Here is a 284851-nt window from a genome sequence, read left to right on the forward strand (position 1 = left end):
TACCTGTATTAATGGCACCTGTTTTAACTCATTATCAGTATAAAAGACACCTGTCCACAACCTCAATCAGTCACACTCCAAACTCCACGATGGCCAACACCAAAGAGCTGTCGAAGGACACCAGAGACAAAATTGTAGACATGCACCAGGCTGGGAAGACTGAATCTGCAATTGGTAAAACGCTTGGTGTAAAGAAATCAACTGTGGGAGCAATTATTAGAAAATGGAAGACATACAAGATCGTTGATAATCTCCCTCGATCTGGGGCTCCATGCAAGATCTCACCCTGTGGCGTCAAAGTGATAGCAACAACGGTGGGCAAAAATCCCAGAACCACACAGGGGGACCTAGTGAATGAACTACAGAGAGGTGGGACCTCAGTAACAAAGGCTACTATCAGTAACACAATGCGCCACCAGGGACTCAAATCCTGCACTGCCAGACGTGTCCCCCTGCTGAAGAACGTACACGTCCAGGCCCGTCTGCGGTTCGCTAAAGAGCATTTGGATGATCCAGACTGGGAGAATGTGTTACGGTCAGATGAAAACCAAAATAGAACTTTTTGGTAGAAACACAGGTTCTCGTGTTTGGAGGAGAAAGAATACCGAATTGCATCCGAAGAACACCATACCCACTGTGAAGCATGGGGGTGGAAACATCATGCTTTGGGGCTGTTTTTCTGCAAAGGGACCAGGACGACTGATCTGTGTAAAGGAAAAAATGAATAGGGCCATGTATAAAAAGATTTTGAGTGAAAATCTCCTTCCATCAGCAAGGGCATTGAAGATGAGACGTGGCTGGGTCTTTCAGCATGACAATGACCCCAAACACACTGCCAGGGCAACAAAGGAGTGGCTTCGTAAGAAGCATTTCAAGGTCCTGGATTGGCCTAGCCAGTCTCCAGATCTCGACCCCATAGAAAATTTGCGGAGGGAGTTGAAAGTCCGTGTTGCCCAACGACAGCCACAAAACATCACTGCTCTAGAGGAGATCTGCATGGAGGAATGGGCCGAAATACCAGCAACAGTGTGTGAAAAGCTTGTGAAGAGTTACAGAAAAAATGTTTGGCCTCCGTTATTGCCAACAAAGGGTACATAACAAAGTATTGAGATGAACTTTTGGGATTGAACAAATACTTATTTTCCACCATGATTTGCAAAAAAATTCTTTAAAAATCAAACAATGTGATTTTTCTGTTTTTTTTTTTTTTTCCACATTCTGTCTCTCATGGTTGAGGTTTACCCATGTTGACAATTACAGGCCTCTCTAATATTTTCAAGTGGGAGAACTTGCACAATTAGTGGTTGACTAAATACTTATTTGCCCCACTGTAGCACAGAGAGACCAAGGCGAGGAGGTAAACTGGATCCAGGGTCACCATAACACAAGTCTTTTGAAGGCTCTGGTGAGGCGGGCTGTGGTCCGGAAGAAGGGTGTGTTAGGGCGTTTTTTAGGATTGTTTTCTTTAGTCGAGTGGACAGGAGAATTCGGGTGTTACTGTTGTCAGGGCAACGAGGCTTGAGGATTTTGCCACCTCAGGGCCACGTGAGTACAGAGTGTCAACTTCTCAGTCGCGGGTTCCTCGTGGCAAGACAAGATGTCCCACCATTTGTTCTGGATTGTCCAGAAGAGCTGATTGCAGGATTTGGTGGTGCAGATTTTGCTTGTAGATGTCTTGCCACTGAAGGCCATAGACGTTTGAACTGGGAGGGATGGCAGCGAATGAACGAACGTTCACGAACATTGGATTGGCTGTCTACTAGTAAAGATGTCCGATCACGTCATTTTCAAAGTATCGGAATCGGCAAAAAAATTTGGACATGCCTTTTTTTAATATATTTATATTTTTTAATAAAATCGTTTTCTAATTGTATTTAACTTTGCAGACAAAATGTCTTACATTCATCCAGAGTCTTTAGTTTTGGCTTAAAGTAGGGCTATCAAATTTATCGCGTTAACGGCGGTAATTAATTTTTTAAAATTAATCACGTTAACATATTTAATGCATTTAGAGCATGCGCTGCACGACCCACTCACGCATTGTCGCGTTCAATCTATAATGACGCCGTTTTACCTATATATAGAGCTAACAGGCAGCGTAAATTGAGTAGAGAGAATTTTGGCAGTCTTTGGAGCGTCTTTTTAATTGGCTGAAGCCTTAAAATCCCTCTCTCAACATTTAGAAATAACGTAGGAACCAATGTGGGGAAGAACGGTAGTTGATCTTTTCCTTAACACCCTATGTTACTTCCCAACGCAGAGAAGATATATCAATTGGTGCCACTACGCACAGTCATGGTTGCACTTCCCATCATGTATTTGCGCAGAACAGTTAAATGGCTAAAGTATCATTTACTGAAAGCTCAACAAATACACTAGATGGCAATATTTAGTCACAATATACAAAGCCACATTTATCCTTTAAGAATTACAAGTCTTTCTATCTGTGGATCCCTCTGACAGAAAGAATGTTAATAATGTAAATGCCATCTTGAGGATTTATTGTCATAATAAACTAATACAGTACTTATGTACTGTATGTTGAATGTATATATTCGAGTTTTATTCATTTTTTTCTTAATGCTTTGCCAAAATGTATATGATCGGGAAAAATTATCGGGAAGTATTGGAATTGAATCGGGAGCAAAAAAAAAAAAAAAAGCAATCGGATCGGGAAGTATCGGGATCGGCAGATACTCAAACTAAAACGATCGCGATCGGATCGGGAGCAAAAAAACATGATCGGAACAACCCGATCTACTAGTGATAAACTCATTTTATTACACAGAAGAAAAATAAAAATAACTTGTTTTTCTGTTTAGTAGATGCTAATCCTAATGCCGACGTTGCAATCCAGACATAAATTCCAAAATTTCTTGCACCATGCCATCTACTTCTCCGAATAAACACATCTCCCAAACGCTTTAATGTTGACTTGATGGTCCAGAAAATCATCATATCGTTGTAAAATGCGCTCATTCAGCTAATTGCAAAACACCGTGAGAGCTCCTTGTTTTGCCTTTTCTCAACACAGCGCTACCCCGCGCACCGACGCCACATTAGCGCCAATCTCACGCGCCTCCCGTCGGCTTTCGTTCAAGCTGGATGCCAGGAGTAAATGCTTCATCTCAATTAATCACTGAAATTCTAATGGAACGCTTCCCTTCAGGATGAGGCCCGTCACAGAGGGGGCCGCAGTCAGTGCTGTTGGTGAAGCCGCTTTGATTGCTTGAATACCCTCTCAGCTTTGGAGTCACTGCAGATGTCTGTTAATTGTGGTGATTATGGAGAACGGAGGGGGGTAAGAATATGCAATGAATTTCCCATTGCTTTCATGCCTGGCATCCTTTAGAAGCATCTGCTGTACACGCCGAGCATCCGCAGTTTTCCGAGACGGACAAAGGGAAATGGGCACGGGATTCAGGATGGGCATCCATTGGAAATGTCAAGTGCAGTCATTTATTTTACGGAGTTCTGTTCGTATTAGAAACAATTTAAGTTGTCACAAATCCTTCAATTTGATATCAGATGGACATCTTGACTCATTGGGTGCCATTGAAGCCGATAAATGTCCAATCAATTTGAACAGCGAATGATCACTGACAGCCCTCCCAGTGGAAATCGATTGCACATCTGTTGTCGTCAATGGCAGCAATGAGTAATGACTATAAGACGCTACTTTTCCTCTCATTTTGAATCCTGTTGCTTATAGTCCAGTGCAGCTTATTTGTTGATTTTTTGGGGGTTAATAGGCAACTTTTTATTTGACAGCGGCGTCGTAACACTGCCATAAGGCAGTCATAAATATGACATTACACTATCATGGGCATAAATGAATGCTTATGACAGATGTCGTTGAGTGTCAACCGGAAAACTATGTCACTAACTACACATACCACAACTACCAATTAATGAAACAACTGAAACAGTAACTGAAGAAATAATTAGTACAGAACATGAATTTGGATTGTTATTTACATCTGTAGCGCTGCAAGGCATGCTAGGAGGCATGTTGAATGACAACAATGTTGACATTAGGTGGCAGCAGAGGTTGGCTATCTCCCCCAAGGGAGCAGTGCTAGCCAAATGAAGCTTCTTGAAGCATTGAAACTATCCTCATTGAAATATGAAAACCTATAAATGTTTGGGTGATTTTAGTTAAAGGAGACACTGTTTTTTTCATCTGTATGATTTTGACAAGTTCAGATTACATTTGATGGTGATTTCATGCAGGAATGTGAGAAATTCCAAAAGGTTCAGATACTTTTTCATACCACTGTAGATGTTCAATAAAAGTGGTCCAACAATGGACCCTTGAGGAACTCCACATGTGATTTTGGTTCGTTCTGACTGATGGTTTCCGATTGATACAAATATGCTGTATTTTTTATAGGTCAACCAATGTTGTGTTGAAAAGGAGACACTGTTTTTTCATCTGTATGATTTTGACAAATTATGCAGAAATGTGAGAAATTCCAAAAGGTTCAGATACTTTTTCATACCACTGTAGATGTTCAATAAAAGTGGTCCAACAATGGACCCTTGAGGAACTCCACATGTGATTTTGCTTCGTTCTGACTGATGGTTTCCGATTGATACAAATATGCTGTATTTTTTTAGGTCAACTGATGTTGTGTTGTTGTTTTTTTTTGGGGGGGGGGGGCGCCAAAGAATCTCTCGCACAATGTATGCTAGAAACGCTACTTTTGAAGCCAAAAATTATTATTCTTAAAATTTTTTCCTGTGTATTGCCCCCCCCCCCCCCCCAAAACTTTAAAAACAGATCTCCGCCGCTGCCCTCACAGAACAAATTAAACTAGAAAAAAATACCAACAGGGTACAAGTGTAACCTGAAATATTTGTACATGTCAAATATTCCATGTAACAAAAACAAAGGCATGAAAATACCCATAGGCGAAAATGCTGTTGAAAACTATCCACCAATCCAAATAACAAAATTTTCTACGCGACCTTATTTTTTCCACGCATGTTTACACTTATCCCGGCACTCGTGGACACGCTCCTCACGATGCCCAACTGGAACCAATCCCGCAAATCGGTCATACGTTTAGCATATTAATTAAGTTACGTATCGGATAGTCTGCGCGCTGACTCGCGAGTGAAACGCGGCTGATTTATCGTGGATGTGCTTTTGCGAGGCAAGACTTGGCTAATTCCTCTGGGGCGAGTGCTCTTCCTGTCAGCCTGATCAAAGCCCGTCTCTTGATAAGAGCATAAACTGCTCCGTGCCCCATCACCGTCAATGTCTATGCATGCGTGCTAGTCGCTGGCGAACGGGTGTGTACGTGTGTGCGTATCCATCCCCCATCACCGGAGGCTGTATTATGCATTGTTGTTGGCATGCCCTACATGCTCACCCAAGCATAGCCCAGTGTGGTACAGTACACACGTCTTCCCATCCCCACCGCGTCGTGTCCGCGGGCCCGCTTCATTTACCTTTGCTCCTGAATTAATGCTAGTTAAGTGTCACATTAGCTCACGTCGGCCGACCCCGCGTTGTCGACAACATCGACGAACCTCGGTGGCGTTTGGCTTTGATTCGCGGCGCACGCATGAATTGACTTGGACTGCGTGCACGGAGGCGCCCTAAAGCCGCATTCACCCATACATAACCTTTATCTGAGCAAGACGCAGCGTTGCGTAAAAATGTTAAAGCTATTCGCGGCGTAATGTTTTCTCAACTAAACGGAATGAGAGAGAAAAAAAGAAGTTGACGGTTAAAGGATTTTGGAGAAACTTTTCCGGGAGCGGGGGGTTGCTGGTGTCAGTTGAAGGGCAGGTGTTTTCATTCGGTTTTTCAATAGAGGCCTCGCATGTGTCTGTTCACATGTACATGCGTACATATATGCCCGTCGGATGCGGGTGTGTTAAATTCTCTTAGCGTGTGTGACGAATGCGGCGGCTGGGAAAAGAGCGCCGCGTTTCACGGGCTCTCACAGAGTAAATTCTAAAGAGGCGATCGATCCGTTTGGACGGGAATTCATCTCGGGCAATTATCATATGTATCTGACCGGGCGTGAACTCCAGCCCTTTTCATATCATTCTGGTTTCATTCTATGATGTGGAATTAGAGGAGAAGGATGTAGCGAGTGCACGCGAGAGATAAAAAAGGGAGAGAGTATTCCCCACTCCTGTGTCTTTCATCCTAATCCATGGTCTCTGTCCAAGAAAGGGCCTCCTTTTCACTCGTCTGCCCCAAAGCCTCTTATATGTGACCTCTGCGTGTCTTCTCCCCCCACCCTCAAGGCTTTCTCCCACGACCGTGCACACAAACGCCACATCTGTGCACTTGAAATTGTAGCGTGGGCGGATTTCAACTTTCACACCCGTGAAAAGTGACGGTGATATTTACGATGGATTACCGTGTTTTTCAGACTATAAATCGCAGTTTTTTCATAATTTGGCCGCAGTACGATTTATTTTTTTACGTAATTCTCGCACTACAACCCCTAGCAAAATGTATGGAGACGAGCAAAAGTTGTCTGAGAGTTTAAAAGGCAAGGCAATTTTTTTTATATAGACCCTACTCACATGACGTCACAACCACGCCTCCGCGCCATATTGTCCGTCTACTCGTCGTTTTGACGCATTACCGCTACGTAAATTCCTCCTATTATGGCGTGTTTTTCTACTCGTTAACATTAATAATCAAAATGTTGAAGGCGTGTGTGGCGGTTGGTTGCAATAACAGAGAAGGTAGACGGAGAGACTTGAGGTTCTACGGTATTTCGAGGGACCCGGAGAGGAGAGCGAGATGGACTGCTGCAATTCGACGAGAAAACTGGGCTCCAAACGATTACCGCGGATTATGTAGTAGTCATTTTATATCTGGTAAGATGCATTTAATATATATTTAGAGGGTTTGGGGCTGACAACCACAATTAAGATCATTGCTAGGCTAATCGCCGACAACATACACTCAGACGTTGTGAATGAACTACCTGAAAATATATAATTATAAGGGGATAATAAGACAGTTGTCAGACAATTAATTTACAATTTCACTATCGAGGTCAAAAGCCAAAAAATAAATTCAACTAGGGACAATCTGGAGTAGTGCTATCGCACTTCATATTTATTACATATTATATATGTATGTAGTGAGAGTGCTATCGCTAAACCATCTAAACATTAAAAGCCCTAGCTCCATTGACAAATGACATGAAATACATTTGACTTGACAGTGGATGTTAGCTGGAACAAAAGATTTTGAATTGAAAATTTCGTAACTCACCTTCCCGAGCACAAGATAGATTCCTGCCGAATTTTCGTGGACGAGGACCTGTTTCACCCAACCAGCAACGAAGTATTTATAAGCCTCCAAGCTCTTAAAGTTTTTCAAATTTTCGTGAGAATAGGCTGATTTTGTGTGGACAAGATAGTTGTAAATATATGGATAGACTGAAGCTTTTCCACATAACGCCTTTTATGCAACGCATCCAATGAGTTTACAGCGTCAGATAACACCGGGGCTTCCATGAACTGCTCTATAAATTGCACGACTAATTGAAACCATTGAGAATAGGGCTAAAAAATGACGGACAATATGGCGGCCGGATACAGCGACACGTCATTTTGTAACGTAGGTGAGTAGGGTCTATAAGGCGCACCTGACTATAAGCCGCCACCCACCAAATTTGGCACAAAAACGGCATTTGTTCATAGTAGTACTGTCAAATTTATCAAGTTAACGGGCGGTAATTACCGTAATTTCCGGACTATAAGCCGCTACTTTTTTCCTTCAATTTGAATCCTGCGGCTTATCGTCCAGTGCGGCTTATTTGTTGATTTATTTGGGTTAATAGGTAACACTTTATTTCACAGCGGTGTCATAACACTGTCATAAAACCATCATAATTAATGAAATGACACGATCATGGTCCTCACTGAATGCTCATGTGATAGAATAGAATAGAATAGAATAGAATAGAATAGAATAGAATAGAATAGAATAGAATAGAATAGAAAGTGTCATCCGGCAAATTCTGTCACTTACTCCATTTATGTCCAGCTTGGATCTTTTACATTCATTCTTTTTTTTTTTTTTTTTTTAAACCTGTCCTGTTCAGCTGTTTGACACAGAGAATGGAAGTCTAAGTGCCCGGATAGTCTGAACAGTTTTAATATTTCACATTGAGAGTCTGACATACTCCCATTGTGATCATTCAAGATACCTTTTTATTATGACAAAGCAGCGAACAGGAAGGGATTATGGGGGGACGGACAAAAAGAAACACAAGAGAAGAAAGAAAAGAAACACATACACAAACAACAACAAGAAATACATTGAACATCTAGACCTAATATGCTGGTGCCATCGTCAGCAAAATGTATTTCCGGTTTACACCATGTGGGGGCCTATTGGCCAGTGAAAGAGGGGGACAGGGGTGGGGGTGTCTATAAGCCTATAAGCTAAGTGATTGAAAGGGGTAGAGTGTACACAGATCAGTTCTGTGATCTAGAATCCAGTAATCGTGTGAATCTCTTATGAGTGTAAGCCTGTTGGCGACCAACCCTACACCGCCTCATCGCCAATCCCGGCACCAGGACCCCCAACCCGAGCATGACCTACCACATCCAGCAGCACGTGAGCCCCACCGGGCGCGCGACAGCCACGCAGACGGGCGGAGAAGCCGCGCAGGCGCCAACCCAGGGCCACAGCCCCCACCCAGCCAGCCCGGGGAGGGAGGCCGGGGGGGGTGGGGTGGGGTGCCAAACCCAGCCCATCCCTCCTCCCGCAGCCCAGCAAAGGAGCCATCGTCCCCCCCGGATCCAGGGTGGTCCCCCGGGCCACCCGGGCACCCATCAACCACCAACCCCACGCCTACCCCCACCCCTGCCCGCCCACCCGGGCCACGAGCCACAGCCCCCCAACCGGCACGGCACGCCACGGGACCTCCAGCGGCCCACCAAGCCCTAGGCAAGGCAGGGTCCCCCGCCGGTGCAGGCGACACCCCGCTGATACACCGGCGCCCAGCCAGCGACCCGCGACGGAGCGCAGGGCGGATGCCCAGCCAGAGAAGAGAGGGGAAGGCGGAGGCAGGAGAACGCCAAGGAACTGCCACGGGGCGATGCAAGATCGGAGCCCCGACCCCCCAACCCACTCCCGCGGCCGGCAGCCCAGGCAGAGGGGAGGCCACACCCCAGGAGCCACGCCATAAGGAAAAAGTGTGGGACCCACCTACCACCCTATTACTGTGGCTGCCAGGTTCCCGGCTGGCAGCCATTACCCAGCACCGTGATGGGATTGTGAGGGGAGGGTAGTGCAATGTATGCATTAAAATAGGAGAGCTTGGCTTGGGGCAGTGGGACCGCAGCATGGAGTTTCTGCCCAGCCGCCCGTCCCACCGCCCTTTGCCGGAGCTCTCCTGTGGAGTATGATGTATGTGGTGCGTTTAAAAAAGGTGCAGGGATGGCGGGGCCTGTGGTGAGGAGGCAACCGTGAGGTACCCCGCCCAACAGGTCCCAACCATCCCACAACCTTGGTGTGTGGTGCATTAAAAACAGGGGGGAGCCAGGCCGGGACTGTAAAGCCCCATCCCAACTCTCCCCGGAGAAATGTATAAGCATGTAAGTGACAGGGTGAAAGATATGCTTTTACATTCATTCAAAAGTGAGATAATTTGCCGGATAACACTGAATGACATATTTTATAAGCAGGGGTGCACATAATTTTTTTGCCCAGGTTCTCAGAGGAGGACCTGGAGATGTGACTTGGTCCTCATTGAGCTTGAGAGCCGACCCGCCTGATGCGATAAATTTATGACAAGCTTTACTTAGAGCCAATTAACTTTAATTAATTATATTAACAATTAATGCTTGATTAACATCAACTGGCACAACAAAATTGCCATTACTTTGAAGTGAAATGTAAAGAAATAAAAAGCACCAATTCAAAATAAAGGGCATTATGCGGCTCCCACATTAACTCCAAGCCTTTTTAAAAGTGGGATGTCCTCCTCATAAGACCTTATTGAACGTGCATGTTTAGCTTTGTAAAATGGGAGCAAAAACACGTTTGTCAGTGCATGTCGCTGTTCATTACCTTTATTCCGCCACTTGTCCATAGGGCGAGCGGGGTCCTGTTTGACATCGATAGTTTGCTTAATTGCCACATACTGTTTTTTTCGTGCTTTTCAAAGTTTGGATGACTGAAATTCTTTGACCCTACATAAAATGCGCTGCTCTTATCGGCGACATTGGGATTCTCACGGCACATTTTGTAAAGCATTTCCGTGCGAGCATCATTTGCTTCTAGCCATGGTACCTCCTGTAGCCACTTTTCAGCAAAAGTCCTTTTTTTCGGTAGCTCCGGTGACGTCTCTGTCGTCTGTCTGTCTTTTGACGGGGGTGGGGGAACACGGAAGTAATTACTCAGTGTGGCCTGCCTCTGACATTTTGAGAAGTTATTTTCTCGTGTCCACCGCAAATACGGTGGTCAGCCATCGGTACGCAAAAGCGTATGGAAGTCGTTGAGGGTCAGCGCGTTTGTCTACGTCCGGTACGCATGCGCGCATGCGGACCACTTATGTGCACCCCTGGTTATAAGACATATATGATAGTCTTATGACAGTCTTATGGCACCACTGTCAAATAAAGTGTTACCAAATACCATTACTAGCAAGTAATGAAACAACTGGAACAGAAACTGAAGAAATAATTAGCACATAAAATTAATTGTAATTCTGTAGCACTGCAATGCATGCTAGGAGGCATGTTGGACAACAACAGTGTTGACAGCAGGTGGCAGCAGAGGTTGACTGTCTCCCAAAAGGGAGCACTGATGGCCAAATGAAGCTTCTTGAACCAATGACGCTTTGCAGCCAATTAGTTCAAAGCCTCATGGTGGTTTATTTGGTCTTATGGCAGTCGTATGATGCCGCTGTCAAATAAAGTGTTAGCGGTTAATATCTTTTGCTGTAAATTTCCCATAATACAGTGAGGAAGGCTGAGGCTTATAGTCCAGTGCGGCTTATCTATGAACAAATTCCGTTTTCCTGCCAAATTCGGTGGGTAGCGGCTTATCGTCAGGTGCACCTTATAGTGCGAAAATTACGATAATTTTTTTAAATGAATCACGTTAAAATATTTGACGCATTTAACGCACCCGCTCATGTATTGCCTCAAACAGATTACAATGATGCCGTTTTTTGCACATTTGCACTGCTAAGAGGCAGAGAAAGGTGTCTTGTTTTGTGCTTTTTCTTAACAAAGGTACAGTGGGGCAAATAAGTATTTAGTCAACCACCAATTGTGCAAGTTTTCCTACTTGAAAAGATTAGAGAGGCCTGTAATTGTCAACATGGGTAAACCTCAACCATGACAGATTTGATTTTTAAAGAATTTATTAGAGTGGAAAATAACTATTTGGTCACCTACAAACAAGCAAGATTTCTGGGTGTCAAAGAGGTCTAACTTCTTCTAACAAGGTCTAACTAGGCTCCACTTGTTACCTGTATTAATGGCACCTGTTTTAACTTATTATCGGTATAAAAGACACCTGTCCAAAATCTTAGTCAGTCACACTCCAAACTCCACTATGGCCAAGACCAAAGAGCTGTCGAAGGGCACCAGAGACAAAATTGTAGACCTTCACCAGGGTGGGAAGACTGAATCGGCAATAGGTAAAATGCTTGGTGTAAAGAAATCAACTGTGGGAGCAATTATTAGAAAATGGAAGACATACAAGACCACTGATAATATCCCTCGATCTGGGGCTCCATGCAAGATCTCACCCCGTGGCATCAAAATGATAACAAGAACGGTGAGCAAAAATCCCAGAACCACACAGGGGGACCTAGTGAATGACCTACAGAGAGCTGGGACCACAGTAACAGAGGCTACTATCAGTAACACAATGCGCCGCCAGGGACTCAAATCCTGCACTGCCAGACGTGTCCCCCTGCTGAAGAAAGTACACGTCCAGGCCCGTCTGCGGTTCGCTAGAGAGCATTTGGATGATCCAGAAGAGGACTGGGAGAATGTGTTATGGTCAGAAGAAACCAAAATAGAACTTTTTTTGTAGAAACACAGGTTCTCGTGTTTGGAGGAGAAAGAATACTGAATTGCATCCGAAGAACACCATACCCACTGTGAAGCATGGGGGTGGAAACATCATGCTTTTGGGCTGTTTTTCTGCAAAGGGACCAGGACGACTGATCTGTGTAAAGGAAAGAATGAAGGGGGCCATGTTTGGAGAGATTTTGAGTGAAAATCTCCTTCCGTCAGCAAGGGCATTGAAGATGAGACGTGGCTGGGTCTTTCAGCATGACAATGATCCCAAACACACACCCAGGGCAACAGAGGAGTGGGTTCGTAAGAAGCATTTCAAGGTCCTGGAGTGGCCGAGCCAGTCTCCAGATCTCAACCCCATAGAAAATCTGTGGAGGGAGTTGAAAGTTTGTGTTACCCAACGACAGCCCCAAAACATCACTTCTCTAGAGGAGATCTACATGGAGGAATGGGCCAAAATACCAGCAACAGTGTGTGAAAAGCTTGTGAAGAGTCACAGAAAACGTTTGGCCTCCGTTCTTGCCAACAAAGGGCATATAACAAAGTATTGAGATGAACTCTTGATATTGACCAAATACTTATTTTCCACCATGATTTGCAAATAAATTCTTTAAAAATCAAACAATGTGATTTTCTTTTTTTTTTCCACATTCTGTCGCTCATGGTTGAGGTTTACCCATGTTGACAATTACAGGCCTCTCTAATATCTTCAAGTGGGAGAACTTGCACAATTACTGTTTGACTAAATACTTATTTGCCCCACTGTATTAAATTTGAATCTCACAGCACCACTACTTAATTCACTTATGTAACATATTTTTGTATTTGAAGTACATTTTTTGGTTCAATTTTCACACTACTTTCTGTAGGCAACAAAACTTTTGTCTTGCCGAAATTTGACCTTTATATCTTCATTTAATGATAAATCTTTTTTCAGTGAAGCACATATATTTTTGTACATTCAACATCATTTGGGAGGGTCTTAGCTTTCATATGAGCCATTTCTGAAACCAATTGAATAATTAAAAGTCAGGTTATTAGCAGTTGTTTCTACAAAATAGATAAGCGGCAAGACTTTTGTCAGGGACTTGTCTCTGGCCAAGAAAACACATCTTACCGTGTGTGCAAGCCTGCATGGAGCTTGGAGACGACACACTGGTGAGTCAGGAAGGGGAGTACAGCGTGTCACATGAGTGACACAACCAAATGCTGCCACGATCCAGGCTAACTACACATAAAATGTCACACATTGCGAACATGTGACGTAAACTATTGCACATTTTCGTCTCGTCTGGCATTCGTCTCGTTATTTTTCAGTCTCCCAAAACACGTTTTTAGCTAGTTACCGTCTCGTCTTCGTCATGAAAAAAAATGGTTCGTCGATGAAATATTTTCGTTCCAGTCATTGTTGGCGAAAACAACGCTCACCTCAATCATAAAGAGCGATTAATCAACATATCATAAGTTTCAGCATTAAAACTCTTGAGCGGATTTCCCCAAATACTGAACATATGGAGCTATTACTTAAACAGTTTCTTCCTTTGTAATTTGCATAATTTCTGAGTAGCTGCTTGCGCTATCGACGACGACAACATGTCTGACAGCTCATTACTGGCACAGCTGGAGACGTCACTCTTCGAGGGTCGCACGCGGGTAAACCTCTACTTAATAAGTTGGTCAGGAAGTGGCGTGTCGGACATTTTTGCTGCATTTTGACTTATACACGCGCAAACATTGTAATGTATCGATGTTAATAAGAGTAACTACACACAGGATTACTCCGTCTTGTGTCAAACATAACCGTGGTCTTTGGCCCACAATTCTGTATAAATATTTAAAGTTTCAATTTTGATTGGAGGATTTCATTTTAATTTATGACATGGCACAATACAGTGCCCTCCATAATTATTGGCACCCCTGGTTAAGATGTGTTTTTTAGCTTCAAATATATATATTTTTTAAATTCAAATAATATGGGACCTTAATTGAAAAAAAAAGAGAAAAATCCAACCTTCAGTACAAGTGCATTTATTCAGTAGGGAAAAAATCCCATATAAAGAAATGATTATTTGACATCAAATAATGTGTGTCACAATTACTAGCACCCCTGGTGTTAATACTTTGTACAACCCCCTTTTGCTAACAAAACAAGGTCTGTGGACTGAGATGGCCATGGGAGGAGTTTGATTTTGTGTCTGGTGAACCATTTCTGTGTAGATTTGGCCATATGTTTAGGGTCATTGTCTTGCTGAAAGACCCAGTGACGACCCATCTTCAGCTTTCGTCCAGAGGGCAACAGATTTTGATTTAAAATGTCCTGGTATTTCAAAGCATTCATGATGCCATGCACCCTAACAAGGTTCCCAGGGCCTTTGGAAGTGAAACAGCCCCACAGCATCACTGACCCACCCCCATACTTCACAGTGGGTATGAGGTGCTTTTCAGTATGTGCATCTTTCGTGGCACGCCAGACCCACTTAGAGTGTTTGTTGCCAAAAAGCTCAATCTTGGTCTCATATGACCAAAGCACACGGTCCCAGGCTTCAACTGGGACCCAGGCTTCAACTGGGACGGCGATTAGTGATAAGTGATTGGGAGGGGTAGAGTGTACACATATCAGCTCTGTGATCTAGAACCCAGTAATGGTGTGAATCCCTTGTGAGTGTAAGCCCGTTGGCAACCGACCCTACGCCACCCCACCGCCAGTCCCGGCATCGGGACCCCCCACCCGAGCGCGCCCAATCACATCAAGCCGCACGCGAGCCCAGCCAAACACGCGACAGCCACGCAGATGAGTGGAGGCAAGGCAAGGCAAATTTATTTATATAGCACAATTCAACACAAGGCAATTCAAAGTGCTTTACATCACATGAAGATCATAAAAATCACATTTAAATCAATACAACGTAACCAAGACAAAAGATCGCACTTAATCACAGAATTAAAATAAATAAATACAAATAAAACAAAAATAAAAAAATAAAACAAAAACTACTACTCCTATGAATAATTGAAATCCGCAATGGAGATAAGCACAAGAGGAATAGAAAGCAGGTAGATTGAAATATATAGCCAGTTGCAGTGCTAAACAAAAGCGTTTTTAGCCCTGATTTAAAAGAGCTAACAGTTTGAGCATACTTCAGACGTTCAGGTAACTTGTTCCAGAGGTGAGGAGCATAATAACTAAATGCTGCCTCACCCTGCTTGGTTCTTGTTCTTGGAATATGCAGAAGACCCGTTCCAGACGACCTTAGGGGTCTCGATGTCTCATAGGAATCTAACAAGTCAAGCATGTATTTTGGTCCAAGGCCATTAAGTGTTTTGTAGACGAGCAGTAGCATTTTATAGTCTATCCTTTGACCCACTAGAAGCCAGTGTAGCGATTTCAAAACCGGTGTAATGTGGTCCAGCTTCCTTGTATTTGTGAAGACTCTGGCTGCAGCATTTTGTACTAGCTGCAGCTTCCTGACTGATTTTTTATCAAGACCCGTAAATATACCGTTGCAATAGTCCAATCTGCTGAAAATGAATGCATGCATAAGTTTTTCCATGTCTTGTTGAGTCAGAAGCCCCTTAATTCTGGTTATATTTTTTAGGTGGTAATAAGCGGATTTAGTGACGGACTTTAGATGGCTATCAAATTTTAGGTCTGAGTCAATAATTACGCCAAGGTTTCTGACTTGATTTGTAGCTGTAAGTGACATTGTGCTAAGTTGCCTGCTTATCTTTGACCTTTCCTTTTTTGGCCCAAATATGATCACCTCTGTCTTCTCCACATTTAACTGGAGAAAATTCTGGCACATCCATTCATTGATTTGATGAATGCATTTACTCAGGGAGACTAAGGGACTATAATCATGTGGGGACACAGAAATGTACAGTTGTGTGTCATCTGCATAGGCGTGATAGATGTCGTACTGTTCCATTATCTGAGCTAACGGAAGCATATAGATGTTAAATAAGAGTGGTCCGAGAATTGACCCTTGAGGGACTCCACACGTGAATTTGGTTCGTTCTGGAATCAACAGGAAGTGGCCGTTAAATGCCCCCAAATCAACAGTATGTGACTGAAAATCAACAAGTAATTACGTAAAATGTGCCAAAATGAATTCGTTGCCTGGCATTGGCTGCCAACGACAGCTATGGACATCCATTCCGTTTGAAGTGGGAGAAGTGCAATGTGCAATACAGGAAATGTGCATATTAAAGACGTTGTGGTATTGCTCCTTTGATAAAATGGTAAACAACAATCAGAAAGCTGCGCGCTTGGGCTCATATAGTGGTAGGGGCAGGCCAGAAAGCAGTATGGGATGACACCACCACAATTTTCGACTCACCTAAAAAAAATCCTGTCAAAGCTAGAGATTCAGCACTCATTGTGCCCCATGTTTTTAGCACTTACTTTCAAACATAAGTCCTGTATTTAGAAGTAAAGCATCAAAAAGACTGGATAGTGTATTATTGTCTGAATTGGACAAAAAGTCAAATAATAAAATGATTGCGGTTCATTTCACAATGAACCACCGGGGAGTAGGTTGTGATTGTGCAGTGATGGCACTTCCAATTTTCCTTGATTGTCCGACCCTTTCAGTTGCTCCTTGGCCACAGGCGCTCTGATTAAGCGGGCCGAGAATCGGAACAAAAGCAGGAAAAATCAAGACTAGTATCGGTAAGGGAGTTGGAATAGTGGAACGTTGTCACTTGATATTGTGGGAAACCTTGCTGGAGAAGAAAAATGAGAGTAGTTATAGAAGCTGTGACCTGACTCAGTGACGTGTGGTGATTAAAGCTGTGTTCGTACATACTGATAATCATGCCAAAAAAATGAACATTTGGAATTTAGCAAAGGTCCAATTGTTGGATGTCTTAATAGTCCAAGTTTGGCTACTCATTTTTTATGACTGGCTACAATTGGTTGCTGGTTTTGCTTTAATCATTGTTAGTAATTTAGCTCCAAATGTTCTTGGGTATGCATGGATTGCCGCGTGTTTTGAAAAACTGCCATGGCCTACAATTGTAAATATATTGAAGTGTTTTGTTATATGTTGGATTGGTTGCCAAAAATGGTACTGCAATTAGATCAAAATATGGACTAGCACAAAATGCCCTCCCCCTTCGGGTTGCCGGAATACTGCTTCACATTGGCGAACCTGCAGGAAAAGAACAAGTAGCAGGCGACGAGTCCTCTGCAGAGGGTACAGCTTATTTCTCATTTTCATGCAAGATGTTTTCAATGGTAATGCCAACAAACAATGTGGTGTGATGGCAAGAACCGGTATGGCACACTAGCTGCAGACATTACAGTCCCTGACAAAAGTCTTGTCGCTTATCCATTTTGTAGAAACAATTGCTAATAACCTGACTTTTAATTATTCAATTGGTTTCAGAAATGGCTATTATGAAAGCTAAGACCCTCCCAAATGATGTTGAATGTACAAAAATATATTTGTTTCACTGAAAAAAGATTTATCATTTAATGAAGACATAAAGATCAAATTTTGGCAAGACAAAAGTTTTGTCGCCTACAGAAAGTAGTGTGAAAATTGAACAAAATATGTACTTCAAACACAAAAATATGTTACATAACATAAGCGAATTAAGTCGTGGTACTGTGAGATCCAAATTTAATATTTTGTATGACTTCCATGGGCTTCGGCAAGGATTCATACAATTTTTTGATGAAGTCATCAGGAACATCAAAGAAAGCAGTCTTGCATGCCTCCCAGAGTTCATCAACATTCTTGGGTTTCGTCTTCCATGCTTCCTCTTTCATCCTACCCCAGACATGCGCAATGATGTTCATGTCTCGTGTCTGGGCTGGCCAGTCCTGGAGGATCTTGATCTTCTTTGCCTTGAGGAACTTTGAGGTAGAGATTGAAGTATGCGATGGAACACCATCCTGCTGCAGAATTTGTCCCTTTTTATAGTTAGGAATGTAAGAGGCAGCTAAGATTTGTTGATATTTCACACTATTGATGTTGCCTTCCACCCTGCAGATCTCTCGCACACCCCCATACTGGATGTAACCCCAGAGCATGATTTTGCCACCACCAAACTTCACTGTTTTCTGAGTGAATCTCGGATCCATGCGGACTCCAGTAGGTCTCCTGCAATATTTGTGGCGACTGTGGTGTAATTCAATGGAAGATTCATCTGAAAAATCAACCTTTTGCCACTTTTCCAGCGTTCATCCTTTGGACAGGCTGTGGGGCCTTGGTATTTTTGTACATTCAACATCATTTGGTAGGGTCTTAGCTTTCATATGAGCCATTTCTGAAACCAATTAAATAATTCAAAGTCAGGTTATAAGCAATTGTTTCTACAAAATGGATAAGCGACAAGACTTTTGTCAGGGACTGTAGCTCATCCATTTAGCTCTCCCTATTCACGATAAGCTCGTCAGTAGAAAGTGATGGAACTTATCAAAAGTAACTTCACCTAGACTTTGTGTGGAGGCGTCCGCAAAAAACCTCCACTTGCACCCCGAACACACACTCACACTGAACAATCGTCTATAGGGGCCCACGAATAATTTTCCACTCCACCCTAACATCAGATGATTGTTGCAATTGGCTACAGTAACTTGCATAGCTTAAAGGGTATTAAAACACTAAGGGGCTGTGAGATATCAACAGAACCGTTATGTGGCAAGATAACAAATATTAATAAAGTTAACAAAAAAAAAAAAAAATCACATTCATGAGCAATTATCGAAAATAGATAAAAAATGACGAACATTTACGAAAGTATTCCGGAAACAGCCGAATGGGGCGGAGACGTCATAACAAGGAAACGAAAGGTCGAGCCAGGTGCAATCGTTGTTTATCGACGAGAGAGTTGCGTTCGTGTTTTATCAAAAAATCGCTAAAATGGTTCAAACCTGTCATGCTATGTGGTCTACGAAAAGCCATTTGTCGCAATGTAGTACCCATGAGTTCCCGAACTCGAGAAAAAGAGCTGGACTGCGCAGACAATGAGTAAAGTTCGTCCGTGCAAAGAGGGCTAATTTTGCAGACACAGCCTCCGGCACGGTTTTGTGTGGTGCGCATTTTACACCTGAAATCTATTCGAACTATGGACAAATTAAATCAGGTTTTGCTAAGAAATTGCTGATGAAAGCAGCCACCATACACGCGCAGCCACCTAAATGTCCCGAGATATCAAGAAAGAGGACGACTGGCTCTGATGAGACCACCCCAGGCTAACCAAAGGAGCAGAGCAGCCAAGCTCGAAATGGCCAGAGTGAGTACTCTTTTATAATAAAAACATATCACGCATTGGATATAGGACTGGACACATGTATAAATTATCACTCGTAAAATATATAGAACAAATCCTCTAATCCCATTCATATTTGTGTCTGTTGATAGCACAATAAATGATAATTATTCTATACATTACATTATTTTGCGGTCACGGTGTATCAGCTTCACAAAAAGAAATGCAAAACAAACCATTCGGTGTTTCCAACACGATGTTGCCGGTGTTTCATCAGTGTGATTGCTCCTTTCAATGATCCTTTCATTAGGCTGCATTGGCTTTCGTTTGGGCTCAAATTGATAACCCAAAACACCAAAGAAAGGTTCATAACTCTCCTCGTCACCATTAGAAGAATGATCGTTACGTCGGATTCGTCGCTGCAACTACAAAACAAAATTGTCCGATATCATCGCCGCGATTCAGTACTAACCACTGAGCTGGTTGTTTCCTTGTAGTGACGTCACGCACACAATATGCTAGATTTCCAGGATCTCGTGGGTGGGTCATTTTAGCTTGACAATCGATCCAAATTTCTATCATTTTCTTGGTGTTGCGATGTGTGTAATTACATGAAATGGCATGATATGAATCCAAAAGGCAAGCGTTTATGGATAAATGATGGAATATTAGCATTTCCCCAGGTGTTGTCATACCCTTTAAATGCTGTATTGTAGCGGATGATGTTAGTGAGTCTCGTCGCTCGTTGAGTTGAGTTCGTGTGTCGTGTTCGGCCGCTCGTGTCTCCCTTTCTCTCTGCCAGAAACCCGCGTGACAAAGAGTTCCCCTCCGTAACACAACATTCTCCATATTAGTTCCGTTGGTGAACTATGTCCCAGGCCCCCCCAGAATTCACCCAGACAGGACGCCAGGCATAACCTGACTGAATGGAATGATCACGTGGACGCCCGGAGGGCCAGGTGAAAGACGACCGAATGGGATGATTAGGCGGACATCCAGGATGCCAGGCGTTGGACGACCGAACAGGACAATCGGGAGGACCTCCGGGACGGGGAGCGTGTCGTGTAGCACCATGCAGGCGTTGCTGGAGAAGAGGGCGACCAGAGAGGCTGCATGCGTGGCTAGGGACGAGTTCGAGAAGCACAACGTGCAGTGCCACCCATTCGAGTCTGGAGACGAAGGCGACAGGCGCGGTGGTCGGAGTTGCCCAGCCATGGCCAGGGACAAGGGTGACTGGCGGAAGAAAGCAAGCCAACCGGTCGTAGCAGGAGCGAGGCAAGCGCCTAAACCGGAGTCGAAGGGACATCTTGGTCGTCTAGAAGCGTCGAAAAAGGAGCGACGCAGTGGCGGCGTTCGCAGGCGCTGGCAGAGTAGTTAACTCAGAGACTTCGGAGGCGCGGACGCTAGAGTGACGTCAGCAGTGGCCAGAGACGCAGGCACAGGATTGATGTCATCGGGAAGACCAAGAGAAGATGCGGCGTCAACAAGAGCCAGGAAAGGACGTCAGGAAGGCCAGGAACGGGCGCGTCGTCTTCGAGAAATGCGGAGCTGAGGCAAGCGAGAGTGACGCTGGCGTCAAGATGGGAACGTCGGCGTCAGGAAGCACCAGCGTAAGAGCAAGCTGTGGCTGCGCAGGCACTGGGACGGATGTACGACAGCGAGGAACCGGGCGGAAGTGCTGTAGAAACCTCGGGCAGTTGGGCTCTTGTGACGAGCACCTCGGGTGCCTTTGAAGTCGTTTATGCGCACAAAGGTTCAAAGAGCCTGAGAAGGTGCGCCATGAGCGTCCTATATTTCTCCTCCTTCGGCAGATAGACCACAAAGCGCTGAGCTTTGACCGCCATCAAGTACCTGAGCGCAGCCACCACGTGGTAGAAGCACATGGTATTGTCTGAAATATCACTGAGGGAAAACTGCGAAAACTCATTTGCTACCAAAAACGTATAAATACGTTCTATTTTTAATTGTTTCATTGTCCCCAAAATGTATTTATACGTCTTTTACGTTTTTTTTCACAAGAGACATCTCTAGGTTCTGATGCAACTTTGTTCCAAAGCACAATGCTCAAAATCCATTTAAAGCAATAAAACTGGCCACTGGAGGGCAGTAGCGAATTTGGTAAGAACTCATATCGGACCATGAAAGGAAATGAATGAAATGAGAAATAGTCAGGAAACGGAAGTTGGAAGAAGTAAGAAGCGTGAGAAAAATGTGGAGAACTATGTAAAACACAAGGCACATGCCCCACACAAGTTCCCTAGGTGAATTCTGTTATGAGGTAGTGATCACTACAAAAGAAAGATTTTTTTAAAAAATCGATCTTGATGAGGGAAAAATTTACCCCGTCTGCCCATACAGCCGCGGCCACAACAGTGTCATCTCTCAGTTCAATAGTTTAGTTATGTGTAAATAAATTGTTACTTTGCTATCAAAAACTCTATTTCTCTTGTTGTTAATGTTATTTTGTAGAAGGAAAACATTATTCAGATGTTTGGGATGTCACAAAAGCAAAAAATAGCTGTGTTAAAGTCAAAGTTATGTTTGAAATGTATGCTTTTTACTAGGGTTGTTCCGATCATGTTTTTTTGCTCCCGATCCGATCCCGATCGTTTTAGTTTGAGTATCTGCCGATCCCGATATTTCCCGACCCGATTGCTTTTTTTTTTGCTCCCGATTCAATTCCAATCATTCCCGATAATTTTTCCCGATCATATACATTTTGGCAATGTATTAAGAAAAAAATGAATAAAACTCGGACGAATATATACATTCAACATACAGTACATAAGTACTGTATTTGTTTATTATGACAATAAATCCTCAAGATGGCATTTACATTATTAACATTCTTTCTGTGAGAGGGATCCACGGATAGAAAGACTTGTAATTCTTAAAGGATAAATGTGACTTTGTATATTGTGACTAAATATTGCCATCTCGTGTATTTGTTGAGCTTTCAGTAAATGATACTGTAGCCATTTAACTTTTCTGCCCAAATGCATGATGGGAAGTGCAACCATGACTGTGCTTAGGGGTACCAATTGATATATCTTCTTTGCGTTGGGAAATAACATAGGGTGTTAAGAAAAAGATCAGTTACTACCTTTTTTCCCCACATTGCTTCCCATGATATTTCTAATCATAGGGAGAGGGATTGTAACGCTTTAGCCAATTAAAAAAAGGCTCCAAAGGCTGCCAAAATTCACTCTACTCATTTTACACTGCCTTTTAGCTCTATATATAGGTAAAACGGCGCCATTACAGATTGAACGCGACAACGCGTGAGTGGGTCGTGCAGCGCATGCGTTAATTGCGTTAAATATTTTAACGTGATAAATTTAAAAAATAATAATAATTACCGCCGCTAACGGGATGAATTTGATAACCCTACCTTAAGCCTAAACTAAAGACTCTGGATGAGTGTAACATATTATGTCTGTAACGTTAAATACAATTAGAAAAACGATTTAATTAAAAAATATATATATTAAAAAAGGCATGTCCGATATTTTTTTGCCGATTCCGATACTTTGAAAATGACGTGATCGGACCCGATCGATCGGGATGCCGATCGATTGGGACATCTCTACTTTTTACAAAAGTTTTTTTCATCAGAAATGGAAAAATTGCTCAAACTAAGCTATTTTCTAATGCTGATTTCTAAAGAATGGAAAAAGATATGAACTAACTTTGTTTTCCTGCTAAAAGAAGAGAGTCTAATATTTCTTTTGGTGGGTTCCATGTTTATATAGCAATAGAACAGAATTTTCTGTGGGCCTTGCGAAATCAGTCAAAATCCAGTAAAACGGCCGGGAGCGAAGGGGTTTGCTCCGGTGAAAATGGCTGGGAGTTAAACATCGATAGCTTGAGAAAGCTAATGTCCGCCATCGCGTTTAAAGTTCATAAAATGCCTCGGTAACTTCAGTGAAATCATCACTGTCGTGGATGATGTTGGTGAGTTTCGTTGCTCGTTGAGTTCATGTGTCGTGTTCAGCCACTCGTGTCTCTCTGCCAGAAAGTCGCGCGACCAAGAGTTCCCCTTTGGAACACAACATCCCCAACATTAGTTCCATGGGTGAATTATGTACAGAGGATGTAGGGTCACCACAATACAATTCTAATGTTTACAACAATTGGCTAAATTGCATACCAAAAGCCTGCTAGCTTAAATGCTATATAATGCTAAGGTTAACCAGATTGTTTCTCGTGCACACTAGAAACAATCTGGTCTCACCAAATTGCTTTTTTTTTTTTTTTTTCTGTCGATGTCCCTTTTTAGTGGCTCCGTAGTAACTCAAGGTACAGCTGTATTAAAAAATCCATGTCGGGTTAGTTCTCCTCCACTCCAGGGGGCGGTAGAGTTAAACCAACGACCAACATTACGACAAAAAGATTAAAAACTCACTAGTATGAAACTTAAGACAAGTGTACGGAGTGGAAACTATCAAATGCAGTATTACCAACACTTTTTGAAGGGTATTTATTTGATATTTTCAAATTAGGAAATGTTTATTTTGCTCAAGCCTTAGGCTGTCTAGGGAAAATAGAACAGCTACACAGTAAGATGCGGAAGCAGGGGTGAAAGTGGTCCAGAACGGTCAGGAACGCAGTTCCGGTATAAGATTCAGGGCCGGAATGTTGTTTCGGTACATGGTTCTTTGATTCCGAAAATATGACCGCAACTGTCAAAATGCTATGTATGTATGTATGTAAAAAAAAAAAAATGCGAAGCTGCCACACATGCATTTCATCTCCAAGAAGAAAACAATCTACCAACATCAGATTTACATACACAAGAGTTAACAGCAAGCATAATAAAGTGCTTGTGTAGCGTAATCCATTTCCACCAAAATTTATTATTTTATTCCACGGACGGCATGGAGGTTTCCCCAACTGCTGCAGTTATCTGAGTCTGACAATGATGAGTCACGTCAATGTGCGGATACACGCAGCAAAGCAAAACACCGGGACTCATTTATCAGTTCAACTGGCTGACATACTGACATGTGATCAGCAGAGATAGTCATAGGTGGAATTTGACTTTTGGGGCAGGGGGGGCACAACATGTTGATGACCCCGAAACGCAGTGTCAGCAATAAAATTAACTTACAAGAATATTTATAATAATAAGTTGACAATGAGCGTTTTTTTGTCCCCCATCATACTTGAGGGGAATTCTAAATCAGGACGCTTAGGCAATACTTTTCTCTAAGATCGTCATCCATTGAATATAGTACGCCCGCCGGTGTCGTGCTAATGTAGTTACCCCAGTCAAAAATTGCATCCGCTGGGCGGAGCCATATGGAGGTAGATTTGTGTCTTTATTATTCAATCAAAAAAAAAATTGCTTCAATCAAACTATATATTTTTCAATTAAAAAAAAGTCGCTTCAATCAAAAAAAAAAAAAAAAAAAAGTGAACGCAAAGATAAATTTGAAACTCAAAAAAATGCATGTGAAAGCTATTTTTCCTTGATTGGATTTTTTTTTTTTTTTTTTTTGATTGGAGTCAAGTTTTTTTTTTATTGTTTTGAATGACCGTCTAAGGTGCTAGTCACATGATCTGTTCGAAAAGTAATTTTGACCCAGTATAAAAATATATTTTTTATTCATTTCATTCATTTTTGTTGCAGTTTTATTGCTTTACAACTTTTATATATATATAGGAAAGTCAGTTTCATGCAATGACACTTTTTGGCCACCCCTTAAAATCCGCTTATGGAGATAGTTAGCTCTGATTGGTTCAAATGCGCATGTTTTCTGGAACAGCAAAAAAAAGGTTGTTGAATTGATGCGATAAAAAAGGGCAATGCAGCATAAAATTGATCAAATCTTTAAGAGCAACCGAAATAGTTGAAGAGGCTTATTTATCATATTTAGTTTTATTTGCTCTGATGGGGAGGTTCAGAACATCTTAGCTGTCAATGTGCACTTTGGACTTATATTTGTCCATTTATGTTCGTCTACTTATTCATTTCCATATGATTTAAAAATGCTTGCGCAATCTTCAAAATATATTGCTCTGCGTAATATAAGTCATTTGTACTTATTTTTCTGAATGTATGTTTATTTTTAAAAAAGTAAATGTTTACATTAACTTCAATTTTGTTATACATCTTATTTTCTTAAGTAGTTAAAATTAAGATTTGGCATTTAGTATGTGAGGAAATGAGGGAAAATAAAAATTAGGAGATGGAGGTTGGGGTTATTGCTGTTTTTGTTAAGTTTTATTTTGCAAATCATTGAAAAAAATACAATTTTTTCAGTTTTTGTATGTGTTATAGAAATAACTGTGCTAAAACAGTTTTCTTTGCATTCCAGTAGTGTAAGGGTTTGATACCCCCCCCCCCCCATAAAAAAAACAAAAACAAATAAATAAATATAATTTCTGGCTTCGTGGGGACTTTCATGTCGGGGAGTTCCAGCAAGAGATTCTAGTCACTTTCACCCCTGTGCGGAAGTATACAAATTTCTGCCACACCAGGAAAAAAGTTGGTTATGCGATAAATTTCACAGTAAAACAGTAAAACAAAGTTACAGAAGAGTAGCTGCCGAATTGAAAGCTGTTCTGTTTTAACGCTGGTTTTATTTTTGTAACAAAGCTTACATTTTCTTTTGCTCTCTCCTCCATAGGAGTGGACGGTGAAAGGACGTTTGATTTAAATGTGCTGTGAGTCGTGCTGTACGTTTGAGTCTATCTCTTGTGCTATGTTAGACAAGGCGCACTGAGTGATGTTGAAGGCTGCTACGTTAGCTTCATAAGCTAGCCACGAGCCAGTTTGCCGCCGGCTGGCTCGCAGCCATATGCTTGTCGCTGGTCATTACCCAGTGTTTTATGTGTATATGTTAACATTCTACATGACATTGCTGGTTGGTTTCATTTTACCTCTACAGTGGAGAGGCATTTTCTATTTGTAATGCATCTTTGAAGTTACGCGAATGCATGTCGAATTTCCATGTAACATGACCTTTACAGTTTAAGCAGGGTACAGACGGATTCATTTTTAACATCTTACCATTTTTTTTTTTTATGTGTGCAACCCCACACGTGACAAGGGTAAAATCAGCAGGTGTGTGTTTTACGTTGTCTGGTACAAGTCTAGGGTTGCCAACTCCCTGAAAAAAAATCAGGGACCTCCTTGGTCACCCTTTAATTTTTTTTTTTTTTTTTTATAAAACTGAAAAGATTACTCGAATAATTAGAGTAACTCGATTTTAAAAATTGATCGAGGAATTTTCTGCGCCTTGAGGAATCATTTAATTCTGCCAGCTCAAAACAGGACATTTTGCCTGGACTACTTTGAATACTTTTAATGGATCAATAGCAATATTTAATGTATCATACGTTTTCGCCCGAATTAGCAACTTCAATTTCTTTATTTTTTATTTAGTGCTCGTATTAAGTTTTCAACAGCTAATAAATCACTCAATTTTCACATCAGACACTCAGTTCTTGAGGAAAGTATGCAGAATCATCTGAATTTTCATCCCAAAAAAAGCTAAATTTGCATTTTTCTGTATAAATCACAACTTATTTAGGTTGAATTTCGATGTCACTATTGCCTTGCCGGCTATCTGGCCCTTCTCCTTTTTAGATTGAAATGTTTAGTGCTGCAACGATTATCTATAATTGATTAACTCGGGTAATTTGATTAGAAAAAGCATTTGAATAAAATTTTGCTGCTTCAAGTATTCGTTTAATTAAACTGGGGTTGGCATGGTTTGTTTTTGCAAATAGTGTTTGCATTTAGTTTTATTGAGTTGGGTAGATACACTGCCCTCTAATGGCAAGAGTCAAAACGACATAATTCATTTCACATGGCTGAATCCAGCTGCTCCCTGTTAAGACCAACATAAGCTAAGTTTTCGCTTGAGCAAATGTTTGTTTAATGCATTCGTGATTTAGTTTATAGATATATTTAGCCTTTTTTTTGTGGGAATATGTATTGGAACCATTTGTTAAGAGCATTGTAAAAAAAAAAAAGTTAGCATTTATTAGCGTTTAAGCTAGTGGACTTTGGCTATGTAAGTTAATCAATTGTTCTTTTGTTGTGCTTAGATCCTCATTTGTTTATTTTTCCATACCGTTTGCATACCTGTCAAGTTGTACGGTTTTCGGCGTAATTTGTACAAGTGAGCACTGATTTTTTACTGTACACCGTTCGTTCAAAATCTGTACGTTTTTTGTGCATTGCGTTTTTTTTTTGTCTCCGTTCGGATTTTGTCACCATTTCAGCATTGAGACAATGTGCGTTACGATGCGCTACTCCATTGGTTGAATGACGTGAGAAAAGTCAAAGACACTAGGAGAGAAGATTAAATCACTCTTGCCTGCTTGTATGCACTAAAACCTTCGTCCTGTTTCCACCTAAATCTGGCGTGAAACTGTGTTTCACGACGCTCTGCCTGGCCCCGCCCCCTGCGGGAAGCCGTGGTCTGGAGGAGCTGTCACGTCAACTGATATTGAAGTCTATAGTTGGTGGTTGAATTGGTTAAAAAAATGGTCAATAATCTTGCATATCGGCAATAATTCATGAGAAAATACATCGCCTACTAAAATTTGTTATCCCGACAGGCCTAATTGCAAATGATATCCTGAGCTACCCAGAAGTTCTGTTGACTATTAAATCTGATAAGCAGGTGCTATCCACCACCTGACATCTCAAATGATAACATGATACAACCTGGAATTCGATCATTTGACGGCCCACATAAATTCCACCGAATATGTACTTTGCGCACAACTTTCCTTTTGTATTTTTTATTGAGGCCGGGTCTAAATTAAGAATAGTGAGAGAAAAGCAGCTTGAAAGGCTTTTCCTCTCCCTTGGATGTTTGAAAATAGACTGCCGGGGAAAGAAGTCTAGTCGCAATAGATCTGAGCGCATCTTTCCCTCCCGTTATGCAAATCGTCTGTCAAATCCACATAGTCCTCCAATGATACGGTCTTTTGTTGAGACACTTTCCCCTGAAAATGACCTCATTCCTCCGGGTCAAAATTATGTTTGGATAGACGGCTTCCATCGCCATGACTACGCGTCAGAAAACGGGACGTCTCCTCACACTTTGTGCTGCTTCACGAGGCCTGAAGGTTAAAGGTGACGGAACTGTAATCACCCCTCAAATACGGAGAGACGGAGCTGTTAATTCATAGCATCACCAACGGGGGGAAAAATACCTTAAATGGACTAGTCTAGAACTGCACGTACACAAACAGCTTCAGCACTGATGGGAGAAGAACATGAAAAAAAAGAGCTCAGAGCTTTTCTCTCACCAGAGGATCTGAAGAGAGAATTATCCATGCACCATTTCCTCCTCTATTCAATTCTGCACTTGAAGTGTCCTCACAGACATACACGTTTAATGTTTTTTATGTGGCTGTTTTGATTTATTTATAGACATGTGACAAGGGGTTAGTTGTGCACATTTTAAAAATGGAATTTAAAAATTATTATTATTATTAATTTTAGTTTTTTTTCCCGTATATTATTATTATTATTTTTTTTTTTTTTACAAAACACGTTAAATAACAACTGTGAGCTTCCATTCGAGTGTTAAATGTGTGAACGTACATAAAAGACAGTCCATTGTCTGCATATATGAGCATGCTAACACCGTGTTCTTTTTCTCCCCACCCGCTTTTCTCCTGAATAATACAAGTGATAACTCCGCCCTATTGAGCTTAAACGACCAATGAGAAGCGCGGATGTTGTCAAGCGACATCCTCGCCAGCCAATTGGATGCCGCCCCTTTTTCTCTAGCCGCCGAAGTAGACGTCATGCTAGGATTTCGGGCACCGGCGTTCATTCGGTGTGGAGTTGCACCCGGACGGAGAAGAGTCGAGAAGAGTCACTCGTGGAACGCTGGGGAGATTGTTCTCGGACCAACGGCGTGAGTATGTGACTCGAGTGGAATCTGTAAAATTAGTTTGTGCTGAATTTGTAATGGAATGTAGCGCGTGAGCGTAGGATTTTTTCCCCCCTTACAGAACATACCAGAAAATTTTAAAGGAAAAAAAAAATCTTATCATAAATATTTTTTTTTTTAAATATTCGAGAAAAAAAAAAATTATAATTTAAAAAAACACGCTGCAACTTTTATACTACGCGTCCACGCGTGGTGCATGTTCAAAAAGACATTCTGAAGTTTTCCCCAACAGTGTTAACTTTAATAAATTTTCCCTCTCGCGTTTCCCTTCGAGTGTCAAAGTGCGCGAAACGGCTGATAAATGGTGCCTATTATATTTTCAGCTTGAACAATGCGCGCCGGCTTTGTGCGGACCATCTGTCATTGTATCGACATTACAGCAGCGCCCCGCTCTTCCTAAGGGAGAAAAATATCTCCCACACACACGCACACAAAAGAGAGAGACACCTGAAGAGCAGACAGCGATCATTCGGAGCCACCACCCGTCTATGACCACGCCATGACGCACGGTGTCTGCCTTATTCTAACCCTGCGAGAATCTACTACTCTATTCAAAATGTTCATAAATGTTCACCACCGGATGTATTGTGTCATGAAATGATGCAGCAGCGTCTTATACAGCAGAACAAAGTGTCTTTGCGGATCTGAATGCACAGAAATGACTCGACTACCATTTTTTTAAAAACAGGGCGTCCACTCTTTAGTAGCTTAACTAATCATCATCAGCGAGAAAGCTTCCTTTTTAAAAAAAATAAATAAATGGCTGTGTCTTTCAGCACTTATATGCCTTCCAGTTAATGAGCCAGTATCCATAAATTCTTCTGCCATCTTAGGTCCAGACGCTTAGTGCGGCATTGCATTAAACAGTGCATTGAACACAGCGTGATTTAATGAAATGACACAATGGGTTGGGTTTTATTGAGAAACTATCTTTCACTTTTAGTTGGAGTGGTGCTAAGGAGGGAAAAAAGACTCTTTGGTTTATTACTAGAGCTGGGAATCTTTGGGCACCCAACGATTCGATTACGATTACGATTCAGAGGCTCCGATTCGATTATAAAACGATTATAGATGCACCCCCCTCTTTTTTTATTTTTAAAATTTTTTAAAAAATGTTTTGTACATTAGTTCCAAAATTGTTCAAAAATCCTCTCAGGCTAAACCAAACTACTATTTCAGTATCAAGTTAACATATAACAGTAAACAAATATACAAAAATAACAGTAAATAAAAAAACTCCAGTCCCCATTCTGTATCAGCAGCTTTAAACTACATTCAATTAATTTAATGTTGTGAATCAACTAGAGGTGTGCAAAATTTCCGATTCTTAGATTATTCGCGATTCGGCCATGGAAGATTCGAGAACGATTCACAAATATCCAAATTCCGATTATTGAAATTAGGGCTGCAGCTATCGAATATTTTAGTAATCGAGTAATCGACTGAAAATTCTATCGATTAATCGAGTAATCGGATAAAACAAATATATTTTTAGGTGAAGAGCAATTATGGATATACATGAGAAAACAAGACATTTTATCATTTTCAGTCAATCAATGTCTTCATTTTTTATGTATATTGTTGAAAACAGCCAACAATTGCATCTCAGATGTAACTAGAATTAAAAAAAACGACTAATTCACTGCTTTCACTCAAAAAACCTTTAGATCTTATTTTAAAAAAGTGTATATATATATATATATATATATATATATATATATATATATATATACATACACCTAAAAATGCCTTTATGCTTGATACCACACATCACTTAAAAGTTAGGATTTTTTCCCACGTGTTTCAATTGAATTTCTATTTGTGTCAAACCTTTTTTAAGTTCTAGTTAAGTTTTAAGTAAGTCTAAACTGTAAGTCCTGATAGGATTTTGAGTTTATGCACTGTTCAAAATAAATGTATGATACAGGCTGTATTGGAGCACATTAGGGACTAGTGCTACTTGGTGTTTTATCCAGCAATGACTACTGAGCTAAAATTGATAGTTAGCATTATTGAGTTTTTATTTGACACCCTCATCACTCCACAACGCTATTAAAGCCTGTATGTAAGACACGTTAGCCACGCATCGAAAGTGGTCTTAATTAATTGAAACCTAGCCCTCCGCAGGGCTAACGTAAGGTGAGCTAGTAGTGACAATAACATTAATCTTATATATTAGCGCTTAGCGCTCTTTATTAGCGCTTAGCGCTCTACTGCTTTAAGATGGCGGCTGTTTGCTAACGCTGCCCAGATGCGGCCTAGTCTGTTATTGTGCATCTAGTTCAACATACATCTGATCTCTATTAGACTCATCAGATGCTACCTGCAACTAACGTAGCATGTGCGGGCTAGTATTTAGCAACGTCGGCGTCGTTTGTAGCGGTTGTCGGCTGCAGTAAGTGTGGTTTTTTTGCTTCTTTCGCTACGCACGTGACATCAGCGTGTTGTCCCGCATTAAAAGTAGTCCGAGCAAAACGTGATGCTTAGAGCTGTCAAAATAAACGATTACTCGAGGTGAATAAAATTACTTGGATCAGTTTTTAAACTCGAGTTGCTCGAGTATTCATTTCAGCTCTAATTGAAATATGCCAAGTAAAGCGGAAGTATAACACACTCAGCGCGCCGCGCGGTCTTCGGGGCACAACGAGGAAGAACGCAGCGAGAGTAGCTAGCTAAACATCATGCTTCTCATTACCCGGCCCCTCGGGTAATGCCAATGCTCAACTCACGGCTCTAGCTCAACTCATGCCACGAGATAAAAAAACCCAACAACATACCTGACTGCTGCCGAAAAGCTGCTATAAAGTACGTCATCCACATAATGTAATGGTAGATATCATTTATATAGGACTAGATGCACCATTGATTCGGTAGCGTGAGCAGCACATCTACAAAAAGAAATGCGAGCGTTAGTAAACGGCCGCCATCTTAAAGCAGTACACTTCCCTGCAAGGCTGTTGTAGCGAACCTTCCAAGCGAACCTAATTAACTTTTTATCTAAAATACTCCTAAATCGGTAAAATATTGACTTGAATCTATCTTTAAAGTAGTTTTAAAACTTTCACATGTCGAAAGTAGACAAAAGGGAAATTATGGAATAACAGGAGCAATTTTAATAACTTTAACAGTTGATTCACAACATTAAATTAATTGAATGTAGTTTAAAGCTGCTGTTACAGAATTGGGACTGGAGTTTTTTATTAACTGTTATTTTTGTATATTTGTTTACTGCTATATGTTAACTTGATACTGAAATAGTAGTTTGGTTTAGCCTGAGAGGATTTGTGAACAATTTTGGAACTAATGTACAAAACATTTAATTTAAAAAAAAAAAAAAAAGGAGGGGGCGTGCATCAATAATCGTTTTATAATCGAATCGGAGCCTCTGAATCGTCATCGTAATCGAATCGTTAGGTGCCCAAAGATTCCCAGCTCTAGAATCAACTGTTACAGTTGTTAAAATTGCTCCCGTTATTCCATAATTTCCCTTCTGTCTACTTTTGTCAAAGTTTTAAAACTATTTCATCATTTAAAAATAGATTCAAGACAAGATTCTGCCGATTTAGGAGCATTTTAGATAAAAAGTTAATTAGGTGCACTACAACAGAGCCTTCTAGAGAGGTCTACTGCTTTAAGATGGCGGCTGTTTACTTACGCCGGAAAGTCTGTCATTTCGCATCTCTGTTCAATAATACAACTTCTAACACCGACGTCGTCTGTCATTTTGCATCTAGTTCTACATATATAATATCTACTGTAGCCGTATGTTTTTAGCAACTAGCAACTGGGCGTTGTTTGTAGCGGCTGTCAGCCGCAGTCCGGTCTGATTTTTTTTTTTATCTAGCGGCATGAGTTGAACATGATATTTACTCTCGGTCCGTTCCTCATTGCGTCCCAAAGACCGCGCTGACTGTGTTTTACTTCCGCTTTACCTGGTATAATTCAATAATCGGAATTTGGATATTTGTGAATCGTTCTCGAATCTTCCACGGCCGAATCGTGAATAATCTAAGAATCGGAAATTTCGCACGCCTCCATTTATTACAGTGGTCGGATTTGTGGGTCTTGCTTTAAAATTATTTTTTCCCATCTGAAATAATTAGTAATTAACTGTCAAAATTAGAGATGTCCCGATCTGATATTTGGATCAGATCGGACGCCGATATGGGCAAAAAAATGCGCATCGGTATCGGATCGGCCAACACGGAAAAATTCTGATCCAGACTTCCGATCCAGTTTTTTTTTTAAAGTCCAGCGCACCGATTTACATACCATTCCAAGTTTTTGCTTCGCTTTCCCTAAAATCCGGTCCGCATTTTAAGGCACACCTTCAACACACTACATTTACAATACCGTCTCCCAATTTACCGAGAGACTTTATCGGTAAAAATGTCAGCTGTGTGGGATCATTTCACCTTAAAGGACGACAAAGACGAAGAGGCAGAGTGCAACATATGCCACAATAAAGTCAAGCGTAGGGGTAAAGCTGTAAGAAGTTTTAATACAACCAACCTAATCAAGCATTTAGCGAAATACCACCACAAACAATATGAGGAGTATGTTCAGAAAACCGAAGACAAAAAGAAAGGTCCTACGCAACTAACACTGGCAGAAACTTTTGCTATGCGTGACAAACTGGCACTCGACAGTCCCAAAGCCCAGGGAATAACAAGAGTCATTGCCGAAGAATTCATTCTGGATGACGAGCCATTATCTCTCGTCAGTAAAGACGCACCATCCAACACTTAGAGCCACGGTACAACATGCCCAGCCGTCATTACATCCTTGAGCGATCCGGCCGTGGAAGATTCAAGAACGATTCACAAACATCCAAATTCCGATTATTGAAATATGTCAAGTAAAGCGGAACTAACACACAGCGCGGTCTTCGGGACGCAATGAGAAACGGACCGCATTGCGTCCCGAGAGTAAACCTCATGCTTGTCATAGACCCGCCAATGCCAATGCTCAACTCACGGCTTTAGCTGAACTCATGCTGCTGGATAAAAAACACAAGAATACCTGACTGCTGCTGACAGCCGCTACAAACTACGTCAACATCGTTTTACTGTAGATAATAGATATCATGTAGAACTAGATGCAAAATGACAGACTCGACGGCGTTAGCAACATTGAAGTATTGAAAACTAGTTGCGTTAGTAAACAGCCGCCATCTTAAAGCAGGAGACTTCCCTAGTAGGCTGGTGTGAACCTTCCAAGCGAACCTAATTAACTTTTTATCTAAAATACTCCTAAATCGGCAAAATCATGACTTGAATCTATCTTCAAAACAGTTTTAAAACTTTCACATGTCGAAAGTAGACAGAAGGGAAATTATGGAATAACGGGAGCAATTGTAACAACTTTAACAGTTGATTCGCAAAATTAAATGAATTGAATGTAGTTTAAAGCTGCTGATACAGAATGGGGACTTGAGTATTTTATTTACTGTTTTAAAATGTCAACTTGATACTGAAATAGTCGTTTATTTAAACCTGAGAGGCTTTTTATACAATATATGTAACTAATGCACGAAACATTAAAAGCATCTAATAGCTTGGGGAGTTTGTGGGATTTTCCACTGAGGTTGTTTGTGTGTTTTGCTTTTTTAAGACAGTTTACAATATTATTTGCACGTTTTACTGACTGACTATGCCATTTCTGTTAGTTAATAATGTTTTGTGTTTGTCACTGAATAAACAGGTCAGTTTCTTGTTACCAACCGTTGTGTGTTATTCAAACTCACCTAATTCAGCTGGCTAGTTGTTATCAAGAGTACTAAAACCTTTTTCAACATGAGTCTGACAACTAAGTAAGGAGGCTAAATAACTTAAAACTTGAACACATGCTCAGATAGGCCGGTATCGGTATCGGATCGGAAGTGCAAAACAATATCATAGGGGTGGTCACCCCTATGAAAAATTTCTGGAGGCGCCACTGGAAGAGGGGAATAAGCCGAGTAAAGTTCTCTCCCGGCGGGGGTATGTGCAACAAGCCGCCGAGGGGGCAAGGGCCATGTCAGCCACAAAATGCAAGCCACCTACAGTTGTGGTCAAAAGTTTACATACACTTGTGAAGAACATAATGTCATGGCTCTCTTGAGTTTCCAGTTATTTCTACTACTCTGATTTTTCTCCGATAGAGTGATTGGAACAGATACTTCTCCGTCACAAAAAACATTCATGAAGTTTGGTTCTTTTATGACTTTATTATGGGTTAACAGAAAAAGTGATCAAATCTGCTGGGTCAAAAATATTCATACATGGATCTGAAAAAGTGAATCATTGACTTGAACAAGTCAGGAAAGTCACTTGGAGCCATTTCAAAGCAGCTGCAGGTCCCAAGAGCAACAGTGCAAACAATTGTTTGGAAGTATAAAGTGCATGGCACTGTTTTGTCACTGCCACGATCAGGAAGAAAACGCAAGCTATCACCTGCTGCTGAGAGAAAATCGGTCAGGAGGGTGAAGATTCAACCGAGAATCACCAAAAAGCAGATCTGCCAAGAATTAGAAGCTGCTGGAACACAGGTGTCAGTGTCCACAGTCAAGCGTGTTTTGCATCTCCATGGCCTGAGAGGCTGCCGTGCAAGAAGGAAGCCCTTGCTCCAAAAGCGGCACCTTAAGGCTCGACTGAAGTTTGCTGCTGATTACATGGACAAAGATAAGACCTTCTGTAGGAAAGTTCTGTGGTCAGACGAAACAAAAATCGAGCTGTTTGGCCACAATGCCCAGCAATATGTTTGGAGGAGAAAAGGTGAGGCCTTTAACCCCAAGTACACCATGCCTACCGTCAAGCACGGTGGTGGTAGTATTATGCTGTGGGGCTGTTTCGCTGCCAATGGAACTGGTGCTTTACAGAGAGTGAATGGGATAATGAAGAAGGAGGATTACCTTCAAATTCTTCAAGATAACCTAACGTCATCAGCCCGAAGATTGGGTCTTGGGCGCAGTTGGGTGTTCCAACAGGACAATGACCCCAAACACACATCAAAAGTGGTAATGGAATGGCTAAATCAGGCTAGAATGAAGGTTTTCGAATGGCCTTCCCAAAGTCCTGACTTATACCCCATTGAGAACTTGTGGACAATGCAATGCTGAAGAAACAAGTCCATGTCAGAAAGCCATCAAATTTAACTGAACTGCACCAATTCTATCAAGAGGAGTGGTCAAAGATTCAACCAGAAGCTTGCCAGAAGCTTGTAGATGGCTACCAAAAGCGCCTAATTGAAGTGAAAATGGCCAAGGGACATGTTACCAAATATTAGCGCTGCTGTATGTATATTTTTGACCCAGCAGATTTGATCACTTTTTTCTGTTCACCCATAATGAAGTCATAAAAGAACCAAACTTCATGAATGTTTTTTTGTGACAAAAAAGTATCTGTTCCAGTCACTCTATCAGAGAAAAATCAGAGTTGTAGAAATAACTGGAAACTCAAGAGAGCCATGACATTATGTTCTTCACAAGTGTATGTAAACTTTTGACCACAACTGTACATATTAAAATGATCCCAGTATTTGACATAATACAAAAAAAGATGTTTACTCACTTCCTGGTAAGTCCAATGGTCCCACAGTAGTAGGGCTTGTTTTGGCCATTATCCACCGGTGAACGGGGTACCTTTTGAAACCCCAGAAAGGCGCACACGCCTCTCCCTCTTACAGCAAGATTTTTCTGCTGCTGTTTGGCTGGCGTCATGCGAAAAATAATCTGAATCCTTAGTCCTTCTCATACAACATTACAGCTGTATAGTAAAGAGGGCTCCTTCCTCCGTACACGTCACAGCGCCCGCTTTCTCAACTCGAGACTGTTGCCGGAAGTCACTCGTTTTCATGGCGCAGGATTCAAAAAACTAAATAAATATAGCGATCGCTTCCACACACATCCAAGAGGTCCATTTCATTCAGGAGCATAAAATACCGCATGTATTATGAAATAAACATGCTTTTTCGTGTCACAGTCAGGCACTTTAAAATACAGCTGTTAATTTTAAAGAGGAATGCAAGAGCAGAAACTGCTTTTTCAGCCTTGTCTGTGTTTTCCGCCATACGTATAAGTAAAATGTATCACTTCATATTTGTACTCAAGTAAAGTACTGATACACAAAAAACTGTACTTAAGTACAGTGACGAAGTGCTTTTACTTGGTACTAGGGCTGCAGCTATCGAATATTTTAGTAATCGAGTAATCGACTGAAAATTCTATCGATTTATCGAGTAATCGGATAAAGCAAATATATTCTTAGGTGAAGAGCAATTATAAATATACATGAGAAAACAAGACATTTCATCTAATCTTGAACCATTTTCAGTCAATCAATGTCTTTATTTATGATGTGTATTGTTGAAAATAGCCATATTTTTGATGTATATTGTTGAAAACAGCCAACAATTGCATCTCAGATGTAACTAGAATAAAATTTTTAAAAAAAGACTATTTCACTGCTTTCACTCAAAAAACCTTTAGATCTCATTTAAAAAATAAATAAATAAAAAAAAAAAATATATATATATATATATATATATATATATATACACCTAAAAATGCTGTTACACTTAATAACACACATCACTTAAAAGTTTTTTTCCCACGTGTTTCAATTGAATTCCTATTTGTGTCAAGCCATTTTTAAGTTCTAGTTAAGTTTTAAGTTAGTCTAAACTGTAAGTCCTGATAGGATTATGAGTTTTTGCTGTGTTCAAAATAAATGAATGCTACAGGCTGTATTGGAGCACATTAGGGACCAGTGCTACTTGGTGTTTTATCCATCAATGACTACTGAGCTAAAATTGATAGTTAGCATTATTGAGTTTTTATTTTACACCCTCATCACTCCACAACGCTATGTTATGTTAAAGCCTGTATGTAAGACACGTTAGCCACGCATCGACAGTGGTCTTAATTAATTGAAACCTAGCCCTCCGCAGGGCTAACGTAAGGTGAGCTAGTAGTGACAGTAACGTTAATCTTATATATTAGCGCTTAGCGCTCTTTATTAGCGCTTAGCGCTCTACTGCTTTAAGATGGCGGCTGTTTGCTAACGCTGCCCAGACGCGGCCTCGTCTGTCATTGTGCATCTAGTTCAACATACATGTGATCTCTATGAGACTCATTGGACGCTACCTGCAACTAACGTAGCATGTGCGGGCTAGTATTTAGCAACGTCGGCGTCGTTTGTAGCGGCTGTCGGCTGATGTAAGTTTTTTTTTTTTTTTTTTTTTTGCTTCTTCCTCTACGCACGTGACATCAGCGCGTTGTCCCGCATTAAAAGTAGTCCGAGCAAAACGTGATGCTTAGAGCTGTCAAAATAAACGATTACTCGAGGTGAATAAAATTACTCGGATCAGTTTTTAAACTCGAGTTACTCGAGTTGCTCGAGTATTCGTTTCAGCTCTACTTGGTACATTCCACCACTGGAACCCGAAAACATTTTGGATGAACAAATCGCAGCACTTTTGGAGCATTCCACCTCGGAGGCACTAATAGAAATAGACAGCGAAAAGACCCCTACAGAAGCACAGCGGATGTCCTCGCGCACATCTGTTTTAATACGGTTTTGGCTCGTGGGTGGATGCTGGCGTATCCTGTCCCCACCCGCTGCAGCAATGATGCTAACTCCCGTGTAGCTCATTATCACGTGTGAGGAGTTTTGTCCAGCTGAGAAGCTCTGAAGCGTGGGCCACCGCAGTTGTTCCCAAAACCTTTCCCGCCGTTCCGTCTCGTGAAAATCTAATGTTATCATCAGGGAGTCTCATCACATGACTACTAGCAGAGCCACTTCCTGCCGCAGTCAACTCTTGAACACATGCACGAGGAGGGGAAAAAAATGTGTTTCCCCTCCACGTTTCCCTCAGTCACTAAAACTTCAAATCGGAGTCATCTGGAAGAGATATACAGAAAACCCCAGACACACCCACGATATGGGAAAATCCTCAAAAAATACCATATGATAACATTTTGAAGATATTTTTATAGCTCCCAATTTTTTTTCGAAAGATTGTAGACATATTTGGAAAATTTAAGGTATAAAAATGTATAGAAAGTTAGAGGTCTGCAGCTATCGATTATTTTATGAGTCGATTAATCTATCAACTAGTTTAGGGGTGCCCAAGTCCGGTCCTCGAGAGCCCCTATCCAGCTTGTTTTCCATGTCTCCCTCCTCCAACACAGCTGAATCAAGTAATCAGGATCGTTATCAGGCTCCTGCAGCGCTTGCTGATGACCTGATCATTTAATTCAGGTGTGCTAAAGGAGGGAGACATGGAAAACAAGCTGGATAGGGGCTATTGAGGACCGGACTTGGGCGCCCCTGAACTAGTTAGTTCGAATAATGGAGTAATCGAATTAAGTAAATTTAATGCGTTGCAGAGTAAATTTTTTGAGATATGAAACAAAGACTTGCTAAGATTGCACTTTCAAAAGAGCATTAAATGCGAATACAAAATAAAAGTCTTCAGTGTTTCTTCAAACTATGCCGAATTGCACTTTCATTAAAAAAAAAAAAAAAAAAAACTTAAAGTACCTGCGCTTAGCCTCAAACGGTAGAAAAAAATAAATAATTAAGGATCTAAGTACAACAAGAGAATTGGCTAACTCGCATAGCAAAAGTGCGCTAGCTTAAATGCTATAATGTACTAACGTTTTATTTATTTATTTATTTTTTATTTTAACAATGCTCTTAACAAATCAATCAAACACATATTTCAACAAAAACGGCTTAACACACCTATAAACTAAATTACGGATGCGTAAAAAAACGTATTGGTAAAAAACTAACCTTATGTTGGTCTTAACAGGGAGCAGCTGGATTCAGCCATATTAAATGGAATATGTCATATTCACTGTTGCCAGTATAGGTCAGTATATTCATCCAAACTGATAAAACTAAATGCAAACACTTTCAAAATAAACCATTACACCGCCACTCGAATTAAATGAATACTCCAAGCAGCAAAATTTGATTCATAGCTTTTTTCCTAATCGAATTACTCAAGTTAATCGATTAATCATTACAGTACTAGAAAGTAGTGTACGCTTTGTTTTGTTTTACCACCTCCCAAGATAGGAGCTGTTAATTGTTTTAGCTTCGACAAGATAGCGAAGACTCGTGAAATGTTTTGTATGGGGGCATTGAATTAAGCTCAAGAAAACACAAAAATATCATCAGTTTATTTATTGCTACTCCAAACTACAAATGAAACAAACAAAATGTCACTTTTCGTATTTATAACAAGCACTTTGCTTAGCTTTTCAGTCCGCTAGCTGAATTAGCTAGCTAATTAGCATTTTTGTTGCCATGCTATAACCTTTTAAGCAACTTATTTAACCCAAAAAGTGTAAAAGCAGGTGCATGCAGACAATATCAAAGTATTCATGTTTCCTTTTACATTGTGAAGACAACTACTGTAATAATTAGAAGTGGGAATCTTTGGGCACCTAACGATTCGATTACGATTCAGAGGCTACGATTCGATTATAAATCGATTATTGGTGACACCCCACCGCTATTAGCTGCTTTTAATGTTTTGTACATTAGTTACAAAAACTGTTAAAAAAAAAAAAAAAAAAAAAAAAAAAAAACGCCTCGCAGGCTTAGATAAATGACGATTTCAGTATCAAGTTAACAGTTAAAATAAATAATATACTCAAATCCCCATTCTGTATCAGCAGCTTTAAACTACATTCAATTAATTTAATGTTGTGAATCAACTGTTAAAGTTGTTAAAATTGCTCCCGTTATTCCATAATTTCCCTTTTGTCTACTTTCGACATGTGAAAGTTTTCAAACTATTTTAAAGATAGATTCAAGTCAATATCTTACTGATTTAGGAGTATTTTAGATAGAAAGTTAATTAGGTTCGCTTGGAAGGTTCGCTACAACAGCCTTGCAGGGAAGTCTACTGCTTTAAGATGGCGGCCGTTTACTAACGCCCGCATCTAGCTTTCTGTACATGTGCTGCTATCACCACCGAGTCTATATTTCATCTAGTCCCATATAAATATGATCTCTACCGTAACATTATGTGGAGGTACTTTGTAGCAACTGTCGGCAGCAGTCAGGTATGTTGTTGTTTTTTTATCTCGCGGCATGAGTTGAGCATTGGCATTACCTGAGGGGTCGGGGAATGACAAACATGATGTTTAGCTACTCTCGCTCTTTTCCTCATTGCACCCCGAAGACCGCGCGGCGCGCTGAGTGTGTTTTACTTCCACTTTACTTGAAATATATCAATAATCGGAATTTGGATGTTTGTGACTCGTTCTCGAATCTTCCACGGCCGAATCGCGAATAATCTAAGAATCGGAAATTTCACACACCTCTAGTAATAATAATGCAGAACTAATTAGCTGAGATGAATTAACACTAGGGTGTGATAATATGTAAGAGGTGAAATATCCCCAAATGGTTGTCAATATGCTCCCGCCAAGACTCGATAGATCGTTTTAAAACGGTGTCACCGTTTCAAACGAAAAAGAACCAAGAGGTTGTCCCCATAATCCTACGTTAGAATCGTGTCTATGTTAGCTCACTGGCTGCCAATGACGGCGCTAGATATCCAATTCATTTTCACTTGATAGCGAGTCAATGGCACTGAAACCAGAGCATCCACAGCCAGTCTTGAGGGAATATACAGGTGAGCCGGTCGCGATATGCAATAAGTCCATTTATCGCAAGGTAAATAAAAATTAGGGTGGTAATTTTCATGGCTGCGTTTTATCGCCGCGTGCGTGCATACATTTCTGCGTGCATGTACATGTGCGTGCTGTTGGCATATGAGACTCCAGTTCCTTTCACAGATGTTTATTGGTCATCAACACCCTGTACAAATAACATTCAGACATAGACTTCAATATCAGTTGACGGAACACGCGGCTCCGGGCCAATCCGTAGGGGGCCTATTTTCAAAAACTTGTAATTGAAATATTTTCAAAACCAAAGCCGCTAGCGACCTAAAACATTAAAAAGGCACCCCCCCTTGGGCATATATGAGTCTGCATGAGCATCGACATAAATTTTGTTTTTAAATCCTTCCCTAATAACTTTCCCAATTCTTTTTTTTTTTTTTTTATACAAGTATAAGAAAACTTAAAATGGCTATAAAATTCTCAAATCTTACGATACATGCACAAAAATCACCAAATGCAGAGATGATCACCTATATTTTCTGGATCAACAGCAATATTTAACATATCATAAAGCTGGGCGATATGGCCTTGAGTACGTATCACGGTAAATTGAGCAGATTTACCTCGATAACGATAAATGCAATAAATTCACCCAAGCGGACTGTTATATAATTTGAAAATCTAAATCATTGCATGAAATACAAATTAACTGTTTGTCGTTGATTTATTCTCCAGCTTTCAATTTAAGAATTGGACATGCAGTCTAAACATTAAGTGTATAAAAATTTGTTATAAACAATAAGAATTCAAGTATGAACATTTATAACAGCTTGTATGACTTGAACAATGTACATTATAAAAATCAATACGACGACTGTGCAAACCTGTCATTGTAACACAAATGACTTCCAGTACACTTCCACAGTACACAACAGACAACGTATTGTTAACTGCTGCTGTGACATAATTACTCAACACAAGTGTTTACTACAAGGTTTCAGTTTTTTTTTCCCCAGAGCATTTTTTTAATACATGCACGTACAGATGCACCCCCCACACAGACACAACCACATTAAAGCTATATTGCTCTTATGCAAATGAAACATTTAAGATTTTATGATGGCAGTAATGACACAAAATAGAGCAAGCACGTGCAGAAAAATAGCTGTGGCCATTAAACGGTCATATTATAGGCTTCACTGTTGGATTATACTTTATGCTGAATGCTTTATCACCATAAAAGCTATCAGAGAAATCACACACACATACACACAGATACAAAATAACGCGACACACTGATTGCTAGATGTAGTCCGTGCCCAATTCACTCATTAGGTTCAGCCGTTTCGACAAGGTTTGAGCCGCTATCCGGCTCCATCACGTTCATTTGTAGCATTAGCCGCTAGCATTAGCCTGTGTCCTGGCTACTAGTAGAAAGCACTGAAAGCACCTCTCCTGAAATTGTAAGAACTAGAGAGGACAGCGGTCGAAAGCCCAACTGGGGCCCGCCAAGAGTCAAGGTCAGGTGAAAGTTTAGCGAAGCTCCCTTAAGCCCGACTCATCACGTTTGCTTGTAAGCCTACCGGGCTTCTGTTTGATTTCCCGATAACCACGTGACATCATATGTAAGCACACTGACTGCTTTCTTAAGTAGAATGACCATAGATGACCAACACGGAGTCAAAGCGGGATGAAAAGACTATGTTTTCTTCTTTTATTAAATTACCGAATTTACCGACATGGTCAAAATTATGTAGGTCATTGTGAAGAACATCGGTAACGGTAAATTTTCGGTATACCACCCGGCTCTAATATATCATATAAGTTTTTGCCCGAAATAGCAACTTAATTATTTTTTTCTAATTTAGTGCAAGTTTTCAACAGCTAATAAATTTTCACATCGGAAACTTAATACTTGCCTGCAAAATCATCTTAATTTTACTCAACAAAAGCAAAATTTGCATTTTTCTACATACATTCACAACTTATTTAGGTTGAATTCCGCAATTGTGTAGAGATACAAAATCAACATGGCGGCCATCACGAAACAAAGAGCTTTTTAAGGTGATTTTTTTTGTAAATAAATGCTTAAATTGCGGGATTTCAATAGATATGAATGTGAAACAGTCAAGATTCTTGGTTAAAAGCAAAAAACGGGAAGTTATAATTCATTTTACGTAAATATTTCAAGCAAAAGTATTGAGTAGGGTTGTTCCGATCATGATTTTTTGCTCCCGATCCGATCCCGATCGTTTTAGTTTGAGTATCTGCCGATCCCGATATTTCCCGATCCGATTGCTTATTTTTGCTCCCGATTCAATTCCAATCATTCCCGATAATTTTTCCCGATCATATACATTTTGGCAATGCATTAAGAAAAAAATGAATAAAACTCGGACGAATATATACATTCAACATACACTACATAAGTACTTTATTTGTTTATTATGACAATAAATCCTCAAGATGGCATTTATATTATTAACATTTTTTCTGTGAGAGGGATCCACTGGTAGAAAGACTTGTAATTCTTAAAGGATAAATGTGACTTTGTATATTGTGACTAAATATTGACACCTAGTGTATTTGTTGAGCTTTCAGTAAATGATACTGTAGCCATGCCCAAATGCATGGTGGGAAGTGCAACCATGACTGTGCGTATTGGCACCAATTGATATATCTTCTCTGTGTTGGGAAATAACATAGGGTGTCAAAAAAAAGACTACCTTTCTTACCATCATTGCTTTCCCACGATATTTCTAAATGATGAGAGAGGGATTTTAAGGCTTAAGCCAATTAAAGAAAGGCTCCAAAGACTGCCAAAATTCACTCTACTCATTTTACGCTCCCTTTTTGCTCTATATACAGTATAGTTAAATCGGCGCCATTATGGATTGAACGCGACAAGGCGTGAGTGGGTCGTGCAGCGCATGCGTTAATTGCGTTAAATATTTTAACGTGATTAATTTTTAAAAAATTAATTACCGCCCTTAACGCGATGCATTTGATTACCCTACTTTAAGCCAAAACTAAAGACTTTGGATGAGTGTAAAGACATTTTGTCTGTAACGTTAAATACAATTAGAAAACGATTTAGTTAAAAAAAAAAAAATATATATATATATATATATATATATATATATATATGTATATGTATATATGTATATATATGTATATGTATATATGTATATATATATATTAAAAAAGGCATGTCCGATATTTTTTTGCCGATTCGGATACTTTGAAAATGACGTGATCGGACCCGATCGACGTGCCGATCGATCGGGACATCTTTATTATTGAGTAATCCAACATGGCAGCCGTCACAAAACAAAGAGCTTTTTAAGTTAAAAATTCTCGTCAATAAATGCTTCAATTGCGGAATTTCGATAGATATGAACATAAAACAGTCTAGATTCTTGGTTAAAAGCAAAATACGGGCAGTAATCGTTCATTTTACGTGAATATTTCAAGCTAAGGTTAGGCAAATTTTTTCCATTCATTTCATTTTATTCACAACGTTTCAAACCCCAATCAACAGGAAGGCACCTGTAAATGATCCTAAAAGAAATAGAATGACCGAAAATCAACAGAAAATGACGTTAAATGCCCCAAAATGAACTCGTTACCTGGCATTGGCTGCCACTGACGGCCATAGACGTCCAATCCGTTTGAATGTTCATTCGCTGCCACACTCCCAGTTCAAACAGATTGGACATCTACAAGCACTAAACTCCTTCCAATTCACAGCAGAAGGATGAAAATAGCTTGTTTTTTTCCCGTTTATTTATTGTTTTGGATCAATTAATAAATAAACCTACTTTGTTTTTTTCCGTCTAGGTACTACTGCTAACTGGCAAGCATGTTTGGGGGTCGTTAATGTGGACCACTTGGACGGCGTGAAGACCCTTGTAAGTAATGACGTCAAACAGTCAACAAGTTCACAGGAATCCATGTCCATATGTGTGTTTAGCGTTTCCCTGTGTAAATGGAAAGGTTAGGCAATGGAGAACCCGCCTCAGGCATGGTAACGCACTGCCCGTCTAGATGAGTGGCTGACCTTTGACCTCATGTCTCGCCACAGGGTCAAGCCAGGTGGCTTTCAAGAGCCTAACGGAGTTTGACATTTGAACCTTAATTGTGAAACTCTTACAGTCGACCGAAACCCGGGAAACTCGGAACATCTGCCGCCGGTTTCGGTCTCCGTCCGTTCCCAATAAAAGTCCCCGGCATTCTCGGCTCGTTTACGAGACGGCGCGGCGGCTTTAATCACAGCGCGGAGTAACCCGGGATCTGTCGCGACACGCTCGCCATTATGCGGTCACGCAAGAAACTCCCCATGGAAATTTTGGAATCTTTCCCATTGTTCCTCAAGGAAAGAGGGGCTTTTCATATGGAAGTGGGGGACGCCAGGAAATGACAGGCATTCTTTGTGGACTGTTTGAAAATAAGCGCATGGCTCTTCGTTTTCAAACTGACATTTACACGCAGGCTAGGACACAATTATCTCTTTCGGTGCCATTGACGGTGAAAAACGTCCAATCACGTGGTTGTTTTCGAGGGGTGTGACAAGATATCAAAAATGATGATAAACCAACAAGTTGCTACCAAAATCTTCCACTAGAATAGTGCCTCTGTTAACTCTACAGCTAGACGCCCAATCCATTTAGCCTGGGAGGGAAGAATGAATGTTTGTCATTCGAAACCAGAGTGTTTGCAGTAGTGCTGAAACGATTATTCGATTAACCCAAGTATTCGATTAGAAAAAAAATATTCAAATTAAATTTTGTTGCTTCGAGTATTCATTTAATTAAAGTGGCGTTATAATGGTTTGTTTTGAAAGTGTTTGCATTTAGTTTTATTTATTTATCCAGCTGCTCCCACCAACATAAGCTAAGTTTTTGTTCGAGCTAATGTTTTTTAAATGCATTTTTAATTTAGTTTAAAGGTATATTTAGCCTTTTTTATGGGAATATGTGTTTGAACTATTTGTTAAGAGCATTGCAAAAAAAAAAAAAGCGTTCGCATTTTATAGCATTTAAGCTAGCGGACATTTGCTCTGTAAGTTAGCTAATTGTTCTTTTGGGCATTTTCGGGGCTTCTTTCTGTTCATTTTATGGCCTATACAGGTCACTGCCTATTCGTTTGGGGAGATTCCCGGGTCACTTCCTGTTCAAATGCCCCAAAATCAATAGGAAGTGACTGAAAATCAGCACTGGAAAAAACAACCTATAGAATTTTCTCAATAAAATTGAGGTAACAAATTGCACTCAGTTTGATAGTGTAAAATTTAACTATTTTTACTGAGTAAATATTGCCTAAATGCGTCAACAATAATATGCTCAAATAATTTGGGTAAGGTTTATAATACCTATTAAAATTGAGTATTATTTACTCATGATTATAGCGTATTTTTATTGTATATTTCACTGAATGTTTTTCTTTTTTAAATAAATGTTAATGAAAATATCAATTTAATTATTACTATTGTAGATAAGGATTGTTCGTAGACTTTATAATGATATTGACGGGTCACAATCCCCAGGCGCTGCGCCATGCCTTCAAGTAGGGGGCCTTCCCACACTCCGCTTTAGTTATTCGCAGTCGGTCGCAGTTATTCTCAAACGCATGCAGCGATCCAATGCCAGATTTAGGTTGAAAAAGTACCTGTACCGCATACAAACAGGAAGGATTATCTCGAAAGTTATTTGTTCGAGGATTCAAGGTACAGTGCCCTCCATAATTATTGGCACCCCTGAAAAAGATGTGTTTTTTAGCTTCTATTTTTTTTTTTATATTCAAATAATATGAGACCTTAATGGAAAAAAAGAGAAAAAAATCCAACCTTCAATACAAGCGCATTCATTCAGTGGGGGAAAAAAATCCCACATAAAGAAAAAATTATTTGACATCAAATAATGTGTGTCACAATTATTAGCACCCCTGGTGTTAATACTTTGTACAACCCCAACAAAACAACACAAAAATACACACGGTCCCAGGCTTCAACTGGGACCGTGTGCTCTGGTCAGATGAGACCAAGATTGAGCTTTTTGGCAACAAACACTCTAAGTGGGTCTGGCGTGCCACGAAAGATGTGCATCCTGAAAAGCACCTCATACCCACTGTGAAGTATGGGGGTGGGTCTGTGATGCTGTGGGGCTGTTTCGCTTCCAAAGGCCCTGGCAACCTTGTTAGGGTGCATGGCATCATGAATACTTTGAAATACCAGGACATTTTAAATCAAAATTTGTTGCCCTCTGCCCGAAAGCTGAAGATGGGTCGTGACTGGGTCTTTCAGCAAGACAATGACCCTAAACATATGGCCAAATCTACACAGAAATGGTTCACCAGACACAAAATCAAGCTCCTCCCATGGCCAATATCAGTCCCCAGACCTTGTTTTGTTGGCAAAAGGCGGTTGTACAAAGTATTAACACCAGGGGTGCTAATAATTGTGACACACATTATTTGATGTCAAATATTTTTTTCTTATTGTGGGATTTTTTCCCCACTGAATGAATGCACTTGTATTGAAAGTTGGATTTTTCTCTCTTTTTCCATTAAGGTCCCATATTTTTTGAATTAAAAAAATATATTAGAAGCTAAAAAACACATCTTTTTCAGGGGTGCCAATAATTACAGTATGGAGGGCACTGTAATTAGTATATTTTTCGTACAATGCACACATTTTGAAACGTTGTGAATAAAATCAATGTGAGAAATTAGCCGCTACAGCGTTGGCGTCCTACTTCACAATATTTACGTAAAATAAATGCTTAATGCATGTTTTTTTTTTTCTGCTTTTAATCAAGAATCGAAACTGTTTCGCGTCCATATCTATAAAGAATTCAGAAACATTTTTAAAAAAAAAGAAAAAAGGAGGGGGTGCATCAATAATCGTTTTATAATCGAATCGGAGCCTCTGAATCGTAATCATAATCGAATCGTTAGGTGCCCAAAGATTCCCAGCTCTAGTATTTAGCTCCTTATCTCGTCATCGTCATTAAAAAATTGTTTGTCGACGAATTATTTTCAAAACAACACTGCCGTCGACGGGATGTTGTGCTCGTTGACGCATTTACGTCATCGATGACGTCGACTAGTCAAGACAGCTCTAAACGAATGTTCATTTACTGCCTAGTCATTTTGGGGAGATTCCCAGGTCACTTCCTGTTGCGTAACCCAAAATCAACAGGAAGTGACCCATAAATGCCCCAAAAATCAACAGGAAGTGACCCAGAAATGCCCCAAAATCAACAGAAAGCGGCTGAAAATCAACACCAAAAAATGACCTGAAATGCCCTAAAACAGTACTTCTCAAATAGTGGGGCGCGCCCCCCCCAGGGGGGCGCAGAGCGATGCCAGGGGTGGCGCATGTGACATCGGGAAACATGCTTTTTTTTTTTGTTTGTTTGCCGTACTAGAATAAAGTGTACTTGCACATCCACTCAGTGGGTGGCAGTGGCGTGCTCATTTTCAAAGTGCGCGCAGTATTTCTGAAGTAAACAAGAGCACACAAAAGAGAGATATGAAGAGCTGTGCGGCTTTGCCGTTTTCGAAAGTCGTTTTCCGGCCGGACTCACGCAGGAACCCACTGTCTTCTCCGGTTCTCATGTGTCCGGCCGTTTGCCTTTTGGCTTTGACATTCAAAACAGTGGTAGATGAGGAAAGCCCACTGTTTACTGTGTCTAAAAATAATTATAGTGGACAGCCGGAAGCCAAATCAATTAAAACGCCACTTAAAGACATTAGACCCCAAGCTCATTGATAAGCCGCTTGTTTGTTTTCAGCGAAAACGTGCCGAATATTGCCAACAATTGCCCCACTTTGTCAGTGTTATATAAGTAAACTAGTAAGCACTGTTAGCATGCTCAGTGCAAAATAACCCCACACCATTGCAAACTGGAAGTGATACTGAGAGCAGCAAAAATAAAAACTGTCCTTCTGTCCAAAGACACCCTTTTTTTTTCTTCTATTCAGTTTTGTTTTTCGGTCAAATTTTTGGGCATATTGTCCTAATGAGTTAATGTTTCTAATCAATTTGAATTTGTTATTATTTACGGATTTTATTTTTCAGTATCAAATGGTCAAAAATGTACCTTGAGTGTATTTTTACAGTTTGGATGTGAATTTTTTTTTTTTTTTTTTTGTAATTCAGGCAAATTGATGCGCGTTAAGTCTTTTCTGTTACAAACAAAACAATGTTAATAAAGTTATACTTCATAAGTTGATCCTGTTATTTTCTCTAATAGAAAAAAATGACACAATGTAAGGCAGAGGCGTACTTATTATAATATTATTGACAAATGATACTATTTACAGTGGCGGCAGAGTTTGGGGGGGGGGCGCGAAACATTTACGTCTTCCTTGGGGGGGCGTAACAAAAAATAATTGAGAAGCACTGCCCTAAAATGAAACACAATTCGTTGTCATTTACTGCCATAGACGTCCAATCTGTTTAAAGTGGGACATTCATTTGCTGAAAACCTCCCAGTTCAACCAAACTGGACGTCTACTAGTGATAAACTCGATTCAATTCACAGCAGAAGGATGAAAACAGCAGCCAATAAGTTAAAACTTTAACGCGGGAATTTTGCCTGCGTTTTCTGTGAGCAACTTGGAAGTTTGGACGTTTATATTTTTTTCTTTTTGCCTTATCTAACCCCACCAAGCAATAGCCCCCGGCCTCTGGGTTCAAAGAAGCCTTCTGCTTGAGCTCTGCTTTATGAGGTGTGACAGAAAGGCCTGTCTGCCCAGACTGCCTGTGCAGACTGGAAATGTAAAAACTTTACATCGGGGCCGGCTGCGGTCGCTTTGGGGAGGACTTAAACTCACTTCACCCCTATACGGTCCCTCGTTTATAGGAAGTGGCGCTACACTGCTGAGTTGGCATGAAAGTGTGTGTAAGGTCGGGGCGGAGAAGGGTGGGTGCAGGGTTCTTATTACCTACACGGTTTCTAGTTTTCTTTAAAGACAAAATTTTAAAAAAGCTAGTGGTGGTGAGGTTTAAGAGTTGGAACCTCTGGGGAGCTTGCGATACAAGGTGATTTCACGATATGTCGTAGGAACAGTTATTGATACATGGGTTAGGAAATCATTCTATGATGTTCTACAAAATAAAGTAATAAACAGAAAAACAAGCTATGAATTGGAATGGGTTAGACACTCGTAGACGTCCAATCCATTTGAATTGGGAGGGTGGCTCCGCGCGCGCCAACCGGGAAGGCGGAACTTCGCGCATTCATCTCTGTCAAGTTCAAAAATAGACCCTTAGGTAGACATATGTAAAATTACCCAAAAATAAGGAGAGAAGAAACTCAGTTTTCCTGGCCTAGGAGAGCAAAAGAGGGACTAGCCAGAGAAATGCTAGATTACGCTGTATAGTTTCCAAAATTGATCTAAGGAAAAACCGTCCTTGCTATTTTTATTTAGGGGTTTGTCCTAACACAGAAAGGGTGCCGCCCTGAGGGAGGGGAGAGCAAGCTGGAGACACCCATGTGATTTTGGTTGGCTATGTGTGAGCATGTAGGTGGAACTAACTAATACGCGTGTGTAAGCAAAGGCACATGTAAACAACGGTCAAAATGACCCAGACACTTCAGTTATGCAACGCTGCGGCCATGGAAGATGTCCTCGAATGGAAAATTGTCCTTGAAGGTCTAGACGAAAGTCCAGACGCCAGGGGCTGAAGATGTCTCGGAAGGTCTAGTTACGCAATGATGCGGCCATGAAGCAAGGCAGTTGTCATCCCGACCCTCTTTACTCTTTGTAACACTTAAACATTATACTACAACCTAGTATAGCAAGCAATAATCATTTACTGGTTATATCAATAAGAGAAAAATATGGCAATATGTATTATTTATGGTATATATGAGCACAAGCAAATAATCAATCAAGCAAATATTTAATCAATCAACCCTCGATAATTACCTCACAATCTCTGATATTAACCCTTTGTACTGACTCCATGTTCCAAAAGTTTGAAAAAGACTCACCGAAAGCAGGTTGACAATTCATTCGTCGACAATGGTCAAAAACAAGACAAAAAAAGACGACGGAGGGACAATTCTGGATCCAAAACAAGGCTACATGTTTCCGAGCAGCAAAATCTGTCTTATCTCGGTGTCCAGTGTTTTTTAAGTCTGTGGGCCGGCCGAAGGTGTGTCCAGGCGTTGCTTTGGGGTCATCCCTCTCTGGCCGGTTTCGGGCTGTTTAGGTTCGTGCGTGAATGGGATGTGGTTGCCACAGCGACCGACTTTGGTCTTGACGTCACAAGCGCCTGCTATCAACTTTGTTATCCGGGCTGGCACTACTTGTTTTAGGACAAAGCGCGCTGGTCTTTGTCCTGGTTCGTTTGTCGGGAGGACTGATTGCCAGAGTTGGTGCGTCAATCTTGCTTGTGGCGCACACGTTTTGGGCTTCTGTGATAAGATGGTGTTGTGTATCTATTCTCTTTCTTTAAGCTATGGTGTGCTATTTATTTTACATTAGGTGTGTTAGAGTAGTGCAGTCATACAGTGAATATGAGAAATGATACTATTCCCTGATTGATTATATTACGTGTGTTCGAGTAATGCAAACAGTTAGACGGTGCCTACGAGAAACGGTACCATTTTTCCTTTTCCCCCTCATGAGCGCCGATAAGGTGATTCACTTTGCTGTGTTCAAGGCCACTGAGTGGAGTCTGCGTAAACTATAGTTAAATGATCTTGTTATACTAATGCAAACAATTATATGGTGTGTGCAAGAACGGTACCTTTTCCCGTCACTGAAAAGGATAAATGTCACTAATTGAATAGGAAGTGACCCAAAATCAACAGGAAGTAAACCGTAAATGCTCTATTATAAAGCGGAAGTGACCTGTACATGTGCCAAAATGTGCAGAAAGTTACCAAAAATCAACAGGAGATGATGTGAAATGCCCCAAAATTAACTCAATGCCGTTACTGGCAGTCAAAAAGTAAATTTTGAGGCATTGCGCATCATTTCTTTTTGATTTTGATTTTCGTTAGTCATGATATTCCTTATAAAGCAATCGCAACCCACATTGTCTATCTCTGTGCGGTAAAACCTGATAGGGACACGCAACTGAGAAGATTGCGGCTGGCTTGAACACAGAATTAGAAAACGCGGTTTACGTCAGACAGCAAGCAGACAAAAGTAACATAGGGATTGTGTAAAAAGTAGGGCTGTCAAAATTATCGTGTTAACGGGCGTTAATTAATTTTTTAAATTAATCACGTTAAAATATTTGATGCAATTAACGCATTCACTGAATGACCCGCTCACGCATTGCATCAAACAGATTACAATGAAGCCGTTTATGGACATTAAGAGTGAAGAGAATGCCACCGGCCGCTTGGGGGCAGCGCCGTTCCATACTAATGTTATTCCTTCTAAAAGTGGGAGAATTAGTAGTTGTGAGACGTTTATGCTGTTGGATTGCACATATTTCTGTAAGTTTTCTTTCTTTTAGTGGCAATTATGTGTCTCTTGTTGTATTTTGGGTAAGATGTGTTCAGAGATATATATGTTATAGAGGCGAGTGGACACAGGTGTTCTTTGGACCGCGCCGTTTATTCGCATAAGCTTCCGCAACTCCTTCACAACAAACTTAAGTATCATTTAGTGAAAGCACAACAAAAATAATATTCCTGTCTCTCAAAAAATAAATAATGTTCACAAAAAGAAAAGCACTTCAGTCTGTAGTAATGAGGCCCTATTCTCACACAGTTAAACAACAATGCAAAGTGAACTGGCATTCCCAATTAAAATACCGATGCAAAATACACATAAAACTTACTCAGACTTTGGTTACTCTATTCTTATTATTGTTATTTTTATTCTTATTATATTAACTCTACTTTTGATTGAAAATTTTACAAATTTTATTAACACGAAAACATGAAGAGGGGTTTAAATTAGGGGTGTCAAACGATTAAAATTTTTAATCGAGTTAATTACAGCTTAAAAATTAATCAATCGTAATTAATCGCAATTCAAACCATCTCTAAAATATGCCATATTTTTCTGTAAATTATTGTTGGAATGGAAAGATAGGACACAAGATGGATATATACATTCAACATACGGTACATAAGTACTGTATTTCTTTGTTATAACAATAAATCAACAAGATGGCACTACCATTATTAACATTCTGTTAAAGCGATCCATGGATAGAAAGACTTGTAGACAAGTTATAGAAATTTTATATCAAAACCCCTCTTCATGTTTTCGTTTTAATAAAATTTGTTAAATTTTCAATCAAAAAATAAACTAGTAGCCCGCCATTGTTGATGTCAATAATTACTTACACAATGCTCATGGGTGCTGAAGCCTATAAAATCAGTCGCACCTTAGCGCCAGCAGAGGGCGGCAAAACTCCGAAAAACACAACAAGTACACCTTTCACTGTGCTCTCATTTTAATCTGTTTGAGCGGGGCATTTGTGCTTTATTTGCGTCAAATATTTTAACGGGATTAATTTAAAAAATTAATTACCGCTCGTTAACACGATAATTTTGACAGCCCTAGTTTTAATATAAAATTACTATAACTTGTAACTATAACATTTATCTTTGAAGAACTACAAGTCTTTCTATCCGTGTATCACTTCAACAGAAAGAATTTTAAATAATGCCATTTGTGGATTTATTGTTATAATAAACAAATACAGTACTTATGTACAGTATGTTGTATGTATATATCCGTCTTGTGTCTTATCTTTCCATTCCAACAATAAATATGGCATATTTTAGAGATAGTTTGAATTGCGATTAATTACGATTAATTCATTTTAAAGCTGTGATTAACTCGATTAAAAATTATAATCGTTTGACAGCCCTAAAAAAAGTTTTATTGAACACAGGGTCAGTGACAGTAAGTCGGGATAAAAAAAATAATTAAAAAAACGAAGGAAAACCGCGGTGAGAGGCAGAGAAAGGGAAAAAAAAAAAAAGCCAATGATGCAACTAGCAATAAAGGGATATCCAAACTGTCAAATATCAGCAAGTCAATATCTCGGCAAGCCGCCTCGGATCGGTTCAAAGACACTGCTGATGAGCTGGAATTGGATGCAGGTACGACGTTGGAAAATCATACAAACAGGCAGCAGAATTTGACAAAATCATGCGAGCCGTCATACTAGCCTCGCTTGCTAGCTAACACTGCTATTCTCCCAGTCCAGCCCAACCATGTCATCACACCTAGCGTGCATTGCGCGCGAAAAACATGCCTCCGTAGGTCAAAACATGTACTAAATGTTATAGATTTTTAAATCTATGGCAATAATATATGTGTTACTAATGTGTTGTTTTGAAAATTATTATTATTATTTCTAACCCAGACATCTCAAACTAACCCATTTTAGAGCTGTAATTGCAATACCGTGATGCTTTTGCTTAGGGTTATCATACCGTCAGAATCTCATACCGGCACATGTCTAGTTATATTATTAGCTTCCGTGGGATGTCCTTGTGCCTTTTAGCTGTCCAGTCTCGCCATAACACTGAAAAAAACTTGCATCTTACACCCCACCCCCTTCCTCATCTCTTATCTTCCTCCTCCTCCTACTTCTCTTTTTTGTCCTCTACCGGGGCAATGGTAGTTCCCAGGTATTTGACCAGTGTAGCGTAGCCGAGAGGTTGCATGTTCAGTCCTTCGTGAGACAAAGGCAGCGTGCCTCCTAGTAGAGGGATGAAAGGAAAAGGGGCTGTGCAGCCACTCCTTTTTACGATGGGAGCCCTCCTTAGCGAGGCTTTCGAGCAAATAACCGCCTTTCTCTTCCTTTTTTTTTTTTGAACAACTTCTCTGAGTAGAAAGTGCGCCGGTGCGTATACGAGTTAGTGTGTGCTCGCAAACAGGACCGGATGTCATTTACATCACTTAAGGAACGTTTTCATATTGGTTTTTATGACACCCGTCGGAAGATGAAGTCGGGGCTATCTTAATTAGGCGATTTATACAAGCAGTCAATTGCGATAATGATTGTCATTGGAAAAAATTGATTTGGTGACAACCGAATGCCACATAAGCTGAATAGAAAATTTGCACAGGTTCTAAATGAGGAAAAAAACACCAGTTTAGCTGTCCACATTCAATCCATAGCTTGGATTACTCAGAATATTACGACGGAGGATGAGGGCCAAATAAAGGAGAAGAGGGAAAAAAAGGACTACGAGAAAAAAATTTATATTATTACATAGGGTAAACTGCTACGCACTTTACGTACATGTACCTTAGCTGTGAGCTACAATGTAGCATCAATATAAATCCATCTATTGATGATAATTTGATGTAGATGAACTAAAAGATAAAGGATTTCCTTATTTATGAAGGAGATTCTAAAATATAGACTCAGGACATGCACAATATTATTCCAATTCGCTATTATGTGACTTATAAAGCTACTATGTAGCTAGAAGCTACGACGAAGTGTCGGCAGCCTATAAATCATTCTGTTGATTATAATTTGATGTAGATGAAGCAAAACCAGAATGATTCCTTTATTTGTAAAACAAATTCTAAAATACAAGATGCTTTCAATTGCGTGGATTTTAACGAAGTCGACGTGCTACGTAAAGTACGTAGCAGTTTTTCAGCTACTTCTCATAGTAACAGTTCAACTTTTTTTCTCGTCGTAACAGTTTGAACATTTTTTTCTCGTCGTAACAGTACAACTTTTTTCTTCTCGTCGTAACAGTACGCCTTTTTCTCGGAATAACAGTTCAGCTTTTTTTCTCGAAGTAACAGTTCGGCTTTTTTCGTCGTAGCAACAGTTCGACTTTTTTTTTCTCGTCATAATAGTATGGCTTTTTTTCTCGTTTTAACAGTTCGACTTTTTTCCCGGTAGTAACAGTTCGGCTTTTTTCTTGTCATAACAGTACGACTTTTTTTCTCGTCGTAACAGTACGACTTTTTTGCTTAGTAACAGTTCGACTTTTTTGTCGTCGTAACAGTACGACTTTTTTTCTCGTGGTAACAGTACGAATTTTTTCTCGTGGTAACAGTACAACTTTTTTTCTCGTAGTAGCAGTTTGGCTTTTTTCCTCGTCGTAACAGTAGAACTTTTTTTCTCTTGGTAACAATACGACTTTTTTTCTCATAGTAGCAGTTTGGCTTTTTTCCTAGTTGTAACAGTATGACTTTTTTCTCGTGGTAACAGTCCGACTTTTTTTCTCGTACTAGCGGTTTGGCTTTTTTCGTCGTAACAGTATGACATTTTTTCTTGTGGTAACAATACGACTTTTTTTCTCGTGGTAACAGTAAGACTTTTTTCTTGTGGTAACAGTACGACTTTTTTACTTAGTAGCAGTTTGGCTTTTTTCCTTGTCGTAACAGTACGACTTTTTTATCGTGGTAACAGTACGACTTTTTTTCTCGTGGTAACAGTTCGGCTTTTTTTCCTCGTAGTTGCAGTTCGGCTTTTTTCCTCATCGTAACAGCGCGACTTTTTTTCCTCGTCGTAACAGTACGGCTTTTTTTTTCTCGTCAGAACAGTTCGGCTTTTTTTCTCGTCGTAACAGTACGGCTTTTTTTTCTAGTAACAGTTTGACTTTTTTTCTCGTACTATTACTACGAGAATCAAAGTCGTATTAATTGGTACATTAAAAGTGATATAATTTGTAATCTTTTATGAGCATTCATGAATGCTCATGACAGTGTCATGTCATAATTATGATTGTCTGATGACAGTCTTATGGCACCACTGTCAAATATAGTGATACCAAATACCAAAACTAGCAATTAATGAAACAACTGGAACAGTAACTGAAGCAATAGTTAGCACAAAACATGAATTTTAATTGTTATTTACCTCTGTAGCACTGCAATGCATGCTAGGAGGCATGTGGCAGGACAACAGTGTTGACAGCAGGTGGAGCGGTGATGGCCAAATGAAGGTTCTTGAAGCAATGAAGCATTGCAGCCAATTGGTTCAAAGCTTCATGGTGGTTCATTTGGTCATATGAGTCATATGATGCTGCTGTCAAATAAAGTGTTACCGGTTAATATCTTTTGGTGAAAATATCCCATGATACAGTGTGGACAGCTGCAGCTTATAGTCCAGTAATAATTTGCACAGGACATACATTTTGACTGTTATTTACATCTGTAGCGCTGTAATGCATGCTAGGAGGCATGTTGCAGGACGACAGTGCTGACAGGATGTGGAGTGGTGATGGCCAAATGAAGCTTACCTTACTTTAGCGAGGAACTAACGAAACATCTGGAACAGTAACTTAAGAAATGATTAGTGCAGAACATGAATTTTGATTGTTCTTTACATCTGTAGCGCTGCAATGCATGCTAGGAGGCATGTTGGACAACAACAGTGTTGACAGCAGAGGTTGACTGTCTCCCCCAAGGGAGCAGTGATGGCCAAATGAAGCTTCTTGAAGTAATGAAGCTTTGGTTCAAATTGTTTCAAACCTTCATCGTGGTTCATTTGCTCTTTGACAGTCGTATGATGTCACTGTCAAATAAAGTTTTACCGGTTAATCACTTCTGGTGTAAACATCCCATAATATAGTGAGAACAGCTGTGGTTTATAATCCAGACCGATTTATCTTTGAACAAATGCCGTTTTCGTGTCAAATTTCGTGGGTGGCAGCGTATATACAGGTGCGTATAGAGAGAGAAAATTACGGTATTAGCTGAAACAACTTACAGCCTTATGTGGGCCAAACCAGAGTGCTGCAGTCCTTTAGACATCAGACGTCTGAGTCTGCTCCTGAGTCATACAAGGCGACAGTCCAGCCAGACACAACGTTGCCACTAGAGGGCACTGTATCCTCCATCATTTGACAAAATACAATACTTTTGGACTTTTTGGGTAGATTTTTTTTTTTTAATTTTTAAGGGGTTAATTCTGACTTACGTAGAAATTGTTACATTGCCAGCGTATGAACAGAACTCGTGCGTAACCTAGGAACTACCTGAATTGCTAAAATATCGAATTTAAAAACAGATTTGACTCATTGTAAAGATATTTTATCAGCGTGTTTTAGCAAATCTAGCAAAATACATAATTCAACTGAATTTGACAGCAAAATCTCGGACGGATGAGGTTGAAACGTGTAGCTATGAAAGCAAAGCTGACTTATATTGTAGTTGATTCTGTGATACATGAGTGCTATGACTCCTACATTATCACATGCTCCCAGTTGAATTATGCACTCTGAGCTGCAGCTACTGGCGCTCACTGGACTGTTATCATCTCATTTGTTCGAAAGGGGGAAGGGAGCGGAAACCGCAGGAGTCTCTTTTTTTATGGTTCCAGCTCCTGAGACAACCTGTTCTCAGGCACCTCTCTTCTGGCACTTTTTTATGACATCATAAATTCCTCCATTTCCTCTGACCGGCCCTAGGTGGGTAGACATACCTGCTCGTTAATTGTCTGTCTGCCTCTGTCTTCTGTCAGCCTCCACTAGGGGTACCGCATGGTACGATACAAGGCTCACGATAATAATGATCTCACGATATGGCGATAGAGCAATGATCAATACATGGGTCAAGAAATCATTCAAGAAAGTAACTAATAAACAGACAAATAAGCTGTTTTCATCATTCTGATGTGAGTTGGAATGAGTTTATAACTAGTAGACATCCAATCCGCTTGAAGTGGGAGGGATGGCAGCGAATGAACGAATGTTCATTCGCTGCCACCCTCCCACTTCAGACGGATTGGACGTCTATGGCCGTCAGTGTTAGCCAATGCCAGGCAACATGTTCATTTTGGGACATTTCACGTTATTCCCTGTTGATTTTCGGTCACTTCCTTTTCCTTTTGGGGTATTTATGGGTCACTCCCTGTTGATTTTAGGTGACAGAATAGGAAGTAACCCAGGAATCTCTCCCACTGCAAAGGGATTGGACGTCCATTGCTGTCAATGACAAACAATAAGTTGAATTTTAAGGCTTTTCAGGTCATTTACTGTTGATATTCAGTCACTTCCTATTGATTTTGGGGTAGTTCTAGGTCACTTCTTGTTGATTTTTGGTTACTGAACAGGAAATGACTAAAAAATGTCCTCAAATGAATTGGAAGTGACTTAAAATCAACAAGAAGTAACCTTTTAAATGAGTTTGAGTCACTAGTAGACGTCCATTCCGTTCTAACTGGGAGGGTGGCAGCTAATATTAACCAGCAAAAATATTATAGAACTGTTATTAAATAATCATTAAAGTCCCTGTGACAGGATACAAAAAGTCTTAAATAGCATTAATATGTGAATTGAAATCATATTTTGAGACGATTCAACTATATATAACAATTTGGCGAAGCGCAGATAAGAAGTATAATTATATATATATGGCGGAAAACACAGACAAGACTGAAAAAGCAGTTTCTGCTCTTGCACTCCTCTTTAAAAGAAACCGCTGTATTTTAAGCCAAAACAACTGTTGTGTTTGATAGAAATATGTCTATATGCTGCCATAGCAGATTCATGGTGCATTAAGCCCGCAAACTATTTTTAATTTGCCCGTTTTACCCTCGAAACCCCCGTTTACAGACGTCGTGCAACCGTTGTTTTAACCCAGCAATTAAAACAAGATAAGTAATTATATTTATTATTCAAAATGTCTGTCATTTTTAGCTTAGAATCATTAATTGATGTCTAATATTTTGTTTAAAAAAAAAAAAACGACTTTTAAAAATTATTCACTCGCATATTTTAAACTTTTAAACAAATTACGTCACAATAAAAAAAATGGCGTCTGTAAAAAAGTCACGGATATCTACCTCATAACTATCGCTAAATTGTATGTTTTTGTTACTGTTGCATTTTCCTCGATATGTTAGATGATAAATAATCGATCCAAACAAAGAAAATCTGAAAAAAAAAAACGTTTAAAATGGTAAATCTATGAAAAAGAAAATCTCGACCACTCCTTGATGTCTGCGATTTCTACATCGCGACCCTTGTTATATTACCATGTATCACCTATAAAATCCCCCAAAAATACAGCTGTGGGCATTCACATCTGTGTCTTGACCAGGGGTCGCGTTAACCGAATACTTTCCGTCGTTGACCGTTTTTTTACAACGGTGACGGAAAAAACTGAAGTCCATCTGTCATTTTGACAGGTTGCAATTCACACCCCAGACCACAGGGTGGCGAGTGAGCATATTAATTAGCTATTGGCGCTCTTGATGCATGACGTCGTTGGCCTTACTCGGAAAAATGTCAAGGCAACTGAGTGTCCGAAGTTTCTTCAAAAAGCCCCAAAACGACAATGGTGTTGATAAAAGATGTGAAAAAAGAGGGACTGATGCAGTGAAGGATGACAACGAATCAAGTGAATCGCCGGTTAACTCCTCACTGCGGCGAGCAGTTGAAAACGCCACCAATTACCAAGAAGGGCAGAATTGGTAACACGGTGAAAGCGGCATAAAGCCAAAAAAGCGGACCAGACTAGCCAGAGCCTGAAATTATTTCAAGGAAAATATGGAGGTTGCCACCACTGTGTGTACTCTTTTTCCTAAGCTGAGCTCGCATACCACGGTAGCACGTCGGCTATGAACGAACACTTGACGCGCCGTCACCCAGGTGTATTTCGGACGACAACAGGAAACAACAAGCTAGCGGATTGTAAGTCCATACAATTTTCTAACGATTTTTAAAAAAAGTTGCCTTTATGTGCGTCGTATCAACGTGCATTTTTATTTAATAATAATAATAATTTTTAAAAAATTATATATATACATATATATATATATATATGTATATAATGGAATTATATAATATTTTATTATTATTAAATGTATTATTAGGCTCATGGAAGGTCCCACTTGGGGGGGGAAAAAAAAAATATATATATATATATATATATATTGTATATACTTAATATAATAAAAATATATATGGAAACACAGTACTGGCCTGCTTACTGTAATCCATGACTGCACTAATATTAGTTACTTTATATTATATTGTATTATTGTGTATATACATATAGTGACTGCATCAAGATATAGTCATTTTAAAAATTTAAGTGACTGGTAAAAATAGATTATGACCGGATTTTTATGACCCTGTCAGTCAAAATGACAGACAACGAAAAAGTCTAGCGCAACCTCTGGTCTTGACACTCAGTGATACATGTGACATGGAGTTTTTGGTTTGAAACAAGATAAGTACGTGACAATATCTCGTTAAAGTCATGGCGTCTGTAATTCTGCTCTTGCATGCTCTCACCTCCAGATAGGGTTTTGCTGTTTAAAAAACATTTAAAAAAAAAAAAAAAAAAAAAATGCCCTCCTATCCAAAGTTTTTCTTCCCCCTGAAAATTGAGATTTTAAGCTTTCCAAGGATGTATCACACAAGCATATAGGACAAATTTGAAATTTGGCCAAATTGGGGGTCTCTGAGCGGAACTTCATGTCACCTGAGTGTTTTCCGCCATATATATCCATACAGTGACACCTTTTTAAAACGATATATCGATTTTTGGTGGGAGCATATCGATCACCTTTTAGGATATACAGTGGTACCTCTACATACGAATTTAATTCGTTCCAGGACCTTGTTTGTAAGTCGAAATGGTCGTATGTCGAGCAGGATTTTCCCATAGGAATACATTATAATTCCATTAATTCGTTCCAAAGCCTAAAAACATACACTAAATTCTTAATAAATACTGCTGGCACTGTTACAAATGGCAATTAAACATAGAAAAACAAATAAGTTATAAATAAATAATTCAGAATAATATAATAATAAGAAGAATAATTAATAATTCCTGTAAATAATGTAACGAATCGGATTCTAATATGGCGGACACTTTTTACTGTCCCTGAACGCACCGCGAAGGTGACGTCTCAGTGAGATAGGTCGGTGCGGTAGAGATAATACTTTCGTTTTCTTGAGAGCGGTCAACTGCTTAAGACAATGTGCGTTTTGTGTTGGATAAGTTCTTAAATAAATGATAAAAACGTGACGAAGCTGGCGATTTCCTTGGCAATGTTACCACAATAATAATTGTCACCTTAACTTATAAATAGTGGCGAACGGTGGTCGGAAGAGGACCATGGAGCTGTATTGTTGAGCCAGTTCAGGGACGCGCACCCCAAGCTCATATTTTTCTATAACTTGCATTTTCATTTCAAAGGTAAGCATCACTTTTTTCCTTGTTTCTCCAACTGTATCAACTTTTTTTGAAAACTGTGTTGATTTCTCACACAAGAAAATCCACCGTGCGTTCGTTTGCAGTGCTGTCATGTCGTCGTATTTCGAGCAACTCGTCGGATGTAGAAACAAATGGCGGCTCAAATTTTACGTCGGATGTCGAAAAGATCGTGTGTCGAAGTGATCGTATGTAGAGGTACCACTGTAAAGTACCGCGATGTATCACCTTTCCGATATATTGTCATACCCCGAGTGTCTCCTCAAGGTTTCTTAACCTTCCGGGTACCTTTATTTGTTGTTTTTCTTCTTCAAATTTAGGTCAGTGACCTTTCTGCGTGCAAGTGCACACCAAACGAACATCAACAGCTCACTCTCAGACCTGTTGATACCTTTTGTTTGCCCAAATCTGGCGATGAAGAGCAGAAAAAGAAAGGATTACAGGGAAGAATGAGGTACTTTTGGTGGGGTGCAGGGTGGTTGAAAAAGAATAAGAAGAAGCTCTCAGGAACATTCAACCTTCACATCCATCTGATGCATGGCTGAGTCTCCTCGGGGAGGCGGGAACAATACGCGCACCAGCACGACAACATTCCTCAGGGGTTAAAAAGGTCAGGGGTCACCTGGCGACACCACCCTGCCAATCAGTCCCAAGGCACCAACGAGCTGTCTTTGTTTTTAGTTTATGTTGTAGCACTTGTTGAATACACTTCGCCACTCGTGTTACAATGTGCCCTTTGCTCTTTATTGGCAATATTACTGTCTCGTAAGGGTCAGTTGCCGTCATACAGTGGTGTGAAAAAGTATCTGAACCTTTTGGAATTTGTCACATTTCTGCATAAAATCACCTTCAAATGTAATCTGATCTTTGTCAAAATCACACAGATGAAAAAACAGTTTCTGCTTTAACTAAAACCACCCAAACATTTATAGGTTATCACATTTTAATGAGGATAGTATGCAAACAATGACAGTTGGGGGGAAAAATAAGTAAGTGAACCATCACATTTAATATTTTGTGGCCCCCCCATTGGCAGCAAAAACTTCAACCAGACGCTTCCTGCAGCTGCAGATCAGTCTGGCACATTGATCAGGACTAATCTTGGCGCATTCTTCTCGAGAAAACTGCTGTTGTTCAGTCAGATTGCTGGGATGTCTGGCATGAATCTCTGTCTTTAGGTCACAGCATCTCACTTTGACTTGGCCACTCCAGAATGTTTATTTTGTTCTTCCGAAACCATTCTGTGTTTTGGATCATTGTCTCGTTGCAGCATCCATCCTCTTTTTAGCTTCAACTGTCTGACAGACGGCCTCAGGTTTTCCTGCAAAACTTCCATTAATGATTGCAAGTTGTCCAGGCCCTGAGGCAGCTAAACAGCCCCAAATCATGATGCACTCTCCACCATGCTTCACGGTGGGGATGAGGTGGTGTTGGTGAGCTGTTCCATTTTTCCTCCCCACATGACGTTGTGTGTTACTCCCAAACAATTCAAATTTGGTTTTATCAGTCCACAAAATATTTTGCCAAAACTTCTGTGGAGTGTCCAAGTGCCTTTTTGCGAACAGTGAACGAGCAACAATGTTTTTTTAGACAGCAGTGGCTTCCTCCGTGGAGTCTTCCCATGTACATTATTCTTGGCCATAGTTTTACATATAGTTGATGTGTGCACAGAGATATTGGACTGTGCCAGTGATTTCTGTAAGTCTTTAGCAGACACTCTAGGGTTCTTTTTTACGTCTCTGAGTATTCTGCGCTTAACTCTTGGCGTCCTCTTTGGTGGACGGCCACTCCATGGGAGAGAAGCAACAGTGCCAATTTCTCTCCATTTGTAGACAACTTCTCTAACTGTCGATTGATGAACATCCAGACTTTTAGAAATGGTTTTGTATCCTTTCCCAGCTTTATAAAAATCAACACTCTTTGATCGCAGGTCTTCAGACAGCTGTTTTGGCCGAGCCATGATGCACATCAGACAATGCTTCTCATCAAGACAATTCTTACCAGGTGTGTGTTTTATCGTGGGTAGGGCAGCTTTAAACCACTCATCAGTGATTGGGCACACACCTGACTTAAATTGTTAGGTAAAAATTGGTTTAATTAGTGCGGCAACGATTAATCGATTAACTTGAATATTCGATTAGAAAAAAAATATTCAAATTAAATTTTGCTGCTTCGAGTTTCATTTAATTAAATTGGCATTGTAATGGTTTATTTTGAAAGTGTTTGCATTGAGTTTTATTAATTTGGATGGATACACTGCCCTCTAGTCTGCCTCATTTCACATGGCTGAATCCAGCTGTTTCATGTTTAGACCAACATAAGCTAAGTTTTTGTTTGAGCTAATGTTTTTTTAATGCATTCGTAATTTAGCTTATAGGTATATTTAGCCGTTTTCTGTGGGAAAATGTGTCTGAACCATTTGTTCAGAGCATTGTAAAAAAAAAAAAAAAATTTTTTTTTTTTAAAGTTAGCATTTTAGAGCATTTAAGCTAGCAGACGTTTGCTATGTAAGTTAGCCAATTGTTCTTTTGTTGTACATAGATCCTTATTTTTATTTTTTTTTCATACAGTTCGAGGCTCAGCTCAGGTATTTTAATTTTTCAGGTTCCTTATCAGATTATTCGAATTAACTAGTTCATCGATTAATCGACTGCTAAAATAATTGATAGCTGCAGCCCGAGTTTCAATTGCTCTTTAAGTCTCCTTAAGCAGAGGGTTCACTTACCGTAATTTTGGACTATAAGCCGCTACTTTTTTCTTTTATTTTGAATCCTACGGCTTTTCGTCCAGTGCGGCTTATTTTTTTATTTATTTGGGTTAATATAATTGGCAACACATCCCTCCTAGCATGCATTTCACCGCTACAGATGTAAATAACAATCACAATTCATGTTCAGTGCTAAGTATTTATTCGCTGTTCCAGTTGTTTCATTAATTGCTTGTTATGGTATTTGGTAACATTTTATTTGACAGCGGCGTCATAAGACTGTCATAAGACCGTCATAATTGTGACATGACACTATAATGGGCGTTACTGAATGTAGTCATCCGGCAAATTGTGTTACTAACTCAATTTATGTCCAGCTCAGATCTTTTACATCCATTCAAAAGTGAGATAAATTGCCAGATGACACTAAATGACATCCGTTATAAGCATTCATTAATGCTCATGACAGCGTCCTGTCATAATTATGATTGTCTAATGACAGTCTTAAGGCGCCACTGTCAAATAAACTACCAAACATCATAACTAGCAATTTATGAAACAAATGGAAGAGTAACTGAATAAATAATTAGCACAGAACATGAACTGTGATTGTTATTTACATCCGTAGTGCTGCAATTCATGCTAGGAGGCATGTTGGAAAACAACAGTGTTGAAAGCAGGTGGCAGAAGAGGTTGACTGTCTCCCGCTGTCAAATAAAGTGTTATCGGTTGATATCTTTTGGTGTAAACATCCCATAATACAGTGAGGACAGCTTCGACTTGTAGTCTGGTGTGGCTTATCTATGAACAAATGCCGTTTTCGTGTCACATTTGGTGGGTGGCGGCTGATAGTCAGGTGTGCCTTATAGTGGGAAAATTACGGTATTTGTTTTCCCCTCTTCTGTCATTGTTTGCATGCTGTCCTCATTAAAATATGAAAACTAAAGATGTCCCGATCGATCGGGATGCCGATCGATCGGGACATCTTTAGTTTTCATCGGGAAGCCGATCGATCGGGTCCGATCTCGTCATTTTCAAAGTTTCGGAATCGGCAAAAAAATATCGTACATGCCTTTTTAAAAAAAAAAAAAAAAAAATATATATATATATATATATATTGTAAATCAAATCGTTTTCTAATTGTATTTAACGTTACAAACAAAATGTCTTACACTCATCCAGAGTCTTTAGTTTTGGCTTAAAGTCGGGCTATCAAATTTATAGCGTTAACGGCAGTAGTTAATTTTTAAAAATTAATCACATTAAAATATTTAACGCAATTAACGCATGCGCTGCACGACCCAGTCACGCATTGTCGCGTTCAATCTATAATGGCGCCGTTTTACCTATATATAGAGCTAAAAGGCAGCGTAAATTGAGTAGAGTGAATTTTGGCAGCCTTTGGCGCTTTTTTTTAATTGGCTAAACCCTTACTATCCCTCTCTCGACAATTAGAAATATCGTGGGAAGCAATGTGGGGAAGAAAGGTAGTAGTTGATCATTTTCTTAACACCCTATGTTACTTCCCAACGCAGAGAAGATATATCAATTGGTGCCACTACGCACAGTCATGGTTGCACTTCCCATCATGCATTTGGGCAGAACAGTTAAATGGCTACAGTATCATTTACTGAAAGCTCAATAAATACACTAGATGGCAATATTTAGTCACAATATACAAAGTCACATGTATCCTATAAGAATTACAAGTCTTTCTATCCATGGATCCCTCTCACAGAAAGAATGTTAATAATATAAATGCCATCTTGAGGAAATATTGTCATAATAAAATACAGAACTTATGTACTGTATGTTGAATGTATATATTCGTCCGAGTTTTATTCATTTTTTTACTTAATGCATTGCCAAAATGTATATGATCAGGAAAAATTATCTGGAATGATTGGAATTGAATCGGGAGCAAAAAAAAAGCAATCGGATCGGGAAATATCGGGATCGGCAGATACTCAAACTAAATCGATCGGGAGCAAAAAAAAACATGATCGGAACAACCCTAATGAAAACCTATGGTTTCAGTTAAAGCAGACACTGTTTTTTTCATCTGTGTGATTTTGACAAAGATCAGATCACTTTTGATGGGGATTTAATGCAGAAATGTGGGAAATTCCAAAAGGTTCAGATACTTTTTAATACCACCGTAGCACTAGACTAGACCAAATTAATCCTTTAAGTCTCAGGTCATCATTGTAAATTTGAAGCTGTTGAAGCAATTTCTTTGTTTTAAATTGCCTTTCATAATCCAAGTTTTAAAAAAAAAAAAAAAAAAACATCAGCTCAAAAAATCGGCTTTGGATATTGGCAATCGGCTGAAAAACCTTTTAGATTTCAGTATAGGCAATTGAAAATCCTATATCGGTCGACCTCTACAAATAATCCCTCGATAGGGAATTGTTCTTTTTTTTAGGGGGGTGGGCATCACTTACTGGCTGGGAATTACATTAAAAAAGATCTTTGTTGTGAAAATGTAAATCAAAATTATAATCCCGCACAATATTAGAGCATCTTCCGGAAATCCCAAAATGCACTTGGGCGAGGGGGTGGGGAACAGGAGGTGCCAGTGGTTTGTCTCTGGGGTGGTCCGATGCAGCAGTGAGTGAGGTTTTAATGTCGCGGTATGTCCAGTACATACAGTACATTTGCACTTAATGACTACCAGACCTGCAGTTGGCCTCTGGGGTCCTCATTCACCCCCCTTCGCAAAAATGCCTACACATGCATATGCTTCACTTTAAAGGCGCGACGTCGTCTAAAAGCGCTATGCCGCCGCTCCCAGTGAAAATAGAACATAAGCCACAGTTTTCATAAAAGACGACCTAAATATTCAAAGTATGCGCAGTAATTACAGTCTGTGGTTCTTTTCATCCGTATGCACACACACCAAGGCACAAAGATTTAGGTTTGCTCTAATTTAATGATTTCATGTAGCCTGTTTCAAAGTACAAAAATGACACCCCCCCCCCCAAAAAAAAGTGAAATTCAATTCGAACTAAGGTTGTTCCGATCATGTTTTTTTGCTCCCGATCCCGATCGTTTTAGTTTGAGTGTCTGCCGATCCCGATATTTCCCGATCTGATTGCTTTTTTTTGCTCCCGATTCAATTCCAATCATTCCCGATAATTTTTCCCGATCATATACATTTTGGCAAGTCATTAAGAAAAAAATGAATAAAACTCGGACGAATATATACATTCAACATACAGTGCATAAGTACTGTATTTGTTTATTATGACAATAAATCCTCAAGATGGCATTTACATTATTAACATTCTTTCTGTGAGAGGGATCCACGGATAGAAAGACTTGTAATTCTTATAGGATACATGTGACTTTGTATATTGTGACTAAATATTGCCATCTAGTGCATTTGTTGAGCTTTCAGTAAATGATACTGTAGCCATTTAACTGTTCTGCCCAAATGCATGATGGGAAGTGCAACCATGACTGTGCGTAGTGGAACCAATTGATATATCTTCTCTGCTTTGGGTCGTTTTAGCTTGACAATCGATCCAAATATCTATCATTTTATTGGTGTTGCGATGTGTGTAATTACACGAAGTGGCATGATATGAATCCAAAAGTTATGCGTTTATGGATAAATGATGGAATATTAGCATTTCCCCAGGTGTTGTAACACCCTTTAAAATAATTAAACCTACCAGGACATCACGACAAGGGGTTGCGGGTCTTACCAAATGCACTACTGCCCTCCAGTGGCCAGTTTGATTGCTTTAAAATGGATTTTCAACTTTGTGCTTTGGAGCTAAGATGAATCAGAACTTAGAGATGTCTCTTGTGGAAAAAAAAGTAAAAGTATACGACTTTGGTACACTGAAACAATTCAAAATAGACCATATTTATACGTTTTTGGGAGGAAATGAGTTAAATGGCTAGAGCTTGCAATATTTGAAGCTTCCTGTAGCAACCTGCCCTCAAGCTGCTGCAGGGTCCTTCCGGGGTCCTACTGGCAGTCGGCCACAGATGCCCACACAGGTGCCTGATCAAAATCCTTTTTTATCCGCTTGTACTTGTTTGAACATTAATTTGCTGCTATCCCTCCCACTTTAAACGGATTGGACATCTATAGACGTCACTGAAAGCCAGTGAAAAGCAATGAGTTAGTATTGGGGCATTACTCGTCATTTCATTTTGTTTTTCGGTCACGGAAACGCAGTCTTCCTCCAGGCAAAACACTACCGCTTTTGTCCACGTGCGTCACAAAAATCGACCGTAACTGAAAAGTTACCTAGTGTTTAAATTTGTATGTAGAGGTACCACTGTATTGTCACACCCCTAGTCTATCTAGTGACGTACTAGTTTAAATTAGAAAAATTTAAATTAGAAAATGGCCAAAAAGAGCCACAGGTGCAGTGGCGCCCCCAGAAATTTTTCATAGGGGTGGCCAGATGGGGCCACTTAAAATCTTGGGGTGGCCAAAACTAAAAGCCATAATTTCAGGTTTTCATTATATTATTGCAGTAAAAAGTCACTGGAAAACTATCGGAAAGACTTAATGACACGGCTACTGATATACTTTGGTGTATTGTATAATATTTGATGTTACTAATGATTTAATGTGTATAGTCCATAACTGTCCAGTTAACATTTTGAGTTCCACAACAATTCTGTTTTATTGTGTTATGTATATATTAGGCATAAGGTGTACATTTAACTAGGGTTGTCAAACGATTAAAATTTTTAATCGAGTTAATCACAGCTTAGAAATTAATTAATCGTAATTAATCGCAATTCAAACCATCTCTTAAATATGCCATATTTTTCTGTAAATTATTGCTGGAATGGAAAATAAGACGGATATATACATTCAACATACTGTACATAAGTACTGTATTTGTTTATTATAACAATAAATCCACAAGATGGCATTAACATTATTAACATTCTTTCTGTGAAAGGGATCCACAAATAGAAAGACTTGTAATCCTTAAAGAATAAATGTGAGTTTGTATATTATGACTAAATATTGCCACGTAGTGTATTTGTTGAGCTTTCAGTAAATTATACTGTAGCGACTTAACTGTTCTGCCCAAATGCATGTTGGGAAGTGGTGCAACCATGACTGTGTGTGGTGGCTGCAAATTCTATATCTTCTCTGCGCTGGGTACACTACTGGGTGTTAAGAAGAAGATCAACTCGTGTCATTCTTCTCCACGTCGCTTCCCACAATATTTATAGTTGCTGTGGGAGAGATGGCAAAGCTTTTGCCAATTAAAAGCACGGCCCCAATGAATGCTTCTAACTACTCCACTCTGCCTCTTATCTCTGTATCGAAGTCAAACGGTGCCATTGTAAGCTGTTTGCGGCAATGCGTGAATGAGTCGTACCGCAAATGCGTTAATTGCGATAAATATTTTCACGTGATTAATTTTGAAAAATGAATTACCGCCTGTTTACGCGATAAATTTGGCAGCCCTACATTTAACAAATCAAAATAAATGCATTCATTTGGGATGAAATCCATAACTGATGCTACAACTATCTAACGATATACTGGCAAGCAGGGTGGCCAGTGGGGTGGCCAACCAATTTATAGGGGTGTCCGTGGCCACCCCCTGGTGGCGCCACTGCACAGGTGGCAGGCCCCTCGATCAGAAATCAGTGGCGAAAATAATGGTAACTTCTTTCTAAACTATTGTGAAATGTATGTTGTTACTTGAACATTACAAGTTCATAAAGATTTGATGTTAGACCATCATTTTTTAATGGGGAAAAAATCATTTGAGATTAAAACAAGATTAAAGTAAAGGTTTGCATACTCGCACATCATTTCTCTCCACTCCCACTGTCCTAAAAAGGTTTCCTTTTCGCCAATTCTCACTTTCTTGTGTCCCCATTTCATGCTGTAAGACGACTCTAATCCTGGTGAATTTTATCGTCCGCATTAAATCTCCTCCCGGTTGAGAGAAGAAGTTGCGAATGAAAGCCTAACTGGCTCGCAGCTGCGGAAGCGCTCCATAGATCGTTTATTGTCGGGAACAAAAAGAGCTTTTTTTTTTTTTTTTTTTTTTTTTTTGGTCTAGCAGCTGACGCCTCTTCCCACCCACTTCTTCCAGAACCGCTTTTGTCGCACGCCTGGAGTGGCTCGCCTAGGGAAGAGAGAAAAAGTTTCCCGGTGCCGCCCGCTCTTGATAGACGAGAGTTGCACTACGGAGCTGCATGGTGGTTTGTTAGTCATAGACTGAGGCGGGAGTGGCCTGCCTGCTCGCCATATGGTGCAATTATCTTCTATTTCAAAAGATGATCTTGCTCCATCAATATAGCGTTTCAGCATGTATGCCGTGTGTTTCGTATAAGCTCCGGATTGTACCCCGTGTTGTAACTCCTGCAATCTGTCCCACCCCTTAACCTCTGTTTCTGAAATGCACACACATGTACGTACAGTATGTAGTAGGTGTGTGACAATATATCGAAAAGGAGGTACCGAATTTTTCGGACTATACATCGCACCTGAGTATAAGTCGCACCAGCCCAAAAATGCGCAATGAAAAGGAGAAAAACAAGTATAAATCGCACCGGAGTATAAGTCGCATTTTTGGGGGGAAATTTATTTGATAGAATCCAGCACCAAGAACAGGCATGTCATCTTGAAAGGCAATTTAAAATACAATAGAGAACAACAGGCTGAATAGGTGTACGGTATGCTAACTAGGGTTGTTCCGATCATGTTTTTTTGCTCCCGATCCGATCGTTTTAGTTTGAGTATCTGCTGATCCCGATATTTCCCGATCCGATTGCTTTTTTTTTTTAACTTCCGATTCAGTTCCAATCATTCCCGATAATTTTTCCCCATCATATACATTTTGGCAATGCATTAAGAAAAAAATGAATAAAACTCGGACGAATATACAGTGCCTTGCAAAAGTATTCGGCCCCCTTGAATCTTGCAACCTTTCGCCACATTTCAGGCTTCAAACATGAAGATATGAAATTTAATTTTTTTGTCAAGAATCAACAACAAGTGGGACACAATCGTGAAGTGGAACAACATTTATTGGATCATTTCAACTTTTTTAACAAATAAAAAACTGAAAAGTGGGGCGTGCAATATTATTCGGCCCCTTTACTTTCAGTGCAGCAAACTCACTCCAGAAGTTCAGTGAGGATCTCTGAATGATCCAATGTTGCCCCGATGATGATAAATAGAATCCACTTGTGTGTAATCAAGTCTCCGTATAAATGCACCTGCTCTGTGATAGTCTCAGGGTTCTGTTTAAAGTACAGAGAGCATTATGAAAACCAAGGAACACACCAGGCAGGTCCGAGATACTGTTGTGGAGAAGTTTAAAGCCGGATTTGGATACAAAAAGATTTCCCAAGCTTTAAACATCTCAAGGAGCACTGTGCAAGCCATCATATTGAAATGGAAGGAGCATCAGACCACTGCAAATCTACCAAGACCCGGCCGTCCTTCCAAACTTTCTTGTCAAACAAGGAGAAAACTGATCAGAGATGCAGCCAAGAGGCCCATGATCACTCTGGATGAACTGCAGAGATCTACAGCTGAGGTGGGAGAGTCTGTCCATAGGACAACAATCAGTCGTACACTGCACAAATCTGGCCTTTATGGAAGAGTGGCAAGAAGAAAGCCATTTCTCAAAGATATCCATAAAAAGTCTCATTTAAGGTTTGCCACAAGCCACCTGGGAGACACACCAAACATGTGGAAGAAGGTGCTCTGGTCAGATGAAACCAAAATTGAACTTTGGCCACAATGCAAAACAATATGTTTGGCGTAAAAGCAACACAGCTCATCACCCTGAACACACCATCCCCACTGTCAAACATGGTGGTGGCAGCATCATGGTTTGGGCCTGCTTTTCTTCAGCAGGGACAGGGAAGATGGTTAAAATTGACGGGAAGATGGATGCAGCCAAATACAGGAACATTCTGGGAGAAAACCTGTTGGTATCTGCACAAGACCTGAGACTGGGACGGAGATTTATCTTCCAACAGGACAATGATCCAAAACATAAAGCCAAATCTACAATGAAATGGTTCAAAAATAAACGTATCCAGGTGTTAGAATGGCCAAGTCAAAGTCCAGATCTGAATCCAATCGAGAATCTGTGGAAAGAGCTGAAGACTGCTGTTCACAAACACTCTCCATCCAACCTCACTGAGCTCGAGCTGTTTTGCAAGGAAGAATGGGCAAGAATGTCAGTCTCTCGATGTGCAAAACTGATAGAAACATACCCCAAGCGACTTGCAGCTGTAATTGGAGCAAAAGGTGGCGCTACAAAGTATTAACGCAAGGGGGCCGAATAATATTGCACGCCCCACTTTTCAGTTTTTTATTTGTTAAAAAAGTTTAAATTATCCAATAAATGTTGTTCCACTTCACGATTGTGTCCCACTTGTTGTTGATTCTTGACAAAAAATTAAAATTTTATATCTTTATGTTTGAAGCCTGAAATGTGGCGAAAGGTTGCAAGAATACTTTTGCAAGGCACTGTATGTACCGTATGTTGAATGTATATATCCGTCTTGTGTCTTATCTTTCTGTTCCAACAATAATTTACAGAAAAATATGACATATTTTATAGAGGGTTTGAATAGTGATTAATTACGATTAATTAATTTTAAAGCTGTAATTAACTCGATTAAAAATTTTAATCATTTGACAGCACTACTATATTCACAATTGCTCTTTACCTTAAAGAAAAAAATGTTTTATCCGATTACCGTATTAATTGATAGAATTTTCAGTCGATTACTCGATTACAAAAATATTCGATAGCTGCAGCCCTAATTATTACCTTGAATCCTCAACCAAATCACTCTTGAGACACTCCTGCCTGCTTGTATGCAGTAAAATGTTCGTCCTGTTTCCATCTAAATCCAGCGTTAGAATGAGCGTGTGTTTAGGTTTATGACAGCGAAAGCCAACTCAAGGTCCTGCATGTGTCAGCCCCTTACGGGAAGGCTAGGCGTAATATCTGTGGGAGCTGTCAACTGATTGTGGAGTCTATGACTCTTCCATTTTAATAGTGTATACGTTGGCTCACACTGCTAGACATCTAATACATTTTTACTGAATTGGGCGTCGAGCACCGTCACTGGCACTGAAACTGGGCTTGTCTTGTGGCTATTTGCATGTCAGTTGCCATTCATTTTAAGGCATTTACAGGTTACTTCTTGTTGATTTGGAGTCACTTCCTATTCAATTGGGGGACATTCTTGAGTCACTTCCTTTGAAAATAGCTTTTCTGTTTATTGGTATCCAGAGGTTCCCAGTCCTAGTATGTAATGTACATATGTTTTAGATGGTTCCACCACACAAAAGAATATTCAGCTGTAGAGAGGTGGGGCCCACTCAGAGGGTGAGACAGGGTTGAAAGGAGGGAGGGGAATGGATTAAGAAAAAAATGGCTGGCTGACACCAGGGTTGCCATGGCAAAGACCCCATTTCTCCTCTGCATCGACCTTCTGGCCATTTTTCATCGGAGGTCTCATTGTGGGGTGAGCGTGTGACTCTCCTGTTTAGTTTCAAAATAAACAAAGTGGATGGCGACACTAAGGATTCAGAGTTTAAGCCTTTGAAGCCTGAATGCAAGTTTAGCAACTATCCAGAAAGCGTTGAAGGAATAAATACATAACGGCGATAATTGAAAAAATACTCAATATAGAAAATGACATTGAAAATATTTAAAATTAGTGAAATTAAAATAAGAAAAAGCTCTACTACTATAAATAAAACATTTTTTAAAATTCTTTTTTTTCTCCTTTTTTTTTTTTAAATAAAAATTTCAAAAAGTAAAAATGAAGGAAATATTAATAAATTCCTCGTTTTATTTCTTTTTTAAATTTTAGAAATTTCTAAAATAATAATAAATCAATCAATAACGAAAAATTCATAATAATATAAATAAAACATTTTAAAAATAAAAATGAAGAAATTATTGAAAAATTCCTCCTTTTAATTTGCCTTGTTTGAGAAAATCCTAATATAAATAAATAATAAATGAATAAATTTGAAAAAAAAAAGAATAAATAATATAAATAAAACGTTTAAAAAATAAAAATGCAGAAGTTATTAATAAATTCCTCCTTTTTATTTTCTATATTTTTGAAAATCCTAAAACAAAAATGAAATAATTATATTTTTTAAAATTAATTAATTTAATCATAAATAAAATTAATCAAACATTTAAAAATAAAGAAATTAATAGTAAATTCCTCAACTTATGTTTTTTACATTTTAGAAAATTGTAAAATAATAATAAATCAATAATAAATGAGTTCATAAATAATATCAATAAAACATTTAAAAAATGAAAATGATTAATGAAATTAATAAAGCATTTAAAAATAATAATGAAGGAATTAGTAATAAATTCTTCGATTTATACATTTTTTTTTTTTGTAAAACTTGTAAATAATCAATAATAAATGGGTTCATAAATAATATCAATAAAACATTTTAAAAAATAAAAATGAAGGAATTAATAAATTCCTCCTTTTTGTTTTTCTACATTTTAGAAAATCCTAAAACAAAAATAAAATTATTATTTTATTTTATTTTTTTAAATTTATTTCTCTATAAAACATTTTTTTTTAATTAAGGAATTAGTATTAAATTCCTCGATTTATATTTTTTTAGATTTTAGAAAATTGTAAAAAAAAATAATAAATCAATAAAAAATGAGTTCATAAATCAATGAAACATCAATAAAACATTTAAAAATAAAAATGAAGGAATTATTAATAAAGTCATCCTTTTTATTTTCTACATTTTAGAAAATCCCAAAACAAAAATAAAATTATAATTATGAATTATTTTTTTATTATTAATTTATTCATAAATAAAAGTAATAAAACATTTAAAAATAAAAATGAAGGAATTATGGATTCCTCATTGTAATTACCTTGGTCTTTCCAAGGGAAAGAACAAGGTAATGCTGTTCTGCAACTTTATCGTACTTATTATTACCTTGGTCTTTCCAAGGGAAAGAACAAGGTATTGTTGTTGTGCAACTTTATTGTACTTCTTTATTTCTTTATTATTACCTTGGTCTTTCCTATGGAAAGAACAAGGTATTGTTATTCTGCAACTTTATTCGCCTTATTATTACCTTGGTCTTTCTGAAAGAAAGAACAAGGTATTGTTATTGTGCAACTTTATTGTTCTTATTATTATTATTATTATTATTCATCTTATTCTCCGCGTTTTTTTGAGCCAACGCACAGCCCAAACCGTAGCACCGATCGGCACCGTTCAAGTATCGGCACGACCGGATTTTTCGTGTGACGATGGGAATTTTTCAAACCGCCACGAAAAATTTTCCGTTCGCCCGTAAACGGCAATTTTCCGAAAAATAAAAAAAGTTTCAAAATGTATCTAGTCCTACAATTTTTGACCAAATCACATAATTTGGGCATCAAAAATTCCGGGACGGTGAGGGGCATAAAAGTTGTATACAGAATTTGGCAAAAATTTACGGTTCCCCGGAAATTTGCCAAAAACTTTCCTATTCATTTTGAATGGAAAAAAAACGCGCGCTTCACAGCCCGAACCGTTAGACCGATCGGCACCGTTCAAGTATCGGCACGACCGGAATTTTCGCGTGACACAGGAAACTTTACAAATGGCCCCGAAAATTTTTCCGTTCGTCCGTAAACGGCAATTTTCCGTGAAAAAAAAAAAAGTTTCAAAATGTATCTAGTCCTACAATTTTTGACCAAATCACATAATTTGGGCATCAAAAATTCCGGGACGGTGAGGGGCATAAAAGTTGTATACAGAATTTGGAAAAAAATTACGCTTCCTCGGAAATTTGCCAAAAACTATCCCATTCATTTCGAATGGGAAAAGTCCCATTCACTTCCAATGGGATTTCCAATGGAATTTACATTGCATTGATGCCATTGACGGCCATGCATGTCGAATCTACTGATGCCAATGTACTTGGATTCAATTGACTATATGGATGTCGATGCCATTGACTGCCATGGACGTCCAAAATTTTTCCCATTCATTTTCAATGGGGAAAAAACAAAATTACCCCAAATCAACAGAAAATGACCAGATATCAATAGGACGTGTCCCCCAAACTTCCCCAATTCCATTGACGCTTATGAAGGGTGCCGCCATTGACTTACATGGACGTCCAAAATTTTTCCCATTCATTTTCAATGGGGAAAAAACTAAATTTCTCCAAATCAACAGAAAATGACCAGATATCAATAGGACGTATATCCCAAACGTCCCCAATTCCATTGACGCTTATGGGGGGTGCTGCCATTGACGTCCATGGACGTCCAAAATTTTACCCATTCATTTTCAATGGGAAATTTTTTTTTTTCCCCAAATCAACAGAAAATTACTAGATATCAATAGGACCTGTCCCCCAAATGTCCCCGATTGCATTGCTGCTTATGGAGGGTGATGCCATTGACGTCCAGGGACGTCCAAACTTCCCATTCATTTCCAATGGCATTTCTTCATGTTTGTTCATTCTTTTGATGCCAATGTACTTGGATTCCATTGACGCTTATGTAAGTTTATACCATTGACGTCCATGGACGTCCAAAATTGTTCCCATTCATTTTCAATGGGAATTTTTTTTTTTTTCCCCAAATCAACAGAAAATGACTAGATATCAATAGGACGTTTCCCCCAAATGTGCCCGATTGCATTGCTGCTTATGGAGGGTGATGCCATTGACGTCCACGGACGTCCAAACTTCCCATTCATTTCCAATGGCATTTCTTCATGTTTGTTCATTCTATTGATGCCAATGTACTTGGATTCCATTGACGCTTATGTAAGTTGATACCATTGACGTCCATGGACGTCCAAAATTTTTCCCATTCATTTTCAATGGGATTTTTTTTTTTTTCCCCAAATCAACAGAAAATGACTAGATATCATTAGGACGTGTCCCCCAAATGTCCCCGATTGCATTGCCGCTTATGGGGGGTGATGCCATTGACGTCCATGGACGTCCAAACTTCCCATTAAATACCAATGGCATTTCTTCATGTTTGTTCATTCTTTTGATGCCAATGTACTTGGATTCCATTGACGCTTATGTAAGTTTATACCATTGACGTCCATGGACGTCCAAAATTTTTCCCATTCATTTTCAATGGGAATTTTTTTTTTTTCCCCAAATCAACAGAAAATGACTAGATATCAATAGGACGTTTCCCCCAAATGTGCCCGATCGCATTGCTGCTTATGGAGGGTGATGCCATTGACGTCCACGGACGTCCAAACTTCCCATTCATTTCCAATGGCATTTCTTCATGTTTGTTCATTCTATTGATGCCAATGTACTTGGATTCCATTGACGCTTATGTAAGTTGATACCATTGACGTCCATGGACGTCCAAAATTTTTCCCATTCATTTTCAATGGGAATTTTTTTTTTTTTCCCCAAATCAACAGAAAATGACTAGATATCATTAGGACGTGTCCCCCAAATGTCCCCGATTGCATTGCCGCTTATGGGGGGTGATGCCATTGACGTCCATGGACGTCCAAACTTCCCATTCATTTCCAAAGGCATTTCTTCATGTTTGTTCATTCTATTGATGCCAATGTACTTGGATTCCATTCACGCTTATGTAAGTTGATACCATTGACGTCCATGGACGTCCAAAATTTTTCCCATTCATTTTCAATGGGATTTTTTTTTTTTTCCCCAAATCAACAGAAAATGACTAGATATCATTAGGACGTGTCCCCCAAATGTCCCCGATTGCATTGCCGCTTATGGAGGGTGATGCCATTGACGTTCATGGACGTCCAAACTTCCCATTCATTTCCAATGGCATTTCTTCATGTTTGTTCATTTTATTGATGCCAATGTACTTGGATTCCATTGACGCTTATGTAAGTTGATACCATTGACGTCCATGGACGTCCAAAATTTTTCCCATTCATTTTCAATGGGAATTTTTTTTTTTTCCCAAATCAACAGAAAATGACTAGATATCAATAGGACGTGTCCCCCAAACTTTCCCGATTCCATTAACAATTATGGAGGGTGCTGCCATTGACGGACATGGACGTCCAATTCTCCCAATCTTTTCTAATGGCTTTAACTATGTTTAGTGCCAATGACTGGCATTATGATCCATTCTATTGATAGACCTGAGTGGGGCTAAGATCTGTATCTCCACAGAGGAAAGACCAAGGTGTGTAATTTCTCCCGAAATTGCAGTTTCTAGTTACCTTGGTCTTTCTGAAAGAAAGAACAAGGTATTGTTATTGTGCAACTTTATTGTACTTATTATTTATTCATCTTATTCTCCGCGTTTTTTTGAGCCAACGCACAGCCCAAACCGTAGCACCGATCGGCACCGTTCAAGTATCGGCACGACCGGATTTTTCGTGTGACGATGGGAATTTTTCAAACCGCCACGAAAAATTTTCCGTTCGCCCGTAAACGGCAATTTTCCGAAAAATAAAAAAAGTTTAAAAATGTATCTAGTCCTACAATTTTTGACCAAATCACATAATTTGGGCATCAAAAATTCCGGGACGGTGAGGGGCATAAAAGTTGTATACAGAATTTGGCAAAAATTTACGGTTCCCCGGAAATTTGCCAAAAACTTTCCTATTCATTTTGAATGGAAAAAAAACGCGCGCTTCACAGCCCGAACCGTTAGACCGATCGGCACCGTTCAAGTATCGGCACGACCGGAATTTTCGCGTGACACAGGAAACTTTACAAATGGCCCCGAAAATTTTTCCGTTCGTCCGTAAACGGCAATTTTCCGTGAAAAAAAAAAAAGTTTCAAAATGTATCTAGTCCTACAATTTTTGACCAAATCACATAATTTGGGCATCAAAAATTCCGGGACGGTGAGGGGCATAAAAGTTGTATACAGAATTTGGAAAAAAATTACGCTTCCTCGGAAATTTGCCAAAAACTATCCCATTCATTTCGAATGGGAAAAGTCCCATTCACTTCCAATGGGATTTCCAATGGAATTTACATTGCATTGATGCCATTGACGGCCATGCATGTCGAATCTACTGATGCCAATGTACTTGGATTCAACTGACTATATAGATGTCGATGCCATTGACTGCCATGGACGTCCAAAATTTTTCCCATTCATTTTCAATGGGGAAAAAACAAAATTACCCCAAATCAACAGAAAATGACCAGATATCAATAGGACGTGTCCCCCAAACTTCCCCAATTCCATTGACGCTTATGAAGGGTGCCGCCATTGACTTACATGGACGTCCAAAAATTTTCCCATTCATTTTCAATGGGGAAAAAACTAAATTTCTCCAAATCAACAGAAAATGACCAGATATCAATAGGACGTATATCCCAAACGTCCCCAATTCCATTGACGCTTATGGGGGGTGCTGCCATTGACGTCCATGGACGTCCAAAATTTTACCCATTCATTTTCAATGGGAAATTTTTTTTTTTCCCCAAATCAACAGAAAATGACTAGATATCAATAGGACCTGTCCCCCAAATGTCCCCGATTGCATTGCTGCTTATGGAGGGTGATGCCATTGACGTCCAGGGACGTCCAAACTTCCCATTCATTTCCAATGGCATTTCTTCATGTTTGTTCATTCTTTTGATGCCAATGTACTTGGATTCCATTGACGCTTATGTAAGTTGATACCATTGACGTCCATGGACGTCCAAAATTGTTCCCATTCATTTTCAATGGGAATTTTTTTTTTTTTCCCCAAATCAACAGAAAATGACTAGATATCAATAGGACGTTTCCCCCAAATGTGCCCGATTGCATTGCTGCTTATGGAGGGTGATGCCATTGACGTCCACGGACGTCCAAACTTCCCATTCATTTCCAATGGCATTTCTTCATGTTTGTTCATTCTATTGATGCCAATGTACTTGGATTCCATTGACGCTTATGTAAGTTGATACCATTGACGTCCATGGACGTCCAAAATTTTTCCCATTCATTTTCAATGGGAATTTTTTTTTTTTTCCCCAAATCAACAGAAAATGACTAGATATCATTAGGACGTGTCCCCCAAATGTCCCCGATTGCATTGCCGCTTATGGGGGGTGATGCCATTGACGTCCATGGACGTCCAAACTTCCCATTAAATACCAATGGCATTTCTTCATGTTTGTTCATTCTTTTGATGCCAATGTACTTGGATTCCATTGACGCTTATGTAAGTTTATACCATTGACGTCCATGGACGTCCAAAATTTTTCCCATTCATTTTCAATGGGAATTTTTTTTTTTTCCCCAAATCAACAGAAAATGACTAGATATCAATAGGACGTTTCAACCAAATGTGCCCGATTGCATTGCTGCTTATGGAGGGTGATGCCATTGACGTCCACGGACGTCCAAACTTCCCATTCATTTCCAATGGCATTTCTTCATGTTTGTTCATTCTATTGATGCCAATGTACTTGGATTCCATTGACGCTTATGTAAGTTGATACCAGTGACGTCCATGGACGTCCAAAATTTTTCCCATTCATTTTCAATGGGAATTTTTTTTTTTTTCCCCAAATCAACAGAAAATGACTAGATATCAATAGGACGTTTCCCCCAAATGTGCCCGATTGCATTGCTGCTTATGGAGGGTGATGCCATTGACGTCCACGGACGTCCAAACTTCCCATTCATTTCCAATGGCATTTCTTAATGATTGTTCATTCTATTGATGCCAATATACTTGGATTCCATTGACGCTTATGTAAGTTGATACCATTGACGTCCATGGACGTCCAAAATTTTTCCCATTCATTTTCAATGGGAATTTTTTTTTTTTTCCCCAAATCAACAGAAAATGACTAGATATCAATAGGACGTTTCCCCCAAATGTGCCCCATTGCATTGCTGCTTATGGAGGGTGATGCCATTGACGTCCACGGACGTCCAAACTTCCCATTAATTCCCAATGGCATTTCTTCATGTTTGTTCATTCTATTGATGCCAATGTACTTGGATTCCATTGACGCTTATGTAAGTTGATACCATTGACGTCCATGGACGTCCAAAATTTTTCCCATTCATTTTCAATGGGAAATTTTTTTTTTTCCCCAAATCAACAGAAAATGACTAGATATCATTAGGACGTGTCCCCCAAATGTCCCCGATTGGATTGCTGCATATGGAGGGTGATGCCATTGACGTCCATGGACGTCCAAACTTCCCATTTATTTCCAATGGCATTTCTTCATGTTTGTTCATTCAGTTGATGCCAATGTACTTGGATTCCATTGACGCTTATGTAAGTTGATACCATTGACGTCCATGGACGTCCAAAATTTTTCCCATTCATTTTCAATGGGAATTTTTTTTTTTTCCCCAAATCAACAGAAAATGACTAGATATCATTAGGACGTGTCCCCCAAATGTCCCCGATTGCATTGCCGCTTATGGAGGGTGATGCCATTGACGTTCATGGACGTCCAAACTTCCCATTAAATCCCAATGGCATTTCTTCATGTTTGTTCATTCTATTGATGCCAATGTACTTGGATTCCATTGACGCTTATGTAAGTTGATACCATTGACGTCCATGGACGTCCAAAATTTTTCCCATTCATTTTCAATGGGAAATTTTTTTTTTTCCCCAAATCAACAGAAAATGACTAGATATCAATAGGACGTGTCCCCCAAATGTGCCCGATTGCATTGCCTCTTATGGAGGGTGATGCCATTGACGGCCACGGACGTCCAAACTTCCCATTCATTTCCAATGGCATTTCTTAATGATTGTTCATTCTATTGATGCCAATGTACTTGGATTCCATTGACGCTTATGTAAATTGATACCATTGACGTCCATGGACGTCCAAAATTTTTCCCATTCATTTTCAATGGGAATTTTTTTTTTTTCCCCAAATCAACAGAAAATGACTAGATATCATTAGGACGTGTCCCCCAAATGTCCCCGATTGCATTACCGCTTATGGGGGGTGATGCCATTGACGTCCATGGACGTCCAAACTTCCCATTCATTTCTAATGGCATTTAATTATGTTTTTTCATTCTATTGATGCCAATGTACTTGGATTCCATTGACGCTTATGTAAGTTGATACCATTGACGTCCATGGACGTCCAAAATTTTTCCCATTCATTTTCAATGGGATTTTTTTTTTTTTTCCCAAATCAACAGAAAATGACTAGATATCATTAGGACGTTTCCCCCAAATGTCCCCGATTGCATTGCCGCTTATGGAGGGTGATGCCATTGACGTTCATGGACGTCCAAACTTCCCATTCATTTCCAATGGCATTTCTTCATGTTTGTTCATTTTATTGATGCCAATGTACTTGGATTCCATTGACGCTTATGTAAGTTGATACCATTGACGTCCATGGACGTCCAAAATTTTTCCCATTCATTTTCAATGGGAATTTTTTTTTTTTTCCCAAATCAACAGAAAATGACTAGATATCATTAGGACGTGTCCCCCAAACTTCCCCGATTCCATTAACAATTATGAAAGGTGCCGCCATTGACGTCCATGGACGTACAATTCTCCCATTCATTTCTAACGGCTTTTACTTTGTTTTTTGCCAATGACTGGCATTATGATCCATTCTATTGATAGACCTGAGTGGGGCTAAGATCTGTATCTCCACAGAGGAAAGACCAAGGTGTGTAATTTCTCCCGAAATTGCAGTTTCTAGTTATTATTATTATTATATCATCAAATTATTCTCCGCGTTTTTTCGGCGCGCCGCGCAGCCCGAACCGTACCACCGATCGGCACCATTCAAGTATTGACACGACCGGATTTTTCGCGCGACGCAGGGACTTTTTCAAAATCCCCCGAAAAATTTTCCGTTCGCCCGTAAATGGCAATTTTCCGAAAAAAAAAAAAAGTTAAAAAATGTATCTAGTCCTACAATTTTTGACCAAATCACATAATTTGGGTATCAAAAATTCCGGGACGATGAGGGGCATAAAAGTTGTATACAGAATTTGGCAAAAATTTACGGTTCCCCGGAAATTTGCCAAAAACTTTCCTATTCATTTTGAATGAAAAAAAAACGCACGCTGCACAGCCCGAACCGTTTGACCGATCGGCACCGTTCAAATATCGGCACGACCGGAATTTTCGCGCAACAATGGGAATTTTTCAAACGGACCCGAAAATTTTTCCCTTCGCCCGTAAACGGCAATTTTCCGGGAAAAAAAAAAAGTTTCAAAATGTATCTAGTCCTACAATTTTTGACCAAATCACACAATTTGGGCATCAAAAATTCCGGGACGGTGAGGGGCATAAAAGTTGTATACAGAATTTGGAAAAAATTTACGGTTCCCCGGATATTTGCCAAAAACTATCCCATTCATTTCTAATGGGAAAAGTTCCCATTCACTTTCAATAGGATTTCCAATGGACTTTACATTGCATTGCCATTGACGCCCATGCATGTCGAATCTATTGATGCCAATGTTCTTGGATTCAATTGACTATATGGATGTCGATGCCATTGACGGCCATGGACGTCCAAAATTTTTCCCATTCATTTTCAATGGGGAAAAAACTACATTTCCCCAAATCAACAGAAAATGACCAGATATCAATAGGACGTGTCCCCCAAACGTCCCCAACTCCATTGACGCTTATAGGGGGTGCTGCCATTGACTTACATGGACGTCCAAAATTTTTCCCATTCATTTTCAATGGGGAAAAAACTACATTTCTCCAAATCAACAGAAAATGACCAGATATCAATAGGACGTATACCCCAAACGTCCCCAACTCCATTGACGCTTATGGGGGGTGCTGCCATTGACTTCCATGGACGTCCAAAATTTTACCCATTCATTTTCAATGGGAAATTTTTTTTTCCCCCCAAATCAACAGAAAATGACTAGATATCAATAGGACGTGTCCCCCAAATGTCCCCAATTGCATTGCTGCTTATGGAGGGTGATGCCATTGACGTCCTGGGACGTTCAAACTTCCCATTCATTTCCAATGGCATTTCTTCATGTTTGTTCATTCTATTGATGCCAATGTACTTGGATTCCATTGACGCTTATGTAAGTTGATGCCATTGACGTCCATGGACGTCCAAAATTTTTCCCATTCATTTTCAATGGGAATTTTTTTTTTTTCCCCAAATCAACAGAAAATGACTAGATATCAATAGGACGTTTCCCCCAAATGTGCCCGATTGCATTGCTGCTTATGGAGGGTGATGCCATTGACGTTCATGGACGTCCAAACTTCCCATTCATTTCCAATGGCATTTCTTCATGTTTGTTCATTCTATTGATGCCAATGTACTTGGATTCCATTGACGCTTATGTAAGTTGATACCATTGACGTCCATGGACGTCCAAAATTTTTCCCATTCATTTTCAATGGGAAAATTTTTTTTTTCCCTAAATCAACAGAAAATGACTAGATATCATTAGGACGTGTCCCCCAAATGTCCCCGATCGCATTGCCGCTTATGGAGGGTGATGCCATTGACGTCCATGGACGTCCAAACTTACCATTCATTTCCAATGTCATTTCTTCATGTTTGTTCATTCTATTGATTCCAATGTACTTGGATTCCATTGACGCTTATGTAAGTTGATACCATTGACGTCCATGGACGTCCAAAATTTTTCCCATTCATTTTCAATGGGAATTTCTTCTTTTTTCCCCAAATCAACAATAAATGACCAGATATCAATAGGACGTGTCCCCCAAACTTCCCCAATTCCTTTGACGCTTGTGAAGAGTGATGCCATTGACGTCCATGGACGTCCAAATTTCCCATTCATTTCTAATGGCATTTAATTATGTTTTTTCATTTTATTGATGCCAATGTACTTGGATTCCATTGACGCCTATGTAAGTTGATACCATTGACGTCCATGGACGTCCAAAATTTTTCCCATTCATTTTCAATGGGAATTTATGGGACGTCGGCGTCATCCGCACGTTGGACTTCGTCGACTGGACGTCGGCGTCATCCGCATGTTGGACGTCGGCGACGTTTGCTAGTTGGACGTCGTCACCGTCCGCTCATTGGACGTCGGCGCCGTCCGCTCGTTGGAAGTCGGCGCCGTCTTTATGTTGGATGTCGGCAGCGTCAGCACTTTGGACGTCGGAAGCGACAGCAATTAGGACGTCGGTGACGTCCGCTCGTTGGACGTCGCCAAACTTTGGACGTCGGCGTCGTCCACTCTTTTGACATCGTCACCATCCGCTCGTTGGACGTAAGACGGCGCATTCTGCACTTTTGACGTTTGCTTGTTGAACGTCGTCATTGTCCCACGTTGGACGTCGGCACCGTCCGCTTGATGGACGTCGGCAGCGTAAGCACTTTGGACGTCAGTGACGTCCGCTCGTTGGACGTCGGCGCCGTCAGCAGTTTGGAAGTCGGTGATGTCGGCTCGTTGGACGGCGCATTCTGCACTTTGGACGCCGGTGACGTCCGCTCGTTAGACGGCGCATTCTGCACTTTTGACGTTTGCTTGTTGAACGTCGTCACTGTTCCACGTGAGATGTCGGCACCGTGCGCTCGATGGACGTCGGCGTCATCTGCTCTTTTGAGGTCTTGGACGTCGGTGACGTCCGCTCGTTGGACATCGTATTCTGCACTTTTGACTTTTGCTTGTTGAACGTTGTCACTGTCCCACATGGGATGTCGGCGTTATCTGCTCTTTTGACGTCGATGACGTCGGCCTCTCACGCTAACTTTTGACGTCGGCGCCGTTTGCTCGTTGGACGTCGTCACCATCCGTTTGTTGATCGTCGGGGACGTCGGCGTCATCTGCTCTTTTGACGTCTTGGACGTCGGCTCGTTGGACATCGCATTCTGCACTTTTGACGTTTGCTTGTTGAATGTTGTCACTGTCCCACGTGGGATGTCGGCATCATCTGCTCTTTTGACGTCGGTGACGTCAGCCTCTCGCGCTAACTTTTGACGTCGGCGCCGTTTGCTCGTTGGACGTCGTCACCATCCGTTCGTTGATCGTCGGCGCTGTCCTCTCGATGGACGTTGGCGTCATCCGCTCTTTTTACGTCGGCGACGTCCAATCCACTCTGAGGTATACGCATAAAGTAGGAAACTGACCGGGGATCGAACCACCATCCTCTCGTACCAAGGTCAGCGATATTAACACTGAGCTATCCATCTGCTAAATGCAGTGTTGTGTGATATGTATATAAAGTTATCATGTATGTGATACAGGCATTGACAAAAGCTAACTTGGTATTGACAGAGGTTCGATCCTGCGACCTCCCGCATCAAAGTCATTTTCAATTGGAATTTTTTTTTTTCCAAAAATCAAAAGAAAATGACCAGATATCAATAGGACGTGTCCCCCAAACTTCCCCAATTCCATTTACACTTATGGAGGGTGATGCCATTGACGTCCATGGACGTCCAAAATTCCCATTTATTTTTAATTATGTTTTTTCATTCTATTGATGCCAATGTACTTGGATTCCATTGTAAGTTGATACCATTGACGTCAATGGACGTCCAAAATTTTTCCCATTCATTTTCAATGGGAATTTTTTTCCCCCCCAAATCAACAAAAAAACGACCTGATATCAATAGGACGTGTCCCCCAAACTAGTCCAATTCCATTGACGCTTATGAAGGGCGCCGCCATTGATGGCCATGGACGTCCAAATTTCCCATTCATTTCTAATGCCATTTAATTATGTTTTTTCATTCTATTGATGCAAATGTACTTGGATTCTATTGACGCTTATGTAAGTTGATACCATTGACGTCCATGGACGTCCAAAATTTTTCCCATTCATTTTCAATGGGAATTTTTTTTTTTTCCCCAAATCAACAGAAAATGACTAGATATCAATAGGACGTGTCCCCCAAATGTCCCCGATTGCATTGCTGCTTATGGAGGGTGATGCCATTGACGTTCATGGACGTCCAAGCTTCCCATTCATTTCCAATGGCATTTCTTCATGTTTGTTCATTCTATTGATGCCAATGTACTTGGATTCCATTGACGCTTATGTAAGTTGATACCATTGACGTCCATGGACGTCCAAAATTTTTCCCATTCATTTTCAATGGGAATTTTTTTTTTTTCCCCAAATCAACAGAAAATGACTAGATATCATTAGGACGTGTCCCCCAAATGTCCCTGATTGGATTGCCGCTTATGGAGGGTGATGCCATTGACGGCCATGGACGTCCAATTCTCCCAATCTTTTCTAATGGCTTTTACTTTGTTTAGTGCCATTGACTGGCATTATGGTCCATTCTATTGATAGACCTGAGTGGGGCTAAGATCTGTATCTCCACAGAGGAAAGACCAAGGTGTGTAATTTCTCCCGAAATTGCAGTTTCTAGTTTATTATTATTATAGGTCAATAATTGTTGACGTTTTTTTCGGCGCGCCGCACAGCCCGAACCGTACCTCCGATCGGCACCATTCAAGTATTGACACGACCGGATTTTTCGCGCGACGCAGGGACTTTTTCAAAATCCCCCGAAAAATTTTCCGTTCGCCCGTAAATGGCAATTTTCCGAAAAAAATAAAAAGTTAAAAAATGTATCTAGTCCTACAATTTTTGACCAAATCACATAATTTGGGTATCAAAAATTCCGGGACGATGAGGGGCATAAAAGTTGTATACAGAATTTGGCAAAAATTTACGGTTCCCCGGAAATTTGCCAAAAACTTTCCTATTCATTTTGAATGAAAAAAAAACGCACGCTGCACAGCCCGAACCGTTTGACCGATCGGCACCGTTCAAATATCGGCACGACCGGAATTTTCGCGCAACGATGGGAATTTTTCAAACGGACCCGAAAATGTTTCCCTTCGCCCGTAAACGGCAATTTTCCGGGGAAAAAAAAAAGTTTCAAAATGTATCTAGTCCTACAATTTTTGACCAAATCACACAATTTGGGCATCAAAAATTCCGGGACGGTGAGGGGCATAAAAGTTGTATACAGAATTTGGAAAAAAATTACGCTTCCTCGGAAATTTGCCAAAAACTATCCCATTCATTTCGAATGGGAAAAGTCCCATTCACTTCCAATGGGATTTCCAATGGAATTTACATTGCATTGATGCCATTGACGGCCATGCATGTCGAATCTACTGATGCCAATGTACTTGGATTCAATTGACTATATGGATGTCGATGCCATTGACTGCCATGGACGTCCAAAATTTTTCCCATTCATTTTCAATGGGGGAAAAAACAAAATTACCCCAAATCAACAGAAAATGACCAGATATCAATAGGAAGTGTCCCCCAAACTTCCCCAATTCCATTGACGCTTATGAAGGGTGCCGCCATTGACTTACATGGACGTCCAAAATTTTTCCCATTCATTTTCAATGGGGAAAAAACTAAATTTCTCCAAATCAACAGAAAATGACCAGATATCAATAGGACGTATATCCCAAACGTCCCCAATTCCATTGACGCTTATGGGGGGTGCTGCCATTGACATCCATGGACGTCCAAAATTTTACCCATTCATTTTCAATGGGAATTTTTTTTTTTTCCTCAAATCAACAGAAAATGACTAGATATCAATAGGACCTGTCCCCCAAATGTCCCCGATTGCATTGCTGCTTATGGAGGGTGATGCCATTGACGTCCACGGACGTCCAAACTTCCCATTAATTTCCAATGGCATTTCTTCATGTTTGTTCATTCTATTGATGCCAATGTACTTGGATTCCATTGACGCTTATGTAAATTGATACCATTGACGTCCATGGACGTCCAAAATTTTTCCCATTCATTTTCAATGGGAATTTTTTTTTTTTTCCCCAAATCAACAGAAAATGACTAGATATCAATAGGACGTTTCCCCCAAATGTGCCCGATTGCATTGCTGCTTATGGAGGGTGATGCCATTGACGTCCACGGACGTCCAAACTTCCCATTAATTTCCAATGGCATTTCTTCATGTTTGTTCATTCTATTGATGCCAATGTACTTGGATTCCATTGACGCTTATGTAAGTTGATACCATTGACGTCCATGGACGTCCAAAATTTTTCCCATTCATTTTCAATGGGAATTTTTTTTTTTTCCCCAAATCAACAGAAAATGACTAGATATCATTAGGACGTGTCCCCCAAATGTCCCCGATTGCATTGCCGCTTATGGGGGGTGATGCCATTGACGTCCATGGACGTCCAAACTTCCCATTCATTTCCAAAGGCATTTCTTCATGTTTGTTCATTCTATTGATGCCAATGTACTTGGATTCCATTGACGCTTATGTAAGTTGATACCATTGACGTCCATGGACGTCCAAAATTTTTCCCATTCATTTTCAATGGGATTTTTTTTTTTTTCCCAAATCAACAGAAAATGACTAGATATCATTAGGACGTGTCCCCCAAATGTCCCCGATTGCATTGCCGCTTATGGAGGGTGATGCCATTGACGTTCATGGACGTCCAAACTTCCCATTCATTTCCAATGGCATTTCTTCATGTTTGTTCATTTTATTGATGCCAATGTACTTGGATTCCATTGACGCTTATGTAAGTTGATACCATTGACGTCCATGGACGTCCAAAATTTTTCCCATTCATTTTCAATGGGAATTTTTTTTTTTTTCCCAAATCAACAGAAAATGACTAGATATCAATAGGACGTGTCCCCCAAACTTCCCCGATTCCATTAACAATTATGGAGGGTGCTGCCATTGACGGACATGGACGTCCAATTCTCCCAATCTTTTCTAATGGCTTTAACTTTGTTTAGTGCCAATGACTGGCATTATGGTCCATTCTATTGATAGACCTGAGTGGGGCTAAGATTTGTATCTCCACAGAGGAAAGACCAAGGTGTGTAATTTCTCCCGAAATTGCAGTTTCTAGTTATTATTATTATTCATCTTATTCTCCGCGTTTTTTCGGCGCGCCGCACAGCCCGAACCGCTGCACCGATCGGCACCGTTCGGATATCGAAACGTCCGGAATTTTTGCGCGACGATGGCTTTTTTAAAAAGGGCCCCGAAAAATTTTCCGTTTTCCCGCAAACGGCAATTTTCCAGATTTTTTTTTTTTTTTCAAAATGTATCTAGTCCTACAATTTTTGACCAAATCACATAATTTGGGTATCAAAAATTCCGGGACGGTGAGGGGCATAAAAGTTGTATACAGAATTTGGAAAAAATTTACGGTTCGCTGGAAATTTGCCAAAAACTCTCCCATTCATTTCTAATGGGAAAAGTTCCCATTCACTTACAATGGGATTTCAATGGAATTTACATTGCATTGATGCCATTGACGGCCATGCATGTCGAATCTATTGATGCCAATGTACTTGGATTCAATTGACTATATGGATGTCGATGCCATTGACTGCCATGGACGTCCAAAATTTTTCCCATTCATTTTCAATGGGGAAAAAACTACATTTCCCCAAATAAACAGAAAATGACCAGATATCAATAGGACGTGTCCCCCAAACGTCCCCAACTCAATTGACGCTTATAGAGGGTGCTGCCACTGACGTCCATGGACGTCCAAAATTTTTCCCATTCATTTTCAATGGGGAAAAAACTAAATTTCTCCAAATCAACAGAAAATGACCAGATATCAATAGGACGTATATCCCAAACGTCCCCAATTCCATTGACGCTTATGGGGGGTGCTGCCATTGACGTCCATGGACGTCCAAAATTTTACCCATTCATTTTCAATGGGAATTTTTTTTTTTTCCCCCAAATCAACAGAAAATGACTAGATATCAATAGGACCTGTCCCCCAAATGTCCCCGATTGCATTGCTGCTTATGGAGGGTGATGCCATTGACGTCCAGGGACGTCCAAACTTCCCATTCATTTCCAATGGCATTTCTTCATGTTTGTTCATTCTTTTGATGCCAATGTACTTGGATTCCATTGACGCTTATTTAAGTTGATACCATTGACGTCCATGGACGTCCAAAATTTTTCCCATTCATTTTCAATGGGAATTTTTTTTTTTCCCCCCCAAATCAACAGAAAATGACTAGATATCAATAGGACGTTTCCCCCAAATGTGCCCGATTGCATTGCTGCTTATGGAGGGTGATGCCATTGACGTCCACGGACGTCCAAACTTCCCATTCATTTCCAATGGCATTTCTTCATGTTTGTTCATTCTATTGATGCCAATGTACTTGGATTCCATTGACGCTTATGTAAGTTGATACCATTGACGTCCATGGACGTCCAAAATTTTTCCCATTCATTTTCAATGGGATTTTTTTTTTTTTTTTCCCAAATCAACAGAAAATGACTAGATATCATTAGGACGTGTCCCCCAAATGTCCCCGATTGCATTGCCGCTTATGGAGGGTGATGCCATTGACGTTCATGGACGTCCAATTCTCCCAATCTTTTCTAATGGCTTTAACTTTGTTTAGTGCCAATGACTGGCATTATGGTCCATTCTATTGATAGACCTGAGTGGGGCTAAGATTTGTATCTCCACAGAGGAAAGACCAAGGTGTGTAATTTCTCCCGAAATTGCAGTTTCTAGTTTTTTTTTATTATTATTCAATAATTCTCCGCGTTTTTTTGAGCCAACGCACAGCCCAAACCGTAGCACCGATCGGCACCGTTCAAGTATCGGCACGACCGGATTTTTCGTGTGACGATGGGAATTTTTCAAACCGCCACGAAAAATTTTCCGTTCGCCCGTAAACGGCAATTTTCCGAAAAATTAAAAAAGTTTCAAAATGTATCTAGTCCTACAATTTTTGACCAAATCACATAATTTGGGCATCAAAAATTCCGGGATGGTGAGGGGCATAAAAGTTGTATACAGAATTTGGCAAAAATTTACGGTTCCCCGGAAATTTGCCAAAAACTTTCCTATTCATTTTGAATGGAAAAAAAACGCGCGCTTCACAGCCCGAACCGTTAGACCGATCGGCACCGTTCAAGTATCGGCACGACCGGAATTTTCGCGTGACACAGGAAACTTTACAAATGGCCCCGAAAATTTTTCCGTTCGTCCGTAAACGGCAATTTTCCGTGAAAAAAAAAAAAGTTTCAAAATGTATCTAGTCCTACAATTTTTGACCAAATCAAATAATTTGGGCATCAAAAATTCCGGGACGGTGAGGGGCATAAAAGTTGTATACAGAATTTGGAAAAAAATTACGCTTCCTCGGAAATTTGCCAAAAACTATCCCATTCATTTCGAATGGGAAAAGTCCCATTCACTTCCAATGGGATTTCCAATGGAATTTACATTGCATTGATGCCATTGACGGCCATGCATGTCGAATCTACTGATGCCAATGTACTTGGATTCAACTGACTATATAGATGTCGATGCCATTGACTGCCATGGACGTCCAAAATTTTTCCCATTCATTTTCAATGGGGAAAAAACAAAATTACCCCAAATCAACAGAAAATGACCAGATATCAATAGGACGTGTCCCCCAAACTTCCCCAATTCCATTGACGCTTATGAAGGGTGCCGCCATTGACTTACATGGACGTCCAAAATTTTTCCCATTCATTTTCAATGGGGAAAAAACTAAATTTCTCCAAATCAACAGAAAATGACCAGATATCAATAGGACGTATATCCCAAACGTCCCCAATTCCATTGACGCTTATGGGGGGTGCTGCCATTGACGTCCATGGACGTCCAAAATTTTACCCATTCATTTTCAATGGGAATTTTTTTTTTTCCCCCAAATCAACAGAAAATGACTAGATATCAATAGGACCTGTCCCCCAAATGTCCCCGATTGCATTGCTGCTTATGGAGGGTGATGCCATTGACGTCCAGGGACGTCCAAACTTCCCATTCTTTTCCAATGGCATTTCTTCATGTTTGTTCATTCTTTTGATGCCAATGTACTTGGATTCCATTGACGGTTATGTAAGTTGATACCATTGACGTCCATGGACGTCCAAAATTTTTCCCATTCATTTTCAATGGGAAATTTTTTTTTTTCCCCCAAATCAACAGAAAATGACTAGATATCATTAGGACGTGTCCCCCAAATGTCCCCGATTGCATTGCTGCTTATGGAGGGTGATGCCATTGACGTCCACGGACGTCCAAACTTCCCATTAATTTCCAATGGCATTTCTTCATGTTTGTTCATTCTATTGATGCCAATGTACTTGGATTCCATTGACGCTTATGTAAGTTGATACCATTGACGTCCATGGACGTCCAAAATTTTTCCCATTCATTTTCAATGGGAAATTTTTTTTTTTCCCCAAATCAACAGAAAATGACTAGATATCATTAGGACGTGTCCCCCAAATGTCCCCGATTGCATTGCCGCTTATGGGGGGTGATGCCATTGACGTCCATGGACGTCCAAACTTCCCATTCATTTCCAAAGGCATTTCTTCATGTTTGTTCATTCTATTGATGCCAATGTACTTGGATTCCATTGACGCTTATGTAAGTTGATACCATTGACGTCCATGGACGTCCAAAATTTTTCCCATTCATTTTCAATGGGAATTTTTTTTTTTTCCCCAAATCAACAGAAAATGACTAGATATCATTAGGACGTGTCCCCCAAATGTCCCCGATTGCATTGCCGCTTATGGGGGGTGATGCCATTGACGTCCATGGACGTCCAAACTTCCCATTCATTTCCAAAGGCATTTCTTCATGTTTGTTCATTCTATTGATGCCAATGTACTTGGATTCCATTGACGCTTATGTAAGTTGATACCATTGACGTCCATGGACGTCCAAAATTTTTCCCATTCATTTTCAATGGGATTTTTTTTTTTTTTCCCAAATCAACAGAAAATGACTAGATATCATTAGGACGTGTCCCCCAAATGTCCCCGATTGCATTGCCGCTTATGGAGGGTGATGCCATTGACGTTCATGGACGTCCAAACTTCCCATTCATTTCCAATGGCATTTCTTCATGTTTGTTCATTTTATTGATGCCAATGTACTTGGATTCCATTGACGCTTATGTAAGTTGATACCATTGACGTCCATGGACGTCCAAAATTTTTCCCATTCATTTTCAATGGGAATTTTTTTTTTTTTTCCCAAATCAACAGAAAATGACTAGATATCAATAGGACGTGTCCCCCAAACTTCCCCGATTCCATTAACAATTATGGAGGGTGCTGCCATTGACGGACATGGACGTCCAATTCTCCCAATCTTTTCTAATGCCTTTAACTTTGTTTAGTGCCAATGACTGGCATTATGGTCCATTCTATTGATAGACCTGAGTGGGGCTAAGATTTGTATCTCCACAGAGGAAAGACCAAGGTGTGTAATTTCTCCCGAAATTGCAGTTTCTAGTTTTTATTGATATTTTAGAAAATCCTAAAATTAAAATTAAAAAATCAGTAATTATAATACTAAATAATATAAATAAAATATTTTAAAAATAAAAAAAGTTAAAGAACAGTATCCAGTAATAACAATGGACAATATACCAGCAGCAGTACCTAGAATAATTGGAACAAGATGTCCATTTTGAAGGCGATTTGACAGCCAATCACAGCCTATCACTCTGTCAGCCAGTCGCATCCTGCCCGCTACAGTCAGAGACAGACAATCTTTTCCTATGACGCAAACTTAGTTGCCAGACTCTCTTCAGGAACATACTCCTGTTGACATTATCCCAACTAACCGCGAGTTGTGTCATTCTTTGTGTTTTGTGGATTAGCGCTGCAACTATTAATCGATTAACTTGCGTAATTTAATTAGATAAAAAGCTTTGAATCAAATTTTGCTGCTGTGAGGGTTCGTTTAAAGTGGTGACTATGGTTTATTTTGGAAGTGTTTTGCATTTAGTTTTATGATTTGGGTGGACACACTTCCCTCTAGTGGCAACAGCGAATATGTCATAACTTATTTAAAAAAAAAAAAATTGGATTTTGCAATAAGACCTGCGGTATGAAGCTAGCCTAATTGATGGATTAATCGATTACTTAAATAATCAATTGCAGCAGAACTATTGTGGATGAAGGTAATTCATGATCGGCTAACAGTGAATACAGATATTTTGCCCATTCAGATACAAAGGGGCAAATAAGTATTTAGTCAACCACTAATTGTGCAAGTTCTCCCACCTGAAAATATTAGCGAGGCATGTAATTGTCAACATGGGTAAACCTCAACCATGAGAGACAGAATGTGGGGAAAAAAAACAGAAAATCACATTGTTTGATTTTTAAAGAATTTATTTGCAAATCAGGGTGGAAAATAAGTATTTGGTCAATACCAAAAGTTCATCTCAATACTTTGTTATGTACCCTTTGTTGGCAATAACGGAGGCCAAACATTTTTTCTGTAACTCTTCACAAGCTTTTCACACACTGTTGCTGGTATTTCGGCCCATTCCTCCATGCAGATCTCCTCTAGAGCAGTGATGTTTTGGGGCGGTCGTTGGGCAACACGGACTTTCAACTCCCTCCGCAGATTTTCTATGGGGTTGATCTGGAGACTGGCTAGGCCACTGCAGGACCTTGAAAAGCTTCTTACGAAGCCACGTCTCCTCTTCATTCCCTTTCTGATGGAAGGAGATTTTCACTCAAAATCTCTCGATTCATTCTTTTCTTTATACAAATCATTCATCCTGGTCCCTTTGCAGTAAAACAGCCTCTAAGCATGATGTTTCCACCCCCATGCTTCACAGTGGGTATGGTGTTCTTCGGATGCAATTCAGTATTCTTTCTCCTCCAAACACGAGAACCTGTGTTTCTACCAAAAAGTTCTATTTTGGTTTCAACTGATCCTAACACATTCTCCCAGTCCTCTTCTGGATCATCCAAATCCTCTCTAGCGAACCGCAGACGGACCTGGACGTGTACATCCTTCAGCAGGGGGACACGTCTGGCAGTGCAGGATTTGAGTCCCTGGCAGCGCATTGTTTTACTGATAGTAGCCTTTGCTACTGTGGTCCCAGCTCTCTGTGGGTCATTCACTAGGTCCCCCCATGTGGTTCTGGGATTTTTGCTCACCGTTCTTGTTATTATTTTGACACCACGGGGTGAGATCTTGCATGGAGCCCCAGATCGAGGGAGATTATCAGTGGTCTTGTATGTCTTCCATTTTCTAATAATTGCTCCCACAGTTGATTTCTTCACACCAAGTGTTTTACCTCTTGCAGATTCAGTCTTCCCAGCCTGGTGCAGGTCTACAATTTTGTCTCTGGTGTCCTTCAACAGCTCTTTGGTCTTGACCATAGTGGAGTTTGGAGTGTGACTGACTGAGGTTGTGGACAGGTGTCTTTTATACCGATAATGAGTTAAAACAGGTGCCATTAATACAGGTCACGAGTGGAGCCTCGTTAGACCTCGTTAGAAGAAGTTAGACCTCTTTGACAGCCAGAAATCTTGCTTGTTTGTAGGTGACCAAATACTTATTTTCCACTCTAATTTGGAAATAAATTCTTTACAAATCAAACAATTTGATTTTTAGTTTGTTTTTTTTCCACATTCTGTCTCTCATGGTTGAGGTTTACCATGTTGACAATTACAGGCCTCACTAATCTTTTCAAGTAGGAGAACTTGCACAATTGGTGGTCGACGAAATACTTATTTGCCCCACTGTAGATACAAAAGTCATAAAATACATTTCCAATCCAATGAGTACATATGATCAACCTGCACCTCGTGTCATCCGGGCCTTGAGTTTGACACCTGTGTCTTAACCACACTTTTAGCTAAGTACCATCTCGCTAACACTTCCGCGCTCGACGGAAGTAATTAAAATCTTTTATCAGGCAGGCATTTAGTGCTTCACGCTAATGTTTTATTTACTGTATATGCAGTTTCCTATAGGCTAATGTATTTCTTTCTCATCGTAACAGCGGAATCGAGTGTGCGCAAGCAGTAACTCAAGGCGCCAATTGTCTCGTTTATGGCTTTCTGAGTTATGGCCGCAATAACGTGATGCATTCACCGTCCGTGGGGCGGAGAGCGCGTTGGTGCGGTGGGCTGACATTTGCCTCCCGCCCCAGCAGAGTAATGGATTCAGCCCCCCTTCTGCTCATTGACATCAGCGGCTTAAACCGATAAAAAGTGGGGGGGTAACAAATGTTCATAGATGCGCGTCGGGCACCCTGACGTCAGCCCCGGCCGGTGCAGCGCGGCGGGGTGACACTGCTGATAGTTGTTCCCCCCGGAGCAAAAGCCCGCTTGTGACAATAGGAGCTCTCACCGGATAAAAGGCGAAGCTGCGCAGCGGGATATGGAAGCATTGTTCCGCGGTTTAGATGTCTGTAGGACCCATGACAGCTTCTAATATTATTCCGACTGATGTTGCCCCCTCATTTTCGTTTTTATTACGGCAGAATGTGTTGTTTTGATGAAAAGGGCAATGATGTCGGTTGGTTTTCATGCAAAAAATGGCCACTTTCCAACCTTCGCCAAAATGTTTAGTAAGTATTATAATGATATGGGAGAAACTCTCAGGCTCATACTCCCTGAGAAAGTTCCGAGATCCCGTTCCCATGCTAGATTAAACCTCTGTGAAGTTGGCCACCAATCAGACACAAATTCATTTAAAAAATGTCAGTTGTTTGTAGAGATGTCGATGCCAATCGATCGGGTCCGATCACGTCATTTTCAAAGTATCGGAATCGGCAAAAAAATATCGGCCATGCCTTTTTTTAATATATATATATATTTTTTTTTTAATCAAATCATTTTCTAATTGTATTTAACGTTACAGACATAATATGTTACACTCATCCAGAGTTTTTAGGCTTAAGGTAGGGTTATCGGATTTATCCCACTTACGGTGGTCATTAATTTTTTTTTTTTAAAATGTATCACGTTAAAATATTTAACGCAATTAATGCATGCGCTGCACGACCCACTCACACATTGTCGCACTCAATCTGTAATGCCGCAGTTTTACCTATATAGAGAGATAAAAGGCAGCGTAAAATGAGTAGAGTGAATTTTGGCAGCCTTTGGAGCCTTTTTTTAATTGGCTAAAGCCTTATAATCCCTCTCCCTACGATTAGAAATATCATGGGAAGCAATGTGGGGAAGAAAGGTAGCAATTGATCTTTTTCTTAACACCTTGTGTTATATCCCAATGCAGAGAAGACATATGAATTGGTAGAACTACGCAGAGTCATGGTTCCACTTCCCATCATGCATTTGGGCATGGCCACAGTATCATTTACTGCAAGCTCAACAAATACACTAGATGGCAATATTTAGTCACAATATACAAAGTCACAAGTCTTTCTATTCGTGGAGCCCTCTCACAGAAAGAATGTTAATAATGTAAATGCCATCTTGAGGATTTATTGTCATAATAAACAAATACATGTATGTACTGTATGTTGAATGTATATATTCGTCCGAGTTTTATTCATTTTTTTTCTTAATGCATTGCCAAAATGTATATGATCGGGAAAAATTATCGGGAATGATTGGAATTAAATCGGGAGCAAAAAAAAAGCAATTGGATCGGGAAATATCGGGATCAGCAGATACTCAAATTAAAACGATCGGGATCGGATCGGGAGCAAAAAAACATGATCGGAACAACCCTAGTTGTTTGTGCTGTAAAAAAATCTTGTTTGTGCTCCTATCGTTTTATAGATACAGAGATATTAATTTTGAGTGATGACGTCACTCGCAGCTTTTCCGTATCCAATTCCGGCAGCTGACGGAGCATACCAACTCTCTCAATAACAGAGGGGTGTCCCAAAAATTAGCGCAAACGTAACGTGATTCGCAGCACCCAAAATAGACCCGAAGGGGTGCCGTTCGTTTGTGTTATGTTTGCGCAATTTGTGGAGACACTCCTCTGTTATTGAGACAGTTGGTACGTACTATCAGCCGCGATGGAGGGGCTGTGATTGACGTCATCATTCAAAATGAATATTACAATATACAGTCATGTGAAAAAATTAGGACACCCCATTAAATATTCTGTTCTTTAGTAAGAAATTCTCACATCTCAATGTCTGATCTTGTTTTTCTTCATCTCTGGAAAAGAAAGTTATTTTATTGCAGGGAAACAACATAAATTAACATTGTTTTACTCATTAACCCAAATATATCAACAAAAAGGCATATTCTAACTGAGGAAAAAGTTAGGACACCCTACCATCTAATAGCTAGTGTTACCCCCTTTGGCTGAAATAACTTCAGTGAGATGCTTTTTGTAAGCCATCTTCCAGTCTTTGACATCGGTCTGAAGAAAGTTTGCCCCATTCCTCAACGCAGATTACTTTCAGCTGTGACATGTTTGAGAGGTTTCTTGCATGTACAGCCCGTTTCAAGTCACCCCACGGCATCTTAATGGGATTAAGATCTGGGCTTTGACCGGGCCATTCCAGAACTCTGAACTTCCTCCTTTTCAGCCAGACCTTGGTGGATTTACTGGTATGTTTTGGGTCATTGTGATGTTGCAAGATCCAGTTTCTCTTCAGCTTGAACTTTTTCACAGATGAGCTCACATGTTCCTCAAGCACCTTCTGATACACGATAGAATTCATGCTGGATTCTCTGAAGGTGAGCTGGCCAGGTCCTGCTGGAGCAAAGCAACCCCAAACCATGACACTTCCACCTCCATGCTTCACTGTTGGTACGAGGTTCTTTTCCTGGAATGCTGTATTGGGTTTACACCAAACATGTCCTCTGTTCTGGTGTCCAAATAATTCAAATTTAGATTCATCTGTCCAAAGAACATTATTCCAGAAGTCATGGTCTTTGTCTACATTCACTCTGGCAAACTTCAGTCTGGCCTTCATGTTCTTCTTGGAGAGCAAAGCACACCTCCCATGAAGGGTAAACTTGTGAAGTCTTTTTCTGATTCTAGAGGCATGCACTTTCACATCAAAAGTAGCAAGAGGCTGCTGGAGGTCCCGTGATGACATTTTAAGGTTTTTGGAGACTTTTTTTTTTAGCATCTTGCAATCTGCCCTCAGAGTGAACTTGCTTGGACGGCCAACCCTTGGCATGTCGGCAATTGTTTTGAATGTCCTCCACTTGTAGACTATTTTCCGGATGGTGGAATGGCTGATTTTATATTCTTCTGAGATCTTTTGAAATCCCCTTACCAGACTCATACGCGTCTACAATCTTCTTTCTGAAGGCCTCAGACAGCTCCTTTGATCTCACCATGGTGTTTTCTCTCGCTTCAACAGTCAGGGGCATACCAAACTAAATGTGAGGTTTAAATAAGGCAAGTCTCCTTCAAAACACTGGGTAATGATGTTCTTATCATGTGCACCTGATGTGATACACCTGTTTGTGATTTTAGCCATTTTAAGTGGGATTGAATGTTGGGGTGTCCTAATTTATTCCTCAACAGAAATTGCATTTATTTAAAATGACATTTTACAGAATGTTATTTAAAAAAATCAGTTTTAATTGTTTAGTTCCATTACATAAATCTCTCAAGATTGTTCAAATTGATATTAAATATCCACATGACCAAATATGTTAGAAAACACACAGGCTTCCAAATAATTTTTTCACACGGCTGTATATAAAACGATAGCAGCACAAACAAAACTTTTTACAGAAGCATAAACGATTGACAACATTTTTAGCCATTTTTAATCAAAATGGCGGGCTGTTTGACCCATAAAAAATTGTAAATATCTTAAAAACGATAGCAGCACAAATGAAACTTTTTACAGCACAAACAATTGACATCATTTTCATATAAATTTGTGTCTGATGAGGGTCCAACTTCACGGAGGTCCGAGTTGTGATCTGTTCATTTTTCTCAATATGCCTGTTAGCTTACCAAATAACCTCTGTCTTTTATGTTTTTCAGATACCAGGCCGTTTTTGCGCTGAAAATGAAGACGAAGACTTCACAAAGTGCTGATCCAGGTGGCAGCATATTGCTACAGATAGACCATGGAGGCCCAGTTTTTTTCTGTGAATACTCTAGTTTTTGACGGCGCTAGACGTCCAATCTACTCAAAATGAATTGGATGAATGCAGCATAGTGCGCTAACATAGACATTATGAAGGTAATTCATACCCTTTTTCCGGGTTTGCCGATAGGATAGTATCCCTCTGTGAAACTCCATTGAATTTATATGAACAAGGAAAAAACATTCAATTTCAAACGATTTAATGAAGAATAATATTATTTACGACAAGGCAAAATTGTTTTTCTAAAAATATTCATATTTCTAATTTAACTATAAACATTTCTAAATTAGGTGGGAATGGAAGCCAAGTAACGCTAATAATGCTGGCAACCTACTCTACCTGTGCGTAAAGCCTCACTTCGTTATGCATTTCTTTTTAATACAGGGTATCTGAGGGGTCTTACAAAGCTAAAAAAATTCTTAAATCCAATCATTTTAATTGAACTTTAACTTAAAATGTCTAAAACTGTCCTAAAATCACATAAAAGGTCTTAAATACTACTGTAAAAGATGTTGAAAATCTATTGACTTTACTTTTATTGAGAACCCGCATAAACTTTTTAACATAAACAGTTTCGCTTTTAAGTGTTTCGATTTTTGGGGATGCTTTAACGTAACTGCAAAGCAGAACTATCTGTGTACCTTTGTGTCATTTTCAATTAATTATAACCCTGGATGTCCTAAACTGTAAGTAAAAAAAGTTGTGCGAGAGTTTAAGAGGCTCGCCATTAGCATTAGCCTAATAATAACGTGAAGGCAAATGCTATGCTACTGCTGCGAGTTACATTAAATGTGTGATGATCACTCAGCACAGACCTTTTGTAGGGAACCACGGACAGAAAGACTTGTAGTTCTTAAAAGATAAATGTTAGTATGAGTTATAATAATTTGATATTCAAACCCCTCTTAATTTTTTTGTTTTTATAAAATTTGAAAAATTAGTTTAACTGGTTGTTCGCCATTGTTGTTGAAGACACAATGCACTCTCGGCAGCGCTGCCGTGCTTCCGCAGTGTCACTCGTTAGTTACATAAACATGTCGTCGGTTCTGCCGTTTCAATTTAAAACCCGAGCGGAAAAGTGACTGTCGATATTTCACAAAACGATCAGCAAAAGCAATTAAATGAAGGTCTCCAGCGGGATTCGAACTGTGTTTCGTGTTTGCGTAAACCACAAGACTATACTTGTGCGTGACGTTAGAGTCACGATTTTCCTTATATAGCAATCGAAACCCACATTCATTGTCGGTCTGTGTGGTAAAAACTGAAAAGGAAACAACTGAAAAGAACGTGCAGCTGGCTTGACCACAGAATAGCAAAATGCAGCTCACTTCAGACAGCAGACAAACAACAATAACATAGGGATTGCGTAAAAAGGTTTATTGAAAACACGCGAAAAGGCAGACACAAAAAAGGGTCCGTGACAGTAGGTCAGGATAAATTTAAAAAAAATAAAATCAGAGGGAAAACCACAGTGAGAGGCAGACAAACGAAAAAAACAAGGCAATGATGCAACGAGCAACGAAAGGATATACAAACTGTCAAATGGCAGCAAGTCAGTATCTCGGCAAGCCGCCTAGGATCGGTTTAAAGACAGTGCTGATGAGCTGGAATTGGATGCAGGCACGACATAGAGAACTCATCCCATACCTCGGTCATAAAACAGTCTGACCAGAAGCAGACTGTAACAAAATCATGCCAGTCGTCATACTAGCTTCAATCATGGCGCCCTCTGTAGGTCAAAACATGTACATTTAGATTTTTAAATCATTGGCAATAATATATGTTTCTAATAACATATTTTAGTAAAAGAGAACAATATTGGCTTATTAGAGCCTACAAGTCTTTATGTCCAAGGTTCCCTTTAAAGGCTAACAAAATATTTCAAATTTTCTTCGGCCAAGAAACCTAATCTTACCATGTGTGCAAGCCTGGAGATGACACACTGGTGAGTCTAAGCACGGAAACTATAGTGCATTTTCATCTAATCATTGTCTAGTCAGGCAAAAACTGGCATTCGTCTCACTATGTTTTAGTCTCCCAAAACACGTTTTAAATCGTCATCGTCATGACAGGCAGGAAGAAGGGTGTGTTTGGGATTATCGTCTGTGTGTGGATTGGACAGGAGGATTCGGGAGTTACTGTTGTCCGGGCAACAAGGGTCGTGGATTTTGCCACCTCAGCGTCAAAGGGGCTCATGGAGTCTTGTCAGTCGTGTTATCAGTCGGATATCGGGTGTTCTCCTGTGTTCTTTGTGTTAGGACAGACTGTCCCGCCATTTGTTGTGGACTGTCCGGGAGAACTGATTGCTCAGTTAGTTTGTATGACGCCCGCGGTGGGCTTCCGTGATAAGAAGGCGTTGTTTATCTCTTATGCCCTATATTCTGCTTGTTTTCCTTAAACTGGGGGTCCCCAAACTACGGGCCCACCTCCACATTTGTTCCATCCCCCTGAACAGTTTTTTGTTTTTTTTTTTCCCAATAGTGTTATTTATTTCCTGGCTTTTTTCTGTGAAGAACCCAGAGAGGGTTATTTGGTTATTATCTATTTATTTATTACTATTTATTATTATATTACATTACATTACATTACATTATATTATCTTAGGGCTGTCAAACGATTACAATTTTTAATCGAGTTAATTACATCTTAAAAATTAATTAATCGTAATTAATCGCAATTCAAACTTATCTATAAAACCTATCTATAAAATATGCCATATTTTTCTGTAAATTATTGTTGGAATGGAAAGATAAGACACAAGAAGGATATATACGTTCAACATACGGTACATAAGTACTGTATTTGTTTATTATAACAATAAATCAACAAGATGGCAATATCATTATTAACATTCTCTTAAAGCGATCCATGGATAGAAAGACTTGTAGTTCTTAAAAGATAAGTGTTATTACAAGTTATAGAAATTTTACATTAAAACCCCCCTTAATGTTTTCGTTTTATTAAAATTTGTAAAAATTTCAATCAAAAAATAAACTAGCAGCTCGCCATTGTTGATGTCAATAATTACACCATGCTCACTCCCCAAACCCATGAAATCATTTGAACCCAAGCGCCAGCAAAGTGCGCCAAACACCAAAAAACAAGTAACAAGCGGACATTACACTGCTGTCATTTTAATCTGTTTGAGCGGGGCATGTGCGTTAATTGCGTCAAATATTTTAACGTGATTAATTAAAAAAATTAATTACCGCCCGTTAACATGATAATTTTTACAGCCCTACTATATTATATCACAGCTCCACATTTGGTCCGGCCCCCTGAACATTTTTTTTTTCCCAATAGTGTTATTTATTTCCTGGCATTTTTCTGTTAAGAACTCAGAGAGGGTTATTTTTATTATTATTAATAAATTATTATTTTCATTATTATTATTAATAGTGTTATTACTAGGGCTGCAGCTATCGAATATTTTAGTAATCGAGTAATCGACTGAAAATTCTGTCGAGTAATCGGATAAAACAAATATATTTTTAGGTGAAGAGCAATTATAAATATACATGAGAAAACAAGACATTTCATCTAATCTTGAACCATTTTCAGTCAGTCAATGTCTTTATTTTCGATGTATATTGTTGAAAACAGCCAACAATTGTATCTCAGATGTAACTAGAATTAAAAAAAAAAGACTAATTCACTGCTTTCACTCAAAAAACCTTTAGATCTTATTTAAAAAAATATATATTTATATATATACCTAAAAATGCTGTTACGCGTGATAACACACATCACTTAAAAGTTAGGATTTTTTTCCCCACGTTTCAATTGAATTTCTATTTGTGACAAGCCATTTTTAAGTTCTAGTTAAGTTTTAAGTTAGTCTAAACTGTAAGTCCTGATAGGATTTTGAGTTTTTGCAGTGTTCAAAATAAATGCATGATACAGGCTGTATTGGAGCACATTAGGGACCAGTGCTACTTGGTGTTTTATCCAGCAATGACTACTGAGCTAAAATTGATAGTTAGCATTATTGAGTTTTTATTTTACACCCTCATCACTCCACATCGCTATGTTATGTTAAAGCCTGTATGTAAGACACGTTAGCCACGCATCGACAATGGTCATAATTAATAGAAACCTAGCCCTCCGCAGGGCTAACATTACGTGAGCTAGTAACAGTAACGTTAATCTTATTTATTAGTGCTTAGCGCTCTTTATTAGCACTTAGCGTTCTACTGCTTTAAGATGGCGGCTGTTTACTAACGCTGCCCAGACGCGGCCGAGTCTGTCATTTCGCATCTAGTTCAACATACATGTGATCTCTATGAGACTCATCAGACGCTACCTGCTACCAACGTACCATCGTGCGGGCTAGTATTTAGCAACGTCGGTGTCGTTTGTAGCGGCTGTCGGCTGCAGTAAATTTTTTTTTTTTTTTTTTTTTTTTTTTGCTTCTTCCTCTACGCACGTGACATCAGCGCGTTGTCCCGCATTAAAAGTAGTCCGAGCAAAACGTGATGCTTAGAGCTGTCAAAATAAGCGATTATTCGAGGTGAATAAAATTACTCGGATCAGTTTTTAAACTCGAGTTGCTCGAGTATTCGTTTCAGCTCTAGTTATTATTATATGATATGATATTTATATGATATTTATGTTATATTATATTATATTATATACTTTTGTTCCGTGAAGAATCCAGAAAGGGTTATTTGATTATGGCTTTCTGAAAAACAATAAATTTTTACATTTAGGCAGTCCTGCAATCGTCACACTTTTTCTGTTACAAACCGACCCAGCCCCTCATCAGAAAAGGGAAAAGTTATGTGGCCCTCACAGGAAAAAGTTTGGGGACCCCTGCCTCAAACTATGGTATGAATGCTATTTATTTTATATTGGGTGTGTTAGAGTAATACAAACAGTTAAACAGTAAATACGAGAAATGATACTATTCCCTGATTGATTATATTAAGTGTGTCAGAATAATGCAAACAGTTATACGGTGCCTTCGAGAAAAGGTACTACAGTGGTGAGAACAAGTATTTGATACACTGCCAATGGGTTTTCCCATTGACAGTGTATCAAATACTTGTTCTCCCCACTGTATCTCCTTCACAGTTCACTAAATTTTATTGATCAAGAGTCAGACAAACAAGAATCGTATTCATGTTAAATTGTACCTTTGGAATTGAAATTACTTTTGTTGGATTATGAATCAGTGCACACAGTCACCGTTGAAAAAATACTGAAGATACTCTCCTATCGCTAACCCGGAAATCATGCTGAAGTTGAGTGACATCACTGTGAATAGGGCTTATTCTAATGGAGGATTTTGGTAGCAACCTGTTGGTAAAGTATCAAGATATATTGTCACACCCCTAATCTAAGCTGACATTCCAAGTGAACGCACGAGTCATAACCCGCCGGTCCCCTGCGGACGAAGCCACATCCTGTTCGGCTTCGCCGTCAACGCTTGCCTCGGAGAACATTCAACGCTGTCGGTGAGTTTGGTATGGAAGCATAGAAACCATCGACCGTTGACTGTGCCCCGAGGTTCGCCCCGACAACGTCAGCCGAGAGCGAAGAATGAGCGGGCGCATGCAAATCCCCGAGCGCTTACCCCAATCTACACAAGAGTCACACTGTGGTTCCGACCCGAAAGGTCACAATCAACATTCATTGCTGTCGCTGGGTTGGACTGTGTAGAAAAGCTCACTGAACAATGAGTGCAACTGTGGCCCAGATCTCCCTTCACTTCAGTCTCGGCCAATCAGCCCAACCGGATGTGAAAAGCTGTGATTTCTTTCTTTATTTCCTTCTTGTTTTTCACTTCTATATTCTTCTGCCGGAGAGTCTCAGAGAGCAGGACAGATAGCGACACAAATAGACCGCTGGCTGCTCGCTTGTCCTCATCCACCTCTCGTGTAATTGGCGGTTCTGTGCGCAGCAAAGGGGAAGGAAGCCGAGTGAATGTGTAATCATTTGGAGCCTCTTCTCCTTCAGATGTTGCATCCCTCTCTTTTTTGTTCGCCTAATTATAGAGCGCGCTCGCTTAACTCCATGCTAACCGCCTGTCTTGTGTGGCAGTAATGGACCAGAGGAACAAATAAACGCTAGAATTAGTCGAGTTTGGAAGACGGTCTTTCCGGTTTTTAACAGGGTTGTTTTGGATCTTTTTTTGTGTGCTTGACTTTTGTCAAGCATACATTGTTTGTCTATACGTTGTTTTGTTTTTTTTTCTTTTAGCTTAAATGTTTTCACAGAGCACAGAGCTGCCAGTGTTAGTGCAACATTTCTACCTGGGTTTTCTCATTTTAACATATTGCCAGCTTGTTTTAGCGTATAAACATCTTGTTTTAACGTATGGATAACCTCGTTTTAACGTATTGCTAACCTTGTTTTAACGTATGGCTAACCTCGTTTTAACGTATTGCTAACCTTGTTTTAACGTATTGCTAACCTCGTTTTAACGTAGTGTTAAATCGTTTTAACGTAGTGCTAAATCGTTTTAACGTAGTGCTAACTTCGTTTTAACGTAGTGCTCACCTCGTTTTAACGTAGTGCTCACCTCGTTTTAACGTAGTGCCAACTTCGTTTTAACGTAGTGCTAACCTGGTTTTATCGTAGAGCTAACCTCGTTTTAACGTATTGCTAACTTCATTTTAACGTGGTGCTTACATCGTTTTAACGTGGTGCTAACATCGTTTTAACGTAGTGCTAACATCGTTTTAACGTAGTGCTAACCTCGTTTTAACGTATTGCAAACCTCCTTTTAATGTATTGCTAACTTTGTTTTAACCTAGTGCTAACTTGGTTTTAACGTAGAGCTAACCACGTTTTGACGTATTGCAAACTTTGTTTTAACGTAGTGCTAACCTTGTTTTACGTAGCGCTAACCTCGTTTTAACGTATTGCAAACCTCATTTTAACGTAGTGGTAATCTCGTTTTAACGGATTGCTAATCTCGTTTTAACGTAGTGCTAACCTCGTTTAAATGTATTGCGAACTTCATTTTAACAGATTGCTAACCTCGTTTTAACATAGTGATAATTTCGTTTTAGCCTAGTGCTAACCTGGTTTTAACGTAGTGCTAACCTTGTATTAACATATTGCTAACTTTGTTTTAACGTAACGCTAACGTCTTTTTAACGTAGCACTAACCTAGTTTCAACGTAGCGCTGACCTTTTTTTAACGACGCGCTAACCTCATTTTAACATATTGCTAACCTCGTTTTAACGTATCGCTAACCTTGTGTTAACGTAGTGCTAACTTTATTTTAACCTATTGCTAACCTCGTTTTATCGCATTAACACCTCGGTTTAATGTATTGCGAACCTCGTTTTGACGTATTGCTAACTTCGTTTTTAACACATTGCTAACCTCGTTTTAACGTAGTGCTAACCTCGTTTTAACGTAGTGCTCACTTTGATTTAACGTATTGCTAACCTCGTTTAAACGTATTAACATATTCTTTTAACATATTGCTAACCGCATTTTAACGAATTGCTAACCTTGCGAACCTAACCTAGCGAAAGCTAAATGCTAACAACATTACCTTTTCCAATAGTTCAGGGTTTAGGATAAGGCTGTTCGATTAATCAATTTTGAACCGAAACTGACTTTTCTGGTTAAAACAATGTTAAACATGTTCAAATCGGTACGTTCAACTTAAATTTCCATTCATTCATTCATTTTCCATGCCGCTTTCCCCCAATTTTTTTTGAAATACTTGTGTAAAATTTTGTTAAAGCACATCCTTGAAAGCTCAATAAGAAATGCGAATTTTTGAATCTGAATACTGGACGATTCCGTTTTTCAAGGCAAACTTACTCATACTTGGAACCTTCAGCTGGCTCCGAATTTTGTCCAGTGTCCAGTTCTTAGTTATCATCTTTTCTTTTCACGCTGTCATTATTTTAGTTTTGCTAGCGGCTAATGCTACTGTAACTTCCAGGTGCACCTGACACGTCACTTAACAAAGTAATTAGCGAACTGTTGCCACCTGCTGATAAGGGAGAATATTACATGATTTCAAACCATTGAACAGCACATTTATTGATTCGTTTTTTGTTTTTTTTAAACTGAGTAATTAGGTGAAAGTGGATTATTTCCTCCGGAATACCAGACAGTAGAGGTTGAAAAATACTGAGGTAATGCAACAACATTAGCATATTACGCAGAAACCAATAAAAGCATAGACAAGAACAGACATGAATTTAGTCCAACATGAATTGTAAATCCCTTTATGTTGTTGTGTTTACAGCATTCTACTCCCTACCCTCAATAAAAATGCGCCCACAACCCATTTTGGGCCTCTAAAAAGTTGGAGAAACCTCTTTTTAAACAAGCCTTTCCCTGCAATGTATTTGTTCTCTTTTGAAATAAAGTCTAACCTACAACAAATTGTGACTATTTTTTATTTGTACACGACTTCTCTAATGGTATGTGCCATCAAACGAGCCATAACGTCCACGGCCCTCTCTCGCCAGTCGCTCTGTATTATTCATCAAAAAGCACTCTGTGCGCTGGTGCAGAAGAGTGGAGGTGATGTAACCGTGGCTGAGAGCGTGCCTTCGGTCTGTCATTTGGGATGGATCCGTGCGACAGGCGAAAAATGTTTGTTCAGCTCTGACGGCGGGGCCAGTAGCCACGAGGACAGTGATAATGATGGCGTGATTTGACATTAATAACACCATGTTTAGCTTCAACAACTTCGAGTTTTCGCCTCAGCTTGAAGATGATTAGGAGAAATGCAAAAAAATATTGATGGTAAAGCAAATCTAAATAGGTCACACGCACATTTTCACAAGACGCCTCACGTGTGTCACCACAGCACCATCTAATGGTGAAGATAGGTACATCACAAAGCAAGAAAATAATTTGAGCAGCAGTAAAACACAGTTTAAAGTTAAAATACAGGTCATAACATTGTAGAAGATTAAATGAATTGCTCGAATGACACTTATTAAATCTGTACATGTTTGGCTAAAGTTAAGAATTCTAAAGTTGCTTTAGAAATTAACTTTTTATATTGACCACACTGTTTTTTTTCCCCACAGTAACTCTAAATATAAAGGGTACCACGGATAGAAGGACATGTAGTTCTTAAAAGATGATTAGATAAAAGATAAAAAATGAATTACGCCACAGTGAAAAATTTGGCGTCTGTAAAAAAAGTCACGGATATCTACCTCATAACTATCACTTAATTGATTACGTCATTTTCAAAGTATCGGAATCGGCAAAAAAAATATCGGACATGCCTTTTTTAAATATATATACAGTATATTTTTTAATTAAATCGTTTTCTAATTGTATTTAACGTTACAGACATAATGTATTACACTCTTCCAGAGTCTTTAGTTTAAGCTTAAGGTAGGGTTATCAAATTTATCGCGTTAATTGCGAGAATGAATATTTTTTTACATTTATCACGTTACAATATTTAACGCAACTAATGCATGCGCTCCACGACCCACTCACGCATTGTCGCGTTCAATCTATAATAGTACCGTTTTACCCATACAGTATATAGAGCTAAAGACAGCGTAAGATGAGGAGAGAGAATTTTGGCAGCCTTTGGAGATTTTTTTAAATGGCTACAGCCTTACAATCCCTCTCCAAACGATAAGAATAATCGTGGGAAGCAATGTGGGGAAGAAAGGTAGAAGATGATCTTTTTCTTAACACCCTACTGTATATTATTTCCCAACGCAGAAAGATATATCAATTGGTACCACGACGCACAGTCATGGTTGCACTTCCCATCATGCATTTGGGAAGTAGTTAAATGGCTACAGTATCATTTACTGAAAGCTCAACAAATGCACTAGATGGCACTATTTAGTCACAATATACAAAGTCACATTTATCATTTAAGAATTACAAGTCTTTTTATCCGTGGATCCCTCTCACAGAAAGAATGTTAATAATGTAAATGCCATATTGAGGATTTATTGTCATAATAAACAAATACAGTACTTATGTACTGTATGTTGAATGTAAATATTCGTCCGAGTTTTATTCATTTTTTTCTTAATGCATTGCCAAAATGTATATGATTGGGAAAAATTATCGGGAATGATTGGAATTGAATCGGGAGCAAAAAAAAGCAATCGGATCGGGAAATATCGGGATCAGCAGATACTCAAACTAAAACGATCGGGATCAGATCGGGAGAAAAAAACATGATCGGAACAACCCTACTTAATTGTTTTTTTTTTGTTTTTTGTTTTTTTTTTGTTACTGTTGTATTTCCCCCGATATGTTGGATGATAAATAATTGATCCAAACAAAGTAAAACTGAAAAATAACATTTAAAAGGGTAAATATATGAAAAAGAACATCTCGACCACTCCTTGTTGTCTGCGATTTCTGCATCACGACCCTTGTTATATCACCATGTTTCACCCATCAAATCCCCCCAAAAATCCGGCTGTGGCCATGCACAGTTGTGTCTTGACACTCGGTGATACATGCTACATGGAGTTTTTTGATCAAAACAAGGTTAGTGCGCGGTAATATCTCGTTAAAATTGTGGCGTCTTTAATTCTGCTCTTGCGTGCTCTCACCTCCAGTTTGGGTTTTGCTATTTAAAAAAACTTTTAAAAAACTTTAAAAAAAAAAAAAAAAAAAAAAAAAAAAAAGCCCTCCTGTTCAAAATGTTTCTTCCCCTAGAAAATTGAGATTTTAAGCTTTCCAATGATGTGTCACACGTGCATATCGGACAGTTTTGAAATTTGGCCAAATTCGGGATCTCAGAGCGGAACTTCAAGTCACCTGAGTGTTTTCCGCCATATATATATAGTAATCCCTCATTTTTCGTTGTTAATAGGAACCCCCCCCCCCCCCCACGAAAAATTGAAAATCCACGAATACGAGACGGAAGGTATTTATATTAAAAAAAAGAAATTTTTGTTTTTTTTTCCGGGTATGTTCAATTATATTTATTCAGATTTAACAACATTGAAAACAGATACATATAAGACATGTTTTTCCCCCCAAAGTATAATTAAAAAAGAAAAAAAAAACTTTTGATGAATGGTTTGATATATAAAAGAAAATGAATATTATTACATGTATAGATGCATATATCTTTACATTTTTAAATAAAATACTGGCTTATTATTTTTATTAATTAAAAAAATTACGCGATGGATTGAGGCCGCAATGTTTGAAGCGCGATATAGCAACGGATCACTGTATCTCATTTTTATCATTATTATTACATTTGCAGTGCTTAAAATCATTTATTAAAAAATATAAAAACAATATAAGGTTTTGTTTGTTTTTTATTATAATTTGGGGAGAAAATTGAGAAAAAACATGTCTTATGTTATATGTATCGCTTTCCAATGCAGTTAAATCTGAATCGATGCAAATTCGCCTCTACCGCGTGGATTTTCGACTTTCGCGGGGTGGGGGGTCCCCATTAACCGCGAAAAACGAGGGATCACTATACGACTTGAGGCAGCATTCACGTGCAATCTTCGACTCGACAGCTGGTACAGTATTTCCTATAATTACGACACCATATGAAGGCAGCATTCAACTCTATTGCCGTCAATGGTAGTAAAAGACCCAATAACAAAAAAACTGAAAGGACGACACAAGCAGTACTTTATAAAATTGACACCAAAATATAATCTGGAAATTTGACAGATCTTGTGTATAATTTAAAGTTGACGGTACAGTTCGATTTGCGTACATATTTTGAAGTTAGAATGTCATTGTAAAGCGACGCTTTTATCAATCATAAAAGTTCAGTCACTCTCTGTATGGCCATCAGGTGGCAGTAGTAGCTAATATCACAGGAAGGATGCACTGTCAACCGCACTGTCTGACCGGAAGTGATTTTATTCTCACACTTTTTTGTCCTCATACAACGATGTGACTACTGTCCTATTAAAAATACCGCGTTAGGGGTATTAATTTATGATATGAAGGTCTCTTTAATTGATAAGATGAATTCATGTGGAGATGCTTTACCATCTTCAACCAAAATGCTAACGCTAGCAAGCTGTAACGAAATGACGAGGAGGAAAAGATGCTCGAAACAGGTGAGTGACTAAACGACAACGTTTGTTTCACTGTGTACGAATAAAACATTCTTCAGTTACAAAGACAACTTCTAAATTTATTACTTTATCTGTAAAATTTGCGTTCTAACTACTGTACATAGTATTGGAGTATATATATGGGCATCTGACCACAAAAAATGAATAAATAAAAATAAAACATGCTTACAAATGTATTTTTTTTTTTTTTTTTTGCCATTTTTTTCCTTTCGGTGTATATGGCAATTAACAATGCACTGTTTTCTATTGTTTTTCGAGTGAAATCGCACGTTTTTTTTGTGTGTTAATGTTTTCAAGTGTAATTTTCAGGAAAGTGGGACTATATTATCTCTTTAAACACCTCAAAACACTACATTCTTAAAATATGTTAATTCCACCGGTCTAAATTTTTTCGGGAAAATATCTGCTTCAGACTACGTTTAAGTGGGTTATTAAAAAGCTTTAAAAGTCATTAAATGGATTATGTAAAACTTCAGGCCTTAAAAAGCGTTAAACTAAATGTTCAAAGCATACAAAAATATGTAAACTTGACGGTTAAAGAAACTACATAATTTACTCAAGTCAACATACTCATCTTAAAATTTACTCAAAGTATTTGTTGAAAGGAAGACTCATGGAATGAGTAACATTGCGAGTAAATGCTTATAATGTCTGAGCTAGAACAAAAAATGTTTTTTTTTCTCAGCACAACTTCATCTCTATAAACGGTTATTATTATTCTATACTGTAACCTATAACTTGTCCATATTAGGCAGAAAGATGCTACAAAAATCATCAAATTCAGATCAGAACAACACTATGAAACGCGTCTAAATAGTATGAGTGCACTCTAGTGGGAGAAAAATCATTATTACCTCTGACCAGTGGCGGACTTGGCAATTTTGGGGCCCTCTTCATGGGTCAGGGCAGTGCTTCTCAATTATTTTCTGTTACGCCCCCCAGGAAGACGTAAATGTTCCGCGCCCCCCCCCCCCCCCAACACTCTGCCACCACTGTAAGTATACTGTAGTATCATTTGTATATAAAATTCTTATTATTATAAGTACAACTTTGTTATTTGTTATTTTTAATATTAAAGAGAAAAGTAACATAGATCAACTTACAATGAAGTGTTAAAAAAAAAAAAAAAAACCACATCATTCTGTAAAAATACACTCGATACATTTTTTGACCGTTTAATAAAATCAATAAATAGTAATAAATTCAAATTGATTAGCAACATCAAGCATGAAGACAATATGTCAAACAATTAGACCGAAAAAACAAAAAATAGTAGAACAAAAACGACATGGCATTGGGCAGTTTTTATTTTTGCTGCTGGAAGTATCAGCTCCTTTGCTATGGTGTGGGGTTATTTTGCACTAAGCAACTTGGTTTTCCACCTTATATGTTGCTGACCGTATTCGCTGGTTTACTGATGTAACACTGACAAAGCGGGAGGATTGCTGGCAATATTTGGCACTCGCTGAAAAAAATACAGTGCCTTGCAAAAGTATTCGGCCCCCTTGAACCTTGCAACCTTTCGCCACATTTCAGGCTTCAAACATAAAGATATGAAATTTAATTTTTTTGTCAAGAATCAACAACAAGTGGGACACAATCGTGAAGTGGAACAAAATGTATTGGATAATTTAAACTTTTTTAACAAATAAAAAACTGAAAAGTAGGGCGTGCAGGTGGATTCTATTTATCATCATCGGTCATTAAGGACAACATTGGATCATTCAGAGATCCTCACTGAACTTCTGGAGGGAGTTTGCTGCACTGAAAGTAAAGGGGCCGAATAATATTGCAATATATATATATATATAATCGGGTTGGTATCGGTATGGTATCGGTATCGGCCGATACTGCACAGGCAGGTATCGGTATCGGGGCCAAAAAATGGTATCGGTGCAACACTAGTTACTACCCATTTCTGGATTTTAGTGCTGGTTGGCTCAAGTATTCAAGATATTTAAAGTTTGATTACAAAGATACATTGGGGTAATTATGTAATACCAGTAATTCAAGTTGCTGCATTTAACAGTAGATATATATGGATATATGCCACAGTTTATGAAACGTGTCTACATTAATGCATTTTTTCCACTTCGAAAACACTAGGATTTACAGAATGTATTACATTGAAAATGGCATATTATATCAAAGCTCTTGCCTCCACGATTAGTATTCCATAGATTTTTTTTTTTTTTTTTAAGTCTATGGAAAAATCATTGCGGGTAGTATAATTTTTGTTTGTGTCTTACTTTCCAAGGAAAGTCAATAATGGTGGTCACAGCTGGCTGACAGTGTTCAGCCAACAGCAGGTTAGACAATGAAGTCCAGCGAAAAGATGGACTGTGGTTGCAGCGCTCTCTTTGAGGACCCGGATTTCCCTTCGGATGACTCATCCCTTTTCCTTGATGGATCCACACCCATCTCCAGACTGCAGGACCAAATCACTTGGTTACGACCACAGGTTAGACATCAACATTTGTTGAAATTATATTTGTCTGAAAATCATGAAATGTACAACATTGTAAATATTGCTATGGCCACTGTGTAAAAATGTCATTGTAACACAAATGACTTACAGCAAGGGGCTTCAACAGTGCACTTCAAACAGAGGACCGGGAATCAGACAACTTATTAATAGCTGCTTTGACATGATCACTCAACACAAGTGCTTACTTCAAGTTCGTACTGCGAAGGAATAGCATAACTTTTTTTTTTCTTTTTAGTACTTTTTCTGAAATACATGCACCCACCCGTTTCACTATTATCCGATAATCCGACTCCATCATGTTCACTTGTAGCGTTAGCACACCGGTTGATAGCAACATGCTTCTGTTTGTTTTTCCTGATAGCCACACAACATTACACATAAGAACATTGGCTGAACTTTGTTAAAGGAGAATGAGCATAGCTGAATAGACCCTACCCACGTGACGTCACAACTCCGCTCTCCTGACTGGTGCCGCCCAATTGTCCGTCAACACATCGTGTTTACCTGTTACGGCTACGTACATTCCTCCTATTTACGGCGTGTTTTTCTGCTCGTTAACATTAATAATCAAAATGGTGAAGGCGTGTGTGGCGGTCGGTTGCAATAACAGAGAAGATAGACGGAGAGACTTGAAGTTCTACCGGATTCCGAGAGACCCGGAGAGGAGAGAGCGAGATGGGCTGCTGCAATTCGACGAGAAAACTGGGCTCCAAGCGATTACCACAGATTATGTAGTAGTCATTTTATATCTGGTAAGATGCATTTAATATATATTTAGAGGGTTTTGGGCTGACAACCACAATTCAGATCATTGCTAGGCTAATCGCCGACAACATACACGTATGTATGTAGTTAGAGTGCTATCGCTAAACCATATAAACATTAAAAGCCCTAACTCCATTGACAAACGACATGAAATACATTAGACTTGACAGTGGATGTTAGCAATAACAAAAGATTTTGAATTGAAAATTTCGTAACTCACCTTTCCAAGCACAAGATACAGTAGATTCCTGCCGAATTTCCGTGGACGAGGGCCTGTTTCACCCAACCAGCAACGAAGTATTTATAAGCCTCCAAGCTCTTAAAGTTTTTCAAACTTTCGTGAGAATAGGCTGATTTTGTGTGGACAAGATAGTTGTACAGTTCAGGGTAGCTACCAGATGTCAGGCAAATACGGCGAAGAGAGCGGGTCGAAAAACATCGATTTAGGCATCAAATATGGATCTGGCGAATGGATCAACTGAAGCTTTTCCACATAACGCCTTTTATGCAACGCATCAAGTGAGTTTACGGCATCCGAAAGCACCGGGTCTTCCATGAAATGCATTATAAATTGCTCAATCAATTGAGACCATTGATAATACAGACACAAAATGACGGACAAGGGGGCGGAACAATACAGCGATCACGTGATTTTGTGACGTCGGTGGGTAGGGTCTATAGCACGTCGTCAAAGTGGGCTAAAAAGACTTCGATTTTTTTCGTTTCATTAAAAAAAAAAAGAATTTACCGACATGGTCAAAATTACGTCGGAACATCGTGAACCATCTTGGCAGGGCTGTCAACAGACTTGCAGGGGCCCTGGGACAAGAGACCATTATAGGGCCCCCCAACCCCACCCCTGCCACTGGACAACATATCCAGTACTTTAACTCTTTGCAAGCAATGACAGTGTAAATTTTCAAATTATTTGATTTGAGATGGACAGTTAAATTTAACTGCTCAAATGATGTACAAGGCCCACGCAAACAGTCTCCTGCCTAACCTACAAGCATTATTCCAACTAAGGGGAATCTACCTACGACCTGAGAGAAAACAGATTGTTTTCCTATCAGGCAACTAGGACAACATTAAAATCTTTCTCGATTACGAACATTGGGGCTCGCCAATGGAATACATGTGATGCAGCGCTTACGAGTGTAAAATCATTGAGTTACTTCAAAAAGATGTACAAAGAAACCATAATAAAACGCTACATGGACCAAAGTGAGTCATAGCTGCACAGCACACACACATCCGCACAAATTGTTCCCACAACAAAATGGCAAACAAAAGATGATTAAATGTCTGGGACAGAGAATAACACATAACATTGCTCTGAAGATATGCCCTCCAGTAAAATTAGATTACTGATCTGCCATTGCAACGCGAGTGCTGTGTTTAACCTGCTGTGAGATGGAACTTGTTGACTGGACACTCAGCTCTTTGGACAAAATATTTTCTACAATGAGACCTACACCAAACCAACGGCCATGTCACCTTCACGTAATCAATGACTTTTTGAATGATATGTGAGTAAAAAAAAACAAACTGAAAATAACTGGACTGTAACACAAACATGCTAGACTGTGCGTCCCGGGCTGTTGGGGGACGGGTATTGATAAGCATTTGCTTTTTCCCGTTTTCCTTTGTCTGTCATTGTCTTTTTTTTTTTTTTTCGGGCAAATCTTAGTCTGTTTCAATGCTTCTCATGATGATGATGACAATGACAATAAATTCATTCATTCATTCATTCATAACAGACCGTAATGTGATGTAACACAATATAAACAATTTCCATATATTGTCCCATGCAGGCGACAATACAATACAACTGAGAGTGCTATGCCTGCCCGCTAAGAAACAAAATGCTCTCCTCCAGCTACAGTCAATGGCAAAGACAAGAAAATGCCTAGCACATATATATTTGAAATATTTAATATGTTAGTTTTTAAGTATACATAATATTTAATCAGGCAGTTATTAAAATAAAAAAGAAATATGTGAATGTATTGTAGAATAAATTAAGGGTGATTCAGTCCTGAGGCCAGGGACAGCATTTCTGGTTGCCCCTACCCTTCCCCTTCTCCCCGTTGACGGGCTTGCATCTCTGTAACGGTAAATTTTCGGTAAATCGCCCTCGATGGAATCCAGCGAGCAAACATAGACACAATTTTAATGGAAGATTTTGGGAGCAACCTGTTGGTTCCATCGCGATATATCACCTTTTCAATAAATTGTCACATCCCTACTACATATAGATCAATTCAGTTACTCATACAATTGTTTTTTAACTTCCATGTATGTATGTAGGAGATCTGCCAGACACCAGTTTTCTTCTCTGACAACATCAACTTGAGTCATGCCAAACAAGGATTGCTGGGAGACTGTTGGTTTCTGTGTGCCTGCGCTGTCCTCCTCAAGAACAAGCACCTCATGGACAAGGTACGAAATACTCTACAATTGTAATAATGATAAACCTGTCCGTGCTAGACTATTTTTGAAATGAGTTATACTGTTTTTTTGTTGTTGTTTTTTTTTGTAGGTCTTTCCTCCTGACCAACCCTTGTGGGGTGACAGCAAGTACAGAGGCTCCTTTCACTTTCACTTTTGGGTGAAGGGACACTGGATAGAGGTGATCATTGATGACAGGCTGCCTTGTGTTGATTCGGCTCTCTGCTTCTCACACTGCCATGCACCCTCTGCCTTCTGGGTGGCTCTTCTAGAGAAGGCATATGCCAAGTAAGTATTGAGGAATTGTTCTTTTTATAGAAACTTGGGCTATTTCCACATTGCCATGGCTTGGAAATTGAGGCATTTGCTGATCTCTCATCTGGATTAAGGGTGTGACAATATATCAAAAAAGGTGATATATATATATATATATATATATATATAGCAATACTTTTGAAGGAATCTGACCTTCTAGCCATGGCGCAGCTCCAACAAGACGGGCCGGCGGGGCCCCGACAATCCGGCCAGAAGGCCAAACTCCGCGCGTTCACCGTAGTCTTAACCGTAGGTGGGAATCTTTGGGCACCTAACGATTCGATTACGATTACGATTCAGAGGCTATGATTCGATTATAAATCTATTATTGATTAAACCTCCCCTCCCCCCGCTATTATCAGCTTTTAATGTTTTTACAAAAGAAAAAAAAAAAAAGCCTCGCAGCCTTAAATAAACGACTATTTCAGTATCAAGTTAACAGTTAAAAACAATAAATAATATACTCAAATCCCCATTCTGTATCAGCAGCTTTAAACTACATTCAATTAATTTAATGTTGTGACTCAACCGTTAAAGTTGTTAAAATTGCTCCCGTTATTCCATAATTTCCCTTTTGTCTACTTATGACATGTGGAAGTTTTAAAACCATTTTAAAGATAGATTCAAGTCAATATTTTACCGATTTAGGAGTATTTTAGATAAAAAGTTAATTAGGTTCGCTTGGAAGGTTCGCTACAACAGCCTTGCAGGGAAGTCTACTACTTTAAGATGGCGGCCCGCATCTAGCTTTCTGTACACGTGCTATTTGCATCTAGTCCTATATATATATATGATATCTACCGTACCATTATGTGGAGGTGTCGGCAGCAGTCAGTTATGTTGTTGTTTTTTTATCTCGCGGCATGAGTTGAGCTAGAGCCGTGAGTTGAGCATTGGCATTACCCGAGGGGCCAGGTAATGACAAGCATGATGTTTAGCTACTCTCGCTCTGTTCCTCATTGCGTCCCGAAGACCACGTGGCGCGCTGAGTGTGTTTTACTTCGGCTTTACTTGACATATTTCAATAATCGGAATTTGGATGTTTGTGAATCGTTCTCGAATCTTCCACGGCCGAATCGCGAATAATCTAAGAATCGGAAATTTCACACACTTCTAGTCTTAACCCTTTGTACCGGCTCTATTTTGAAAATTTCAAAGAAGGCTCACCGAAAACAAGTTGACAATTTATTCAGGTCGACAGTCACCATGTCACACGTCAACAAAAGGTTCCCAAGAAAAATGACCACGATTAGTTAAACATTCAGTCTTTTGAAGGTTCTCGCAGGGCAGGCTGTGGAAGAAGAGAAGGGAGAAGAGTGTGTTTAGGATTATTGTCTGTTTGTGGATTGGACAGGAGGATTCAGGAGTTACTGTTGTCCGGGCAGCGAGGGTTGTGGATTTTGCCAACTTAGCGTCAAAGGGGCTCTTGGAGTCTTGTCAGTCGTGTTATCAGTTGGATATCGGGCGTTCTCCCGTGTTCCTTGTGTTGGGACATGGCCTCCCGACATTTGTCCTGGACTGTCCGGGAGAACGGATTGCGAGAGTTGGTTGTGCAGACGTGAGCTTGTCAGCGTCAATCTTGCTCAGTTAGTTGCATGAAGCATACGTTGGGCTTCCGTGATAAGGCGTTGTTTATCTCTTATGCCCTATAGTGTGCTTTTTTTCCTTAAACTATTGTATAAGTGCTATTTGATTTTATATTGGGTGTGTTAGAGTAATATAAACAGTAAATACGAGAACCGATACTCTTCCCTAATTGATTATATTAAGTGTGTTAGAATAATTCAAATAGTTAGACGGTGCCTACGAGAAAAGGTACCATCTTCTTCACTTTTTAGCTAAAAACGTTATCGATATGCTCACTCCCAAGAATCAATAAATCGTTTTAAAGGGATAGAAAGAAATGTAGTTCGTTACTGGTGCACGATAATTATTGGTCCGATAATTATCGGTCCGATAATAGGAATTATGACGTCATCCCGATAAATCCAATAACATTTATATTAAGACCGATAATATTTACTGTTCTGGCTTTATAGTTTGTAGTATGGGAAATCAGTTGACCGTTTGCGGGCCACTGCTCCCACCTGCTGGTCAGAATAATTCACTGCATCTATTTTTTTGTTACAATAGTTTGGTTCAATCACTTACACATTGTGGTGTCTAGCGAGGATAAGTTGTGTTATAGAAGCCAGCCAATGCTTTAGTAGCTCAAGCTAGTGTGCTATGCTATACATATATAATGTATATATATATGTATGTATTTATATAAGTTTATTGTGCAGTTTGTTGTATATTGAGTATTGAATATGAGTATTTTTCTGTTGTACTTTCACAATATTAAGACGAGTGTCTTCCCATAAAAGCAAGGAAAGACCAAGCCTTGTGGTTTATGGAAGTGCATTAATTCTTAGCTGGCTGTCGGGCAGTGCAGAAGTGAACCACAGTTTTTTTCATGTCATTATTAAAAATCTGATGAGATCAAAGGCACATTTATGTTGAATGTTGAATCCACCACTAGTTTTTTTTTTTTTTTTTAAACCTCCAGGTGTTCAAAAACTCAGGTTATACATTTAAAAAATTCTATATTTATTATCGGATATCGGTATCGGCTTTGAGGAGCAGGAAGTTATCGGTATCGGTTTCAAAAAATGGATATCGTGCACCCCTTTAGTTAGTAAAATAATTTGATGTTAACACCCCTCTTTATGTTTTGGTTTTAATAAAATTTGTGATATTAGTTTAATTAGTAGGTCGCCATTATTGTTGACAACGTAATGCACGGTGACATCACTGGGCGATGCCGCCGGGCTTCCACAGCGTCACTCTTTAACTACATAAACATGTCGTCGGTTCTGCCCTTCCAAATTTTTGCAGATAGTCCGTGCATCAAAACACACGAAAACATAGATGCAGTTTGCCTCTACCGAGACGTCTAATGCCTCCGTGACCAAGAGAAGGCTGCCTTATTTTATTTTTGTCACGTAAAAGCGCTGTCCAGATTGATGATCATCCTGCCTGGTGTTTTCAGATTTATCAGACCTATCAGATGTTGATCCCGAAGCATGCGTGGCCGTAAATAAGCGACACGGAAAATGAAGGATTAAATGTATTAAACTTAGTTTGATTGATGGCTATTCGTATTATTTTCTGCCCAACAAATTATAATGACGCCTTATTTTGCACATTCAGGTATAAGGGGACTATGGTGGACTTTATTTGTACTTAAAGCACATGAGACATATTGTGAGCAAATTCAACTCCATGCTACATTAAGGGAGCATTCAAGTTTTTTTTTTTTTTTTTCTACATCGATAGTATGTGTTGTTTTTATCAGTCTTTTACCTGTAATCAGTAACTCAAGTCCTCAGATGAAAAGCAACAAACGGTCCGCAAATGCGGAAGCGAGGCCTGACCACAAAGCAGACAACAATAGCAGAGGGATGTGTCCGTGACAGCAGGTCGGGATAAAAAAAATTAAATTAAAAAAAAAAAAACAGAGGGAAAACCACGGTGAGATGCCTTAAAAGCAAGGCGAAAACAAAATATGCACTCAAATACCTGCACATGGTACAGGATTCCAAAAACCAGGGCGGCAGACAAATGAAAAAACCAAGGCCAGGATACAACAAAGGGATCGAGAATACAAACTGTGAAATGGCAGAAACTCAATATCTTGGCATGCCGCCTAGGATCGGCTTAAAGACACTGCTGATGAGCTGGAATTGGATGCAGGTACGGCGTTAGGAGAGCATCAGCAGCAGAATGTGACAAAATTACGCCAGTCGTCATACTAGCTTAGTTTGCTAGCTAGCACAGCTATTCTCACAGTCCAGCCTAACAGCATCATCACCACCAGCATGCATTGCGCGCGTAAAAAATGGCGACTTTCCTAGGTCAAAACATGTACTAAATATTACAAATGTTAAAATCAATGGCAATAATATGTGTGTTTCTAATAACATATTTTAGCAAAAGAGAACAATTGTGGCTTATTAAAGCCTTCAAGTCTTGAAGTCTGAGGTTCCCTTTAATTGTTTTGTAGAATAGCCTAGAATAATTTTCAAATACATGTATCGATAATTGTTGTATCGCCATATTGTGCACATCATCGTTATCGCAAATCATATTGTATGGTGAGGTACCCAGAGTTTCCCACCTTTAATCTGGATTTGGCATCCTCCACACTTTTCAGACTTCACGGTTCATACGAGCAGCTGTGGGCCGGGCAGGTGTCCGAGGCCTTGGTAGACCTGACTGGGGGTCTTGCAGAATCCTGGAGCTTGTCCGACTTCGGTTCCGAGGACAAACTGGACACACCAGAGGAGAACTATAAGCAGAGGAGGAGGAAAAGGCTAGATCTGGACACGATATATCCATTAAGAACCACTTGTGCACTCAGTTGCTCCACTCAAAGCATCCCGGGTGGTATGTTTTTTTTGTACGCCTTGAACCAATTTTCACAACATCTGATTATCATTTTTAACCTGCTCTTAGGAGGAAGCGAGCCTGATCAACACCATTCCATGACTGTGATGGAGTGGCTAGAAGTGAAGACAGTGGGAGGAAGTAGAGTACGACTGTTCAGGATCAGAAACCCATGGGGGAGGTGCTGCTGGGGTGGAACCTGGACAGAAGGGTGCAACTTTAATTCTATTCATCACATCATAAGCCTAAAGGGATCCTCTATCTTTAAGACAAGTGATTATTTTCAATGTTAGTATGAGTTATAATAATCTGATATTAGAACCCCTCTTAATGTTTTTTTTTTAAAATAAAGTTTGTAAAATTATTTTAAGTGATAGCTCGCCATTCTTGTTACGTCGCAGTGCGTGTCGTCACTGGGCCTGTTGCCGAACTTTCAGCGTGTCACTCTTAGCTACCCCAACATGTCGTCGGTTCAGCCCTTCCAATTTGAACCAGATTGGAAAAGTGAAGAGCAGGACAGCACTGTCGGTCGTTCACAAGACGAGCAGCAAAGGCAAAATGAGAGCAGGAAATACAGTACCTGATAAGACAAGAGTTGAGAAAAACTGGTGATGTACTCGCGGCAAGTGCGTCTCAATGACAATGGAGCTAGTGAGTGTCTGCTGTTGAGAACTCAGGTTTATGTTAGCAGATCCTCAAGGTAAGCTCTGGTGTTTTGAAACTTATCCCAGTATAATTATGTAGATTTTTAGCATCCAGAGCTGTCGTGTGCTTTACATACAGTACAGGCCAAAAGTCTGAACACACCTTGTCATTCGTGCATTTTTATTTTCATGACTATTGACATTATAAACTCTCACTGAAGGTAATAAAACTATGAATGCACACGTGTGATAGTCAGGATCGGAGTCGTGTCTGTCGTGGCTGACTGTCCTCATTAAAGTGGTTGACTGCCCTCATTAAATTCGTCATCTGACGGGAACAAATCCTGGAATCGAGTGTAATCCATGTTTTGTACATTGTAACGCGTGGTAGGTAGGATACGTGAATAAAAGTACCAAAAAGGGGAGAAGCTTCCACTAATGCGCATTTATTCACAAAAAATAATATTTCCACCTTGACCACTCGTCACTCGGGAGCTCAGCGGTACGCACACACGCGTTCCCAGATGAACTCCAACATAAAAGTAAGGTCCATGTCAGAGTTACTGTCGTCACTGTAGCGTGCCTTTAATTATTTGGTATGATTTGGGGAAAACTCCCACGAAGAATAGTCAACAAAAAAACAATAGTAATCCAAATCCACGTTTTTTTCACTCACTAGAAGGTCCAGGAATTAGACCGATCCCATGGCAATGTTGAAGCCGCGATCAGCCACAAAATACACTGATCCGAAAAGCCGCTGTGGGACCGACAAATCCAGAAAATAGACAGATCCAAAACCAATATTGCAGCCGCTGTGGGACCGTCACATCCAGAATATAGACGGATCCCTTACTTGACTAGGGATCCAGGAAAAATGTTCGGGCGCCAGTTGTAACACGTTGTAGGTAGGATACGTGCATACAGGGACCAAAAAGGGGAGAAGCTTCCACTTATGCACCTTTATTCACAAAAAATAATAATTCCACCTTGACCACTCACGTCACTCCCCTTGTTTCCATTTGACTGGAAATTGCATCCAAAAGCAGCACATCGTGGCATTTTACTTCGCGAGTTTAGGCAGCAATACGCAATTGTTGTACACATTGGAAACATCCCATTTACGTCATCACTGCGAGCCCGCAAAACATGGCGCCATCTATCGGTCAAAATGTGTACTAAATATAAAATATTGCCATTGATTTAGCATTTTATGTGTTTCTAACAACATATTTTAGTACAAGAGAACAACTGTGGTTTAGTAGAGCCCACATGTATTTAAGGTAGAGGATCCCTTTAAGCATAAGATTAAGTTTAAACGCAGTCGTCTTCTCTTTGTGTAGTGGCGCAGGATGGCGTTCACTCGATCCGGCCGATGCTTCGGATCTCCAAGCCAGGGCGGCGCAGGGTGACTTCTGGTTGGATGAGACTGAATTCCTGTCCCGGTTTGATGATGTCACACTAAGCTACCCAATCAATGAGGAGGGGCATCTACAAAGTATCTACACTGGTAATTCTCGTGTCCTTGGCCATCCGTTTCTCATATCTGAATATCTATTATGGGTGGGAAGTGGGAACTTCTGGGTAGCTCACGATACAATTTGCAATAACAGGCTCACAATAACGAAGATTTCACGACAATTATCAGGAAATCATTGTCGAATGTTTTACAAAACGACTAATAAACTGAAAAACGAGCGACAGTGGTACCTCTACATACGAAGTTAATTCGTTCCAGGACCTTGTTTGTTAGTCAAAGTGGTTTGTCTGTCAAGCAGTATTTTCCCATAAGAATACATTATAATTCCATGAATTGGTTCCACAGCCTGAAAACATACACTAAATCCTTAATAAATACTGCTGGTACTATGTATTACAAATGGCAATTACACATAGCAAAACAAATAAATTATAGATAAAAACCAGAATAATAACATAATAATAATTCCTGTAATAAGGTAACGTGAAGTAATGTAATGTGGCTGACGTGTTTTGCGTGCTGTACCTGACGCACCGCGTGGCTAATGTGACTCAGGGCGAAAGGTGCGGTAGAGATTTTGCTTTCTTTTCATGTTTTGTACTTTTGTTGTTGGCGTCAACTGCGGTGGACTGTAGTTGTGTTGTGTTGCACAAGTTCTGAAATAAATTATTAAAAACCTGACAAAGCTCAGGCATAAAAATCTCTTGCCGTTTGGCGAAATTTGCCGTTTTGAAGTCAAAAAGGGTGACCTAGTACCTCAATTGTGTAGATCCGAGAAGAAAATTTTTAAGGTTTGGGGGAGGGTTGGGAGATTTTTTTTTAATGTCGGACGCTTGGTATGCAAGTGGGAAAAGCGGCACAAAGCCCAAAAGGCGCACCAGAGTGGCCAAAATATTGACTTATTTCAACGAGACAAAGGACGTCGGCCAGGAATGAACACTTAAAGTGCCTTCACCCAGTTGTAATTTTGGAAGATGACAGGTGACAGATCGTAAGTCCATCTAACTAACTAACTACATGTTTTATTGAAGTTGCTAAGCCTGTCGCGATATGCAATGAGTCCATTTATTGCACTGTAAATAAAAATGAAGGTGGTAATTTTCACGGCTGCGTTTTTTTCGACACGTGCGCGCGCATACATTTGTGGGTGCGTGCTGATGGCATATGAGACAGCAGTTCCTTTCACAAATGTTCAGTGGGCAACAACATGCCGTAGAATTAATGTTCAGACATACAAAATAAGGAAACACATCTATATTAAACACTGTAAACGTTACCATTGCTACATTTAGGCTAATGGGGAAAAAAGACGACCTACTTTAGCCTGCTATAAAACATTGGTAGTCTTCTCCAAAACGCAAACTTGCGGTGAAAAAGTGACACTTCAAAAATGAAAAATAACTGGTTAACAGCATTTGCAAATGAAAACAAATGAAAACAAATTGATTACTGACACCACATGCAATGACAAAAAGAGCTTTTTCAGCAGAGTGTAAAGCTTACGGTTAGCGGTTTAGCGAACGTATTTCCGGTGAACATTTCAAAATAAAAGCATGTCATGTTCGTCATATAAATAACAAATTCTGGAGTTAATCCCACATACTTTAGAATTCAGATTCTACACTAAAGTGATTGGCAATGAATAATTATTATACTACTATTATATATAGTAGTATACTATAATATTAATGCTAGATATATTTTTTAGGAGTTGTTTTGAATCATGTTGGAAAGGCGAAGTCAGTGTTCTGAATCTGTTTACGTTCCATTCTTTTGCACTAGTTAATGCTATCAGCACTTGACCTCATTGTTTATTTGTGATTTATTGTTGTTATTTACGTGTTTATTTGTACTTTAATAAAGAATTTAAGCATTCCAAAATGTTTTTGTGAATTAACAAGCGTCCTCAAAAATGTTGTTGCTAAATTAGTTTAAAAAAAACAAAAAAAAGGGGGGGGGGGGTATTTTTTAGATTAATCGACTAATAGTAAAAATAGTCGGCTGACTAATCGGGAGAAAATTAGTCGTTTGGGACAGCCCTAGTTGTACAGTGTACCTTAACATATTTCCCCCATTCCCTTCTCACCTTTTTAACCCCTGACCCATTTTCATGCCTGAAAGCTGGCGAATTCTTTGGCGGTGTTACCACAATAATAATTCTCACTAGTGCTGCAACGATTAACTCGAGTATTCGATTAGGAAAAAAAGATTCGAATTCAATTTTGCTGCTTTGAGTATTCGTTTAATTAAAATGGCGTTGTAATGGTCTGTTTTGAAAGTGTTTGCATGTAGTTTTATTGATTTGGGTGGATACACGGCCCTCTAATGTACCTCATTTCACATGGCTGAATCCAGGTGCTCCCTGTTAAGACCAACAAAAGCTATTTTTGTTTGCGCTGTTTTTTTAATGCATTTGTAATTTAGTTTATAGGCATATTTAGCCATTTTGTGGGAATATTTGTCTGAACCATTTGTTAAGAGCATTATAAAAAAATTTAGCATTTTATAGCATTCAGGCTAGCTGACTTTTGATATGTAAGTTAGCCAACTGTTCTTTTGTTGGACATAGATCCTCATTTATTTATTTTTTATACCATTACAGCTCAGGTATTTTAAATTTTTGTGTTCCTTATCCGATTACTCGATTATTCGAACTAAATAGTTCATCAATTAATCGACTACTAAAATAATCAATAGCTGCAGCCTTAATTCTCACCTTAATTTAAAGACTTTAAGGACCGTCAAGATCGTTCTGCGGCCTTATTTTTGAGCCAGTTGACAGATGCACACACCACGCTCATATTTTTCTATCATTTCCATCTATGACCTCTCAATGCCGCAAAAAATTAAACGGGAAATGACCTGAATGCCCCGAAAATTAACTCATTGGCTGCCATTGATGACTGTAGATGTCCGAACATTCGTTGATTCGCTGCCCACTTCAAATGGATTGGATGTCTACCAATGATAAACTCATTTCAATTCACAACAGACAGATGACAGCTTGTTTTTCAGTTTATGACTTGTAGAAAATCAAATGATTTCCTGACCCATGTATCAATAATTGTTGTGTCGCCATATTGTAAGCTAACCGTATCATATCAGAGGTTCCTACCCCTAATGTCAATGGCATCTCGAACAGGAAACCTGCTACCTCATTGCTGTCATATCGCCGGACGCTGGGTCAAAGGCCTCTCCTCCGGTGGAAGTCGAAACAGCACTAGCTACAGCAGCAACCCGAAGCTCTGGCTCAAGATGTCTGAGAAAGGCGAGGTCCTCGTATCGCTCCTGCAGCACAGGAAGTGGCGACCGTATTCGGACGGGCCCCTCAAGGACGACACGAGGCACCAGCGCCACCAGGCCATTGGGTTACACATGTGGAAGGTTTGTCTCGTCACGCATCCTAGGGTTCTCCACGTGTAGCTTTGTGATTATTTCTTTCTCGGCAGGTTGAGAAAAAACGTTTTAATCTGAGCCGAACTTTGAACAAACCGCCATGTGCTTCTACTCACTGCCACGCACACCAGAGGGAGGTGGTGCTCCATGGACAGCTGGAACCGGGACACTACCTCATGCTCCCCAGTATCTACCAGCCAGGAGCAGAGGCCCGCTTCCTCATCAGGGTCTTCTCCTCCTCTTCTTCGTCCCTCAGGCAAGCACAGCGGTTATGCAAGCTACATGAACGCACACATTATTGGGGAATTGGAATGAGTTTATCACTCGTAGGCGTCCAATCTGTTTGAAGTGCCCATACTCCCAAATGAATAGAAAGTCAGGGTTTCCCCTGCATACAAAAGATTGTGGCGCACCGCCACACCAAAATAAAAGCTGCCAGGTAAATGAATATATTAGTGCTGTCAAATTTATCGCGTTAATGGGTGGTAATTAATTTATTAAAATATTTGACGCATTTAAAGCATGCGCGGAATGACCCGCTCACGCATTGCCTCAAACAGATTACAATGACGCCGTTTTTGCACATTGAGAGTGAAGAGAATGCCACCGGCCGCTTGGGGGCAGCGCCGTTCCATACTAATGTTATTCCTCATAATAGTGTAAGAATTAGTAGTTGTGAGACGTTTATGCTGTTGCATTGTGCTATTTGTGCTCCACACATATTTCTGTGAGTTTACTTTCTTTTAGTGGCAATTATGTGTCTCGTGTTGTATTTTGGGTAAGATATGTACAGAGATATATATGTTATAAAGGCGAGTTGACACAGGCGTTCATTGGACCGCGCCGTTTTTTGGCATAAGCTTCGGCAACTCCTTCACAACAAACATAAGTATCATTTAGTGAAAGCACAACAAAAATAATATACCTATTTCTCAAAAAAATAATGTTGAATAAAAAAAAAGAAAAGCACTTGAAATCGGTAGTAATGAGGCCCTATTCTCACACAGTTAAACAACTATGCAAAGAGAACTAGCATTCCTAATCAAAATAGCAGAAAGAATGTTAATAATATTAACGCCATCTAGTGGATTTATTGTCTTTCCATTCCAACAATAATTTACAGAAAAATATGCCATAGTTTAGAGATGGTTTGAATTGCAATTAATTACGATTAATTAATTTTTAAGTTGTGATTAACTCGATTAAAATTCTTAATCGTTTGACAGTACTAGAATATATACATAGCTCATTATTTACACACTATTCGCCAAAAGTCGTCAGAAATAGCACAACTTTACTTCAAACAAAATAATCGTAGGGCTTTGGATACATATTGTAAGCTTCTTTGTAAACCTCTTCTGATCTTAAGACGTTAAATCGTATATGTATCAGAGATTTAGCCTGCTAATGGTGATAGCACGAAACATGTCATTCTTAGTGCCCTGAGAAGCCCAGCACCCCTCCTGCCTTTAAATCCAGACGGAGAGTGGGAGACAAGTCACCTCCGGGGCTCGTGGGTCGAAAGAAGCTCCGCCGGAGGAAGCAGGAACTTCCCCTCGCACGGGCAGAACCCTTGCTTTCGTTTTACGGTTTGTGACGAGCCAGTTAAGCCAAGTCTCAACGTCAAGGTTACCCTGCGACAGAGCCGAACCGACAGCGATCTGTTCCCCATTGGCTTTCATATATACAAGGTGAGTTTCCTAATCTGTGTTTTCATGGTAAAATGTGTTTCATTCTGACTCGGGTGCTTTATCCAGATACCAGCCGGGGAGCAAAATCATTCCGTCCCCAGTGAGGACCCCGTTGCCAGTTGCGTTCCCCACTGCTATACTCAGGATGTCAGCTTGTCCTGCTCCCTACCTCTCGGAGCTTACCTCGTCGTACCGTCCACATACCAGCCTGACTGTGCCGGCGACTTCACCATCAGCCTTTCCCGGAGAATAAACAGGTTAGCCTTGATACTAAAGATTGGTTCATCTTCTCTGCTCAAAAAATAAAGGGAACACTAACATGTTGTTGATCTGAATTAATTAAATATTTTATTACCCTTTTAAAGCAACACAAGGTAACTTTTCAAACTTTACAAAAATGTTTTTATAAACGTGTTTATGTTTATATATCGACTGACAACTAGTTGAATGACACCTCTTTTATATCTTGAGGGAGTCTGTATCACTTTCACCAGCACTAATTAACTTTGAGGAGAGTGGCAGGAACCCTGCCACACAAAAAACTACAAATGTTCTGACTGCTTTACGGCATGCGTCACCTCCCCTTTCATTATAAAGACAGAAGTCGATGCGAATGTTTTTGCACAAATTCTGCGAAAATGGCAGAGCAACAAAAGAGACAAAAAGTTTGGTCCAAGGAACAAAAAAGAGAGACTACTAGGATACTCAAGAATAAAGATTAGCCCGGCTTTCACTCGCTGGTGTGACACTAAACCAACCCCTCCCCATACACACACTCACACACTAACGTCAATGCTGACGAGTTTTTTTAGCCAAATTAAGCCACATATACCGTCATATGCTATTGTTTAGCCACAACTGGATTCATTACCTTATTACTATTCGTCCTTCACACAGCTGCTGGAAACAGAAATGTCGTTTAATCCATCTACAGGCGGCCGAGAGGTCATGATTTTACGACACTGTGCGGGTGTACGCAGTCTTTCTTAAAGTGCCTGTGACACAAAAAAAGCATGTTTAATTCATAATACACACGGTATTTTGTGCTCCTGAATGAAATGGACCACTTGGATGTGTGATGAAGCTATCGATATATTTATTCAATTTTTTGAATTCCGCGCTACGAAAATGACAGACTTCCGGCTTCGGTCTTGCATTGAGGAAGAAGACGCTGTGACGTGTACGGGAGAAGGAGTCTTCTTCATTATGCAGCCGTACTGTTGTATGAGAAGGACTAAGGATTCAGTTGATTTTGCGGATAAATTCGTTTATTTTTCGCATCACGCCAGCCAAACGGCTGAAGAAAAATCTTGCTGTATGACGGAGAAGCGTGTGCGCCTTTTTAGAGTTTCAAAAGGTTCCCATTCACTGGTAGATATTGGCCAAAACAAGCTCTACTACTGTGGGACCATGGGACTTTCGAGGAAGTGAGTAAACATCGTGTTTTGTATTATGTCTAATACTGGGATCATTTTAATATGTCGGTGGCTTGTATTTTGTGGCTGACATGCTCTTTGTCCCCTCGGCCGACGAACGGTGGCTTGTCGCACATCCCCCCGCTGAGAGAGCACTATACTCGTCTTATTGCCCTCTTCATCTGCCCGGTGTTTTGTCAAATTTTCCGACCGATCAGAAAGTGCAACTTTGTGTTAAAAATAGCCGCGAATACAGCGATAACAAAGTAAACACTACAAACTTTCTTTAAATAAAGGACTACTTACGTTTGATCATAGATGGGCATGTAAAAAGCTCTCCTCATACACATATTGTTAGTTGCATAACAACTGCAGCCGCCCTCCTATGAGTCTCTCGCTGTTTACGACTTCGCCTTATAGTAAAGCATTATTTTGCCATATTTGTGTTAACCATTTGGCAGCTACACGCTCCTCTGACGTCGGCCGGTTTGTCTGGCGGTCATTGTCCAGCCGCTTCCCCGCAAACGAGCCCTCTGACCTCAGCAGGGGAACGACGAGCTCTAACTTGTTGCCGATCGGCGAAGACGATCGACAACCCAGTCGTCATGTGAAATATTCCGGGCTAGTTATGTGTGATTTTCCGCTTCAAAGACTTTGAAACATCACTCGGTTCGGGTTAGGATGTCGGCTAGCTGTAACGCCTCTTGGTTTGTTTACATTCTCCAAAGCCGGGGAAGGGAAATGACATACTACTAGTACCCTACTTAGGTGGCATAAAATATTGTTCAGGAGGTGCGACAGTAAAGGGAAGTCGACAGTTTTGAGTTGACCATTATGGAGTTATTTTGCCATGTCGTCCTGAATAAATGCATTTTTATCATTTCATATTCCATTTAGCACAAGACTGTTATTTGTTATGACCATGCCATTTATTTAGCTACTGGGTTAAAATACTTGGATAAAAAGAATATCCTGTAGAAATATCGGAGTAGAGAGACTGAAACAATGACATTTTGCGGTTCTCTTCGTCGCATTTTTCTCGTTCTGAATAATTCCCTTTCAATGGGCTGAATAGTAAAACCGATGAGCCCATTCTCCCGCTGACATCATCCACCTGTTGGGGACGCTAGAGCCCTATAATGGTAGGCGTGGCTGACCGGCAGATTAAAACACTAATTTCTCGTCATTTGCACTTTGCTAAATTGTTGTATATAGTCGAATTGTCTCAAAATATGATTCTAATTCACATAATGATGCTATTTAAGACTTTTTGTATCCTGTCGTACGCACTTTACGGCAAAACACTACCTCTTTTGTCCACCAGCATCGCTAATATCGACCAAAACTGAAAAATTACCTCGTGTTGCTTTAAGGCCTGGGACTAATATGTCCGATTACGGCATTAGCCCGCTTGCATTGGGTCGCAGACATTCTTGGTCATTAATATGAGCGTATAAATTCACTTGTTCACTAGCTAAATTTACTAGCTTGTCTATGTGTTTTAGGATAGTTGTGAAAAGCCAAGAGAAGCTGGGAAGAGTCATTCAAGAGGTAAGTGATGCTGAATCCACCAATATTTCAGTGATGCACAGAGCAATTTGCAATATGGCGGAACAAACAATACAGCACAAACGATTGTTATCAATTTAGATAAATTTGCATCTGATGGAGGACCAACTTCATGAAGGTCGAGAGTTCCTATTTGATCTTTTTGGGTCAGTTTTTTCTTCAGTCAGAAGATGGCAGCAGTGTATAACACATTTTCTTTTTGTGTTTGTGGGCGGCAGGTGTCTCACATCTCTCTGATGCAAAGCTAACTACCGCTTCTGCTTCTCTGAAGTGGGCCGCACAATTAAAGGACTCGCCCTCCCTAGAGACTTGTGTGTGCACATGTACAGCTACAGTATGTATGAACACTGTTACTTAGTGAGAATATGTGCATTAGTGGAGTTGGAGGGGAGGGGGTCTCCTTCATCCCAACATGCAGTGGCCCTCATTGGCCATTAAGACATCAGAGGTTGTCGGTGGGCTGGGCTGCTAATGAACTATGACGGGACTGGGTGGTGTAAACAAACAGCCACCATTGAAGAAAGCCGCCACCGCTGTTGCTCATTCAGTCACTGATGCGTCCGCCGGACCGGAACAAAGGATCCTCTCATGAAGGTCCTCACAGAAGCGCTGCGGGCAAGGGGTGAGGGGTTGGTCTGCAACCACTGAGCCAACCAAACGGCACCGCGACACAACCGTGCCATACCGAGCCAGAGTTGTCTACTAGTTCCATGTCACACTCCTGTAGCTTCCACTGTTGCTTTGGTTAATATCAAAGGTTATTTATTGCCTTTATCCTATCCCAATTCTTATAAATTAGTCAACCAACAAACAAAGAGCACTATATCCCTTGAAACACTACGTCGACAATTACAAAGCAACATGTAGTATGGATGGTTTTGTAACGTTTGCATAAATGTAAAGTACTGTCTGTTGAAGAACAATACAGTGATGTCTTGGTATTCAAGTGAGCCAATTTACACTTCCATTTTTGCGGGGGACACCAGCCTTGTTGGATTAACTGCTAATCATATGTATTTCCGGGCGCAAACATTATAGTTCCTGAATCCTCCTGTCCAATCCACAAACAGACAATAATCCCAAACACACCCTTCTTCCTGCCCACGGCCCGCCCCGCGAGAGACTTCAAAAGACTGAATGTTTAACGAAGTGTTGTCAATTTTCTCGGAACGTTTTGTTGACTTATGATATGGTGACCTTGGAACGAGCTTGCCTCCCCGCCTCAGTGTTTCTGTTTCGCCTTGTCGTTTTGATCTCTGTTGACCTGAATAAATTTTAAACTTGTTTTCAGTGAGCCTTCTTTAAACATTTCAAAATGGAGTCAGTACAAAGGGTTAAGACTAGGGCTGTCAAACGATTAAAAATTTTTAATTGAGTTAATCACAGTTTAAAAATTAATTAATCGTGATTAATCGCAATTCAAACCATCTCTAAAATATGCCATATTTTTCTGTAAATTATTGTTGGAATGGAAAGATAAGACACAAGACGGAAATAAACATTCAACATACTGTACATAAGTACTGTATTTGTTTATTATAACAATAAATCCATAAGGTGGCATTAACATTATTAACATATGTATTTTGCATAGCTATTTGATTGGGAATGCCAGTTCTGTTTGCATTGAGCGCTTTTCTGATTGTGAACATTATTTTTTTGAGAGATGGGAATATTATTTTTGTTGTGCTTTCACTAAATGGTACTGTTGCGACGTAACTGTTCGGCCTAAATGCATGATGGGAAGTTGGGCAACCATGACTGTCAGTGGTGGCTGCAAATGGTATACAGTGTATATTCTGCGTTGTGTTCAACTAAGCGTGTTAAGGAAAAGAGTGTCTCCTGCTCCGCCCAAATGCATGATGGGAAGTTGGGCAACCACGACTGTCAGTGGTGGCTGCAAATGGTAAACAGTATGTTCTTCGTTGTGTTCAATTAGGTGTGTTAAGAAAAAGAACGTCTCCTGCTCCGCCCAAATGCCTGTGTCCATTCACATTTCTCTGCCTTTTTGGTATCAATGTGCTAAAACGGTGTCATTGTAAACTGTTTGAGGCAACCCATGAACGTGTCATTCCGTCCATGCGTTAATTGTGTCAAATATTTTAACGTGATTAATTTAAAAAATTAATTACCGCCCCTCGTTACTAACAGGGTTGGTTTTTTTCAGTAGTGAGTAATCTAATTACTTTTTTCATCTTGGCAATGCCGTTACCATTACTGAGGATGGAAAGGCGTGCGTTACAATGCGTTGCTATATTGGTTGATGACGCGATAAAAGTCTGAGGGAGACGGACTCACCGAGACGACAGAGCAGGAGTGGGGAGGAGGCAAAAAAGTTGTGAAGCCGAGCAAACACGATGCTAGGTGGCTCCAATAATACCTGACTGTAGCCGATAGCCGACAAACTACACCCACATGATATGGTAGACATGGTAGATGTCACATATACAGTGCCTTGCAAAAGTATTCGGCCCCCTTGAATCTTGCAACCTTTCGCCACATTTCAGGCATCAAACATAAAGATATGAAATTTAATTTTTTTGTCAAGAATCAACAACAAGTGGGACACAATCGTGAAGTGGAACAACATTTATTGGGTAATTTAAACTTTTAACAAATAAAAAACTGAAAAGTGGGGCGTGCAATATTATTCGGCCCCTTTACTTTCAGTGCAGCAAACTCACTCCAGAAGTTCAGTGAGGATCTCTGAATGATCCAATGTTGTCCTAAATGACCGATGATGATAAATAGAATCCACCTGTGTGTAATCAAGTCTCCGTATAAATGCACCTGCTCTGTGATAGTCTCAGGGTTCTGTTTAAAGTGCAGAGAGCATTATGAAAACCAAGGAACACACCAGGCAGGTCCGAGATACTGTTGTGGAGAAGTTTAAAGCCGGATTTGGATACAAAAAGATTTCCCAAGCTTTAAACATCTCAAGGAGCACTGTGCAAGTCATCATATTGAAATGGAAGGAGCATCAGACCACTGCAAATCTACCAAGACCCGGCCGTCCTTCCAAACTTTCTTCTCAAACAAGGAGAAAACTGATCAGAGATGCAGCCAAGAGGCCCATGATCACTCTGGATGAACTGCAGAGATCTACAGCTGAGGTGGGAGAGTCTGTCCATAGGACAACAATCAGTCGTACACTGCACAAATCTGGCCTTTATGGAAGAGTGGCAAGAAGAAAGCCATTTCTCAAAGATATCCATAAAAAGTCTCGTTTAAGGTTTGCCACAAGCCACCTGGGAGACACACCAAACATGTGGAAGAAGGTGCTCTGGTCAGATGAAACCAAAATTGAACTTTTTGCCCACAATGCAAAACGATATGTTTGGCGTAAAAGCAACACAGCTCATCACCCTGAACACACCATCCCCACTGTCAAACGTGGTGGCAGCATCATGGTTTGGGCCTGCTTTTCTTCAGCAGGGACAGGGAAGATGGTTAAAATTGACGGGAAGATGGATGCAGCCAAATACAGGAACATTCTGGAAGAAAACCTGTTGGTATCTGCACAAGACCTGAGACTGGGACAGAGATTTTCTTCCAACAGGACAATGATCCAAAACATAAAGCCAAATCTACAATGGAATGGTTCAAAAATAAACGTATCCAGGTGTTAGAATGGCCAAGTCAAAGTCCAGACCTGAATCCAATCGAGAATCTGTGGAAAGAGCTGAAGACTGCTGTTCACAAACACTCTCCATCCAACCTCACTGAGCTCGAGCTGTTTTGCAAGGAAGAATGGGCAAGAATGTCAGTCTCTCGATGTGCAAAACTGATAGAAACATACCCCAAACGACTTGCAGCTGTAATTGGAGCAAAAGGTGGCGCTACAAAGTATTAACGCAAGGGGGCCGAATAATATTGCACGCCCCACTTTTCAGTTTTTTATTTGTTAAAAAAGTTTAAATTATCCAATAAATTTTGTTCCTCTTCACGATTGTGTCCCACTTGTTGTTGATTCTTGACAAAAAAATTAAAATTTTATATCTTTATGTTTGAAGCCTGAAATGTGGCGAAAGGTTGCCAGGTTCAAGGGGGCCGAATACTTTTGCAAGGCACTGTACATTCAGGTAACGGAGTTACTAATGCAATTACTTTTTGGGAGAAGTAATTTGTAACTATAATTACTTTTTTAAAGTAAGATTAACAACACTGTTTGTCACACATCTAATGTGAATCATACACATAGCAAGCTCTTAAAGATGTCCGTACAAGGTTACCAAAGCCCCTCCATTCTCCCTTTTCCGTCCATCGCCGTGACCCGAACAGCGCCTCCGAAGTGGCGGCGCGAGCAGATGATGAGCAGCAGGATGCGAGGGATGAAACAAGGGACGCGGCACATCAGAGAAAGTCGGCTTGTGTGAAGAGTGCGCCAATTGGTTTTGTGTTGAAGCCGTATGCCTTTGGCAGCGGGTTTGCCTCCTGCTCATCCACCATATCTGTCATTGAAAGGCTTTCTGACTGTCGGCTCGCTAGCCTATGTCGAGTCGAAGGATGAAAGAAGAGTTTTTCATCTTTGGAAGCGGTGTGAAAAATAAAAAGTTCATGACACATTGAATGCATGTGACCTTGGCATTAAAACGTACAGAATTGAATGTTTTAATGTCACAGGTAAAAGCAGTGGTGGAATAAAAAATGCAATACTGTATTTACATGTTAGCTCATAACCAAGGGCGGATATCCTGGAAGGAACGTGGAAGGGACACGTCCCCCTCAACTAAACAGCCCCGCCCCTAATAATTTGGGACACTATTAGTATTTTTGTACTGTAGACTTAATTCAAAGTAGAATCTATGCAGTTCTCGTTTTAGTTGCGCAATAATGTGCTATTTAAATATTAGAATCTTTCACTCATCCCACCCTTCTCCATCCACTCACAAAGTTGTAAACCGTCCCATGAACTAAAATCTCGAGGTTCAGATTATCTGCATCATTTCTCCTGCATTAGTCAAAGGTCTACTCTCCATTACTGAGTGCTGTTAAACTAAGCTAAAAGTGAATCATAGCTAAGCATAAGGTGACCGTCACAGACAGAGGAGAGAAGAAATGAGCCACATGTACTTATTTAGAGTGGTAGGAAAAAGTATCCTAACCTTTTGAAATTTCTCACATTCCTCCATAATATCACCATCAAATCTGATCTTTGTCAAAATCACACAAATGAAAAAACTGTCTTTAACTAAAACCACCCAAACATTTATAGGTTTTCATATTTTAATGAAGATGATATGCAAACAATGACAGAAGAGGGGGGCAAATAATTAAGTGAACCTTCACATTTAATATTTTGTGCCCCCCCCTTTGGCAGCAATAACTTCAACCAGACGCTTCCTGTACCCGCAGATCAGTCTGGCACATCGATCAGGACTAATCTTGGCACATTCTTCTCTGCAAAACTGCTTTAGTTCAGTCAGATTCCTGGGATTTCTGGCATGAATCGCTGTCTTTAGGTCATGCCACAGCATCTCAATGGAGTTCAAGTCTGGACGTTGACTTGACCGCTCCAGAATGTGTAATTTGTTCTTCTGAAACCATTCTGAAGTTGATTTACGTCTTTGTTTTGGATCATTGTCTTGTTACAGCATTCACCCTCTTTTTAGCTTCAACTGTCTGACAGACGGCCTCAGGTTTTCCTGCAAAACATCCTGATGAACTTTTGAATTAATTCTTCCATTAATGACTGCAAGTTGTCCAGGCCCCGAGCTAGCAAAACAGCCCCAAATCATGATGCTCCCTCTACCATGCTTCACGGTGGAGATGAGGTGTTGATGTTGGTGAGCTGTTCCATTTTCCTTCACACATGACGTTGTGTGTTACTCCCAAACAATTCAACTTTGGTGTCATCAGTCCACAAAATATTTTGCCAAAACTTCTGTGGAGAGTCCAAGTGCCCTTCTTTGCAAACATTAAACGAGCAACAATGTTTTTTTAGAGAGCAGTGGCTTCCTCCGTGTAGTCCTCTCATGGACACAATTTTTGGCCATAGTCTTACATACAGTTATAGATATTGGACTGTGCCAGTGATTTCTGTAAGTCTTTTGCAGACACTCTAGAGTTCTTTTTTTAACCTCTCTGAGTATTCTGCGCTGAACTCTTGGCATCATCTTTGGTGGACGGCCATTCCTTGGGAGAGAAGCAACAGTGCCAAACTCTTCATTTGTAGAAAACTTCTCTGACTGTCAAATGATGAACATCCAGACTTCTAGAGATGGTTTTGTATCCTTTCCCAGCTTGATACAAATCAACAATCCTTGATCGCAGGTTTTCAGACAGCTCTTTTGACCCAGCCATGATGCACATCAGATAATACTTATCATCAAGACAGTTCTTACCAGGTGTGTGTTTTATAGTGGGCAGAGTAGCTTTAAACCACTCATCAGTGATTGGGCACATACCTGACTTAAACTGTTTGGTAAAAATTGGTTTCAATTGCTCTTTAAGTCTCCTTAGGCAGAGGGTTCACTTACTTATTTTCCCCCCATTCTGTCATTGTTTGCATGCTATCCTCATTTGAAAACCTATAAATGTTTGGGTGGTTTTAGTTAAAGCAGACTTTTTTTCATCTGTGTGATTTTGACAAAGATCAGATCACATTTGATGGTGATTTTATGCAGAAATGTGAGAAATTCCAAAAGGTTCAGATACTTTTTCATACCACTGTTGTTAGCTCTAACACACAGCTAACAGCAGAAAGTCCCGTGTAATTAATAAACCGAATGCCCCCTGTTTGACAAATCAAAACCTGGCTTCCACAATACAGACAGTCTCTGCACACTTCCACACTACAGGCAGTCTCTGCGCACGTCTTATCTTTTTTGTTTTGCGGTCAAAAGTTACATCCCAGCGCTAAAATAACGCTGCTACTTAGCTACTGCTAGCTAGTTAGTCTGAAATGCATTGTGAAGGTAGTGGTTGTTTATAGAGTTGTCTTTTTTACAGCTATTTTTGGGCTGACTTCCTTCGAATTTGGGGCCATAGACTTCATAATGTATTGAAGGGGCGAGGGGCCGATAAATAGGGGGCCTGCATTGTTGACGATGCTGTCAAAGCTGACCGAGTGGAATCATAGGCAAAGTGCTTTTTTTCATTGAAAATTGGTTAAAAGCAAAATAAATGTGCAGTTAGCATCTATTTTACGTAAATATGTCGAAGTACAATGCTAGTCTGTTAGTTAATGTAGCTAGCGGCTGCTGTATGTAAACAGCTTTTCCGGTGAAAATTCTTGTGAATACATGCTTAAATCCCCGAATTCATTATAGATATGGATTTGAAACAGTCTAGATTCTTGGTTAAAAGCAACAACAAAAAGCGTGCAGTTAGCAATTATTTTACGTAAATATCGCAAACTATGACGCTAATACCGTAGCTAGGGTTGTTCCGATCATGTTTTTTTGCTCCCGATCTGATCCCGATCGTTTTAGTTTGAGTATCTGCCGATCCCGATATTTCCCGATCCGATTGCTTTTTTAAACTCCCGATTAAATTCCAATCATTCCCGATAATTTTTCCCGATCATATACATTTTGGCAATGCACTAAGAAAAAAATGAATAAAACTCGGACGAATATATACTTTCAACATACAGTACATAAGTGCTATATTTGTTTATAATGACAATAAATCCTCAAGATGGCATTTACATTAACAACATTCTTTCTGTAAGAGGGATCCATGGATAGAAAGACTTGTAATTCTTAAAGGACAAATGTGACTTTGTACTGTATACTGTGACTAAATATTGCCATCTAGTGTATTTGTTGAGCTTTCAGTAAATGATACTGTAGCCATGCCCAAATGCATGATGGGAAGTGCAACCATGACTGTGCGTAGTGCTACCAATTGATACCTCTTCTCTGCGTTGGGTAATAATATAGGGTGTTAAGAAATAGATCAATTGAAAGGCTTTAGCCAATTAAAAAAAGCCTCCAAAGGCTGCCAAAATTCACTCTACTCATTTTACGCTGCCTTTTAGCTCTCTATATAGGTAAAACGGCACCACTACAGATTTAGCGCGACAATGCGTGAGTGGGTCGTGCAGCGCATGCATTAATTGCGTTAAATATTTTAACGTGATACATTTTTAGAAAAATTTATTACCGCTGTTATCCGGATAAATTTGATAACCCTACCTTAAGCCAAAACTAAAGACTCTGGATGGGTGTAACATATTATGTCTGTAACGTTAAATACAATTAGAAAACGACTTAATTAAAAAATATATATATATATTAAAAAAAACGCATGTCCGATATTTTTTTTGTTTGAAAATGACGTGATCGGATCCGATCGATGGGGACATCTCTAACCGTAGCGGTTAATTTCTCCCATTGATTTTCTTCACAACGTTTCAAAATCATGCATGGTACGAAATAATAATAATTACCTTGAATCCTCGAACAACCTGTTTGTATGCAGTACAGCTTTTGTACTTTTTCAACCTAAATCCGGCTTTACATCGCTGCGTGTGTTTGACAATAACTGCTCTCGATGCTGGGTGTGGGCAGATCCCCTACTTGAAGGCGTGGCGCAGTGTGTGACGGATGTGACCCGTCAATAACTATGAAGTCTATGCTGGCAACGTCATAGTGAATATGTCAGCATTTTTTGTAATTCTTTGTTTCTTTTTTTTTTTTTTTTTTTTTTATAAATAAGACAACAAATTGTTGACAGGGGGCTTAAGAATATTCAGAGGGGCTAAAGCCCTAATAAAACACCCCTTAAGACGCCACTGTCGATGCCACATCCCTTATTATTACTACTACTACTACTACTATTATACTATTATATAATATATTTCAAACACTGCAACAGTACAAGAGCTGCAACCGATTTATTTTTATTTTTTTTCTGCCATTTTATAAATCCAAGCATGCATCAGCATTAGCCGCCCGGCCGGCGACTACACGGCACACGCCACCAGACTCGTCCACGTTCACGCACAGTGCGCGTTACCTTCCTGCGGAATTTACTACAGGAGGCAGAAGTCCCCCGACGAGGGATTCTCACAAGGAAAATAATGAACAACAAATTTGACGCGTAAGTACGTGAAGATTTCGATGTAATGTGCACGCCCGTGGAGATCCCCACTCCTTGCTGGCAAGTAACTTTGATGAGTGTTTGCGTGTAAAATGAGAGGCGTGCCTGACGAAAAGCATGCTTTTGCGTGCAACATTAACCTATTAACTCGAGAGAGTAGGGCTATCATTTCACACTGCTGCTTGAGAGATAACGCGCCGTTGAATGCCACTACGTGTCATATTTTCACGGGGAACTTGAAACTTGAATGTTGTTAGCTTTAGCTCCGAGCTGCAGGAGGGTGTAGGCCGCAAATCCACGGTGTGGTCGTTGTTGAGTGACCGGGGAAAGCGCGGGGTGGCTCGGTTGAAACTAGACGCCCTCTGCGGGCTGAAACAATGAACGATTAGCTTGCTAGTGACATTTTATAACTCTTAAGAGAGGTTGTGCACATTTACACCGTGACATTATCTGTATAGGAATCCATAGTCGTAGTAGTTTTGATATGAAAAGTACTATTTTGTACAAAGTTCTTATGGGTTCCCAATAGTGGTGTGAACCTCTGGGTACCTTTACGATACGATAGGATTTGCGATACAAGTCGATCTCACGATATGGCCATCCAACAATTTTCGATACATGGGTCAGGAAATCATTCTAGGATATTCTACAACATAACTAATAAATAGAAAAACAAGCTATTTTCATCCTGCTGTGAATTGGAATGAGTTTAGTACTAGTAAACGTCCAATCCATTTGAAGTGGGAGGGTCGCAGTGAATGAATATGTTCACTTCAAACTGATTGGACGTCTGTGGCCGTCAGTGGCAGATAATGCCTGGCGGGAAGTTCATTTTGGGGTATTTCACATCATTTCTAGGGCTGTCAAAATTATCGTGTTAACGGGCAGTAATTAATTTTTTTAATTAATCACGGTAAAATATTTGACGCAATTGACGCACATACCCCGCTCAAACAGATTAAAATGACAGCACAGTGACATACCCACTTGTTACTTGTGTTTTTTGTCTGCCTCTGCTGTAGGCCTGAACGATATTGGAAAAAACTATTGTTGCGATTTTTTTGAGGTTTGCAATATATTGCGATATTATATTGCGATATTATATATATATATTTTTTATCTTTTTTAAAGAAATTTTCACTAGATGACTTGAATAGCTGTTTGGAAATACTTTACTTGACACACCGTGACCACAGTGTATTCATATAATACCGTTTCATTTGTGAATGATGAAGATTGCTTTATGAAGGGATCCAGGAAGCCATGTCTGCACAAAATAGATCATTTATTGAACACAATATTTTACACTTCAACAGCAGCAAATACATTAAATGATAAATAAAAGAGCAGGTGCATTAGTTCCCTAAGTTTTTGACAAAATATAACAATAAATAAAAACTTCTGTAAAATAACAACAAAGTTGTAAACATATTTGAACAAAAATATTAAATATGACAAATAAAAGAGTTGTTCACAAACTACAACAATAAATAAAAACCTCAGTAAAACAACAAAGTTGTCAACATATTTGAACTTAAATATTAAATCTGACTAATAAAAGTGCAAGTGCATTAGTCCCCTGAGCTGTTTACACAAAATATTACAATATAAAACTGCAAAACGGCAACAAAGTTGTAAAAATATTTAAACAAAAATATTAAGTGTCAAAACTTATGTGCAGCAGTACTATATATAGTTATTTGAAAAATACGATTTACAATAAATTTAAATATAAAAGAAACAGAAACTCAATTGAACTTGTAAATAATTGACCTGAATAACTGCAAATAACTGATGAATAACAGAACCAAATTTCCTGCCTTCCTGATAGCTGTCACATGAATAAAAAGAAGAAAAGACATTCCTCCAGCTGTGTTATGTATTTGTCTGCATATCGTCCACCTTCCTTGCTCAGCAATTCTCAACTGGGTCTCATAGGTTTTTGGCCAAGACTACTAGTTTATCCACTATTGCAGGCTATCGATTATTTTAGTCGTCGATTAACTGATGAACTAGTTTGTCAAATAATCGAGTAATCGGATAAGGAACATGAAAAATTTAAATACCTGAGCTGAGCCTCAAACGGTATAAAAAAATAATCAAATAAGGATCTATGTACCACAAAAGAACAATTGGCTAACTTACATAGCAAAAGTCTGCTAGCTTAAATGTTATAAAATGCTAACTTAACCCTTTATTGCCAAACGTATCACTTTTGATACACCTAAAATTTCATGATTTTGAGACGAATTCAGAATTTTGACAATTCTTTTTGGGAAAAAAATGATGGATTCAAGTCAACACATGCATCTGCGGGTTCCACGAGATAAACAAACAGATTTAGCAAGGGTTATAGATATCAGAGCGCTTATTACACATATTCATTTTGACTTTTCTTTTTACAAATTTGACCAAAAAAAGGTTTCATTAGGACCTTATTTTTCAAATTTTGGGATTCTCTGATAATTGCTTCATGTTGCAGGTATTTAAGGGTTAAAAAATTTTTTCTTTCTTTATTTTTTTTTTTTTACAATACTCTTAACAAATGGTTCAGAAACATATTCCCACAAAAATGGCTAAGCATACCCATAAACTGAATTACGAATGCATAAAAAAAAAACATTAGCTCAAACAAAAACTTAGCTTATGTTGGTCTTAACATAGAGCAGCTGGATTCAGCCATGTGAAATGAGGCAGACTAGAGAGCAGTGTATCCACTCACATCAATAAAACTGAATGCAAACACTTTCAAAATAAACCATTACAACGCCACAATAATTGAACGAATACTCGAAGCAGCAAAATTTAATTCGAATCCTTTTTTTTCTAATCGAATACTCAAGTTAATCGATTTATTGTTGCAGCACTACTTTGGTGCGACTAAATTTATGGGTTTAAGCACAATGAGCATTGTGTAATTATTGACATCAACAATGGCGAGCTACTAGTTTATTTTTAGATTGAAAATTTGACAAATTTCATCAAAACAAAAACATTAAGAGGGGTTTTAATATAAAATTTATATAACTTGTGCTAACATTTATCCTTTAAGAACTACAAGTCTTTCTATCCATGGATCGCTTTAACAGAATGTTAATGTTAATGCCATCTTGTTGATTTGTTATAATAAACAAATACAGTACTTATGTACAGTATGTTGAATGTATATATCAGTCTTGTGTCTTATCTTTCCATTCCAACAATAATTTACGGAAAAATATGGCATATTTTATAGATGGTTTGAATTGCGATTAATTACGATTAATTAATTTTTAAGCTGTGATTAACTCGATTAAAAATGTTAATCGTTTGACAGCCCTAATCATTTCCCGTTGATTTTTGTCTCTGCCTTTTCCGTTTGAGACATTTCAGGTCACTTGCTGTTGGTTTTGGGGCATACACAGGTCACATGTATATACCCTACCCACCGACGTCACAAAACCACGTGCTCGCTGTGTGGTTCCGCCCACTTGTCCGTCATTTTGTCTCTGTATTAGCATTGTTTTCAATTGATCGAGGGATTTAAAATGCATTTCATGGAAGACCCGGTGCTTTCTGATGCCGTAAATTCACTGGATGTGTTGCATAAAAGGCGTTATGTGGAAAAGCTTCGTTCTATACAGTCGCCAGATCCATATTTGATGCCCAAATCGATGTTTTTCGACCCACTGTCTTCGCCCTGTCTGCCTGACATCTGCTACGCTGATATTTACAATTATCTTGTCCACACAAAATCAGCCTATTCCCACGAAAATTTGAAAAACTTCAAGAGCTTGGAGGCTTATAAATACTTCGTTGCTGGTTGGGTGAAACAGGTCCTCGTTCGGCAGGAATCTATCTTGTACTTGGAAAGGTGAGTTACGAAATTTTCAATTCAAAATCTTTTGTTATTGCTAACATCCACTGTCAAGTCTAATGTATTTCATGTCGTTTGTCAATGGAGTTAAGGCTTTTAATGTTTATATGGTTTAGCGATAGCACTCTCACTACATACATACGTGTATGTTGTCGGCGATTAGCCTAGCAATGATCTTAATTGTGGTTATTTGTCAGCCCCGTAGACGAGGCCAGTTTCTTTCACTTGGTACCAGCTAAATATTATTCAAAAAATAACGATGGTGGAAGAAAGGGAAGTCACAAACATCTTGAATTTGAAACTGTCGTACTACGTCGTATGTTGTCGGCGATTAGCCTCGCAATGATCTTAATTGTGGTTATTTGTCAGCCCCGTAGACGAGGCCAGTTTCTTTCACTTGGTACCAGCTAAATATTATTCAAAAAATAACGATGGTGGAAGAAAGGGAAGTCACAAACATCTTGAATTTGAAACTATGTCGTACTACGTCGTATGTTGTCGGCGATTAGCCTAGCAATGATCTTAATTGTGGTTGTCAGGCCAAAACCCTCTAAATATATATTAAATGCATCTTACCGGATATAAAATGACTACTACATAGTCTGTGGTGATTTTTTGGTGTCCAGTTTTCACGTCGAATTGCAGCCGTCCATTTCGCTCTCCTCTTTGGATCCCTCGGAATACGGTAAAACTTCAAGTCTCTCCTTCCATCTTCTCTGTTAGTGCAACCAACAGCCACACACGCCTTCACCATTTTGATTATTAATGTTAAGGAGCAGAAAAACACGCCGTAAATAGGAGAAATATACGTAGCCGTAACAGGTTAACACTATGTTTTGACGGACAAGTGGGCGGTACCATTCAGGAGAGCGGAGTTGTGACGTCACGTGGGTAGGGTCTATACTGAATATTGTCACATCACTAGTTGCCAATGAATAATATCGCGCAAATCACACTTTAAGTTTCACTATGTACAGTAATTGTAGGGTCAAATCAAGCTAAAGAACGAAACAAGTCACATATTTCTTTCCATCAATTCCAGCCTGAAAGATGATGACAGCGGCGACCAGGACCAAGGCTCACCGAAAGATGGCGAGAAGGTAAAAGCTGAAGATGATGACAAGGAGCAAAACACCATGAGGAAAAAGGTAAGCCAGTGTGTGTGAAAGTTGCTTCTTTTCATCAGTCAGATAGACAAATGAATTCTGACATGACTCTGCTACCTAAAATGGCTTTAGGGGCAACTTTTCAGATTTTTATAGCTCTCGCTGCAAGTGCATCTACTGTTGAAAATAACACTAAACTACTGTTGTTCAATGCTGGTCAGATGAGTTTTGTGATTGTCAGAGCGTCTGGAGGCAGGAAAAACCCTGCACTAATACACAACAGTGACATGAAAAGTGTATACAGGTAGTCCCCGGATTACGATGTCCTGAATTTACGTGATTTCGACTTCACGACACCGGAGTCTCGTCCGCCATTTTGTCTGCAGTAGGCTTTTTGTTTTAGTCGCGTAATCAGTACCTTAACGTTTCTCATAATATCTTATTTTTTACTTTACTTTATGACGTGTTGTGTCCTCACTAAACGTGAAGTTTTTCAAATTTACAGACAAAAAACAAATGCGATTGCGATTTTTGAAGCTTTTTGTTTCCTTTTGACAATTTGTAAAGCTGTAAAACACTTGTACACTTATGTTCTAAACAACACACATTTTATAAATAATAAACACTTAACACAAAACAATTGATGTTCAAATGTCCATCTAGCCTGATCAATATGTAAAATTAGTCGATTAAATTAATTTGCTGAACAAAAGTCCGCTAGCTTAAATGCTATGAATGCTAACGTATTTACAATTCTCATAGGAAGTCTCATAACTCCACAAACTGTAGCTCTAAAGCAGGGGTCGGCAACCTATGACACGCGTGTCAGCACTGGCACGCGAAGGGTTAACCAGTGACACGCGAGCGCATGGCAAAAAAACAAGAAAAAAGCGCCTTTTTACCTGAAATTCAGACATTTTCTGTTGCGCGCCCTGTTATTTAAGCCACACACACATCCAAGGGAATTCCTGTGTAAAGAGACATGGGATTTACTCACGTCATTGCTTTCACGTATAAAAAGATGTCCCGAGAATGGAGCGGGTTGGATGCTTTCACAGACTTGACCCGTATTGCCCACTGGCGCTCTCTGTGCGGGAAGGGCCGCTGGCGCGATTTTATAACCTCTGACATTACGTCATTTTTGGTAGGCATCGGCTGTCACAATGTTGGTCAAATCGTGTTTTATTCCAGAGTCAGCGTTCCCAACGTCGTAACTGCAGCCAATTCAATCTCATCAAGACTGTATTTAAGAGTGTTATTCCCCCACCAAGATCTGCACCCGCAGCTCCACCCGGGCTGGTATGGGGCTAGATCAGTCTTCTAGCCCCACACGCCCGCGCCTTCCGTGGGCACCACGAGAGCGAGCCTCTCTCTCCCCGGGGAAAGGCTCGCTCCTAGCGGCTCCACCCGGGCCCGCGCCCGAGGCTTCCATGTGCACCACGAGAGCCAGCCTCCTCGGGGAGAAGCGGCTCCACTCGGGTTCTCGCCCGAGGCTTCCGTGCGCACCGCGATAGGGAGGCTTTCTCTCCCCGGGGAAAGGCTCGCTCCTCGCGGCTCCACCCGGGCCCGCGCCCGAGCCTTTCGTGCGCACCGCAAGAGCCAGCTTCCCGGGGGCCGCGGCGGCTCCATCCGGGCCCGTGCCTCTCCCCGGGCAGAACAAGTGTCAAACGTCATTATGAGACAAAACATGAAAATTCATTCAAGGATGAGTCTGACAAGGCAGAGACATTAAAACGTGCTGTGTCCAGGTACAGTAAACAAACACACCCTGAAAACCTTTGTCACTGCTAAAAACACCGCCACCGAAGCAAGCTATCACTTTGCTCACTGCATTGCAAAGCAAGGAAAACCTGATGAAAAAAAGAAAAACTGATGGTGAATATATCAAAGAGGCGATCTTGTCAAGCTCAGAGATTTTGGTTGATGGCTTGACTAACAAAGAGACACTCAAAAAAAAAAGGATAAGCAGCTAAAAGTCACAAAGTACAACCCCGAAATCAGAGCTGAGCCAAGGAAAACAGGGCCAGGGATCACATTAAGGTAGGCATCTTTTATCTTTGTAATATAAAAGAATATCTAAAATGCTGCATATAATTTACTGTTTAAGTTGATAGTGAACAACTAGCTAGTGAACTGTTGCACTTATTTTCAAGTTTTGAAATTTTCTACAATATGCATTTATTTTTTAGTTAATTGAAAAAGAATGGTAGTTATACGATTTCAATATATGTTCATGTTGTTTTCTTTGGGGTAAAATTACAGCTCTGTTGGATATAAAAAATTGGATGTGCGTCTCGGTGTGGCACACTGATTGACAAGAAAATTTGAAAGTGGCACTCCACACCAAAAAGGTTGCTGACCCCTGCTCTAAAGCATACTAGTGCTGCAATGATTAATCGATTAACTCGAGTATTCGATTAAAAAAAAAAAAATTTGAATGGCGTACCGCACGCAGGCTATTTTTAGACCGTGACGTCGCGTCGTAGAGCGGTAGTAAAGCCGAAGTGGGACATTATAGACCCGCCCTCGCATAGACCCAACGTAAAAAGTGCTACTTTTCTCCGGTAATCTTTCAAAAACGAACATGCCGATCACGCATTGCTTTTTTGGAACTTGTAGAAACAACTCTAGACATTACGACACATGAAGGATGTTTTCTTCATACGTTTCCGGAAACCAAAAACTCGGGAGTAAAAAATGTGAAGACCGAATCAACTTGCGCAGACTTTAACACCAGCTCGGTGAATCCATTCACATTTCATATGCAGTAAACATTATGTTGGGTTGGCATGGTCTTTCAGAGGACAAAGAGGTAAGCCATTTTTATATTTTTAACTTATTTTTTTAGCGTAACGTTGTGCCATACTGCTTCTGTCTGACAATGAATGACCTGAAAAGAATTACAATGGTATCTGACTGCCACTGTTACCGTTTCTGTTATATATATAAAAAAAAACAACTTTAGTAAGGGGGAAGTGTAAATAAATTATAGAATTAAGATGTGTTATCAATGAAAAAATTAAAAGTGTTCGTTGGCTGTCATTGAGTAGCATTTGCGATCGCTACACAAAGCTAACTAAATTACCCCCAAGAACGGTAAGAGATGTAGGACAACCAGAGGATATATAAGAAAGACAGGGCTGATGGTAAAGGATAGCTTGTTGAAACAGGAGAATGTCATTGTCAGTCGCGTCAATAAAAAAGCTAAGGCTATGCTTAGGTCGGCTCGTTTTTTTCGTCATTTTCAGCCTTCGACACTCAAGCCATCTCTTTAACTCAGCATTTTTATGTTCTTCATACCACATCTTTGCCAGTGAATTTGGCACTAGGCACATCATTTTCGAAGAGAATTGGTAGATTTAGCTCTGTAAACATCTCCTTCGTATACGATTTCCATTCATTTCCTATTAGGGACAAACGGTGGCTTGTCCCTACTTAGCAACGGTAGCTAATGTCATGAATATTAATGAGCGGAAGTGACGTGTTGCTTGTGGTACGCCATTAAATTTTGTTGCTTCGAGTAATTGTTTGAAGTGGCGCTGTAATGGTTTATTTTGAAAGGGTTTGCCTTTAGTTTTATTGATTCGGGTGGATTCACTGCCCTCTGGTCTGCCTCTTTTCACATGGCTGAATCCAACCTGTTAAGACCAACATAAGTTTTTGTTTGAGCTAATGTTTTTTAATGCATTCATAATTTAGTTTATAGGAATATTTAGCCGTTTTTTGTGGGAATGTGTGTCCTAACCATTTGTTAAGAGCATTGTTAAAAAAACTTAAGCATTTTATAGCATTTAAGTTCCCGTAATTTTTCTTTGTCAGTTTACCAATTGTTCTTTTGTTGTACAGAGACCCTCATTTAAAAAAAAAAAAAAAAAAAAAAACGTTTGAGGCTCAGCTCAGGTATTTTAATTTTTCATTTTCCTTATCCGATTATTCGGACAAACTAGTCCATCGATTAATCGGCTACTAAAATATTCGATAGCTGCAGCCCTAAAGCATACACAAACATATATTAGCTGAAACAACTTACTGCCTTATGAGGGCCAAACCAGGTTGCAGCTTTTCTTTATCCACTTCAGACGAGTCTGCTCCTCAGTCATACAAGGCGGCAGTCCAGCCAGACCCAACGCTGCCACCAGTGGGCAGTGTATCCTCAAATCATTACACAAACTACAATACGTTTGGACAGTTATTTTGAGATTTAGAGGTACTTAAAGGGTAAATTCGAATTTCTGCGGAAATTCAGGTTATGTCGTCAGTATAGGAACTGAACTCGTTCGTAACTCGGGGACTACCTATACTCGGGGACTTCCTGTACTGTGCTAGTGAAAAACTTCGTCTTTTTGACTTTTTTCTTTCATAGGTGGTCATTCCAGGGGCAGGTGAGCACCCTCTTCAGTACAACTACACATTTTGGTACTCGAGGCGGAACCCAGGGAGGCCGGCCAGCACTCAGAGCTATGAGCAGAACATCAAACAGATCGGCAGCTTCGCCTCGGTCTGTCAGAGTAAAGGAATTATTTGTTGATGTCAATGGTTTAAGACTGGGTGTGGTGTCCAAGAGCAGTGTTTTTCAACCTTCTCAGAGTCATGGTACATTTTTGCATTGAAAAATATCTATAATTCACACCACAAAGCAAAAAAGTTCCAAAATTATTTTTTGTACAGTAGATTTAATTATAAAATAAGTTCTCAAAGTTTATACTTACTCAGTGTGAAACTTTTGAGCCTATTTAGATGAACACAAAGCCAATATCCTGGCAGGAATCTTCGTCAACAGCTCTCAGCCTCTCTCTGTTTTTATTTTTTATAGCAGTTAGGCTTGAAAAGCTCAGAATTATCAGACAGGCAGACTTTAGCATTGTCTTTAACCGCATCAGAGCCGAGCATCTAACTGACAATGGCTTTGCAGGCAGGTAGTATTAATCAGGCATAAAAATCTCTCACCTTTCGGCGAAATTCGCCGTTTTGAAGTCAAAAAGGATGACCTACGTGAATCGCGTAGCTCCGAGGAGAAAATTTTTAAAGGGGGGGTGGGTCAGGTCTAGGCATGTGACGGTTACCTTCACGGTTTACCATGCTATGAAAACTAAGCTTGAGAACGATAAACCGATACGAGCGGATATCCGGTTTTACAGGTGAGAGATACAGCTGTATTGATAGTAAAGTTACCATTCGACAGTAATTAGCCATTAAATATTCAATGAACCGATAGTAGAGATAGAATTCGGCTATCGCGAGCACAAGAATCGGCTTCTAATGCCTAGTTCAATGCATTGTTTAATATGATAATAATTTAGCTTTTACCTCACATGCTGCGCTTGAGTCATTCACCACACAGCGCACTTAGATGGTGACCAGCGACCGCCGTCGTGGTTGCCTTAACTTCCCATTCATTTAGGCAAAACCGCTGGTAGTCGCCGTCATTACTCGATCGTCACGGGCGTGTCATAACAACGCGAGAGGTAACAAAACCACTGTAACGCCCGCTCCGTAGCGTTTTCTTCACAGTCCCAAAACGAAACTAGTAGTGGCAACGAAGCAACATGCTAAAACAATGGACAGTTTGCGCACCACGGCAGCAACGTGCAGCGATTGATTTTCAACGCACCCAGGAAAACTAAAGTCGGACTTTGAAGTGACGAAGGCAGCCAGATCCGTTCGAATGGGACAGAGCTAGTGTGAAGCGGTACAGACATCGTGAGTTATTAACCCTGAAAAATAACCCACTACAATGGTAGAAAGGGCGACATATTGTTTCCACGAAACGCAGTCTACTTAAACATGATCATGTGGATCAGTTGATCTTCCTTAAGAAAAATCTGCCCTTCAAAAAAGATATAGACAGTCATGAGGAATAAAAAAATGTGGAAGTAATGATTATAAACCTGTCCATCTAAAATGCAATGTTTTTATTCCCCCAGTTATACCAGTGGTAAAGCATAATTTATTATTTATTCATGATAACACTGGCAGGTTTAATTCTTTTTTTTTTTTTTTTTTTCTAGAGCTGCTGTATATAACTAATATTTTTTGCTCGTAAGATGTTTACGTCGAAAGTTTGCACTTAAATTACTTACCTATTGTGTTCAAAACACCAGGAAATACATTAATTAAATTACTGCACTTTATTGTTGTCTGTCACTGGAGTTTTATTTTATTATCAATCCGATCCAACAAAATGACGGTCATATAGTAAGCTTTATTTTTTTTTTCATAAAAAAATAAAACATAACATTGTTATGAAATTTTGTTGTTTAATTTTTAATCTTTTTTTTTTATATATGTTTAAAATACTGTACGAACACACACAACAAATGTTTACTATTGTATCGTTTTCACTCTGTATCGAACCGTATCGTTCTTAAACTGTATCGAATCGCTCGGCCGTAAGAATGTATCGTTTTTTTAATCGAATCGTAACCTGTGTGTATCAAGATACATATCGAATCGGCTTCATGCCAGAGATTCCCAACCCTAATGAAAACGTCGTGGTTACAAAACCACTAAAATTTTCCGTCATACAGTAGTACGTATTCGTTATTTTTCATGTGTCAAAAATGCAGCCAGAAGTGGCTTGGCGCGGCATCGCTTACCCCTTCCCCTGTTTGATGCTATTCCAGCAAATCCAAAAACAAACACTCCAAACACAAGGCGTACTTTTCTTCAATTTATAGTGCTCTCAAATCGTGGTACCTGAAATATACCAAGTGAATACATTTAAAACGTTGTACAATCGTATTTTTCCATGTGTGAGTAGCCAAGAGTTTTAACAGATTAAAGTGCCTCAGACTAACAATGTGGCTCAAGTACCATTGGTATGTTACCCAAAATTAACTGCCGATTTAAAGAGCAGACAAGCACAATACAGTAACAATAGCTAGTGTTTAAAAAATGTGTAAACAACTTGTCTGTTAAATTCAACATTTCACACAAATAAATGCAGCATTTGCAGTTTTGCACTAAATGGCCTGAAAGCTGTGTGATATAAAAAAAGAAAAAATATATTTTCACACACTTAACTGAAAAACATTACACTAAACTGTGTGTAAAGGTGTTTAGAAACACTGCTTAAGTTAGCCACTTTTTTTTTTTTTTTTTTTTTAAACCAACTGCTCAGGCAAACTAGCTTGTTGACATTTTCAGATAACAGAGCAGACCTTTTCTTTTGAACAATGTGCCCTGTCAAAGAAAAAAGTCTCTTGCAAGGAACGGTTGTGGCAGATGTGACCAGATTAGAGCTTTCCCGACTAGTCGACGTTGTTGACATCATCGATGACGTAAATGCGTCGACGGGCAAAACATACCGTCGACGGGTAATGACGGGTTTAAAAAAAATTACATGCAGACAAAGTTTAGAATGGCGGGCGCTCGCAATACAAGCGGTTGTTACTGGCACCCCCAAGGGGGCCGCTGTTATTTCAATGTGACCGGCGTTGTCAGATTGAGCAAAGAGGAAGAAAGTGGGCGAGCGAGATAGAGAGAGGGAGCGAGATCGTTGAGTTGGAAAAGTGCGCAAGTAGCGCCGAGTTGAGTGGCTGTGTCCCCCACGTTTTTGTTTTGGTCAATAAAAGTATCCTTAAAGAGCCATCCGACGCCTCTCGGTGTTTTTATGCACGCCGCTGCCTTCCTGAGGAGGAAATCGGACGAACCGACGACAACGAGCCAAGTGAATCGCCGGTTCACTCCTCACTTCGGCGAGGAGTTGAAAACACCGCCTATTACCAAAAAGGGCAGAATTGGTGACACGTGAAAGTGCCATAAAGCCAAAAAAAGCGGACCAGAATAGCCAGATCCTAGAATTATTTCAAGGAAAATATGGAGGGTGCCACTGTGTGTACTCTTTGCTAAGATGAGCTCACATACCACGGTAGCACGCCGGCTATGAACGAACACTTGAAACGCCGTCACCCAAGTATGATTTTCGAAGACAACAAGAAACAACAAGGTAGCGGATTTTAAGTCCATACAACTTTCAAACGACGTTTTTTTTTTTTTAATGGAAGTTACCTTTAGGTGCGTCGTATCAACATGCATTTTTATTTAATAAAATAATATATATAATATAATTATTAGGGCTGTCAAACGATTAAAATTTTTAATCGAGTTAATTACAGCTTAAAAATTAATTAATGGTAATTAATCGCAATTCAAACCATCTATAAAATATGCCATATTTTTCTGTAAATTATATATATGTTCTGTAAATTGTTGGAATGGAAAGATAAGACACAAGATGGATATATACATTCAACATACGGTACATAAGGACTGTAGTGGGCATTTCACTGTACTGTCATTTAAATCTGTCTATGCTGTCCTCACTCCGAAGCGTCTACTTTTTCCAAAGCTAGACAGCTAGTGAACAACGCCTTAATAATTAGACTTCTTCCTTTTTCATCTGATTTATTAATAAAATGGCCTCAAACCATTGTCCTCTTTAGACCGTCGCAAAACTACCAAAAAAAAGTACACGAGCATTGCATTAGCAACAACGTTAGCTTAGCACGCTATACAGGTTCACTAAACATAAACAAAAAGCGTCTCATACAAAAAATATAACATTTCGTTTACTAACATAATATGTACATTCTTTACAACAACCATACTTACGGACAAATCTTGTCCAAGGATCATATAAGCACATTACAACGTAGGCGTCAGCCGGAGACGTCGTGCAGCCATATTGAAGTTGAACTGGCAAGAAAACAATAAACCATGTCGCAAAGCGACCACAAGAGTTCGCTGTTAGACAGCACAAAAAGCCTTGCTGTAAAACTTACCAAAAGGCAGAATACTGTCTGAGCAGGACATGTGCGTTAATTGCGTCAAATATTTTAACGTGATTAATTTAAAAAATTAATTACCGCCCGTTAACGCGATAATTTTGACAGCCCTAATATATATATATTTAATTTCTCGTCTTGAACACAGTGTGGGTATTCAAGGTGTCGCTCTTGAATGGTTTAAGTCTTACCTAAATGAACGGAGTTTTTGTGTGAAAATGGGCAATTTCATGTCCAAAAAGGCATCGCTTCCACATGGGGTTCCCCAGGGATCTGTTCTCGGCCCTCTTTTATTTTCACTTTATTTATTGCCTCTTGGTTCTGTTTTTAGAAAACATGGTGTTTCATTTCATTTGTATGCTGATGACTGTCAGATCTATTTTCCATTGGCGCAGAATGGCACTTTCTGTCAACTTATTGAATGCCTCAACGATATAAAGTCGTGGCTCTCATGTAATTTTTTAAGTTTGAATGACAGTAAGTCTGAAGTCATGGTGTTCAAACCGAGTAGCCAGGCCTCCCTGAATGTTGACCTCGGTTCATTGTCTCCGTTTCTTAAGAATTATGTCAAAAATCTAGGGGTCCAATTTGATGCTGATTTTAAATTGGAGAAGCAGATTTCTTGTGTTGTTCGGGACTGTTTTTATCAGCTTCGCCAGATTGCTAAGGTGAAATCTATTGTTTCACGCTCTGATATGGAAAAATTGATTCATGCTTTTGTCACAACTCGGCTGGATTACGGTAATTCTTTGTATGCAGGTGTCGGTCAGGCGGCACTGGCCCGTCTGCAACTTGTACAAAACTCTGCTGCTCGACTCCTAACTAGAACCCGCAGGCGTGAACATATCACCCCAATTTTAGCATCTCTTCACTGGCTCCCGGTACATTACCGAATACATTTTAAGATATTATTATTTGTTTTTAAATGTTTGAATAATCTTGCGCCGCCATATTTGTCAGAACTGCTTCAGCCTTACAGTCCAACCAGAACCCTCAGATCAGCTGACCACCTGCTTCTAGTAGTCCCAAGATCAAGGCTGAAGCTTAGGGGTGACCGTGCATTTGCGGTGATGGCGCCCAGGCTGTGGAACCAATTACCACTTACTATTAGACAGGCCCCCTCACTTACGGATTTTAAATCACGTCTTAAAACATTTTATTTTTCGTCAGCTTTTAATGTGCAATGACAGTTTATGACCTCGTCTTTTATTTATTTTATTTTATGTGTTTGTTTTATCTTTCAAAGTTGACTTATTTTGCTGTGTTTTGCTATGTAAAGCACTTTGGTCTCCTTGGCGGATTTTTAAATGTGCTATACAAATAAAGTTGATTTGATTTGATTTGATATAAAGTAGGTCATCACTGGGGGCCATTTTCATGACGTAGTCTTGGAGGGATGTAGTTTCCTCCTGGATAGTTGATATTGCATTATTTCTCGCGGCACAGCTGACGATGTCTTGCAGCACACTAGTGTACCGTGGCACACCGGTTGAAAAACACTATCCTAGAGGTTAGCGTGTCTGCCTCACACTTCTTAGGTTTCAAACCTCCATGGAGTTGGTCCCCCATCAGATACGAATTTAACCCTTTAAGGTTTGGGCCTATTTTGTCTGATTTTGCATGCCTTTGAAGTTGCCTTTATATTTCAAAGAAAGAATTGTTTACGATGGCCTGGTTTCGTCCCTTTTTTTGTGACACCTTGAACTTCATGTCCAAACTGTTGTTTCCTTCACTGACCAATTATAAATCATCATTTTGGGCCCAAAAAGACCAAAAATTCCAAAATCGTTTTGTCAAAATTTTTAATATTGATGTCCAGTTGACAACCAAACATGCGTAACGAACCGTTTTAAAACTTTGTAATATTTATTCAACATGTTAGGATGAACATTCAACCAAAAAAATTTAGAATAAATAGTCTTATATTTGACAATTCAACATAAACAACAGGTATAGCCATAGGCGTTTTTTGCCTTTATAAATGCTCTAGTCAAAACAGGTTATATACAGCAGACCGAACAGTGAAAAAATATATACCATCTAAAACAAAAAGTGTTTAGAGGCCATCTCTTTATGAGTTTAGGTATTGCGGCCCATCACCTGATGAAAACTATGTACACACAATCAAGCTTCTTGAACACACATTTATATACACAAATTGAGAAGACTGGTTGTGGGAAAAAAATATATATATAACATTGGGGAAAAAAGTATTTTCAAAAATATTTACAATGAACAAGTTAATTTTTTTTCGGGGATGCCACTCCGAAAAGCAGTTTCGTCCTGGAATTAGACACAGGGCTACATCACACAGCCCACACTTCCATGGGGTGTCGGTCCTCTCTCCACCCTTCCATTTTCATTTCACTTTACTTTCATTGTCACTATAAATGTACATGAAAAAAAAGTATTTATGAAAATAATAAAGTATAAAATAAAAATATATACAGAAATAAATAATAATGGAAATCTATATGTATGACAATAGAAAGAATACCGTAGCTGAATATGTGCTACATCCCTAATCTTCATATAGAAAGAAGACCACAAATTATACTTTGATCTGATATGCACATTTTATTATTATATACACAAACACACACTTATATTGCATCAAAATTAACTTTGTCTTGCAATATCAAAAGAAACTTTCAAAAGAAACTTTTTCAGCATTAGAAAAAAAAAAGTGAGTTGGCTTACCTCTGCTTGTGGATGGCGTCACCCACGTGTTCAAATCCGTCACTATCTTCACTCGAGGACTCTTCCGAAGAAGACGATGATGACGAATTTGGACCATCCTCTTCCTCAAGTTGATCAAAAAGCACAATTGCTTGCGCTAAATTTAGTTATCCGTTCATTCTCAAAGTCACACAAAGTCGCTCGCTCGCTCGATTCAAACGGCCGTCGGTCGCCACCTCGCTGCTTCAGAACACTCCTCCCTCTCGTTCGGTGGAACCTCGCACGGCAGTTATATTTATTAGAAAAAAAGAAAAAAAAACGCATTTTGTGCTTCCACTGTGACTTCGAAAGGGTTCGTTTGATTTGTGGTTTTTTCATGGAGCTTCCGTTTTGAGAAAGGACAAGAAATGATGGAAATATAGACATAAACCAATGATCCATGCAGCGTTTTAATGTTTTTTTGAGAGGACAATAAAACTATAAAACTTAAATGACAATATCTCACGTTTTATTTGGTCGATTGACTTCAAATAACAACGAGAGTAAACCGCAACTTCCGCACTTTAAAACGAGACCAACCAACGGCATGTGGGTGACGTAATTAAAACGCGAGGGCGCTTCAAAGACGACGTGCGCTGAGGACGCGCCGGCGCGTCCTTTGACTCTCAAGGGTTAAATAAAAATGACGTCAATCGTTTGTGCTACGTTTGTGCAGTAAAAGATTTTGTTTGTGCTGCTATCGTTTTTGAGATAATTACATTCTTTTATAGGTCGATCTGAGACACAATTTTTCGCTATATCAAATCAAAATGGTGGGCTGCCTTATTTTGACCTATAAAAGAATTATAAATATCTCAAAAACGATAGCAGTACAACCAAAACATCTTACAGCATAAACGATTGACATCATTTTTATATTAATTTGGGTTCAAATTTCTGCCTCTGTCAAGTTTACAAGTTGTGCTTGTACTTGCGCTGGTCTCTTTCCTGATGGTATTCAACATTTGTCCTCAAGGTAGAGCAATTCTGGCGGTTTTACAGTCACATGATCCGACCCGGTGACCTAACGGGCCACAGTGACTTCCATCTTTTCAAAGAAGGCATCAAACCAATGTGGGAGGTGAGCATCTCGGTATCGATGGATGTAGGATTTATTCAAACCATTCTAATCTGACTGTTTGTGTGCGCAAAGGATGATGCCAACAAGATGGGTGGAAAATGGATCATCCGTCTGAGGAAAGGCCTAGCGTCGCGGTGCTGGGAGAACCTGATCCTGGCCATGCTGGGCGAGCAGTTCATGGTCGGCGAAGAGATTTGCGGCGCCGTGGTTTCGGTTCGGTTCCAGGTAAAGAAAAAATAGAGTGCAACCGTAGCACTACAATGTGTTCCGGGGTCAAAACATGCACTAAACAGATGCGTCGTCTGGTCTTGCCTCCATCCAGGAGGACATCATTTCCATCTGGAACAAAACGGCGAGTGACCAGGCCACCACGGCCCGCATTCGAGACACTTTGCGACGAGTCCTCAACCTGCCCCCCAATACCATCATGGAGTACAAGACACACACAGACAGCATTAAGTATGTATGTCTCCCACCTCTTTTTTATTACTTGCATCACACAAATGCATGTGCATATGATTTAATTTTAATGATTACGCCACCGAGTTGCTTGTGTTGAATATATAATTGTTTTCTAACCTTGAGACAAGTGATATGCTTTGCACGAAAAATTTAATGGATCATTACCACACAAAAACGATCAAAAGTATACACGTGTGATGCTTTAGATGTCAGCCCTCGCATGTGGGCAAGAAGACACATGTTCTGATTCTCTCTTCATTGTTTATTGGAAAATGGACTCAAACAAAAAAAAAATGACAACAATTTCAACTAAGTAGCTGCTGTAAATTCAAAGCCTGGCAATCACACACAGATTAATTTACTCGAAACACAATTTATACTTTATAAAACAATTAAAAAGTTTTACAGTCATACTTTCTTTATTATTATTAATTTTTACTTCCAGCCATTTTCAGAATTGCTGAGCCCTAATTGTCCACCGTGTTTCCGAGCAATAGCTAAGATTTTCACTTCTATTCTTCATTAAATGGCCCTAATATTTCAGTAGACATAGAAAAAAAACATGTTTTTGCGAAACAGTTCTAACACTGTTCTCAATGGTTAGGACGAGATTTTCCTATTCTAAAAGTCGATTATCAGCCCGTAAAAGTTATTGTTTTGATTCTGTGTTTACAACGGATGTCCTCCCACCACAAATTCAGGCAATTACGAGATAAGTTCTTTGTCACAGCTCAGTAGGCAAAAATAAGACGAGGATGTGCATATACAAATACGTTTACTTACCGTAATTTCCCGAATATAACGTGCACTTTTTTCCCCAAAATCATGGTGCGCATTATAAACTGGTACATGGATGGAGACAGAAATTTCTATATATATATGAGCAGGGCGGTAAACCGAAAATTTACCGTCACCGAAATTCTTCACGATGACCGACGTAATTTTGACCATGTCGGTAAATTCGGTAATTTAATAAAACAAGAAAATACAGTCTTTTCATCCCGCTTTGACTCTGTGTTGTTCGGCTATGTTCATTCTCCTTGAAGAAAGCAGACGGTGTGCTTACGTATGGAGTCACGTGGTTTTCAGGAAGCCAAACAAACAGAAGCCCGGTAGGCTAACGCTAGCGGCTAACGCTACAAGTAAACAGGATGGGGTCGGGCTTCGCCAAACTTTCACCCGACATTAAGTAAACTCTTGGCGGGTTCCAGACGGGCTTTCACCTGCTGTCCTCCCTGGTTCTCACGATATCAAGAGAGGATGCTTTCAGTGCCTTCTTCTGGTAGCCAAGCCACAGGCTAACGCTAGCGGCTAACAGCGGCTACAAATGAACGTGAAAGAGTCTGATAGCGGCTCTAACCTTGTCGAAACGGCTGAGATTAATGAGTGGACTGGGCACGGACTTGATGTAGCAATCATCGTGTCGCGTTATTTGGCATCTCTGTGTGATTTCTCTGAAAGCTTTCATGATGGTAAAGCACTCAGCATAAAGTAGAATCCAACAGTGAAGCCTATATATAATATGACAGTTTAATGGCCACAGCTATTTTTCTGTATGTGTTTGCTTTATTCTGCCATCATAAAACCTTAAATGTTTCATTGGCATCAGAGCAATACAGCTTTAATCTGGTTGTGTCTGTGTGGGGATGCATGTATTAAAAAATGTTTCGGGGGAAAAAAAAAACCTGAAACCTTGACATAAACACTTGTGTTGAATAATTATGTCATAGCAACCATTACCAATAAGTTGTCTGAAGTGTACTGTTAAAGCTGCAAGTCATTTGTGTTGGAATGACATGTTTGCACAGTCGTCATATTGATTTTTATAATGTTGTACATTTTTCAAGTCATACAAGCTGTTATAAATGTTCACACTAGAATTCTTATTGTTTACAAGATTTTTTTTAATACTTAATGTTTAGACTGCATGTTAAATTGAAAGCTGGTTAAATAAATTTAACGAGAAACGGTTAATTTGTATTCCATGCATTGATTCAAAATTTCAAATTATATAACAGTCCGCTTGGGCGAATTTATCGTCATTTATCGTTATCGAGGTAAATCTGCTCAATATATCGTGATACGTACTGAAGGCCATATCGCCCAGCCCTAATATATATATATATATATATATATATATATATATATATATATATATAAACCGTTTTTTTTTTATTGACACGGCCACGTTGTGTTGAAGAAACGTATGCGGCGATCCGTTGCCGACCATTACGGTACGTGACGTCACCATTTTGTTTCAGTAATATTTCACTCTGATCGGCCGAATGATTTCGTCTGTGTTGAATTCAGCTTTTTTCACTCTTCATAAAGCACAGAATTTAGTTTCTTGTACTCATTTGAGTCAACGTTTATTGCAGCTCCGCAACTCGGACCATGACAAACGTAACAACACAGACTTCCTGGGTCCGTCAACTATATCTGTCCCTCGGGAAACTCAAACCCAAATAACAATAGTTCCTATTGTTACCGTCGTGTCGACAGCGATGAGCTCTCTCGGATTTCCGACTTACGTTCTCACTTTCATTTTACCGTATCAATCCATGGAAGAAACATTTATTCATCATGATGAAACGAGCAAGTTATACAGCAGCCTTTAAAAGAAAAGTCACATCGGTTTTGTTTTCTCCTAGATTCTGGTAAATTGGAGAAGTTGTCAAATCATATTGTAATACTATCAGTTTAAATTAAATTAAATATTAAATTAAATATTGTCAGTTTATGGTAATGTTTTGAACTAACAATATGCTATGCTTGTGCTGTGTTTCACCATTCAGTAAAATGACATTTCTTTTTCTGTACACAAGCTGTTTTCTTGTATTCTTTTATTTATTGGTGCAAACATTAGGGTGCGCGTTATAAACGGGTACAATAATTTCCCCTAGATTTTACAAGTAAATTTGGGGTGCGCATTATACACGGGTGCGCCTTATGTTTGGGAAATTACGGTATGCTAAAAGAACACGTGTACGTAATTGTATTCAATTATGGTACTTTTACTACGAGTATTTGTACTTGTACCACAAGCAGGTGTAGTAGCGTGCACTCACGCTACGAGTACGCTTACTTGTACGTGTACTTTTGCACTATGAGTTAACATATTTGCGTGTGCTCCGAGTAGGCGCACTTGTGCGCTACAAGCGGGCGCACTTGTGCACATGAAAGGAAATGGTATTTTTGCTAACATGCTAATGGATTAACATAAACGTACCTGCTTTTGTTGCTTGTGTTACTTTAGTACCTAATCAAAGCAGGTAGGTTTATGCTTATCATATTAGCAAAAAATAAATTTCCGTTCCCGTTATATAGTCATAGATAAAACTATCCAATAGGGCTGCAGCTATCGATTATTTTAGTAGTCGATTACTTAGATTACTTAGAAATTTAAAATACATGTGCTGAGCCTCAAACGGTATTAAGAATATATGAATCAGGATCTAAGTACAACAAAAGAACAATTGGCTAACTGACATAGCAAAAGCTAGCTTAAATGCTATAAAATGCTAATACCCCCCCAATGCTCTTAACAAATGGTTCAAGCACGTATTCTCACAAAAAATTATGAATCCATTAAAAAAACATCAGCTAAAAAAAAAATACTTGGCTAATGTTGGTCTTAACAGGGAGCAGCTGGATTCAGCAATGTGAAATGAGTGCTGTCATATTCGCTGTTGCCACTAGAGTGCAGTGTATCCACCCAGATCAATAAAACTAAATACAAACACTTTCAAAACGAACAATTACAACGCCACTTTAATTTAATGATTACTCGAAGCGCCAAAATTTAATTCTAATCTTTTTTCTAATTGAGTTAATCAATTAATCGTTGCGGCATTATTATCCAATACATTTGTAATTGGGGGCTTTTTATGTTGGGTCAAACACTCGTGAATCTGGAATGATCTGTGGCTTGTTCGCAGAGCCTGGGAAGACTTCCATGGTCTGGTGAATGCTAGCGGCGGACGTTAGCCCTCCTGCTGCCACAGACATCTACAAGGTCTGCAAACCGTTTCTTGCGTCCGCTCCCGCCCACTTGTCCATCTTTCAGATCCAGCACTCCTTGTCGTGCAGGTGTGTTGTAATGTAAAGTTGCTGTGGTGACCGGAGAGGGTGTAGAACATGTCCGGGTGGAGAAGGAAAGATACCCTCTGCGTGGATTGACCCAGCGAAGGCCAGGAACAAAAGACAGGAAGAACATTCCTCCTTTGTGTCCGCTCGAGAGCGATTGGAAAGCCCTTTGAGCAGATGAGAAAATTTTTCTAACCACCCAGAAAGGACCGATGCCTCCGAAATCATTTTTTTGTTTGTTTTGTTTTCCTTTAATCTTACTTTTATAGTACGATGTAACACAATTGAACTCAAGAGCTAACGTTTGACCTTTCCGCTAATATGGTCATAAGGGCAATGTTCAAAAGAGTTTTTTTGGGCTAAATTTGTCAACTTTTCCTGTTTCGCGGTGCGTTCACATGAAATGACTTACTGTTCTCGGGACTTCAACGGAGTTTGTGGTAAATGTTCTTTTAATACTGTGCTGTATTTTAACGACAATTCATCTGTTTATTTCCAAGTTTCTACTGTTACATCCTGAAAGATGAATTATTTATCCAATGAATTCCGCAACGATTCTCCTTCTCTGACCTGGAAGTGGAATTCTAGAGGAGAAAGAGGAAGGACGGTCATCTTATGAATGGACTGATAAGCTGTTCTTAATTAATCCAAGAAATGGACGACACGTCAATGTTGTGGAGGAGCTACAAAAGGGAAGTTCTCTGCTTTTATCGCATTATAGACCAGTTGGGTGAAACGCCACTCAAGTTTCTTTATTCCTCGATTGGGAAACTGTAACACCACCTGTGTTACGTGTCATGGTCATCGGTACTGTTGATCAAAATATGAGGAAAGTGCGGTCGGATGTACGCTTGGTGGATAAAAGCAATAAATGAAAAATTATGCAGCTGCTACAAAGAAGTGTCTGAGTCTTGGATTTTAAAATGCGTTTTTAAGGGAAGTGAACATGAAAATGTATGCACTATCAAGAAAAAATTTGTTACAAAATGTAAATGAGTAAAATTGGCAAGTACAAGTAGTCCCCGGATTTCAAATGAGTTCCGTTCCTATGCTGGCGACGTAACCCGAATTTTTGCTTGAGTCGACATTTGCCCTTTAAGCACCTCTAAATCTCAACTATCCAGAAAGTCCGTAAGTACTGTATTTTGTTTAATGATGGAGGATACACTGCCCTCTGGTGGCAGCGTTGGGTTTGGCTGGATTGTCGCCTTATGTCTGGGAGTAGAGGTGGCTAGTCGAGCTGGGAATCTTTTGTGCACCTAACGAGTCGATTACGATTCAGAGGCTCTGATTCGATTATAAATCGATTATTAATGCACCCCACCACACTTTTAATGTTTTGTACACTAGTTCCAAAATTGTTCAAAAATCCTCTCAGGCTAAAGTAAATAAAATAGTAACAGTAAATGAAATACTCAAGTCCCCATTCTGTATCAAAAGCTTTAAACTACGTTCAATTTAATGTTGTGAATCAACCGTTAAAGTTGTTAAAATTGTTCCCATTATTCCATAATTTCCCATCCGTCTACTTCCGACATGTCAAAGTTTTAAAACTGTTTCATCATTTAAAGATAAAGTCAAGATTTTGCCGATTTAGGGATATTTTAGATAAAAAGTAATTAGGTTTGCTACAACAGAGCCTTCTAGAGAAGTCTACTGCTTTAAGATGGCGGCAAGTCTGTCATTTCACATCTAGTTCTTTGTACAGTGCCTTGCAAAAGTATTCGGCCCCCTTGAACCTTGCAACCTTTCGCCACATTTCAGGCTTCAAACATAAAGATATAAAATTTTAATTTTTTGTCAAGAATCAACAACAAGTGGGACACAATCGTGAAGTGGAACAAAATTTATTGGATAATTTAAACTTTTTTAACAAATAAAAAACTGAAAAGTGGGGCATGCAATATTATTCGGCCCCCTTGCGTTAATACTTTGTAGCGCCACCTTTTGCTCCAATTACAGCTGCAAGTCGCTTGGGGTATGTTTCTATCAGTTTTGCACATCGAGAGACTGACATTCTTGCCCATTCTTCCTCGCTAAACAGCTCGAGCTCAGTGAGGTTGGATGGAGAGTGTTTGTGAACAGCAGTCTTCAGCTCTTTCCACAGATTCTCGATTGGATTCAGGTCTGGACTTTGACTTGGCCATTCTAACACCTGGATATGTTTATTTTTGAACCATTCCATTGTAGATTTGGCTTTATGTTTTGGATCATTGTCCTGTTGGAAGATAAATCTCCGTCCCAGTCTCAGGACTTGTGCAGATACCAACAGGTTTTCTTCCAGAATGTTCCTGTATTTGGCTGCATCCATCTTCCCGTCAATTTTAACCATCTTCCCTGTCCCTGCTGAAGAAAAGCAGGCCCAAACCATGATGCTGCCACCACCATGTTTGACAGTGGGGAGGGTGTGTTCAGGGTGATGAGCTGTGTTGCTTTTACGCCAAACATATCGTTTTGCATTGTGGCCAAAAAGTTCCATTTTGGTTTCATCTGACCAGAGCACCTTCTTCCACATGTTTGGTGTGTCTCCCAGGTGGCTTGTGGCAAACTTTAAACGAGACTTTTTATGGATATCTTTGAGAAATGGCTTTCTTCTTGCCACTCTTCCATAAAGGCCAGATTTGTGCAGTGTACGACTGATTGTTGTCCTATGGACAGACTCTCCCACCTCAGCTGTAGATCTCTGCAGTTCATCCAGAGTGATCATGGGCCTCTTGGCTGCATCTCTGATCAGTTTTCTCCTTGTTTGAGAAGAAAGTTTGGAAGGACGGCCAGGTCTTGGTAGATTTGCAGTGGTCTGATGCTCCTTCCATTTCAATATGATGGCTTGCACAGTGCTCCTTGAGATGTTAAAAGCTTCTGAAAACTTTTTGTATCCAAATCCAGCTTTAAACTTCTCCACAACAGTATCTCGGACCTGCCTGGTGTGTTCCTTGGTTTTCATAATGCTCTCTGCGCTTTAAACCGAACCCTGAGACTATCACAGAGCAGGTGCATTTAGACGGAGACCTGATTACACACATGTGGATTCTATTTATCATCATCGGTCATTTAGGACAACATTGGATCACTCAGAGATCCTCACTGAACTTCTGGAGTGAGTTTGCTGCACTGAAAGTAAAGGGGCCGAATAATATTGCACGCCCCACTTTTCAGTTTTTTATTTGTTAAAAAAGTTTAAATTATCCAATAAATGTTGTTCCACTTCACGATTGTGTCCCACTTGTTGTTGATTCTTGACAAAAAAATTAAATTTCATATCTTTATGTTTGAAGCCTGAAATGTGGCGAAAGGTTGCAAGATTCAAGGGGGCCGAATACTTTTGCAAGGCACTGTATATGTTCCAACACTGTCGTTACTGTCTTTTCACATCTAGTTCTACAATATGTGATATCTACCATAGCCATGTGTTGCCATATGTTTGTAGCAACTAGCAACCGGTCGCTGTTTGTAGCGGCTGTCGGCCACAGCCAGGTATGATTGTTTTTTTTGTTTTTGTTTTTTTATCTAGCGGCATGAGTTGAACAAGGTATTTACTCTCGGTCAGTTCCTCATTGCGTCCCGAAGACCGCGGCGTCCCAAAGACCGCGCTGACTGTGTTTTATTTCGGCTTTACCTGGTATAATTCAATAATAGGAATTTGGATGTTTATGAATCGTTCTCGAATCTTCCACGGCCAAATCGCGAATAATCTATGAACCGGAAATTTCGCTCGCCTCTAGTGGCTAGTACTAGGGGTGCAACGGTTCAGTTAGCCCACGGTTCGGTTTGAACCTCGATTTTGGGATCACGTTTCGGTTTTGGTTTGCTTTTTGCATTTTTTTTTTTTTTTTTAAACTGCCTTTATTTTGCTTTTAAGAAAATGAAATAAACACTTGAAATGTAAAAATGTTCGACTGTTAAAATGTCTCTTAGCTCTTTGGCTAGTTTAGTGACTGACTACTGAAATACACACACAGTAGTAAAAAAGTTACTTGTCAAAGTAACTGGTGTTACCTTTCATGTTTTTTTTTTTGTTTTTTTTTTTCATTTCAAAACACAACATAGTAACCTTTAATATGTTTGGAGGTCATTTAATGTTCTGAATCAACCATTAAAGTTGATAAAATTGCTCCCGTTTTTGCATTAGTTCCCTTCTGTCTACTTTTGACATGTGAACGTTTTCAAACTTTCATCATTTAAAGATAGACTCAAGTCAAGATTTTGCGGATTTAGGAGTACTTTAGATAAAAGTTGCTTAGGTTCGCTCGTAAGGTTTACTACAACAGAGCCTTTCTGAGAAGTTTCCTGCTCTAAAATGGCGGCTGTTTACTAACGCTACCGAGTGTCATTTCGCATGTAGTTCTATATGAATGGATATCTAGGCATAGATTGTATGATGTCAGCTACAGTCAGGAAATATTGGAGCCACCTAGCCTAGCATCGCATTTGCTACAGCGTCACAACAAACACTCTTCCCTCTCCGTGCCTCTAACTTTTCTCGCGTCATTCAACCAACGTATTAACGAACGGAGGGGGAAAAAAACGTAATGCACGGAAAACGTACAGAATTTGAATGTAACGTACGGCGTACACATTTAAAAATCAGTGCTCACTTGTACAAATTACGCCGAGACCGTACAACTTGACAGGTATGAATTATAGTGGACCGTCACAGTTAGGTAGTAGCACGGTGTAGCACGGGACGTCCAACTATCAGTGGTCACGGCGAAACTGTGCTTTAGCAAAGTCATCTTCGAGGGCTTTGCGTGCCTTTTCATAAATGTCGGGGAATACGTTGTTGGCGAAATATATCCGTGAGGGTGCAATTTAGAGCGGAAACGAGTACTCGAGCAACTCGAGTAACTCGAGTTTAAAAACTGATCCGAGTAATTTTATTCACCTCGAGTAATCGTTTATTTTGACAGCTCTAAGCATCACGTTTTGCTAGGACTACTTTTAATGCGGGACAGCGCGCTGTCACGTGCGGAGAGGAAGAGGAAGAAAAAAAATAAAAACTTACCGCAGCCGACAGCCGCCACAAACGACGCCGACGTTGCTAAATACTAGCCCGCACAATGCTACATTGGTAACAGGCAGCGTCTGGTGCGTCTCATAGAGATCACATGTATGTTGAACTAGATGCCAAATGACAGACTCGGCCGCGTCTGGGCAGCGTTTGTAAACAGCCGCCATCTTAAAGCAGTACAGCGCTAAGCGCTAATAAAGAGCGCTAAGCGCTAATAAATAAGATTAACGTTACTGTCGCTACTAGCTCACGGAACGTTAGCCCTGCGGAGGGCTAGGTTTCAATTAATTAAGACCACTGTCGATGCGTGGCTAACGTGTCTTACATACAGGCTTTAACATAACATAGCATTGTGGAGTGATGAGGGTGTAAAATAAAAACTCAACAATGCTAACTATCAATTTTAGCTCAGTAGTCATTGCTGGATAAAACACCAAGTAGCACTGGTCCCTAATGTGCTCCAATACAGCCTGTATCATTCATTTATTTTGAACACAGCAAAAACTCAAAATCCTATCAGGACTTACAGTTTAGACTAACTTAAAACTTAACTAGAACTTAAAAATGGCTTGACACAAAGAGAAATTCAATTGAAACACGTGGGGAAAAAATCCTAACTTTCAAGTGATGTGTGTTATCAAGCGTAATGGCATTTTTAGGTAAGATATATATATATATATATATATATATATATATATATATATATATATATATATATATATATATATATATATATATTAATAAGATCTAAAAGTTTTTTGAGTGAAAGCAGTGAATTAGTCTTTTTTTTTTAATTGAAGTTACATCTGAGATGCAATTGTTGGCTGTTTTCAACAATATACATCGAAAATAAAGACATTGATTGACTGAAAATGGTTCAAGATTACATGAAATGTCTTGTTTTCTCATGTATATGTATAATTGCTCTTCACCTAAAAATATATTTGTTTTATCCGATTACTCGATTAATCGATAGAATTTTCAGTCGATTACTCGATTACTAAAATATTCGATAGCTGCAGCCCTAGTGCAATGTAATGCGGGTCAAGCGTTGCAGAACCGTACAGGGCGAACCGTACGGTTCGGCTTTGAACTGCAAACCGTTGCACTCCTACTAGTAACGCGTTACATGTACTCCGTTACATTTACTTGAGTAGCTTTTTGAGGAAAATGTAGTTTTACTAAACCATACTTTTTTTACTTGAGTAGATTTGTGAAGAAAAAACACTACTGTCATTCCGCTACACGTCTCGTTACATTTTTCATCTTTATTCTACATATTAGTTTTTGTTTTTGCCATTGATGTCAAGAGTAGCTCTACCAATTTCACTAATGAGACGTCACAACAATAATCACATGACTCCAAAAACCAATCAGACGCAAGCTTGCCGTTCTATGATCACGCCAGCCTGTTTAATCACGTGGCTTCTTTAAAGAACCGTAAAAAGTGAAGTATTTGACATAGAGAGCTCCCCCTAACATGACTCTAAAGCGCAGATTTAAACCTCTCTCCCAGTTTTATTTGGTGCCGATTGACCACGGAAAACCAGCGATATGATCCTTTTAATTTCATAATCGTAACGATGAAGGAACTGTTTTCTCTACTAGAGTGCACTCAAGCTCTTTGGATGAATAATGCTTCATTTCTGTCATTTTTTTTTCTTGGCAAAATTTAAAAATGTTTTATTTTGTATTTCTTTGGCTTAATGTGGTCATTATGTAATGGATTACTGTACGGTATTATAACAACAGTTCATATAGATATCTTTGTGCTGAGAAAAAATACCATTGTTTTTGAAAATAATCAAACATTGTAAGCAATTACTCACAGTGTTACTCATGACTTGAGTAGTCTTTTAACCAAATACTTTTACTTGAACTTGAGTACAGTTTTTTTGAATGACTACTTTTGCTTGAGTTATAGTATTTTTAAGTGACACTAGTCTCATTGAGTCACATTTTTGGCTACTCTACCCACCTATACTGAGGAGCAGACTCTCATCTGACATGAATAAAGGACAGCTGCGCTCTGGTTTGGCTCACATAAGGCTATAAGTTGTTTCCGCTAATACAGTGGGGCAAATAAGTGTTTAGTCAACCGCTAATTGTGCAAGTTCTCCCACTTAAAAATATTAGAGAGGCCTGTAATTGTCAACATGGGTAAACCTCAACCATGAGAGACAGAATGTGGGGAAAAAAAACCAGAAAATCACATTGTTTGATTTTTAAATAATTTATTTGCAAATCATGGTGGAAAATAAGTATTTGGTCAATACCAAAAGTTCATCTCAATACTTTGTTATGTACCCTTTGTTGGCAATAACGGAGGCTAAACCTTTTATGTAACTCTTCACAAGCTTTTCACACACTGTTGCTGGTATTTTGGCCCATTCCTCCATGCATATCTCCTCTAGAGCAGTGATGTTTTGGGGCGGTCGTTGGGCAACACGGACTTTCAACTCCCTCCACAGATTTTCTATGGGGTTGAGACCTGGAGACTGGCTAGGCCACTCCAGGACCTTGAAATGCTTCTTACGAAGCCACTCCTTTGTTGCCCTGGCTGTGTGTTTGGGATCATTGTCATGCTGAAAGACCCAGCCACGTCTCATCTTCAATACCCTTGCTGATAGAAGTAGATTTTCACTCAAAATCTCTCGATACATGGCCCCATTCATTCTTTCCTTTCCACAGATCAGTCCTCCTGGTCCCTTTGCAGAAAAACTGCCCCAAAGCATGATGTTTCCACCCCCATGCTTCACAGTGGGTATGGTGTTCTTCGGATGCAATTCAGTATTCTTTCTCCTCCAAACACGAGAACCTGTGTTTCTACCAAAAAGTTCTATTTTGGTTTCATCTGACCATAACACATTCTCCCAGTCCTCTTCCTCTTCTCCCAATGCTCTCTAGCGAACCACAGACGGGCCTGGACGTGTACTTTCTTCAGCAGGGGGACACGTCTGGCAGTGCAGGATTTGAGTCCCTGGCGGCGCATTGTGTTACTGATAGTAGCCTTTATAACTGTGGTCCCAGCTCTCTGTAGGTCATTCACTAGGTCACCCCGTGTGGGTCTGGGATTTTTGCTCACCGTTTTTGTTATCATTTTGACGCCACGGGGTGAGGAGGGAGTTGAAAGTCTGTGTTGCCCAACGACAGCCCCAAAACATCACTGCTCTAGAGGAGATTTGCATGGAGGAATGGGCCAAAATACCAGCAACAGTGTGTGAAAAGCTTGTGAAGAGTTACAGAAAATGTTTGGCCTCCGTTATTGCCAACAAAGGGTGTACATGACAAAGTATTGAGATTAACTTTCAGTATAGTCCAAATACTTATTTTCCACCATGATTTGCAAATAAATTCTTTAAAAATCAAACAATGTGATTTTCTGGTTTTTTTTCCCCACATTCTGTCTCTCATGGTTGAGGTTTACCTATGTTGACAATTACAGGCCTCTTTAATATTTTCAATTGGGAGAACTTGCACAATTAGTGGTTGACTAAATACTTATTTGCCCCACTGTATATGTTTGTGTATGCACTCGTTATTAAGTTTATAGCTACAGTTTGTGCGTTACGTTACGTGTGAGCGATTTTCAATGAGAATTCAATGAGTAAATACGTTAGCATTCATAGCATTTAAGATAGCGGACTTTTGTTAGGCAAATTAGGCTAATCTACTAAATTTACATATTGATCAGACTAGCTGGACATTTGAACACCAATTGTTTTGTGTCAACCATTTTATTGTTAAAACGTGTGTCGTTTTGAACATAAGTTTACATATGTGTGTTACTGTTAAAGGTTTACAAATTGTCAAATGTGAGGGAGGTAAAAAGCACGATGCCTTGTTTGCTGACTGTAAAGCTGAACAACTTCACGTTTAATGAGGACAGAACACATCATATTAATAAAATGAAGTAAAAAAAAAGATACTGTGAGGTACGATCAGGTACTGTTTATGCGACTAAAAAAAAACGACCGGAGACAAAATGGCAGTTGACTCCGGCGTGTAAAGTCAAAATCACAAGTTGAGTACGTCGTCACCCGGGGTCTACCTGTATGGGGGGAAAAAAAAATCAATTGCATTTTATCAGAGATGGGTAGTAACCATAAGCGAAGTTTAAGGGTAAGCACCTTAGATGGTCAAAACTACCCAATGACCGAAGAGGTAAAATATGTAATTTTTTTCATACCTAAGATTTAAAAAGTGACAACAACTACTGAGGAAAAACCAAAGGATTGAAAATGTGGACCATGAAACGCCAGACAGCACCGCCAAAATTATGAGTAGAGTTTCAATTTGCCCCACTAAAGACTGTGTCTTGCCAATGTAGTTACCCCATCAAAAATGTTTTCCCCCGGAAACTGCTGGAGCGCACGCACACACACACACACACACACACATTAGTTTTGAGTTATGTCGACTCCAACAATTAATTGAAGCCAGAAAAGAACCACAGTTGTATATATTTTGGACATCGACGTTTATTAAACTAGAGAAACTCCATACAGGTCTTGAATTACAGTAAAAACAGTTATAGGTACGAGTAAAACAGTAAAAAATTGCCTTTTTTTTAACGTTCAGTACATATGTTACATTATACGTCAGAAAAAAAGGTGTTTTTTAATTAATTTTTTTATGGATGAGCCATGTTTTAAAACCTCGTAGATAACGACATCACCAAAACACAGAAATCAAGCAAATCAGTGCAGTGCAGTGGCGCCGCCCAGGGGGATACAATTTTTGACGGGGGTAACTACATTGGCACGACGCCGGCGGGCATACCATATTCAATGGATGACGATTTTGGCGAAAAGTATTGCCTAAGCAGCCTGATTTAGAATTCCTCTCAACAATAACGGGGAAACAAAACAAACGCTCATTTTCAATTTATCATAAATATTCTTGTAAGATCATTTTATTGCTGACACTGCGTTTCAGGGTCATCAACATCTTGTGCCCACCTTCCCCAAAAGTCAAACTCCGCCTATGGTAGTAACGCGTTATATTTACTCTGTTACACATACTCCAGCATTTTTTGAGAAAAATGTACTTTCAAGAATGCTTTTACTAAGCTATACTTCTTACTTGAGTGGATTTGTGAAGAACCACTACTCTTACTCCACTACTTTGGGATACGCTTGTCGTTACATTTTTCTTCTTTATTCTCCATATTAGATTTTATTTTCTATTTTGTTGCAAGCCATGCCAACAGTAGCTCTACCGGTTTCACCAATGAGAGGTCGCAACAATAATCACATGACTCCATTACATCAATCAGACTCAAGCTTGCGGTTCTATGATCACGCCGGCCTGTTCAATTATATGGCGTCTTTAAAGCACCGTAAAAATTGAAGTATTTGACATTGCGCACCGCCATCAACCTGACTCTAAAGCGTGTATTTTACTCTCTCCCAGTTTTTTTTTTAATTTGGCACCAGTTGTGTTGAGATATACGGCGCCCCCCGGGTGGCAGGGTAGAAAAAAAAATCATAGCTAATCTATTCCCACAGTTTAGTAATCTGTACCCACAGATTACTAATCTGTTCCCATAGACTACTAAACTGTACCCACAGATTAGTAAACTGTATCCACAGATTACTAATCTGTACCCACAGATTACTAAACTGTACCCACAGTTTAGCAATCTGTGGGTACATTTTAGTAATCTGTACCCACAGTTTACTAATCTGTAAACTAAACAGTACCCACAGTTTAGCAATCTGTGGGTACATTTTAGTAATCTGTACCCACAGTTTACTAAACTGTACCCACAGATTACTAAACTGTACCCACAGTTTAGTAATCTGTGGGTACATTTTAGTAATCTGTACCCACAGTTTACTAATCTGTAAACTAAACTGTACCCACAGTTTAGCAATCTGTGGGTACATTTTAGTCATCTGTACCCACAGTTTACTAATCTGTACCAACAGTTTACTAAACTGTACCCACAGTTCAGCAATGACCCAGAAACAGTAGTCACCAATGTTTGGCGGGGACTCCAAACGCCGATGGAGCGACCGAGCAAGCACCTGCATGTTTTGCCCTCTGCGAACAAAGGGGCTTTTAAAAGGTAACTATTGCACGTTTTCTTTGGTAGCCGTCTAAATTACAGATTACTAAACTGTGGGTACAGTTTAGTAAACCGTGGGTACAGATTAGTAACTGTACCCACAGATGACTAAACTGTGGGTACAGATTAGTAAACTGTGGGTACAGATTAGTAAACTGAACCCACAGATTACTAAACTGGGTACAGATTAGTAAACTGTACCCACAGATTAGTAAACTGTGAGTAACGATTAGCTATGATTTTTTTCTACCCTGGCACCCCGGGGGCTCCGTAGAGAGATGATCCTTTTAGTTTCATAATAGGAAAAATGTTTCCTCCACTAGAGGGCACTCATGCTCTTAGGATGGATAATGCTTCATTTCTGTAAATTATTTTCTATCGCCAGAATTCATTGTTTTTGTATTTCTTTGTTTTAATGTGATTATGTAATATGTTATAGGACATTATAGCGTTGCAACAATCAATTAACTTGAGTAATTTGATTAGGAAAATAAGCTTCGAATCAAATTTTGCTGCTTCGAGTATTCGTTTAATTACAGTGACATTGTAATGGTTTGTTTTGAAAGTGTTTGCGTTTAGTTTTATTGATTTGGGTAGATACACTGCCCTCTAGTGGCAACAGTGAATATGACATAACTCATTTAACATGGCTGACTCCAGCTGCTCACTGTTAAGACCAACATAAGGTAAGTTTTTGTTTGACCTAATGTTTTTATGCATTCCCAATTTAGTTTGCTGGTATATTTAGCCGTGTTTTGTGGGATTAAGTGTTTGAATGATTTGTTAACAGCATTGTTAAAAAAAAGTTTGTGTTTTATATAGGGCTGTCAAAATTAACGCGTTAATGGGCGTTAATTAATTTTTTAAATTAATCACGTTATTTATATTTGACGCAATTAACGCACTCCCCCCGCTCAGACAGATTTAAATGACAGTACAGTGAACTGCTTGTTAATTGTGTTTTATGGAGTTTTGCCGCCCTCTGCTGGCGCTTGGGTGCGACTGATTTTATAGGCTTCAGCACCCATGAGCATTGTGTAAGTAATTATTGACATCAACAATGGTGGGCTACTAGTTTATTTTTTGATTGAACATTTTACAAATTTTATTAGAACGAAAACATTAAGAGGGGTTTTAATATAAAATTTCTATAACTTGTACGAACATTTTTCTTTTAAGAACTACAAGTCTTTCTATCCATGGATCGCTTTAACAGAATGTTAATAATGTTAATGCCATCTTGTTTTATTGTTATAATCAACAAATAGTCCTTATGTACTGTATTTTGAATGTATATATCCATCTTGTGTCTTATCTTTCCATTCCAACAATAATTTACAGAAAAATATGGCATATTTTATACATGGTTTGAATTGCGATTAATTGCGATTAATTACGATTAATTAATTTTTAAGCTGTAATTAACTCGATTAAAAATTTTAATCGTTTGACAGCCCTAGTTTTATAGTATTTAAGATAGCAGACCTTTGCTATGCAAGTTCACCAATTGTTCTTTTGTTGTACTTAGATTCTCATTTATTTATTTAAAGCTCAGGTATTATAATTTATTTTTAAATGAAAGTGCAATTCTGCATAGTTTGAGGAAACACTCGCATTTAATGCTCTTTTGAATTCTGAACAATTCCTTGTTTTACATCTCCTAAAATTGATTCTGCAGTGCATTAAGTGTTCCTTATCCGATTATTTGAACTACTTGATAGATTAATCGACTACTAAAATAATCGATAGCTGCAGCCCCGTACAGTATAATAATAACAGATCATATAGATAATTTAAAAATACCATTGTTTAAAAAAAATATATATATATCGTAAGCAGTCATGACTTGAGTATTCTTTTCACCAAATACTGCACTTGTACTTGAGTATATTTTTGGGATGACTACTTTAACGTGAATTACATTATTTTGTAATGACGTTTACTCTTATTTGAGTCAAATGTTTGGCTACTCTACCCACCTCTGCATTTTATCCATGATCGGTCACCATTCAGCTCATCTCAAAGAACATGTAATTCTGTAAGGAGATAAAAAGTGTTAGGGTGTTGGATTTGATATTTTAATGCATTGACAAAATGGACAGACTCTTATTTGTATTCGTCACGGAACGGGCATCACGAACTGTGATGCCTGAATACAAATACAGTTACACTCATATAAATATACAGTGCTGGCCAAAAGTATTGGCACCCCTGCAATTCTGTCAGATGATGCTCAATTTCTCCCCGAAAATGATTGCAATTACAAATGCTTTGGTTGTAATATCTTCATTTATTTTGCTTGCAATAAAAAAACACAAAAGAGAATGGAAAAAAATAATAAATCATTATCATTTTACTAGGGCTTTCAAAATTATCGCGTTAACGGGCGGTAATTAATTTTTGAAATTTATCACGTTAAAATTAGGGCTGTCAAACGATTAAAATTTTTAATCGAGTTAATTACAGCTTAAAAAATAATTAATCGTAATTAATCGCAAGTAATCGCAATTCAAACCATCTGTAAAATATGCCATATTTTTCTGTAAATTATTGTTGGAATGGAAAGATTAGACACAAGATGGATATTTACATTCAAAATACCGTACGTAAGGACTGTATTTGTTTATTATAACAATAAATCAACAAGATGGCATTAAGATTATTAACATTCTGTTAAAGCGATCCATGGATAGAAAGACTTGTACTAACATTTTTCTTTTAAGAACTACAAGTTATAGAAATGTTATATTAAAACCCCTCTTAAGGTTTTCATTTTAATAAAATTTGTAAAATTTTCACTTAAAAAAATAAACTGGTAGCCCGCCATTGTTGATGTCAATAATTACTTACACAATGCTCATGGGTGCGGAAGCCTATAAAATCGGTCGCACCCAAGCGCCAGCAGAGGGCGGCAAAACTCCATAAAACACAATTAACAAGTGGGCATTTCACTTTGCTGTCATTTAAATCTGTCTGAGCGGGACATGTGCGTTAATTGCGTCAAATATTTTAACGTGATTAATTTTAAAAATTTATTACCGCCCGTTAATGCGATAATTTTGACAGCCCTAGTTATAATATAAAATTATTATAACTCGTACTGACATTTCTTTTTTAAGAATTACAAGTCTTTCTATCTATGGATCGCTTTAAGAGAATGTTAATAATATTAACGCCATCTTGTTGATTTAATGTCTTAATAAACAAATACAGTACTTATGTACCGTATGTTGAATGTATATATCCGTCATGTCTTATCTTTCCATTCCAATAATAATTTACAGAAAAATATGGCATATTTTATATATGCTTTGAATTGTGATTAATTACGATTAATTAATTTTTAAGCTGTAATTAACTTGATTAAAAAATTTAATCGTTTGACAGCCCTACATTTTACACAAAAACGCCAAAAGCGGGCCAGACAAAAGTATTGGAACCCTCAGCCTAATGCTTGGTAGCAAAATCTTTAGACAAAATAACTGCGAACAACCGTTTCCGGTATCCATCAATGAGTTTCTTACAATGCTCTGCTGGAATTTTAGACCATTCTTCTTTGGCCAACTGCTCCAGGTGTCCGAGATTTGAAGTGTGCCTTCTCTAAACTGCCATTTTCAGATCTCTCCACGGGTGTTCTATGGGATTCAGGTCTGGACTCACTTTAGAACTCTCCCATGCTTTCTCTCAAACCATTTTCTAGTGCTTTTTGAACTGAGTTTTGGGTCATTCTCCTACTGGAAGACCCATGACCTTTGAGGGAAAACCAGCTTTCTCACACTGGTTCCTACATAATCCTGCAAACAAAATTTGTTGGTAGTTTAGCTTAGTTTAGTTTCAGTTTGTTCACACATCGTATCATGGTGCACACAAGAACATGGTCATATGTACAAGCAGTTCATCTGACAAGATGCATGAAAGGGACACTCCGAATAAGCTATTTAAAGCCTTTAGTAGGGGCCCAGGTAGTTGGTAGTGTTGAAATTCGCCTCCCCAGACAAGCCGCACGGAAACAGCGACAGCCGAACAAAGTGCCACTCTGCCGATGCTGCCTCCGCGCGCGCCAACCGGGAAGGCGGAATTTCGCGCGTTCATCTCGGATGTTAACCCTTTGTACTGACTCCATGTTCCAAAAGTTTGAAAAAGACTCGCCGAAAGCAGGTTGACAATTTATTCGTCAACAATGGTCAAAAACAAGGCAAAAACAGACGACGGAGGGACAATTCTGGATCCAAAACAAGGCTACGTGTTTCCGAGCAGCAAAATCTGTGTTATCTCAGTCTCCAGTGTTTTTAAGACCGTGATGTAGTGGGCTGGCTGAAGGTGTGTCCGGTCGTTGCTTTGGGATCATCCCTCTCTGGCTGGTTTCGGGCTGTTTAGGTTCATGCGTGGATGGGATGTGGTTGCCACAGCGACCGACGCTGGTCTTGACGTCCCAAGTGCCTGCTATCAACTTTGTTATCCGGGCTGGCTCTACTTGTTGTCGGACAAAGAGCGTTTTGTCCTTGCAGAACTGATTTGCAAGTTTTGGTGCGTCAATCTTGCTCGTGGCGCACTGTTGGGCACACCGTTGGGCTTCTATGATAAGATGACATTGTGTATTTATTCTGCTTCTTTTCATTAAACTATGGTGTGCTATCTATTCTACACTAAGTGTGTCAGAGCAGTACAGTCCCACAGTAAATATGAGAAATGATACTATTCCCTGATTCCGTATTCCGTGTGTTCGAGTAATGCAAACAGTTAGACGGTGCCTAGGAGAAACGGTACCATTTCTTCATTTTCCCCTCAGGAGCCCCGAAAGGGGATTAACTTTACTGTGTCAAGGCCACTGAGTGAAGTCTGCCTAAACTATAGTTAAATGAATGTGTTAGACTAATGCAAACAATTATATGGTGTGTGAGACAACGGTACCTTTTCCCTTCAGTAGTCTTCAGACTTCATAATGCCATGCATACGGTCAAGCAGTCCAGTGCCAGAGGCAGCAAAGCAACGCCAAAACATCAGGGAAACTCCGCCATGTTTGACTGTGGGGACCGTGTTCTTTTCTTTGAAGGCACGTATTTTTTCCCTGTAAATTCTATGTTGATGCCTTTTCCCAAAAAGCTCTACTTTTGCCTCATCTGACAAGAGAATTTTCTTCCAAAACGTGTTTGGCTTTCTCAGGTAAGTTTTGGTAAACTCCAGCCTAGTTTTTTATGTCAGAAGTGGGGTCTTCCTGGGTATCCTACCATAGAGTCCTTTTTCATTCTGACGCCGACAGGTTGACACTGTTGTACCCTCAGACTGCAGGAGAGCTTGAACTTGTTTGGATGTTAGTTGAGGTTCTTTATCCACCATCCGCACAATCTTTCATTGAAATCGCTCATCAATTTTTCTTTTCTGTCCACATCTAAGGAGGTCAGCCACAGTGCCATGGGCTTTACACTTATTGATGACACTGCACACGATTGACACGGGAACATTCAGGTCTTTGGAGATGGACTTGTAGCCTTGGGATTGCCCATGCTTCCTTACAATTTTGCTTCTCAAGTGCTCAGACAGTTTTTTGTGCTTCTTTCTTTTCTCTATGCTCAATGTGGTACACACAAGGATACAGGACAGAGGTTGAGTCAACTTTAATCCATTTTAACTGGCTGCAAGTGTGATTTAGTTATTGCCACCACTTGTTATGTGCCACAGGTAAGTAACAGGTGCTGTTAATTACACAAATGAGAGAAACATGACATGATTTTTCAAAGGGTGCCAATACTTATCTCTGGCCCATTTTTGGAGTTTTGTGAAAATGATAATGATTGAATTTTGTTTTTCCATTTTCTTTTGTGTTTTTTTATTGCAAGCAAAATAAATGAAGATATTATTACCAAAGCATTTGTAGTTGCAATAATTTTCTGGGAGAAATTGAGCATTATCTGACAGAATTGCAGGGGTGGCAATACTTTTGGCCAGCAGTGTATGTCATATGTACGTATATATACAGTGGGGCAAATAAGTATTTAGTCAACCACCAATTATGCAAGTTCTCCTACTTGAAAAGATTAAAGAGGTCTGTAATTGTCAACATGGGTAAACCTCAACCATGAGTGACAGAAGGTGGAAGAAAAAAAAACAGAAAATCACATTGTTTGATTTTTAAAGAATTTATTTGCAAATCATGGTGGAAAATAAGTATTTGGTCAATACCAAAAGTTCATCTCAATACTTTGTTTGCAATAACGGAGGCCAAACGTTTTCTGTAACTCTTCACAAGCTTTTCACTTACAGTTGCTGGTATTTTGGCCCATTCCTCCACGCAGATCTCTCCTCTAGAGCAGTGATGTTTTGGGGCTGTCGTTGGGCAACACAGACTTTCAACTCCCTCCACAGATTTTCCATGGGGTTGAGATATGGAGACTGGCTAGGCCACTCCAGGACCTTGAAATGCTTCTTACGAAGCCACTCCTTTGTTGCCCTGGCTGTGTGCTTGGGATCATTGTCATGCTGAAAGACCCAGCCACGTCTCATCTTCAATGCTCTTGCTGATGGAAGGAGATTTTCACTCAAAATCTCTATACATTGCTCCATTCATTCTTTCCTTTACACAGATCAGTCGTCCTGGTCCCTTTGCAGAAAAACAGCCCCAAAGCATGATGTTTCCACCCCCATGCTTCACAGTGGGTATGGTGTTCTTCGGATGCAATTGAGTATTCTTTGTCCTCCAAACACGAGAACCTGTGTTTCTACCAAAAAGTTCTATTTTGGTTTCATCTGACCATAACACATTCTCCCAGTCCTCTTCTGGATCATCCAAATGCTCTCTAGTGAACCGCAGACGGGCCTGGACGTGTACTGGCTTCAGCAGGGGGACACGTCTGGCAGTGCAGGAGTCCCTGGCGGCACATTTTGTTACTGATAGTAGCCTTTGTTACTGTGGTCCCAGCTCTCTGTAGGTCATTCACTAGGTGGTTCTGGGATTTTTGTTCACCATTCTTGTTATCATTTGGACGCCACAGGGTGAGATCTTGCATGCAGCCCCAGATCGAGGGAGAATATCAGTGGTCTTGTATGTCTTCCATTTTCTAATAATTGCTCCCACAGTTGATTTATTTACACCAAGCGTTTTACCTATTGCAGATTCAGTCTTCCCAGCCTGGTGCATGTCTACAATTTTGTCTCTGGTGTCCTTCAACAGCTCTTTGGTCTTGGCCGTAGTGGAGTTTGGAGTGTGACTGACTGAGCTTGTGGACAGGTGTCTTTTATACCGATAATAAGTTAAAAACAGGTGCCGTTTATACAGGTAACGAGTGGAGCCTCGTTAGACCTCATTAGAAGAAGTTAGACCTCTTTGACAGCCAGAAATCTTGCTTGTTTGTAGGTGGCCAAATACTTATTTTCCACTCTAATTTGGAAATAAATTCTTTCAAAATCAAACAATGTTATTTTCCGTTTTTTTTCCCCACATTCTGTCTCACATGCTTGAGGTTTACCCATGTTGACAATTACAGGCCTCTCTAATATTTTCAAGTTGGAGAACTTGCACAATTGGTGGTTGACTAAATACTTATTTGCCCCACTGTACATGTCAATATATGTATATACATGTTGATTTGTCTCACAATTTTTTTTTAAAACTTTTGAAAACATGCTTACCAGTAAAAATGTGGCTGCAAGTAGCAAAAGTTTGGTTTGTGAATCCATGTCAAGTGGCACTGAAACATTTAAACAGATACATTACATCAACGAAAGGGTCATTTTGAATTGAGAAAAACTGCATTTTTATCTAATTTCGAAGGGTTCAGTGAATCCACGTGTGAAACTTATGGGGTTCGGTACCTTTAGCAAGGTTAAGAACCACTGCTCTAGGATCAACCTACCCTCCATCCCAAAATACTCATGGTCCATGTTATGCTCTTGGTGGAAGCCAGGCCATTTCTTCCATATGGTGCCGATGTTCTCACCCATATTGGAGACAATCTTAGAAATAGAAACATGTTTGCTTAAATAGGCTTTTCTAGTTAAGTAGTGAGTGAGTGATACCTGGAATTGCTGATTTGACAAGCAGCGTGTCGGGCAACACGGGCCCTGGATTCGGACAACACAAACTCCCTGGGAGTCTTTGATTTCAAAGAGAGGCGTGAACATGCTCCACCTGGTAAAACACAGAAAGACAAAAGACGACATACGGGCTCTTAACTCATTGACGGTGATAAACGTCTAATCCATTTCCAGTTCAAATTGCTTGCCAATAGCGCTGAAACACAATACAATTTCCAGGAACAAATTGAATCATTTTGCAAGTAATTGTAGCCCAGCGCTTGTGTTTAGGCCACCACTGGAGGACAGAAAATTTCCTTGCGGAACCCTGCAGCGAGGAACTGGCAAGCACCGGGGCCGGCCTTGATGCTTGGTTGCTCCCATTTTCAGCTGTCATGATTCCGCAGCACCAAAAGCGTTGTTTGCTCGTTGTCGCAGAAGTTCAAACTGGGACAGGCTTTATTGTGGCACAACGGAGGGAATATTTATACCAAGTAGCTCATCCAAATCTCCGCCAGCTCCGTCTTAATTAGACATCCGGCGTTGTTTCTGGAAAATTCTAAAATTGACATTCAGAGCTGGCCCAAGGCAAACGTGGCCTCAAAATCTACTGGTGACCGCTAGGGGGCCCTCTAACTGCAATTAACAAACCAAGAAGTTGATGGTAGCTTTCCATGTAATGCTCCCATTTATAACGTTCCTTTTTTTGTTTTGTTTGAATAAAGTTTCTTCCCAACTAAAACCGTTTGACTCACTGAGCAGAGGCTGATAAAGTAGCCAAAAATTTGACTCAAGTAAGAGTAGCATTACTTCAAAATATTACTATGAAAGTAGTCATCCAAAAAATGTACTCAAGTACAAGTAAAAAGTATTTGGTGAAAACAATACTTAGCAATGAGAAACATTGTAACTGCTTATGATAAAAGATGTCCCGATCGATCGGGACACCGATCGATTGGGTCCGATCACGTCATTTTCAAAGAATCGGAATCGGCAAAAAAATATCGGACATGCCTTTTAAAATAATATTATATATAATATTTTTAAATTAAATCGTTTTGTAATTGTATTTAACGTTACAAACAAAATGTCTTACATTCATCCAGAGTCTTTAGTTTTGGCTTAAAGTAGGGCTATCAAATTTATCGTGTAAACGGCAGGAATTAATTTTTTAAAAATTAATCACGTTAAAATATTTAATGCAATTAACGCATGTGCTGCATGACCCACTCACACATAGTCGCAATCAATCTATAAAGGCGCCGTTTTACCTATATATAGAGCTAACAGGCACTATAACGATTGTGCTAATCGATGTTTTAAGTGTCAGTTTGTCCTGTGTAAAATGAGTACAGAGAATTTGGCAGTCTTTGGAGCCTCTTTTTAATTGACTAAAGCCTTAAAATCCCTCTCTCAACTATTAGAAATATCGTGGGAGGCAGTGTGGGGAAGAATGGTAGTGGGTGATCTTTTCCTTAAGACCTTATGTTACTTCCCAACGCAGAGAAGATATATCAATTGGTGCCACTACGCACAGTCAGGGTTGCACTTCCCATCATGCATTTGGGCAGAACAGTTAAATGGCTACAGTACCATTTACTGAAAGCTCAACAAATACACAAGAGGGCATTATTTAGTCACAATATACAAAGTCACATTTATCCTTTAAGAATTACAAGTCTTTCGATCCGTGGATCCCTCTCACAGAAAGAATGTTAATAATGTAAATGCCATCTTGAGGATTTATTGTCATAATAAACAAATACAGTACTTATGTACTTTATGTTGAATGTATATATTCGTCCGAGTTTTATTCATTTTTTTCTTAATGCATTGCCAAAATGTATATGATCGGGAAAAATTATCGGGAATGATTGGAATTGAATCGGGAGCAAAAAAAAAAGCAATCGGATCTGGAAATATCGGAATCGGCAGATACTCAAACTAAAACGATCGGGATCGGATCGAGAGCAAAAAAACATGATCGGAACAACCCTACTTACGATGTTTGATTATTTTTAAAAACCAAAAAAATCATTGAATTCCGGCCAGAGGAAAAAAAATACTGAAATGAAGCATCATTCGTTCAAAGACTACGAGTGCCCTCTAGTGGAGAAAACATTATTCCTCTTACAAAATTTAGAGCACCACCGTCAACATGATCCTTTATGTCAAATACAGTACAGCTACTTCATGCTCGCTACTTCATGCTTCAAACTTCCGTGGATTGTTTTTCAATAAAAAAAAATTAAATACAGCTGAGCTGTGTCAGGGACGTTCAAGTTTGAACTCCAAGACAAATATCAACTCAATAGCTCAAATGAGAAATGAATCAACACAGCCAAGAATTGCCTGCTTCGAAGACTTTATAGAAAACAAGATATATATCAAGGGTACAAACAATGTGATCCAGCCAGGAGCTGTGAACTCGCAGGATTACAACGAGAATACACAAGTCAAGGGTCTATATGATTGTTAAAAGGGCGTTGCTTACTATAAAACGATACCTTCTATGAAACGAGAGTGAACCTTATTACTGCTCAACGCTGGTGATTTTCCACAGAAAAACATCTTGAGTTATGACCTTGGGAACTTAGCCGTAGCTGGTAGAAGAGGGAGTAAAATCAGATAAGGCAGTCAGCAGAAACTCTTTGTATTATGTTCAAAGAAATAGGTAGAGCACACAAACATGAATAGATAGTAACAACTAACGCGTTACTGACAACACTGCCCGTCAATACCATTATGAAGTCTATGACCAAGGCTTACTGGACATTGTAGTTTTCAAATGTGTTCGTGTGTCATTGTGCCATACAGCTGCAGGGAATTGCGTTATAAAACACGGGCGCTTTTATTGCCAATACAAAAATTCCAACACACACTGCAGGTGAAATAGAATGCTGTCTTTGTAGAAGCCTAGTAGTAGTACGTACAGTTGTGGTCAAAAGTTTACATACACTTGTGAAGAGCATAATGTCATGGCTCTCTTGAGTTTCCAGTTATTTCAACAACTCTGATTTTTCTCTGATGGAGTGATTGTAACAGATTCTTCTTTGTTTCACAAAAAACATTCATGAAGTTTGGTTCTTTTATGACTTTATTATGGGTGAACAGAGAAAAGTGATCAAATCTGCTGGGTCAAAAATATACATACAGCAGCGCTAATATTTGGTAACATGTCCTTTGGCCATTTTCACTTCAATTAGGCGCTTTTGGTAGCCATCCACAAGCTTCTGGCAAGCTTCTGGTGGAATCTTTGACCACTCCTCTTGACAGAATTGCTGCAGTTCAGTTAAATTTGATGGCTTTCTGACATGGACTTGTTTCTTCAGCATTGTCCACAAGTTCTCAATGGGACTTTGGGAAGGCCATTCGAAAACCTTAATTCTAGCCTGATTTAGCCATTCCATTACCACTTTTGATGTGTGTTTGGGGTCATTGTCCTGTTGGAACACCCAACTGCGCCCAAGACCCAATCTTCGGGCTGATGACGTTAGGTTATCTTGAAGAATTTGAAGGTAATCCTCCTTCTTCATTATCCCATTTACTCTCTGTAAAGCACCAGTTCCATTGGCAGCAAAACAGCCCCACAGCATAATACTACCACCACCGTGCTTGACGGTAGGCATGGTGTACTTGGGGTTAAAGGCCTCACCTTTTCTCCTCCAAACATATTGCTGGGCATTGTGGCCAAACAGCTCGATTTTTGTTTCGTCTGACCACAGAACTTTCCTCCAGAAGGTCTTATCTTTGTCCATGTGATCAGCAGCAAACATCAGTCGAGCTTTAAGGCGCCACTTTTGGAGCAAGGGCTTCCTTCTTGCACGGCAGCCTCTCATTCCATGGAGATGCAAAACACGCTTGACTGTGGACACTGACACCTGTGTTCCAGCAGCTTCTAATTCTTGGCAGATCTGCTTTTTGGTGATTCTCGGTTGAATCTTCACCCTCCTGACCAATTTTCTCTCAGCAGCAGGTGATAGCTTGCGTTTTCTTCCTGATCGTGGCAGTGACAAAACAGTGCCATGCACTTTATACTTACAAACAATTGTTTGCACTGTTGCTCTTGGGACCTGCAGCTGCTTTGAAATGGCTCCAAGTGACTTTCCTGACTTGTTCAAGTCAATGATTCGCTTTTTCAGATCCATGTATGAATATTTTTGACCCAGCTGATTTGATCACTTTTTTCTGTTCACCCATAATAAAGTCATAAAAGAACCAAACTTCATGAATGTTTTTTGTGACAAAGAAGTATCTGTTCCAATCACTCTATCGGAGAAAAATCAGAGTTGTAGAAATAGCTGGAAACTCAAGAGAGCCATGACATTATGTTCTTCACAAGTGTATGTAAACTTTTGACCACAACTGTAAACTATCCAGCATGTGTGTGTACTGCCATTGTGCACGCCTTGTATGGAGAAAATGCGCAATCATGACAAATTTGGACCAAAACTGCTGTTCTTGGATGGGGAAAAACTAAAAAAGATCCTCAGCACCCCTGCTGTGAGTGACCTCCAGTGCCCCTGAAGTATAAATTTCAGATTGTAGTACCTGTGGAACTCAAAATGTTGACTGTACTGTTATGGACTATGCATATTAATCATTAATAACATTAAATATAACACAATCCACCAAAGTATATCAGTCAGCGTGTCCTTTAAGTCTTTCTGATAGTTTTCATCTGGCCTCTTACTGCAACAATACAAATAAAACCTGAAATTATGGCTTTTAATTTTGGTGTGCCACCCCAAGATTTTAAGTGGCCCCAACTGGCCACCCCTATGAACAATTCTTGGAGGCGCCACTGCTGATTGAAGGTTTACAAAATATGTTTTCTCTAAAGTGATCCCAAATCCTATCTAGGCTAAATGAAGGATGGATTATTTTGGTGTTGCCATCCTCCCGTGAGTGAACTTTCCAATTAGGACCCACGACGCATTCCTTCCCTCATGCTTCTTCAATGCTGTCAATTGTGGCCCTGAGCAAACAGCTGCTTAGTTCTGCTTTAGCTGTTCTGCTCGTAATGCTATTTCCTGCTCGGGGATAGACATGGAAAAAAGCTTATGCAGTCTGGGAAAGTTGAGAAGAGTCTCCAAATGGGCGCAAAAGGCTTAAAAGCTTCATTCCTGTGTGTGATAAACGAAGTAATGAAAGAGAATTGCCGCAGGTGCTGACTTGAACAAGATAGTATTAGCCACAAAGTCAGCAAAATGATGATACAATGACCGAAAACGGATCGGATCGGATTAGAATCTAGTGTAAAAGATTGGGTTTTCAAAATTTATTGATTTATTAATTTTTTTATAAAGATTAACTCATACCTCTGTGAAGTTGGCTTCCCACCAGAAGCAAATCTATTGAAAAATGATGTCAATTGTTTGTGCTACATTTGTCCTTGCTTGTAAAAAAAAAAGTTTTTTTGTGCTGCTATTGTTTTGAAGACATTTGCAATTCTTTTATAGGTCAATCTGAGGTCAGTCAGTCCCCCATTTTCATTAAAAATGGCTAAAAATTGAGTCAATTGTTTATGCTGTAAAAATTTTCATTTGTGCTGCTATTTTGAGATATTAATTTCAAGTAATGACGTTACGCAACTCCCCCATTTATTGCAAAATGGAGCCATTCGTTTATGCTACGTTTGCGCTAGTTGTTGGGATACCCTCTGTTACTGAGAGAGTTGGTATGCTCCGTCAGCCGCGACGGAGGTGCTGCGATTGACGTCATCACTTGAAATTAATATCTCAATATCTCAAAAACGATAGCAGCACAAACAAAAATGGATCCTGGTCAACCCGGAAATTGAAATCCACACGCCACACTTTGTCAACATGGAGTAGTGTATCATCGATTATTCAAACTAATTGATAAATTAATCGATTACCTACAGTGGGGCAAATAGGTACGGTATTTAGTCAACCACTAATTGCGCAAGTTCTCCCACTTGAAAATTTTAGAGAGGCCTGTAATTGTTAACATGGGTAAACCTCAACCATGAGAGACAATGTGGAAAAAATACCCAGAAAATCACACTGTTTGATTTTTAAAGAATTTATTTGCAAATTATGGTGGAAAATAAGTATTTGGTCTATACCAAAAGTTCATCTCAATACTTTGTTATGTACCCTTTGTTGGCAATAACGGAGGCTAAACGTTTTCTGTAACTCTTCACAAGCTTTTCACACATTGTTGCTGGCATTTTGGCCCATTCCTCCATGCAGCTCTCCTTTAGAGCAGTGATGTTTTGGAGCTGTCGTTGGGCAACACAGACTTTCAACTCCCTCTGCAGATTTTCTATGGGGTCGAGATCTGGAGACTGGCTAGGCCACTCCAGGACGTTGAAATGCTTCTTACGAAGCCACTCCTTTGTTGCCCTGGCTGTGTGCTTGGGATCATTGTCATGCTGAAAGACCCAGCCACGTCTCATCTTCAATGCCCTCGCTGATGGAAGGAGATTTTCACTCAAAATCTCTCGATACATGGCCCCATTCATTCTTTCCTTTACACATATCAGTGGTCCTGGTCCCTTTGCAGAAGAACAGCCCCAAAGATTGATGTTTCTACCCCCATGCTTCACAGTAGGTATGGTGTTCTTCGGATGCAATTGAGTATTCTTTCTCCTCCAAACACAAGAACCTGTGTTTCTAGCAAAAAGTTCTATTTTGGTTTCATCTGACCATAACACATTCTCCCAGTCCTCTTCTGGATCATCCAAATGCTCTCTAGCGAACCACAGACGGGTCTGGACGTGTACTTTCTTCAGCAGGGGGACATGTCTGGCAGTGCAGGATCTGAGTCCCTGGCGGCGCATTGTGTTACTGATAGTAGCCTTTGTTACTGTGGTCCCAGCTCTCTGTAGGTCATTCACTAGGTCCCCCCGTGTGGTTCTGGGATTTTTGCTCACCGTTCTTGTTATCATTTTGACGCCACGGGGTGAGATCTTGCATGGAGCCCCAGATCGAGGGAGATTATCAGTGGTCTTGTATGTCTTCCATTTTCTCATGATTGCTCCCACAGTTGATTTCTTTACACCAAGCGTTTTACCTATTGCAGAGTCAGTCTTCCCAGCCCGGTGCAATTTTGTCTCTGGTGTCCTTCGACAGCTCTTTGGTCTTGGTCATAGTGGAGTTTGGAGTGTGACTGACTGAGGTTGTGGACACGTGTCTTTTTACCAATAATGAGTTAGAACAGGTGCCATTAATACAGGTAACGAGTGGAGCCTTGTTAGACCTCGTTAGAAGAAGTTAGACCTCTTTGACAGCCAGAAATCTTGCTTGTTTGTAGGTGACCAAATGCTTATTTTCCACTCTAATTTGCAAATAAATTCTTTAAAAATCAAACAATGTGATTTTCTGTTTTTGTTTTCCACATTCTGTCTCTCATGGTTGAGGTTCACCCATGTTGACAATTACAGGCCTCTCTAATCTTTTCAAGTAGGAGAACTTGCACGATTGGTGGTTGACTAAATACCTATTTGCCCCACTGTATAAAATCGATAGCTGCAGCCCTAATGTGAAGGCAGCATTAAAACGTCTTGTCATTGGCCAAGGTGAATAAACCAATTACAAAAGCAGCACAATATTAATAGAAGGTAATTCATCCTATGTTTGTGCTCCTTTTTAGCCTACCTTTGGTACACGGTCCCGATGAGTTGCTTCTGACCCGTGTAGGCGCTAATTTCCATGAGACAGCAGCCGAGGCAGCATGCGTCCATCCTGAGAGGTCTGTCCAAGTAGAACATCTGGTGGCCTTGGTGGTCGAAGCCCTGCAATGAGCAAGAGCGAGCTGGGCCGCAACATTGAAGGCACTCGCACGAACTCTCTGGAAAGCAAGGAATAAGGTAGGAAGGGGACATTATCAGGCAAAAGAACATAGACACGAGCAACATTAATCTCTCTCACCAAGTTTTTATTTGGCACCGATTGACCACAGGAAACCAGAGATATGATCGTTTTAATTTCATTATAGGAACTATGAAGGAACTATAGGTATTCACTAGTGGTGTCAACAATAATCGATGCGGCGATGCATCCCGATGCGGGGCATGGACGATTCGATTCGATGTGGGCAACAAGCCGAATCGATTCAGCGCATTTTAAAATATATAAGTACTTTCAAAAATCTTCCCTGCGCAATTCCGGTGATGCAACGGATTTGGTTTCCCCATTTGTATTATTATTCTCATGTTTAATTTTTTTACACACCGCATAACTCTGGTCAAGTTTCCCACCAACTTCGTAGAAGCCAAAATGTCTCCAGATGTCTGCTTTCAATGTCTTAGGTGCATCAATAATCTTTCTCGCTCCCTCTTTCTACGCTTCAGCCATTGTTATGTTATGTCCTATCTCTTAGAGGTTAGATCTTGTGCCCTAACCCGACTAATATTTTGGGCCCAACCCGACCCGAACGGGCCCAAAATGTTAAGCATTCACGTTCGGGTCGGGCCGCCGCGCCGGACTAATTATGTAAAAAAAAAAAAAAAAATTGTGCATTTGCATTTGCACATGAACGCTGTGGCCCGCATGTTTTTTTTTTTTATATTAAACTTTCCCAGCGTTATTTGGTTGTGTAAATGCTTTTATAATGATCATAAAAATATGTAGACTATTCAAACATTAAGAAAACTTACGTTTTTTTTTTCTGCAAACTGAGAATTCGTTACGAAAGACACTTTTATTTATGCACACAACAGCAACACAAATGTGATCCTTTTGAATCTTCTCCTCTGTGTGTCTGCAAAACTGCATGTTTTTTTTTTTTTTAAATGTTAAACTTTCCCGGCATTATTTGGTTGTGTATATGCTTTTATAATGATCATAAAAATATGTAGACTATTTTAACATTAAGAAAACCTGCGTTTTTTTCTGCCAACTCGAAGAAATGAAAATTGCTGCTGCTGAGTTTATTTTTCCGCGTCACTCCCCCCCCAAAAAAAAGAAAAAAAAAAAAATCATTTTCGGGCTGGGCCTGCAAATCTAGTTAATTGATCGAGCTCGGGCTGGGTCGGGCTTCAATACCAGCGGGCCGTGTCGGGTCGGGCTGGATTTTTTTAGGCCCCATCTAACCTGTATTGCACATATATAGTGGGCTAGGCCTACATTTTACTTTTGTTCTACATTGCAATTTAGTTGATGTTTTGTTTGCAACTGAACTGATCCCTGGATTGATATTGCTATAAAGATGCTGCTGCACTACAATATTTTCTTTGACGTTTTCTTTAATATTGACTTGAATATTTTTATTGATGGGTCGTTGTGACTAAAATACAGTGACTGTTATTACTGATTTTGCACAGGCGTTCAGATGTTGCACTGTGTGAAAGGCTGCTACTGTGTGTAAAAAAAAAAAAAAAAAAAAAAAGAGAAAGCCCGGGTCTCATTCAAAGCACTAATTAAATGCTGTGATCTGTTTTTTTTTTTTTTAATATGTATATCTGAAAGTATTTTCATTTGACTTCTACCAGGAGTGACACAAGAGCCAATCAAAAGTTGTTTAATGTCTGACCGCTTGTGTTGCCTCATGATTCACGAAAAATATGCTTTGCTTTAGAATTTTAATGCATCCCAGGCTTTAATGCATCGCGAACCGAATCGAATCGTGACCCTCTCAATCGAATTGAATCGTGGCCCTCCGAATCGTAATCGAATCGAATCGTGAGGGCAGTGCCGATGCACCTCTAGTATTCACTCTTCAAACCAGGAAAAAAAAAATTCCCACTAGAGGGCACTTGTGCTCTTTGGATGAATGATGCTTCATTTATGCCTTTTTTTTTCTTTTGCCGAAATTCAATGATTGTTTTTCCCTTTGGCTTAATGTGGTTATGTAATGGGTTATTGTACGGTATAATAATAACTAAAGATGTCCGGATCGATAGATCATGTCATTTTCAAAGTACCGGAATAGGCCAAAAAATATCGGACATGCCTTTTTTTAATATATATATATTTTTTAAATTAAATCTTTTTCTAATTGTATTTAACGTTACAGACAAAATGTCTTACACTCATCCAGAGTCTTTAGTTTTGGCTTAAAGTAGGGCTATCAAATTTATCGCGTTAATGGCGGTAATTAATTTTTTAAAAATTAATCACGTGAAAATATTTAACGCAATTAACGCATGCGCTGCACGACACACTCACGCATTGTCGCATTCAATCTATAATGGCGCCGATTTACCTATATATAGAGCTCAAGGCAGCATATAATGAGTAGAGTGAATTTCTTTGGAGCCTTTTTTAATTGGCTAATGCCTTACAATCCCTCTCTCAACAATTAGAAGTATCATGGAAAGCAATGTGGGGAAGAAAGGTAGTAGTTGATCTTTTTCTTAACACCCTACGTTATTTCCCAACGCAGAGAAGATATATCAATTGGTGCCACTACGCACAGTTATGGTTGCACTTCCCATCATGCATTTGGGCAGAACAGTTAAAAGGCTACAGTATCATTTACTGAAAGCTCAACAAATACACTAGATCAGGGGTCCCAACCTTTTTTGCACCAAGGACCGGTGTTATTTGGGTCTTTTTTTTCACGGACCGGTGTTCTGACAAATTTTGCAACCCATCAAAAATTGCAACGATGCGGTTCTGCGCATGCGCGTAACGTTATACATAGCAGCAAAATGCGCAAATGCAGCGATTCCAAAGTAAACACTACAAACTTTCTTGAAAGAAAGGAATATTAACTTACGTTTGATCATGGAAGGACTTGTCGAAAAGTTCTCCTCAGATTCATCCTGCCATGTAAGCTTCACACAACAGCTGCACACCGCGCTCACCATAACGACTCCGCCTTGTCGTTAAACATGAATTAAGAAGCCCGCTTCACAAAGATACGATGTTGGAAATTGTGGCAAGGTTTTTAACGCTCTTGTCGCGATGTCAGGATATTCCAGAATGACTTTAATCCAGAACCTCGATAGAGTTGTTGTCTCAAATGTACGTTTAATAAGGTCGCCGTCATTTGCGATCTCTCTGTTTATTCACAAACGGGTCACGAATCCACTCCTTCGCAGTTCGTGGGTCTTCGAGGTTGTAGGCTTGTCAGGTGCCCTTTTCTCCGTAAAAATATCCTTTTCGCCGTAAAAATATTTCCAAAGACGTCTGTTTTCCTGTTATCTTCGCTCGTGTGGGGGCTAATTATTTCCGGGAACAAATGTGCTGTGCCGCGGCCTAGTAATACGCTATTATCGAGGACAAGCGCACATAGATATATTATATACACAAACAAGATGTACTGCTAACAGTCCAATCAATGGACTTCTATGACAACATTGTAATCTATCCCGTAGTATTATATCAAGAGTAGACAGAAATATTGGTGTGTTAAGCAGGGGCACAGGGTTAATTCGGCCAGAATGCGGTCGTTATTAAATTATTTTTTCTTTGCGGCCCGGTCGCAAATGCGCCACGGTCTGCGGCCCGGCAGATGGGACCCCTGCACTAGATGGCAATATTTAGTCACAATATAGAAAGTCACATTTATCCTTTAAGAATTACAAGTCTTTCTATACGTGGATCCCTCTCACAGAGAGAATGTTAATAATGTCAATGCCCTCTTGAGGATTTATTGTCATAATAAACAAATACAGTACTTATGTACTGTATGTTGAATGGATACATTCGTCCGAGTTTTATTCATTTTTTTCTTAATGCATTGCCAAAATGTATATGATCGGGAATGATTGGAATTGAATCGGGAGCAAAAAAAAAAAAAAGCAATCGGATCGGGAAATATCGGGATGGGGGGATACTCAAACTAAAACGATCGGATCGGGAGCAAAAAAACATGATCGCAACAACCCTAATCATAACCATTGTTGTTTCCGTCGAGGATAACGAAAATTTTTTGTCAAAGAACACTTTTTTTTAATGACGATGACGAAACGATTACGTGTTTGGTACCTTCCACGACCACGAACAATTGGGATCTGCTGGCTCCCGTGGCAATGCTGTAGATCCTTTGCGGAACACACTGTGGACCTACAATCAGAAAACCTTCTGTTGAGGCCGAAGTATCCATACAAACTTGTGCAAGTTGACACCACTCACCCTGAAGTTGGGGTCTTGCAGTAATATGAAACTGACTGACTTCATCCAGTACATTCAAAGAGTTTGACGAGCCTCCCGCGCACTCCTCGCTCCTTAGCGGAACTTGCTTGCCAGAAATTTGGAGAGATTTGCATCCCGGCGAGTGAGGGTGGCACTCGCACGTAGGGTTGCATTTGTTCTGGAAGGCTCGGAAAATCACGCGGATGTGATTCTCTCGCTCCAGTCGGCCATAGGGAAGAGGCTGATTGGTCACAGCGGACATGGTGGAGAGACCTAATATATATTGTACATAAGAATAATTTGCATTATTGGCCATAAACCCATCTTTATCATGTATGTACAGTTGTGGTCAAAAGTTTACATACACTTGTGAAGAACATAATGTCATGGCTCTCTTGAGTTTCCAGTTATTTCTACAACTCTGATTTTTCTCTGATAGAGTGATTGGAACAGACATTTCTTTGTCACAAAAAACATTCATGAAGTTTGGTTTTTTTATGACTTTATTATGGGTGAACAGAAAAAAGTGATCAAATCTGCTGGGTCAAAAATATACATACAGCAGCGCTAATATTTGGTAACATGTCCCTTGGCCATTTTCACTTCAATTAGGCGCTTTTGGTAGCCATCCACAAGCTTCTGGCAAGCTTCTGGTTGAATCTTTGACCACTCCTCTTGACAGAATTGGTGCAGTTCAGTTAAATTTGATGGCTTTCCGACATGGACTTCTTTCTTCAGCATGGCGCACAAGTTCTCAATGGGGTTTTGGGAAGGCCATTCAAAAACCTTAATTCTAGCCTGATTTGGCCATTCCATTACCACTTTTGATGTGTGTTTGGGGTCATTGTCCTGTTGGAACACCCAAACGCGCCCAAGACCCAATCTTCGGGCTGATGACGTTCGGTTATCTTCAAGAATTTGAAGGTAATCCTCCTTCTTCATCATCCCATTTACTCTCTGTAAAGCACCAGTTCCATTGGCAGCAAAACAGCCCTACAGCATAAAACTACCACCACTGTGCTTGACGGTAGGCATGGTGTACTTGGGGTTAAAGGCCTCACCTTTTCTCCTCCAAACATATTGCTGGGCATTGTGGTCAAACAGCTCGATTTTTGTTTTGTCTGACCACAGAACTTTCCTCCAGAAGGTCTTATCTTTGTCCATGTGATCAGCAGCAAACTTCAGTCGAGCCTTAAGGTGCCGCTTTTGGAGCAAGGGCTTCCTTCTTGCACGGCAGCCTCTCAGTCCATGGAGATGCAAAACACGCTTGACTGTGGACACTGACACCTGTGTTCCAGCAGCTTCTAATTCTTGGCTGATCTGCTTTTTGGTGATTCTCGGTTGAATCTTCACCCTCCTGACCAATTTTCTCTCAGCAGCAGGTGATAGCTTGCGTTTTCTTCCTGATCGTGGCAGTGACAAAACAGTGCCATGCACTTTATGCTTACAATTGTTTGCACTGTTGCTCTTGTGACCTGCAGCTGCTTTGAAATGGCTCCAAGTGACTTTCCTGACTTATTCAAGTCAATGATTGTTCAAGTCAATAATCACTCACAAGAAATTGCTAATTCGTGTTGCTGTATGTATATTTTTGACCCAGCAGATTTGGTCACTTTTTCTTTTAACCCATAATGAAGTCATAAAAGAACCAAACTTCATGAATGTTTTTTGTGACAAAGAAGTATCTGTTCCAATCACTCTATCGGAGAAAAATCAGAGTTGTAGAAATAACTGGAAACGTAGAGAACTGAAGATCAGGGTAATTGATGATACGATTTGATTTGTTGTACAAGTCTCACGATAATGATGATCTCACGATATAGTGATACACCAATTATCAGGAAATCATTCTAAGATATTTATTTTACAATACAACTAATGAACAGGAAAAAAAAGCTATTCTCGTTTTTTTCATATATAATAGCATGTGTGCGGTACGCCATTGGGGTTCGTGTTTTTTTCTATATGCAAAGTGTTTGGACTTTGCATTTCGCCTGACACCTCTCGGCCACCGTAAATCTTTTCTAATTGTATTTAACGTTACAGACAAAATGTCTTACACTCATCCAGAGTCTTTAGTTTTGGCTTAAAGTAGGGCTATCAGATTTATCGTGTTAACGGCGGTAATTAATTTTTAAAAAATGAATCATGTTGAAATATTTAACACAATTAACACATGCGCTGCACGACCCACTCACGCATTGTCGCGTTCAATCTATAATGGCGCCGATTTACCTATATATAGAGCTAAAAGGCAGCGTAAAATGAGTAGAGAGGATTTTGGCAGTCTTGGGAGCCTTTTTTTTAAATGGCTAAAGCCTTACAATCCCTCTCTCAACAATTAGAAATATCGTGGGAAATAATGTGGGAAAGAAAGGTAGCAGCTGATCTTTTTCTTAACACCCTATGTTACTTCCCAACGCAGAGAAGATATATCAATTGGTGCCACTACGCACAGTCATGGTTCCACTTCCCATCAAGCATTTGGACATGGCTACAGCAGAGGTTGCGCTAGACATTTTCGTTGTCTGTCATTTTGACTGACAGGGTCATAAAAATCCGGTCATAGTCTATTTTTACCCGTCACTTAAATTTTTAAAATGATAATGATGACATATTCAATATTATTTAGTTTTCATTCATTTTTAATTAATATTGTAACGCTTGCTTGGCGGCGAAAAATTAGACACGGAAGCCTTTTTACTCTGCTTACCGCCAACAACTCCGCCCCCAAAGAAAAGGAGGCAATGATATAGACCCCAATCACCAACGTCACACAATGATCTTAATTGTGGTTGTCAGCCCAAAATCTTCTAAATATATATTAAATGCATCTTACCAGATATAAAAAGACTACTACATAGTCTGTGGTGATCGTTTGGTGCCCAGATTTCTTGGCGAATTACAGCAGTCCATCTCGCTCTCATCTTCGCGTCTCTCAGAATACGGTAGAACTTCAAGTCTCTCCGTCTATCTTCTCTGTTACAGCAACCAACCGCCACACACACCTTCGCCATTTTGATTATTAATATTAACGAGCAGAAAACACGCCGTAATAGGAGGCATGTACGTAGCGGTAATGTATAAACATGACGGGCTGACACACAATATGGCGGCTCCGGTCAGGGGGGCGGAGTTGTGACGTCATGTGATTGGGGTCTATACACAGGCGGCAATCTTGTCCATCAATTGGATGACGCGCTGGCACACCGGGTGCACCAATAAGAACCTCGCGTTGATGTGTCAATCACGGTGCCGCCGCCAGACCCCGGTTACGCTACAATATTCTGACAGAATAGCCAACGACGTCATGCATTAAGAGAGACAATAGCTAATTAATATGCTAACTCGCCACCCTGTGGTCTGGGGTGTGAATTGCAACCTGTCAAAATGACTGACGGACTTCAGTTTTTTCCGTCACCGTTTTAAAAAAACGGTCAACGACGAAAAATTTCCGGTTAACGCGACCCCTGGGCTACAGTATCATTTACTGAAAGCTCAACAAATACACTAGATGGCAATATTTAGTCACAATATACAAAGTCACAAGTCTTTCTATCTGTGGATCCCTCTCACAAAAAGAATGTTAATAATGTAAATGCCATCTTGAGGATTTATTGTCATAATAAACAAATACAGTACTTATGTACTGTATATTGAATGTATATATTCGTCCGAGTTTTATTCATCTTTTTCTTAATGCATTGCCAAAATGTATTTGATCGGGAAAAATTATCGGGAATGATTGGAATTGAATCGGGAGCAAAAAAAAAAAAAGCAATCGGATCGGGAAATATCGGGATCGGCAGATACTCAAACTAAAATGATCGGGATCGGATCAGGAGCAAAAAAACATGATCGGAACAACCCTATCGTCAAGGAATCACAAAGACATCCAGTTCATCTGAAGCCACAAGATTAGTTTGTTGACATTCTTCACCCATGAATAAAATTAATGGCATTGTAAATTCTGAATCCAGACATTAACCTTCGACACGAGCATTAAAACTGAAGTAGTGTCGTTAAAAAAAAAAAAAAAGAGTTTTTAGTAGTTCCTCTCATACCTTCAATTGTCAGCCTCCATCCTCGTACGTTCACTGAACTAAATGAGATTTTTGGGTCCGTGCTTTTAAGACTGGGTTTGTTTAACGCCGACCTTCTCGTCCCTCTGTGTGCGAATATTCACGTCGTAATGTTTGGCTTAGTGACTGTGTGTCTAGAGATCTTCTCTCCCGCCTCCGCTGCCATGCCAACTAGCCGGATCTGCCTTTTGTCGGGCCCGAAAGGCATCGCTCGGCCGTGTAATTGAAGTCCTGCTTACAGAGGTAGGTGGGGGGGCAAGAAGTCTTTGTTTGTCGGATGGGGGGGCAGTATCTCTCAAACTGTTTGGACTTTGGTCAGTGGTGCCAAGGTGGCAGGTTGAAGCCCAAAAATAAGTTGGCACTGGTGGTGTCAGTTTGCATTGCTGAGGTTCCCTTGAGTAAAGCACAAGTCGGTATGTAACGAGACAAATATACCGTTGAAATAATCTGGTCCAAAAATGATGCCATCATAAAAATTTATGAAAAATGAAAAACAATTTGTGAACTCTCATATACAGTACGTGACACGTGAAATCAACCACTAATCTATGACATCAACAATAACACACTGTCATTTTGTAAAACCAGTGACAGGCAATTCAATCTGAAATTCATCAGACGCGATTATATTTAAAAATGTCGTTTTACTACAGCATTGGTAAAACATGAGACCCTAAAAAGTAGTACACAGACCCACATCAGCCAGTGATGTGTCAGTCACCCTTGGTTATCTTTGACCAAAATAGACGGTAAGGATGTTGTGATCAGCTTCACCCAAGAATGTCCACTCCCGTCCTGGTATCGGGTTGCTCTGTGAGATTGTTTGTCATGGGAAGGTACTTCTTAGGATCCCCCAGGAACGGCGTAGGAGGAGGCTGGTTGAAGTGGCCTAACAGGAAGATTGTAATAGTACCGGCGAAAAATAGCAGAGCCATGACAATGAAGCAGACTCTGTCAATGACCCGGGCAACCCGGATCCACTCTTCGTTTTCCTGAGGGAGACAACGACACTATCACAAGAGTCGGGTATTCAAGTTCCTACCTCATTCCCGCACAGCTGACATTAAATTTTTGTTTAAGGCTCAATTCTATGCTTTCAATTTTAGCCGACAACAACCCCCTGACAATTGCAGGAGTCACTATGATGCGAGTCACAAGTAAGTCCTGAGTCTTACCTGTTGTGGTCAAGTTAAGTCGAGTCAAGTCACAAGGTTATGTCGGGTCAAGTCACAGGGTTATGTCGAGTCACGAGGTTACGTCGAGTCGAGTCGCAAAGTGATGTTGAGTCACGAAGTCGAGTCGAGTTGCGAGGTCGTGTCGAGTCACAGGGTCGTGTCGAATCACGAGATTGTGTCAAGTCAGGAGGTTATGTTGAGTCGAGTCAAGAGGTTATGTCAAGTCAGGAGGTCGTGTCGAGTCACGGGGTTGTGCCGAGTCAGGAGGTTATGTCGAGCCGAGTCAAGAGGTTACATTGAATCACGAGGTCGTGTCGAGTCACAGGGTCTTGTCGAGTCACGAGGTTGTATCGAATCAGGAGGTTATGTCGAGTCGAGTCAAGAGGTTATGTCAAGTCAGGAGGTCGTGTCGAGTCACGGGGTTGTGTGGAGTTGAGTCACGAGGTTTTGTTGAGTCGAGTCAAGAGGTTATGTGGAAGCACGAGATTATGTCAGGTCACGAGGTTATGTCAAGTCATGAGGTGTTGTCGAGTCACGAGGTCATGTTGAGTGGAGTCACAGGGTCGTGTCGAGTCACGGGGTCGTGTCCAGTCCAGTGACCTGATCGTGTCGAGTCACTGGGTTGTGTCGGGTCATGAGGTCGTGTTGAGTCGAGTCACGGGGATGCTTCGTGTCACGGGGTCGCGTTGTGTCACGGGGTTGTGTGGAGTTGAGTCACTAGGTCATGTCGAGTCACAAGGTTATGTTGAGTCTTGTCAAGAGGTTATATCGAATCACGAATCATCCAGTCGAGTCACGAGGTCGTGTTGAATCACGGGGTTGTGTGGAGTTGAGTCACGAGGTTATGTCGAGTCACACGGTCGTGTCGAGTCACGGGGTTGTGTCGGGTCATGAGGTCATGTTGAGTCGAGTCACGAGGTTGCTTCGTGTCACGGGGTCGTGTTGTGTCGAGTCACGGGGTTGTGTGGAGTTGAGTCACGAGGTTATGTCGAGTCACAGGGTTGTGTCGAGTCACTGGGTCGTGTCGAGTCACGAGGTTGTGTCGAGTCAGGAGGTTATGTCGAGTCGAGTCACGAGGTTAAGTCAATTCACGAGGTAGGATCGAGTCAAGGGGTTGTGTGGAGTTGAGTCACGAGGTTATGTCGAGTTGAGTCAAGAGGTTATGTCAGATCACGAGGTTATGTCAAGTCATGATGTCTTGTCAAGTCACGAGGTCATGTTGAGTGGAGTCACAGGGTCGTGTCGAGTCACGGGGTTGTGTCGGGTCATGAGGTCGTGTTGAGTCGAGTCACGGGGTTGCTTCGTGTCACAGGGTCGTGTTGTGTCGATTCACGGGGTTGTGTGGAGTTGAGTCACGAGGTTATGTCGAGTCACAGGGTCGTGTCGAGTCACGGGGTTGTGTCGGGTCATGAGGTCGTGTTGAGTCGAGTCATGGGGTTGCTTCGTGTCACGGGGTCGTGTTGTGTCGAGTCACGGGGTTGTGTGGAGTTGAGTTACGAGGTTATGTCGAGTCACAGGGTCGTGTCAAGTAACGAGGTTGTGTCGAGTCAGGAGGTTATGTCGTGTCGAGTCACGAGGTTAAGTCAATTCACGAGGTCGGGTCGAGTCACGGGGTTGTGTGGAGTTGAGTCACGAGGTTATGTCGAGTTGAGTCAAGAGGTTATGTCAAATCACGAGGTTATGTCAGGTCACGAGGTCATGTTGAGTGGACTCACAGGGTCGTGTCGAGTCACGGGGTTGTGTCGGGTCATGAGGTCGTGTTGAGTCGAGTCACGGGGTTGCTTCGTGTCACGGGATCGTGTTGTGTCGATTCACGGGGTTGTGTGGAGTTGAGTCACGAGGTTATGTCGAGTCACAGGGTCGTGTCGAGTCACTGGGTCGTGTCGAGTCACGGGGTTGTGTCGGGTCATGAGGTCGTGTTGAGTCGAGTCACGGGGTTGCTTCGTGTCACGGGGTCGTGTTGTGTCGAGTCACGGGGTTGTGTGGAGTTGAGTTACGAGGTTATGTCGAGTCACAGGGTCGTGTCGAGTCACTGGGTCGTGTCAAGTCACGAGGTTGTGTCGAGTCAGGAGGTTATGTCGAGTCGAGTCAAGAGGTTAAGTCAATTCACGAGGTCGGGTCGAGTCACGGGGTTGTGTGGAGTTGAGTCACGAGGTAATGTCGAGTTGAGTCAAGAGGTTATGTCAAATCACGAGGTTATGTCAGGTCACGAGGTTATGTCAAGTCATGATGTCTTGTCAAGTCACGAGGTCATGTTGAGTGGAGTCACAGGGTCGTGTCGAGTCACAGGGTAGTGTCTAGTCCAGTCACGGGGTCGTGTCCAGTCACGAGGTCGTGTCTAGTCCCGTGACGTGGTCGCGTCGAGTCACAGGGTTGTGTTGAGTCACAGGGTCGCATTGTGTCGAGTCACGAGGTTGCGTCGTGTCGAGTCACAAGGTCGTGTCGAGTCACGAGGCTGTCATGTCGTGTCGAGACACGAGGGTGTCGCTTTGAGTCGAGCCACGAGGCTGTCGTGTCGAGTCACAAGGTTGTCGAGTCACGAGGTTGTTGAGTCGAGTCACAAGGTCGTTTTGAGTCACGAGGTTGTCATGTCGAGTCACGAGTTTGTGTTGTCGAGTCACGAGGTTGTGGTGTCGAGTCATGAGGTTGTGTCGTGTCGAGTCACGGGTTAGTCAAGCCCTTCACCATTGTTCCCCAGCCCACTCATAACGCACTCAGGTTTATCTTTGAGGGAAACCTTCCTATCAATGTAAGTCACTGTAAGAAAAAAAAATATGCATTATAGTCTGCAGGGAGTATAACAGCAAGGTGTTCCAAGCGGATAACTGGCAGGTGGGAACCGATCAACAATCAAATATTTTTGAGTCAGTTTGTCGAGTCTCGAGTCATTGTCTCACAAGTCAAGTCTTGAGTTATTGCCTCATGAGTCGGGTCTCAGTCCCTCTAAGCTGAAGCGAGTCATGTACGAATCTGCATTTTTTCCCCCAAGTCCGAGTCAAGTTGCGAGTCATCGTATTTGTGACTCAAGTCCCTGTGACTCGAGTCCAATTGTCTGCCAACCCCCTCGAACATCTTTGGGTGGAACTACAAAAATAGATTGTAGGTGAAAAGGCAACTTACGTGTTTAAAGGTTTTCTGCTGCCTGGTGGTCTCGGCGATGTGTTTACATGAGGCGACACATTGCCTGAGTTCCGGGGCAGCTTTTGCCAAGCTCATACTGAGTCGCTCGGCCGTTACCCCTTCCAGGCCGTTGTCTAGATGCAAAGCAAACCTGAAATGAACCCCTTCACATCGGGAGGTATCCTACGATAAAACGGTTTAACTGCTCGACGTACTTACTCAACGTTTCAAACACTGACTTCATTAGCCCGTTTCTCTCTTTGAGTCGAGCAAACATGAGTTCAGTCCGAGCTGTTTTCATTGTATATTCCTCTGCCTTGTTAATTAGCGTCATGGAGCTGCGACGCCGACACGGGACCATATGAACTTCGTCTACTGTAGCGTCACCGTTGCTGGTTTCCACATAAGTGTCGTGATCTGGTGTCCAGGGTTGCATTTGCATCCTCAGCAGCCGAGGCAAAATGTTTAGAAGGATCTAAATAGGAGCGAAACACATGACGATATGAATGAACGATTAAGTTTATTTTTGACCTTCGTGAAGTTGGAAAATGACAAAAATGATGTCAATTATTTGTGATGTTTGTTCTGTAAAAGGTTTTGTTTGTACTGCTATCGTTTTTTGAGATATTGATCTAAACCAGCTAAAAATTGTGTCAATTGTTTGTGCTCCGTTTGGACTGGTTTGTGTTATAAAAAAAATCTTATTTGCTGCAACGGTTTTGTAAATATTCCACTTTTATTTTGTAGTGATCCCATCAAGCAGCCCTCCATCTACGGCGGAAGGGAACTGCAATGGGGCCGTTTGTTTGTGCAAGTTTTGTGCTTAAGAAGTTTCGTTTGTGCCTCTACGGTTTTATAGCTAGTACGCTTTTAATTTTTTTTTTTTTTTACTGATGGCGTTACCACAAAAAAAAGGTTTTGATAAGTTTATGCCTATTTCAATCCATTGTATTTGGTGCTTTGTGGGTGAACTAGACAATTGAACTAGAGTCACAGGGACTCGAGTCGCAAATTTGAAGACTTGCATCATGACTCAAACTTGAAGAAAAAAAAAACAGACTCGGACTTGACTCGCTTGAGCTGGGAGGATCAGAGATTCAACTTGACTTGACTCGTGAGACGATGACTCCACAGGCTGACTTTAAAAACTTGGATCGTAGATTGGTTCTCACATGCCAGTGATCCGCTTGGAACACCATAAAGCTGGTTTATTTCCTGCAGACTACAGGTAGTCCCCGGTTTACGAACGAGTTCCTGCACTGGCGATGTAACCCGGATTTCTGCGTGAGTTGGAATCAATCCTTTAAATACCTCAAAACACCCTCTAAATGAAAAAAAAACTATCCAAAAACATGTATTATATTTCATTGTACTGTCATAGCTAGACACTGAACTAAGCTCCATGTGGTTTGCTGACTTCCTTCAGCTGCTCATGACTTCAACACTTGCAGAATGAAACTAAAATAAAATGAAATTAAATCAGTCTCAACTTCAATAACAGCGATTCAAATTTGCGTTTACAAGTAGCTGCTGATACAGCAATAACAAAGGATTAGCATGTATCAGTTAGCGTACGCACATCATCAAAAACAAACACATAAACTATTCGACCACAATATTTGAAAACGCACAATAAATAGTACAAAAGCGATTATATGCAGCCGTCGCCTTTGGATGCCTCACAAGCAACAAATGTGCGCGCAGGCTGTCTCCGCTGTCACTTGGCTGCGCTGTGTGTGCGTGTGCGGGGTGGGCGGGCACATCTGTATATGCGCTTGATTCCTGTTCTACACTTCCTGCGCCAAAATAAAAGCATGCATCATAAGACAAAATTCAACATTAGGAGAAAAAAACAAAAACAAGACGCAGGCCTCGTAAAGTCGAAATCTCTTAAGTCAGGTCGTGTATCTCAAAAATAATTACAGCACAAACAGGCACAAACGTAGCACAAACGATTGAAATTATTTTTAAATTGAGTCTGATAGAGACCAACTTCACGGAGGTTTATTTTGACTTGATTTAAGTCTTAGCCGCTTGCTCCATCGTGTACGGCCCCACCTTTCTGACTTTGTCCGACATCACGTGAGTGTTTGGAGTCCTCAGGGAAACATTCAGACTGATGACGCAGTTCATCACCACCATGGTGGTCACAGACATCACAAACATCAGATATCTGCAGTGGAAGATGAATGTCATATGAAAGTGGAAGTAAAATCTCTTATATGAAGTACGCTTGGACGTACTTTTCAATGAGAGGAACCGCCTTGGACGTTTCTGGGACCTTCTTAGCAATCAGGAAGAGAAACACAGTCTGGCCTAGAAGAGTGGCAATAGACATGGTGCACTTCTGGCCTCCAGCTAAAAAAGCCACAATAAGTACATGAAATTACCTCTGTGAAGTTGGCCCCCAATCAGATGCAAATTTATATAAAAATGTTGTAAATTGTTTGTGCTGTAAAAATTTGTGCTGCTATCGTTTTTGAGGTATCAATTTTGAGAGATGATGTCACTCAGCCCCCCCATTATTACAAAATTGACCCAAAATGGTTCCATTCGTTTGTGCTACGTTTTCGGTCATTTGTGCTGTAAAAAAAATTTGTTTGTGTTGCTTTCGTATTTGAGCTATCAATTTTGAGCAATGACGTCACTCGCAGCTTTTCCGTATCCAACTCCCGCGGCTGACGGAGCGTACCAACTCTGTCAATAACAAAGGGTTGTACCAACAACTAACTCAAACGTAGCACAAAGGAATGGCAACGTTGCTGTTCTGTTTTGCTGTAGTCATCACTCAAAGTTAATATCGAAATACAGGTAGTCTCGGGTTACGAACGAGTTCCGTTCATACGCTGGAGACGTTAACTGAATTTCCACATAATTTTTCCACATTAACCTTTGAAATACCCCAAAATTACTATCCAAAAAGTCAAAAAGTATTGTATTTTGTTTAATGATGGAGGACACACTGCCCTCTGGTGGCAGCGTTGGGTTTGGCTGGATTGTTGCCTTATGAATGAGGCGTAGATTCTCGTCTGACACCGAAAAAGGAGAGCTGCCCTCTGGTTTGGCGCACATGAGGCTGTAAGTTGTTTCAGCTAATATATGTTTCTGTATGCATTTGTACTTAAGTTTACAGCTACAGTTTGTGGAGTTACGTTTTAGCAATTTGCTATGAGGATTGTAAATACGTTAGCATTCATAGCATTTAAACTAGCCGACTTGTGTTAGGCAAATTAGGCAAATTTAATCCACTAAATTTACATATTGGTCAGACTAGATGGACGTTTGAACACCAATTGTTTTTGGTCGTGTTAAAATGTGTGTTGTTGAACATAAGTGTACATACGTATGTGTGGTACGGCTTTACAAATTGTAAAAAGCTTCAAAAAGCACAATTGCCTTGTTTGCTGTCTGTAAAGCTGAACAATTTCACGTTTAGTGAGGACAGAAAACGTCATATTAATGAAGTAAAAAAAAAAAAAAATGATACTGTGAGGTACAATAAGGTACTGTTTATGCGACTAAAAAAATAATAACTAGGCCTGCAAGCAGGACTGAACTGGCCCTCGCACTTTGGCGCAACTCGGACGGCACGCAGGTCAGTGTGGTTGTAGATCGTCGCCCTTTTATCATCTACTGAGAACCAAACATTTACTGAATATGAAATGTTGCCAAAGAAATGACTGACTTTGGCACCTCGCCCAGGTCTGAGACGTGAATGAAAACTCACCATTTTTGAAAACTTAAGATCTCATATGTCTCATGAACAGTCTTACCAATTTTGAGGAGGATCAGGCTTACTCCCTAGGTGCCAATGTCTCAGAAATGGACCCTGTAACGCAATATAAATTTCACATTCAATCCAAAATACCCAATTTCCTGTTGGGTTTGGAACATGGGTGCAAGAGACTTTTTGGAGCTGTTTTGCACAAGGTATCGACCATATTTCATGGCTCTATGTTGAAAAAACCTAATAGGAGAGGCCTTTTTGAAAAATTCAACGGGGCGCCAATGACCCATTTTATTATTTTTTTTACAACATTGCCAAATTATCGATATTTACGCTAAGCCGCATGTATGTGCAAATTTTGGTCAGTTTTCGTGCATGTTCAGGCCTCCAAATTGGCCATTTTCATTTGCCATGAAAAAACAAATAATAATCCTTTGCATTCCAATAGGGCTCTCGCGCCAGTTGGTGCTCGGGTCCTATAATAATAATAAACGACTGGAGACAAAATGTCGGACGAGACTCTCGCATTGTAAGTTGAGTACGACATAACCCGGGGACGACCTGTATCTCAAAAACGATAGCAACACAAACAAGAATTCTTACAGCACAAACAAAGAATCAACAATTGACACCATTTTTAGCCATTTTTAATCAAAATTGGGGGCTGGTTGACCTCAGATTGACCTATAAAAGAAGACGATCTTAAATCGATCGCAGCACAAACAAAACTTTTCGCAGCACAAACAAGTTTTTTTTTTTTGGTCAACCGTGACAATAACGAAAATATTTCGTCAACGAAGAATTTTTTCATGACGATGACGTGACGATAAAACCCTGTGTTGGGAGACTAAAACATAACTAGATGGTTCACAATGTGTGACATTTTCTTAACATATGTGCAGTTAGCAGGCATCTTAGCAGTGTTTGGTCGTGTCACTCATGTGATGTGCTGCGCCACCCCCCCGCCCCACAATCACCGGCCGGTGAGTAAGCATGTCGGTTTATTAACAATTTGAGTAATCGTCAACTAAAACTAAAATTAATAAGTCTGAGTTTTCGTTATCTAAAGCTCGACGGACGAACACATTTTGAAATGACTAAAATATGACAAAGACTAATAAGCAAGGGCGTAGGTTTGGTCTCAATATTGGTAGGGATGCTATAACAGCATAACCTGCATGTACACTTTTTGCTGGGGGACGGGACATTAATAAGACCAAACAGATTGGGTACAAATGTCAAAAATAGCTGGTTCCTATGTAAAAATGAAAAAAAATTACAGTAAATTACAGTAAAATTTTTTTCATGGAAGAAAGTCATTTTTCAAAATGCTTGCTTCATATAAATGAAATTTACAGTGGTTCTGTTTTTGTTTTTTGGGGGGATTTTAAAAAATGTGCATCGGCTGCAAATAAAAATATTTTTTTAATTATGTAGAAAATACATTTTAATTAGGGAATAAATGCACAGTTGAATTAATGTTAAAAGTAGAAAAAGTACAGGAAGACACGTCTCTAAGCAGCTTTCTACTCGAGTTTTACAGGTTGGCAAGTTCACACAGTTTAATGTTATGCTAACTTTAATGCAGGTCGGACTTTCAGTTGCAAAGTTAGTGGTGTGTTCCCCTCCTTCACAACATTGACGTCCTTTTACATTACTGAAAGTGGCTGCTCCTGGCCGAAAAAAAGCCATTTAATATCACTCCTCTTCAAAGGGGGTGGAAGAGGCGGCATGTCGACATGTATTTCTGTCGGGATGGTGTGAATGTGGTGGTTCGAGTCATCAGCCAATCAAACGTGCATTTGAAGGGGAAAAAAATGGACCAGCACATTCAGCAAGTGAATAGGGGTAAATGTAAGTCTGAACATAATGTAGGGTCAATTCGAGCCATACAACTTATGGGAAGACAATCTAAATTACCTACAGTGCCTTGCAAAAGTATTCGGCCCCCTTGAACCTTGCAACCTTTAGCCACATTTCAGGCTTCAAACATAAATATATAAAATTGTAATTTTTTGTCAAGAATCAACAACAACTGGGACACAATCGAGAAGTGGAACAACATTTATCGGATAATTTAAACTTTTTTAACAAATAAAAAACTGAAAAGTGGGGCGTGCAATATTATTCGGCCCCCTTGCGTTAATACTTTGTAGCGCCACCTTTTGCTCCAATTACAGCTGCAAGTCGCTTGGGGTATGTTTCTATCAGTTTTGCACATCGAGAGACTGACATTCTTGCCCATTCTTCCTTGCAAAACAGCTCGAGCTCAGTGAGGTTGGATGGAGAGTGTTTGTGAACAGCAGTCTTCAGCTCTTTCCACAGATTCTCGATTGGATTCAGGTCTGGACTTTGACTTGGCCATTCTAACACCTGGATACGTTTATTTTTGAACCATTCCATTGTAGATTTGGCTTTATGTTTTGGATCATTGTCCTGTTGGAAGATAAATCTCCGTCCCAGTCTCAGGTCTTGTGCAGATACCAACAGGTTTTCTTCCAGAATGTTCCTGTATTTGGCTGCTTCCATCTTCCCGTCAATTTTAACCATCTTCCCTGTTCCTGCTGAAGAAAAGCAGGCCCAAACCATGATGCTGCCACCACCATGTTTGACAGTGGGGATGGTGTGTTCAGGGTGATGAGCTGTGTTGCTTTTACGCCAAACATATCGTTTTGCGATGTGGCCAAAAAGTTCAATTTTGGTTTCATCTGACCAGAGCACCTTCTTCCACATGTTTGGTGTGTCTCCCAGGTGGCTTGTGGCAAACTTTAAACGAGACTTTTTATGGATATCTTTGAGAAATGGCTTTCTTCTTGCCACTCTTCCATAAAGGGCAGATTTGTGCAGTGTACGACTGATTGTTGTCCTATGGACAGACTCTCCCACCTCAGCTGTAGATCTCTGCAGTTCATCCAGAGTGATCATGGGCCTCTTGGCTGCATCTCTGATCAATTTTCTCCTTGTTTGAGAAGAAAGTTTGGATGGACGGCCGGGTCTTGGTAGATTTGCAGTGGTCTGATGCTCCTTCCATTTCAATATGATGGCTTGCACAGTGCTCCTTGAGATGTTTAAAGCTTGGGAAATCTTTTTGTATCCAAATCCGGCTTTAAACTTCTCCACAACAGTATCTCGGACCTGCCAGGTGTGTTCCTTGGTTTTCATAATGCTCTCTGCACTTTAAACAGAACCCTGAGACTATCACAGAGCAGGTGCATTTATACGGAGACTTGATTACACATAGGTGGATTGTATTTATCAACATCGGTCATTTAGGACAACATTGGATCATTCAGAGATCCTCACTGAACTTCTGGAGTGAGTTTGCTGCACTGAAAGTAAAGGGGCCGAATAATATTTCACGCCCCACTTTTCAGTTTTTTATTTGTTAAAAAAGTTTAAATTATCCAATAAATGTTGTTCCACTTCACGATTGTGTTCCACTTGTTGTTGAATCTTGACAAAAAAATTAAATTTCATATCTTTGTTTGAAGCCTGAAATGTGGCGAAAGGTTGCAAGATTCAAGGGGGCTGAATACTTTTGCAAGGCACTGTATATAACTGAACTCATTATATAATGCAAATAAGGTTGCTTAAAAGTTGCTGGGGACAATTTGAGCATCCTTAAAAGTTGTTGGTGGTATGTCCCTACCGTCCCTATGCAAACCTACGCCCTTGCTAATAAGTATTTTTGTCCAAAAAAGACTACGACGAAAAACAAAAGGGCTGCAAAAAAACAACACTGACATTTTTGTATAAATTTGCGTCTGATGGGAGGCCAACTTCACAGAGGTCATGACATTAAATGTGTGTTAACTGCATGAAGAAAACTGAACTGCTTTCTGAACACACTGGTGTTCACTACCTTTTGCGGGTAGGTAGTATACAAGTAGGCAGAGAGAGGAAAAGAGCACACAAGGAGCGATGATATTGATGATGTAGAAGAGTGGCTTTCTTTGGATGATGAGAAAAAAAACCAATTCCTGGTACTCCAGGTCGTCCTTGCTGTATTTGCTGTTGATCACCTTCTTTGCTGGCCTGTGCTTGATGACCCATTCTCCATTTTCTAAGGAATGGAAAAGAAACAAACTCTTCTGATTTGGAAGGCTAACATTAAACTGAATGTTTTTAAAGTGAAACGACAATTGATCGTCATAAGACGAAATCTAGTAGGGGTGCGACAATATATCGAAATGGTGAAGAATCGCAATACTTTCTATCCAAAAAAGTTATCGATGTTCCTGCCAAGAATTGATATATTGTTTTAAAAAGGTTTCACTGTACGGAAAACAAGAACTTGTTTGCTACCAAAATCTTTCACTAGAATAAACAAATTGGCTGCCATTGACGGCGCTAGACTCTAATCCATTTTGACTTAAAGAGTCAAAGATAGATTGGACATCTCGCGCTGTCAATGGCACTGGAACAGAGCTTTCACAGGGAGCCTTCCTGGTTTTGGGGGCATTTATAGGTCATTTCATGTTGATTTTAGGGCGTGTACAGGTCAGTTCCAGTAGATTTTGGGTCATTTTAAAATCAACAGGAAGTTACCAAAAAATCTAAATATTGAATACTATAGCCCTAAAAGTTACCGATATGCTCCACCAAGAATCGATGTATCGTTTTAAAAAGATGTTACTGTTTAAAAAAATTAAAAAAAAGAACAATTCATTCATTTGGGGACATTCTTGAAGAAGGGCCAAGAACCAAAAGTGGTATTTGGTATATGGCAAAAAGGCTTTTGGCAAATGGCATTTTTTTGGGGTTAATGCCTTTTTTTTTTTTTTGCGTATGGCAAAATGGCTTTTGGCATATGGCAGTTTTATGGTATATGGCGTTCTTTTTGGTAGATGGTGTTTTTTGGCATATGGCAAATTGGCTTTTGGCATATGGCATTTTTTTTTTTTTGACATATGACTTTTTTTGTACATGGCAAAAAGGCTTTTGGCAAATGGCATTTTTTGGGGTTAATGCCATTTTTTTTGCATATGGTAAAATGGCTTTTAGCATATGGCAGTTTTTTGGTATATGGCGTTTTTTGGCATATGGCAAATTGGCTTTTGGCATATGGCATTTTTTTTTTTGACATATGACTTTTTTTTGTACATGGCAAAAAGGCTTTTGGCAAATCAGCATTTTTGGGGTTAATGCCATTTTTTTTTTTTGCATATGGCAAAATGGCTTTTGGCATATGGCAGTTTTTTTGTATATGGCGTTCTTTTTGGTATATGGCGTTTTTTTGGCATATGGCAAATTGGCTTTTGGACTATGGCAGATTTTTTTGGCATTTGGCATTATTTGCAGGCCATGCACGTCCAAATTTCCCTTTTCCTTTTTAAATGGCAGAAAAACGTGTGTTGGGATTTTTGACCATAAACTTATCATTACAGCGCATTGACATTCAACTGGCACCCAAGTAAGGCAATGACATTGAAAGCCATACAAAAAAAAAAAAAACATTTGCCAAAAGCCATTTTGCTAACTACCCAAAAAAATCAATTTGCCAAAAGCCATTTTGCCGTATACCAAAAAACTGCCATATGCCAAAAGCCATTTTGCCATATGCAAAAAAAAAAAGCCATATGCCAAAAGCCATTTCGTCATATGTCAAATACCACTTTTCGTTTTCGCTCTCTTTTTTAAGTAACCCAAAATCTAAAGGAAGTGACCAAAAATCAACAGGAAATGACGTGAAATGCTCCAAAATTAACTCATTGGCTGCCACTGACGGCAGTAGACGTCCAATGCGTTTGAAGTGAGACGGAATAAACAAATGTTCATTCGCTGCCACCCTTCCAGTTCAAATTGATTGGACGCCCACTAGTGATAAACTCATTTCAGGTCAAATCAGAAGGATGAAAAGAGCTTGTTTTACTTTCTATTACTTATAGATTGATTTTCTGACCCATTTATCGATAATTGTTGTATCGCCATATTGTGAGATCACCTTGTATCGCAAATGGTATGGTATCGTGAGGTACCCAGAGGTTCCGACCCCTAAAATCTAGTGCTAAATATATCCAGGAATATATTGTCTTCAAATTTGGAGCTTCTGCCAAACAACTTTTGCTTTGCTGACCTTGTTGCCATGGCGATGACAACTAAAGAAGGAACCGATACTTGATCAATAAGCTCAAAAGCTTTGATGATGTTGGTACCTGTGAAGGCCTCGGGGTCAATATCAATCCATTCCAGAATTTGGTTGTCCTCCTTTTTCAGAACAAGTTCAATCTCATTGGCACTGTAGTTCTGGGAGCTTCACACAAAGACAAGAGATATGGTCTGCCAGCACAATGAAAAAACAAACATTTATTTCCTTTCACAAGACAGCAATGTGAAAAGCGACCTTGAATGGTACTTTTGTCACCAGTTTGGACACTGCGACGTCTATTTCAGGACAAAGGCAAGCTGACGTGGGAACACGCAGCCTGTAGCCAGGATTCTAGAAGGACTGGAGTCAGAAGTCTAGAATAGATTTCTCAAGCGGAACCTTTAGATTTGACTTAACCTCCAGAAAGCTCGTTCTTTGGGAGTTTAGTATGTTTCACAAGGACAGACTCAAATGTTTACACAGTCTCATTTAAAATTGGAATTCAAATGGAAATTTTATCTGTATCTCAATTTATGTGTAGTGGACCTCTCTGACTACTCACAAACTCAAAAATATGCATTTTTACTGTACAAATATTTAGAAATGGAATGGAATTAAATGTCCTACATGTGTACTTTAATCAGCTTACGGTTCTCTCATGTTTTACTTGTGTTATAGTTAATTGTAGGGCTGTCAAACGAGTTAATCACAGCTTAAAAATTAATTAATCGGAATTAATCGGAATTCAAACCATCTCTAAAATATGCCGTATTTTCTGTAAATTATTGTTGGAATGGAAAGATAAGACAAAAAATGGATATATACCGTATTGGCCCAAATATAAGACTGTGGTTTTTGCACTGAAATCAGACTGAAAAAGAGGGGGTCGTCTTATATTCGTGGTCCAGACATTATACCCATTCACGACTCTAGATGGCGCCAGATATCATTGAAGCGATGTTCTGTCATGACAGATCTCAGCTACTCTCCCCATTCACGACACTAGATGGTGCCAGATATCATTGAAGCGATGTTCCGTCATGACAGATCTCAGCTACTCTCGAGTTAAAGCAGTTTGCATTATTTTATTGCAATGTTTTTCCTTATTCAGATTTGTTTCAAGACTATAGTTACATATAGACTTCACTTTGATGGTTAATGCAGGTATTGCAATTTTGTTGTTTTAACACAATGGATTGGTTTATTTACATTTCAAAAACCAGAAGCCATTCATTTATGCATGTGATTGCACTTTAGTTTACATATTTAAATGTTCAGATATTAAGATTTGAATGAGGCTAAATAACATGCTTTTTCTCTCAAATATATTGTTATAATCATTGGTTTCGGATGTACTGTAATTAATTTCTGTATAAAAATTAATTTGTTCAAAAAGTCTTTTTTCAAACTTGAGTCTTGAAAAAGAGTCGTCTTATAATCAGGGCCGTCTTATATTTGGGACAATACGGTACATTCAACATACTGTACATAAGTACTGTATTTGTTTATTATAACAATAACGCCACAAGATGGCGTTAACATTATTAATATTCTTTCTGTTAAAGGGATAGAAAGACTTGTCATTCTTAAAAGATAAATGTTAGTACAAGTTGTACTAATTTTGTAGTGATTGAAATACACCACAAGGTGTCAATGGCGAGTTTTAAATTACTTACAGTAGAAATCAACCCAATGAATGTGTTTTGTCCCTCGACTGACGCCGAAGTTCCCTGTTTACTGGTCCTTGCATTGTACTTCACGGTCATTTGAGTGCTGGCTTCAGAACGTATGAGACCTCTGATAGTTTGTATATTGTGACTAAATATTGCCATCCAGTGTAATTGTTGACCTAAACGAAATGTTTGAATAGAGTTTGTATGTAGTATGAGTAAGTTTTATGTGTATTTGCATAGCTATTTTGATTGGGAATGCCAGTTCACTTTGCATTGTTGTTTAACTGTGTGAGAATAGGGCCTCGTTAATACAGATTGAAGTGCTTTTCTTTTTTGAACTTTTTTTTTTTTTTTTGAGATAGATATCATTTTTGTTGTGTTTTCACTAGGGCTGTCAAAATTATCGCGTCAACGGGCGGTAATTAATTTTTTAAATTAATCACGTTAAAATATTTGACGCAATTAACGCACATGTCCCGCTCAGACAGATTTAAATGACAGTAGAGTGAAATGCCCAGTTGTTAATTGTGTTTTATGGAGTTTTTCCGCCCTCTGCTGGCGCTTGGAAGCGACTGATTTTATAGGCTTCAGCACCCATGAGCATTGTGTAAGTAATTATTGACATCACCAATGGTGGGCTACTAGTTCATTTTTTGATTGAAAATTTTACAAATTTTATTAAAACGGAAACATTAAGAGGGGTTTTAATATAAAATTTCTATAACTTGTTCTAACATTTATCTTTTAAGAACTACAAGTCTTTCTATCCATGGATCGCTTTAACAGAATGTTAATAATGTTAATGCCATCTTGTTGATTTATTGTTGTAATAAACAAATACAGTCCTTATGTACCGTATGTTGAATGTATATATCCATCTTGTGTCTTATCTTTCCATTCTAACAATTTATTTTACAGAACATATATATAATTTACAGGAAAATATGGCATATTTTATAGATGGTTTGAATTGCAGTTAATTGCGATTAATTATGATTAATTTTTAAGCTGTAATGAACGCGATTAAAAATTTTAATCGTTTGACAGCCCTAGTTTTCACTAAATGGTACTTACGTTTTTTGTGAAGGAGTTGCCGAAGCTTATACCAATAAACGGCGCGGTCCAATGAACGTCTGTGTCCATTCGCCTTTTGTAATATTCTGATATAGAATTATCCGAGGCACCCTGAAGTGCACGCGGCGCCATTGTTGTTTACTCATGTGATGCAGGAGTGAGTGAGAGTTACGGCCTGCCGAGAGCCGTAAACTGTGTTAATATTGAAGCTGAATGCGCTAATAAAGAAACAAAAGTGCCAGCACATCGCGTTTGGTACACCTTTGTTAAGAAAAAGCACAAAGCAAGACACCTTTCTCTGCCTCTTAGCTCTCATAATGCATCATTGTAATCTGTTTGAGGCAATGCATGAGTGGGTCATTCCGCGCATGCGTTAAATCAAATATTTTAACGTGATTAATAAAAAAAAATAAAAAATTACCGCCTGTTAACGCGATAAATTTGACAGCACTAGTTTATTGTATCAATGACCTCTTTGCATTAAAATCACTACAGGTTTTGAAATCACTACACTGTGGTAATTATTTTATTCAAGGCTAATTAAAGGCTCAGACTGTTGTTTACTATATGATTTTTGTCCAAAACAACACCAAATGCTGTTTTTTTTTTTCTTTTTTCATCAAGGTAAAGGTACTTGTGTTGCCGGCTGGATGGCTTCCAACACCACCCATGAAATGGGCTGGTCTTTCCACCTCCCCCTGTCCGACCCGGATCTGGAACACCAGGCTCTCCAAGCAACAAGTATTTCATATGTTGTCTTGCTAAATGTGTACATATTTCAAAATTTAACTATAATTAGCAGTTCTAGATTAGTTGGGAATGGAAGCTAAGTAACGCTAATAATGCTAGCAACCTACCTGTATCTAAAGCCTCACTTCGTTAAGTTTTTCCTCTTAATATCAATAAATCTCATTACATGGTAGTCTGTGATAAACGGGAAAAAGTCTTCATGTTACAGGTTTTCCCCTACATAAAAAAAGATTGTGGCACACCGCCACACCAAAATAAAAGCCGCCCCGCCATGCCTAGCCTAGTGTGAAGGGTTCAGCGGCAACCCATTCATTGTTTATTTTTGATCGCACTTTTTGGCGAAAGTGAACGGTGGACGGCCGTCTTGGCCGGAACGGCCAGTTTGAATGATTTTCCGCCGAAAGGTTAGGCCCAAAATAGAGCCTTGCTCTGTTTTCAGAATGTCAACAACGCATCCAATTGCAGAGGGGTAGGTGTACTTGCACTGCTGGCCAAACGCATTAGCACCCCTGCAATTCTGTCAGATAATGCTCAATTTCTCCCAGAAAATGATTGCAATTAAATGCTTTGGTATTAATATCTTTATTTTTCTTGCAATCAAAAGACACAAAAGAAGAAATCATTATCATTTTACACTAAACTCCAAAAATGGGTCAGACAAAAGTATTGGCACCCTTTAAAAAAATCATACGATGCTTCTCTAATTTGTGTAAGTACCAGCACCTGTTACTTACCTGTGGCACATAACAGGTGATGGCAATAACTAAATCACACTTGCAGCCAGTTAAAATGGATTAAAGTTGACTCAACCTCTGTCCTGTGTCCTTGTGTGTACCACACAAGAGCATAGAGAAAAGAAAGAAGACCAACGATCTGTCTGAGGACTCGAAAAGCAAAATTTTGAGGAAGCATGGGCAATCTCAAGGCTACAAGTCCATCTTCAAAGACCTGAATGTTCCTGTTTCTACCGTGCGCTGTGTCATCAATAAGTGTAAAGCCCATGGCACTGTGGCTAACCTCCTTAGATGTTGACAGAAAAGAAAAATTGATGAGAGATTTCAACAAAAGATTGTGCGGATGGAGGACAAAGAACCTCGACTAATATCCAAACAAGTTCAAGCTGTCCTGCAGTCTGAGTGTACAACAGTGTCAACCCATACTATCCGTTGGTGTCTGAATGAAAAGGGACTCTATGTTAGGATACACAGGAAGACCCCACTTCTGACTCAAAGACATAAAAAAAGCCAGGCTGGAGTTTGCCAAAACTTACCTGAGAAAGCCAAAAACGTTTTGGAAGAATGTTCTCCGGTCAGATGAGACTGTCAGGTTTTTTGTTGGTTCCCTCCTAGTGTGTCCCTGTGATTGCCCATTGATTTCACCTGTTCTGCCTTCTTCTAGTGTATCCTCCAACCTGCATCGTCCTGTGTCACTCAGCTGTTCCTCGTTGTCTCGTTACCCCTTGTCTGCGTTAGGCATGTGCCAGTATGAGATTTTGACGGTACGATAACCGTCAGCAAAAATACCGCAGTTTCACGGTATCACGGTATTGCAATTATAGCTCCAAAATTTTGAGATGTATGGGTTTAAAAAAAAAACAAACAAAAAAACTTTTCCATTGATCAGTTTTTTTTTTCAGAACATATTTGCAAATTGGAACATGAATATAATGTGAAAATAAATTAATGTGAAAATAAACTAACAAAAAAATAACAAATATTTTATATAAAATTAAAATAAATAGAACCTAGACTATACCCACAGCCACAGCTCAAGTTGCTCAATATTAGAGCAAGAACAAAATAATTGCTATAAAAAAGTAAAAACACTTCTAAATAAAATTAAAAATATATACTGTATGACTTTTTTTTGAGGGGGAGAAGCTGCAATTTCGCCATTTTCAGCCACTGTGTCAACTCTCTTCTACATGATGTCATGCCTTTGTGTTAAAAAGAACAAAGAATTCATAAGTTAATAAGTTAGTTAAAGATGTGTAAGTTAGTTTTATAAGTTAGTTAAAATGTAAATATGTTGAGGAAAGGTTTCATCTGAAACAAAAAGTGAGGAGTGAGACCTCATTTCGCAATTAGCGATCTTTGACGCGATCCTTTTTTTTTTTTTTTTCTCCCTCCTTCATTTAAGCTTGTTTCTCACTCAGCGGCTGTGAGACATGAAACGTCGACGAAGCTGCTCTCCCAGCTTAGCCTAGGCTAACAGTCGTCTTTGTAAGTTTTAGTTAGTTTGTATATTGAATTTGAAAGGAAAATGTGTGTTTTGTTTTTGGCGACTTTTTTCATGGTGCTACTGCTATCCTGTTGAACCTACTCACATGTGGAAAAATACAACTGTATAACGTTTTAAGTGTATTCATTTGTATATTTCACCACGATTTGAGAGCTCAATAAATTGAAGAAAAGTACGCCTTGTGTTTGGAGGGTTTGTTTTTGGGTTTGCTGTTTAGCAGAATGACACTCACGGCAACAAACAGGGGAAGGGTGAGCGCTGCCGCACCAAGCCACTTCGGCTGCATTTTGGCACATGAAAAATAGCGAATAGCGTACTAAGGTATGACGGAAAATTTTAGTGGTTTTGAAACCGCGACGTTTCACACCACGGTACACCGTGAAACCGGTAACCGGCACATGTCTAGTCTGCGTGTGTGTATATAAGCTCCCAGTTTCTTTTCACTCCTTGTTGCGTCATTGTCAATGTCGATGTCAAGTCCTGTCCAAGCCCTCGTGTAACAGTTCCTCCGATTAAGGAAGTTTTGTATGAACATTGCCTTTTTGATCCCCAGTCCTTTTGTTTGTACTTTGTGTTTTTGTTATTTATTATTATAACGTTTTTTTAGTTCACCGACACCCGCCTTGCTGCGTTTTTGTTTCCCTGCGTTTGGATCCACACCACCTGCCTGCCCGCATTCCTGACAGACAAAAGTATAGTTTTTTGGGGGGAAAAGGCATCAACATAGAGTTTACAGCAGGGGTGTCCAAACTTTTTGCAAAGGGGGCCAGATTTAGTGTGGTAAAAATGTGGGGGGCCGACCTTGGCTGACGCCCTTTATGTAGAACAATATATTTAAGCAAATTTTAGCAAGCCATTCTGTGTGTGACATTTGCTTTATTTATTTTTTTTAATTAATGATTTCAAAAATCTCGCAACTAGCCTTTTTGGCCTTCTCTTTCGACTGTTGGGCTCTTGCTCTACTGTGAAATTAAACTAGCTTGAAGTTGCTTCAATTTCTCTCTACGTATGTTTCCTGTAATCTTGTCGTACATGTCAGCTTGTCTTGTTTGGTGATATCGCCTCACATTGAACTCTTTAAAGACAGCAACTGTCTCTTTGCAAATGAGGCAGACACAGTTGTTGCGTAATTTAGTAAAGTAATAGTCCAATTTCTACCTTTCCATGAAGCATTGGCCGTCGCAGTCAACTTTCTTTTTTTCGTTGATTGTCGCCATTTTAGAAAATTGGGAATAAAGGGTCACACGGTGTAATGTTGCTTAGAGTGCTGCTGCCTTTTAGTGGGTAAATGAGGTGCAGCATTTAGTGTGTAAGCTACTTCATATGGTGGTAGCACTACTGCTGACCAGTTTATTAAGTCTGTGTGCGGGTCAGATGTTATTGATTTTATAACGGAGGCTGGGGGCCGGATGAAATTTGACCACGGGCCGCATTTGGCCCCCGGGCCAGACTTTGGACATGTCTGGTTTACAGGGAAAAAAAACGAGTTCTTTAAAGAAAACAACACGGTCCCCACAGTCAAACATTGCGGAGGTTCCCTGATGTTTTGGGGTTGCTTTGCTGCAGCCGGCACTGGACTGGTTGATCGTGTGCATGGTATTATGATGTCTGAAGACTACCAACAAATTTTACAGCATAATGTAGGGCCCAGTGTGAGAAAGCTGGGTCTCCCACAGTGGTCATGGGTCTTCCAGCAGGACAATGACCCAAAACACACTTCAAAAGCACTAGAAATGGTTTGGAAAAAAGCACTGGAGACTTCTAAAGTGGCCAGCAATGAGTCCAGATCTGAATCCCATAGAACACCTGTGGAGAGATCTGAAAATTTGTAGAAGGCACTCTTCAAATATCAGAGACCTGGAGCAGTCGGCCAAATGAAAATGGTCTAAAAACAGGAGAGTTTCCACAGACTTTAAAAACTGCAGTAATAAAACCTCTTCTAAAAAAAACCTAATCTGGATGCCTCAACCATTAGTAATTATAGGCCTATATTAAATCTGACATTCCTGGGGAAAATCATCGAGAGAAAGTTTTTATGATGCAAAACAATCTTTTTAACTCATTTCAGTCTGGATTTCGGCCACAACACAGCACCGAGATCGTGCTTATCAAAGTCCTAAATGACATTCGTCGGAATACCGATGCAGGCAAATCATCTGTTCTGCTACTATTGGATCTCAGCGCCGCATTCAACACGGTTGATCACAACATACTACTCAGCAGATTGGAACAGTGGGTAGGGCTTACTGACACTGTTCTTCAGTGGTTCACATCTTATTTACATGATAGGGATTTATTTGTGTCAATCGGAAACCATCAGTCAGAACGAACCAAATTCACGTGTGGAGTCCCTCAAGGGTCAATTCTTGGACCACTCTTATTTAACATCTATATGCTTCCCCTAGCTCAGATTATGGAACAGTATGACATCTGCTATCACACCTATGCAGATGACACACAGCTCTACATTTCTGTGTCCCCACATGATTATAGTCCCTTAGTCTCCCTGAGTAAATTCATTCATCAAATCAATGAATGGCTGTGCCATAATTTTCTCCAGTTAAATGTGAAGAAGACAGAAGTGATCATTTTTGGGCCAAAAAAGGAAAGGTCAAAGATAAGCAGGCACCTTAGCACAATGTCACTTACAGCTACAAATCAAGTCAGAAACCTTGGCGTAATTATTTACTCAGACCTAAAATTTGATAGCCATCTAAAGTCTGTCACTAAATCTGCTTATTACCACCTAAAAAATATAGCCAGAATTAGGGGCTTCTGACTCAACAAGACATGGAAAAACTTATGCATGCATTCATTTGCAGCAGATTGGACTATTGCAACGGTATACAGTGTATTTACAGGTCTTGATAAAAAATCAGTCAGGAAGCTGCAGCTAGTACAGAATGCTGCAGCTAGAGTCCTCACAAATACAAGGAAACTGGACCACATTACACCGGTTTTGAAATCATTACACTGGCTTCCAGTGAGTCAAAGGATAGACTATAGAATACTACTGCTCGTCTACAAAACACTTAATGGCCTTGGACCAAAATACATGTGTGATTTGTTAGATTCCTATGAAACATCTAGACCCCTAAGGTCATCTGGAACCGGTCTCCTGTATGTTCCAAGAACAAGAACCAAGCAGGGTGAGGCAGCATTTAGTTATAATGCTCCTCACCTCTGGAACAAATTACATGAAGGTCTGAAGTATGCTCAAACTGTTAGCTCCTTTAAATCAGGGCTAGAAACGCTTTTGTTTTGCACTGCATATCCATAACTGTCTATATATTTCAATATATTTGCTCTCTATTCTTATCTCCATTGCTGATTTCAATTATTAGCAGTAGTAGTAGTATTTGTTTTATTTTGTATTTTTTTTATTTTATTTGTGATTAAATGCAATTTTTATGCATAATTTTATTTCCTATTTCGATTGTCTTTGTTTTTACGTTCTATTGATTTTAATGTGATTTTTATGATCTTCATGTGATGTAAAGCACTTTGAATTGCCTTGTGTTGAATTGTGCTATATAAATAAATTTGCCTTGCCTTGCCTAAAATTCCAGCAGAGCATTTAAGAAACTCATTGATGGATGCCAAAAGCGATTGTTCGCAGTAGAGATGTCCCGATCGATCGGGTCCGATCACGTCATTTTCAAAGTATCGGAATCGGCAAAAAAATATCGGACATGCCTTTTTTTTATTATATATATTTTTTAATTAAATCATTTTCTAATTGTATTTAACGTTACAGACAAAATGTCTTACACTCATCCAGAGTAGTTTTGGCTTAAAGTAGGGCTATCAAATTTATTGCGTTAACGGCGGTAATATTCACGCATTGTCGCGTTCAATCCATAAAAATGCCGTTTTACCTTTAGATAGTGCTAAAAGGCAGCGTATAATGAGTAGAGAGAATTTTGACAGCTTTTGGAGCCATTTTTAATGTGGCTAAAGTCTTACAATACCTCTCTCAGCAAATAAAAATGACGTGGGAGGCAATGTGGGGAAGAAAGGTAGTAGTTGATCATTTTCTTAACACCCTATGTTTTTTTCCCAACGCAGAGAAGATATATCAATTGGTGCCCCTACGCACAGTCATAGTTCCACTTCCCATCATGCATTTGGGCAGAAGTTGAATGGCTGCAGTATCATTTACTGAAAGCTCAACAAATACACTAGATGGCAATATTTAGTCACAATATACAAAGTCACCTTTATCCTTTAAGAATTACAAGTCTTTCTATCCGTGGATCCTTCTCAGAAAGAATGTTAACAATGTAAATGCCATGTTGAGGATTTATTGTCATAATAAACAAATACAGTACTTATGTACTGTATGTTGAATGTATTTATTCGTCCGAGTTTTATTCATTTTTTTCTTAATGCATTGCCAAAATGTATATGATCGGGAACAATTATCGGGAATGATTGGAATTGAATCGGGAGCAAAAAAAAAAAAAGCAATCGGATCGGGAAATATCGAGATCGGCAGATACTCAAACTAAAACGATCGGGATCTGATCGGGAGCAAAAAAACATGATCGGAACAACCCTAGTTCGCAGTTACTTTGTCTAAAGGTTGTGCTATCATGTATTAGGCTGAGGGTGCCAATACTTTTTTCAGACCTATTTTTGAAGTTTAGTGTAAAACGATAATGATTTAAAAAAAATTTTTTTTTCATTTTCTTTTGTGTTTTTTATGAAGATATTACTACCAAAGAATTTGTAATTTCAATCATTTTCTGGGAAAAATTGAGCATTATCTGACAGAATTGCAGGGGTGCCAATACTTTGGGCCAGCAGTGTATTCATTTAGCCCAGAGGTGGGCAAACCGGTCCTCGAGGGCCGCAGTGGGTCCTGGTCTTTGTTCCAACTGATTCACCACAGACAGTATAACCAATGAGTTTTCAGCAGAAACAAGAAGCACCTGACTGCAATCCACTGATTGCACTTTTAAGAAACCAGATTGGTGAAAGGCTGTCATCATGATGGGTTTGAACAAAAACCCGCACCCACTGCGGCCCTTTGTGGAATAGTTTGCCCACCTCTGATTTAGCCTATAGTTATAGGACCTAAGTACTGTTTCCTACAGTCCAGAAGCGGTTATAGTTCCCTTCAGAATGTTAAAAACTATGGGTGCAACGGTTCAGTTAGCCCACGGTTCGGTTTGAACCTCGGTTTTGGGATCACGGTTTCGGTTCGGTTTCGGTTTGCGTTTTTTTTTTTTTTTTTTTTTTTTTAAACTTTCTTTATTTTGCTTTTTAAAAAATGAAATAAACACTTAAAATAGAAACATTTTAGACTTTTAAAATGCGTGTTAGCTCTTTGGCAAGTGTTGTGACTGACTACTGAAATACACACACAGTAGTAAAAAAGTTACATGGCAAAGTAACTGGTGGTACCTTTCATGTTTTTTTTTCATTAAAAAAAAAACAACCAAAAACATAGTAACCTTTGCTATGTTTGGAGGTAATTTAATGTTGTGAACCAACCGATAAAGTTGAAAAAATTGCTCACGTTTTTGCCTTAGTTCCCTTCCGTCTACTTTCGACATGTGAAAATGTTTAACTGTTTCATCCTTTAATAGATAGACTCAAGTCAAGATTTTGCCGATTTAGGAGTATTTTGGATAAAAAGTTGCTTAGGTTCGCTCGGAAGGTTTACTACAACAGAGCCTTTCTGAGAAGTATACTGCTCTAAAATGGTGGCTGTTTACTAACATTACCGAGTGTCATTTCGCTTGTACTTCTATATGCATGAGATATCTAGGCGTAGATTGTATGATGTCGGCCACGGTCAGCAAATTGGAGCCACCTAGCCTAGCATCGCGTTTGCTACAGCGTCTCAACAAACACTCTTCCCTCTCCGTGTCTGACTTTTCTCGTGTCATTCAAGTATTAACGAACATTGGCTCCTTGCAGAAACGGTGACCAAATCCGAACGGATGAAAAAAAACAAAAACGCAATGCACGAAAAACGTGCAGATTTTGAACGTAACGGACGGCGTACACATTTAAAAACCAGTGCTCACGTGTACAAATTACGACGAGACCGTACAACTTGACAGGTATGAATTATAGTGGACCGTCACAGTTAGGTAGTAGCATTCTGTAGCACGGGACGTCCAACTATCAGCGGTCAGGGCGAAACTATGTGCTTTCGTGAAATCAACTTCAATGGCTTTGCGTGCCATTTCTTAAATGTCGGGGATGATGTTGTGGGCGAAATATGTCCGCGAGGGAACAATATAACGCGGGTCAAGCGTTGCAATTAAATTAACGAAGCCCGCATCTTCAACCACGGAATATGGTTGCATGTCTTTTGCAATGCAAATCCCCACTGCGTGGGTTATTTTCTTGTGTTTTTCTGACCTGATATTGTAAGGCTTTTGGAACGCCTCTTCTATAGACCCGTGTGTTTTCACTGGTGTCATCTTCGGGGTTGTCCTGCTCTGAGAAAACGATGTCTGTGGGTGATGCCGGCTGAAGTGCTGACTGCTGAGTCATGTTAGAAGTCTTGCCGTTAGCATAGGGAACAAGCGCTGAGCAATGCTTGCAAATTGTTTTATGTTTTTTTCAATATTTTCTCTCCGTCTGCATTGTAGTTCACGGGGAAACCGAAATGTTGCCACACCGCAGATTTGAAAGAAGCCGGTGCTTCCTCAAAATTCGGTCTGTCGACTCCTCCGCTCGCCATAACTTTTTTTGTTTTCTTTCTTGTTTCACTTTCACCTCGGTCGTAAGCGAGAGAGGGCGTTACTCGGCTCCTATTACACAGGTGCTTGACAGCGATTGGACATTTACTCATGGGGCGGGAATTTCTCCACAGCTGCGCTTCACGTCACACACAGGCACACAGAGTTTGACCAATTCATTCCACAAGCGTTCAGAATAAATTACTGTAATTGCAAAACCAAAAAGGCGCGGTTCATAAAGGCATATTGAACCGAACAGGGCGAACCGTTCGGTTCGGTTTTGAACCGCGAACCGTTGCACTGCTATCAAAAACGCAGTATTAAGTCGAGTATGATGCTAGCAATCATTCAGAACTGCACTCACCGGAACACCATGGTGCAATTTTGCCAGTCAAAAGGGAAGTAGTTGATAGTGATGGCACAGGCGCTGCGGTAGATAGCAGGAGGCAACCAGTACACGCAGCCATTTGGTGACACCAATGCGTTGCTGTATAGCGCCACTTCGAATTGTCCGTCCACACTGCATGTTTGTTGGGGAATTTTTAACATGGATAGTACCTGAACAACATACGTTCAGTTGAAGTGATCTGACTTGTTCTCCAAGACGACACCAGGGAGCCAGATGTTCTTGGAGGGTACGCGGAGCTGCGAAGTGATGTTCTTGTACAAAGCCGATCGGGGTGGTTGGTCCCATCTGAGTCTGTAGTCGCACCATTGCTATAAGCAGAAACAAGTGGAATTTTAGACTCATCCAGTGGTGGCTTGTGATATGACCATCCTTGTAACGTAAAACTAGTGTTCTTCTGATCACTTCATTTTGAGGATCTGTCGATATTGAGTACTGAGCCGATACCGCGGCAATTTATTTACAGAGGGGCAAATAAGTATTTAGTCAACCACTAATTGTGCAAGTTCTCCCACTTAAAAATCTTAGAGAGGCCTGTAATTGTCAACATGGATAAACCTCAACTATCAGAGACAGTATGTGGAAAAAAAAACCCAGAAAATCACAGTTTGATTTTTAAAGAATTTATTTGCAAATCATGGTGGAAAATAAGAATTTGGTCAATACCAAAAGTTCAACTCAATACTTTGTTATGTACCCTTTGTTGGCAATAACGGAGGCCAAACGTTTTCTGTCACTCTTCACAAGCTTTTCACACACTGTTGCTGGTATTTTGGCCCATTCCTCCATGCAGATCTTCTCTAGAGCAGTGATGTTTTGGGGCTGTCGTTGCGCAACACGGACTTTCAACTCCCTCCACAGATTTTCTATGGGGTTGAGATCTGGAGACTGGCTAGGCCACCCCAGGACCTTGAAATGCTTGTGTTTGGGATCATTATCATGCTGAAAGACCCAGCCACGTCTCATCTTCAAAGCCCTTGCTGATGGAAGGAGATTTTCACTCAAAATCTCACAATACATGGCCCCATTCATTCTTTCCTTTACACAGATCAGTCACCCTGGTCCCTTTGCAGAAAAACAGCCCCAAAGCATGATGTTTCCACCTCTATGCTTCACAGTAGGTATGGTGTTCTTCGGATGCAATTGACTATTCTTTCTCCTCCAAACACAAGAACCTGTGTTTCTACCAAAAAGTTCTATTTTGGTTTCATCTGACCATAACGCATTCTCCCAGTCCTCTTCTGGATCATCCAAATGCTCTCTAGCGAACCACAAACGGGTCTGGACGTGTACTTTCTTCAGCAGGTGGACATGTCTGGCAGTGCAGGATCTGAGTCCCTGGCGGCGCATTGTGTTACTGATAGTAGCCTTTGTTAGTGTGGCCCCAGCTCTCTGTAGGTCATTCACTAGCCCCCCCCCCCCCGTGTTGTTCTGGGATTTTTGCTCACCATTCTTGTTATCATTTTGACGCCACGGGGTGAGATCTTGCATGGAGCCCCAGATCGAGGGAGATTATCAGTGGTCTTGTATGTCTTCCATTTTCTAATAATTGCTCCCACAGTTGATTTCTTTACACCAGGTGTATTACCTATTGCAGATTCAGTCTTCCCAGCCTGGTGCAGGTCTACAATTTTGTCTCTGGTGTCCTTCGACAGCTCTTTGGTCTTGGCCATAGTGGAGTCTGGAGTGGGACTGACTGAGTTTGTGGACAGGTGTCTTTTATACCGATAATGAGTTAAAACAGGTGCCATTAATACAGGTAATGAGCGGAGCCTCGTTAGTCCTCGTTAGACCTCTTTGACAGCCAGAAATCTTGCTTGATTGTAGGTGACCAAATACTTATTTTCCACTCTAATTTGGAAATAAATTCTTTCAAAATCAAACTGTGATTTTATGGTTTTTTTCCCCACATTCTGTGTCGCATGGTTGAGGTTTACCCATGTTGACAATTACAGGCCTCTCTAATCTTTTCAAGTAGGAGAACTTGCACAATTGGTGGTTGACTAAATACTTATTTGCCCCACTGTATTTGTCAGCATTTAGATAGCAAAGCATTTTAGGTTTAATTTTACAGTAAACTTCAACCAGGAGTCGCATCAAACAGCTTCTGCCATCTTTTGAGAGTGATAGCTCTATAAATTCACAAATAAGCTCAGTCATAGCTCAGGGTACTTTTCAAAGTAATGTGAAGCAGATTACCATTTCGATCCAAACGCTAGTCGTCAGGGCCTCCTCCTTTTCATTCTGAGAAGAGACGTTCCTCGTCATTCTTGTAAAATCTGCCTCGGCAGATCAGGATCCTATGGTAGCTGGTAGGTGTCATGCGAACTGCAGTCCAAACACTTTGCAAGACGAACAAAGCACAAATGCAAATTGCCACAACACAAACGCCAATTCCAAACGCTTCACAAAAGAAAAAAGCACAATTGCAAACTGGCCGAAGCACGATTGCAAATAGCCACAACACAATCCCCAATTGCCACAACATTAATCACAATTGCCAGTAACACGACTGTAAAGGGTTAAGAGATGTGACTGAAAATTCGGCCCCAAAAATATAAAATATATGTACGTATATAAATAATTAATTAAAGGAAAATACATTTGGTTCATCGTTGCCACACGCCTGTTCTGAAGTTGCTTTCCATTGTTGTACTGCGTCAAATCGAGTATAGTGCATTCGAACCAGTGCGTGAGACACACATTTTAACAATAAAACACTCGACACAAAACAATCGGTGTTCAAACGTCCATCTAGTCTGATGTAAATTTAGTAGATTAAATTAGCCTAATTTGCCTCACAAAGGTCCTCTAACTTAAATGCTACGTATGTGTCGGGAATAAAAACACCCACAGTATTCTATTCAAATGACAGTCACAAGGAGAAAAACCTCCCACCTCATTGGGGATAAAACCATTTGCAGTCAGAAACCACCCGAGTCTCATGGTTTAACATGCACACGGGGTTTCGGCAGATGCGAAGCTAGGCCTCACAAAAGTCTTCCCACCTTTCAAAGCACGCGCAGCCTTTTTATTCACAAAGTCACATGGTCAGAAACATGTCATAACAGTGGGTATGTAGTGCGTGATAATTGGCTAGTTCAGAGTGAGTCAGCTCTAACTACTTCTCCTTATTTGGTATTGTTTCTCAAAACTGGATGCTTACTGTGGGTGAAACTTATTACAGCTCAACTTGGAATTTTCCACAGAAAAACATTATAAGGTACGACCTCGGAAACTTAGCTGGGACGAAAGGGAGTGAAGATTAGATAAGAGTCCACAGAAACTAGAGTCTCACATGCAAGCACATAGCTTCACAGCAGCTAATAATTGTGTTTAATAAGCATGTGTAGCCGGTCTCGGCCTGACCCCTGACTAGATAAAACTTCTGTGTTGTGTTGTCTTTTCAAATGATGACAGGAGGAGGTCGCTTCGTTGCCACCCAGAAGGAGTTTATTGACACACAGCCATCTGATAGAAAAAATAAAAATGAATACAGCGACCTCTCTGGCTGAAGCCCTCATGGGCACCTGCCTCTCTGCAGTCTCGTTAACAACTGAACGATACATTTTACTGCGCACAGCTTCAAAACAAATACAATTTACAAGAAACACAAATTTTCCCCCTTCCTGACTGTCAACAATTATTTTAGATTTTTGGGAACATGAACATTTGAACAATTACAATAGTAAAAATACAAATAATACAAAATAAAGACAAGGGAGCACACATACCTGATAGAAAAAAATAAAAATGAATATAGCGACCTCTCTGGCTGAAGCCCTCATGCGCACCTTCAAAGGAAAAAGAATGTGGCGGGACCTTGAGTATTAACTCCAGCTTCTTCGGCTTAAGTGTCTTAAAAGAGCATTACACTTGCTGTACCCAAGTTCTATGAAACACATATACTCTATGAACAAGCTATGCTACATTGAAATGCAACTTAACCTTCATATTTAGCGTTTTTGTACATAGCACAACACACAAACAAAACAGCAACTTCACATACCTGCCTCTCTGCAGTGCAGTCTCGTTAACAACTGAAAAGAGCGCGAACACAGGAGGAAGTGACATCAAGATGAAGTCAAAGGTCATGTAGATAAATTAAATGAAAATAAATAATAGTACTCCCTATAACAATTCTCTTAAATGTTAAGAAGCTAATTACTATTTTTTGAAAAAAGCAATTTAGAAAAAAACGAACTTTGGTGAAAATTACTTTCAACCATTTTACACATCGGTTACACATGAATAAAATATGTTCTTTCACAGTATGCTAACGTATTTACAATTCGCATAGCAAATCGCCCACACGTAGCTCCACAAACTGTAGCTGTAAACTTAATTACATATGCATACACAAATATTAGTTGAAGCAACTTACAGCCTTATGTGGGCCAAACCAGAGCGCAGCTATCCTTTATCCATATCAGATGTTTGAGTGCTCCTGTATGGAAGCATTATACAAACAAAATATGATATTTTTGGACAGTTATTTTGAATTTTCAAAGGGTTAATTCTGACTTGCGTGGAAATTCGGGTTACGTCACCAGTGAAGGAATGGAACTTGTTTGTAACCCGGGGACTACCTTTATTTGCATTTGTGGTTTTTTTTTTTTTTTGCAAAGCGTTTGGATTTCACAGTTCGCCTGACACCTCTTAGCCACCATAGGATCCTATTATAACATTTTTTTCTCACCAGGGAGATGAGGTTCGTAAGAGTCATCTTGATATCGACCTGTGTGACATCCCCAAAATTCTCCACGGGCCGCACGTTCTTGTTGTATCCTTCCATTAAGTCCTTGAAAAGTTCCCCTTCAAGGTTGAGGGCAGATGCTGCATACAAACACATACAGTAGACTCAGAAAATAGAACTCACAGTGCTGGCCAAAAGTATGGGTACCCCTGCAATTCTGTCAGATAATCCTCAATTTCTCCCAGAAAATAATTGCAATTACAAATGCTTTGGTAGTAATATCTTCATTTATTTTGCTTGCAATGAAAAAACACAAAAGAGAATGGAAAAAATTTAAATCATCATCTTTTTACACTAAACTCCAAATATGGGCCGGACAAAAGTATTGGCAACTTTTGAAAAATCATGTGATGCTTCTCTAATTTGTGTAATTAACAGCGCCTGTAACTTACCTGTGGTGGCAATGATTAAATCACACTTGCAGCCAGTTAAAATGGATTAAAGTTGACTCAGCCTCTGTCTTCTTTCCTTGTGTGCACCATATTAAGAATGAAGAAAAGAAAGAACACCAAAGAACTGTCTGAGGACTTGAGAAGCAAAATTGTGAGGAAGCATGGGCAATCTCAAGGCTACAAGTCATCTTCAAAGACCTGAATGTTCCCGTGTCTACCGTGCACAATGTCATCAATAAGTCTAAAGCCCATGGCACTGTGGCTAACCTCCCTAGATGTGGTCGGAAAAGAAAAATTGAGATTTCAACGAAAGATTGTGCGGATGGTGGATAAAGAACCTCAACAACCATCAAAACAAGTTCAAGCTGTCTTGCAGTCCGAAGGTACAAAAGTGTCAACCCGTACTATCCGTCGGCGTCTGAATGAAAAGGGACTTTATGGTGGATACCCAAGAAGACCCCACTTCTGACCCAGAGACATTAAAAAGCCAGGCTGGAGTTTGCCAAAACTTACCTGACAAAGCTGAAAACGTTTTAGAAAAATGTTCTCTGGTCAGATGAGACAAAAGTAGAGGTTTTTGGGGAAAGGCATTCACATAGAATTTACAGGGAATAAAAACGAGGCTTTCAATGAAAACAACACGGTCCCCACAGTCAAACATGGCGGAGGTTACCTGATGTTTTGTGTTTGCTTTGCTGCCTCTGGCACTGGACTGCTTGACCGTGTGCATGGCATTATGAAGTCTAAAGACTACAAACAAAATTTGCAGCATAATGTCGGGCCCAGTGTGAGAAAGCTTGGTCTCCCTCAGAGGTCATGGGTCTTCCAGCAGAACAATGACCCAAACACACGTCAAAAGTACGAGAAAATGGTTTGAGAAAAAGCACTGGAGACTTCTAAAGTGGCCATCAATGAGTTCAGACCTGAATCCCATAGAAGGGAGAGATCTGAAAATGGTACTTTGAAGAAGGCACCTTTCTAATCTCAGAGACCTGGAGCAGTTGGCCAAAGAAGAATGGTCTAAAATAACAGCAGAGCATTGTCAGAAGCTCATTGATGGATACCGGAAGTGGTTGTTCGCAGTTATTTTGTCTAAAGGTTGTGCTACTAAGGTTTAGGCTGAGGGTGCCAATACTTTTGTGCGGCCCATTTTTGGAGTTTGGTGTAACATGATAGTGATTTACATTTTTGCCAATACTTTGGCCAGCACTGTAACTGATACACGATGGTGTCTTTTCTAGAATGGCAGAGGAGTTTTCAGAAGATGGATTGTGGAATGAATGTGAGTATAAACCAACAGCTGAAGTCTTGTTATCGAGAGAGTCGAGTCAAGACTCAAGTCAATCAAATTCTATCAGTTATATTTTAAATAACTCTTTACAAAAACCTGAGAGGTCCTCAAAGTGCTTTACAACTAAACAAATAAATTGTATATGATAAATAACACACAGGAAAGTACTATTCAATAAAATTAAGGGGGGGAAAAAATGCAATGCGTCACACCAAAAACTTTTTAAGGAATTCCGTTGTGAGGTCTAGCAAAACAAGCACGGCTAGGTTTCCGGTATCCACAGAAAGGGCTATTTCAATGTGCACTTGTAATCAGCAGTGGATCTAGAAAAATATTCATGGGGTGAGTTGAGGGGGGCAGGCTGCTCCCCATTAACCATGAAAAACGAGGCATCACTGTATAAGGATGCTCCATGACACCACTACTTTAGTGACGGCAGTAAATATCAAAGTTAAGTTTTCATCTGTGCCAACTGGGATGGCAATTGGAGTGGCAAGCCTATCTTTTAGGGTGGCAGTTGTTCAAAGTTCTAACATTGCTGACTCAGTGCTGTGTCAGGCTCTGAAGTCTGATTGAAACTTGACAGATGGAGTTGGTCTCTAAGAACATTTGTAACTGAAAAAAACAACAACTTTTTCTAAGACTTTAAAAAGGAAAGGCAACAGATTTACCTCCTATAATTATACTTTCCAAGCAATATTATTTGACTCAGATTTCATATGGAATGGGATCTCATTCTTTGCACTTCCATCATTTACAGTGGGGCAAATAAGTATTTAGTCAACCACTAATTGTGCAAGTCCTCCACATTCTTTTTTCATTTGATTCAATTTTTTTCCACATTCTGTCTCTCATGGTTGAGGTTTAACCATGTTGACAATTGCAGGCCTCTATAATATTTTCAAGTGGGAGAACTTGCACAATTAGTGCTTGACTAAATACTTATTTGCCCCACTGTACTTTAGGTTCCAGTCTTGGGTATTGTGTTTCAAAAACTAACAACCAAATGTACAAAGTACTCTATTAGCTACAGTCATAATATTATGGAGTGAGATCCATTAAATTACCAAAAAAAAAATCTAAATCTAAATCTAGCTTTCTTAATCAAACTAATACACAGTTATGATGTTGGAACCCAAGTATTCATGAATTCTTATATTCATTAGAGAAATATACAGTACACACATGTGGTAACTTGTAAAATATACACTGCAAACTCGAGATAAGAGCTACTTTTACCTTCCTCTGAAGATTGAATATTGAACATCTACCGTTGGATGTTGTGCAAAAGTACAAAAGAAGAGTTACAGCAAACCTGCCCATACCTGATGCAGAAATCAAAACGATCTTCATGAGGAATGGCACAGAGAGCAGAGAATCCATCCGTGTCTGCTTTTGTGTTGCGCTGTCTGACAAAACTGATGGTAGACACACCTGCACACTACTTAATGGAGCTGCTGGCATTTTGCCTTTATGTGTGTTTGTGTGTGTGTGTACGATTGTGTCTGTGTTTCCCAGCACAGCTAGAATGTCATTCCAGTACTGCATAGCCAGCTGTCACAACAACACACACACACTCACTCACACAGCCTTTTGCATGTCTGGCATCTTCATAAAGAGAATAAAATATGTGACTGACAAATTTAGCACAGCAGCCAAATCAGGGCCTTCAGTAACCCCGCCCAAAAAGAGAAAGAAAGTGCAGAAGAAGAAAAATAATAAGCATTTTACGACCATAAATTGATAAATCTGGGAGTCTGGGTAATGGTCAGTGGCGGACTTGGCAATTTTGGGGCCTAAGGCACAGGGGCTTTCTTCATGGTTCAGGGGTTAAAAAGGTGAGAAGGGCGTGGAGGAAATATGTTCTGTTACATCACGGCTGTCCTAAACGACAAATTTTCTTCTGATTAGTCAGCCGACTAGTTTTACGATTAATCGTCTAATCCAGTGCTTCTCAATTATTTTCTGTTACGCCTCCCCCAGGAAGACGTAAATGTTCCGCGCCCCCCAACTCTCTGCCACCACTGTAAATATACTGTAGTATCATTTGCATATAAAATTCTTATTATTATAAGTACAACTCTGCATAAAATTGTGTTCTTTTTATTATTAAAGAAAAACGTAATATAGATCGACTTACAATAAAGTGTAAAAAAAAAAAACATCCATTCTCTAAAAATACACTCAAGATACATTTTTTGACCGTTTGATGCTGAAAGATAAAATTCAATAAAATCAATAAATAATAATAAGATTCATATTGATTAACAACATTAACTCATTAGGACAATATGTCGAACAATTAGTCCGAAAAAACAAAAATTAATACAACTAAAGGACAGTGTCATTGGACAGAAGGACAGTTTTTATTTTTGTTGCAGGCAGTATCAGCTCCTTTGCTATGGTGTGGTTATTTTGCACTGAGCAGCTTGGTATGCCACCTTATTTGAGGCTGACAGTGCTCGCTGGTTTACTGATGTAACACTAACAAAGCGGGAGGATTGTTGGCAATATTTGGCACTCGCTGAAAAAAATAATTCCTGCTGTCCGCTGCGAAAGTAAACAGTCTGGTCTTCCCTCGTCTCCCACTGTATTAAAAGTCAAAGCCAGAAGCTAAATGCTACATATGCTTTGTCATATTTTCTTGTCTCAGCTTTTCATATCTTCAGAGCTTTTTGCTGTGTGCTCTTGTTTTATTAAAAAATACTACCGCACACGTTAAAAATGAGAGGGGCACTGCCACCCACTGAGTGGATGTGCAATTACACTTTTTTTGTAGTATGACAAAAATGTATGTTACCCAAGGTCACATGCGCCACCCCCAGCATCGCTCTGCACCTCCTCTCCGGGTCTCTCGGAATCCGGTAGAACTTCAAGTCTCTCCGTCTATCTTCTCTGTTATTGCAACCGACCGCCACACACGCCTTCACAATTTTGATTATTGATGTTAACGAGCAGAAAAACACGCCATAATAGGAGGAATTTACGTAGCGGTAATGCATCAACAGTGATGAGTTGACGGACAATATGGCGCGGGGGCGTGGTTGTGACGTCATGGGAGTAGGGTCTATAGTTGGGGGTGCTGCTGTCTCCGGTGGCCCAAGCCCTTGCTTGTTGGGGCAAGGGCAGCTGGTTGGGGGCCCCCTACTGGTTGGGGGCCTAGGACGATTGCCTACTTCGCCTGAATAGTAGATCTGCCTATGTGCACGGTGGTACTTTGGATGTCAAATTCGCCTCATGTAGCACGTTTCACTGGTGTAGCACATTTCGTCAAAGCACTGTTTTTTTTCCTACTCGTCTTATCCCGTCTTTCCTGTTCATTTTGCTTTTGCTGCTCGTTTTGTGACATATCGACAGTGCTATCATGCTCATTAATGTTCCTCTCGGGTTCAAATTAAAAGGTTTGAACAGGTGATATGTTTATGCCGCTGGAGTCATATTGTGGAAGCCCGGCAGTGTAACCATGTGACGTCATCGCCCTGCGACGTCAACAACAATGGCGACCTACTAGTTAAACCAATTTTACAAATTGTATAACAACGAAAACATCAAGAGGGGTTTCAGTTAAAGATGTGCCGATCGATCGGGTCCGATCACGTCATTTTCAAACTATCGGAAACGCCAAAAAAATATCGGACATGCCTTTTTTTAATATATATATATTTTTTAATTATATCGTTTTCTAACTGTATTTAACGTTACAGACAAAATGTCTTACACTCATCCAGAGTCTTTAGTTTTGGCTTAAAGTAGGGCTATGAAATTTATCGCCTTTACGGCGGTTATTTTTTTCTAATTAATCACGTTAACATATTTAACGCAATTAACACATACGCTGCACGACCCACTTACGCATTGTCGCATTCAGTGTATTATGGCGCCAGTTTGCCTATATATACAGATAAAAGGCAGAGTAAAATGAATAGAGTGAATTTTGGCAGTCTTTGGAGCCTTTTTTTGATTGTCTAAAGCCTTAAAATCCCTCTCTCAACAATTAGAAATATCGTGGGAAAGCAATGTGGGGAAGAAAGGTGGTAGTTGATCTTTTTCTTTACACCCCATGTTATTTCCCAACGCAGAGAAGATATATCAATTGGTGCCACGATGCACAGTCATGGTTGCACTTCCCATCATGCATTTGGGCAGAACAGTTAAATGACTACAGTATCATTTACTGAAAGCTCAACAAATACACTAGATGGCAATATTTAGTCACAATATACAAAGTCACATTTATCCTTTAAGAATTACAAGTCTTTCTATCCGTGGATCCCTCTCACAGAAAGAATGTTAATAATGTAAATGCCATCTTGAGGATTTATTGTCATAATAAACAAATACAGTACTTAAGTACTGTATGTTGAATGTATATATTCGTCCGAGTTGTATTCATTTTTTTCTTAATGCATTGCCAAAATGTATATGATCGGGAAAAATTATCGGGAATGATTGGAATTGAATCGGGAGCAAAAAAAAAAAAAAAGCAATCGGATCGGGAAATATCGGGTTTGGCAGATACTCAAACTAAAACGATCGCGATCGGATTGGGAGCAAAAAAACATGATCGGAACAACCTTAGTTTCAATGTCAAATTATTTTAATTCATATGAACGTTGATCTTTTAATAACTACAAGTCTTTCTATCCGTGTATCCCTTTAAAGTTTTTAGCTATGATCGGAAAACCTCTGGATCACATATCGCAATGGTCGATCTGCCAAGTGGCAACAAGGACCCTTCATAGCCTTGCCAGCTCACAATGAGAAATGCCTTCTTAATTCAGGGTCCTGTTACATTTCCCCCATCTTGGAATAATGGATGGACAACAGGAGGAACTGTTTACAGCAGCTGCTCTGTTGATGTTAAGGCTTACTCTTAAATGGTCGGCGGGATGAGTTCAACGCGGGGTCACAGTACCAGCCAATCAGTAATCACATGCACGGTGTGATTTGTGGTCAAGGCTGTGTGACAGATACCCCTCTGCTGTAAAATACCGTCGGATTAGCAGCTGAGCTAGCAGCTAATTTGAACATCTCCCATCAAACATTTGCTCAAGAATGACAAGTCCTGAATGCCGTAGTGTTAATAGGAGCTTTATACATGTCATTCATATATTTATATATATTGCTTTTACAAAAATACAAATGATTTTTTTGTCTATACAAATAAATAAGAATAACAATCTGTGATTTTCACAAGAGGGTCAACCTTTGCGAAAGACTTTGAAATACAAATAACTTAGCATTTGTACAGATTTATAAGTTAGACAAGGCTGTTGTGAGGCCTGGTTGATAGCTGGAAGGATACATTCATAGTTTTTAGGTCAAGGGTCTCCAAACCGGTCCTCAAGGGCTGCTGTGGTCTTGGGTTGGACAGATTAACCGATGAGGTTTCTGCTAAAAGAAGCAGCACTTGACTGCAATCAACGGATTAGACTTGTAAAACACCAGATTGGTGAAAAGGTGTCTTGTTTTGTCGGAATGAAATTCTGCACCCACTGCGGGCCTATGTGGAATGGTTTGGAGACCCCTGTTTTAGGTAAAGCCGTAATCTGGCTCTCCAACTCCATCTGGCTGAATCCCGCCGAAGGATACTCTCCACGAAAGGAATAACCAGTGTGCGTTTGAGTCCCGTAAAAAAAGCGGGACCGCAGTCCTTCGGGGCTTTTCAAACAAGAATGTTTGAGTTCTGCAGTTCTGCGGTTTCACTGACGTTAAGTCTTGAGGGCCTCCAACGCTAAGGATATAATCCTTGGCACACTGCGGTAGAACGATTCATTTTCCAGGCCTACAAGACTGTAGAAAGTCAGAGGTCGTCCTCCCACAGTAGCTCTGACCCTTGCTTGATAGAGTCCTCGATCGTTCTTAGAGTTTAGATCCACTAAAATCTGAAACAGAAGAGAAACCAAACTCATTGTTTTGTTGATCGTTCATCATAAAAGCCCCCCGACCTCTCGATTGTTCATTCATTCATCCGTCTTCTGAACGGCTTATTCTCACGAGGGTCGCGGGAGTGCTGGAGGCTATCCCAGCTAACAAAGGGCAAGAGGCAGGGTACACCCTGAACCGGTTGCCAGCCGGTCGCAGGGCACATAGACAGCAGTGGTGTCAACAATAATCGATGCAGCGATGCATCCCGATGCGGGGCATGGACGATTTGATTCGATGCGGGCAACAAGTCAAATCGATTCAGCGCATTTTAAAATATATAAGTACGTTCAAAAATCTCCCCTGCGCAATTCCGTTGATGCAACGGATTTGGTTTCTCCATTTGTATTATTATTTCCATGTTTCATTTTTTACACACCGCATAACTCTGGTCAAGTTTCCCATCAACCTCGTAGAAGCCAAAATGTCTCCAGATGTCTGCTTTCAATGTCTTAGGTGCTTCAATAATCTTTCTCGCTCCCTCTTTCTCCGCTTCAGCCATTGTTAAGTTATGTCCTATCTCTTAGAGGTTAGATCTTGTGCGGGTCAGGCTCAAAATGTTAAGCATTCATGTAAATGCTTTTATAATGATCATAAAAATATGTAGACTATTTAAACATTAAAAAAACTTGCGTTTTTTTCTGCCAACTGAGAATTCATTACGAAAGACACTTTTATTTATGCACACAAAGGCAACACAAATGTGATCCTTTTGAATCTTCTCCTCTGTGTATCTGCAAAATCGCATGTTTTAAAAACATTTTTTTATTAAACTTCCCCGGCGTTATTTGGTTGTGTAAATGCTTTTATAATGATCATAAAAATATGAAGACTATTTAAACATTAAGAAAACTTGCGTTTTTTTCTGCCAACTGAGAATTCGTTACGAAAGACACTTTTATTTATGCACTCAAAGGCAACACAAATGTGATCCTTTTGAATGTTCTCTTCTGTGTGTCTGCAAAACCGCATGTTTTTTTATTTTTATTTTTTAATATTAAACTTTCCCGGTGTTATTTGGTTTTGTAAATGCTTTTATAATAATCATAAAAATATGTAGACAATTTAAACATTAAGAAAACTTGCGTTTTTTTCTGCCAACTGAGAATTCGTTACGAGAGACACTTTTATTTATGCACACAAAGGCAACACAAATGTGATCCTTTTTAATCTTCTCCTCTGTGTGTCTACAAAACCGCATGTTTTTTTTTTTTTTTTTTAATATTAAACTTTGCCGGCGTTATTTGGTTGTGTAAATGCTTTTATAATGATCATAAAAATATGTAGACTATTTAAACATAAAGAAAACTTTTTTTCTGCCAACTTGAAGAAATGAAAATAAATTGCTGTTGCTGCGTTTTGTTTTCCGCGTCACTCCAACAAATTAAAAAAATTTTAAAAATTGGGTTTTTCGGGCTGGGCCTGCAAATCTAGTTAATTGATCGGGCTCGGGCCGGGTCGGGCTTCAATATCAGCGGGCTGTGTCGGGTCGGGCTGTATTTTTTAGGCCCGATCTAACCTCTATTGCACTTACTTTTGTTCTACATTGCAATTTAGTTGATGTTTTGTTTGCAACTGAACTGATCACTGGATTGATATTGTGATAAAGATGCTGCTGCACTACAATATTTTCTTTGTCGTTTTCTTTAATATTTACTTGAATATTTTTATTGATGGGTCGTTGTGACTAAAATACAGTGACTGTTATAACTGATTTTGCACAGAAGTTCAGATGTTGCACTGTGTGAAAGGGTGCTACTGTGTGTAAAAAAAAGAGAAAGCCCTTGTCTCATTCAAAGCACTAATTAAAGGCTGTGATCTGTTTTTAAAAAAAAAAAAATAATATATATATCTGAAAGTATTTTCATTTGACTTCAACCAGGAGTGACACAAGAGCCAATAAAAAGTTGTTTAATGTCTGACCGCTTGTGTTGCCTCATGATTCACGAACAATATGCTTTGCTTTAGAATTTTAATGCATCCCAGGCTTTAATGCATCGCGATGCATTGGCGAATCGAACCAAATCGAATTGTGACCCTCTGAATCGAATCGTGGCCCTCCGAATCGTAATCGAATCGAATCGTGAGGGCAGTGCTATTGCACACCTCTAGTCCAATGTTCGATAATATTGTCTTCAATACCAGTAGCTGTCAATAGGTAGCTAATAACTTTGTTTATTGATGTGTAAGAGGTAAGATTGGCATTGGGGGTAGCAGTAGAGGCTAGCTAGCAAAAGCAAAAAATAGCCGTCAAAAGGAAGCAAAGACCATTTCCTTTCGGAGAGTCCCGCTAGAATGTGAAGAAGAACTGAACATAGTGTGATTAACTTTCAACAGGGATACAGTGATACCTACTCCGACGTAGGGGCCCAGGCATCAAGTCAGTAAAAATATGATTAGAATATGTTTTTCTTTGTGTTTGATTCCTATTCAACACACGACTTTATATTGGCAAAATAGTCGGCAGAAATGGATTTTTACATTTTTTTTGCTTGTGGCGTGCCTTGGGATTTTTTGAATGAAAAAGTGTGCCATGGCTCAAAAAAGGTTGAAAAAGACTTTTTTTCTCCTGTCGTATGCTCTTTAAACCAGCAATCTCAGAACTGTGAGGCGGACGTGCTAACCACTCTGCTACCATGTGATTGTGAATGATGAATTACCTCTTGAAAGCTCATACGGAGGTTCTTGTTTGGGATATTTAGCACCCAGTTGTAAGAGTCTCTCACTTGACTGACTTGCTGTGAAGTCTCTCGAACACTCGGACAAACTGTAAGAACAATCCAAAGATTTTAGGGAGCGTTTATCGTATAGCATTGCGAGCTGTCAGAGAAAAAGCCTACCTTTACCACCGGGACTAGGTGTTTGTCTCTTATGAAGAAGGCTTCTTCGTTTTCTGTGTAAACTTGAAAGATTTCTGAAATGCAGAGTTTGTCTGGGTTGAGATGTCGTCTTTTCCAGATCTCTGTCGTTTGGTGGAACTGGTGTGGATACCGAAGCTGATAACCTTCTGAGATTGTCCAATTGGTCCGACAACCCATCAGCTGAAGTGACGGTTGTTTCACTTTGTGTCAAGGATTCACTTGACCTTAGTTTATCAATTTCAGTCATTAGGGCTGCAAGAAGTGACCAAGGTTTCTTGGGTTTTAGTGAAGAGGAAGGACCAGTGTTGATTGACAGTCCTGTGGAAGATGTTGGAAGGAGAGGAGGGCTGTAAGAACGTTCCTGGATATAGGATAGGTCCAAGTGAAGGATGGGCGGGGCAGCTTTAGAGTCCAGTTTGGAGCGTAACGCTGAGATAATATTTCGATATTCCTTCTCAAGATGAAGTACAGAGGAGTCCCCTGCCTGGAAGAAACATGTAGAACTATTGATTACCAGTGTTGGGCACATTACGTTAAAAAAGTAATTCGTTATAGTTACTCACTACTTCTTCCAAAAAGTAACTGAGCACATAACTGAATTACTCTATAGTAAAAGTGACTAGCTACCAGGGAAAGTAACTATTTCCGTTACTTTAAAAAGAAGTTGTTGCATGTCAAAGAATTTGCAATTTTCTGAGCAGTATTCGAGTCAGTTGAATAGAGAAGAACAGACAGGCAGTTGTGTTATAGAACCTTGTAATATTTATTGCACCTCACCAGCAACAGATTTATCCAACACTTGAAGTGCAACCAAAATAAACAGATTTGAATTGCTTAGCACAGATGTCGACAAAAGCTTTGCCACGGGACATAAATTACACTTTACATGCACGTTCTTTCCTTTATTTCGACTGACTTGAAATATTACATTTCCACCTCGTAAAGGACAAATTTTCCTCTGAATGCTCTGCCATCATATCCCTCTGCATCTGTTTTGCGTGTGTGTGTTTGCCGCACGCGCTGTTCCGGTTTGTGTGTGAAAACACCGGCTCTGAAGTACGTGCGCTATTCGGCTCAAGAGTTTACGTCAAAGAATGGGGGATCTCGTGACATTTGACAGCAACGCAGCCATATTGGAAGAAGGTCTGGCTCGCGGGACATTAAACTTTAACTTGCCAGTTCCACAAAGAGACAAACTCGTTACTAAGTCGAAGAACAGATATGTGATCAAACTTAAGGATGTGAACAATGTTGACCGTTACGAGCAAGCCGAAGACAAATGAAGTAAAGATGTCAACGGGCTTCCACAATTACACAAAATGGACATTCTGATGTATTTATTCTTTGGTGTATGTTACTAAAATCATCAGCAATTCCGAAATTACAAAGCGCTACAAAGCTACGAACAGTTTTGCTGCGGATGGGTGCAGGACCCGCACATTATGACCGTATCAAACGGCAACTCCATCGTTCTTGCAAAGGTAGGCTATGTGCGTTTACTATTTTCATTGCCATGAACCTGAACGCACCCCAAGTCTTGGATGACAAATAAACAGAGCAGATTAGACTTGCTACGGCTGGTAGTCTCTTCAATTAATTCAAAGTAACGCACCGCTTTTGACCGTCAGTAACGGTAACGGGGTTGTAACCAGTGTTGTTAATAACGGCGTTAGAATATAACGGCGTTACTAATGGCGTTATTTTTTTCAGTAATGAGTAATCTAATTAATTACTTTTCTCATCTTGGCAACGCCGTTATTGTTACTGAGGCGGGAAAGGTGTGCGTTACTAAGTTGGTTGAATAAAAAAAGTAAGTCTGAGAGAGACGGAGTCACGGAGACTAGAGAGCAGAGCAGGAGTGGGGAAGACGCCGTTGCAAACGCGATGCTAGGTGGCTCCAATTATACCTGACTGTAGCCATAGCCTACAAACTACGCCCACATGATACGGTAGATATCACATATTATAGAACTAGATGCAAATGACAGACATGGCTGCATTGGCAACACGTTTTAAGGACTACATGTGTTAGTAAACAGCCGCCATCTTAAAGCAGTAGACCTCTCAGGAAGGCTTTGATGTAGAGATCCTTCCTAGCGAACCTAAGTAACATTTTTTTTTAATCTAAAATGCTCCTAAATCGGCAAAATCTTGACTTAAATCTATCTTTAAATGATGAAACAGTTTTAAAACTTGTTGAAAGTAGACAAAAGGGAACTAATGCAATAACAGGAGCAATTTTAACAACTTTAATGGTTGATTCACAACTTTAAATGACTTCCACACATAGCAAAGGTTACTATCTAGTTATTGCAATACCCTTGTGTCTAGTTAAGTGGAGGGTAAAGAATTGGGCTGGGGCCAGTTGTCCTAAAAACCCTTTAAACTTCACTTTGTGTGACCTGTTTTTTTTATTTTATTTTTTTTTTTTTTTGAGGAAAAAAAAACATGACAATGATCACTAGTTACTTTGCCAAGTAATTAATTACTCTTACATTCAGGTAACTGAGTTACTAACGCAATTACTTTTTGGGAGAAGTAATTTGTAACTGTAATTAATTACTTTTTTAATATAAAATTAACAACACTGGTTGTAACAGTGGAAAAAATAATTAGTTAGATTAACCCGTTACTGAAAAAAATAACGCCGTTATGTAAGTCTGTAATCAACTAGATTAGCGCCACGTGTATGCTCTATTGTGATTTTGTGTCAGTTTAAGGATTACAATTGCTTAACTAAAAACCCTCACTCCAATAAAACGTGAAGAAAAATATTAAAGATGCCGATCGATCGGGTCCGATCACGTCATTTTCAAAGTATCGGAATCGGCAAAAAACTATCGGACATGCCTTTTTTAATATATATATATATATATATATATATATATATATATATATATATATATATATATATTTTTTTTTTTTTTTATTAAATCGTTTTCTAATTGTATTTAACGTTACGAACCAAATGTCTTTCACTCATCCAGCGTCTTTAGTTTTGGCTTAATGTAGGGCTATCAAATTTATCGCTTCAACAGAGGTAATTGATTTTTAAAAAATTAATCACGTTAAATTATTTAACGCAATTAATGCATGCGCTGTACGACCCACTCACGCATTGTCGCGTTCAATCTATAATGGCGCCGTTTTACCTATATATAGAGCTAAAAGGCAGCGTAAAATCAGTAGAGTGGATTTTGGCAGTCTTTGAAGCCATTTTTAAATTGGCTAAAGCCTTAAAATCCCTCTCTCAACAATAAGAAATATCGTGGGAAGCAACGTGGGGAAGAAAGGTAGTAGTTGATCTTTTTCTTAAAACCCCATGTTATTTCACAACACAGAGAAGATATATCAATTGGTGCCACTTTGCACAGTCATGGTTGCACTTCCCATCGTGCATTTTGGCAGAACAGTTAAATGGCTACAGTATCATTTACTGAAAGCTCAACAAATACACTAGATGGTAATATTTAGTCACAATATACAAAGTCACATTTATCCTTTAAGAATTACAAGTCTTTCTATCCGTGGATCCCTCTCACAGAAAGAATGTTGATAATGTAAATGCCATCTTGAGCATTTATTGTCATAATAAACAAATACAGTACTTATGTACTGTATGTTGAGTGTATATATTCGTCCGAGTTTTATTCATTTTTTTCTTAATGCATTGCCAAAATGTATATAATCGGGAAAAATTATCGGGAATGATTGGAATTGAATCGGGAGCAAAAAAAAAAAAAAAGCAATCGGGGATCGGATCAAGAGCAAAAAAACATGATCGGAACAACCCTAGTTGTAACAGCGGAAAAAATAATTAGACTACCCCATTACTGAAAAAATAACGCCGTTATTCCCAACACTGTTGATTACAAGTCTGTCAACTAGATTAGCACCACGTGTATGCTCTGTTGTGATTTTGTGTCAGTTTAAGGATTGCAATTGCTTAAGTAAAAACCCTCACTTCAATGAAACGTGAAGAAAAATATTCGTGTTTACACAATGGAGTTTATATTATTCTTTCCTCATTTGGCAAATGTAATTGATCTACAATACATCAAATGAAACGAATCTGGTTACATAATGATTTTATTGTCTTCCAATGACTTTGGGGCCAACATTGTTGCTGGCGTGCAATGAATTGTGAGCTCCTGACATCAGAGAGTTCTGTCGCCTCGTGAGTTTGCATGCATACACATTGGGAATGCTACACCGTGTTACCAGAACAGAAGACATAACCTCCGAGTATTGAAGGGTTGGCAAAGGTACGAAAACGTGTCCAATTGCCTGTATCAGGTTCAGGACGTTCAACATTTTAGGCAATAATTTTGGGGGAAATTGGTTAAGGATCTGGTCAAAATTTTCACTTTTTATTCAGGAATTGTGCATTATTCATTCAAGCTAAACCAATTTAGGATGTTGGTACCTGTAAGAAAAGGTTTTCTTCCTCTTTTGACAATGCGGAAGAACTATCTTTGGACGTGTCGTTAGGTTGTGTCTCCATATCTTCAGCGATTGTTACCAGGTAATTCTCCCAGTCTTGCACAGAGGGGCCCAACGCCTTGAAAAAAGCTGGAGGGGCTGGAAAGGAACCCTGGTCCTCTGGTGTCACAGCACCACCTTGCTGCTCTACAATGAATAACACACTTGTTGCAACACCAGTGATTCGATTTTTGTGAGAGCTAAGAAAGTTTGGTTGGATTATACGTACCGTTGATCTGCACAAGATCGTGACTGCCACCCAAGGCTCTCTTGTCTCTGTTGTGAAGAAAAGCACTGCTGTAGATGTGTTCGACCAGTTGTGGAAGAGTCTGGGTGAAGAAGGTTAAGTCTACTTTGTCCCTGATGTAGTCTTCAGCGCTCTGGAGCAGGTCAAGCAGAGTCTGCAGGAACGAACGAAGCTCTACATGCAAGATTATGAGAGAAGGGATAAAAACATCACATAAAAACTCAACAGTTGCTCGTTGTAACAGATCTATTTTGAAGAATGCTACGTACGACATTTTTGGAATCGGGTGAGACATTTGTCCTCTGCCATTCGACTGCAGGTGCTGCTCAACTGGCCCGGGGGGCACGTGAGGGTGTAGAAGCGACACAGAGTGCTGAACTCTGACCTTTGCTCCTCCTCTGTCATTTCTGTCGTTTTTAAAAGCTCCGGACATGTCGGCTCCCGACTGCCAAACGACTCTGAGAAGGTGGGACAAAAGGGAACCGTTCATAATTGTTCATACAGTATGAACTTTAAGAAAGTCTGTTTTTTGTTGTATATTTGTGGCTTCAAACTTACTTTGTATCTCAACCTGAATCCAGTCTGAAAAAGCAGACACACGGGTATAAACTCCGGGCTTGCCTTTCTCTCCGCATCCATCACCCCATGATGTAATACCATGTAGCTGGAAGCGACCAGAATTTCTGTCCTGGTAGATCAACGGTCCTCCAGAGTCACCCTACACAAAAGACATTACATCAATGTACTTACCACCAGAAAGCAAATGAAAAGTTGGCGAGGAAGTGAAGAGCTTTTGAGAACACAGATTATTTTCTGCCTCAGTTAGTGGTACCCACCTGACAGGAGTCGATCCCTCCGGTTAGATAGCCGGCACACAACATGGTGTTGGTGACCAACTCTTTTCCCAGTGCATTCTTGCAAGTGGTCTGAGGCAGTAGGGGCACTTTGGCCTCCATTACAACGTCAGCTGATGGGCCATCTGCATAGAGACAGTATCATGCATTATTTCTTTCTGGAGTACACATGAAAGTCATGATCTTGGCATGTATGTATTATTGGCATTTAAAGGTTTCTGGTTCTGCGTCGGGCCGACTGTATAGCTAAGGCGTCGATGAGCATTTGAAGCTCATTTGAAGCTTTGGACAAATAATCTTTTGGCTGTAAATGCACAGAAAATTGACTTCAAATAGTAGTATTGTTACATTCTGTAACGACATGGAACTGGTCAATTGGCCACTGAGTGCCCTGGCCAAGAACTTCTCTACAATGCGGCCATATTCGCTGCTCAGCCTTCACCGCGTACAGACGCACTCTGAGCTCCTGAAGCACTCTCTTATCTTAACGGATAAGCGCTCAGGGCCAGCAAGCTCGACTCCCAGTATGGCTCCAAAGAATTTGAAACCTGGAGACTTGGATGAAATAAAATCCTCCATACAGAAGTTGGAGGTCTCCTTGACTGGCTTGATTCAAAACCAGAATCAAGAAATCATCAGAGAGCTCCAGTCAGTTCGCGCTGAAAACGAGAAACTCAAGCAGGCGGTCGAGGACAGAGATGTTCACATCAAGAGGCTGGAAATTTTGGCTGACGATCTCGACCAGTGCCGGCGCGCAAATGAGCTCATCATTTCTGGATTACAACTGACGCCTAGCCCAGGGGACACAGTGGCGCAACTGGCAATTGCTAAGCTGAAAGAGTATGGAATAAACATGGAGCCGCTGGACATCCGTCGCTGCCTTCTGTTCCCATCTGGGGGGAGAGGACCGGTGACGGTGCTCATGAAGCTGGCAGACCACAAGACCAAGACTGCCCTGCTTAACCACCTGAAAGGGTCGAAGATTTTTTTTGAATGACAACTTGACTCGCCGAAATGCCAAAATTGCATGAAAAGCACGTTAACTCAAAAAAGCTGGGAAAATAGCCAACACCTGGGTCTCGGATTGCAGGATCCTTGTCAAGACGCAAGATATGAAGATAAACGCTATCACGAGTCTTGACCAGCTCACTATAATAGCTGGATAACTGTAAATACTACACAGCGAACCAGTATAACAACTCGTGGATGTGGACGGTAAACTGAAACTTATCAACGGCAGGAGTCTCTACCAGAATCTCGAACACACTAAGGATTATCTACTAAAGATAACAAAGGCTCTGACTTTAATTTGCACGGACATAACATGACACGAATGAATCGGGCATCAAAGGGGGAGGGGGTGTTGCAATTATGATTGACAATCTCCTGGAATGTATTACAATTGAGCTCCTAATCCCCAATTGTAAAAACATAATTATCTGCTGTGTCTACCGAGCTCCTGATTCAAATGTCTGGTATATGGAAAAGATACTGTATAAAACGAATAATAAGCATGTTTTCGTTGTGGAGACATTAATCTTGGGATAAAATATGTACAGCATGTTGTTTGATTTTATACATTCATGTCTGATGAAACTGTTACAGTGACCTTTGTGTGTGCCAATTGTTGCCGCTACTCACACCAGCTGTGATAACTCATAATCACTTTTGCCTCACACATAGCCACAACAAAATGTTCCACAGCAAACAGATGCAAAAATGTCAGGGACATGACTAAGCCATAACCTTGTACGCCCTGAAATTAATTGACCTGCTTGACTGGACGCTAAGTTACTAAACTCAGATTGTGGATTGTGTTATTGTACAGTTTTAATGTATGTTCTATGCCTGAATGTGCGTCTTTAGTTGTATGGAGGACGGGAAACTGATAAGCATATGCTTCATCCCGTCCGCCTTTGTCTTCTTCTTCGGTTCCTTTGGGCAAATCATATCACATTTTGTAATTGTCAATGATTGTCAATGCTACCGATGATGATGACAATAAAATTCCATTCCATTCCAAAACCTGGACAATGCGCCTGCCTGGGATAAACCCTAAAGTCTGGATATGTGGAGGATAGCTGGGGTAGATGGCGGCCTCTGTGTCTGACCACATTCAAAGTGGAATGACATCGAGGATGATTTTCTTTTTGTTGCGCTGCTGGGTGCTATTCTTCTGCAGGGGCTTGGAGTACACTTGATTCGTCGGAACATCATCATAATGTTGGATAACCAATAGCGATCGGTGGAATTAGCAACTACTGCGGTCAATGCTATCGCTGGAGTGAATGTCAGCCTCAACAAGGCCTGTGATGATATATTACAGGTGAAGAATGGCCTGGCGACATCCAACACTGCCACAACCTTGAGATGAATGTTCGTCGGGAGGCAGCAAGGAATGAAAACTGCGACGAGGATTAAGTCGACGAAAGGGGGGTGGCGGACACGGCCAGTCATCGGTCCTTAGCTATTCCCCATCTTCTGGATCGAATCAACTGAATAAACTAACCACTGAATTATGAACTAATCTACTGGATCTAATCAAAATAACGAGCACATGGATACGATCGACAATGGACTAAAAAAACAACAACCTTGTAATCACTACGCAATCTGAATGTCAAAAATTGTTATTCAATCTTTTCTGTGTCCTATGGTATACTGGGGCGGGGTCTCAATAAGCTTCGGCTTCTCCCGTCAGCCCTTTTCTTTTATGGTTGAATTAATCGTAAACACATATAAATGCTGAATGTTTGTTAGATTTGTAATGCCTGAAGGGAAAATAAATAAATAAAGAAGCTCTGTGTAGAAGTGCTGCATTGCGCTGTAGTTCGCCGCCCAGTCACTAGGGGGCTTTACTTAGCACTCCTTGGTTTATTTTATGTCAGAGACAGAGCAGCTGTTTCTCGAGCTGGAGTTCATCGAAATCGAAAAAGAATTGATTTTACTCCAATGTTGAAACATGGGAGATGCCGAAAACGTTTGGTCTGTCTGACCACTGAACCAGTCGAGGCAGAGAATGATGAACTTACCACACTTGAGCCCCTTTCACGCGTACCTGATTACTGTTAAACTCCTGGGATTTAAACGAGTAGCCCTTGTGTGTGAAAGCAATTTCCCGGGTCAACAGACACGAAGATTACGCAGACATTTAACAGGTCGCGCCCAAGTATTTTTGTCTGAGACTTTCACGGGATGAGGCTTGTGTGAAAGCACGCGTTTGATTCCCGGGTCACGGCACGAAGGCTGATGACGTAAATATCATGGCGGGCCGATCGACATTTCTTCTTTCTTCGCAGTAGGACGAAAAGCGGCAAACAAACATCACAATTATCAACATAGCTAACTGGAAATTGAAAAATTAAACTGAAAACATAACGGGATTTAATTTCTAGTGGATCGTAGAGCCGAGGAATAGAGTCCATCGTCCATCTTTGGAAATGTGTGGTTTATTTTGTTGCCGATGTTAGGGTCTGCAACTGCGGAAACATGTTTGTACCTCAAAGCAGACAACAACAGAGGGAGCGTTCAAGGGTTTATTAAATACAAATTACACGCAGAAAATGGAGAATAACACAATGGGTCCGTGACAGTCGGTCAACTTAGATCAATGATACTAACCTAAGCAGTAGACAGAGAGCCGATAAGACCACAAAATAAATAGTCAAATACCAGCATAACGATTTCAAAACAAGGGCGGCAGACGAACAAGCTAGCAAATGCACAATATTCGAGAGTACAAGATGTCGAATAGCGCCCAGCAAGTTAAAACTCGGCACCCTTGCATTGCCTAGGCTTAAACACAGTCTTGATGAGCTTGAATTGGCTGCAGGTACAACGTCGGGAACGCTCCCACAAACTGTAACAAAACACGATCTGACAACAGAATGTGACAGCTGATGCCGAACAAAAATGACGCAATGGCCTGGTTATAAAATCGCCCCAGCCGTCCTCCCCGCACAGAGAGCACCGAGACGCCAACCCGGGATAAATCAAGCTACTTTCACACATACAACCCGGTTTATTCCTGGGACAGTTCCCCATGTGTGAAAGCCTTGACACGGCTAAATCCCGCGTCACCTTACACGGAAATTTACTGGGATTCTGAAAGGGGCTTTGTTCACCCACTAAGGAGCATGGACGAAGAGATGCACTTTCGATTTTTTCAGATGTCAGCGGGCAGATTTAACGATCTTTTTCGCCAAATTCAACATTTAATATCACACCAGCAAACCCACTGCGTGTCTGTCGAAGTTACCCAAAGTTGGTGATGCGTGGCGTGTGACCCAATCACAGTCCTTGCCATTCCTGGAGCAACACGCCACATGTAGTCAGGATTTATGGGAGGCGAGCACCAGGCTACGGCAGGGTGTCCAAGCAGGCTACGCTGTCATCGGTGTACCTATGGCGTCGTCCCAAGCATAAGCTTAGAACTATTCGTCATTCATCATATGGCGAGCGTCTGATGTGGACCGTCAGCTATCCGCATGATGGTCTGTTGTTATCACTTTGTCATTCATTTGTTGCATCATGGGCTCTTTTGTCGGCTCACGCAAATATTCTTTCACATGTGCTCATATTTTAGATCTATTTTATTGCTGTTACACTATAGTTGTAATATTTATATTTTATTATGTACTATAGCAATAGAAGCAGGCATGTCTTGGATTATCGAGTAGCATGTTAGCTAAAATACCAATTCCCTTCAGCTTGTAACAAAATGTCTACTCACCTTCATAGAGAGAGCCCCAGCCTGCCACCAGACAAGGGCTGCCAGTAGGGGGCTCCACCCCAGAGGGCAGACACACAGGGGTGACACGGTCAGAAAGAACCACTGGAGACGTCAACTCCACCAGGGCTATGTCGTTGTTAAACGTCTTTGGGTTGAACTGTAAGACATTGAAAACATGTAGCTCGAAGGACTTCAAGAAATGTCCTGTTATATTCAAATGGAATTACGTATCCAAGGCTACCTTAGGATGAGGGATGATGCGGTTGACTTTGAGAATCTGCTCACCAGGGTCAGTCTTGGTGATGTCAAACTCACCCACCACGGCAGTCCAGTAGCTTTCACTACGGCTCCTGTGTAGGATTATGCACATGGCACTTACTAAGTGAGTGTACAGTTGTGTATATTCTGACCTTACCCAGCAAAACAATGTGCTGCAGTGACCACCCATGAGCTCTCCACTAGGACTCCTCCACACATCAGGCCACCATCCAGCTGCAGATTGACCAACCAAGGCCAGCTGCCCGGTGGAGCAGGGGACCCCCCCACGATCCTGGAACGAGGTTGGGTTACGTTGTGTGCTGAGGATAGCCTCTGACCACACACGGCTGTAGGCATAGATACAACAGATCATGAGGAAGAGTTGCTAATTCACCTAGCTGTTAATGAGCAGTATGATATCTGTGAATTTAGCAATTGGAAGTTGGCTATCTACATTATATGTACATATGCTTTATGCGGAAGGATGTATTCCCTCACCCTGCACATGCGTCTGAGTGGCGGGTTCCAGGTTCTGCATTGTGTTAAGCAAGCTGCACTGCAGGACGCGGGCGCTGCAACTCTCACCCATGATTCTGATGCAGCTCTCTTTGTCCAAGTTGCCGACTTGACAGCGGTGTTGGTAGAAGGCGCAGGCCTGGCTCAGGGCCCAACTCCGCTCAGCTTCGTCCTGAAGCTTCTGGGCTTTGCTGATGACATCGCAGCTAGGCTCTGATAAGGCATTGCTGGGAGAAACTGTTGGGGCGGAAATTGGGGAGTTAAAATGGGTCATTTTGAAAGTGGTGGAGTGAAAGGGAATCTTACTGCAAGATCCAGAGGGCTGTCCACAGTCCTGAAACAAACAGGGAGCGCATCCTCTGCAGCCCACCTCTGCCCGACTCCTCTCAGTTGATGCTCGGTCCAGAGCGGAAAGGGCACTGGACATGGCTGCCTCCAGAACCAAAGTGCCACGATCGGACAAAGCTAAACGTGGACACAAATGCCAAAGTAAAACATTTGGGAGACAATCAGGAAGCCCAAGATATGCAGATATATAGAGATATGCAGTACTTGCAAAAGTCTTCCTAGTGAGACAATAATAAGAAACAAAAGTGTCAACAGTTTTAGAATTTTTCCCACAATTACTGAATAGTACATTTTAACTGTCATGCATAGTGATAGGACTGCTTGTGAAACTATGGCTAGTGGTATCTAAGGATACGTCTACACTAGGACGGATATGACATGTCGGCTACACTAATGTGCCTCTTATCCATGCAGCAACTTACACAGATAAGTTAGCCGGCTAATATTACCCGCCGCTTAATATAGACGAGTGTCACCGTAGAACAATCAGATACAAAGGAAGTCAATGAATGAAATGTTTATTGTCATCATCATCAGTTTCATTAAGGAAACCGAAGACAGACATAGACAGACTGGAAAAAGCATATGCTTATCAATACCCTACAGCCCGACAGTGACGTCATGGAGCGTGCAATCACTATTTTTAGTGCGGCATGACGGCACCGTAAACAATGGAGACGGACAATCAAGACGTGGCATACCTGCTCCTCTTTTCTTTTCCACAGTCATTGATTACAGTTTATCATCTAGAGTGTAGAACAGATGTCAGGAACCTATGTCTTCGCAAGTTATTTCTGGCACTTTTGATGAGGTCATGTGCCTCTCCGCCAAACTGCAATTTTAAATGTAGTTCCGGCCGGCTCGCTGGACTTTAACAAGCTGTGATGAGCTGATAATGCATTCACACATTTTTCTTCAACCTTCAAATGTACGTCACAACAAAATGCTTCAATTCAGTTCCCATTGGTTGTCCTCCCATCGTGGATTACATGGAGATGAGCGTTTTATTACAGCCAACTCAATGCCGACCAAACTGGAGTATAAAAATGTGAAAGGGAAGAATAAACCACGATAAGTGAACTCTGTGGTACCACCAGTCAGAGAGGTACGCGGTCAGTTTTTTTCCATGACATTTCCGCCTGTCAAAACTGTCACCACTTCCAGGATCGCCACTGCTCAAGCACTCTTGGTTGCGGTTTCCGCTTCCATAAAACATACGCTGCGCCACACCTTTCTATTTGTTATTTTCCAAGTAGTGAGTGCGCAACTGAGCATCGATTGTAACATCCCAAGTAACAATGGCAGGCTTTCGTTGTTGTTTTCTAAAGATTTACTTCAATCGGCAGCTGCTCTTAAAAGCCGAGTGCGCCCTCAGCCCTTTCACTTTAGCTCCTGCTTAGTATGTATGCTTGTTTAATGCCCGCATAGTTATCTGCCTGTTTTGGTTTTAGGTCGCTAGCGTCTTTGGTTTTGAAAATATTTAAATTTTGAGATTTTGAAAACAGGCCCCCTATGTAGTGGCCCGTGCCTCGTTTTCCATCAACTAATAGTGAAGTCTATGCCAGAGCATTCACAGCCAATCTTTCCGGTTTTAGGGGCATTTTTGGTTTACTTCCTGTACATTTTAGGGCATTCACAGGTCAATTCCTATTCATTTTGGGTCACTTCCTGTTCAGTAACCCAATATCCACAGGAAGTGACCTGTCAATGCCCCAAAATGAACAGGAAATGGCAGCTGAAGAGGTAATTTTGGGGCATTTCAGGTCATTTTCTGTTGATTTTTGGGGTACCTCATTAGCTGCCACTAACGGTCATAGACGCCCAATCCGTTTGAAGTGGGAAGGATGGCAGCATTTATTCATTCGCTGCCTCCCTCTCAGTTCAAACGGATTGGACGTCTTCTAGTGATAAACGCATTCCAATTCACAGCAGAACAATGAATAGAGCTTGATTTTCTGTGTATTAGTGTTTTGGAGAAACAATGAAAACAAACCTGATGCATGTCTGCCTGATGCATATTTGTTGTATCATGATATCATCGTTATCATGAGTTTTGTGTCAAGTATCGTTCCCACCCCCAGTCATAACATCTTGACGGGCCAATGGTATTCTTTTTTAATTTTATGTAGTGTGTGTGACAAAGTCTCGGCGTTAGATGTTGTCATCTATGTTATGCTAAAAGCTAGCTGAAAAAGTTGTACATAATAGCTTTATAGAGTTGATTGTTATTTGCAGTACCAGTCCACGTGTCAATTATCTGGAGCCTCTACTTCGCTCCGTGAAAAGCTTCGACTTGAATGCTTGTCATCCAATATTTTAAGCAGTTTTGTCTCAACACGTTTTCCCAAGTTTTAAACTGAAGCAGTTTTGTGAGCCGGGAGCCCCTTTTTTCTCATGCCGCTCTTTGAGCTCGTTGGCAACATGTCGGCGAGGCTAGTTCACGCTCAATGCGCCGCCGAGGCTTTCTACAGACACGCTTCAATCGGGCCGCCGACCCTGCTGCTCCCCCCTCAGCGGCCGACAACATCACAGGAAGGACACTAACAACAGAGATACTGATTGAAGTACTTAATTAGAGGGCCGGCGCTGAGCGGGCAGAGGCTGGCAGGCATGGATGGACGGACCCAGGGGGGCACGGATAGGCAGCCATAGTGAGGCTCGGACCTTGCGGTGTTAGCTTGAAACTGACAAAGCTTTAACCGTCAGTTTTGCTTTTAAAATTATGAAATTATACTTAAAATCAACACTGTTATAGTCTTTTCTAGGCTCTCTCGAACAGCAGCTAGCATGCAATTAGCTTCGTCCCCCTTTGCCATAAACATTCATTAAAAATGGCAAAATGATGTAAGTTGTGTACTCTAAATTGCAGCAGTGTTGAACACAACACTTGCTTTAATGACTCGACTTCGCAACTGTTGTCATATTACTAAAAATTTCAATTAGATATTGATACTCGAAAAAAAGAACCATTTTCAGTACTACGTAAATAAAAAGCTCAAAACTATTATGATTAGAGTTGTCTGATAATATCGGCCGATGAAAGCATTTGAAATAATATTGGAAAATATCGGTTTTGCACCAGTATGTATGCTAGGTTACAAATTACAGTAGAAGTCTGCAACTTTTGTGCATGGGCTGGTCACAGCAACTATGCTTAGAGTAACTTTTAAAACTCTCCAAACTTAGATGCAATGAAAAATGAATTTTAAACTCATCACATATAAACTAATGCGTCACCAGAAAGAAATAGTCAGTATGAAAAGTAATAAATTGGGAATTGGTGTTTGCCTGTCTGTATTTGTAATGCTTTGGTCGCCATCTACTGGCTCTTTGTAGATTGGGATATTGCTTATCGTTTAAAAATGATCATTATTGGACAACTCTATTATTATTTTATGAACTCTTTCATTGCCGTTGACAGTGATAGACGTAAAATCTTGTGGCTCTTAATAACTAAAAACTTTAAATATTTTTTAACTTTCAATACATTTATCACTAGTAGACGTCCAAATTCATTTGAACTGGTAGGGATGGCCCCGAATGAACTAATTTGTTGCCATCCCTCCCACTTCAAACAGATTGGACGTCAAGTGTCATCAATGGCAGCCAATGTGTTAACAAGGAAAATGCAAAATTATACTCCATTACTATCAAAAGTAGTGAAAAATCAAATTTCGGGTGACCTGTGGTCATGCAGCAAAAAAATAAATACCTATCTATTCTTTTGCAATCAAAAATCGTATAGGGATACAACATAACAGTATCAATACTTTGATACTTTTCGATACTTTGATTCCCAACAGTGCAGAGATCATCCGGTAATCCAATTTCAGTTATTTGGTTAGGAAGTTGTTATTTATTTGAACGACTAATTGAATAATCTGTTTATGCCATTGATGTATAGTGTCAAGCATAGCAGAAGGTACAGTCAACCTGATGTCATTCATACAACAAAGTAATTGCTTTGTCTGCATGTACCGTATTTTCCGGACTAAGTCGCATTTTTTTTAGTTTAGCTAGGCCTGCGACATATACACTCACTGGCCACTTTATTAGGTACACCTGTCCAACTGCTCGTTAACACTTTATTTCTAATCAGCCAATCACATGGCGGCAACTCAGTGCATTTAGGCATGTAGACATGGTTTAAGACAATTTCCTGAAGTTCAAACCGAGCATCAGTATGGGGAAGAAAGGGGATTTGAGTGACTTTGAACCTGGCATGGTTGTTGGTGCCAGAAGGGCTGGTCTGAGTATTTCAGAAACTGCTGATCTACTGGGATTTTCACGCACAACCATCTCTAGGGTTTACAGAGAATGGCCCGAAAAAGAAAAAATATCCAGTGAGGGGCAGTTCTGTGGGCGGAAATGCCTTGTTGATGCCAGAGGTCAGAGGAGAATGGCCAGATGACGCAATTAACGCAGATGTCCCGTTCAGACAGATTTAAATGACAGTACAGTGAAACGCTCCCTTGTTTTTATGGAGTTTTGCTGCCCTCTGCAGGCGTTTGGGTGAATGACCATCTCACATATTGCCTCAAACAGATTACAATGAGGCCGTTTATGGACATTAAGAGTGAAGAGAATGCCACCAGCCGCTTGGGGGCAGCGCCGTTCCATACTCATGTTATTTCTTCTAAACGTGGGAGAATTAGTAGTTGTGAGACGTTTATGCTGTATTCACAATGCAATGCAAATTGCTATTTGTGCTCCAGATATATTTCGGTAAGTTTTCTTTATTTTAGTGGCAATTATGTGTCTCTTGTTGTATTTTGGGTAAGATATGTACAGATATATGTTATACAGTAAAGGCGAGTGGACACAGGCGTTCCTTGGACCGCGTCGTTTATTGGCAACTCCTTCACAACAAACATACAGGGGGAGAACATGTATTTGATACACTGCCAATGGGAAAACCCATTGGCAGTGTATCAAATACTTGTTCTCCCCACTGTAAATATCATTTGGTGAAAACACAACAAAAATAATATTCCTATCTCTCCCAAAAAAAATAATGTTCTCAAAAAGAAAAGCACTTCAGTCTATAGTAATGAGGCCCTATTCTGACACACAGTTAAACAACAATGCAAAATGAAATGGCGTTCCATATCAAAATAGCTATGCAAAATACACGTAAAACTTAGACTTTGGTCACTCTATTTTTATTATTGTTATTTTTATTCTTCTTATTATTATATTAACTCTAATTTTGATTGAAAAATTTAACAAATTTTATTAAAACGAAAACATGAAGAGGGGTTTTAATATAAAATTACTACAACTTGTAACTATAACATTTATCGTTTAAGAACTACAAATCTTTCTATCCGTGGATCACTTTAACAGAAAGAATGTTAATGCCATTTGTGGATTTATTGGTACAATAAACAAATACAGTACTTATGTACAGTATGTTGTATGTATATATCCGTCATGTGTCTTATCTTTCCATTCCAACAATAATTTACAGAAAAATATGGCATATTTTAGAGATGGTTTGAATAGCGATTAATTGCGATTAAATATATATATTAGTATAGCGATTAATTGCGATTAAATATATATATTAATCGCAATTCAAACCATCTATAAAATATGCCATATTTTTCTGTAAATTATTGTTGGAATGGAAAGATAAGACACAAAGATGATATATACATTCAACATACGGTACATAAGTACTGTGTTTGTTTATTATAACTATAAATCAACAAGATGGCATTACCATTACTAACATTCTCTTAAAGCGATCCATGGATAGAAAGACTTGTAGTTCTGAAAAGATAAATGTCAGTACAAGTTATAGAAATTTTATATTAAAACTCCTCTTAATGTTTTCATTTTATTAAAATTTGTGAAATTTTCAATCAAAAATAAACTAGTAGCTCGCCATTGTTGATGTCAATAATTACACCATGCTCACTCATTGTGCTTAAACCCATAAAATCATTTGGACCCAATCGCCAGCAGAGGGCGCCAAACACAAAAAAAAAACAAGTAACAAGGGGACATTACACTGCTGTCATTTTAATCTGTTTTAGCGGGGCATGTGCGTTAATTGCGTCAAATATTTTAACGTGATTAATTTTTGAAAAATTAATTAACGCCCGTTAACGCGATAATTTTGACAGCCCTACTATTTTTGTGTAGTGATCGCAAGTGCGACTCGTGACAGCCAACGAGCACTTTTAATTTTTTTCATTAATATAGAATCCTTATTCTATTAATTTATTTACACTTCCCCCCTTCCCCCTTACTAAGGTTGTTAAATCTACTTCCTACAAAAGACCTAGGCCAAACATGGCTAATTTATTTATTTATATATATGTATTTTAGAAAAATAGGCCTACAAGTACTGTTGTGATATATAAATAAAATTTATTTTTTTTTCAGTTCATTCATTGTCAGACATAAGCAGCACAGCAAAATGCCACACTAAAAAATTAGTAAAAATATCAAATTGGGTTACCTCTTCATGGCAGGCAATAGATCGGGATTGTCATTTGTAGGACCATGGCTGCCAACAAAATGTTTTATGCATATGAAGGTGAATGTCTTCACTTAGCTGGCATTAAACTGGTCTTTTGGACGTCCGTACAAGTTGATCCATTGTTCACATTTTGTCCCTTCTTCATATGTGGACGGTCGTAATGCCTAGACTCATTTGTACAAGTGCCATAGCAGCAGTGTTTACTCGGGATGTTCTTTTTGAAAAATTACCGGCAGAAATCAAGCAGTACTTGCATGGGTTCTATGCGAGTGCGCTCCTATGTTGACCCCCTTCCGGTTTACGATGGTGACGTGACGCAGCCTTGCGGTCTAAAAATAGCATTCGTGCTATTGCCACTCACACTACCGCAAGTGTTTAAAGAAGCTGAACGATGCGGCGGTTTTCAAGAATATCGCTCTCAGGCTTATCTAGCAACATCAAAGCTTCAATAGCTGTCACTCATCGTTAACTTTAACAAGCAATTTAAGAGTGCACTGCAGACCAAGAAAAGCAGCAGGACGGAGAGTGATCGGATTGGGACATTTCTAGTTTGTTGGCTTTGTTGCCGCACATTAGAAGTATCTAAAGTATCGATACTCATAAAAAAGTATTGATACTTGGATAGTGACATAAAGGTTCGCCAGATTATATTTTTTACCAGCTTTAGTATCTAATAAAACCAGATACGCGTGAACAACATCTTTTGAGCCTGACATCTAACTCTTGTTTTTTTGTTTTTTTTTTAACTTTTTTGATCTAAGTGCTTACCTTTGAGCGCACTCTGCGGCATCCTGTAGACCTCTCTCCCAGCCGGAGCTGCCAGTAAGCAGTCCAAGCCCGTGAACAGCAGCGATACGAATACTAGCATTGTGTCAGCGCATGGGACGTCAGGTGAGGACAACCGGGAGACGCTGTGAGAGAATGCCAAGGTGATGCTGGCTTTCTATGGCCTGACTGCGTCCAGGTTGCTGTCTCTGCAGAAGACTTTTTCCCTCCTCTTGATTGTCTGCAGTGCGGGGCATCTGTCTGTAAATTTAAGTCGTGGAACAATAAGTGGCTCCCGATTGCTCCCCTGGTATATATAGAGTCACCAGGGAAACACTAGAATGGGGGAGGAGAGGAGAGGGGAGGGAGAGATGCTCCCATGCAGGGCCAATACACAAACAGATGAATTCATTAAGATTGTGACAGCAAATCGGGTGCAACTTGCCAAGGCTGGACATCACAAAGAGGTTTAGTTCTGTGAAAGGAGACCCACGGATAGGGAAAGGCGGGGGGCGAAGGCCGACCGATTGGCTCGGCGGCAGGCGAGGGGGTGTTGTTTGAATGAATTAATGGGAGAGGAAGAGGGAGAAAGTTAGAACGATAAGGATATGTGCTGATGTGAAAACGGAGGGGAGGAATGCGCCGCCAACTGACGGGACGCGGCGTGAGCTCGCCTATCGGAGGGGAGGGAGACCGGGGGGTGAGACGGCGAGAGAGGGAAGTGTCTGCCTTTCTCCGTGCCTCTCAAAGAGGGCATTGTACCCCGGCGTCCCTCTGAGGATGCCCGCATCAAAGGCATCGCTTGGCCGCCGGCTGCATTGATCACTTACACTCTTTTATACCCCCCATTAAAATATTGTCAGTTCACATCACTTTTGTCTTTCTCTGCTGAACTTTACTTTTGTTACATAAAGATACAGTACATGAGTGCTTAGGAATTTAGGTGTCCTTTTTGTTCGTTTGCATTGCATGTGATGAGCAGCAGCTTTTTGGAAGTTACCGCGCTACTACTAGTAGGCATGTGCCGGTATGAGATTCTGACGGTATAATAAACTTAAGCCAAAATATCACGGTTTCACTGTATCACATGACGGAATCTGACCTTCTATCCAGACTACCGGAATTGGCGAGACTCTGACAATCCAGCCAGAAGGCCAAACTCCACGCGTTCACCTTAGTCTTAAACCTTTTTACTAACTCCATTTTGAAAGGTTTAAAGAAGTCTCACCGAAAACAAGCGGACAATTTATTCAGGTTGACAACTATCAAAACGGCAAGGCGAAACAAACACTCAGGCGGGGAGGCAAGGTCACCTTACCACAGGTCAACAAAATGTTCCCGAGAAAAAATGACAGCGCTTAGTAAAACATTCAGTCTTTTGAAGGCTCTTGCGACCCGGGCCGACGAGACTCCGACAATCCGGCCAGAAGGCCAAACTCCACGCGTTCACCTTAGTCTTAAACCTTTGTACTGACTCCATTTTGAAAGGTTTAAAGAAGTCTCACCAAAAGCAAGTTGACAATTTATTCAGGTCAACAGCAATCAAAATGGCACGGCGAAACAGAAACACTCAGACGAAGAGGCAAGGTCACCCTACCACAGGTCAACAAAAGGTTCCCGAGAAAAAATGACAACGCTTAGTTAAACATTCAGTCTTTTGTAGGCTCTTGCGACCCGGGCCGACGAGACCCCGACAATCCGGCCAGAAGGCCAAACTCCACAGGTTCACCTTAGTCTTAAACCTTTGTACTGACTCCATTTTAAAAGGTTTAAAGAAGTCTTGCTGAAAACAAGTTGACAATTTATTCAGGTCAACAGCTATCAAAACGCCAAGGCGAAACAAACACTCAGGCAGGGAGGCCAGGTCACCCTATCACACGTCAACAAAAGGTTCCAGAGAAAAAATGACAACGCTTAGTTAAACATTCAGTCTTTTGAAGGCTCTTCCGACCCAGGCCGACGAGACCCGAAAATCCGGCCAGAAGGCCAAACTCCACGCGTTCACCTTAGTCCTAGTCACCTATGTAATCAGATAAGGAACATGAAAAATTAAAATACCTGACCTGAACCTCAAACGGTATTAAAAAAAATAATAATAAAAAAGGATCTATGTACAACAAAAGAACAATGGCTAACTTACATAGCAAAAGTCCGATAGCTTAAATGCCATAAAACACTAGTGGTTTTTTTTCTCTTTAATACAATGTCCTTAACAAATGGTTCAGACACATATTCCCACAAAAATATACCAATAAACTAAATTACGAACTCATTGAAAAAAAACATCTCATACAAAAACTTGGCTTATGTTGGTCTTAAAATGGAGCAGCTGGATTCAGCCATGTGAAATTCACCAATTCAATCAATTTTATTTGTATAGCCCTGGATCACAGCAAGGTTGTCTCAAAGGGCTTTGCAGAGGCAATATGATACACAATCAGAAACAGCAAATGAACCAACAAAGATAAATAAATAAAGTCCTGGGTATCCCCCATCCTTAGACCCTCCATGTCGGCAAGGAAAAACTCCAAAAACTCCAAAGTCTTTGGGAGAAAATGAGAAACCTTGGGGAGTACCACAGTCAGGAGAGATCCACTCCCAGGACGGATAGACAGGAAGCCCCAGGACTGCTAATGGGAATTAGCAGGCGAAGTTACAGTCCGTAAAGATGCATTGGAGTAAAGGAACAAGAAGAGGTCCATCTAGCCAGATGAGACAGGGGTAGCAACGAGGACGTCCATCCAGCCAGGGGTCCGGACAGTCAGGAGACTGCAACTGAAAAATAGCCCCTCCCCATAGGGGAGGGAGGAAAGGGGACACCGGGTGACTAGTGATGAAGAGACTAAACAAATAGATATTAACATTGGAAAATAGAAATTTAAGTAAGACAAGTGGTAGGTAGAGTGAGAAAAAGGAGATTCAGTGGCTGTACTTCCCCCAGCATTATAGCTAGGGTTGTTCCGATCATGGTTTTTTTGCTCCCGATCTGATCCCGATCATTTTAGTTTGAGTATCTGCCGATCTCGATATTTCCCGATCCGATTGCTTTTTTTTGCTCCCGATTCAATTCCAATCATTCCCGATAATTTTCCCCGATCATATACATTTTGGTAATGCATTAAGAAAAAAATGAATAAAACCCGGACGAATATATACACTCAACATACAGTACATAAGTACTGTATTTGTTTATTATGACAATAAATCCTCAAGATGGCATTTACATTATTAACATTCTTTCTGTGAGAGGGATCCACGGAAGACTTGTGACTTTGTATATTGTGACTAAATATTGCCATCTAGTGTATTTGTTGAGCTTTCAGTAAATGATACTGAAGGCCATGCCCAATCCATGATGGGAAGTGGAACCATGACAAGTGAAACCACGACTGTGCGTAGTGCTATCATTTCATATATCTTCTCTGCAATGGGATATAATTCAAGGTGATAAGAAAAAGATCAATTGCTACCTTGCTTCCCCACATTTCTTCCCATGATATTTTTAATCGTAGGGAGAGGGATTGTAAAGCTTTAGCTAATTAAAATAAGGTTCCAAAGGCTGCCAAAATTCACTCTACTTATATTACGCTGCCTTTTAGCTCTCTATATAGGCAAAACGGCGCCATTACAGATGGAGCGCGACAATGCGTGAGTGGGTTTTGCAGCGCATGCATTAATTGCGTTAAATATTTTAACGTGATACATTTTAAAAAATAATAATTACCGCCATTATTGGGATAAATTTGACAACCCTACCTCAAGCCTATTCTAAAGACTCTGAATAAGTGTAACATATTATGTCTGTAACGTTAAATACAATTAGAAAACGATTTAATTAAAAAATGTATATATACTAAAAAATAGGCATGGCCGATATTTTTTTGCCAATTCCGATACTTTGAAAATGAGGTGATCGGACCCGATCGATCGGGACATCTCTAATTATAGCTTCTAGTGCAGTTTAGACTAAACTGTGAGTCTACTCCGACTTCAATTAGCCTGACCATAAGCTTTGTCGAATAGGAACGTTTTTAATCTAATCTTAAATGTGCAGACTGTCTCGGCTTCTTTAATATTAGCTGGAAGCTGATTCCATAAAACAGGGGCTTGGTGGCTAAAGGCTCTAGCTCCGACAGTACTTTTAGAAACCCTGGGAAACTACCAGTAGACCTGCATTCTGAGAGCGGAGTGTTCTGTTGGGGCAGTATGGAACCAGAGCATCGGTGAAATAAGATGGCCCCCACCCATTAATGGTCTTAAATGTAAGAAGGAGGATTTTAAATTTAATTCTAAACTCGACTGGAAGCCAGTGAAGGGCCTGGAGCACAGGGGTGATGTGTTCTCTTCTATTGGTTCCTGTTAAAAGTCTTGTTGCTGCGTTTTGGACTGGAAATGAGGCAGACTAGAGGCAGTGTATCCATTCAAATCAATAAAACTAAAACACTTTCAAAATAAACCATTACAACGCCACTTTAATTAAACGAATACTCGAAGCAGCAAAATTTAATTTGAATCTTTTTTCTAATCGAATACTCAAGTTAATCGATTAATTGTTATAGCACTAGTCATGACAAATAAAATTATTGTGCTAAATGGAATATGTAATATGAAAAGTGCATTTTTTCAGTGCGATAGGCCAAAACTCGGGCCAAAACTTATAAAAACAAATACGCTACGATCATGAGTAAATAATAATCAATTTTAATAGTTATTAAGTGATCAAATCTGTTGCAAAAGGTTAAGTAAACCTTACCTAAATGATTTGTGTATATTATTGTTGACGCATGAAGGTAGTATTTACCAAGTAAAATTGGCTAAACTTTACACAATCAAACAGAGAGTACATTGCTAACTTAATTTTATTGAGTAAATTCTATAGGTGTTTTTTTTTTTAATAGTGTGCGTTGACTACACTTAGAGTTAGAAAGATAAACAAACAGGCATTTTATTTCCTTGTCCAAAGTTTGTTGGCTGTTTGATTGTATGCAAGGTGCCCCGGCCCCCTCCGTGCACCCGTGTCGTACAATGGCCCCCGAGATCTAAGAGCGGACTCAGGCGGGGCGAAGCGGGAATGCAAAGCAACAAACAGGCGGCATTCTTTCTTTTCCGCTCTCCGTTTCCTTTGATGTCCTGTGATTCTTCTGCTCGCTCCTCCCGCTAAACATCAAGCGGGAATCAGCTTCGGCCACTGATTTCCAGTAGATAGTATGCGATTAGAGACCGCCGTGAAGTTGGTCCCCCATCAGACGCAAATTTCTATAAAAATCATGTCAATCTTTTGTGCTTGTTTGTGCTACTTAGGTTTATAAGATATTCTTTTATATGTCAGTCTGAGGTCAACCATTTTGATTATAAACGGCTAAAAATTGAATCAATCGTTTGTGCTTTGTTTGTGCTCGTTTTTGCTGTGAAAAGTTGCGTTTGTGCTGCTATCATTTTTGAGATATTGAAATATTAATTTCAAGTGATAATGTCACAGCCCCCCATTTATTGCAGAATGGACCCAAAATGGTGCCATTCGTTTAGGGCTGAAGCCAGGGCTGACCATTCTAGCCCCCCCCCCCCCCCCCTTAGGGCACCCACCCCCCTTCCACCGGCTTGTCACGACAACATACGCAGTACTTTTAACGCTTTGCAAGCAATGACAGTGTAAATTTTCAAATCACTTAATTTGAGATGGACAGTTAAACTTAACAGACCGTAAAGTGATGTGACACAATATAAACAATTTCCATCTATTGTCCCATGTAGGCTACAATACAATGTAACTGAGAGTGCTATGCCTGCCTGCTAAGCAACAAAACAGTAGAACTAAACATCCTGTGTCCCTACCGAGCTGCGGCTGTTTTGATAAGTGGGAACCAGGACGTGCCCCCTCCTCAGCTCTGACTGTGGGCTGCCTGACAGCTCCCTGTCTCTCCCTGACAGGCTCCTCTGCTGTTCCACTGCTGCTAGTTTGTGCTGTTTCGGTGATGGATTCGTATTAGCGTTTGCTACAATACACAGTGGGTTGTGAACCCAAGATAAATCCAGCTGCCGGACCCGAGTCTGTTCAGCTTCGCGCACCTGCTCCCCACAGACTAACATATATCCTTGATCTCCCATCACCTTCTCTCTTCTCGGCTCAACGCGAGCAGCATGTCTTGTCATACCGCAGCTCAATAGGCTACAGGCGGCCGGTGACAGACTCGAATCGGGCTTTGGTCACCGTGATCGCGAATGTAAACGTTCAGTGTTAGCGACTGTTGTTCACTTACCGACATCACCGTCCACAGCCAACTCTAGCTGTAATTCTCTGTCTTCTTGTCCCCCTTTTAAAAACTTCATTTTTTTCCCGTTCACCTCTATGATCTTCAACTCTTTTTCATTTTTCTTTTCTTTTCTGCTCACCCGATTTATGACGACTTAACATGTTTGGAGTTTATAACAATGACAAATTTTAATTTCCCTCTTCAGGGCAGGTACGTAGTGTAGCCTTGAGTGCACCAGAGTGGGGTCAAACCATTCTCTGCTAAGACGGGGGTTGGTGTTATGAAAATAAAGGAATATAAATAAGGGCTGTCAAAATTATCGCGTTAACGGGCGGTAATTAATTTTTTAAATTAATCAGGTTGAAATATTTGACGCAATTAACGCACATGTCCCGCTCAGACAGATTTAAATGTCAGTAGAGTGAAATGCCCACTTGTTAATTGTGTTTTATGGCGTTTTGCCGCCCTCTGCTGGCGCTTGGGTGCGACTGATTTTATAGGATTCAGCACCCATGAGCATTGTGTAAGTAATTATTGACATCAACAATGGCGGGCTACTAGTTTATTTTTTGATTGAAAACTTTACAAATTTTATTAAAACGAAACATTAAGAGGGGTTTTAATATAAAATGTCTCTAACTTGTACTAACATTTATCTTTTAAGAACTACAAGTCTTTCTATCCATAGATCGCTTTAACAGAATGTTATTAATGTTAATGCCATCTTGTTGATTTTTTGTTATAATAAAGAAATACAGTCCTTATGTACCGTATGTTGAATGTATATATCCATCTTGTGTCTTATCTTTCCATTCCAACAATTTTACAGAATATATATAATTTACAGAAAAATATGGCATATTTTATAGATGGTTTGAATTGCGATTAATTGCGATTAATTAATTTTTAAGCTGTAATTAACTCGATTAAAAATTTTAATCGTTTGACAGCCCTAATATAAATATCTGAAATATTCAATATGTTACAGTCTTTAAGTATATATCGAGTAGAACATAATATTAAATCAGACAATGATTTAAATAGAAAAGAAATATGTGAACGTGAAGTAAAATAAACTAAGGGTAATTCAGGGGCCTCTATGGTCCAGAGGCCTGGACCTACGTACCCTGTTGACACCCCCCCTCCCGCGTCAAAGTGCTTGGCTGAAGCTATCGATTATTTTAGTAATCAATTAATCCATCAATTATTTAGTTCGAATGATCGAGTAATTGGATTAGGAACATTTAATGCGTTGCAGAATAAATTTTAGGAGATGTAAAACAAAGGCTTGCTAAGATGACACTTTCAAAAGAGCAAAATAAAATTCCCGAGTGTTTCTTAATACTATGCAGAATTGCATTTTCATTTAAAAATAAAATAAAATACCTGAGCTTAGCCTAAAACGATATAAAAAAAATAAAATAAATGAATAGGCATCTAAGTATTGTACAACAAAAGAACAATTGGCTAACTCGCTTTGCAAAAGGCCGCTAGCTTAAATGCTATAAAATGCTAACTTTTGTTTTAAAAAGCTCTTAACAAATCATTCAAATGCATATTCCCACAAAAAAAAAAAAAAAAACCTGCTAAATATACCTATAAACTAAATTATGAATGCATTAAAAAAACATTAGCTCGAACAAAAACTTACAGTGCTGGCCAAAAGTATTGGCACCCCTGCAATTCTGTCAGATAATGCTCAATTTCTCCCAGAAAATGATTGCAATTACAATTGCTTTGGTCGTAATTTCTACATTTATTTTACTTGCAATGAAAAATCACAAAAGAGAATGGGAAAAAAAAATTAATTATCATTTTACACATAACTCGGACAAAAGTATCGGCACCCTTTGAAAAATCGTGATGCTTCTCTAATGTGTGTAATTAATAGCACCTGTTACTTACCTGTGGCATATATCAGGTGGTGGCAAATACCTAAATCACACTTGCAGCCAGTTAAAATGGATTAAAGTTGACTCAACCTCTGTCCTGTGTCCTTGTGTGTGCCACACTGAGCATGGAGAAAAGAAAGAAGACCAAAGAACTGTCTGAGGAGTTGAGAAGCAAAATTGCGAGGAAGCATGGGCAATCTCAAGGCTACAAGTCCATCTCCAAAGACCTGAATGTTCCTGTGTCTACCGTGCGCAGTGTCATCAGTAAGTGTAAAGCCCATGGCACTGTGGCTAGCCTCCCTAGATGTGGACGGGAAAGAAAAATTGACGAGAGAGTTTAACGAAAGATTGTGCGGATGGTGGATAAAGAACCTCGACTAACATCGAAACAAGTTCAAGCTGTCCTGCAGTCCAAGGGTATAACAGTGTCAACCCGTACTATCCATCGGCACCTGAATGAAAAGGTATTCTATGGTAGGATACCCAGGAAGATCCCACTTCTGACCCAGAGACATGAAAAAGCCAGGCTGGAGTTGCCAAAACCTACCTGAGGAAGCCAAAAACGTTTTGGAAGAATGTTCTCTGGTCAGATGAGACAAAAGTAGAGACTTTTGGGTAAAGGCATTAACATAGAGTTTACAGGGAAAAAAACGAGGCCTTCAATGACAAGAGAACATGGTCCGCACAGTCAAACATGGCGGCGGTTCTCTGATGTTTTAGGGTTGCTTTGCTGCCTCTGGCATTGGACTGCTTGACGGTGTGCATGGCATCATGAAGTCTGAAGACTACCAACAAATTTTGCAGCATCATGTAGGGCCCAGTGTGTGAAAGCTGGGTCTCCCTCAGAGGTCATGGGTCTTCCAGCAGGACAATGACCCATAACACACTCCAAAAAGCACTAGAAAATGGTTTGAGAGAAAGCACTAGAGACTTCTAAAGTGGCCAGCAATGAGTCCGGGCCTGAATCCCATAGAACACCTGTGGAGAGGTCTGAAAATGGCAATTTGGAGAAGGCACCCTTCAAATCTGAGAGACCTGGAGCAGTTGGCCAAAGAAGAATGGTCTAAAATTCCAGCAGAGCACTGTAAGAAACTCATTGATGGATATCGGAAGTGGTTGTTCGCAGTTATTTTGTCTAAAGGTTGTGCTACCAAGTATTAAGCTGAGGGTGCCAATACTTTTGTCAGGCCCATTTTTGGAGTTTTGTGTAAAATGACAATGGTTTCATTATTTTTTTCCCATTCTCTTTTGTGGTTTTTCATTGCAAGCCAAATAAATGCAGATATTACTACCAAAGCATTTGTAATTGCAGTCATTTGCTAGGAGAAATTGAGCATTATCTGACAGAATTGCAGGGGTGCCAATACTTTTGGCCAGCACTGTACCTGACATGTTTCAGTGTGTACTTCCGCCTTCATCAGAGTGTCACTGGTGTTGGTGTGACGCGTCTTTATCAGGATGTCACGCCCTCTACTGTCCATTCACTTCTCCAGGATGTTTGTCCAGGTAGTAAATAGCATGAAAGTTCCCTCGCCCCTATGATGGTCCTCGGGCCCCGCTTGCGGATTTCAGTGGCCTCCCGGATCCAGCGCTGATGCCAGCCATGCATACAGATGACTCTAGCCTTTGCCCAGTCCATAATGTGATTTTCCCTTTTGCAGTGGTCGGTGATGGCTGACTTGTGGTGTTCCTGTTGTGCTTGTTTTTTTTATTGCTCCTGTTTGTCTTGTTGCCATCTCCTTCTCACACTTGTGTTCTTTTTTTTCTTGTAATAAAGCTCCTCCCTGTCTTCCAGATGTATGATTTATTGCATGATTTGCATAGAATTTCACATATGGAGTTGCATTTGTTTTTGGGTGGATTTTGTCCTTTGGATGGACAGAGTGTTGTGTGTGGGTTGACATGTGTGTTTATGTTGTGTGTCCTCGTAGCTCTTTGGATATGGTCCGTAACTCCGCTCATGTACGGCAACAAACGTTGAAGGCGGAAGTGCACGCCCAAACGTGTCAGGTAAATAAAACAACCAAAAACGTTTGTCTGTGATAAAACAAAAACTCATCTATGAGTGTGGACAAAATGAACTGAATACAACTACCTGAAAAGCTTTGATCATTTTCAGGTTTGACATGTAAATAAATTGTGACCTTTAGCAGCTACGTATGGCCTTAAATGCCCCAAAATTAAACTCATTGACTCCCATAAATGTCCTATCCATTTGAAGAGGGCGGGATGAGACCCTTCCAATTCAAATGAATTGGATGTCTATTAGTGAGAAATTCACTTCACAGCAGAAGGACGAAAATAGCTTGTTTTTCTGTTCACTAGTTGTTTTGTAGAATGACTTCCTGACTCATGTATCGATAATTGTTGTATCGTCATATCGTGAGCTCATCGTTATCCTGAGCCTTGTATCACATATCGTATCGTGAGATACACAGAGGTTCCCACCCCTACTGGCCAACAAGTGTTTTTCCACCAATAGCGAAGAAATAACACAATGCACCACATTGAGGACCTTGACAACAATCGTGTTGAATAACACCCCGATATTGTCTTCGGTTATGAAACCATTTTCTCCCATTGTTTCCAATGGAAAACAATTGAAATCTGGGTCAGTGGGGTACGCAAGGGAGAAGGAGACGTTCCCAACATGTGAGTGCAGACAGACACTTGAAGCAGCTGACAATAGTCCAGCAGGCCTCATTGTTAGTCATGTTGTTAATTAGATCTATTATGACCTCAACTTTGACATCAACTGTCTTTAAATGAGGAAATTTTTACCAAAACCGAATGACGATGAATCACGTAAAGTTTGTGCTTAGGGGTGTGACGTTATATTGAAATGGAACTTTGTATCCCAAAATGTTATCGATATGCTCCCGCCCAGAATCGATATATTGTTTTAAAAAGGTTACACTGTAAAACAACAAAAGAACCAACAGGTCGCTACCAAAATCTTTCACTAGAACAGTGTCTGTGTTAGCTCATTGTCTGCTACTGACGGTGCTAGACATCCAATTCATTTTGACTAGATTGGACGTCTAGCGCTGCCAATGGCACTGAAACCAGAGCATTACCCGCCAGTCTTCCCTGTTTTGTGGGCATATATAAGTCACTTCATGTTCATTTTAGGGCATTTACAGGTCACTTCCTGTTCATTTTGAGTCACTTCCTATTTATTTGGGGACATTCCAGGGTCACTTACTGTTCAGTTAACCAAAATCTCTTTCTCTCACGAAACACTTGTATATCAATGAAAAGTATCAGAGTGGCAATGCATCCCTATCAGAGATGCAGCTGTTAAGGAAAGGCTGCCATCTAGTGTCGAAATGTTGGAATGGCAAATACTGCTCATTATATGATCACTTAGAGTTGCAGCAGGGCCGAGAACAAAAAGTGGGATTTGCCAAGTGGCAAAATTGATTTTTCATGTGGCAAAGTGAATTTTGCCATGTGGCAGTTTTTTTTTTGCCATGTGGCAAAATTGATTTTGCCAAAAATGTTTTTTCCGCCATTTAAAATGAATGGAAAATGACTTGCATAGTCACCAATGGCATGGGCGTGCATACCCTGCAAAAATACCATATACCCCCCAAAAAATGCCACATACCAAAAATAAAATGCTACAAACCAAAATCCATTTTGCCACATACCAAAAAAATGCTCCATGGCAAAATCAATTTTGCCACATGGCAAAAAAATGCCACATGGCAAAAAAAAAAAAAAAAAATGCCACATGACAAAATATATTTTGCCACATGGCAAAGAAATGCCACATGGTAAAATCCATTTTGCCACATAGCAAAAAAAAAAAAAAAAAAAATGCTACATGGCAAAATCCATTTTGCCACTTGGCAGAAAAAATGCCACACGGCAAAAAAAATGCCACCCAGTAAAACCCATTTTGCCACATGGCAAAAAAATGCAACATAGTCAAAAAAAAAAAAAAAAAGATGCCACATGGCAAAATCCATTTTGGCACATTTGCCACATGCAAAAAAAAAAATGCCACATGGCAAAACTCATTTTGTCACATGGCAAAAAAATCCCATTGGGAAAAAAAAAATGCCACATGACAAAATCCATTTTGCCACATGGCAAAAAACGCCACAAGGCAAAGAAATATCACATGACAAAAAATAAATGCCAAATGGCAAAATCCATTTTGCCACATGGCAAAAAATGGCACATGGCAAAGAAATGCCACATGGCAAAATCCATTTTGCCAAATGGCAAAAAAATGCAACATGGCAAAAAATGCCACATGGCAAAAAATATATCATATGGCAAAATCCATTTTGCCACATGGCAAAAAATGAAAAAAAAAAAAAAAATACCGCATGGCAAAATTAATTTTGCCACTTGGCAAAAAAATGCCACTTGGCAAAAAAATGCCACATGGTACAACCCATTTTGCCACATGGCAAAAAAAGGCTACATAGCAAAATTAATTTTGCCACTTGGCAAAAAAATGCCACATTGCAAAACCAATTTTGCCACATGGCAAAGAAATGCCACATGGTAAAATCCATTTTGCCAAATGGCAAAAAAATGCCACATGGAAAAACCAATTTTGCCACATGGCAAAAAAAAAAATGCAACATGGCAAAAAATGCCACATGGCAAAAAAATGTCATATGGCAAAATCCATTTTGCCACATGGCATAGCAAAAAAATGAAAAAAATGCCGCATGGCAAAATTAATTTTGCCACTTGGCAAAAAAATGCCACATGGTAAAACCCATTTTGCTACATGGCAAAAAAATGCTACATAGCAACAAAAAAAATGCCACATTGCATTTTGCCAAATGGCCAAAAAAATCCCACATGGCAAAACTCATTTTGCCACAGGGCAAAAAATGTCACATGGTTAAAAAAAAAATGCCACATAGCAAAAAAAAAAAAAAAGCCACATGGCAAAATCCATTTTTCCACATGGCAAATACCACTTTTGGTTCTCGCTGTCTCCCTAGAATTGTTTGTCGAGTCTGAATAAATGACCTTCGCTAGAATAGATACATGTGTCCATCCCAAAAAACTGGGTTGACAGTCCTTTAACAGTTGGGTGCTTCTAGCAACCGCTATGGTACCAAGTGTGACCTGAGTGGTACTCTTTGCCTTCTCATCTACTCACACACCTGCAGGCTCTCTGCCAAACAAAGAAGCTATTCAGTAAATAACCGGTGTGCTATGGCTTTAGCACATTCGGTGACATTGAGAGTGAGCATTCCCTGCCGGCGCCTTTCTATTGAAATGGATTTGATGTTTAACGCTGTCAATGGAGGCGAATGAATGAACGTTCATGCCACCCTCCAGGTTAAAATGGACTGGACGTCTACTCGTGATAAATTCACAGCAGAATGACGAAAAAGCTAATAAGAATTTCCTGGCCAATGTATTGATAACTGTTGTAGAGCCATATCGTGTGATTAACGTGATCGTGAGCCTTGTATCGCAAAGTGTACTGTATCGTGTGGTACCTAGATGTCCCCACCCCTAATCTATACAGTGCTGGCCAAAGGTATTGGCACCCCTGCAATTCTGTCAGATAATGTTCAATTTCTCCCAGAAAATGATTGCAATTACAAATGGTTTGGTAGTAATATTTTCATTTATTTTGCTTGCAATGAAAATACACAAAAGAGAACAGGGAAAAAAATTAAATCATTCAATCAGCACTCGGTCAAGCAGTCCAGTGCCAGAGGTAGCAAAGCAACCCCAAAACACCAGGGAACCTCGGCCATGTTTGACTGTGGGGACTGTGTTCTTTTCTTTGAAGGCCTTGTTTTTTTCCCTGTAAACTCTATGTTGAAAAACATTCTTCCAGGCTGGCTTTTTTATGTCTCTGGGTCAGAAGTTGGGTTAACGCTGTTGTACCCTCGGACTGCAGGACAGCTTGAACTTGTTTGGATGTTAGTCGAGGTTCTTTATCCACCATCCGCACAATCTTCCGTAAAAATCTCTAGTCAATTTTTATTTTCCGTCCACATCTAGGGAAGTTAGCCACAGTGCCATGGGCTTTACACTTATTGATGACACTGCGCACGGTAGACACAGGAACATTCAGGTCTTTGGAGATGGACTTGTAGCCTTGAGATTGCCCAGGCTTCCTCACAATTTTGCCTCTCAAGTCCTAAGACAGTTTTTTGGTCTTCTTTCTTTTCTTCATGCTCAATGTGGTACACTCAAGGACACAGGACAGAGGTTGAGTCAACTTTAATCTATTTTAACTGGCTGCAAGTGTGATTTAGTTATTGCATCACCTGTTATGTGCCAGAGGTAAGTAACAGGAGCTGTTAATTACACAAATTAGAGAAGCATAACATGATTTTTCAAAGGGTGCCAATACTTTTGTCCGGCCCATTTTTGGAGTTTTGTGTAAAATGATAATGATTCAATTGTTTTCCCATTCTCTTTTGTGTTTTTTCATTGCAAACAAAATAAATGAAGATATTACTACCAAACCATTTGTAATTGGAATCATTTTCTGGGAGAAACTGAGCATTATCTGACAGAATTGCAGAGGTGCCAATACTTTTGGCAAGCACTGTATATACTTCATCTATATTATCTTAAAATATTACTATCCATACTCATTCATATCTGAGGGGAGAGTTGGGACGGGGCCATACAGTCCCGGCCCGGTGTGGGGTTGGTGGTGCGTCCCCTCTTCCCATCCCTGAGTGCTGGTTGATGTGAGCACGGGTGGCCCGGGGTACCACCCTGGATCCCGGGGGGGTAACGATGGTGACGATGGCTCCTTTGCTGGGCTACGGGACGAGGGATGGGCTGTGCTCCACCCCCCTCCCCCGAACGCCCTCCCTTTCCGGGCTGGCTCGGTGGGGGCCGTGGCCCTGGGTCGGCGCCTGAGCGGTGTCTGCAGGGCTGTTGCATGTTTGCTGGGGCTCGCGTGCGACTGGATGTGATTGGGTGCGCTCAGGTGGGGGGTACCGGTGCCGGGACTGGCGGTGGGGCGGCGTGGGGTCGGTTGCCAAAGGGCATACACTCACAAGGGATTCACACGATTACTGAGTTCTAGATCACAGAGCTGATTTGTGTACACTCTACCCCTCCCAATCACTTAGCTTATAGGCTTCCCCCTCCCCCTCCCCTTCTTTCCTGGTCAACAGGCCTCCCACATGGTGTCAACCGGAAATACATCTAGCTGATAATAACATTAACATATTAATAGTTAGTGTAGGCGTTCAATCTATTTCTTGTTGTTGTTTGTGTTTTTCTTTTGTTCCCCCATAACCCCTTTCTGTTCGCTGTTTTTCATAATAAACGAGATATGTTGAATGATCACAATGGGAGTAAGTCGTACTCTCAATGTGAAACATTAAAACTGTTCAGACCAACCGGACACTTACACTCACCGGCCACTTTATTAGGTACACCTGTCCAACTGCTCGTTAACACTTGATTTCTAATCAGCCAATCACATGGCGGCAACTCAGTGCATTTAGGCATGTAGACATGGTTTAAGACAATCTCCTGCAGTTCAAACCGAGCATCAGTATGGGGAAGAAAGGTGATTTGAGTGACTTTGAACGTGGCATGTTTTTTGGTGCCAGAAGGGCTGGTCTGAGTATTTCAGAAACTGCTGATCTACTGGGATTTTCACACACAACCATCTCTAGGGTTTACAGAGAATGGTCCGAAAAAGAAAAAATATCCAGTGAGCGGCAGTTCTGTGGGCGGAAATGCCTTGTTGATGCCAGAGGTCAGAGGAGAATGGCCAGACTGGTTCGAGCTGATAGAAAGGCAACAGTGACTCAAATAACCACTTGTTACAACCAAGGTAGGCAGAAGAGCATCTCTGAACGCACAGGACGTCAAACTTTGAGGCAGATGGGCTACAGCAGCAGAGGGTGCTACTCCTTTTAGCTAAGAACCAGAAACTGAGGCTACAATTTGCACAAGCTCATCGAAATTGGACAACAGAAGATTGGAAAAACGTTGCCTGGTCTGATGGGTCTCGATTTCTGCTGCGACATTCGGATGGTAGGGTCAGAATTTGGCATCAACAACATGAAAGCATGGATCCATCCTGCCTTGTATCAACGGTTCAGCTGGTGGTGGTGGTATAATGGTGTGGGGAATATTTTCTTGGCACTCTTTGAGCCCCTTGGTACCAATTGAGCATCGTTTGAACGCCACAGCCTACCTGAGTATTGTTGCTGACCATGTCCATCCCTTCATGACCACAATGTACCCAACTTCTGATGGCTACTTTCAGCAGGATAATGCGCCATGTCATAAAAGCTGGAATCATCTCAGACTGGTTTCTTGAACATGACAATGTCTGACAATGACTGTACTCAAATGGCCTCCACAGTCACCAGATCTTAATCCAATAGAGCATCTTTGGGATGTGGTGGAACGGGAGATTAGCATCATGGATGCGCAGCCGACAAATCTGCACCAACTGTGCAGTGCCATCATGTCAATATGGACCAAACTCTCCAGCACCTTGTTGAACCTATGCCACGAAGAATTGAGGCAGTTCTGAAGGCAAAAGGGGTCCAACCCCTTACTAGCATGGTGTACCTAATAGAGTGGATGGTGAGTGTAGACTTCCATTCTCCGTGTCAAACAGCTGAACAGGAGAAAAAATACAATCTATAGTACATCGATAGTTATACTAACTTTGTAGTGCGCAACGGTACATCTTCATCTGGGTTCTACAGCAACAAAAATTGATTTTAAAATCACTTTTACTCTACTGTTTTTTTCATGCAGCTTCTTTGCTCACCTACTGTCGCCTGCAGCGTCTCTCTGTCCGACTCCTACTCCACCCCTTACTGTCTCTCTCTCGTTACATCTCTCTCTTTCTCTCCCTCTCTCTCTTCGGCCAGGCCATTAGCCGTGAATTATGGTGCTGCTACCATCACGGCCAATTGTCTGGATGAGAAGCAGACTGTGCCTCAGTTAACGTTGTCGTGTGTTCGCCTCCGGCCAAGTGGCGGGCTCGTCGTCGAGAAGCTGCTGATCATCTCTGCGGTGTTGATGTTAGCAGGTAAGAAGAGGAAAATGTCATACTGTCGGTTTTATTGTACATCACAGCAGGTCTGAGTGGATGAATATTAGTGTCGTGTTGTTAGACTGCTCTCAAACTTTGATATGTGTGTCAACTGTTTAAATTTTCTGATTCGAGTGTTTCTGCGAAGTTAGAGTGGTCAAATTTGAGGCAGTGCAGGAAAGTCCAACAGTTGCATCTCTGGAAAAGCAGTGGGCAGATGAGTGTGAAATGCAGTGGATTGATGTAGCAGTATTTGATCATACTCAGGATTATTTCTTTGTTATTTATATAATCTTTTCTTTCAATGTCTACTGTTTTTAGCCGTATTTTATGTGCATGTTTTATTTTTTGCAGGACTAAATAGGAGTGGGTGGAGCAGTGTTGCATCCTCTTATTAAAGTTTTTCAAGGTAACTATCTAATCCATTATAGTCATCAACATACATCATTGTTGTAAAGTCTTTCCCTGAGAAGGCCTTAATTACTAGTGTTCCATGAAGAACTCACTTTTTGTTTAACTTACAGTATGAAAATATAAATAAATGAGGATCTAAGTACAACAGAAGAATAATTGGCGAACTTGCATAGCAAAAGTCCGTTAGCTTACATGCTATAAAATGCTAACATTCTTTTTTTACAATGCTCTTAACAAATCGTTCAAACATATTTCCACAAAAAACTGCCAAATATACGTATGGCTAGGGTTGCTGCTATCGATTATTTTAGTAGTCGATTAATCGATGAACTAGTTAGTTCGAATAATCGAGCAATCGTATAAGGAACATGAAAAATTAAATACCTGAGCTGAGCCTCAAACGGTATAACCCCCCCCCCCCCCCAAAAAAAAAAAATTAGGATCTAGGTACAACAAAAGAACAGTTGGCTAAAATACATAGCAAAAGTCTGCTAGCTTAAATACTATAAAATGCTAACATTTTTTACAATGCTCTTAACAAATGGTTCAGACACATATTCCCACAAAAAAAACGGCTAAATATGCCTATAAACTAAATTATGAATGCATAAAAAACATTAGCTCAAACAAAAACTTAGCTTATGTTGGTCTTAACAGGGAGCAGTTGGATTCAGCCATGTGAAATGAGGCAGACCAGAGGGCAGTGTATCCACTCTAATCAATAAAACTAAATGCAAACACTTTCAAAATAAACCATTAAAACGCCACTTAAATTAAACAAATACTTGAAGCGGTAGAATTTAATTCTAATATTTTTTTCTAATCGAATATTCGGGTTAATCGATTAATCGTTGCAGCACTACATATAGCCTAAACTAAATCACGAATGCATAAAAAACATTAGCTCAAACGAAAACTTATTGTCAAGTTCAAAATTAGATCCTTAGGTAGACATTGTAAAATTGCCCAAAAATAAGGAGAGAAGACACTCAGTTTTCTTGGCCAAGGAGGTCAAACATGTGGCTCTTTAGCCACCAAGATTGATCTAAAGGAAAAAAACCCTCCTTGGTATTTTATTTAGGGGTTTTCCCTGAACAAAATGGGCGTCGCACTGAGGGAGGGGAAAGCAAGCTAGCGACACCCATGTGGTTTTTTATTGGCTATGTGTGTGCATGTAGGTGGAACTTAAGTGATACACGTGTGTGGAGCAAGAGCTTATGTAAACAATCAAAACAATCATATAAACAGTCAAAATAATATATAAGCAGTCAAAATAATGCAGACACTTTTAGTTATGCAACGTTAAACAATCAGCAGAATAGTCCAAACACTTCCAGTTGCGCACCGCTGTGGCCCTGGAAGATGTCCTCGGATGGAAAATCGTCCTCGAGGGGCTAGGCGAAAGTCCAAAACCCCAGGTGCTAGGATGCCTGGAAGGTCTAGTTATGCAACGGCGCGGCCATGAAGCCACTCCGACCCTCTTTCTACACTTTGTAACACTTAAGCATTATACTACAATCTGGTTATATATGAATAATATGAATAATATGGCAATATATTATTTACAGTAATTAGTAATTAGATAAAGTAATTAGAAGTAAGAAGAATATGGCAGTATGTATTATTTATGGTATATATGAGCATAAGCAAATATTCAATCAACCAATCAGGCAAACATTTAATAAATCAAACCCCGATAATTATCTCAACACTTATGTTGGTCTTATCAGGGAGCAGCTGGATTCAGCCATGTGAAATGAATTATGTCATATTCACTGTTGCTCCTAGAGGGCAGTGTATCCACCAAAATCAATAAAATTGAATAGACACACTTTTAATACAAACCATTACAACTAGGGTTGTTCCGATCATGTTTTTTTGCTCCCGATCCGATCCCGATCATTTTAGTTTGAGTATCTGCCGATCCCGATATTTCCCGATCCGATTGCTTTTTTTTTTTGCTCCCGATTCAATTCCAATCATTCCTGATAATTTTTCCCGATCATATACATTTTGGCAATGCATTAAGAAAAAAATGAATAAAACTCAGACGAATATATACATTCAACATACAGTACATAAGTACTGTATTTGTTTATTATGACAATAAATCCTCAAGATGGCATTGACATTATTAACATTCTTTCTGTGAGAGGGATCCACGGATAGAAAGACTTGTGACTTTGTATAGTGTGACTAAATATTGCCATCTAGTGTATTTGTTGAGCTTTCAGTAAATGATACTGTAGCCATGCCCCAATGCATGATGGGAAGTGGAACCATGACTGTGCGTAGTGCCATCAATTGATATAGCTTCTCTGCGTTGGGAATTAACTTAAAGTGTTAAGAATAATATCATTTGCTACCTTGCTTCCCCACATCGTTTCCCATGATATTTCTAATCGTAGGGAGAGGGATTGTAAGGCTTTAGCCAATTAAAAAAAAGGCTCCAAAGGCTGCCAAAATTCACTCTACTCATTTTACACTGCCTTTTATCTCTTTATATAGGTAAAACGGCTCCATTACAGATTGAGCGCGTCATAATGCGTGGGTGGGTCGTGCAGCGCATGCATTAATTGCGTTAAATATTTTAAAGTGATACATTTTTTAAAAGATTAATTACCGCCGTTATCGGGATAAATTTGATAACCCTACCTTAACCCTAAACTAAAGACTCTGGATGAGTGTAACATACTATGTTTGTAATGCTAAATACAATTAGAAAACGATTTAATTAAAAAATATATATATATTAAAAAAAGGCATGCCCGATATTTTTTTGCCGATTCCGATACTTTGAAAATGACGTGATCGGACCCGATCGATCGGGACATCTCTAATTACAACGCCACTCCAATTAAACGAATCCTCGATGCAGCTAAATGGATGTCACCATTATAGCCGAAATTTACGTTAAAAGACTGAAAGATTGTACTGGATCAGGTTGCATGTATTCTTCAGGTTGCAATGTTGGTGTGTGGAATGTTGTGTTGTGTGTCCGCTAGCTTACAAGCTATAAAATGCTAACACTTTTTTTTTTACAATGTAGGGCTGCAGCTATCGAATATTAATCAAGTTATCGACTGAAAATTCTATCGAATAATCGAGTAATCGGATAAAACATTTTTTTTTTTTTTAGGTAAAGAGAAATTATAAATATACATGAGAAAAAAAGTCATTTAATCCAATATTGAACCATTTTCAGTCAATCATTGTCTTTATTTACGATGTACATTGTTGAAAACAGCCAACAATTGCATCTCAGATGTGACTGGAAAAAAAAAATCACTGCTTTCACTCAAAATGTTATTTAAAAAAACAAAAACATATTTCTTACCTAAAAATGTAATTACGCTTGATAACACACATCACTTGAAGGCTATGTGTTTTTCCCACGTGTTTCAATTGAATTTCCATTTGTGTCAAGCTATTTTTAAGTTCTAGTTAAGTTTTAAGTTAGTCTAAACTATAAGTACTAATAGGATTTTGAGTTTTTGCAGTGTTCAAAATAAATGTATAATACCTGCTGTATTGGAGCACATTAGGGACCAGTGCTACTTGGTGTTTTATTCAGCAATGACTACTGAGCTAAAACTGACAGTTAGCTTTATTATGTTTTAATTTTATACCCTCATCACTCTACAGGGCTGTGTTTTTACAGATTAAATAAAAGCCTGTATGTAAGACACGTTAGCCACGCATCGACAGTGGTCATAATCAATAGAAACCTAGCCCTCCGAAGGGCTAACGTTACGTGAGCGAGTGACAGTAACGTTATATTTATTAGCGCTGGGAAGTCTACTGCTTCAAGATGGTGGCTGTTTACGAACGTTGCCCAGACGCAGCCGAGTCTGTCGTTTCGCATCTAGTTCTAAATGCATGCGATATCTATGAGACGCATCGGACACTACCTGCTACCACACTAGCATCATGCGGGCGTAGTTTTTAGCAACGTCGGCGTAGTTTGTAGCGGCTGTCAGCTGCAGTAAGGTTGTTTTTTTTTTTTTTTTCATTGCTTCTTCCTCTACGCACGTGACGTCACCGTGTTGTCCCACGTTAAAAGTAGTCCGGGCAAAACGTGATGCTTAGAGCTGGCAAAATTAAACGATTCCTCGAGGTGAATAAAACTACTCGGATCAGTTTTTAAACTCGAGTTACTCGAGTTGCTCGAGTATTCATTTCAGCTCTATTGCAATGCTCTTAACAAATCATTCAAACACATTTCCATAGAAAACTGTTTGATATACCTATAAACTAAATTACAAATGCATGAAAAAACTAGGGCTGTCAAAATTATCGCGTTAACAGGCGGTAATTAATTTTTTAAATTAATCACGTTAAAATATTTGACGCAATTAACGCACATGCCCCGCTCAGACAGATTTAAATGACAGTACAGTGAAATGCCCACTTGTTAATTGTGTTTTATGGAGTTTTGCTGCCCTCTGCTGGCGCTTGGGTGCGACTGATTTTATAGGCTTCAGCACCCATGAGCATTGTGTAAGTAATTATTGACATCAACAATGGCGGGCTACTAGTTTATTTTTTGAAAATTTTACAAATTTTATTAAAACGAAAACATTAAGAGGGGTTTTAATATATAATTTCTATAACTTGTACCAACATTTATCTTTTAAGAACTACAAGTCTTTCTATCCATGGATCGCTTTAACAGAATGTTAATAATGTTAATGCCATATTGTTATAATAAACAAATACAGTCCTTATGTACCTTATATTGAATGTACATATTCATTTTGTGTCTTATCTTTCCATTCCAACAATAATTTACAGAAAAATATGGCATATTTTATAGATGGTTTGAATTGCGATTAATTGCGATTTATTACGATTAATTTTAAAGCTGTAATTAACTCGATTAAAATTTTTAATCGTTTGACAGCCCTAGAAAAAA

General features: G+C 39.9%; 5 protein-coding genes and 1 long non-coding RNA gene across 13 annotated transcripts; 3 read left to right on the plus strand and 3 right to left on the minus strand.

Annotated features, from left to right (window-relative positions):
• Positions 1-29031: 29031 nt before the first annotated feature.
• On the plus strand, positions 29032-112923 carry LOC130929701 (uncharacterized). 2 transcript variants are annotated; one of them, XR_009066942.1, is made up of 4 exons: positions 29032-29145; positions 45646-45716; positions 64871-64944; positions 102341-112923. It is a non-coding gene; the product is annotated as an uncharacterized LOC130929701 (long non-coding RNA). The 2 variants fall into 2 exon arrangements; XR_009066943.1 differs by having other exon boundaries at positions 29041-29141.
• A 433-nt stretch (positions 112924-113356) lies between these two features.
• capn10 (calpain 10) lies at positions 113357-136555 on the plus strand. Of its 4 annotated transcripts, none has more exons than XM_057858326.1 (14): positions 113357-114462; positions 116738-116941; positions 120044-120175; positions 120276-120472; positions 124695-124927; positions 124997-125138; positions 126912-127078; positions 130191-130432; positions 130498-130700; positions 131883-132135; positions 132202-132392; positions 135056-135101; positions 135201-135265; positions 135338-136555. In XM_057858326.1, the coding sequence occupies exons 2-14, from the start codon at positions 116798-116800 to the stop codon at positions 135354-135356; spliced, it is 2034 nt and encodes a 677-aa protein (XP_057714309.1). In that variant the 5' UTR covers positions 113357-114462; positions 116738-116797; the 3' UTR covers positions 135357-136555. The 4 variants fall into 4 exon arrangements, with proteins under 4 accessions (XP_057714309.1, XP_057714307.1, XP_057714308.1 ...); XM_057858324.1 differs by having other exon boundaries at positions 135201-135237; XM_057858327.1 differs by lacking the exon at positions 135201-135265 and having other exon boundaries at positions 113360-114462.
• Positions 136556-143998: 7443 nt separating this feature from the next.
• Positions 143999-167163, plus strand: eif4e2 (eukaryotic translation initiation factor 4E family member 2). Of its 2 annotated transcripts, none has more exons than XM_057858166.1 (8): positions 143999-144167; positions 149066-149171; positions 153493-153627; positions 161610-161714; positions 161787-161939; positions 162037-162177; positions 166115-166191; positions 166266-167163. In XM_057858166.1, the coding sequence occupies exons 1-7, from the start codon at positions 144148-144150 to the stop codon at positions 166148-166150; spliced, it is 696 nt and encodes a 231-aa protein (XP_057714149.1). In that variant the 5' UTR covers positions 143999-144147; the 3' UTR covers positions 166151-166191; positions 166266-167163. The 2 variants fall into 2 exon arrangements, with proteins under 2 accessions (XP_057714149.1, XP_057714148.1); XM_057858165.1 differs by having other exon boundaries at positions 162037-162173.
• A 12189-nt stretch (positions 167164-179352) lies between these two features.
• LOC130930291 (phospholipid scramblase 1) lies at positions 179353-197665 on the minus strand. The gene is made up of 7 exons (XM_057858150.1): positions 197404-197665; positions 197257-197334; positions 192979-193171; positions 185357-185468; positions 185194-185293; positions 184970-185028; positions 179353-179379 (listed from the first exon to the last, which is right to left on the minus strand). The coding sequence occupies exons 1-7, from the start codon at positions 197663-197665 to the stop codon at positions 179353-179355; spliced, it is 831 nt and encodes a 276-aa protein (XP_057714133.1).
• Positions 197666-201950: 4285 nt separating this feature from the next.
• Positions 201951-236280, minus strand: chrng (cholinergic receptor, nicotinic, gamma). Of its 3 annotated transcripts, XM_057858147.1 has the most exons (12): positions 236205-236280; positions 233140-233276; positions 230640-230684; positions 228627-228751; positions 228399-228554; positions 215663-215760; positions 213370-213570; positions 208024-208138; positions 207839-207953; positions 206000-206255; positions 205781-205914; positions 201951-202477 (listed from the first exon to the last, which is right to left on the minus strand). In XM_057858147.1, the coding sequence occupies exons 1-12, from the start codon at positions 236260-236262 to the stop codon at positions 202256-202258; spliced, it is 1662 nt and encodes a 553-aa protein (XP_057714130.1). In that variant the 5' UTR covers positions 236263-236280; the 3' UTR covers positions 201951-202255. The 3 variants fall into 3 exon arrangements, with proteins under 3 accessions (XP_057714130.1, XP_057714131.1, XP_057714132.1); XM_057858148.1 differs by lacking the exons at positions 233140-233276; positions 236205-236280 and adding an exon at positions 232175-232244; XM_057858149.1 differs by lacking the exons at positions 233140-233276; positions 236205-236280 and adding an exon at positions 231339-231778 and having other exon boundaries at positions 230640-230782.
• Positions 236281-239976: 3696 nt separating this feature from the next.
• On the minus strand, positions 239977-262625 carry prss56 (serine protease 56). Its single transcript, XM_057857854.1, has 14 exons — positions 262361-262625; positions 255061-255219; positions 254737-254991; positions 254396-254585; positions 254222-254330; positions 253981-254137; positions 249231-249373; positions 248953-249112; positions 248664-248852; positions 248377-248568; positions 248092-248294; positions 243645-244149; positions 243465-243571; positions 239977-240764 (listed from the first exon to the last, which is right to left on the minus strand). The coding sequence occupies exons 1-14, from the start codon at positions 262458-262460 to the stop codon at positions 240591-240593; spliced, it is 2643 nt and encodes an 880-aa protein (XP_057713837.1). The 5' UTR covers positions 262461-262625; the 3' UTR covers positions 239977-240590.
• Between the last annotated feature and the right edge of the window lie 22226 nt (positions 262626-284851).

This window comes from Corythoichthys intestinalis, chromosome 14 (assembly GCF_030265065.1).
Source record: "Corythoichthys intestinalis isolate RoL2023-P3 chromosome 14, ASM3026506v1, whole genome shotgun sequence".
Taxonomy (NCBI): domain Eukaryota; kingdom Metazoa; phylum Chordata; class Actinopteri; order Syngnathiformes; family Syngnathidae; genus Corythoichthys; species Corythoichthys intestinalis.

Coding starts and splice junctions, on each gene's coding strand:
- capn10 (XM_057858324.1), top strand. CDS start 116,798: ATGAAGTCCAGCGAAAAGATGGACTGTGGTTGCAGCGCTCTCTTTGAG. Junction 120,473..124,694: donor CTAGAGAAGGCATATGCCAA/GTAAGTATTGAG, acceptor CACACTTTTCAG/ACTTCACGGTTCATACGAGC. Junction 130,701..131,882: donor TCCTCTTCTTCGTCCCTCAG/GCAAGCACAGCG, acceptor TGTCATTCTTAG/TGCCCTGAGAAGCCCAGCAC.
- eif4e2 (XM_057858165.1), top strand. CDS start 144,148: ATGAACAACAAATTTGACGC. Junction 144,168..149,065: donor ATGAACAACAAATTTGACGC/GTAAGTACGTGA, acceptor CATCAATTCCAG/CCTGAAAGATGATGACAGCG. Junction 149,172..153,492: donor AAAACACCATGAGGAAAAAG/GTAAGCCAGTGT, acceptor TTTCTTTCATAG/GTGGTCATTCCAGGGGCAGG.
- LOC130930291 (XM_057858150.1), bottom strand. CDS start 197,665: ATGTCCGCTGTGACCAATCAGCCTCTTCCCTATGGCCGACTGGAGCGA. Junction 193,172..197,256: donor ATTGTTCGTGGTCGTGGAAG/GTACCAAACACG, acceptor CTTGCTTTCCAG/AGAGTTCGTGCGAGTGCCTT. Junction 185,029..185,193: donor TGAGTATTTTGGGATGGAGG/GTAGGTTGATCC, acceptor TAAATGTTTCAG/TGCCACTTGACATGGATTCA.
- chrng (XM_057858147.1), bottom strand. CDS start 236,262: ATGGATTCTCTGCTCTCTGTGCCATTCCTCATGAAGATCGTTTTGATT. Junction 233,277..236,204: donor CGTTTTGATTTCTGCATCAG/GTATGGGCAGGT, acceptor GTTTGTATGCAG/CATCTGCCCTCAACCTTGAA. Junction 228,555..228,626: donor GGTGTCGTCTTGGAGAACAA/GTCAGATCACTT, acceptor ACAAACATGCAG/TGTGGACGGACAATTCGAAG.
- prss56 (XM_057857854.1), bottom strand. CDS start 262,460: ATGCTAGTATTCGTATCGCTGCTGTTCACGGGCTTGGACTGCTTACTG. Junction 248,853..248,952: donor GATTCAGGTTGAGATACAAA/GTAAGTTTGAAG, acceptor CCACCTTCTCAG/AGTCGTTTGGCAGTCGGGAG. Junction 240,765..243,464: donor TCCGTATGAGCTTTCAAGAG/GTAATTCATCAT, acceptor CTTCTGTTTCAG/ATTTTAGTGGATCTAAACTC.